At 40.3% G+C, this 288358-nt stretch overlaps 6 protein-coding genes across 6 annotated transcripts; 2 read left to right on the forward strand and 4 right to left on the reverse strand.

The window, feature by feature from the left end:
• Window positions 1-15595: 15595 nt before the first annotated feature.
• On the forward strand, window positions 15596-16288 carry CLDN14 (claudin 14). Its single transcript, XM_010227381.2, has one exon. It carries the CDS (start codon window positions 15596-15598, stop codon window positions 16286-16288), a length of 693 nt encoding a protein of 230 aa, XP_010225683.2.
• A 24529-nt stretch (window positions 16289-40817) lies between these two features.
• Window positions 40818-56910, reverse strand: CHAF1B (chromatin assembly factor 1 subunit B). Its single transcript, XM_088523343.1, has 13 exons — window positions 56785-56910; window positions 54399-54531; window positions 53134-53251; window positions 51870-51973; window positions 50688-50784; window positions 48212-48296; window positions 47105-47198; window positions 46396-46465; window positions 46209-46300; window positions 44916-45078; window positions 43353-43775; window positions 41889-41980; window positions 40818-41389 (listed from the first exon to the last, which is right to left on the reverse strand). The coding sequence occupies exons 1-13, from the start codon at window positions 56908-56910 to the stop codon at window positions 41274-41276; spliced, it is 1713 nt and encodes a 570-aa protein (XP_088379469.1). The 3' UTR covers window positions 40818-41273.
• Window positions 56911-60381: 3471 nt separating this feature from the next.
• Window positions 60382-83683, reverse strand: MORC3 (MORC family CW-type zinc finger 3). The gene is made up of 17 exons (XM_088523350.1): window positions 83585-83683; window positions 78869-78941; window positions 76191-76323; window positions 74913-75127; window positions 74506-74653; window positions 73411-73558; window positions 72289-72420; window positions 71922-72041; window positions 71403-71500; window positions 69325-69429; window positions 69090-69212; window positions 68908-68982; window positions 67902-67944; window positions 66420-66604; window positions 65022-65874; window positions 64474-64637; window positions 60382-61302 (listed from the first exon to the last, which is right to left on the reverse strand). The coding sequence occupies exons 1-17, from the start codon at window positions 83621-83623 to the stop codon at window positions 61149-61151; spliced, it is 2808 nt and encodes a 935-aa protein (XP_088379476.1). The 5' UTR covers window positions 83624-83683; the 3' UTR covers window positions 60382-61148.
• Window positions 83684-88652: 4969 nt separating this feature from the next.
• Window positions 88653-131849, reverse strand: DOP1B (DOP1 leucine zipper like protein B). The gene is made up of 36 exons (XM_088523360.1): window positions 131679-131849; window positions 124499-124680; window positions 124236-124406; window positions 122590-122779; window positions 121571-121669; window positions 120811-120934; window positions 119982-120082; window positions 119416-119530; window positions 117343-117463; window positions 116741-116860; window positions 116065-116170; window positions 115385-115576; window positions 113898-114579; window positions 112678-112946; window positions 111751-111903; window positions 110947-111047; window positions 110048-110238; window positions 107061-108678; window positions 106364-106475; window positions 105576-105764; window positions 104262-104387; window positions 103587-103721; window positions 102881-102936; window positions 101888-101992; window positions 101735-101801; window positions 100271-100412; window positions 99784-99866; window positions 99446-99555; window positions 94069-94215; window positions 93848-93909; window positions 92871-92999; window positions 91481-91617; window positions 91140-91195; window positions 90178-90336; window positions 89581-89710; window positions 88653-89011 (listed from the first exon to the last, which is right to left on the reverse strand). The coding sequence occupies exons 1-36, from the start codon at window positions 131814-131816 to the stop codon at window positions 88751-88753; spliced, it is 6879 nt and encodes a 2292-aa protein (XP_088379486.1). The 5' UTR covers window positions 131817-131849; the 3' UTR covers window positions 88653-88750.
• Window positions 131850-140628: 8779 nt separating this feature from the next.
• LOC104573444 (carbonyl reductase [NADPH] 1) lies at window positions 140629-146073 on the reverse strand. The gene is made up of 3 exons (XM_010220641.2): window positions 145760-146073; window positions 142593-142700; window positions 140629-141100 (listed from the first exon to the last, which is right to left on the reverse strand). Exons 1-3 carry the CDS (start codon window positions 146043-146045, stop codon window positions 140664-140666), a joined length of 831 nt encoding a protein of 276 aa, XP_010218943.2. The 5' UTR covers window positions 146046-146073; the 3' UTR covers window positions 140629-140663.
• Window positions 146074-147925: 1852 nt separating this feature from the next.
• Window positions 147926-155821, forward strand: SETD4 (SET domain containing 4). The gene is made up of 10 exons (XM_010220639.2): window positions 147926-148013; window positions 148455-148550; window positions 149493-149530; window positions 150343-150431; window positions 151119-151548; window positions 152303-152477; window positions 153094-153175; window positions 153507-153587; window positions 154645-154768; window positions 155685-155821. Exons 1-10 carry the CDS (start codon window positions 147944-147946, stop codon window positions 155817-155819), a joined length of 1320 nt encoding a protein of 439 aa, XP_010218941.2. The 5' UTR covers window positions 147926-147943; the 3' UTR covers window positions 155820-155821.
• Window positions 155822-288358: the final 132537 nt, after the last annotated feature.

Consider the following 288358-nt stretch of genomic DNA (forward strand, 5'->3'; position numbering starts at 1 on the left):
TTTGCAATTTAATAAAACAGTAATAATTGAATGGTGATATATTCAGATGTGGCTGATGAGGTTTCAGGGTTATTTTCTCAGTGGAAGTACTAGAAGTCTGAATTTGTCATTTACTTCTTGTTTTAGAAGTTGTAGCCTCCCATCTAAGAATATGTAGCTTCTACACACAGAATCCAATAGAAATAACATACATCTTTTTAAAACAACATTCAGTAATAAATCCAGACCTCCGCTATTTTTAAGATATATGCAAAGCTTTGGTTCCAGCTACTCAAAAATCATTTAGAGACCAGGAACACAGGATCACATTCTATTGCTGTTCGTCAGAATGAGTTTATTTTTCTTCAACTCATGTCTTTTGAGGCTAGTTTGCAATCAGATAGAACTCAGTGTGAGAAAGAGCAGCAGAGCTGGATGGACTCTGAGTCATCTGGCACTTTGCAAAAATTGAAAAATTCCAGAGGCACCTGAAATCCTCACTGAAGACTGGTGGTCACCAGCAAATTATTATTATGGTTGTAACAGAAAATCTTGGCTTTAGTGGCCTTTTACTACTTTAACTAAGCAGTTACTTGCCAGTTTATTATTATTTTGGTACTTGATGGAAAAAGACTGTAGTTTTCCATGTTTCGTAAAGCTGAGTATACATTTATTGAATGAAAGCATTTATTAAATATACTGGGACAGATTCTCAACAGGCATTAAATAACTTACCTCTCTTTGCCAAGAACTCTTGCTTGTTATGTTTTATTATGCTGAGAACTGCGGGTTGCATAGGTGGAAGACAAAGGAAATGTGGCTTCACTAATGAAAAGCCAAATCACTGTATATCTCCTGGTACCATGGAGACCTGAACTCTGTTGGTTTGTATTGCCTGCACAGTTGCATCTATTTTACAAAATCATGAGCTGCGCAGAGAAGCTAAATGGAGAAACGGGGTATCCAAGTACACTAAGAAGAGAGCACTTAATTAAACTAGCGTGTGGCAGGTTCAAAACTACAAAAAACCGAACAAACAAATGAAAACTCAGAAGCTCTTTTTTTTTTCCTGTAACATATAGTCAAGTTGTGGAACTTTTTTTCCACAAGACACTGGGGATGTTAAACATTTGCACAGGTTTGAAAAACAATTGGACAAACTAATGGAAGAAAAAGTCATTAAGGTGAATTACTTCGGTAGATTTGGGGCCTACAAAGAGTAGACCAAACAAAAAGGGCTGAGGAGTAATATTGTTAGACAGTAACTTGAATAAAAATCACCAGCTGGCTCAAATCATGTCTTTTTGTTCATTTCTGAGTTTTTCCATCAGTTGTGGTCAACAGGCATTTGCCATAGCTCTAAAACTTATTGTTGCTTATGTATGTCCTCTGAAAACTTCCTGTTGTAAACAGGAACAAGGGAATAATTTGATATCATCCAGAATTAAAATCTTGTTCTAGGACTCATTCAAATGAATGGAAACTTCAGTGGGTGCTGTATTAAGAGAATGACAGTCTTCTACCTTAATTTAAATGTCCCATTTGTTTAATGAAACAAATCCAAGCAAATCAAAACATCTAGGGACAAATTCTGATGTTATTCACAGTGAGGTTACACAGATGTCACCAACAGGGCCTGTACTTTTTTATTACCTCCTTTCTCTTGTGCAGTAAATACTTTTTTTAAACGATTTGCCAGCCATACAGCACAATGCATTGCACTGCTTTGTCTATCAGCATTCAGATAAACTATTGCTACTGGCCAATTCCTGAGGATGATTATTCCATAGCATACATTAAGCCCCAAGAAAAGCAAGATAGTTTTGTGTGTGTGTGTGGAAACAGGCTTATATCCATCTCTGTAATAAGGCTTTAAAGTCTTGCAGAGCTAAAGAGTTCTCATGGAGAATCTGATACATAACATAAAGAAAACTTGACCCTTTCACTGTACCTTGAGTCTTGGGACTGAGCAGCTGTTGTGATCTTCACAGGATGCATGATATTCCAGCTCTGCGATAGAATGGAGGACAAATAAAACAGAAAGGGGAGGGATTAGATACTTTAGGTCCAAAAGGCATTAAACAGCCCTTGATAACTCCTGGGAACTATTTATTGATTCCTTCTACGCAATGCACATTCCCATTAAGTGATTTCATTTCCTTATTTCTCCTAATCACATCACTTGGTTTAGAAGCCTTTTGCTCTCTGAAACCTGGGGGTACATAGATAAGTTCGATTTCTCATGTGGATATACTTTTTATTACATGTGAAAAGTTGATACAGTAAAAGTAACTCCTTGGAGCCAGCAGGTCTGGAGCTTTCATCATTACGAGGCACTGCATCAAGGAAGCACCAGCGGGTTAATTGCTGCACTAGCCTCAGACTAAAGTGACTTTTTTCATGCCTGCAGTGGGCACCGATAAAGTCCTCGGAAGATGTGATTGCCTCTGAAAAGCATATTGCCATTTTAGAAATAGTACTGAGACTAATAATAATAAGGCAGTGAGGCTGTAATAGCCAAATCTGTGAAGATTAAATTTACCATTGTAATAACTAATACTGCAAATAAATAGAAAAATATGGACCAAGCTGTGGTATACCTCTAGGAGAGACTGGAGGAAGAGAGAGGGGCCATTGCTTTGATTTTTGCTTTGCAACTAAAGGACGAAGCTGAGCGAGGACTTTTAGTTTGGCAAAATGGGGGAAAAAAAAATTCCTTACATGGCTGACTTTTATATTTCAGTCTCATGGCCATTGCTTTTACTGTCCTCACCTTAAGGAGCTGCCAATGCCCCAGGCCTCTCACTGGCCAGTTCAACAGCATGTGGAATGCGGGAAAATTTCCACATCAGCCTCTGCTTCGCTGGGAGCCGGCGGAGCCACCTCGGCTGCTGCCCAGAGCAAAGCCAGGGAGACCAGTGTGGGGAGACCAGGGTCACAAGGCTATTCCCCATCACTGCTGTCAGCGGCAGGAAAACCCTGGCCACCACACGTTCCTCCTGGAGGTTTTTCAGCAGCTGAAGGCAGGACTCGCTGCGGCACATTCAGACCGAATATTGCACCGCTTACCTCTAAACCGGGGAAAAGAAATCTGCTGCTGCGCTGGAACAGGAGTGAAAAGAAAACAGAGATACAGAACACTGGGTATATTTCTACTGGCGCTGGCTGCTGGGCACAGTGTATCAGTAGCCTCTATTTCCCGAAAGGTCCTTCCTTTGCAGATATTTGCAGAAGCATCTGCAGCAAACTGGACTGCGCTTAAGTGAATGAAAAGTAAATCTATGAAACCATATTTCCATTCTTTGGGACACAGTAAAAGTGTCCCTGTTCCTTTCAGCACCTAAACTAGATGCATTCATCAGCTCATGAAAGGACATAGGCATATGGTTTAGGGAGACACATATTCAAAGGAAACAAAACTGTGTTCCGAATTAAATAAATATCCTCGTCATCATATATATTTTGAAGACTGGGCTAGTAGCAGTGTGAATCATTTTCATCTGTATGATAATGAGCCCTTTGGAAGACCTTTGCTTCCACAAGCTTTTGTGCTCTTTGCAGTGCAAATGCTTTGCCCTTGTTTAAAAAGGTATTGCTTTTCTCCAGGGCAGCTCCCAGCCACGGTCATACAGGTGGTTTCCTGCAGTTAACACATCGAAGTGTAGAATCATATGTCCTTTAACCCTTTAATCGTTAGTAAAAAACAGCAGTTCAGCACAGACAGGTGTAGAGTGTCCAAGGTTAGTCCCTTGCTGCTGTTCATCAGGGCTGGACTGAAGGGCAATGCCCGCTTCTCCTTTCAGATTTCCCATGCAGCTTACAAGGGGTAAGAACCTCTTTCATTGCAGCGAGCCTGCATAAGACTTAAGACACCATTTAATCCTGTTTAAGGGAGCTTAAATATTGCATGGGTCTAGGCTAACCTTCCTCACAAGGGGGGAATTTTCATCTACAAAGACTGTCTAATAAAAGAGCCACCATCTGTTCACCCATAGAAAAACAACCAGTAATGGGCACAGAAACCAATCTTTAACTTGAGTTGCAAAACACTCTGGATGCAAACCAAGAATGATCTGTGTTTTGTTTTAAATGAACAGAGTTTCTTTTTACTTATTACGCTACTTTATGATTCCATATAGACAGAAAGGATTAATTTCCCATTCATGCTCAGGGAGTACACACGCTAACAGCGGCTAGATGTAATTCGTCACCTGTTGAAATCCCATATGCATTGATAGGAAAATTAAATTCAATTTCCTTTCAAGTTTAAACATCTCTAAAGATATTCCTCAAACCAGGAAGGCCCTTAAGGAAGAGCTTCACCTTAAGCATGTGAGTACTTCTAGCAATGTCAAGTGCTCTTTTAGACTGGGGCTGTGATCCATAACAGATGTACACCTGCGCCTTGGAATGAGCGCCCGGCGAACATGGAAAAGTCAAGGCACCAGGGTATTAGAAACACACTTGATTATTGCTGAGGTCCTGTGATTTTGCTCCTGTCTGTGAGATTTTCAGCTAAAAAAAAAGAAAAAAAAAGAAAGAAAAAAACAGGGAAATTAGCTACAGAAAGGCAACATTTCAAAAGCACATAGTTCTCTTAGTCTCTCGAGGAAAATTTTACACAATCCTAGTTTCAAAATAATGTTAAGGTTGCAAAATTGAACAATCATAAAAGTCAGGAAATTTAAAAAGTTAGTATGTGTCCTTCAGTGCTAGCTAGGCAATAGCAAATATATGTAGTGGAAGAAGTTTATACACGAGATTTCTATGTTAAATGTAAGCTTTAAAGTATTCTTGTTGACCATGAATAAGCAACATAAACTATATCAGGTATTTAATATCTGTAAAAGGCATCTTAATCTTGAGAATTTTCTGGCTTTAAAATTCAGAGGGCTTGATTTTGAAATATAAAATATCACTGCTGGCTCTTTTCTTACTTTTGGGTGAAATTCACCACTGGGAAAGAATGGGAATTTCACCTGTGTTCTAATACAATTCTCACATCAGAATTCTTTTGTGATGTTTATGAAAGGCTATGATTTATACAGTTAGGGAACACTGACTTAATTTTGAGGGTTTTTTTTGTTTGAGAAGTAAAAACTTTTGTGGTAAAAAAAAGACCACAGTGCTTCCCCCTTGCTGGCAAGAGAATTAAACCTCCCAAAACAAATGTGTTCTACCTGAATTAATAATATGGAACTGCTCCGCAAAATGTTTAAAATACAGAATGATCTTTCCAGGCCAGATGTATGACTTTCTCAAATCTACGTGTCGTGGTTTAACTTACCGTGAAAACCTAAATACGATGTGATGGTAGTGTTTAGATAAGACAGATGTAGAGTGCAGTGCAGGCTTGCTATTGCAGAAATGCTGATCCTTATAAATGAGCTGTATTGCACTGTGGGATTTTCCTGGCTGACTCTTTCAAAACCCAGGCTAGATTGAATCATCACAGCTGGGGAGAAAATATCAAGAGTTAAACAACTACTTTATGAGAGTTGTAAGAGTGTGAAACTTTTAAGAAGTTAAATAATTACAGCACTCTGAGAGCTACAGGAAAGACGAATGAGTTTGTGTCTGATGGTCTTATTTATTCTAGTGTTGTACTGAAAGACAAATGGAAGTGTCAAAGATGTGGAGTGAATTTCACACCAGACCAAAGATACAGCCACCAAAACAAATACAGGTCTAAGTATGGCAATGAAAAGACTGACACATGCTCAGCTCAATGGAAGATCACACTTTGAACTCAGTGCTTCCGCAAATTTTTGTGTTACACTTAATGTCACAGGTATTGTGTATTAAGCCACGAGGATCTTGAGCTCTCTCTTACTCAGCTGTCAGCTTGTTTGCTAACAGCAAAAGACTTAAGCCAGTCTGGCAATAAAATACATCTCTCATTAGGATACTCAAGTGTGAAGATTGAAAATTTTACGTGAAATCTCCCCGAGTGTATTACAAGTCCCAAGTCAAGGCAAATACCTACGAGCAAAGAATATCTTTTCAGCAGGCTCAGTTCTGATGTATCCTCCCTTCTGCATGGATTTTTGCAGAACTGCTTTTCATTTACATCAACAAAAGTGTGCTCAGAAGTGGGCCTTAGGACTCGGTCACGCACAAGGAAAGGCAGCTGTGGAGCAGTACTGCAGGTTGGTTGTTGTGGAATTGGTCTTCTTGTGCCATCTGTATGATGCTGAGCAAGGGGGATCCTGGCTTGTAATAGAGTTTATAGGCACATCCACAGGGCCACCATATACCTGGTTTTCTCAGAAATACCTTATTGTACCCAATTGTCTGAGAAAAATGAGGAGGTTTGGCCATTTATTTGGGACTGCCCAAGGTCTGTCCCAAAGCCCACTCAGAGCAGCATCACCAACCAAGCAGCCAGGGGCCTGGCAAGCCGAACAGGCTGCACTTTGTGCATAGAATCACAGAATCATTATGGTTGGAAAAGACTTTTGAGATCTTTGAGTCCAACCATAAGCCATCGAGTCCCCACATGCCTGCTAAACCACATCCCTAAGCGCCTCATCTACACGATTCTTGAACAGTGCCAGCCACGGTGACTCCACCACTTCCCTGGGCAGCCTGTTCCAATGCTTCACCACTCTTTCCGTGTGGAAATTCTTCCTAACATCCAACCTGAACCTCCCCTCAACTTGAGGCCATTTCCTCTTGTCCTATTTTCAGAAGTCATTTTGGAGAAAAGATCAATTTTGTAGATCCTTTCGGCAGCACAGAAGACACCAAGGCGAGCATTCCTCTGCCCAGACCCACGGAGCTCCTGAGGCTCCGCACTTCCCAAAGGATGCAGGCAAAGCGTGCCACAAGTGTGCAGCCAGCTCCCGTGCCCCAGGTGGGCTGCACGTGCTGAGCGTGCGCCGGGGCCTGATGGGCACACGCACAGCGAGTTGACCCACCTGTGTTGGAGCCTCGGGGCTTGCTTTGGTTTGGGCATCATACACCAGCATAGCAGATAGACTGCTCAGGGACTGTGTACATAGATCTGCCCGGGCATCTTCCTCGGTGGAAGTAAGGGAACAAAAGTACAAAACAAATAAAATAAAAAAGTGAGCAGACTGCGAAGCCCCAAGCAACTGAAAACGGTTGGGATGGAAGCTCCCTGGGCCAAGAGCGGGACAGGCTGGTGAGGTGAAAAGCACATTGAATCAGTGTGCCCGTAAATCACTGGTGGCCTTCCCGCTGACTCCAGCCAGCTTAGATCGGGACCAGCAAATGGCATTTCCCTTCCCCCAGCTCTTCCCCTTCGTGACTGTTGAGTGAAGCACGGCAGCCCAGATCTTATTTCAGATTTCGCGCTGGTGCATATTTTCTCCCCTTAGATCTTTCAATAAGCGAGCCCCAGCCTCTCCACGCAGGATTGCTCTCGCACCCAGGCCGGTGTCCAGAGGCAGGGGGAGCGAGGGGAGGACCGGCTGCGCGTCTAGCCATCACTTCTGGAAGGCGAGAAAGAATCCAGGGAATGGGAGGAAAGCTGGAAAGGTACCGCCGTCTAAGAGGTTATGCTCTGTGATGGCAGTCTGGTAAATTTAACTTCAATCTTTAACAAAAAATGGTTCTGATATTAGGAAGGAGTTGCTGCAGCCACCACTGTGTCAAGGGGTAACACTGGCCAGGAGCAATAAACACAAGTGTTTAGTGATGAACAGATCTGTGCTAGACTGAAGAGCACAATCCCTTTTCCAGATCAGTTTATGTCATGGCTGAAGAGAAAATCTGTCCTGGGGCAAAGGCAATGTAAAATGCAATACATCATGCAACCTTACAACAAAAAATGAAATTAAATTGGGTTGAAAACTATTCTAAGCATTATTAAGTAACGTCAATAGCATGACAGTGCAGGGAAAAGGGGAAGAGAGAGTCAGCCTAGGTGTGACACGGATAATAGAAAAGGCATGATAGCTATCAAGAGATATTTACAGGACATATGCATTAAAGAGGTAATTTGTTTAGACTGATTCAAGGAAATATGGCTAGGAGAAAGAGTATGAGAATTTAGCTTGGCTCTCGGCGTGTGTTTTTAAACTGTGAAGTGTAGCAGACTGTAGAGGAGCCCCCGCCACAGGAAACGTGAGGAACTCCAAGGCTTGAGTCATTTCTGAAGGGTCCGGGCAAGATCGCCCAAGAATAACGCGAGGGGAGCGCTCGTGCCCCTGGCAGGCTCTGCAAGCACAGCCGTCGCTGGTCATAAATCGCAGCAACTTGGACGCAGAGGGCAGCGGGCGACGTGCACACGTGCGCGCCGGGGGAACAGCGCTCCGAGCCTCCACCTCCCCGGCACGCGGGAGCCAAACGCTGCGGCCGCGTAAATTGATGTAGCTCCACTCGCTTCCTTCCGCGGAGGGACGTCGATTTACACCAGCTAAGAGCCCGGCCCAAAGGCTTCTGCCGCTCGGGGTAATGGGGCGCCGTCATCTCCCCGCCTTCCCGGGTAACAAATGCTCTGTTTTAGCCATTAGGCTTTTGTAATCCGACTGGGCGGCGATTTATTTGCCAGCTAAGGGCAGGAGACAGGAATCCTCCAGGGCGCAGAACCCCCAGCCCGCTCTGCGTCACTGGGGCTGCAGCCTGCCCCGCAGATGTGGTGGCCTGTTAATCTGGAGGCCTGATAAAAGCTCAGGCTACACGCAGCATTCCCCTGGTGCCAGCGGATCGTGTTCCAAAAAAGCATATGGTTGTTTCAAACGCTAAGCTATGGGGAGATATTTTGATGTTGATTTGGCTACTTTCGTTCTGGAAGAAAAAGGTCCCCTAGGACGCTGGTACATGAACACGTAGAGTTCCAGTTCCCATGTTTCCTTATTTTACAGAAATTTGTTGCGTACCAATGCATAAGTCCTGCAAATTATCCCTCAGCAAACATGGAGGTGAACTCTTATCTTGCCTTTTCCCTGTGTATTAGCTTTCCAGCTATATTAAGTATAGAATAATGGTCTCACTGCAGTTCTTCGCTGCTTCAAACATTAATGAATTTACTCTCAATTTAAATTATTTCCAATTCACATGTGGAGAAGGAAAAAAGAAACAATCAGATAGGCTACTCGGTATTTAGAGCTTAACAAGTGAAGCCAGGCACCTGCCTTTCACGGTACTATTTGCTAGCACATTATGTGGTCTCTTTTCCTACTGAATTTGTTAATCATTATGCTTGTCACGCCTGGTACCCCCTGAAGACAAAAATGGATTCCATGATTTGCCCAACAGACCGCAGGAACTTTGTGGCTGAAGGTGGGTAAAATCTCCCTGACAGCAGCCTCGTCCATCCCCCTTCTCTGAATATAATCCATCACTCAGGGCTGAGTGAGGGATGGGCTGTAGAGAAGAAAAGGTATTTTATCATGCACATACACGTTACTTCATAATGTGTATGCAGAAGGAGCCAAATTAAGATCGCCCAGACAGTTCCAACACAGTTTCTTCCAAAGCCACAGTCAACACATAAGAGTCTATTATTTCCAACATCTTAAGCTTACTCATCTAGCAGTGTCCCATAGGCAAACAAACATCCTTTAGCTTCAGTAAAACAACTTCAGTGGAAGTAGAGACTTGCTATAAGAAATTATGGTTTAAAGTGTATAGCTGTTACAATGCTCTTTTAAGACATTAATCCCATCCTTTATTTATTATGATATTAAGTAGCCACACTGTATGAAGTACTTTTTGTAAATGTACCATTCATCATACCTTCCTCCATGTTATATGATACAGAGGTACCCCTACCACATCATGGATGTTTATTATCATTAAAACCAGCAACCTTAACTGCATTCAGCAAAAACTCAGAGCACATGAGCCACAAGTGGACCAAGCACAAGAGCTTTTGTTCATCTGCCACCAAATAACTATGCATGTCTCTTTCTGCCTGAAAACAATGATCTTTTTTATATAATCACAGCTTAGCTCTCAGATATTTTTGTCCTTTGTTTCTTATGGGCAGATTTTATGGTTGGACCTTGAGATTCGGTTACAGATGTGACAAATGATTTTAACTTTCCCAGTTCTTAGTCAGGGCTTAAGTAGGGACCGGACTACCTGATAGATTTGAACTCTTGAAGGCATCTCCAGCTGAGCACCCAAAACTCAAGCTACCCCAAACCACCAGGCTCTTCTAAAGCTCTGGTGCAGATGAACAGTTTTGGTGGTGCAGTTGTCATTCTACAGTTTGCGGATGCACAGATCAGTACACACAAGTTTGGAAACATATACATGCTTACACATAGCATTTCTGGAGAGAGTGCCTCATCTACTGACCCCATGCAAAACCTGCCTCACGGTGCAGTCCCAGTCTCCAGAGTCTGGCATCAGGCAACCCAAGACAAGGTGCCTTCCTGGAGCATGTTGGGGAGGGGACCAGCTACTCTCAGGCACCTCCAGCAGGCCCAGGAAGGTGGCACCAGCCCTCCTGGCCCTTCATCCCACTTGACATGTCAACCACTCCCTGCAGGACCCTATGGCTTGCTGGAGGATAGAGGTGATAGCAAGGGATACCGAGTCTCTTCAAGACTGTTTACAACCGAGATCAACAGAACAGAAACTGGTCGGGGGATAATGTATGACTGATCTCATGCAGAAGCAACAAAAAAGAAGAATGGAAAAAGCTCTGCCAGCTTGCAGCACCCTTAGAAAAACGATCCTATAAAAGCTATGCAAAAAGATCATGCTGGTGCGTGTGACAAGGATCCAGTCCTGGTAGGAGAAAGCAGTGAGATGGCACAAGACTGAGTAAAGACCAACAGCTCAACACATGGAAATTTCTGGAAGGTTTGTCAATCCGAAAAGGGGTTTATGCTCCTCTTGCACATCTGGCAGAGCTGCAGCTGTGCTATGGTGATCAGTGTCAGCTTTGCCTTAGGACTTAGTTCACAGAAGAGAGTAGGTGTTGGATCAGGGTTGGTTACAATGTGCCTTTCAAACTTTTATTGATTTCCTAATCTCTTCTTTAAAAAAAAAAAAAAAAAATTGCTGGGAACCCTGCAGGCCTTATTCCCCTTCAGATCTACCCACCCACATCCAATGTATGGAGGGATCTCTTCTTACTGACTGAAAAGTACCCACCAAACATTTCAGAAAAAGTCAGTGTTTGAGTGGCCCGGTGGTGAGGGGAAGTAGCCAGGCTTGCCATTTAGCAATGGGCAGCTGCCTTGCTGTCCTGCAAAGTGGGACATGCTTGTACCTTAAAGCTCTGATCTGGCCGGTGCTGAGACGTATGCCCCACTTCACGAATTCAGACTACGTAGGATTAAAAAGGATCAAACAAGCATGTGAAATGAGCATATACACTTAAGGGCTCCAGAAAGCAGAATTTATTCTCATCACTTTGCACCTCAGAGACTGAAATTGTGAAATTCTAAGAGTTTTTGAGGAAATTTGAGATTTTGAGTAAAGGATTTGAGGATGTGAAGTGAAAACTTTGCAAGGTAAGTAAGGATACACTGTAGAAATAAAGAAATCACTGAATTAAAATTCATTGGCAGAACCTTCTGCAACCCGGGGATGAGGCACCACAGCCGTAATCTGCATGAGAAGAAGCATTTCACAGATCTGGAGAAAGGGTTTGGAGAGAACAGAAGTAAAAGGATAAGAATGATATGGGTGGGGGAACAGTAAAAGGAGAAACAATGAAAGAGACAGCAGTAAAGCATGCATCTGTTATTTAATCCTGGGTAAATACTCAGATTAGTGACACTGTTTTCTACCCCTTAATTAGGGCTTAATTTGGAGACATGTCTCAGAAGGCTACCACAGCTGTGGTAGAGCCCAGTGTAACGTGCCACCATGGATCAATCCCAGCTATAGCTGTTCTTATATCACACCAGCCCTAGACAAAACAAAAGTTTATATGGAAAGGTTGGTTTTCCAACCCTTGTGCCCATAAAAATAGAGCCAGCATGAGCTGGCAGAACAAGGAAATTCAAATGTTTCATAGTCTCTCTACACAAATTTTCACATTACTTTACAACTGTGACGTGCTCGGATGGAATATGCCATGAAGACTAAACATGCATCTGACCTGCTCTTTTCATGGTCCAATTATGGGGTCTTAACACTGGGATCCATCACTTGGTGTATGCCAGCAAAATACCAATGCTAATCAAACCAGGTCTGCTGCACGGGTTCAGCTTGGAGCCAGCACTGAGTTTCTTGCCAGTCTAGGCCAAATTGCACCGAGTGGATGTAGACAAAACAATGTGTCTGAGATGACCGGCTTGGAGGAGAACCCATGAGATCTGCCAGTGTTGCTTGTGTCGGTACTGGCGGGGTGCAGGCAGACACCCCTGTGGCTAATGGGGGCACCAGGGAATGAGCACCGCATGCAGCAGCAGGGCCAGCAGGGCTCTGCCAGAGCAAGCAAGAGGTTGAGATGAGACGTCCAAACTGCCAACTTAGTCTGAGTAGGCGGTTCCTGTCCGCCAAGGCGACTGGGTGCAGGGCAGTAACACCACTGTCTCCCTACAGGAGTGAGAAGTCTTTTAGTAGCCTTCTCCTTCGCTGCCAGCGAGAGCTGCCTTCTCTGCCACCTCCTCAAGCTGCCTCTGGCTCTCTCACTGCCCAGCTCAGCTCAGTCCAATGCTGGCCTGTGTTCTCTGAAAGAACAATAGCAAACACCATCCATGCAGGAAGGTGGCTTGGTTTGGTTCTTGTGTTTTAACTCACAAGAAACACTCAACCAGCCGCTCACCTGATACTGCGGTAATAGTCTTGTTCCTGACGCCACCGCTTAGGAAGGTGTAAGGTGAGGTATTGTAACAAGGCCATTGATGTTCTTAGAGATAAATGTGTTGAGTTATTGTTGTTTTTGCCGCTTAAGTAAAGAGCAGAAGATTGTTCTGCAGCAATTAAAGCATTACTGAATGCCAGGGGCAGCTGGCATCCACTAAGAAAGGTACATGGAAAACATGATGTCAAGCAAGTACAGCTAATTAACACCCAGTTTCCCAAATTAGAAGGCTTTTAATAGCTAATGTTTAAAAATAGCACCTTAATGATATCTAAAAATAGCTGCTGCCAAGCCCCAGAGTATTCAGACCTCCATTAAAATGGAAGTCCATTTCCTGTGAAGGGTGGTGTAAATCACGTTTACCTTTTATATGCTGTTCTCTCTGGGATTAGCTGCAAAGCCTAATGCCTGACCTTGAAAGCCTATTTGCTTACAAGAGTAACCTAGAGCACTGCTCTGAATGGTGTGCAATGCATAGGTATAATGCATGGACTAAGGAATTGGGCAGAGCATAGTCTTGGGCTCCTCGTCTTTGCAGACATACATGGGGAAAAATATCAAGGGAGAGATGGCGGAGTTTGAGGAGACCTGGGATTTATTTGAAAGATGGTGCTCTGGTTAGGACCTGGGATGGGGTCACAGGAGGCCCTGGTTCCATTTCCCATTCAGTTGCAGATTTCCCGTGGGACCTGGATAAATTTCCCACTCTCTTGCGGTGCCTCAAATGTCCATATAGTTCTCCCAGGACCTGGAGCAATATCATAAAAATAAATTCTCCTAAGTATGTGCCATGCTTAGATGCTACAATAGCTTCACGGGAAACAAGCTATAACGTAAAAAGGGAAATACTGTTTATTTTCCCTTATGCTTACTATATGAGCCAAAACCAAATACACTGAAAGGCAGAAGCTGAAGCACTCTCGAGCTCTTACATAAGCAAGTGGTGAGAACAGAAATCCTAGGTTTGGTACTGCTGGAGATATCCTATTTGGTTGCTCCTGGCTGTGCTCCTCTACACAATGCTTGTCTTAAACATATGAACCTTTGTATCAAATACCCTGTGATAGCTGTGATGAACAGAAAGAAATCTGCAGTGGGATCTTCCCTGGCAGAATCCAGAGAGATTCAATGGCATGTACCTGGAGCAATGATTTCTGATATCAAAATTTCTGCATTTTTCTGGCTATTTGCAAATTATTTTGAATAGCGCATAAAACAGCTTATTTTCGTCTGAGCATATGTACAGAGTATCTGAAAGGCCACGGAGCCCCAAAGCAGTAAAATGCCTCCTAAAAGTAGCCAAGCTAAAGCAAAACCAGCCCTTGTTATTTCTCTTGCCTTGCAGTCAAAGGGCCTGGTACTTCTCCACAGATCCTGTCCAATATTGCATTCCTTCCCACCCTATATGTCTGTGCATAGCAGACACACTCCGAACAAATGAAAAAGAATGTGTGTAAGTACGAGTTTGTCTTCCGCTCTCTATTGCTGCCCTGCCCAGCCTAAATAATCCCTGTATTTTTTTTTCCCTTTGGAACAACATCCAAGGCAGATTCTGAGTTGTTCTGGCAAGAGACATCCCATATTCATGTTATGCAGGGATCAGCGAATGCCATGATGTCATCTGAAGACCAAAATCAGCGCTGATACTCACCTCCAGCAGTCCTGCCTCGTTAGTGAGGCAGGGGGAATGCAAGCCAGCCTTCGCTTTTGTCACTCTGCGTTATTTTGCTTTCTAATGGTCTTCATTAGTTTTGCCAGATGCTTTTCTTCCCTTTGCCTTCTAAAGCCCAGTCCTGCAAACACTTAGGCTTTCTCTTAATCACATGCGTTCAGCACATGCATAGCTCTTTGCAAGATCGGAGCCTGAATTTGTTCCTGTTCCTGAATTCCAAGTTGGATTTTGATGCAACAGTTATTTTATATATTAAAATATCAGGTTTCTGCCCACACACATAATGCGTGATGTATAACAGACCTTGCAAGGCAGCCGTTGGAAAAGATCACTTATACTGCGATTTATACAGGAGGAAGAGTTCCTATTCCTTGTTTTTCCGCTAGAATTTATACGCAATGAAACTGTGAAGGTGTTGCTCCTCAGAAGCTCCACGATGTACATCTGGTTTCACATGCTGTCATTTAGCCCACAACCTCAAATCATAAACCGAAACTCTGTAGAGGCTAATGAAAATTATTCCCCTTTGAGTTGCTTTATTAAAACGCAACCTCAAAAAATACTGGCATTTCAGGAAAGCAACTTTAATCCAATACTTGTTATCCTCTTCCACAGGTTTTAAATCACTCTCTTTGCTCCCTAGCTTGAGCAAATACAACCTTATTGTTTTTGTAGTCCTGCTATGACCTTCTGGGAATGTTTTCATCATGTAAAGCAACCTGCAGTCCCCTACTTTATAAATCTCATTCATTCCAAGTGTTAACACTAGCTAATTCTCTGCTTTAGAAAGGAAATCATGTTTGTTTTTTTGAAGAGTCTGCTGGGAAGGAGAATATTTGAATTTGGAATATTTTTCCTTTTCCATTTCATAAGTTTTGGTGAGATTGCTTCCCAGCGGGCAGCAGAAGACTGTTTATATAAGCGAAGAGGGAAGCTTGCTTTCCCATTACTTCCACAAAAAACACGATTAGCAGCGATAACTATGCTAATTACTGCACTCGCTGCTCGTGGAAAGCACCTCACTGGCTAGGGCAGCAGCACATTTGGGCGATCATTAACTTCTTTTTCCCTCAATTACCTTTTATTAGGGGAGCGGAAGGTGTCAAAGTAAAACAGCTGCATCTCTTCCAAGAAAAGCCCGGGCTTTCCAAAGGAATTTAGATGGAGGCACTTTCTTAGGAAGAGGAAGCAGGGAAAGCGTCACCATGGCCAACATGGCCCTCCAGCTGCTCGGCTTCTTCCTCAGCCTCCTGGGCCTGCTGGGGACACTCATGGCCACGCTGCTGCCGCACTGGCGGCGTGCAGCACGCACGGGCACCACCATCCTCACGGCGGTGGCCTATGCAAGAGGCCTCTGGATGGAGTGCGTGTGGTACAGCACCGGCGTCTACCAGTGCCAAGGGCACCGCTCCGAGCTGGCGCTGCCACCGGACCTGCGCGCTGCCCGCGCCTTGATGGTAGCCTCATGCGCCCTGTCCATGCTGGGGTGCGCCCTGGCCGCCGTGGGCATGGACTGCACGCGCTGCGCCGCTGGCACCGGCGCCAAGAGGCCGGCGGCCCTGGCCGCGGGGCTCGCCTTCGCCTCGGCCGGCCTCCTCTGCCTGCTGCCCGTCGCCTGGACCACGGCCAACGTGGTGGCCGACTTCTACAGCCCGACGGCGCCCGGTGGCATCAAGTACAACATGGGGCAAGCCATCTACCTCGGCTTCGCTGCCGCCACGCTCAGTGTGCTGGGCGGCGTGCTGCTCTGCGCCGCGAGCTGCCCAGCGGCGCCCGACCCACCGCGGCCCCGCGGGGCTGCCGCCTCCAGCGCGCCACAAGCCGCCTACAAGGGAGGCCACGCGTCCTCGCGGGCATCCGCTTCCCACAGCGGCTACAGATTAAGGGACTACGTGTGAGTTCCCGTTGGCTGGCGCATGGCTGTGCCGTCGCTCCTGTGTCGGCATAAAGCACCGCGGAGTGGGTGGCTTTCCGCTCGCCACGCGAAGCTCGCTGCTGCTGGCGTCGTCCTCCCTCACCATGGCAGGCGAGCGCGCGGGCGCAGCCCTGCTCGCTCCGAACAGCACGTGCCGGGGAGGTGTGTGTGGGTTATAGTATGGTTTAGCCAGTATTTGATATTGTACTGCAATGTTTTGACCTTATCAAAATAAAATTTCAGGGCACTGTCAGAAACAAAAAAGATTCATTTGACAGAAACAAAACGGCTCCAGCAGCAGGTTTCTACAGATGTCTGCGATATGGCAAAAATAGACTTTTGACTTTATGCTGTCGCTAAAACTGGAGGGGAAAAAAAAAAGAGATCAGGATATTTCACAGAATGAACACTTGGCTCTTCAATTAACTCTGCATAGCGACTTCAGCATCCTCTACAGTCCACATATGATGTTCAAAAAGGATTTTGATAAGCCTATCCCCCCAAATCAAGTCATCAAAAGTGCTAATTTCCTCAACTTAGTCCTGCCATCTTTTGTGTGAGGTCCTAATGGAAAGTGCATTAATCAGAACCTTTCTGCTCTTTGTGGTGGGATTTGCAGAAATGCCGCTGTGTCAGGCCTGGTAGCGTCTGTGCCAGAGGAGTTTGCACACCAGGACTGTTGCTGGCCCAGAGAAGTATAAAATGAAGATACTTGCTGCTAAAATCCTGACAAAATCCAACTGTTCTAAAGCGTAATCAGAAACAATTAAAAAAAAAGAAAAAAAGAAAGCTTAACCATTTTGTTTACAGTCAAGTCCAATATGCTGATAGTACAAAGCGTCACACACCGAAACAGAAAACTCATGAGATTTCTGGTAAGCCCAGAGAGCAGTAGGTCCCTCTCGAGCAACATATGGACCAATCAAATGATATTTAATAGGGTTAAAAAAAATACTGCCAACAACTGTGAGGCAACTACTGTTGGTATACTTCATTTGGCAAAAAGCCTGTTTGCAATTATATTATCATCTGGCAGCACCTCCAGAGCTCGGATTCTGTCAACATTCCCGCTGTTCTTACTCTGAACCTTCTTTTCTGTGGCTGGTCGCCTAGACTTTTTTTTATTTATGCTGGCTTGAAATGTGACAGGGTATTTTTCACCATCAGTGCAAGTTAATATTGTTGGTACTTATAAAAAAACAAAATGGCAAATAAAAAAACAAAATGGCAAAGAAATTTGCTGAGAGCAACAACAAAAAGAATTTGGGGTTGGGCTCCAGCATTTGGCTGGTAAAAAGTGACTTAGTCTCTCCAGAATACCTTTTTTTTTCAGGTCTTTAAAGGCAGATGTTTTTTCCTCAATTATTCTTTTTGTTCTATTTTTAGATGAGCTCCTTCATATACATGGGCAGTATATTCTATTTTATAAACCGTAGGTACTACGTGCGATATGAAGCAAAAATTTCTACAGGGATTTTGCTAACACTGCAGACATCTTAAGTAACAGATGCTGTGATGCAAGGAATGGGCAGAAACTCCTCTATTCAATGGCTTCTTAATAAAGATGGAGTTGAATTGTTCATAGTCCCTATAGACATTCGGGAATGCCTGTTAGGGTGAAAAGAAGCCTAATAAAGGCTAGAGTTTTTTTTTCCCCCCTGTATTAATATTACAATAGGTCTAGCCAAGTGATTATGGTATCAACTTTGAAGAAGGCTTTTGGACAGCCATGAATGCTGCAGCAGAAGACCAAGGCCAGGAAATGGGCTCGTGTGTCATTATGTAGCATGTTTGCTCTGTACTGATAAATTATTTCACTTGCCAAGATGCTTGTGCGGTGGGAATACTTATGTGTAGTGCTATTCTTGCTTCATGAATCCCCAGCCAAACAGAATACGTGACAGTAGTAAGAACGGCTTATAAAGTCCTGGCAAAATTACCTGGAAGTGCTCTGATGTCAATAAAGAGAGTGAAATGGTTTATTTCACAGCGTGCTACGGGCCAGCGGATCTCATTCCATGCTAACATTGAGGACTTTTCTTCCTTATTTTCTTAAGCTCCCACTTAAAACAGAAGTCAAAGCCATTCTAGCAAGGCTAAAGGTCTGGCTGCAGCAAACACAGACAATCCTTCGTGGCGATACCCTGGCCTCCCCTTGTGCTCTGAAGCACATCTCAGCTGCGCGTGGGGTCTCCAAGACCTTAACTGAGGTGTCCGTCCTTCACCGAGTAATCCCTTGGCCATCAGGGGGATCGAAAGACTGAAGAGTATCAAGGAAAATGACCGAGTTTCCTGAAACACTGAGATACTGTTTGTGGAAATGTGTACTTTGGACAGCTTCTAACTCGGCAGCAGGGGAAACCAGGCCGAGCAGCGACCGAGGGTTGGCACATGCCTCAATCTGTCTGCATGTGTTTGCTGTTTTATTTTTTTTTTCAGAGGCCCATCGAAGCAGATTTTTTTTTAATTAAATAAACACAATTTGCTTGGCCTCCCCCTTGCCAGAGCTGAAGCACCACAGCATGGAGGTACTGTGGAGGCAGGTGAGGAAGGGGCCTGGGATGGGGAGCCCCAGGCAGGCAGGCAGAAATTGCTTTGAGCAGCATGAGCAACACGAGGGCGTGTGCTCCTCTGTTGTAGCACAGAGGCATCATGGTTAGGCTGCATTTTGATATTGCTCTTGAGAGACTAGGGACTAACCCACAGGGCTGGAGGCTCTTAGGGTTGGGATAGAGCTGGGTGCGGAGTGGCTGGCAGCTTCAGAGGCAGCAGGGTGCTCTTTTGAAGTCACCCCAAACCTGGAGCCTAGTGAGGGGACTGACCCCTGCCTCTTAAATCAGCAGCCCCTCTTAGGGCTGGTGGGGATCTCAAGGAAAGAAGAAGTTTTAGTTGCCTCAGAGACTGGTACCTGAAATGGAATAATAGACTGGTAGAAGAAAATGTGATCCTCAGTTATTACTGAGCTGTGTGGGATTATAATGTGTGGGAGTCCCCTTGTATTCTTAATTCACCCATGCTCTCCATTTCCAGGAAAGGGGTTTGACCAACAGGAAGTGCAAAGAGATGGATCTAATGGTGTTAAGGTTAGGTTGGAGACAAACAAGAACCCTCTTCAGATCCCATGTAGGTGGCAGAGTGACCTACATTTTGGCTGGAAGTACAGGAATACATCAGTTTTAAGCCCTGAAGAAAGTGTTATGATCATCATGTCTACCGTTCTCCACAGCACAGGCTGAAAAACCATGATGTTGGAGGGACACCTAATCCACCAGAGGCTGCTCGGGCTGGAATACCCGCTGGATCTGGAGTGCATTTGGCAGACTACTTGTGGGAAGCAGCTCATGCCCCTGATAACCTGAACCACAGGTTTCAAATATGGCTTATGCCTGTGCCCACGAGGCTAAGCTGCCACAAGAGTTAGCAAATTGACTTAACATTTCAGTGCCACTGGAAAGCTGGGATTCCATTTCCCTCGCTGTTGCTCCCTTGTCCTGGCTCCCAGCCATGGGTTTCTGTGGCTCACTTTGCACAGCCAGAGCAGTCTGTGGACCAGCTCTCTCATTAGAAAGACAGAATACAAATCCACCAAAGAATGGAGGCATTTTCTGCCACTATCGTTAGCTCACCCAGCTCGCAGACGGGTCTAAGGAGAGGCCGAGCTGGAAAAGGGACGTTACAGAAGGTTTAAGAGCTGCAGGAAGGCAGATTAAGGATGGGCAGCTTGCGGGGAGCCGTTTTCCGCCTTTCGTCAGGGGACAGTCAGTCAACGGCCCAGCAGGGCTGCCCACAAAACCAGTGCCTGAGACATGCCGTGTTGTTCGCTGTCATTAAACCCGACAAGCTGCAGAGCCACTGGGCAGAAAGTCCTGGAAATTTTTTGCTCTTTTTTCCTCCCCACAATGTCTAGCTCGAGTGACAGAGTAAGGTGAATGATAAACCATAATAAACAGTAACCCATTTCTTTACGAAATGTGCTTGAGTGAACTCATAATAAGGTGAGGAATTTTTAACTAAATTCAGTAAGAAGAAGTTCTGCTAACCTAAGGCAGAAGTTATCAAAACACTTCTACAGTGAACTGGTAATTAAAGTTTTTCACATCAGTGCATCCAGGTTACTGGAAATTCTCTGTCCACCTGTAAATACCAGCTCCTGTTTTACTGATTACTTTGTTGTGTGTCCAACAAGATGGTTTGTGGAGAAATAAATAAGGGAGGTAGGGAAAGGCAGTATATTTCATTAGGTTCAGAAGCTGCTTAAACACAGGGTGAAAACATACCCTTTTTTTCCTTAGCTGATCTACTAAAAGATATTATGTCTTCTGCATGCCTGCCTTTGCTGCCCATTTTAGGAGAAATATCCTTTTATTTTACTTTATTTTATTTTATTTTATTTTATTTTATTTTATTTTATTTTATTTATTTATTTTAAGAAATCTTTCTTCCAGCTTAGTCCACATGTTCCAATTATCCTCAGTTTCTTTCAGCACTTACGCTGCACCTGGTCATGCCCATTCCTAGGTTAATTCAGATACTTTCCCCTTCTTCTGCTAAGGGCATCAGAAGACATGCCTGAACCTAACAACTCAAGGTCCTGCCCAAGCATAAATCAGAACAGCTTCCCCGAAGTCACTTTATCCCACTTTTTCCATTCTCCACCTTCCCGGGGAGGAGGTCTAACCAAGAAATCCTTCAACAAGAAAACTACTAATTTTGTATGGCAGAACTTTCCATCAATTCAGACGTTTAAATGGGTCCAAAATAATCCACAAAGAAGACAGGCATGATATAGTGACCTCCCTCATTTTTCCTTTGAAGAAGCCTTCCAGGGGTAAAAAAAAAAAAGTCGTTAATGTTATTTTCTGCTTTAAGTACGAAGAAAAACCATTCATTTCATTAGCTCATACCTAAAACATCTTTGGTAAGCAGACTGCTAGAAAGAGAAGTGAATAAAAAGAGTGAATCAATGTGCAGATTTGATCTGTTAAGAGCATATGTATATACTCTATATACACATACAGATATATAAAACGGTGAATTTCTGGCTCCATTGACTTTAATGAGGTCAGAATTTCACCCATAAGCTTGTTATTAATGTCAATACTTCCAAGTCTATTATAGAGCTTTTAACTAAAAGGCCTCCAGAGCAAAGAGAATCAAAGTCACGAGAGTTTGGCCCACGTGAACAAGGTGCCAAGGTGAGACCTGCCACGGCCACTTCGCAAAGTGCTCCATATTGAGCCAAGCAGCTGGCCCTGGTGGCAGGGACGAGTGAGTCCTCCCCTCCGCTTCAGTCAAGGACAATCAATTTTGTTTTTAAAATGTCATAATCGCCGATATTGATCAGCAGTCCCTAATGGGGGTGCTCGGGAAGCCATACCGGCCTGTGTTATTGCTCCTTTCCCAGCAATTCAAGCTCAATTAGGCTGCCTTGCTAATGCATGGCAGCTTCATTTAATCGCTCGTGGGCCAGCGATGTGAGAAAAGGGCAAGCTGACAGAGTAATCCCACACTTAGGCTTTGCCGGGAGCTGCCGACTCGCTTTATTTGTTCAATTTTTAAAAGGCTAAGCACTTGTTACATGGAAGACAGAGAAGAATAAAAGTCAAGAAGATCTAATAAGTCTTGGGGAACAGTTAGAAATCAATTCTTGAGCAATGACTTTGAGGTATTTTAGGTATTTGGAAAATAAAGTGGATTTTGAAGCGGAGGTGCTGATGGGGAGCATTTGTCCCTCGAAAGTGCCAAAACTGAGCAAATCTCTTCTCACACATCATAGTTACATATCACACATCTTCTCGCAGTTACATCCTAGGAAAAACTCCTTATTCACTGGTTGGCTGTCCGTGATGACAGCATGCCAGAAGCGACTTCTAAAGGAAGCTGGTACTGAGCTGGACATACAGGCTTAGGGTTGCTTGTGTAATGTTTAACTTGTGTTAGTTAGTTGAGAGGGAAAAGAGAGACAAATAACTGTTAAGCCCCTAAGACCTGCAATCTCTGACGGCAGTGTGCATGCACCTTGCATTTCCCATAGCAGACTAGTTGCGAACTGGAGAAATGCCCTGTGAGACCCGAATCACCCGGTGCAGGCAGTTCCTCTCAGGGCCTCTGCATCTAGGCCAACAATTCAAGTCCAAAGGAAGAAAAATGCAGGTATGAGAGGTGAGGGAGAGACACCTCCAGGATGGCTCCACCATGCCCTTCTTATAGCTGGACTCTGTGTCACCAGCCTCCTTCCCTCTCCCCAGCTGTTTAGGATCCTGGGAAGGGGATCCTTGCGTGACTGTGAGTCCTGGATTTTCAGCTCCAAAACTTCATGCATATCTTGGGAATCTAAAGAGGGACGTGTGCCTGGCTATACAAAGCTGACTGATGTTGCATTTTATTTTTGTTTCTTTCTAATCTTGTTATTGTAAACTGAGATCTTTCTAATCAGATGTTTTCCTGACACTTAGGGGAGGAGAAGCAAGGGGAATCAAACAAATTTCGGATGCCCCATGGCCTTGGAGGTAATGGCTCTGCACGAGGGACAGTTTTGTCTCTCTGGAGAGAGCTGTGGCCCAGGCCGTGGGTTGGTGGGTACAGCCAAGCAGAGGCTTTTTGCAGACAGCATAAATCTGGCTGCTGCTGGCTACAGCCTTTGGAGTAACATTAACCCCAGCAGCATACCTATACAGACATCCCTAGAAGAGGCCGGCAGCAGTAGCTCCTCGCTCTAGCCCCAGAGCAGCTCCGCTGTGTCTTCTCATTCCTCTGCAGAGCTGTGCCCCGTGCCACGTCTACCCGAATCATGGTAATAGGAGAGCAGTAAAGGGATGACAGGAAAATAAACTCACTTCTCCACAGGGGATATGGTTGCTTGCCTCTGTCTTTCCATTTTGCATCTGCCTGTGGATTTCTTTAAGCTTTTCATTTCCTAGCCACGATGGGCCTCTCTCTTGCTCCCTCAGCGCCAGTCTCTCCAGGGTGCTCAGCTTACGAGTTTACTTTCCTATTGGTTTCAGTCTGCTGAGAACTGTGCAGGTGACTGAATTTATAGCGAAGAAAACTGAAACCACCCAAGACGGACAGAGAAAAGGAAAGTTGTGGACTTCACTCTGGGCTTTTTGGTCGATGAGGCAGAAAAGTTTCCAGCATACCTATAAAGACGTATAATTGTTAGTGCATGAAGATCGTCAGATGGCAAAATGCTTGCAGAGTCCACGACAAATGCTCTGTTATTCATAACTACCATATTTGAATAGAATATTATTTGAACACTGCAAGGTAATAGATTTAATACAGATGGCTCTAATAAAATAACTTGTAGGAAGAGGAATACAGGAGAGAGCTACTTTGTACAGCACCTTAAAGCAGACAAGAACAATGTTGTTTATTCATCTGAACATTTTAACTGTGATACTCTTGCTCAGCCAGACTGGTGATCTGGAATGCATTTAAGGCACAATTCTGCAACATTACGGTCAACAGAATTTTGGCCAGAACTTGTTGGGCCAAATATTAATTGCTTCTAAAAAATGTTCTAATGAAAAGTAAAGGGTAATTTTTTGAGAAAAAATATTAACACTTTTTTGATTTTTGCCAGAAAATGGGAAACAACAAAACTATATTTCTTTTCTTTTTACACCCAGTTGTTGTTAACGGCCAAGCAAATGAATCCTTTGTGGTCATCTGCTTTCTATTCCTATTTTAGCAGCCCCAAACAAAGTGTTTTTCATTAGTCTTTTGACACTGAACACTTGAAGTAAAAAAGAACACCCACAGACACTTGAAAAACTCTCCAAAAGCTGTTTTATCATTTTTAAGTTCTTATATATGCAAATATATTTTACTAGCTCCAGTTTTCACATTTGAAATTAATGAAGCTCTATTAAGCCTATGGATGCTTCACAAAATTTATTTAGATTTATGACTACATGCACTTAAATACAAATCTGTGAAATGACCATGTTATGGGCATGGATTGCAAGTTATTTTGGTGCTGCAGGTAACTAAAGACAGGCCCCTTTAGATGTCGGGAATGCAAACCCAGATGCTGCACTGCCCCACACCCCAGATTTTCTTCACCCGCACTTCTGTTTTGAGTATATTTTAGTTTTAAAAGTTACATTACCCAGCTATTTCAATATAGCAAAGTAAAGAGAAAATTCATAACTCAAGTAACATGATCACTGATGTCTATGGGCCATATGCCAGAAACACTAAGACCAATAATACACAATTTAAACTTAACTACAATTGGTTATTAGCATAATAAATATACACACATGTACCTGGTGAAATCCTTCTGAAATTAAGAATGACACTGTAAATGCAGCCCACTTGTAAAAACACTCAGTAGTAAGAACCAGCATGGACCAGAGCAGGAAAAAAAGTGTCACATAATTCATTACATGTGATCAAATTAGCAAACCTTTGAACAGCAGGAATTAGTAAAGGGGGGAACTTACTCCTATTCAGAGAGCCAGAAAAGGCCCAAGGCATCCCCTGAGTCCTGCCTGGGCACACGCAGCAGAGCCACGGTCTTTTATACAGCACTGGGCTAGCGAGGAGGCTCCACGCATCTCCCCACGTCTTCCTCCCCCACCTTCCTCCCGCTGCCCACACACCTCCTCCAGGGTCAGACATGTGCCCTATCATGGAGAAACTACCTGAAGCTGAGCATGGAATCATAGAATCACTATGGCTGGAACAGACCTTCAAGATCATCCAGTCCAAACATAAACTCTTCACCACCAGGCCTGCTAAACCATGCCCCTACACACCTCATGCACAGGTTACTTGAACACTGCCAGGTACAGTGACTCCACCACTTCCCTGGGCAGCCTGTTTCAATGCTCTACCGCTCTTTCCATGTATGTTTTTTTCTAATATGTAACCTGAACCTTCTCTAATGGATGTTTCCTTGAAAGTATTCAGATAAAGAAGTGATGTGGCCGTGACTCAGCTCTCACAGGTGACTCAATGAAGGGTGCTCGTGTCTTAATTTAGAAGTCTCAAGAACTGGCTGGATGTGGTGCTCTGAATATTGGCCATCCTCCACGAAAGTCATTGCTAAATGTGTCTGAAAAAAATGTCTTCCCAAATGAATGCCATCCCTGTCATTACACCTATAAACCCGAGTATGTTCTTGATGGGCCTCCACAGTATAAGCAAAAGTTACTGACTGTTCACAGCAATGGGACCACTGCCACAAAAGCTGTAGTAATCTTCTCAGTACTTGCCGCAGAAATGAAACTTCAAGACAATGAATCTGTTGTGTAGGCTTGCTAAGAAAAAAAAAAATCATTCTAAACGAAAAACCAAAGCTCAGTATTCTCCTGGCAATGTCTGTATGTTGCATTGTATTTTTTTAAAGTAATTGTCAGTGATCTGATGCACCAGGTTTTGCAACACGTGCTCCTGTTTAATTGAATGCCTGGTTTTATGTGCATTTACAAAGGCACTGTATTGATTTACAATCAATAAGTTTGGTATTATCTTCTTTGGTACTTTATCACAAGTCCTTCATAGGTGAAAGAATATGCAATGTACCATTTTGTGTAAAGGTTGCAATACCTTCAAGGTTTTCTTTTGAAATCCCGTCCCCCCAGTATCAAAACAAATGCAAAAAAAAAGGTTAGTGGAAAAAATCAGTTACTACATTTTATTGGATTGAAAGAATATGGTTTTAAGATTTTGCTTCAATATTTCAGTGTTTGTATCATTCTAGATTATTCACACAAGCATAATAAATAATGTAGAAGTTATTTTATTTATTTATTTATTTTTTAATAATGAAACACCAAAGACAAGGTGAAGTTTTCCTTGCGAAGAGGTAGAGAATCAGTGTCTGCAGAAGAGCAAACCATCTGGAAAAAACTCGCACTTAAAATTAAAATGATGTTTCCAGCCATCAGAGAATGAATACCTGGAACAGTCTTATGATATGAGTAGTGGGGGCAAGCAGTCAAGTAGTTATTAAAACAGTGTGTGGTCAGGTAATGAAAGGGGCAATGGCTTGTTGCTTCCTTGGACTACAAGGAGATGCACTAAAAGAACCAGAAGAATCCTTCAGGTTTCCTCATCTGACAATGAAGTAAATATGAACTCGATGGACTATCAAAAAGCCTTCCAAATAGAGAAAAAAAGAATTATTTTTTTCTTCGGAAATGAATTGTCCCAGGAGTGATTTGACAGAAGGTCATGACTAATGAATGGATTTGATAGGTGATGGGATACTAAATGAGCAGCGGGGAGCAGGACATGTAGATGGAAATCAGACTGCTGTAAAGCAAAGGTGGGCCCAACACGGGCAAACTATTTTACAGAGTAGTGCCTAGGCTTGTTTCTGCACTTCACAGTGCTGAGTTCAGTAGCTGTTTCTTCCCATTTTAACTGAACAAACATGAAAGCTGCTAACCAGTATATGATTTCTGTTTATCACACAATATGCCTACAAGAAATTAAAGACAGAGAAAGAAAAAAAAAACAGTTAAATAACACATAGAAGAATCAATGCTGTCATTAATATAAAATGGGTAATCAAACATACAAAGTGATCAAAATAGCTACAAAAAAGCACCTGTAGGAGTTACCCCTTGCCCCCACCATCAACTGCTGTGAAATATTAATCTATATCTGAAAAAAAAAAAAGGTAAAAAAAAGCCCCTATCCAGTCGTCTGAGATATGTGAAGGAATAATTTCCACTGAAAATGTGAAGGAAGAATTCAGCAAGATCTTTTATCATCTGCTCAAACCTGGGAAAATGCAATGAAAAAGGTGAAGCAACTGGTAGGACACATCATTCTAAATATCCTTCACAAAGATGCAACATTATAATTTTAAATACCAACACACAAGTTGTTCAGTCTTTCCTCCTAATCAAATATTTTCTTGTACCCATAGCTGAGTAATAAAAGTCATATTTACATCTAACCACCATAAGTATGTTGAAATGTTTACTGAGCATGGGAAAGGCATAAACATAGCACACATTGCACAGCAAGCAATTCAACAAAGCAAATTTGCAGAAGCCATAGAAGGCACTATTTGACAAGCTACTGACAAAAATATTGCCATGGGTTTGGTAAAACTTTGGCTGGATCTACTTAACAGAATAATGGACTAGATAAGAAAAAAGTTATAAAAGATATTCAAAGAATCCATGGAAGCATCTATTTACTTAGCCAACATGGCTGAAATCAGACAGAAAGAGCTTGAGTACCAAAAGAAAGAGGAGACAAAAAAGTGGTAGTTGGAACGCAATATCAAGTTCCTTTCCTATCTTCAGACTTTTGCAATGGAATATCCAAATTGCTGATCCAAATCTCTGACAAAGAAGCAACACCATTCTTTGCCTTACTGCAGTCAAAACTGTCTTAAAAAATAACCTTGTCATCTTTGCATATGGTTAATCTGAACAGTGTGCTGTTCTAAAGAATGTGGTCGTTACAAGCACTTTAGATAACAAAACTGCTATGCAGATTAAAGTAAATCTTTAATTGCACAAGTGCTTGCCTATTCTCTTTGTAGCTATATTACTAAAAAGTAGTACTGTGAGCACTGAAGCAATCTCCAAGAAATCAAGAAAGGACATTCACTTGTATTGGACATTAATCGAAAGCTTAAGTTGCTTAAATTTGTTTTCATTGTTTGGAGGAGGAGAGATATGTATTTCAACATCATCAGGTTGCTCTCTTCAATATAGGTTTTTAAACAGAACACTCATAAAAATTTCATTATTTCAATACTTTGCTCACAGAATCAATTCTAGTGTAGTTAACATCAGATAAAATTATATTAGATTTGGGTTACATCATGCAAGCGAAGTTACGATGAGCTAAGTCCTGTAACTCTTGGAAGAAAGTTGAGAAGGAAGAACTTGGAAGTGGGGACAGCTTAGCAAACCATTTTCCTTTCAGTAATTTAGTGATGACCTCATCTCTCTAGTGATTCACCCGAGCACTGTCAGCCCAGTGAGTCTGTTTCACAATAGTGACTATTTCCTGTAGCTTTATGGAATTGTTATTTATTCCCTCCTCAATGAGGGAATGCCATCAGTTTGTAGCTATATAGGCTATAGGAGCTGCCAGCAGCAGAAAGGCAGGAGTGGGGAAAAGGCATTCCCAGTAATATCAAGAAGCTCATTTGGCAACTTGAACATGTAACAAATGCTGGGCTCCCTCATCCATGTTCATGCATAACTCTTGGCATCGTCATCTGACAAATGTCCCATCAAAAATGATGTTCGCCCTACCTGCACAGTGAAACTATTGGATCAGGCAATCTTTGTGATTCTGTTTGGCCTTTGGAGTCTGGATGAAATCCAGGCTTAGCTTCTCATTTGGGATGGCTCGGCGCTTAGCTGCATTGCAGCTCCTGTGTCCAGTAACACAACTTGAGCACTGGACGAGAGTGCAACTACCAGTCTCTGGAGCCCAGTAATGACGCCTCAGATTTCTCTTACAGTTTTCACTTACCCTTTACCATAAGCCCAAAGAAATCAGGAGTCGTCTGGCTTTTAGCTTGTGACTTCATTGCAGAAGCTGTATGGCAGATATATGAAAGTTGACACATAAAACCAGAAATTGGCTTTGCATAGAATTTCTGATGGCATCATTGTTTCAAAAGCCAAAACAGGAGAATATCGGTCATTAGAGAAGCTCACACTTAATGAACACAAGACCTTTCAAATTAGTCCTCTCTTCCCCTGGAGGTCTAACAGTCTCTCAACTTGGCAGTACTGTAAGAACTTCTGACACAATCTGCTAAAATGTCTTCTCCTCTTTTTCCTCCTCCTGTCTAAACTTTTGTCCATTTCTCCTGCAAGACGTTTTTGAAATCATTTTTTGGCCACCTGGATTCCCTTTTATTTTTTTCCTGCCGCAAATTTCATCACTTCCTGAAAGGTATGGAAAAAAAAGAACAGCCCTTTTCAGTACCAGGCAACACCTCAATTTGTCAAAGTTCAGTTGCAATAACTTAGCTATCCTCCGGCCACCTCTAGCACGGCAGGCATGTGCTGCATGCTTTGTAAGCAAGATGAATACATGCTCAGTGTGGCTCAAGATAGAGATTAGCCAGAGGAACAAGTTTACTCTAACTACTGAATATCACCCTATAAATTGTACAGTCAGAGATCCCAAAACTTCATGGCTAAGTTGCACTTCTGAAGTAAACTGCTCATTCTGCCTAAATAATTAACTAAATTTTCACCTTCAGAGTCTCAAGGATATCACAGGGTCACCTCACAGCGTTCAGAGATCAAGATGTGAGCTCATGCTTCTGCATCTTGCAAACAACTGGAAGTATCACTAGCTACTGAAGAAAGCACAAAAAACCTACTGATTTTACCAGCTAAACTTCTAATTAGGCAACGTAGGTCACAGAAGACAAGCACAAGAAAATGGATTCTAAAAGTCAATCTTGTAATTCATTCCCTTCTGATTTCCCTAGCTCCTCTGCACATTCTTGCTCTGATTTGTCATGCTGGCTCAGTTTAAATGCTCATCTGAGAAAGACCGATGCTGTTTGCAGAGTGTTTTAACATATTGGCTGAAAACTCATTTCCCATACTGATTATTACTATTTTTGATCCATCTTTAGCAATCAGACACAAATCAAATACAGGACCTACACACTCAATCCAAACACACCAATCTATATGAAGACACAGAAATGTCTGCAAACTCAATGAGAAAGAATATCTGTCATTCCAAGCTTTCCCAATTCAGTTTTTGAAATGATAAAGAATTTTCTGGGACAGTCATAATTTTTAAATAAAACATGATAGTAATATAGTAGAGATAAAATAATTGATGTTGAAAGGGAAATATATTCAAATTGATCTAGGGCTAATATGAGTATTTGATGCTTTATTACTGACACATATATTAAAGAACAAACATGTTGAAAATGTAAGTATGACCTAGAATAAATCATATGGTTGATTTCCACGCTTCCAAGTGCTAGCCACTGCATTTTAAATCACCATCAAACACCGACAATTCTAAGAAAAATATGATGTGACGTTCCATGTTCATTTGGGGTCTTCATTCACCATTCGCTAGACAATTCATTCTTGTCTTCCCATGCAATGGTTTGTTATTATTGTCACATCATTAGTTACATGACAAATTCTTTAAAGGCAGATTTTTTTTGCTTTCTTTTTGCAAAAAAAGAACCTAATTTAGATTTTTTTTCTTTTGCCAGTGAAACACCTATCGTACATGTTGCATCACAACTTTCTTTTTCCTGGGATGAACAGCAGGCATGCATTTTGCAATGTCAGTCAAATAAAAAGAAGTTTGAAAAAAGCAACATTTGAGGTCAGATGCTGAAGCTGGTTGGGTCAGAAAACATCATTCCAAAGTTATGGATTAACCAGCGCTGCATTTTAACAGATTTTTTGACCTGTCTTTCCACTTTGGAAAATTGTACTACACTTTCCTTCTGGTAGAGGTTTGCAGCTGGCTCCTCTGGCTCCTTTTCTTCAACAAAAGTAAACTGTACAGTTGATGCAGAGAGAGTGAAGGAAGTCATCATTGTCATTAAACTATTAATATGTGATACACATCCACCAAGGGTTAAGGGGTGCCTAATAGAATTGATAGAGCTGGCATTTTAAAGTGTTTCTTCTGCAGAAGTCAGTACACAGAAATTCAATCTGTTTTCTGCACACTGTGATTGACCAATTTGGCAATGTAGTTCAGTTGCTGAAGAGTGAAGCAGAGGTATCCTATCTTTTCTCTAAGAGCAAAACTCAACATAAGCAGAACTGAAATTATTAAAGGAAGCCTGGGTAAGAAGACTGTTCTGTGCTCTCTTTTCTGGTGCTTCAACAAAAAGAGACTCAATTTAACAAGCATAGCTTTTTTTTTTTTTTTTACACCATGGATAGCTCTCTCTTTTTGCAAATAAACATCTGCAAAATACAGAACATATCTTACGCTTCTTGGTAATATGTCTCCAATTCACTGGCACTGCACCCTCACATCTGGATTTGTCTGTGGGCTTCCAAACACTTTTGTGAGTCAAGGGACATAAAACTTTGCCAAACGCGCTCAGCCATCGCTCCAACAGCTATAACTGCTCTTATAGTGGATAGCGGGGAATAAAAATCTTGCTGAGTGGATCTAATTGAGCGGATCTAAAATGATAACAACTGAATGGTGATCTCAAATCAGATAAACTTTTAAGAAATCCTGTTGAGTGGATTGCCACCTCAGTAGCAGAGAGCCCCTATGTGCCACCCAACAAGGGGCTTCAGCATCCAGGTCAGGATGCTGAACTGGATCATATTAATAAATGCCTAATGGCTGCTACATCTGTACACAGTCTCTGCACTATCAGCATTTATTTCATGCCTCTGGAAAATCCTACAAGATACCTAGAGTATGGAAAGTATTATCCTGTCCTGCAGCATCTAGAGAGATATTTATGTGGCCCACATCACATCACTGGCAGTCTCACAAGCACTGATGGATTTAGCTGCACGGCACCCTCAGGAGGGATGGAAGGATTGTTACCCTGACTTTTTTTTTGTAATATATATATATATATATAATGAGTCCTGAGCAAAGGGAGGAATTAGATGGACACGTCAAGTTCACTAGAGAGGCTTTAAAAAGTGATCGCCCAGCTGGGCGTGAGCTGGTGACACTCATGTCCAGCCCTGCAATGACTTGTGAGCGAAGGGGCCTGTCTGAGCCCCATCCTCGGCCCATGCAGCCCAAGACCCCAAGCTGCCTGTCAACAGCCCCCGCCAGGCCCCGCACACGTCGCAGACCCAGGCGCTGGTCGACCTCCACAACTCGTTTCCGAGTCCAGGAAACGCTCCCAAGCCTGTGACGGAGGCAGGAATCTGTATCCCAGCTTGCTGCCATCTACCAGGAGCCTCCTCCCTACAAAAATGGGTATTTCGGCAGAGGATGGGCTGGATTATCTGCCTCATCTGATTTAACTTCGAAATACTCAATGGCAGCCAACTCCAACTCACGTTTCATCTGCATGCATGTGGAAAAAGCCACCTACAGCTCCCCGTAGGTTAATCACAAAATCCCAAAGGACGTAGCCAATAGCTCCTTTCCTATTTAAATGCAGTCTGAATTGGGTATTAACTACCTGCTGTGTTTGGCAGATCTCTTATTCCTAAAATAAATAGCTGTATGAAAAGTCATAAACTCTATATTGGACTTTTTCATTAAAAAAAAAATCAAAGTAATGTCAGGATTTTAGCGGCCTCACTTATTGCAGTAAATCTGGCTTCCACAGCTGTTCATGTTGTACTGTGTGCTACAGCCAAGTGTAGCTGCAGTCCAACATTTCCTTCTTAAGGTATCCCTTACCCAGAGCAAAGCCAAGTGAATTTTGGACGGGACTAGTGTGCTAGAAATTATGGATGTGCTCTTATTAGAGCAGGTTGCATGTTTTCCATTAAATATTCATTCAAATAGCAATCCAGCAAAATGTTTGTCAAGATGATAGTTACTTTGGCTAAGAGAACACATTTTTCTCTCAGTCTCCACCAAAACTGGGCTGTATTTATCACATCTAGAATCTAAGGCCATTAGTGAAGATCTTGCTTAGACTCGGCTGAGCTCCTTCACTGGTGCCAGATCCTGTTCTCCTATTTTATAGCTGTACCATTTCAGAAACTACTTGGTTCTCACTAGGGACAATCCTTTTACAGGTTCCATGCAGCTCATAAAGGCAGAAAAAGAAGGAAAAAATAATAATTAAAAAAAAGGAAAAAAAAAAAGAAGGAAAAAGAAAAGGAAAAGGAAGTAGCATTTTTTCCTCCTGCCTGCTAAAACTCTGCTTGTGTTGAGCTGAAACCCTTAAGAAAGGCTCACAAAGGGATCTCATTTCAGTGTCACGGCTCTCACTGCACCAAGGTCACCTCCACTTCACACCTCCCTAGTGCTGTCGCTGTCATCACGACTCCTTTGCTGCATCTTTCTCCGTCCTGCTCTCTCCCATCACCTGCTGCCTGTGCAGACTTTCCCGTGTGCAATTTTCCAGTCATGGAAGTACCTCTGTTTTCCTGGCCACAGGTGTCTTTCTCCTGTCCTGTCTTTGTGCTGGGGACACTAAAAGCTTTGCTTGACAGGCATTTGGTTGACAGAAAGCCCTGCAGCAGCTCCGTGGGCTTGCAGGAGTCTCCCCCCAGGCCACGCAGCTGATGGGGTAGGTACCAAGTCTTCTCCGTGCTTTAACACAGAGAACAGAAATACACTTATGGCATGGCACATGGCGGTATCGGCTCTATAAGGCTTATGGGAAACCTTGGCTTGTAAAAAAAATATACGTCCTCAGTTATATATAAAATACCCTTTTTCTCCCTTTTTGCTATTCTCCCATTTTAAACCTAAAGCATGGTTGCAGCGTCATCCGCATGTGTGGTGGAGCGCGTTGGCGATTACGCCGTGTCACGGACCGAGTAGCATTGCTGGCCGCTGGTTTCCTCAAGTCAGGGAAGTCAACATGGGCTAAATACACAGCAGGTATCGTGTATATAAAGTGAAAAATCGTGAAAGAAAGATTTCCCCTAAAAACAGAGAACTTCAGTATTCAAGAAGAATTGCATACTTTACTCTGAATCAAAACCAGAGCTAGCAAGTTTTTTTAAATAACTATCAAAGTTAAAGATTAGCAATATTGCCATCATGTGGCTGCTACGAGTAAAATGCTCAGGCACGATCTTGAATTTATTAAGTGCCAGAAAGCTGATCGTCTCTTCTGAATTCTGCTGTTAACATTAAGAAACAGTATTTTTTAAAGAAGTCATTTGTAACTATTATACAATTATCTCTGTGCTACAATAATGATTTGTGCAGAAAGAACACGTGTAAAATAGATAAGGTTATATTAGCCCTTTGATTATGACCCTTATCCTCATGGGTTTATAGCTCATACTTAATGATCCACTCCAAAATTAATCTCAAATTAAATTGGAACATGTAAAAAATTAGAGAAAATCATCTCTTAGTGCAGATAGTAGTAAGGTAGAAGAAAGGAAAAGCAGGTATCTTAGAAACCCTTCTGGATTCAAAATGGCTTGTAAATAAAGTTCTAGCATCCAAACCACCAAATTACTTTACCTTATGACTGCTACGATCATTTATTATTTTCAGTACAAAGTCTGCACATTTTTTCAGCATGTTGGTTTTGGGGAAGGGGGAGTACCTGCCCCTCTGCTCTTTGCACTGCCACTACAAGCCCTTCTGCACCCACTGAAAAAATAGGCGCAAAGGGACTTTCACAGCCTGTGTCAGAAGAGTTGGGTTTTGTTTGTGATGCAGAAATATTAATAAATATAATATTAAGATTATTGAATGGAATGCAGAAATATTAAATATACATGTATATATGTGTGTGTGTGCATATATTTATATATACACACTCTAGCTACCAGAAAGGAGGCTGGGTCCTGTTGGCTCCTGACAGGAGTTAATAAGAACACCATGTTTCAGACTTGCAGTTTTTGTAAAAATAGAAAGTATGAATACACTTGACAATTCTCCCAGATTCCTGCGGACTTACAATGCCATTTTGAAAATGGCTCTCCTATTTCTGGGAAGCTGCAAGTGAAAGAGAAACGACTCTCCATTTACTACCAGCATCTATTCCAGCAACCTTTTTGTTTTTGCTAGACATTTGCAAAATAGTGTAATTACCTCCATTGAAGAACAATATCAAGCTATAAAATGTAGTTGTTTTTACACATATACACTCTTCCAATACTGATCATTCACCACTCTAAAAGATCTATTGCAATATCAGTAACTCACCTTTGATTACTGTACTGTCTGTCCTAAATTACTGACATTTGTATCCAGACAAAATACTGCTGGCATAAGGCGGTTTTATATTATTATTGAATATGCTAGAAACACTAATTTAGTTTGTTACTGGCTCCAAACATTACCGTTTTGTAATAATTTATCTTACAGCAGTGATATTGTATTTTTATAGGGTCAAAACTCAAGTTTAATGTGCTGGAGCTGAGAGCCAATGTATTCTCCTTCTCTTTTGTCTGCTTGCAGACTAAATCCATACCTCCTTTCCTGCCCCACTCTTTATTTTTAAGTATATCCAGCTGGAGCAAACCCAATGGTGCCAGAAAACGGGGAAATTAAAGCATCCATGAGGCTGCAGCAGCTTCTAGCATGTAGGAGGCTGCACACAGAAATTTAGTTTGGAGTATAATTTTATAGTAGTCCAATTAATGAAGCTAAGAAGATGATATAGAGAGCCATTTCAATCAGGCCCTATTTTCATTTCCCTTGGCAAACAAGGTTAGGAATGGCTTATTCCAATGTTGCTAAAGTCAAAACAAGAACATCCGCCCATTTCTTTAACTTACTTTGTCTGCCTAAGTTCACAGCAGAAGTTTACACCTGAGCAAAACCTGACAGCACTTGTCAGCATCCTTGCTGTGCCTGAGAAGCACATCAAGTCGGGAAGAAACTGTGTAAGAACATCAGAGAAACAAGCCCTGTCTCAGGTCGGGCTGACTGTGATTTCCTCTTTGCACTCATAGGCGCACAGGGAGCACTGAGAGATTTGGGTCTGCTACAAAACACTCCCTGCCATTTGCTCTGCCTGTTCATTCAAGAGCTTTTCCTTCTTCTCTCAGAAATGTGAAGGAATGAGAGTGCAGTTAGCAGCCTAAAACCCCTATGGCTATTTCCCCTTGCTCCAAACAGGAGTATAAAATTAGAGGAAGACACCCAGCGGTGTTCCTCGTTTGCCAAAGGAGATTAGAAATACAGCATCTCCTATGAGTGCCCAAACATACGTGTACATTAATAAAAATCATGATAGCAGGGGTTAAGGGACTTCCCATTTATGACACACAGTGATTGATCCACAAGGTGATGCAGAAGTGAACCAGCAGAACAGCCCCTATTTCCCTATCATTCTTCACATTAAAACGCACTGGCTCTTTGTTTGTGGAAGCTTTTAAATGCTGACAAAATACGAACGCTGAGCACATTAGTCTTCCACCTCCACTTATGAGCTCTTAGCACTGCTGAAAGTCAGGCCCTTCTAGGATACGTTTGGGAATGACCTCCCTACAGTTTCTAATATGTTTGCAATACCGATCTGTCTGCAGAAATTCCACAAGGAAATTTGCTACTGTCATGCAGCCGTGATGTAGAGCGTTTCAATGGCAACAGACAAATCATTTATAGCAGCAGGGAGAAAAATGAGTGGTGTGAAAAGCAGAAAGCTTTAATACAGCAAATTCTGTTTAGTGTATAAACAGGTAATTCCAACCTGTCTCTTCTCCCTCGTTTATCAGCAGCAGCAGAGAAACACAAATAAAACACAAATATAAGTTACCATGTTAAGCCTGTTCTCCTCCAGAAGAAATGAAGTTAATGTCAGCATATAGTGTGCGTGTGTACTACAACGTGGACTCCCTTTGGAATCCATAGGCAAATATCTGCCACATTTTGACAAAAAAAAAGGTAGTAACTATAGAATGTATTCATATAGGCAGCTGGACAGGGGAGAAAAAAATAGTATCAACAGTTAGGAAGCATGATGTCTAATTATCTAAAAATTATACATTATTCATCAGAAACTCTTTCCAGGAAAAAGTTGTGAATACCGTCCCCCGTATCTAAAAAAATGCAAAATCTATTTGAAAATACTAGTGCTATTGACCATATGAAGTATATGAAACAAGACCTCATTAGTCCAGTGGCTCACAGAGGCATTGGGGTTTTAAAGGTGATATGTCTGCCTACCTTTTTCTTTAGGAGCAAAGGCTTCTTGTGGTTCTAGCTAGCAATAGCTCAACCACATTAAAAAAAAAAAAAAAAAGGGAGAGAGAGATTTTACTGGCTGGGCAGCACTGGTATGATGGTGATATACAGTGAAGGCACCAAAAAGTTACATTGCCATGTGGGAGTAAAAACCTTAGCGAGGGAGCAGCTTGCTCTTGCAGGCAGCACACGTTCCAGGCACGGGGATTCCTGGCATCCCGCCCTGGCGCCTGCCCCGCTCCAGGGCCCCTCCGTGCTGGGTGCCAGCACTGCCTGGGTGCCGCCGTCTCCACTTCCTTGTCACGGGCGGGAAGGCAAACAGCGTAGCAGGAAGCCCTTTAAATGGGAGCGGGACAGGCAAGCGGTGGTAGAGGCGACAGCATTCCCTGTGCACTGCTATTGACAGGACATTATAAAGCGTCTTTTGTAAGGAAATGAACCTCATCTTCTTAGAAGGAAGCTTGTGGGATCAACAAAACCAATTCTGCTTGGTGACAATATACCCTTGCGATATAGATTTATTTACAGCTTGTGTTTTATCTTGGCCGTTGCCTGCTGCCCTTTTCCCCGTAGCTGGTGGAGGGGGAGTCCTGCGGAACAGTGACATCCAGCGGTCACCCCGCGATTTCACACAGCATCCCAGACTGGTTGAGGTTGGAAGGGACCTCCAGCGATCATCTAGTCCAACCCCCCTGCACACACAGGGTCACCTAGAGCACGTGGCACAGGGTGGCATCCAGGTGGGTTTGAAGATCTCCAGAGAAGGAGACTCCACAATCACCCCGGGCAGCCTGTTCCAGGGCTCTGTCACCCTCCACAGTGTGAGGAGTTCTTCCTCACACGGAGATTAAGCTTCCTGTGTTCGTTTCTTTTCACTTTTTTTACACAGAGGCCTCATGCCTTGGGCTTCTGCCGCCTGCACTTGTTCAAAGATCCATCAAACTCTTTGCAGTCAATTGATCATTCACCAAAAAAATGGAAAGAAAGGTATATGACTTACAGCAGGGAGCAGACTGTGTTTCTGACACGAGCAAGTGCTTACCCACGTTGCAGATGTTTAAAATGAGAAAATTCGCAGAATGGGGGCTTTCAGGCTGCAAATGCGAAGGATATCCTAGTCCCCAGAAACGTGAAGTAAAGGGCAAATCCCCTCAACTAGGGGGTCGTTTATTTCTCAGTTTAAGCGCAATGTGCATGCCTAGGCTCCTAGCGACCTCTTGCAGGAAGGATCTCCCAAGAGGGGGCGAGTCGAGAGGACTGCGAGGCGTTAACAAGTGAGCGAGCTGCCCAGAGCCCACAGCCTGCACGTAATAGCCAGGAAGCTCAATGGCAGAGAAGCAGCTTCCCTTGTACAGTGCAAGAAAAGCAGGAGCGGGACACGGGCACACAAGGTTGCCTCTGGTTTCCAGCTGCACCCACAAGGCTGTTGCCTGAGGAAGAAGGCCCAAAAGGCGGCCCTACTGCTCAAGGTGCTTTAGGTCAGTGCAAACTCTGGTGCTCTTCCCAAGTGATTGCTCTGCCGGTCAGTGACTCAGTCCTTTGACTAGAGACGGCTGCAGAACACAAGGCGGTAGATTATTTTGACCTTTTTTTCCTTATTTATCTCCTCCTCATGACATACAGCTCCTTGGAAACCTACTGGAAGCTCATCACTGAACCAGAAACTGAAGCAGACACCAGAGCAATAGCAGTTTGTATTTCAGTAGCACTTGTCTCTTTGGTAAAACAGACAAGTTAACAATCGTGCACACGCCTGTGTGGGGAGAACCCTAGAGAAGGGCTTCCTGAACTGAAGATGGCTGCTTGAGACTGGAGATGTTCACATACAGTTGTGGCTACGCCAGCACCAACTAGAACATAGATGGATATATGGATAATTTGCCTTATGGGACAGAGGAACTGACCTCAAGGCCTGCAGCAGGAGGAAGACAGGTCAGGACACCCCCAAGTCCCCATCCATTTAACAAAAAACATATTGCCCCCCGGATTACTGATCTTTCAGGGTATGTGGTCTATAGGATATTGACATATGGTGGTACTGAAGGATTTCACTGGAGCAGGGTCTACACACCCCAAATAGAGAGCTCCACCATTCCCGGAGCAGTGATATTGCTGCCTCTCCCCCGAGTCTTCAACTCCCGCCTCTAACTGCTGCAAGACCTTGGATAGTATGAGCAGAGGGATGGTTCTTGGGTTGGAAATGATCCTCATCCTGAGCAAACGGGATGAGTTCAGACTCAACCGCTCTGAGTTCAGAGCTCCCATAAGGTAGGAAGGAAGAGAAAAAGCAGCACAAAAGCAAGTTGTTGTCACCTGAATAAATAAATACAGTATGAAATAAAGATGAATGCTTAGTAATTAATTGTACCTGAAGCCCCCTGAGACCAGGTAGGCCATTTACAAAAACATAATACATCCAACAGAAGGGGTATTTATGCTGAAATACACCATGTAAAAGAAAAAAAAAATCTAAACATCAGGATAACATTCACAATTATCATTTAGAATTGTACATTTGAAATCAAAGGATCATTTGCAGGCACAAAACCAGACATCCCAAAAAAAGATGAAATACCAGTACCTTTATAGCTCAAGCTGGACATAAAGTAAAATAGCCTGACCAGCAATGCTACAATTATCTGCAGCATTAACTATCACTTATTTTTTTTTTTGAAAGAGGTTTTAGATGTGACTTTGCTTGGCAATAAATTCTTTATAGCTCTTACTATAAAAAACCCATATTTGGTAAATTTGATAAAACCCAGATCCACCCTTATCTCAATGGCTTAAAGCAAAGATGTAATTAGTTTCCTATAATTTTTTTTTTTTTTGCTGAAATTTGCTTGTAGGCTTCAATTGTTTGATATTGTGTTTCTAACACAGGTAATTATTAATACTTCATCTCCTTGTGAAAATTTTACAATTTTTATTTCTAAAACATTTTTATTTCCCCTTTTCTAAAGTATTTGTCCAAATTCTTAGAAACAGACAAAAAAAAGTTGCACATTTTTAAAATAACCAGATGTATGGAAGAATGGAAGGTAGAGAACTTTAATGTGAATCACAACTTTTCTCTCCTGCATGCTTTGCAACTTCAAATGATAGAAGTGTATGCTTTATCACATGCCATTTAAACTTATTTATGCCATCATCAGAAAGAACAACTATTTATCTTTCAAGAGCCACCCTAAATAAGTACATAATGCTAGAAAAAAAAATAATGAATCGGACACGTTTAGAACACTGGGGTCACACACTCTACTTCTGGAGTCACAGCCCACATACCGTAAAAAGTTAAATGGGGTTTTCAGATGTTTTGGTCTCCTTGTTTTCAAGCTGCTAGATTCAGTTTAATTACATAGGAAGCATTAAACACTAAAATATATGAACTCTTAGAAGTGTAATATGCACTGGATTTTTATTATACTTCATTGGCTAAGGGAGTTAGATTTGGACAAAAAAAAATCAGTACTTCACATGTATACATTCAGCTTTTGCTGCCTCAAAAATAATTCATGTCTGCATTTTTTTTTATATGGAGACTAAACAATTAAGAGTGGTTTTCCACTGTTTTATGCTTGTAACCAGGCTTCAGGGTTCATTGATTTCTATTTCAGTCGTAATAGTGATAGTGCATCTGCTGCATTCAGAGCATGTGAACAGCAGCTTTTATCCACATGTACTGCGGGGCATGAATTATTTTTCATATTGCTAAATGTACAAGCCAAGCTGCCTAAAAGAAAGTTCATTTGTTTACTTTTTTTTTTCTTAAACCACAAAAAAATCATTATGAATGCATTCAAGTCCTTAGGAAAAATTTAATCTTTTGCCAGACAGGCTCCAGGAAGACATAATGTTTAAAAACACCAGTTTAGTGACTTTGATGGAGATGCTTATGTTATTGTGGAGCTTTTCAATTCCCAGGATCCCTCCATTTCCTTAAACTGTGGCATTTCTTGAAAGAGAACACCGTCTTCAAAAAGTAGAGCTGCACTTAAAGTCATTTCCTGACTGTCTTCTCTTCTGCAAAGCTCCATTCCTGAAGCCTCTGCCTTCCACTGCCAGCTTCTTACTTCTCAGCTCTATGCCAAATATGCATATGGTACTTCCACCAGGAATTGAAGATTTAACATTTGCAAGAAGAAATGCAATCTCAGATATGGCTGCTGTGCCTTCAGACTGTGAAGAGTTTACTAAAAGTTTAGCTTTTATTTGTTTGAATCGCAGCTCATTTGATCTTCAGGAGGTGTAGAAAGAGACATTTCTTCAGTTCTAGGGCGTTTAGATGCGGGGGGAAGACTGTCATCAGATGGTAAAGGCCTCTCTGAAATAGGCAGATATGAAAATTATTCAAGTCAAGAGAAGATAGATTTAAAAAAAGTAAATTTGTTTGCAAAATTCACAAATAATTCACTCTCAAAGAGAAAAAAAGGTTTGAGAAAGTTTAGCATCTGGTACAACAGCACACTTTGAGTACAATGGCAGAAACTGCCCTTAAAAAACTACTTGCATGACCTGGAAGCCTTCAAGCTAATTTATATTTTTAGTGTTCAATTGCCAGCTAACACACCCATTCCTGTGAAACTGTACTGACACATGGTCACATGAGGAGCTGCAACGCAGTGCTTGACACACAGCACACTCCCCAAGGCACCGTCCATACGCAGCCAGAGGAGGGGAAGCTTTACATTCCTGGGTTTGTGCTTCATTCAAGAGTTTTGTATTTATCAGATTACACTAAAATTCATAATAGATTATACCAGAAATTATAAAAAAAAAATCAGTTAAAATCTTTGCTGAGGCTAATGATCTCACAGGCTTACCATGTTCCTGTTCTGAGGAAGGAGGTATCGAAATGGTATCTGTGTGTTTCGAGGCTGGAATATCTGTCTTTACTGGAATCAAGTTTATTCTCCTAAAAACAAACAAAGAAAAACAAAAGAACAGAAACAGTTCAACTGCTTTAAAGACACCACATCCACAAATACTTTATTTCTTTAGATTATAATCATTTACACTTGTATGTAGTTTTACTACAGTTTGAATAGGTATTTTTAAAGTGCTTTAAATATACTATTCAACTTTTTCCACTAGCAAGTATTTTTATGTATGTGGTACGTAAAACACAACTCCTGATACTCACTTGCTGAACACATAACACTGGTCAAACTTTCTTAAAGTTAAGACTGGCTGCAGGGCCAAGGGTTTCATACTGCTTCTTGGCAGCTAGTAGGGCTTCCAGCTCCACTGGAAGAGCCTGCTGTCCCTCTCTGCTGGCCTTGCACTTCTGTAGAAGTCTTGGGGTTTGCAAGGGTAGCAGACAGCCACCTCAGCTCATGTTAAAAGTTTGTTCTCTTCTGCCTTCATGGGATTCTCTGTCTGTCTCTCTGTGTCTGTCTCATGAGAGGGTGGGTGCTCTCACTGCTGCGTGCTCTCAGAAACAAAACAAAAGATGAGTTACTTCCATCAGTTTCCTTCTTCACCTACCGACCATCACTTTCAACTAGCTATACCTTTGGACATGTTAGTTTGAAGACAGATGAAACAGAGGTATGCAGAAAAAAATCATTCTATAACTATCTTCTACTGAGAATTTTTCTCATAGTTGCTGATAAGATCGAGCATTCTCCTCTTCTCACCACTTCTTCCCTAGCCGCCTATTAACTAATATATTCCTGCAAAAAAGTCAAATAAACTCCTTCAATTTCATAATAGCCTTGTTTTCTTGAAAAGATTACATATGGATCTCAAATTGCATAGCTGTCTCGTCAGTGTTGCATACTAGCAACTCAGGATCTTATATTGCAGGTTGTGTGACTGCCAATATATGGATTACACACTGCCTATGTATGGATAACTGCCAACATATGGAAGATCTAGATGTTTTTAGAAACATCTAGATGCTCCCCTAACCCCCTTTTATTAAGCAGCATGTGCAGCCCTGAACACTTCAGAATGGACACGGTTGAAATCTACAGGCACCATCTTTATTCAGAAAATGCAGCCTCAAGGTAGATGGCTGTTGCTACCCTCTGCACAAGGCATAAAGGTCGTTACCTGTGTTTCTACCTCACGTTTAAGGCAGGACTACAGGAGTTGTACATTTAGGAAACATTTTGACCTTCCAGTTGTCGTACAACTAGAACACAAAGTTCCATCTCAAGACAGCTACTACCAATACACAAGGCAGGGAATTTATGTTCAAGCCTCAAGCCTTTAAATGTAGCACAAGCACAGCTTGTCTTGGCCTTCATATTTATGACTGCAAACGGCAATATAAATCTCACCTTGGCGTCTTGCTCCACGCTTGTAAAGTGTTGAGAGTAATCCTCCTGGGCTGGTTTCCTTTAGCACTCTGGCTGGCTGGCTGGCTGGTTTTCCTCTCGTCTGAGGATGAAGCTGGAATGTTTTTTATGCCAACAGGTGTGGAAGGCAAGTCCTTACTGGCAACTGTGGGTGTTCTAGTTTGGAGAGCGGGAGTGCTGGCATCAGTGGTCTTGCCAGGAAGAGTCCCCTCTGTCAGCCTAGAGCCTGGGGAAATGACTTTGTGTGACTGGCTCTTCTTCACTTTCTTCTCTGTTGTGCTGGGAGTCCTGACACTTATCTGTGGCTTCTCCTTCAGTGGTATTCCCAGTTCATCCTTCTCGAAGGTAACAAATGAACAGTATCCATCCGTGGAAGAAATAGCAAGGAAGGCTCCATCGCTGGACCTGTTGAGATTTTCTTTTCCATTCAGAGGAAGGCAAAAATTGTTCTCCCCTACCTGCCCCACTATCTCTAACCCAAGCTGTACCTGCCTTTTCTTCCTCCCTTTCCAACTGAGCCCAAATAAGACTCAGGCAGCTGAAAGACATCCAATTCAAATGACAAGATACTCATGTCTGCCCTCTGTGTCTGAGTTACTTTCTGGCCTTGACTGAGATCAGCCATAACCTGCTGCTGCCAAAACCTGCACGCATGTGAGCTAGCACAAAGCAGGGTTCATTTGTAAGCATATAAATCTTTAATCGGTTTCTGAAATAGTGTTGAACTCTGCTCATTCAGACCCGGCAGGGCAGTTTGGCCGTGCTCCTTGCGCTGAGCAGAGGCAGTCACTGTAGTGACTATGTGACTGGGTGCTTGCTGCTCACTTCACCAAGGAATGTTGATCACTGATTGGAAACAGATGACTTTCTATTCTCTTCTGCTCCCCTCTTCCTGATAAACAACAGCCTTCAAAGTATCTGAGCATCAGATGTAACTCCCGAAACAGAGGCTTGCACACAGCGCTCAGCTCAGGTAACTGGCAAGGAAGGCTTGAGGGTGGAAGCACAGTCCAGTGGAGGAATAGTATCCTGACTGTAAGACTTGGGGTCTGATTTTCAGCTCCATTTCAGACTGCCCACTTCAGACCACACTGACCACAATCTCAGATACAAGGACCAAGCACAATTGTGCATATAAAGCAGTAATTGGCTAGGACACAGGTGCCTGAACTTAAAGGAGTGAACTTCAAAACCTGCAGTTAACTTGGTTAGAGTAGCCCAGCCTGGACAGTAAGTACTTCTCATGGGCACCAAGTGCCATATTAGCTTTCATACAAATAACCCAGTTGTGGGCAAAAGGGCTGCTTGTCCTTAGGGCCTTTGGGCCTTCGCTCCCTGGCTGATAAAACCCCTGCAATTTTTGTACAACAGCAACAAGAAGTGGCTTGCTGTTTAGATACTGTCATGACAGTGACCAAATGCATGCCATAAATGAAACAGAAAAAGAAAGCAAGACATCAGAGCAGAGCTTTAACATGTAAAGAGGACATTCCCCTCCTCAGCAGCAAAACCGTAGCAAATCTTAAGAATCTACCAGTTACCTACCATGAAATGTCACTCAGGGTATGGTAATGTATGTTTGAAACATAACCAAATGGAAACAACTGCTGAGTATCATAAAAAAGCACAGAATCTTCTGAAGCAACAGCAAACACCAATCGATAGGGCAGATTAAATAGAGCAGAGGCTGATTTCTGACTGATTTCATCTAGAATGCAAAGAAACAAAACAGGCTGATCATTCTCTTTTGATATACTTTAAATCAAAGACATCATAAATTTAGACCACTACATTATATTCTGTATGATCTATTCAAAACAGTAGCTTTAATTCATTTTTTTGTGGTGTCCGAGCTACCAGTTAACCTTTTTTTCCAAGTTCAATCACAAGCTAACTGCTAGCTAGCGGCTTTCAGCCATTACTACTATACAGAGCCTATTCACTTCCACGATGATTACAGAAGATACACACATAATGTTAGTGTAAGGTACAACAAATTTCTAGACTATCGCAGATATTGCCTTTTCCAGGAATGTGCTGCAGAAAATTCAAAACACTCCTCTCAGAGGAGCTACAGAGACCTATAACACTCATCTCCTTACCTTCAACACAGCATGGCAACAGACCTACAATTTATGATACAAATACAGGACACCTACAGAACAGAATTTCTATATCCTCTAGGGAATACCACCAAGTGTCCCTTAAAGAAAGAGCCTTCATTTCACTCATCTGGGAATGAGCAAAGCTCTGTCTTTGCACCAGAGTTAAGATTAGTCTTGTTTAAAAAAAACACATATACAAACTCTTGTCCCCACTCAACCCCCCCACAAACTCTTGTGAGCCCACTTGGGCTCAACAATAAGGCTGGATTTCAGTCTCCAGCTAAAGTCTCACACAACTTCAAACAATCCTTCCCTCCTCAGAATTCCTGTTCTGGCCAGTAACACCAGTCTGGCCTCCTTGAATAAACACCAACAGTTGTTGTAAACTACACCGACTCTGGGGTGCTTCTGTAATGTGAGTAGCTGAATCAAGAAGAAAAAAAAAATCACTAGGTTTCTCCTTTAGTGCAAAACTTAAGTTATTTTCTTTTACTCATGCAAAATGTTTTGTTTTCTGTAGCCTAAGAGGCCAAATTTATCTTCTATACCAAAATTTACTCATAAGACTCTTAAAGTGAATTTATGGTCTTAAAATTAGGAGGAACTTTCCAAGATGCAGTACAACACTATTTTAATGGCTAGGGTGCAAAATAGTATGACCTCCAACTAAACAGACAGATTGTCCTTTTCACATATTTGCTGTAAAAGTTGATCCCCTGGAGGATTACAGTACCTTTATTAAGGGCACGTCTCAACTCGAAGTATACTGGGCAGCACCGAACAGCAAGAGTTGCCTTTCCAGGGCAGGGCAGGTGACCCATGGGCCTTTTATGAAAGAAACAGTATTTCAGAGAACATTCGATATTTGAAATATATATTTTTTAAAAAATAAAAAATATTTTGATCTTATTTAACTTTACCTTTTGAGATTGTTTCTGGAGAAAACATATGTGGTGTTTGTCACATTTTCTCCTGATTCAACACAGCCAGCTGAGAAAATAAAGGTTACAACATTACTCATCAATTCAAACAAGTACCAAGCATATATTTCATGTTCATAAACATTTTATTTCTTGGGAATTAGTCTTTCATTACTTGGGCAATAGTTGTGTGATCTGAACACAAAAAGGCATTCCAAATATTTATTTAGTGCTGTTTGTGTTTCCCTTATAGATTTCCCCCTCAAAGCTTCTTTTTGATATTGCCAGACACCTATAAAAGCCGTGCTTATATGGGCAAACTGATCCCCTCCTTGCAGTATTATTTTTACTAGGACTGCAGAACTTTTTCAGAGCAGGGATACAAATGAAGAGAGACAAGTCAAAAGAAACCACTCATTATTCTCCAATTCTATTTTACTAGAGCTACATTATTGCAATTTATATACGTTTCTGTTAAGAAAAATGCCATAGGCAATTTTTAGCACAGAAGAAAGTTGAAGTTCTGGACTGTTAATGAAAGGGGATTGTGGAGTCTTTCTCAGTAAGAACATGATGACTGACTGACTGAATGTCATGATTCATACAAACAGGAGCCCCTTAGCAGATCTGAAAGCAATCATAATGCACACGCAAAGGAGGATGCAATAGACTAAAGGCAAGTTACAGCACATGTCTTCCTTTCACCTACCTGGAACGAGCAAGGAGGAGCCATCAGGAGTAAAACTCAGTCTGCGGAAAAATGACTTCATGCTGTCATCATGAAACATCCGATAGCTCCTGGCCTGTAATGTTGAAAATGTGATTGTGAGAAGTACCATGAACATCACAGGTGGAATTCAAGTGAGAAAAAATCACCTGGTTGTATAATCAAACCTGATAGAACTTTTAAAATAAAAGCTAAGTAGATTAAAAACCATGACTCCTTCAAACTCATTTTGAGCTATAAATTTTGTACAGCTAAGGAGAATATATCCAGAAAACAGCACTTGATCCCTTGTCAGCTACTAATCAAAACACTCCAAGAGCAGTCATATTAAAGCAGGAATGAAAAAGTAGTAATAACCTAAAGAACAAGATTATTTAATAGCCAGTCTAAAAGCCTGTTCCTTGGGTATTTAACTCCAGTGTTAGAGATTTAAAGAGGTAATTCTATAATGGCAAAGAGATTTCCCAAGCCCATTCTTTAGCCCGCATAAAAATGTTTCTACCAAAACAAACAAACAAACAACAACAAAACAGAAAGCTATAACTGTCTTTGGAAGTGTTGTTTTTACCTATCATTTACAATTACCTTGGAAAGAAAGCTTTTCATCTGCCCTCTTACGAGTAGAGAGAATTTTCTAAATTTTCACTAATTCATATTTTCCTAAAAATTAGGCTACCTTTTTGGAGATTTCATGCTGCTCAATAAAACATTAATGCAATATATGTGTTATATCAAATTCAGAAATAATCTCACAGCTACTGCTTGACAGATACATTTGAAGGCCCATATTAATTTGCACAGTTTAAAAATGCTTAAAAAAAAAAAAGGTAATCAAAGCTGTACTTTTATCCAGATGAACTTGCAAGAGATCCACAGCAGTTGGCTGTTCTTTGTTAGTCTCCTGTATAATGCTAGAGAAAACCTGAAGAGAAGGTCTCTTCACACAAGCACAGAGATGAGACAAACATAAAACTATTCACCAAAGAGTATCTGAACTGAAAATATTTGCCCCAGAGGTTCACAGAATAGAGTAGTTCTCAAAACAGCAGACCCACGTTACCCAATACCATAAGTAGCAGAACAACATACCTCTCCTTCAACTCCTGCCCCAGAAGGCATCTTGGTAACATTAAATGCTACACGTTTGGTTTGTGAGTTGTATACACGCAGGACCCTACGTGATGGAGAACACAGTTAGCTATAAATATATTGCTTGCTTTCATAGAATCATAGAATGCTTAAGGTTGGAAGGGACCCCTAGAGGTCATCTAGTCCAAACCCCCTGCACACGCAGGGTCACCTAGAGCACGTGGCACAGGACTGCGTCCAAGCGGGTTTTGAAGATCTCCAGAGAAGGAGACTCCACAGCCTCTCTGGGCAGCCTGTTCCAGGGCTCTGTCACCCTCACTGTTAAGAAATTTTTCCTTAAGTTCATGCGGAACTTTTGGTGCTTCAGTTTGTGGCCGTTACCCCTAGTTCTGTCAGTGGCCACCACTGAAAAGAGGCTGGCCCCATTCTCCTCACTCCCTCCCTTGAGCTACTTATAGACACTGATCAGGTCCCCTCTCAGCCTTCTCTTCTCCAGGCTGAACAGGCCCAGCTCCCTCAGCCTCTCCTCATAGGGCAGATGTTCCAGGCCCCTGATCATCCTTGTAGCCCTGCGCTGGACTCTCTCCAGCAGCTCCACATCCCTCTTGTACTGGGGAGCCCAGAACTGGACACAATGCTCCAGATGCGGCCTCACCAGGGCTGAGTAGAGGGGCAGGATCACCTCCCTCGACCTGCTGGAGACGCTCTTCTTAATGCACCCCAGGACCCCATTGGCCTTCTTGGCCACGAGGGCACACTGCTGCCTCATGGTCAACTTGTCAATTTGGTCAACATAGTCAACTTGCTTTCACCCCAAGATTTGCACAGAGCTGCAACACCTCTCTTTGCAGTTGTGACTGCCACATATAAATGATGATCACATGTTTATTTTAACTCCGTTCATCCAAGACCACCAGAGAAGACATGCCCTTATGCCTAATAATCTGCAGATTACAGGTAATGATTTGACTCAGAAAAGTTTGTGAAGTACCAGTGCACACATTCATGGAGGAATGAAGGAATTAAAGGGCAGTGAACAGCCTGGGCATTCCCAATTATAGAATAGTGGCTGGATCTGTTCCTGAGTACTCACCCCAGAGACAATTAACTGCACTTCTAACCTTCATGGAGGCTATAATAAATTAAAGCTGGAGTATAACTCAATACTGAGAAGGCTTGAACTCTCCTGACTTCACCAGAAAGTAGCCTAGGCCAATCCAGCCACTGGTACCACTATCCCCTCCATTTTACCAGCTCTTAAACTCATCAAATCCTTTATCAAATATGCTGGTTCACTAGGATGGCAGAGAACTAACCTAACACAAAAACCAGAGCTTTCTGCTGATTTAATGTGCTGAAACAACTCCACACAGAGTCTTGGACAGAGCTAGGAGGCGAAAGTAGAAACTGAAGCTGTAGCAAACTGCAGGCAATTTGAGGCTTTCACGGCAGTACAGGTACTTTAAGTGAAGCCATGCATCACACCACAAGCTGACCTGCCAAATGGGTGAAGGGGTCTCCGTGCCCCCGGGCTGTTTAGTGCCCACTCCTGGCACTGACCCTGACTCTTACTGGACTCCTGTTGAGCCTCTGCTACCTGCTAATCTTGCAGAAAAGAGACTGCAAGATGTGCAGGTAGGAAACTTCCCCTCTTCAGATTAGACTGTACTCCAGCTTGTAACTTCACTCCAAGAAAAACTTGTGCATCTTTCCATCACTTGCGTTTCACTACTGCTTATTTTAATAAAAGCACACAAATTTCACACAACCAATTACCTGAAAACAGAGGCTCATAATGACCTAGCCACCATTTATTTACCTTTTTCTGAGCCTATTGCAAATCTTAAATCAAAATTATTTTTCCACTATTGCAGCAATTTTCTCTGCAAAGGGTGCCAGACGACATTTCTTAGCCAGCTGCGAACCACTTCAGAGCAGCACACATGCCCTAAACAGTTTAAGCTGAACTGCAAAGTTCTGACAAGGGCCAAGTTTATGAAGTGTGTGTGTTTGCTTTCCCAATGACTTCACTTATAAAGCTGTTGAGGATGGAAGGAACAAGAGGGCAGAAGGAAGATATCAACAGAGAAAAAATAAAAACATTTTCACTATTTTCTTAACCTCTTTTCTTTCTCTGTAAAAGCATACTGAAAAGGATGAACTTATCAGGTCCCTAGCAATCAGCTAACACAGCATTCTGTTAAGATATGTTTGACATCTCTAATGGCCAATACCATGAAAATTCATTTCCTGAAGAAAACTTTATGCAAAAAGTTGCATAAACTAGTTTCTTGCTTAGAGAGACATTCAATCATTTACCATGAGATTAACTAAATTATCATTTTACTTTTTACACCAGCCATTTCACAGAACAATTTGAATACCATTAAAAGAAAAATCACATTCACTCCATGCACTTTTCCTTAATTAAACCTCAAGAAGAAGCAGTAAGACAAAACACAGACCAGTAACTCACCTATCACAACTCAGGGTTGCAATGTACTGGCCTAGAGGATCCCAGGTGATTCCTTGAACATAACTCTTGTGTTCATTTAATATTGAAACCTTTTGTCCTGAAATTACAAACAGTTTTCAGATATTAAATTCAATGCTTTTTTTTTTCAGAAATACAAAAAAACAAACCTGCAAAGCACTTCAGAATGCACATAAAACACTGTTTGAAACATACAAACTGGTAATATCAGACTACCACTGGTAGTACCTGACATCAATGATTGAAATAGTTGCTTTATTTCTAGAATCACTGTAAATTTGAACACAGCTTGTTCCCTACAAAGTAACTTAGATAAACAAGTTGAGGTGTTAAAATGATGATTATAAGTGTTTAAAAAAAAAAAAAGAGTATATTTCAAAACCAAGGTCTACAGGTCTAGATTACTGCTCAAAAACTAACTCGATTTGGCTAGATACAAAGCCAGAAATTCCAGCATTAGAGCATAACCTTCAGCTTGGGCTGGATAGCCAGGCTCTCTGTCTATGCTTGTAGAAACTCACTAACTCTGTTGAGGAGAACACACTCCACACATACTGTCTGATGACTTACATAAGGACAGTTTTCAGAAATAATTCTGAGGCAGAATCACCTCATGATCTCCCACTTATTGCAGAGTACTGACTGCCCTGAACTGGTCCAACAAAGCTTTTCTAGCTGGGCTTTCCCTGGAGGACATGGGCAATCCCACTGATCCACAGATTAGCATGAACACAAGTGCCTTGCTGTATGCAGTCCCCAAACTGTCTCACCTTGCAAAATGGGGCCAGCATCCTATACTAGCTTTCTGCTTTAGACACAGGTAGTTATCTGACATCAGTAAGGTTTTATTTGTTTAGGAGTGAAAAGGGACGCGCAGGAGTACCATACAACCTGCTTGTGTGGCAGCTTGAGGAGAAAAAAAAAAAAAGTCCAAATATTCCAAATATTAGTTTTTGAGTAGTCTGAGTTGAAGAGAATACTTATATGCAAATTTTGCCAACTTGGGGTTATCTTTGTGTGCCTGGGTATCTGCATCACAATCCCAGAAGTCTGGCAATTAAATGGATTGTTCAATAGTCAAAGATGGCACTTATCAAAATAGTTAAAAGCGACACTTGCAGCAAGATTGAAGTCATAGACAATAAACTTACACTTAGCATTTACCTTTATTGACATCCCACATTATAGCTGTGTTATCTACAGAGGCCGATGCCATGTAATTTCCATCTGAGGTCCAACAAATATCGTATACATCTTCTAAGTGACCTCTAGGAGCCAGCACAAAAGAAAGCAATTATTAATTATAAAATGAACAGCTACATGTGTAAATAAGAATTCTGTATACTTTTAGGTCAAAAAAACAGAGAGAAAGATCAGGTATTATAAAAGTAAAACAAAAAGGCATTACTCAGTTTCTTTTTTTCTTTCAAAAACAAACACCAACAAAAAACACTTCTGTATTCAGGAGGGGCTGGAACAAAAAAGCACATTCTGCTTCTACCCAAAATATCACTACCTTTTAAACACTTCATTTTTCACAATGAAAGCCATGCATTTAAAGTAGCTTACAAATTTACTTCTAAAGATACGCAGGTGAACATTTTCATGCTTCATACAAGACAGGACATAGAAGACTGCACCACCAAAGTAATTAAAAAGCTATTCAAGAAAACTTTCTTATTTATAAGCTTCATAAAAAATAATAAACAGAAATATGTATACACGGAGTGTCCACCAAAAAAAATGCCCTTCAGCTTCCAAACTCACTCACCTCTTGCAACCTTCTGCTGAGAGCAAGACCCGCAGACAGCTGAATTCCAACTGTCAGCAGCAGTTGGATGCCTTAGTCACTATGAACTCCCACTGACACTAACTTAGTTTTATCAGGCACGGTGTGTGCATTTTATCCTTGTACAGCTTGAAACAAAAGCTGTATAATATACTGTATTTTCAACTGTAACAAGAATAGCTAGGGCAAAAGTGGAGGGCTTAGCTTCACAACTACTGTCTGGAAAAGCCACATAAATCATTTCATCTACCAGAACTTTTTGCTTTAATACTAATCACAATTTCTACACTATTATATTACATATTATTCTATGCTGTTCTGTACGATAAAATCAGTACATAAAACTTCATATTTATTTTATATATCTCTGTGCAAAGCTCTAAATTTAAGTTTCCTAAACTCAGGAAACTATTTCAGAGCACAAATGCCAAATCTTCTGCTTAACCCAGAAGTTTGAGGTTGGTACTGTATCAAAAGTTAAAGACCACAGAAGGATGAATACTGGAAAAAGTAAACTTTTAAGAGCAGTGAATTTCTTCATATACTGAACAGAAGCCCATACAAGGTAATAAAAGGTACTGTGTAATCAAAACAAACAAACAAGCAAAAAATAACCAGACTCATAAAAGTTGAAGCTACCTTAACGTTTTAACAACTGTCCAGTTCTCCTTGTTGAGTTGAGCTTCATCTTCATCCTGGAAAACTAATGGTTCCAATTCTTTGCTGTCATTCAGCTTCCACAATAAAATCACAGCATCTATAGAAGAAATTACACGAATGCTTTGTTAATGTATTACATTTGGTTTAATATTACCTCGCAAAAAACACATGAAAAGCAGATAGTTTTTTTAAACAGTGAGGAATAGACCCTGGACCACTTTTCTCCTCCAGTGTGAGCTATTGATTTTAGGTTGATGTCCTGGCCAACACTTTGAGTGGTTCATCTGCCCTGTGAGGAAAGGCTGAGAGAGCTGGGCCTGTTCAGCCTGAAGAAGAAAAGGCTAATCAGTGTATGCAAATACCCCAAGGGAGGGAGTGAGGAGGATGGTGCCGGCCTCTTTTCAGTGGTGGCCACCGACAGAACTAGAGGTAATGGCCATAAACTGAAACACCAAAAGTTCCACAGGAACTTAAGGAAAAATTTCTTAACAGTGAGGGTGATGGAGCACTGGAACAGGTTGCCAAGAGAGGTTGTGGAGTCTCCTTCTCTGGAGATCTTCCAAACCCGCTTGGACACAGTCCTGTGCCATGTGCTCTAGGTGACCCTGCGTGTGCAGGGGGGTTGGACTAGATGATCTCTAGAGGTCCCTTCCAACCTTAACGATTCTGAGTCTATGAGTCTGAGTCTTATTTTTTATATTAAAGTGATCTAATAAAGAGTGGTATCTCCAGCACGGGAGTCACTTAGCTTTCAATCTGCTTTTTGTTTTGAGCTGGACATATTTCTCTTTGGACTTTTGAAAAATTTCCACTGAGACACGTAACACCCAACTCCACCTCATGAAGCACACCCCTACCTAAAGCTGCCCTTACTGGGACTGAAGAACCCTCTGAAGTGCTCAAGAAACAGGCCTAAATTTACAAGCTGTTAGACAGCCTTCCAGTATGACACTAGATAATCCATTCAATCCTCCCATCTGGGAAATTTGGATAGTAGTTCTTTCATTTCAAGGAAAACAGAGCCTTTCAGACAGACAGTGACAGTAAGTTACTTAGCAATTGCATGGCATGCATTTACTAATGACAACTGGAGCACATGCGCGGAGCACATGCGCAAGTGCAGAAGTGGGGAAGAGGGTATGTGGGAGAGAGGTATGAACGAGTGTCCACGCTCATTTTTCCCCACTAGATGCACGGCTGTAGCAGCTTCTCCATATTAGTTTCCTTACGTGTTATTCACTCACCATCTCCCCCGGAGGCCAGGATCTCACCACTGGGAGAGAAGCGCACAACGTTTACTGCCTTCGTATGGCGGGCCAGATTGGACAGGAATTCCACAATTGCTTTTCCATCTGGTCCTTTCTCCACTTTCCATATCTAGTTACAGATAGTTTCCAGAAACAATATGGAAGATAAGCTGATATGCTATATATGCCCTGCTTCAGTTATTCACAAATATATTCTTGCAGCAGTTATTTTGAACTCATCCAAAACCACCCAAGATAAAGTTGCAGTGGCACCACAAGTTTCTTCTCTACAAGCTGTAACTGTAACTACATCACAATGTTTCTTTGGTTCTGCTGGAATATATTACTGAATATTTCCAATAAATAAATAGACACACACATAACATGACTCTATCTGCTTTCAGTGCTTTCATTTCATTTGACAAACACATACATACATAGCAATTCAGAATTATAGACATAACAATATGTTGTCAACAAATCGGCTAAGCACAGGTAGAAACAATCTGAAATAGTGCTCTCTACACCAGAAAAAAATAGTTCTCTTTAGAAATCTGATCAAGCAGAAGAGTTTTGCAGCACATTTTGAAGGTGAAAGGATTTTGAGAAGGTTTTAGCAAGAAATATTTTTTATCAGATATTAAGAACAATTCCAGTTTTCCATTGATCACAACCACAACATTATGACAGGTCAGAGTTGCTCTTGCATGTACTTGAGTTCAGAAAATAACAAAGGGAACTACCAAGCAATGGAGCAGCTTAAATAAAGACCTCTGTATTTTTTTTCCAGCTTTTCTTCCTTATGCAATAGTCCTCTAAATAAAGCAGAAGCAGCAGCTGCTTTTTATGTCAAAGAACACTGAATATTTTCTCGTCATAGAACATAGATAAACATGACTTAAGTATATATTCAGAAGCTTATACATAGTCGTCTCTGAAAAGCACAAACTGTCAGGTAAGTAGGCAATTTGCCAATAAGGATGGAAAACGTTTTGGCTGAAGCTACTGGAATAAAAACCTGATTTTTAATGACACCTTTGTCCCACTTATCATTTGCAGAACAGAGAGGCCTTTAGATTAGCCACGTGAATAAGTCAGGCAGAAGCTTATCCCAGAGCACTGCACATGCACTAAAACCCCAATAATGTATTTTTCACTTTTTTCTTTAAACATCAGATGATAGAAGCCTGACAGAATGTAAGCAATGCTGACTGATAATTGAAGTGTAAAACTGTCATGAGAAGACACACAGACACATACTTGCATACACAGCAGACAGATACATTTGCACACACACATAAATTTACACAGACACAGCAGAAAACCTGCATGAATTCTTTGTACTGTAGCTCACTACAGAGGAGTACAGGGAGGTTCCTGTGTTGGAATGTAACTTAATGTATTTCTCTGAAAACAAAATTCTACCTCACCAGTCCACTGATCTTATTTAAAGAGGCAATGAACATGCAGATAAAAAGAATGCAGTTTACTCAGCATACTCAATGTCTTCCGAAGCTTTCCAACTAAGGCTATTAAAAGGCTTTTAGAGAAACTGACTGACCACTGAATGAGAGGGACAGACTTTGCATTAAAAAGAATTTAGAAAAATAGTAAACAAAGACTTGATTTTGCAAAGGTGAACCTTGCAGTAACTTCCTTTTGGGCCTGTGCTATTCAATACCTTTACGGGTAATTTTCAGAAGGAACAAACAGCAGATTAACGAAGTTTGCTAACACCAATCCAACATTACATTACATTGCATCTGAAGCCAAATGAAAAGATCACAAGACTTTGTACGGCTGAGTGGCCACTGATAACAGACCTGATGAAATTCAAGAGTGATGAACACAGAGGAATTAAAAATGGTTGCTTCTTACTAATCCATCAGACTGTACTGTAAATTAGCAGTTATGATTCACGACTGCCAGTAAGCAGTGCAGGTAATTTCCTGAAAAATGTCATCTCAGCACTCAGCAGCAAAGACAGTAAACCAGGTCATTCTGTACCTACTAGTACAATTCCTCATACCCTTTCCCTAAACATGACCAGAGTGACACTTTTTATTACTAACTCCTAAAGCACAAAATGTAAAAAAACAAAACCAAAAACAAACAAACAAAAAAACCCCACTAATCACAGACCAACTGAAATTAAGTTACAACAGGCCAGCCAGAAGACCGATTTTAAAAATCAGCAAGTTCTTACTCTTGCTCAATTGATTTACTACTTATCAAGCTTTCCAGAGAGAGGGGAAAAAAAAAAAGAGCTGTTTCTCAATAATAATCATGTTACCAGTTAAGAACACATCATCATATCACCTCACATAGTAAGCTGCTCAGTGTTGTGCATGCTGAAAGAGAAGCCTGAGAGGCAGGAACTCACGCGAACAGCGGTGTCCACGCCAGCTGAGGCGAGTCGATTGATCTTCTCATCCATCCCATGCTGAAAGTCTAAGCTATAAACGGGCTCCTTGTTATGCCACGCTATTTCACATGTAATGACCTTCATGCTTGTTAAAGAAAACAGAGAAAATATTGGATAAACCAGAGTTTCTTATAACAGGGCAATCAAAGCCAGTGCAGATTTCACAAGCACCACAGACAGATCCCATAAAAAAGAATTGACTACAGAAAAGGGAGGAACGACAAAATTACTGGAAAACATCTTCAAATGCCACGATTTATTAAAGTTACTGCTTGGGAATCCTGTACGGAGGGCGATAACGTGTGCCTCCCACCTCAATTAAATGCCGCGACAAGAGCGGAGAGTAAGGTTACAACACACAGCTGCAACAACGCTCAAGTACCACCCGGGGGTAGATAGATAGATTCATTTATCCGCCACCTCCCCCCACCAACCCCTTTCCCCCAACGGCCGTTAACGGCCAGCGCCTACCTGAGCGCACGGCCCGTTACGGGGCTCGCGCTTCCCGCGCCCTCGCCCGCCTTTCCCGCCGCGCGCCGACTGCGCCTGCGCGCCGCGCGCCCCAGCCCCTCCCGCGGCGGCAGCGCCCCCTGGCGGCGCGGGGGGCCAGGGGGAGGCGGCCCCCGCCGCCGGCGGTTGGCGAGCGGCGGTTGGACCCCAACGGCCGCCGCGCGGCGCGGCTGCTGCCGCAGGAGAAGCGGCTCCCAGCGCAGCACGCGGGGCTTGCTCTGCCCGCGCCCATCTTCGTTTACATCAGTATTTTCATAGCACCTGCTGTCCTTATATGCTAGCAAGCCGTTTTGCCAACGTGTGCCTTAGATTCTGAATCTGCAATATGCATCCCCTAGGGAGGTAGCAAAGCACAATGGAAAAAGCAACAATTTCAGGCTCTCCCAATAAACACCGTGATAGCAGTGCAACACCTTAATATGAATCGAAGCTCTGGGGATCGTGAAGGCACCTGAAAAGCTACTTGAGAACTAAACACCAGTGACAATTCTCAATTTTATGGCGGTTAGAACTGGGCACACTTCAATCTTTACTCACTCACTGAGTGGAACCCTTTACACAAGAAAAGGTTCAACCTGAAGTTAACAAGATGTGAAGAGACAAGCATTATTTGTTTGCTCTATTTCACATACAAATATACAGCACCTGGGATCTTTAGAATACAGTAGCTATTTTGGAATGCATTTGCCACAGGAAATAAATGCATTGAGCATTTTTACTTTAGAACAAGCTGTAAGTTGGTAATGTGGGGCTTAGTTGAGAAAATGGCTTCTCTGTTTCCATGGGGATAGTACAGCAGAGCCAACTGACTCCCATTCAGGTGTTTTAAATCTTGCCCCAATTCCTCTACTCCCTACCAAGTAAACAAGTAAACACAGCACACCCATCATAATAGAGCAGAGCACTGCCTTAAGATGTTCTTACATTTAGACTAGTCAAATACCAAATAATGCTCCAAGTGCAAACCTTTTCATCAAAAGAAAAATACAGAAACTAGCTTCTTTCTACACCCTTTACAACTATAATCCTTCTAGCCTTTTTTTCATACTATCTTACAGAGCATCTAAGAGCTGTGAGCTCTCTCCTAGCCCCCTTTAGATGACAGCATCAGGGCAGCAGCAGGTGCAGCAGCAAGAGAGATGCTCAGTTCTCTCAGACCCAAGTACCTTGTCTCAGGAATCCAGCATCTTTGTGCCTGGCCCAATTCTCTAAGGAAGTCTTCAAAAACAGAAGAGCCCCAAAGCCTGGTCAGCAGCCATCTCTTCACCAGGTAACAACATTTCCTGTATGAAACAGTTTGAAATAATAGAGAATACAGACCAAGCAAGAAGGACAAATCAGTTCCGTAGCATGAGTTGTTTACTTAAGTTCTCCACTCAAAAACTGAAACAAGTGTCCCCTTAGGCTCAATATTTAAAATAAACCAGAACTATCAGCCATTCTGCATAGTGTTTATTTAGAAACAAAAACATTGCATCTGATCACATACAAGTTTTGATCCAGCAAACTGAGATTTATATAATTTTTTTTTTTTTTTTACAAAAAATACATTTTAACAAGTAAATAAAAACCATTTCCATTAGTCCACTGTTCTTCAAAGTGTAAATGTACAGTGTAAATTTTCCATTTTCAATATAGACATATGCTATATTTTACCAGTCATCTCTAATAAAATCAACTACAGAATCTGATGAAACAATAAATAATAAATTGAAAAACTACACACCAATAAATGGAAAATATAAACTTTTTAAAAGTCATACAAACAGTTATATTACACCCACCTCTTCAAAATCAAACATTCAATTTAGCCATTATAAAGTACAACAGTATTGTGTTATCCTTATTGGCATAGTAAGAGAATAGACAGAATCTTAAAATTGAAATAGTCTCAGCCTCCATTGAAAGAAACTGAAAGGAACACAGTCCAATTCAATCAGGGCAGTAACAGTGCAAGAGCCTTTATATATATGTTAAAACAAAAACAACAACAAAACTCAAAAATGCTTCCCAGGATTATACATGAAGGTTGTTTCATGATTAAAAGGAAAACAAAAACAAAGCCTTTTTATGTTTCTTGATTACTATTTGCATGTGTTACTGTTTGTGAATACCATCACAGATGAAAGGAGGATATATTGCCTTTGCCAGCCCTCTTCTCTTTCCTGCTAACTTCAGAAAAAAAGAACATGCAATTGGCTGAGGAGATACTGTCACTGCTTTAACATTTTCTCTCAGTACCATTTTTTTCAAAAGGTTTTGCCTGAGTATTAGAGCATACCACAAGTGGCTTAAGAATCACAATAAAACCAATTAACAAAGAGTCACCTAGTTTGCCTTTAATAAAAGCTGTCTAAACTTTAAGACAACATAAACAAGTTGCATTTGAACATTTTCAGCTTTAGCTCACTTCGAAGTCATTCAAACCACAGATAAGAAAACGTATGTCCTTTCAAATTACTTCTGTTTTGAGTAATTAAAATCCTCAATTTGGGAACCTCAGGCATTCATAGACAGCATGGTGCTCTCTGTTTCAGAAACTAAGGTTCCCATCAATCTCACCACCATTCCATCCTAGCCTGAAAGACTCCTGATTATGTTTAACACTGCAACAATTTGTGTTGGGAGGACATGTAGCAAATACCTCCTAGGCATTTGCCAACGTGGCAGAACTTCTGGTTCAACACTGCTTTTCTGGGAAAATGACTTTATGTCTTGAGAAGTAGTATTTCGAGGCAAAGCAGAGGTCCCTAGGAATGCTGCCTAGCTTTGTGTACGTTGTCCCATTGTGCTCTCTTCAATGGGCCACCAGGATAACTTCCACTCCACCAGCTGCCACTGCCTTGGAAGAAAGCTGGGAACAGCCCATAGGTAGCATGTGGAAACAGACTGTTGAGCCCACATACAGGTTTGTATTTGGATTGGTGAAAAAACATTGCTGTGTTCAATGGGAAATACAAGGTACAACTGTACATCCTCCTGCCTGCAGTTACACAGAAGCAGATATTTAGGCCTAGGAAACAACCACCACCTGGCAGCAAGGACAGAATACAAACAGGCATGTGGTTCCCAACACTGAAGAGGCTGAAATATCCTTGGCACATTCCATGAATTTGTTTATGCTGCAGAACTATCTATGGATGACATTCTTGAATGACAACAAGTGCCTGTGACTTCCAAAAACTCTAAAGGAAGACAGAGATCATCAATTCTCAGGATAAAGCCCTTAAAGGTCTTTCGTTTTTTGGTAGAACAACACAATATTACCAATATGGCCACAATTTTTATCTACTAGTTAGCTTTCTATCTTATTAATGCAACATACAACATTGCTAATAGCAAAGAAACAATACTGTAGTTTACAATAACAATATTGAGGTTTGTTCTGAGAAGGAAATAAAGGAAGGTATTTTTCTTTCTTTAAACATATTCCACTGCTTATTATTTTGGAGGAAGAAAATAATGGCAAGTATTAATGCTTATTTAAGATCCAAAGTCAACCAAAAGGCTTCTGTAGAAAACTATTAAGATTCCTAATAATAAAAATATTTGCAAAATTTAATTACAAATACATTTTAAAAGCAAAATTCTTAATTAAGTACATCAGGTTAGTCATATCGGTATTATTCCTTTAAGAGGAAGTTAACATAACACCCACTGCATCTGTGGGAACAACTAAACATACAGAGTATATACAGTTATTGATCAAGTGATGTCAAATATATAAAGCAAAGAGGCAGTATTTACAATTTGGAACCTACACTAAGGTTATAATGGAAGATGAAGCAGGAGTCTGCTAATACCTTGAAGTATTAAGTACTACTGATTTCATGCATTTGTTCTACAACTTGTCCTAAAATCTCATCTACTACATCAATATCATAATTTACTTGCTGCAAGTCTAGATCAGGCATGATTGTAGTCAAAAGTTGTCCAACATTCACTCGAAGGGAGCGTAGTTTCAGGCTGCAAGAAAATAATGAAGTATGTTTAGATGTTGATCATGTTCAAATACAGAATAATTTAACTTCACAAATAGCTTTATTTTCCAAACTGGAAAAGCTTACATCAGTTAACAGAAGTGATGCAGTTAAAGCTACTGTGAGATAATTTCACAACCCACCAATTGTTCATAGCTGAGCCTCTCAAGTTTTAGTTTTGAAGGTTTATAATTCCTTAACTTTAAACAAATACTTGAGAGGCCAAGAGACAAACTAAACTCCCCTTTTCCTCAGCATGGATTACAAATATTTTTTAAAATCTTCAAGTTAGTGAAGAAGCACTGGCACAATCCTTTATCCCCCACCACTTTGTTTGTTTAGTGTCAACAACACTAACACCAGTGCCTTTATACATTTAGAAGCACAACTCATACCACCTGTGGGGAACAAGAGAAAAACGATCAGCAGGAAGGCAAGAAAGTAGAGTCTGTCCAAAAGCTTGAAAAATGTAAAGAGCAAGTAAGGTAGGAGCTACAGCACAAGGAAGTTACTATTTGTCTTTTTGCTTTCTCCCTTGGTTCTGCTACTCTGTCCTCTTCCTGGTCAAATTGCTTCTAGATCATCCATCCCTTCTGGAGTATTTCCTTCCACCATCACATCCCTTACAGCCTGCAGCAGCTGATCTTCACAGTGCCATCATTCCCAATAGCACCTGTGAGTGGCCTCCATCACAAGCAGCACATGTATTTGCCAATTATTTTGGGACAGACACATCAGAAGCCATAGAGAGAAGATGAAACACTGCTAGATGAAGGGGAGACTGAATCACAGAATGAATTAGATGGAAAGGGGTCTGTGGAGGTCATCCTGTCAGTTCCTCCTGTCTCCCTCAACACACCTTCTGGGCAGGGCTCCATCAGGTTGCTCAGGACCTTGCAGAGTTCTGAAAACCTCCACGAATGGAGATGCCACAGTCTCTCTGGACTCCCATTCCAGGGCCTGATTACCCTCCCTGTGAACACTTTTTCCCCCCCATCAAATCTAAGCAGAGTCTCTGCTGTGTCCATAATGGAGAGTCAGGCTCCCTCTACTCCCTCCCATTAGGCAGCTGAAGCAGCCTCTTCAGCCTTGGCTTAAGGCTATTTCCCTCAGCTTCCCATTTTACACCATGTGAACCAGCCCCTCTCCAGCTTGGCACTCCATCCTCTGAACTTGTTGCCATAGCCCAATGTCTTTCTCATATCAGGGTACCCAAAACTGTGCATACTGCTTTGTATTTGGTCTCACACAGGCCTAGGCAGAGGGGAAGAGTCACTTCCTTAAACCTCTTGCCGAGACAGCCCAGCACGCAGCGAGCCCTCGCCACCGCAGCGCGCTCTACGGACTCACGTCCGACTCGCAGCGCGCGAGCGCCCTCAGGGCCTCCTCTTGCAAAGCTGCTCTCCGCTGAGCTGCCTCCAGCCTGCACAGCTGCTTGGGGCACTTCCAACCCGGGCGCAGAACTCTGCCATTGCCTCTAGTTTCCAGAAGTTTTCTTTCAGCTCACTTCTCCAGCTTGCCGCAACAGGCACCCTTCCCTCCAGCACACCAAGGGCTCCTTCCAATCTGGTACCATCATGAAGTTGCTGGGTTGACCTTACCCCATCATCTAGGTCACTAAGTCATCATCTAGGCACTAGAGGTATTTGCCAGTACTGGCCCCAGTAGGGGCCCTGACAGACGTCAGTAATACCTGGCTGCCAGATGGCCTTTATGTTATTGTTCAGAGCCATTTATGCGCTGAAGTTCAGCCAGTTTTCCAGCCCACCTATTGAAACCATACCTCATATAATCGGCTATAGGGATACTACGGTGGACCATGCTGAAGGCTTTGTTAAAAATGAAGGTCTCCCCTCATCCGCAAGGCCTGTCATCTCATCGCAGAAGGCAATCAGGCTGCAGAGGTACAATTTGCCCTTGGTGAATCCATGCAGGTTGTTCCTAGGCACTGTGCCATCCATCATGCGGCTGGACAATGCTTCCAAGGGGATTTGCTCCACGGTCTTCGAGGTTACCCTGAACAGCTTGTAGATCTTCCATTCTGCTCTTCTTGAATATGGTGCTTTTCCCAGGCACCAGGGATCTGAATTGCTTGCCACAACCTTTAAAGGTGTCATTGCACAGCCAATTTGCTACGAACTTGGTCAGCTGCCTCTTATGCATTTTACCTGGTCCCAAGGACTTTGGCATGTTCCAGTGTGCTTAAATGCTCCGTAGGCTCAGTCTCAGTCTTCCTACAGGTAATACTTCAGTCCCTCACACTACTACTAGGTTCAGAGATCTGTGAAACCAGGGGGCAAATATTACCAGTAAAAAGTAAGCTAAAGATAATGAGTGCTCAAGTCATTTCCATGTCCTTTGTCGCTATGGCTCCTGCCCAATAAGCAACAGGACCACATTTTTCTTACTTTCCCTTTTGCTTCTGCTGTGCTCACTGGAGCCTTCTGGCTGCCTTTCACAACTCTTACTAGTTCTAACTCCAGCTGACCTCCGGCCTTCATCTCCATCCTACCTGCCTAGGCAGTGCCTTTATATTTCACCTGAGTAGCTCACACTGTTTCTGTCTCACGTGTGTACTTCCGTGTGTTTGATTATTAAGCAGGAGCAACAAGCTCCCAGTGTGCAAGTTTAAACACTCATTTAGTTCAAAGATTTACTGTGAACACAACTTAGCTTCAAAGTGATAGCTGAGCAATCCTAAGTGCTTAAAGGTTGTATCACTTATAAAAAGCAAAAGTTTTTCAGCAGAGTACTAGTTGTCATGCAAGAAAAGCAGAATGCAAAAGTGAAGTTCATCTACACAGAATAAGCTACTGATCCCCCTCTCTTCTTCCCTCCTCCCTCCCTATTCTGCAAGTCACATCCAAAAATCATCGTGTAACATTTTTGATATTCTAAAAAATGCCAGTATGGCATTTAGTTATGTAATGGCCAATCCTGATTGCACAGATAGATTTTTTTTTTTTATTTAAGTCAGTTTATAAAAAGATGAAATGATGAATTTTGAGTTTGGGGGTCATAAAAGGCAGTAGAAAATAATTCCAAGCACCACATTTTATTTTGTAATTATCACACATGGCCTTTGTCAAGGTTTTTCAGATAAAATCAGCCAGCCAAAATCTTGCTTGATCTAGTCTAGAAAGAACAAAAGCGATACCTTTCTCCATCAGAAAAATTTACCGAGTCTTCTACATTACTGGTTGTAGAATCATTTGCGTGTGCAACTGCTTGGGGAATTGAAGCTTTTAACTGTGCGACTTCTGCTTTGAGCTCTTCACACTGACAGGCAAGTTGATTTTTTTCCACTTCTAGTAGTTCAACCTATCAAGCAAATCAAAATAACTAGTTTTATACAAATAAAATCATAGTAAGTGTGACAAAAATTTAAAGTATTCAGCTTTATTAACAAAGTTAACAAGTTTGACATACTACTTTATTTAAGGCATGGCAACACATTCAAACTGCTTTAAAATAACCAGACATCAGCTGAACCACTCTGTGCACGCTTCACTCAGGCTGAATCAGATGAATCTGTCTCAGGGTGGCTTGTTTCTATCTATGGAAGCAAAACAAGTTCTTACGTGAATTCAGTAATCCCTCTCCCTTTTAGGTGCCTTGATTAGATGATAGACCAAATTTCACCATGTGATACATCATGTATTATTAGAACAGCCATAAAACATTCATTTAACAAGAGAAACATACCTCACTTTTATATCTGTCTCTCTCAATGCTGCATTTGTCCAGTTGCCTGAAAACATCATCCAGCTGCACAGCGATTTCGTCCACCTCATTCTTATTTCCACCCTCAGCACAGCTGGTGCACTCAGTTTTTAAGGTCTGCAGAGTACTGCATTGCTCCTTCAGTTTTGCTATTTCTTCTAAGGCCTGTTCATACAGAACAGTCACTTCACCCAAACTTCTCTCGTGAACATTTCCTTCTTCAAATGGAAGAATCGTCTCAGTTGACTGATGGCACATTTCTTTTTTCACATACTTATTATTCATTTCTAGTATCATTTGCTCCAGTGATTCCACTTGACTGGTTAACACTTCACACTTGTTTTGGTATGTTTCTTTTTCTTTGTTTACTAAGTGCAGCTGATTTTTCAGTTCACTCAGGGCATTTCCAACATTCGCAGATGTCTCAGAAGCATCTGGTACATTCTGCGGTTCCGTTTCCATTTCTGACCTGGGCACTGGAATAGCCATATCATCTTCCACCTCTTCCTTTTTAACGACTAATTTGGGGAGCTCAGTCTGTGTCGCTGAAGTCAACTGGTCACTTTTTGATTCTGAAGCGGTTGCACTACAAGGTTCTCTGACGTTGCACTCCTCTTCCTGCTTCCCTTCCTGATCCAAATTAATACATTCAGCTTTTATGACAGGAACGTCGGAATCTGCTGAAGGTTTTGGAGTACTGCTCTCCTCTAAAATGATGACATCTTCATCATCATCATCACCACCACCACCATCAGTGTGACTACTGAATGTTTCAGTTAACCGGGGTGTCTTTAAAGTCACAGATGTCAAACAATTCTGTGCCCTTCGTTTAAGACTGAGGAAAAAAAAACATTAAACTGATTACTGGACTTGTTCAAGTCAACTAATTTGTTTTAAACTATGAGTATGTATTTTCTCCATAATCACTGAGCAGCTAGAAAGAGATGCGTCTCACGTAATACCTTGAGATCAGTAGTCAGTCCTCTAAAAACAGTGGCTGACATCCACACAGTAGATTTTTTTTTCCTTATCACAGACACTGAATCTCTTTCAAACTAATGTGTTAAAGTAACAGTTCACCTGTAATAGCGGTCAAGGAAAACATACTACAGAGTGAAGCTAGCATAGAATCTCTTCTTAAACTTGGGCAAACCCATTAGATTCTCTTGACAGTACACAGCATTTTTGATACATTCACTTCAGCATTTCACAGTGTTTTTAAGATACCATTAGCTGATGTGCTCCTATACTACCAAAAGTGACATTTCTCTTATGGCAGCAACAGCCTAAAGATAGGTCTACACTCAACAATGTACTTCTCATTAGCAAATTATTAATTTTAGAGATAAATAGGAGTCTAGTTTCTATAGGTTTACTAACCTGTTATCAGAATCTGCTGAAGATACTGATCTATTTGAAACAAGTAGAGGTCTTTTGACAGAAGCATTTGATGTTTCTGGTAAAACTGATCTTGGAGGAACAGTTTCCTTTCCACTCACAGCTGAGAATGTTTTAAAGTCTTTACTTGAAGAAACTGGAGTTTTTAAAAACATTTCGTTACAGAGCTGTAAGACAAAATTGGAAATGGAAAAAAAAGAGACAGGTATTCGTAAATAATTCAGAACAAATTTAAATAGCTCTGCCAACTATCTGAAAAAAAATTATACTGACATTTCTGCTGTATATTGCGAGGATTGTCCAAAAAACAAACTTCTTTTTTTTTTTTTCCCCCCCCAATAAAAAAGGACTAACTGGGCTCCTTGTTGCAAACTCCAGTCTTATTAGCTTAGTTGTCACCAAGAGGCCTACTAAAGTGTGTCCGTGTTTTCTCCGATACATCCTTTCCATGATGGCTTATGGCATACACCAAAAATTCACACAAGTTATTGGATGGTAACAAGTTTTGTACCATAATTACTGACTTTTGGCAAGTTTCTCAGAGACTTAAAGCACTGTACGCACCAGCAGCACACATCTCCCCCTACAGTGTTACTGTCATGGGAAAGCAGCTTTCTAATTTTACAAGCCTTTCTCCAGAACCAGATATTTTAAAGTACCATGAAGAACCTGGGGAGGAGCTTTCCTTGAGCTGTTCTGTATCTCTAGGTCTGTCCAAAATAAGGGATAATCATTTCTGTCATAGCTGATCATACCTAATTGTTTGTCCAAAATGAATGCTTCTTACCTTTTACAGATGACCTTTCTACTTATCTATAAAACCAATGGCAGAGAAATAAAAGCAAATGAAATAAACAGATTAAAACATAATGCGCAAAACTTTTGTTCCAGAAACCTAGCAATCTGATGTGAACAAGTTATTTTGGAAGCAACTTAAGCTATATCACACTCAGGAAATTTGATTCCAAATTACAATCAACATTCTCTGAACTAAACCACTCTGACTTGCATCTTTATTTCAGGAGAATCTGAGGGCCTCCTTGCAAAACAAGCTCTCAAAGTACAGTACTACAAACTTCTCCTTACCCTCCTTTTATTCTTATTTTTTCCTTTTCTAAGGTTAATTTTACATCTTTCTCTACGAGAAATGCACTTTTAGTAATTAGATGTCATGTCATAAGAAAGAAAGAAAGAAAAAAAAAAAAAACACACCACCAGCAACAAAAAAACCAGTGATTGACACTTTTTCTAGTATTATTTTGACTTCTCTGAGGGCTTTTGCCCCTTGCACTTTTTCCTATAGGAGGCACCTGCCACCATCAGGCAGCAAAGATGTGGCCTTTGGTTTACTGTACAGCCGTCAAAACAGTCTGTGCATCAAGACAGTTGACCGTGAGCTGAAGAAAACCGTACCCCAGGCTGGACTCTTTGCATACACTGCCTAGTCACATTCATGAAAGTTACCTGGTGGCTGTACTCCAGTCGTTTCTTCAGTTTTTCCCTGTCTCTACACAGTAGCAAGAAAAAGAGAAGTTAAATTCAAAATGCAAATTATTCATACAAACTAACCAACCCAATGAAAGCAAACACAGTAGTCTTCGTCTTGCCTAGACACATAAAAATCACTGAATAACTGAGGTTGGAAGGGACCTTTGGAGATCCTCTAGTCCAATCCTTCTGCACAAGCAGGGTCACTTACTGCATATGGCACAGCATCACACCTAGGCAGGTTCTGAGTACTGTCAAAGGAGGAGACTTTGCAGCCTCTCTGGGCAACCTGTTCCAGTGCCCTGTAGCTCTGATAGATATATTATGTTTTCCTGACTGAAAATTACCACACATGTATAGCTTAATGTTAGCTTAACTACAGACACAGATTCATTCAAAAATTGTAATAAAAATGTACTAGTAAGTGAACCAACATTTAGGTATAAATGGCCAAGACGTTCTCTTTCCAAATACCTTAGTTAAGAACCTTCTTACTCTTATGTAAATGTCTGAAGGTATTCAGCTTTTTCCACATCAGCCTTGAAAATACACATTTCTTAGACAAGGGCTCCTAACAACTCTGGTAATTTGCTTCTCTGTAATATCCAAAACTATCCTCATAATCCCTTAGAGGTTTGAAATATTGCTTCTCTGAGAACGGTACCTGAACATCAGCTTACTAGCTGTTAAATGCTAAGAGTTCCTTTTAGCTATGACTTTCATAATACTGATTTAAGAAAGCAAAAGAACATGAGTTAGAGATAAACTTGAAAAAACCTCTGGAATGTCAACACACTAACAACAGAAAGAAAGAACAATCCTATTCATCTGTTCCCTGCTATGATCAGATTTAGATTTTAGGAAACTATCTTGTGACTAGATACTCCCAGAATGGTTGCAACCCTTTGCAAAGGTTTGTTGAAAGGGTGGTTAATTTTTATGTTCAGATTCCAGTGTAGACACACAACACTCACGTACTTACTTTTTTTTGTAAGTTTTTTCGTAAGTAGGATGTATTACATCATCATCTTCAGGTTCTTCTGGCACATTACAATTCCTGATTTAAAGAAAAAAATAACAAGAAAGAGCACAACATATGTGCTAGCACCAAGCAATTACAAATTAAAAATCAAAATTTATATATTTATCCAAGTTTAATTTTACCGGAATTGTGGGTCAGGATTCAGAGAGCAGTACCACTTATCTGGCAAATGCTCTATTCCATCTGGCAGCTTCCGCCATTTCAGACATCCATCACACTGCACCCAGGTCTGGTCAGGCTGCTTTCTGTAATGAAAAGAAAATATCAGAACTTTCATATGAAAACATTATTTTCATGAACTAGTGTAGAACAGTAGTAAAACTATATAAAGTTCCTCTATTTAAAAATGATACTTACTGTATCTCCTCAACAGGCAAAGATAAGGGATATTCTTCATTTTTCTTTGTTTTCATTTCATTCCAGTAATCATTAAGTTTTTCTCCTAGTGCTGCTATTGTAAGTCTAAAAAAAATAAAATAAGTATATATACATATACACTTGCACAACAGTTTGATTTTTAGGGTTTTCTAAAAGCAAAAAGGTAGACATTGTTGGAAGTCATGTTTTTTCAAAGGGTTACTAGAAATAGGACTCGGGGAACATACAAGTGCATATTTTTTTTTCCAACTGCGGTCAAGAGCGCGCGACTCAACGCTGTGGGGTTATTATGCCCATCATTGTGGCGTGCTGGCTGCGTAACCAGAACGTGGGAGTCAGTCCCACACCTGCACTCACCCCCCACCACTCGAACAAGTGCTTGTGCAGCGAACTAACCTGGCCTATAAAGTTTTAATCTAGGTCTCCTCCGAGCCCAGGGCATGAATTCTGGTGCCAGAACAAGAAAGTGAAGCAAGGGCAGAAATGAAGAGCAAAGCACAGATTGGTTTATTTCTCTTCTGGAGAAGGGAAAGGGGCAGGTTATCTTTAACTGATCATGAAATTACAGCAGTATTTTCACGTTTCTAAATTGGGCTGGGAAAGTATCTTTTTTGAAATCCTGCAGTGTTCCTTCTACAAAGACCTCTGAAAGAAAAGATCTTTCAAGTACAGTATTTCTACGCCCACATTGCAAGTGTTTTTAGAAAGAAACAAATAAAGCATTGAGCGCTCACTGTGCCAGCCTGTGGGAACACGGCACCAAGGCTGGATAACACAAATGACTCTACAGCATTCCTCATCCCTCCCCTCTGCCAGGGGAACCCTTAGCGCAGCCGTGCGGGAAATAGCTTAGGGAACACTTTAATTGGGAAAAAACAAACACCAACAACAAGCAACAAGAATTGTTTTCTAGTTAAACTGACTCTCTGATCTGCTTTACTGTGTTTTCTGAACCACAGCTCAGACAGCAGCACTGTGGCAGAAACCTCGGTGCTACCTGAACCTGGCAGTACCATGGCAGCTATCCCTGCCAAAAAAGGCCACCAGCTGAAGGGCAGAACATACAGCCTGAAGAGGCAGAGACTTCTCCTGCCAAAGTCTACCCCACCTATGTCTGCAATTCAATACCCAGCATGTACAAGTGCACACTGAAAATAAAGTGCGGGGAAAACAGAGAATTGTCTTCTTGTTGTCATGAGACAAGGGATAAGCAACACAGCAAGGAGCTATTCTCACAGTCCGCATCCACATTTTCTCTAAGCATCTCCATTCAAATTGCTTAGGTAACTCACTCCAACCTTTCATTGCCCCAAAAGTCTCTCCTTTCCTTCTTAAAGCCAGCACAACTAATTCAAAGCAGGCGAGCAAGAACAAGCTACCAGACTGAGATTCACCACGCTTGAAAATAATTTTCTTTGATTATTTTTCAAGTCAGGGTAAACCTTCCATCTTGTTCACTGTGACTACACAAAACACTGCACTAGGTACTGATTAAAAGGATGTTGCAAATACGTGAAAGAGTGGCAACTCCGAGTTAGAAATAATGACTGGAACCAAGCTGTGTCCCAAATGCCAGCTGCCTTGAGCTTGTGTGGTGTTTTACATGCTCTATCAGATAGGAAAGGACTTCAGGACAGTCAAGCTCAGTCAGTGTTAGTAGGGACACCGAAAAAAGGGTTCCAAAATATCCAAAACCACTTTTGTAAGAGCTCAGATTATATATATATATATTTATATACACGTATATATACACACATATATATTCACACACACAAATATATTATAAAAAAACCACAGTGCGGGATTCATCTCTAAAAATTGTAAATATCTGCTACCCAAGTCCACATATTCTCTGCATGATGAACGCAATGAGACGAGTACAGATACAACCCCAAAGAGAAGGTGGGCATGCAGATTAATGATAGGATGTTAGGCATCAGTGACTACTACTTACAAAACAAACAAAAACAAACAAGAAAAACAAAAATCTTTGCAGACAGATATTTCACAGTGAAAAACACTATTCAATACAAATTCTACGTAAAATACATATTCACCTGTACTCATTTGTGTAGTCGAAGTCTTGCTTGTTATGAGTTGGCTTTAGAAAGTTGCATTCGATAATCCCAACTACACCAACGCCCATATTGTTTGCCTGTAAGAAATTAAAATATGCATATTCTCTACTAAAACTGCAGGAGTTTGCCAGGAGTATTACAAAATGTATACACTAAATAGAAAGAAAGAGGAAAAAAAAAGCATATGGACTATGATTCTTATCTCTAAAGAGACTCTCAAGAAAATCCTCCAGAATTAAAACAAACAAATGAACCAAAGAAACTTATTTTTGCTCTAAAAGATACACTTATGCCTGCATTTTATGCATTAAACTTGGTATCAAAAGGAAAGTATTAAACAACTGCATACAATTTAGCAACTTTTAGTTGACACACAAACTAAGAAAAAAAAAAAAAAAAGTTTTATGAAAGCACCCTAGCTCTTTTTTTCCTTAAATCACCATGTGAATGAAAATGATTTTTATATATGCAAACATTTTTTCGGCTTTAAATTCCTACCTTTAACTGACAGCCAACTCTTTCATAAGCTTTGATGAGTCTATTTTTATGGTACATCATTATTCCATAGTGGTCTTTGTTTTTGCAGTTAAATCCAAAAGTAATTCTTACTGTTTTAGCCTGTTTCTAGAGCTTAAGGAAAAATCTGGTTAATCATAGGTAATACAAAAGAATTATTTACTCTGATCTGAATTATTTATTCTGATCTGGGTCTCAATGTTTTTTACACTGAGATGATTCATTTCCTCATTAAAAATAAAAGTAAATAAATAAATAAAACAGCAACATACCCAATAAAATACAGACAGCTTACACACAAACTCCCATCACTCCATTTGGAGGGAAATAATGCACATAAAAAGGATACATTCAAAAATTTTGGCCTATATATATCACGCTCAATAAATGCGAGGCTTTTGGAAACCAGCTGCGTTTTCACTTTTTGTCCTCGTAGAATAATCTGCATTCTTGGCTTCAGATACAAAATACTGCAGTAAGCCTACAAAATACGAAGAAATTTCTATTATTCAAACAAATAAGATATGAATAGTTTACAAAACAGATGTTTAGGAAGACAAGTTCAGGTTTTGACTAAAATGTTGTAAAGGCTCTCCCTATTGAGGGCTTAAAAACTTCAAGACACACCTTAAAATAAGAAATGAAAGCAAAAACATTACCTTTGTTGCAAGCTACCGCATTGTTAACCTATCTTCTTATAAGCATGGCAAATATTCTATAGATTTTAATTTATACTTCATTTATGATCATATTTATAGCTTCTGATATTTGAAGTATATTTATGGCTCTAATGAGTCTTAGGATAACTGCAAGATTTAGCTCAGCTAGAGCAACACTTCTGAGTATCATCCAGAGAGTTCACAACTCTGAAGAGCCCTCAAAGATTACGGATCGGTAGCGAATACAGTGGTCTTAACTGGCCTACAGTCATAGCCAAGGTTTTTCTGTGTGCAGATATGCAAAGTAGTTGCTTCCAATTCGTTGTCCTCTTCTTAAAACCTAGAAAAGACATTTTACCAGCCAAAAGCTGTCTGTTTTAAAGAGCCACGTGAGCATAACATCGGTACTACATGCATTTATGCCTGTACTACAAATGGAGTGTTTACTTTGCTTTACAATCGTACACACACCTGTTTTAATTTTTGAAGTTATTCAGTGCATTTCCATCTTGCTCCATAGAGGATTAGTGATGTCGACATTTAACAGCAAAAGTTATTTGCAAGATCATATTAAAAAAGAACCCAAACAAAAAACCCCGCTGATTTTCTCCTGGAGAAACATGAAAAGTTTATGCGAGTCCACAAAAACATTCCACTCCCAGTTTTCATTAAATGTTGACATATTTCCCTGACATGACAATTCTACACTCCAGTTTCCTGTTCTCAACCATACTTTGTTATACTAAACCAAAACTGAATATACCCCAGCTTCATTAAAAAAGAAAAAATAAAATTGAAAATGATATACATACTCGTAACGAGTAGTCACTTTCTGGAACAATCTGGTCCATTCTCTCTTGTTTTTTGTAGCCTCTTTTTCCTGTTTCATCCAAGTCTTCTGGAATTCTGATGTCGTATTTATCTTTCTCAAAATCAAACTCTGTTTTTTCATTTTTATCTCTAAGAAGTAAAGTTTAAAGAAAAAAGTTAGCTACAAAACTAACTCTAGAAAGATATTGAGGAGCCCAAAGGACATCAAAGATACAGGAGAAAGGGAATTTCTTTGATTTATACAGTGTTTTTCCTCACAGTTATTCTAAAATTCACATCAATATGTTCATCAGATTCTTTTGGATACCTGAGAAATACAAGAGAAGTGACAGCACATAAGACATTCATAAATTCTACCTTAATTCTAATTCTGCTCCCCTGGGCAGTTCCTGCAAGCTGGGCAAGGGGGAGGGAAGAGAAAGTGCAGAAGGGAAATGAGGAGCCGCTGCTGCTGCTCCTGCAGCAACTGCTGCTAAAAACAAACAAATGCCATGGACCAGCCGGCCTACCAAAAAAGCCACAATGACCAGCAACAGGCAATTCCAAGCCAGGAAAGGACTGGAAATTTTTACTCCTGAAACAATCCCATGGAAGCAAGCAGATAAAGAGAAATCAAAGTAAATGTATGCAGTTATGCTTGTTTTATGGCAACCAAACAGTCGAATACTACCTTAGAAAGGACCAGGTGTCACCAGGGGGACAGAGCTGACTCAAAGATAAAAAGTCAGTCATGTTTGGTTGTACACACATACATTTTTGTTTGAATTTTGTCCTCATAACTTCTGCATAGGTCTCAGGTAACCGATTTCCAATTCATCTCTTAATTTTCCTTTCGACAAAGTGACAATATCTCAGTATCTTATCAAAGCAAAGGCCCTTACATTCTCCTTCCTGCTGCTTTTACACTACTTTACCTGAGAGATTAGCAATACTTAAAGCCATACTACGGTACTGCCATCATATGAGCTTCCTCCCTGCAGTTCCTGGAATCACACTACCAAAACCTTGTACACTTGCATAGCAGAACAGGTAACACAAGACAAATCAGTGAGATGAGAGGCTGGGCCTTCGCTTACCTTCTAAGATTCCAAATGATAATTCTTGTTCCCCTTTTCCCCATGATAGCATCCAGTTCTGCCAACAACTTCTCTTCAGTAGAAAATAGAGAATGTGTTAAGATGGCCTTCAGGTTGTTTTTGGATTCCACTAGATTGCTTATCTGTCGTAACCATCACGTTAAAGAGGATAACTTCTAGTGAAGTACGCTTTCAGGAGACAGATGAACTCCCACAACAGTATCCTGTACTCCTTATGGGCTCTCTCAGCTCCTGCAAACTTGGGAGTTTTAACAAACTACAGCTCTCCTCTCATCTTACAATATAATTAGAGCACTTGTAAGACTAGACAAGATTTTCTTCAAGGATCTTAATATCCAAGCTTTGCACATACACACTTAACATTTCATTCAGAAATCAAAGGATATGTTGGTTGTTGAACGTCACTATGGGAACCATGACGTGTTCTGCCTTCGTGACTTCAAGGTAAGTCTGGGACAACAGGCCCACACTCATTGTTTCCCCATTCTTAGTGAAGACTATGGCATCTTTTCCAAGGCGCATGGACCCTGATTTAAAGCCATTTCCATACAGCCCCACTGGAACACGGCCATTCATCACAGATTTCTCACTGAAGCCAAAGCTGAAACACAAGAGAATATTGGAAGAGGGTAAAAAAGCCCCATAAAATATATAGAAAAAAAAAACCCCACACACACATGCAAGACTAATATCAAAATAGACTTGAGTTAATCTCTTTGAGAAATTGGTGACTAATGTACAATTAAGCAACATACAGTTAGACAGATCCTGAGAATTACAGCTGTAATATTGCTAAAACACATCACAACAATTAAAATTAAAAGTAAATATCACTTAAGTATAGATCAGAAATATCACCTGTACAGAATTATGCAATAAGCATTTTTAAAGGATTATAATATTTATTATTGGGCTTCATAATAAATACTCAGAAGGGGCCCCTGGCAGAAAAGTTTATGCATTTTCTAAAAAATGACAGAAAAAGAAAAATCTACACATTTGTCATTAATAACTAGATATTACACTCAAAGTAAACCAGATAGCTAAGTGGATTTAGCATGCAAGCAATTAATTATATTTTACAGAAAAAGATAACAGATTGAATTCAAACTTGCTCAAGTTTAAACCCAGCGCTTATCTGGAGGCCAAGGAATCCCACTAGTACTAGAAGAACAACTCGACACCATCCTCTTAGCTAACCAAAGAAACAGAACCTGCATATAAATCAATTCAAACCCTTTAGACTATTCAAAAGGTAGAAAAAAGTTATCCGTCCCAGAATTTTTTTTTAAATAATTTCTATTTTCCCTTCACCTCTGATAAACTAAAAAAAAAAAACAAACAAACAAAAAAAAACACCTCACTTCTTAGCTCCTCTAAAGGCACTGCATAAAGTTTTGCAGCATAACACGGCACAGAAAACTAAATGCTAATATGGGAATGGGAATGCTAATAGGAAGGATAAAATGAAATTAGGGGAAAAAACACACTGACAAAGCAGTATCAAAGTTGTGCTAACATCTGCCTGTTATAGTATTGGGTCATTATTTACGTTTGAAAGTTCTAAGGTAAATTTAGGAGCTTAGTAATTTATATAAGAGGAAAAGGAAGAAGCTGAGCAACAATACATAGAAGTTATAAGAAAAAAATTAAAAGTTATCCACCTTAGCATTTTGTGCAGCTTCTCCGAGTTCATACCATTTCCGTTATCGGTGAACGTCAAGCATATATTGTCATTTATCACCGTTTTGTCTATCCATATCTGTTTAGCACTCACATCAGGATCATAAGCATTATCTAAAATAAATGAATAAATAACAAAAATAAAAGGAAATAATCAAGAGAATTGCTCAACTTCAGCAATTTAAGTGTGAACATATTTTAAAATGCTTAATTCCAGTGAAGATCCCAGATAGAAAATTTTACAAAGTTATTTAAATGCATATACAGCACATAATAGGACCCTCTCAGGAACACACAGATAATCGATCTACTTACTTTTAGTCTTGCAACACGACCATGCAACTATATGGAACAGTTGTTCCTAACTCTAGGATGCTACACTTGCCCATATATTTCTTTGGTGCACATGGTGGCTTAACTAGCTCTCTAATCACGAGCTCTCAGTTTTGCATTTGCACAAAAAAACAGTTACTAGTCAGGGTAACCAGTTATGAGGTGGTCTGATAAAGCTCAAAATTTGCCACCATTTTTCAGCTTCTTAATCAGACGTGCAACTTAACAGGAGAAGTTTTGTGCTGTGAGAGAAATTTTTCTCTGATTAGTCATACAATATTAGTCAGTTTGGCACAGGAACAAAAAACCCACAGATTTTAATAGATGTGGTAAAAAAAACTTTAAGTCTCCTCAAATCCTATCCTTTTTATAATAGACAGCCCTGAAATAGAGCATTAAGATGAAAGAGCTGCCTCATAAGCAGGCAACCCTCACCTAAATATACCACAAAAATTTCTACAGATATTAGAGACGATAGCAATCTCCTGGCAAAAACTGAGATTGTGATGACTGGTTCAAACATGAAAACAGGAAACAAAATCTACAGGAGTTTCTACTTTCATTTCCTTACTGCCCAGGGGCTGCTGCAACACTCACTTTCTCACAGCCACCCGAACACCTCTTCTGATTGCCCCTAAGTGGATAGGCTACTGGCAACAGTATAGATCATGGCAAATCACAAATATATACAGCAGCAAAAATATCTTGCCTGCTATGAGCCTTTTTAATTGGGAAATCAGATTTGAAATGCTGAAATACCTCGGATAATCAACCTCGAAATGCCAAAAAACAAAGAAACCCCAGAAAACAACACCACCACCAACACAAACAAACACACTCCTCCCCTGCTTGCCCCTCGCCTCCATTCCAGACAGTTCTCCAAACCTGAAATTTTGATTCCATGGAGCCAGGAAGTCAGAGGAAAAAAAATATATATATATATTGCGGCTCTGCTACCACTTCATTTCTATATTAGCAAAGTTTTTTCAACCAAACCACATCCTTACTTTGAGGAACCAGCTACAGAAAGCATACTAAACATTCTGTAAGTCAGAAATCAAACAACTCTGTGAGGATATCCAGTTAACAGACAATAAATACGCAGCAATAAATTAAACTGACAAATAAACCCTAATAAAAAAGCAGATGACAGATGATAAAGACCTGAGCTATTAAAGCACTGATGACCATTAAGAGACCACTAAAAGAAGACTCAAGTGTAACTTTGAAGATGTTCAATCACAAACTTTGTAACCTAAAAGAACAAAGTAATATTTAACAGGAGTTCTCAAAGAAAGAGCAAATGGGATGCTTGAGGATACTGTCATAGCATCCAAAACTTACTATGGGATGTTTCAAGGAAACATCAAAGTGAGGAAAAGGGAGAGGAAAAGGTATGGGACAACAGAAGCAAGAATAGACAGGTTACAGTGTGCAAGCTGGCTGCATGTTAACCAGTATGTTTGCACAGTTGGTTCCTGTGCCTGACTACTGCATTTGTTGCACCTTCTTAAAGACCTGCAAGCTCTCTACTCTGAGCAGGTGTCTGCATCAGTTCACTCAGACAAATCCAAGTCTGTAAAGAGGACGTAGGAGGAAACCAGAAAGATCCAAGGTCTGGGCCACACACTGATCAAAACAGAAGCAAAACAAGAACTACACACACACGGGTCCGGACACAGGTACTGCAGGTATCCAAGTCTTGGCAAAACACCCAAAAAGATGACTGTGCATGCAAGTTGAGTATGTGACGGTACGTGTATGCTCCACTAGTGAGCTTCAACCCCGAGCAGCCAGCAAGCAAGAACAGCATCGGCTCTTCCAGGCTGTACACATTCTGAGAGCCGTTCATGTTTATCCAAGTGCTTGCAAAGTCGCTGTCTTCCAGTCTGTGACAATCTGTTTGTGGTCAGCTGTGCCTATATTATTTGTAGAAGTGTTTGCAGATCCTTGGAATCTGTACTTGGCCTTAAATGTTGGCTGGACTTGGAAGCCTCCTGCCTTGTGCTTTTCCCATCTGGAGAACTAGGAGAGGAGGGATTCACATGATCCTACAGTCCCCTAGATTTAGGAATTCTTTATAAACTGCATAAAAACAAACCACTAAATCCTGGAAAGCCTCCTACAACAGATATCAGAAATTAAATGCTGTTAAAGAATAAAGTCAATCTGTTGACTTTATTCTGACTGAAAGACTGAAAAAAAGAAGTAAAAATTAATAGCAACAACAGGATCAACTCCTTCCCTTACTTTTTCTGTTTTAATAATGCTTTTCCTTTGGGTAACATTGCCATCAAGTACTCAAGCAAACTACCGATCTACATACCTATGAGTTCTGCAACTGCACTGAAAGGCCAGGTGTGACTGGTAGAGTTGGTGTGCAAGAATTTTGGACAGAGCTGAAATAAAACAGAAATAACAACATTAGTTTATGGTCTTCAACCATCGCAAGCCAGAAAACAGCTCCTTGAACAAAGTAACATTCAAGTTACAGCTTTTTGATAATTTTGTATAAAGTAATTAAACCTACTGTTAGGTACTGGCACACTGATAACTTTTAATGGGAAAATTACTAAAGATGTTTAAAACAACAGAATGATAAAAAACTCAGCCCAGTATCACGGCTTGTTTCTAACATGGGTTATGCAGTCATCCTATCCATCCAGGTGCTTCTTTATCATTACAGAAATCTAAGGAACTATTGTCACATACTAATGCTGGAGATAACAGAAAGGTATCACAGTTACAGTTCAAATCTAGCAGCAGAAACACAAGCTCTCAAGTGTTGAAAATATACATCTCATGCCACGAGTATGAGATTTAATCAAAAAAAACTGAAGGGCACCCAGTGACTTCCAGGCTACAGTCATGGTTCTTTCTGTCTATATTGATCAAAATCTCCCATTATTGGCACCTGTCAGATTCTCTCAACTAGTGGCTTGTGCCCTTCCCAAATCATCAGTGAGAATAAAATGTATGAGCCTGATCACATGCAACCAGAGGAAGGTAGCCACCACTAGGATAAGTATTTTATTTTGCATGTTGTCATCTAATGGGACACATCTTATAGATGCCAGTGACAAAAGCATTCTCAATTCTTTTGTAAGCTTGAATTTGTATATATTCATCTGGAAATCTAGAAAAAACAGAAATAAGCATCCATATAGCATAAGGATTTGATGGTGCAACTTCTGGGGAAGTTTATTTGCTGAAACTGATATAGATGGATGTGCATTACCCTGAATATATCATAATTATACTTTTATGGGGCTTTTAATGCACACATACTGCATATACACTTATACCTTGCCAACATAGTTATGCTGATGACATAAAAAGCAATATATACGAATACATGGCAACACTGGAAATAATTCATGTACAGCGCAGTTTTATTGGAAAACATAATATAACGCATAATATTATATATAAACCAGAAAATGTACACCCCCCTCCCCCAAAAAAAAAACCTTTACCGATCAACTATACCGACAACTGCTTTCGTAGACAGATCTAAACAGAAATGAGGAATCATTTCATGTCTCCAAGTTCACTTATCAGAGAAAAGAATAATGCTACAACCAAATCAAGCACGGTAGGCAAGGGATCACAGCAAGGGTAAGGCAGAAGCAACCTTAGGTCAGGGTAAGTTGTTCAGAAAATGCATCCTCATTCTACGGTCATCAGACCACAAGACAACAAGTTCAGGTTGCAACTCAATCCCTATATTAAGGCACAGAATATGTATGACTATAAAACCAGGTAGCAATGAAGAACATAGTGTAAAAACTCCAGTTTCATAAAATCTGCTAAATTGAATCTGCCCAAATCACAACGTTCATTCCAAATGCATAACAGTTATTTACAAACAATTCAGAATCCAAGAAGAAAAAGACATCAAGGCATTTACTGGAAACCGCACTACTCCATATGGTGGCACACCATTAAAGGGAACTCTTGTTTTCTTCCCCCACCATACAGTGGCTCAGGAGATCTCAAGGTCCTGCCTGTACTGGAGCATTCCTTCCACTTGAACCTTTCACACTGCTCACAGCCTTTACTCTTTTCTTCCTAAGCCTTATGACCAACTTGGCAAGAAAAAAAAAAAGTTTGTTTTTTTTCCTCCATCCAAAAATCCATCCTTTACATAGTAGTTAAGAAAAAAGAGAATAGTGATAGACATTCAACATCTGCTCAACCCTCTGCTAACAGTTCTTTGCAGCTAGTCAGGGAAAGGCTTCAGTTGCACAAGAGGCAGACTGGGCACTCCGGGTTCACTACTAGCTTTAGCATAAGATTTAGGAAAGAGCCCTGTGGGGGTAGTTTTGGAAAGGCACATAAAACTGTGAACCTTCTCTGACCAAGCAATGCCAGTAAAGGAAAAATCCTCATTTCCAACACAGATTTAAAACAAAAAAAAAACAAAAAACAAAACAAACCAAAAAAAAAAACCAAAAAAAAAAAAAAGATAAACATTATTTTTCCAGGGAAGCCAAGTGCACATATGCATAGCAAGCAGATGACTTCCTGGGTTGCCTATATAACCCAAGGCTTCTCCATCCGCCCTTTTACTGCTGCGGGCTACACTGGACTAATGCTGGCAGGAATACTATCTAAAACCTCTTCTATAAACAAACATGGGAATCATGTTGATCATTCTGGATCCATGTTTCAAATGATAAGGTTTTGGAAGGGCTGAAAGATGTTGCACAGAGCTGCTGGAACTTGATTTTGGGCTCTGATCTCTACCTGAGCAAAAGAGAAGAGAGAAATCTCTCACATTCCACACAAGTCTTCCTCACAACACACAGGACCATTCGCTAACAGAAAGCGGTAAAACAAAGACAGCACCAAGCAGGATTGAAAATGGGGGAAGAGTGACTTCCCAGTTTGCCTCAGAGCACACTCAGTTGTCTGCACAGCCACAAGGAAACTGCATTTCATCATGAATGTTTGAAGCCAGTGCTGTCCCCTTCCCTGCCTCAGCTATGCTTCAGCCAGCTCACAAACTGTACCTGTTCGTGCCTGATGGAAGAACAGAATGGCTAAGGTTAAGAAAGGGTTAATGTCAGGGAGAACAATCCCTTTTTAGTATGTTAGCAGGACTGCAGCAGAGAATCCAAAGCCAATCATATTGCTCACTGGACCTAGAGTATTTTATTAGTATGAGGTTTTGGATTTGCAGCTTCATTTTTTCCCCCGGAGAACAAGTCCAGCAAAACCCCTTTTGAGTATACAGCTTACCTCTCCCTTCCTTCAAACTAATCCTATAGTTTGTATTATTAAAAGACGCAGCAACACTAATAGAAACATATTCTACACCTGTAACCGCCAGTTATCTAAAAACAAAGCAGCTTGTGTCTTATTGGAGGAAGATCTCACTGTCACTCTCCTTCGGTAGTTGTTTTTCTGCCTTCCTTCTGCTCCGAGCGCTGTCACAGTCCTTGTCCTTCCACCCTTTCTGAACTGTTCTCAGGCCACAGTCTGGCCAGGATTTATTTCTGTGGCAGCGACAGTGCCAGCTCCAGCAGCGACAATCCCATCTGGCTGCTTGTTTCTTGACATGCTCCTCTTCCCTCCTCTCTGCCAGCCACGCTAGCACTGGTACGTGACTGAGTAATGAACCACATAAGGGAGATGATCCAAATTAAAAATACATTTTTTTTTAAATCTTATTTTTAACATGCATCAGTTCTATGATCTGTCTCATGCAACTGTGCAAAAAATCTACCCAAGCAACAGAAGGAAACAAATGTAAGGGTGGGACTTAGTTACCAGGCCTGTTCAAAATATCTATGCTGTTCATACATGTTCCTAAATCTAATGCAAACAGTTTGGCGAAATGCAACTGTATTTCCAAAGAACAGCTGCTGACAGAAAAGACTGGGGCCATGACTGTCTGCCCTGGAAAGCTGAGCCTCTTCACTGTGGAAGATGACCTGTTTGAGCACTCTATCAGCTGCTTCATTTCTTTATTCAAAAAACTACAGAGAAGCACAGCTTCGACTGCAAACAGACATTTTTCAATTATAACGAAACAACAACAACAACACTGTATCCTAAAAGCCTAAAAATAATTCATAAAGTTACCAGTAGCACCTATTTTAGTTTAGGTTTCTCATCTGTAGGAAGTCAGCTTGTCAAGGAGATTTCAATTTGAGATCAGTTTTAACCACTTTAAACACTTAACACGTTGTTTCAGAGAAACTGTGAAGAGAAGTGGAGATGAAACACCTATGAGAGCTACAGGACATACATAAAACTATAGGTTCTGAACTTCAGGTGGTTGATAGGTAAAGCCTGTGATGGTGGGAGCCTAAGTCGGTCAGTTCTGAATATATACCAGCACACATTTGTCACTCCAACCTTTGGGAAGGTTCTCAACTGCCGTGAGGCAGGTTTTTTCCACTATTCCGTTCCAAGTTTTAAAATAAGCAGTAGGGTTCTGAACCGGGGTGCTTTTAACTATAAACGTCACTTAAAGACATACATGGCAAAAGCCAGAAAGACCTTCAAAACGAAACCAGATTTAAAAACCGCGGACTCGAAGCGCCCAGCAATGCTGTATTGAAAACGACAACAAAACACACGCAGGGGCGGTTTGAACACCTCCCCGCGCCGCATCACCGCGCGCAGGGAAGCGCCCGCCCGGAGCACGGGGCGACACGCGGCGATAGCGAAAGCGAAAGGCGGGAGGCGGCTGCCGACCCCCGCCGGGCGCCTTCCCGCCGCTGCCGACCCCCGCCGGGCGCCGAGCGGCACGGAGGGCCCCCGGCCGCTCCGCTCACGACTCCCGCAAAACAAAAACAGAAACCGCGGAAACTCCCGAGCGCCGCCCGCCGCGTCCCGTCCCGTCCCGTCCCGGCGCCGCGGGGCAGAGGCCGCAGCGCGGAGGGCTCGGCAGCGCGCAGCGCTGCCGCACAGCCTGGAGTTATGTCACCCCCGCAGAGCCGCGGCGGGCCCGGCTCCCTCCCCCGCAGCTCCCCGTACCGAACGCGGCGCCGCCCGCGCTCCCTCCCTGGCCCGCCCCGGCGCCGCTCACCGCGCTCAGCCGGATCCCGCCCTGTGTTTTCGCCGCCATCTTTTGTGCCGCAGCGAGCGCCGGGGCGGGAGAACGGGAGAGCCGCCGCCGCCACTTCCGCCTCGCCCCCCTCCCCGGCTCGCGCGCGCTTCCGGCGCGAGGCGCAACCGGCCCCGCGGTTGCGGGGCGGGGCGGGGCCGCGGTTGCGTCGGGCGGGGGCGGGGCCGCGGCGCGGGCCGGGCGGGGCGGGCGCAGCCTCCTGCCCGCCCAGGGGCCGGGGCTCGGCGGGAGGGCGGACGCGCAAGGGCAGCCCCCGAGCGCCGTTGTAGACGAGTAACCGCCCTGGCTAACGCTGAGGGGGGCTGCTGCCCGCCACTGTTGGCCTAAGCGTGGCTAAACGAGCCCGGCTGCCAGCGCCAGGCTGCAAGGTGGGAACCGAAGGTTTAATCAGATGGGGTTGCGGCTCCCTGCTAACCTGAGCGCTTGCATAACGCGTTCGCGTCAGCGGCCTGCACAGCGCCCTGCCCCGGGCTCTCTGCTGTGTTTGTCCGAGGTCAGATTCCAGGACCCTTTGCAACAGGTAACCAGTCCTCACCACTGGTTGTCCTACTAAGAAAAAAAATAATGGGTGAAGTAGGGACGTAGTTTTATTCGTGTGAAGGGTGAGCACTGTGCCTGTCAAACTGCATACAAGCAATACGCAGTCCTGCTCTGTCACATGCAGGAGGAAGGGAAGCCTGAAATCGTTACTTCATGTCCTGTTTGCTCACTGAACAAAATTCCCGTGGTATTTCATCACAGTTACTGCAGTACTTGCAGACATTGTGAGCACAGCCTCATGGTTACTTACCTTAAGTCCAGACTTAATTCTTTTGCTGGAGGACTTGAAAAAAAAAAAAAACCCAACATCTTGACATGCATTTCTAGTTGGAAAGGTCCCCACTGTCCATTACAGCAAGCTCTACATCAACTCCCCCTTTCCTTTTGTATAATTACATAATTCTTCATTATATAATCTCAGAAGGAGCTACTATTCTGATGGAGGACAGATAGAAAGAAAAGTGATATAGATATACTTGGCAAGAGAAACAGTTCAAGCTAAAAGATAGGCCTGAGTTACAGTAATTCAGGATGACTGAAAGGGTACAGGCCACTTAATCATGCCCAAAGAGCAGCTTTCAACATACCCTGGGCAAAATGAATCTCTTCCCCTGCTCTCTTTTAACAGAAAACTTCTTTTTTTTTGGTCCATTCTTCTGTTTTCCCTTTAATCAGCTTAATCAAACTTAATGCCTCAGGAAGAATTCAATTTCTTTCTCCCCCCTACCCCCCCAATATATTACCTGCAGGTCTGCTACAGTATTTTCCAGCAGAGGAGGTACCTCTTACTCGAGTATTTTCAAAGTATTTTTAAAACACACAGTGTAAGAGTAACAGCTTTTGAGGTAGAAGGTGTATAGCACTATTATAAAGACATCCTAAGATAGCAAAGAGAAGATGTAATCCGAAAGGCAGTTTTCGCATCAAGGTTTTGGAACTATCCTTCTCTAGCCCTGTGGTATGGAAAACAACATTCACAGGAATGTTCCCATTGCCCGGGAATGGCAGTGCTTTGGGGACATTCTCCTTGAACATATAAAAACACACAGTGTGAAGTTTAGGAACCTCTGTGGGGCAGAGAACATGTTACGAAACCTCCTGGGAGAGGCAGTGGCTGGACGTGCTCTGCCTTTGCCTCCAAAGAGGCCATCGCTGTGTGTCAGGGATGGAGCTCCTGCTGCCGCTTCCTTCGTCTGCTCCCTGCACGGCCTGGAAGCGCCTCCCGAGAGCCCAGGAGCGGGATCCGCGGGTGGAAAGTTTGGAAATAAGAACGACATGTGAAGCAGAAGAGGCTGGGCTTGTGTTACAGGAGTCGGGAGGTGGTGGCGCAATCGTGTCTTAGCAGAGGGCCTGGCCTCACACAGAGCCCCTGCTGCCGGCATCCAAATTAAAGTTGCTCCATCAGCAACAAAGGCAGTTTGAAAAAAATGACAGGTGCATTTGAAGAGGTATTTCAAAATAAAATTTAATATTAGAAGAATTACATTCAAATTTAACATAGAATACATATAACCATTACTTAATGCTCTGCATTTGAAGTTCTGCTGTTCTTTGGCAGTTATCTTAGAGTAGATACAACTATCTTTTTTGCTGCAGGAAAATTAAACTCTTAACTATCTAACTACTTTTCCTTCTGTGTGTCATGCTATGTTGCTATGATATCCCAAAGCTTAAGTATCCCAATGAGAAAGCTGAGCTGGGTTATTCTGAAAACAAGCAACAAACACCACCACAAAGTGCAGTATTTTCTCTCCAAGTTTTGATACCGAGTTCTGTGTTAAAGTTTTTCAGATTTATCTTCGCTTAAGTTATACTGCTTCAGCAGTACCAGTGTCAGAGAAGTACAACCTGCCTCCTTTGTGTGGATTTAACAGCAGCAGAGTAAGATTTAGAATGGTTATCGTTAGGTTTTAGATAAAGAATAAAGTTAGACTGGTAGCAATACCTTTAGGCCCGTGTAACAGCACCCTGTCCTTATCTCTCTTCCAAAGTAAAAGAATATTTTAGCTAAAGCCCCTTCCTTCTTGTTCCCTCCTTCTTTTTGTAAGTATGAAAGATCTGCTTATAGACTATTTGTTAAAGAACTTAACACTCACTGCTTTAGTGAAATAATTCTGCAGGTCTCAAATATCTGCTGCCTTTAAACACAATGATCTGCAGAACCACAGAACAAAGGCAGAAGTGTATACAGAAGTTAAAAATTTAGAAGCGCATGGTATTTCTGTAGAAGGTAAGACACTCTTGTGTAGGTTCTGCTTTTAAAGTTTGTCACCAGGGCTAGGAGGAAAGAGTAAAGAGTAGGTGACTGGCACCCGACTCTCCCATGGGAGCATAGGCAGTCTCAACGGCACGTTCCCCTTCAAATGGAAAAGGGACAAAACCTTCAATAAAAGATACTGATTTACCAGCTTTTGTTAGATGAAGTTAAGCAAAGACACAGGTTTATGGAACCTTATAGAACAAGGTTAAATGAAATGCTTGGTGGCAAAAAAAAAAAAAAAAAAGTTGTAGATTTTAACAACCCATTTGACAGAATATTATTTTTGAGAAGTCCCCAGGTATGGGATGCAAACACTGGAACATTGAAAGTAAAACTACCAAGTCATCCTGAGTATTCCCTTTAAAAATTGATTTTACATAAGTTAAAAAAAGATTTTAATTGTATCTCACTCCAATTTTAAACTAATGCTTAAAAAGGATAGTTTTGCACTTGTGCTCATTCCAACAGCATTGAAGATTGTTAATAAATTAACAAATGCAAATATAATACATTCCTAATGACTAATCAATATTACACTTCAATCTATCACTTGCCTTAATTGTATAAATACACACTATTTAACTTCAGCATAAATCTATAAGTGACAATTCACCAGTCAGCATTACAGTATTATCACAGTAAAGCATGTTGTTCAATGTTTCATTATTTTAAGTTTACAATCCACATATTTGCAGGTTGAAACACTGCAGAGCATAGTAGCTTCCTGTGTTTCTGAACGAGTTCTGAAAAAACTCCCCTGACTTCACTGCCTAGTGACAACAAATGAATTTATTGTCAATGACATTCATTTTATGTGTCTCTTTTAAGCTTGGAGGAAAAAAAAAAAAAAAAAAAAAAAGGATGAAATCCAATACTCAGCACACCAGCTCCGTTGTTTCAAGTAACACAAGTAGCAGGTACCAGTCTGCAGGTTATTTCGCACAAAACCCATGTCTCCAGGAGCAAAGGTGTTTAAGTAAATAAGCAGACAGGTGGTTAACAGGAGAGCAAGCTCTTCACCATTAAAAATGCAGTAAGCGTCCCCTGAGACAAATCAGCATTGCTAGTTCAGTCAGAAAATCCACCAAATAAGAAAATTCAAGAGAGCTCACTTCTACAGATAAAAAAAAAAAAAGCACTCTCCCAAATTTTTCCCTGTACTACTGTAAGTAGTACTTAAAAACTTAAAATATTACTTAAAGTACTACTTAAGTAGTACAGTAGTTCTTAACGAACTAATCAGTTTTCTACATCCTGGATGGTGGCAGCAGTGCAGTTCCAAAAAAGTTGCACCTTGAACTTTAATGCAGTCTTGGGACTGTGAATGACTTAATGCTTGTGAAACCTAGAAGCAGCCAAACATATTTTTCTATATTTTTTAAAAAACAATAAAATAAATGCTTTAAAAAATGCAATTTTATTTTAGTTTGAATTGGGCTGTTTGTATACAGAAATTTATATTTTTACAGGATTAGCTTTGTTTAGTTCACATTTCTGAAATGCAGAGTGAACCTAGTTACTGAAAGAACATAGTTCTTTCATTTAAAAATTGAACTATAATATTTTTAGCCAATTATTAACATAAGAAAACATTAAATGGTGCAGGTTACAAAATGTTAGTGCATAGGTTTGTCTTTTATGCAGGAATCACTAATCTTGAAAGACGCTACTATAATACAGAACAGATTACGAATATGGTAAGTCTGCAGTTATTTGCACAATGCTCAAACTTATAAAACATCTATCTGAAATTTAAATGGTACCTTTACAAGTTAACAACTTAAGTTTTGTAATAAAAAGAAGTAAGAAAAAAATAAAGGTGCAGCAGGAGTGGGCTTTAATGGCAGAAAATGGCTTTTCTGCAAACTGATTGTACACTGACACGTAAATTAGCTTTATCTTAATTTTACTTTCCAAAGAGTTCCAAAAGCAGTTTAGAATACTCATATGAGAAGCTACTGGATAAACAGTACAGGTCCTACCTTTACCAAGTCAAAAATATTCTTCTTTTGTTTACAACAAAAACTCTACTCTTGTATTTGATTTCATGTGTATAATTACAGTAACTATACGATAAATTATCTCTAAACTGTATTCTTTTTTTCCTCCCAGAGAAGCTGAAGAGAAGAATCCTTGCCTTTTAATACCATTGGGAAGCCTGGATTATTGGAGCGTACTCCACAAATGCAAAACTGAGAAGGAAAAAAAAAAAAAAAAAAAAAAAAAAAAAAAAAAAAAAAAGAACTGCAAGAGTTTCACCTCCTTGAGTAATGTTCTACCTTTGTTTCACAGCTTATTCAACACAAATAAAACATTTGCCATGGTGCTTAACTTTCCATGTTTTCAAGAAAGTCACATTCAACACTGTCTTCAAGTTGTTGCAAGATCTTTATGCCATTATTGCCAAAGTAGTCCACAGGGGGAGAGGCAGAAGCATGGCAATTCTGGGACTCGCTCCCCTTTGCTGTAAACACGCAACACAGAGTCTTGAAGAAGGGTACCAGCTGGGTGATGCTAGATATAGAGCGGATGTCCAAAAGAGGAAATTTGGGCCTTTTGGAAGTTCTCTCATTAGTATTGTTCGTTTCCTGTGAGCATACAAAGCAAGAGTTTGCATTAGGACACCATGTCCTTCTACTACATATACTTCATTTGAACTCTCTACTAGAGGCTTGCTTTCATGCTAAGAGATTGTAGCCTACAATTCTACCATCACAGCAAGTGTATAGTTGGTATACCAAGTTATTTCCATATTTAGATTCGAGTTTCCATTAAAAGAAAGTCTCACAAGTTCAGAAGACTGCAAATTTGCACTAGCCATAAAAATCAGAATGACACATCCAACAACAGAATATTGAGACTACGGATAGCCTATAATTATAGTGCTGTATGGGACAAACAGTTTCGCACCTGGTGCTTACGGTCAGATTTAAGGAAGCAACGGGTAACTACCACTTCATAACCATAAGCAATTGGCAATTTGGCATCTTCAAAATACATGTGTGCAAGCAGACAGACCATTTTTAAAAGCCTGATGAATCTTCATATTTAAAACGTCTTGCCTACCTTACTGCTCTAAGAAAGTGGTAAGATCTTAAATTAATAAATTCCATACAAGTTAAGTATGATCTAAGTGAAGCATTCTTTTTTTTTTTACCCCATATTTCTTCTTTAGCAGATCCATGATTCTTAAAATGTGCGGTCTGCATTCTTGATGATTTTCCATCAGATGAGAATTCACAGTACACGCTTCTGTGTCAATCTCTGGGACAAACGCCCATTTGTACCTGAAACAAATGGATTACATTATTAAGAATATAGAAGGAAGAATTAATTTCTTGGATCATATATAGTTTAGCAGAGCAGTAGTTTATTTACAGTAACTAGCTGTCATAACTTGCTGCCTCCAAAGTCAAACTTAATGTTCAGGAAGTTACTCTCATGACAGCACTTAAAGGCTGTTGACTCCAAAAATGCCCAACCGTGTGTTTAAGGGAAAACAAAGATCACTGGGTCTGTGCCCTTCTTACTTGGGAGAACTGGGAGAAGAGAAATGCCTAGTGATGACATTTATATCTCCTTACACTAACATTTCAACATTGTTTCTACAAGAACAGATGTTGATATTAGGACAAATGCAACTTGTATATTTGAAAAACAATGTAGTGCAAATTTATTATAGAAAAAAATAGATATGGAATTACTTTAAAAACCAGTAACAAACTCTAGAACAGATAGGCACCTGAGGACTTACATCTGAAATAACTGCATCCTGTCGGGTGGAAATGAAAGTGCTGTATCCAAAAATTTACAAGCTGATAAATACAAGGACAGTTCATTCTGCTGTATGTCAGAAAGTGAGGAACCACTGCCATCAGCTGACACTTTCTGTCTGCTTATTTTGCTGTTGCTCCTGTGTTACAGTCAAGAAATGCACTATTAAAACATATAAATCGCAGAATTACAGAACACTGGAGGTTGAAAGTGATCTCTGGCGATCAAGTCCAACCCCACTGCTTAAGAAGGATCATGCAGAACATGTTGCCCAGAACTGCATCCAGGTGGGTTTTAAGTACGTCCATGACATCCTACACCCTCTTTGGGCAAACTGTTCCAATGTTCAACCACCCTCACAGCAAAATAGTTCTTTCTCATGTTCAGATGGAACTTCCCATGTTTGTGACTGTTGTCTTTCATCCTACCACTGGACACTGCTGAAAAGAGTACAGCTCCATCATCTTTACATCCTCCCTTCAGAAATGTATATGCACCAATATGATTCCCTCTTGATTTTCTTTCTCCAGGCTAAACAGTCTACTGTCCACTAAGTGTTTTTTATGCAAGAGAAAGGGAATGTACCTGTGCACATAAAAAGCTTTATTTTTTGGTCTATATTAGCACTGAGATTAATATAAAAGGCTAATATCAGTAACACAACTAAGAAAAATGAAAAAAAGAAATATTGTAAAATAATAAAATGTTAATGTAACATTTTTCTATTTTTGTATGCAGCAAGTATCCATGCTTAGAACATATTATTTTAGCTGCTGAAAAGAATTCCAAACTAAGATTCATCAGTGCCAGAAATATGCAAGCGCAATTAGTAAAAGCTGTCATCTCTCCCCATACTAGAAAATGCAAACATTGCAGCAAGAGAACAAGCACAATCAGTACTAGCTTTCACAAGTTCTTTACAAGATAAATGGCAATTCTTACTTTGGTGGTTCCTCTTCCTCTGTTAAATCTTCTTCCAGCTGTAGAAACGTCTGAATCTTTAAGTAAATAATTTATGGGGACATTAAAATGTTCATACAACTCAAGCACAAAACCATGTTTCATATAGTATGAGGAACCAGTTCACACTATGGCTTGCAAGAAGTTAAGAAGTCATGCAATAACAACAAAAATAAATGAAGATACTTCTTAATGAAAACATTAATTATTTTCCCAAATTATCAAAGTAATGTAAAGCTATGAAAACACTTCCTTTTTCAAATAGGGTGCAAAGGGAGGGAAAAAAATCCACACTAATTAGTTTTGAGTTACTTATTCCTTACCAATTCCGTTACCATAATTGGCCACAGCGAGGTTAGATGCTGAGGAGAAATCCTTAACAAAAGAACTCTGAAGAAGAGAAACATCTGTGCTGCAACTATGGAAGTTTGTCCAACACGAAGGTTCTCGGTCAGTCGTTCTGAAATGAAGATTAAAAAAGTATTATTTTCCTGAACAGGCATTGTTTCGTGAAATCAAAAATTTAGAAGATAGCAAAATAAAATTTGTGTTTGTGACGGATATGCTCCTTCCCCAGCTCATCCTGACTTCTCACACGTAGCCCTGTTCAGGTGCTAACTACCACATTATCTGATCCTGGTAGTTGCCTCCCTGATTTCTTCCCCCCACCCAGACACCAACCGTCAATAACAGTCCTGATGGCCCTATCCTGATGGGGAGATAAGGCTAATTGTGAGTACACCCAACAGTCATTTCTGAATTGAAAGAATGACTATCAGTCAATCATCTTATCCCATAAATACGGAGACAGCCCAAGAGCCCATTGAGCTCTCCTTGCTTGGCAGCGGGCTGCACGCCGGCATCTCCCCTTGAGCAGGGACGCCTCTCAAGGATACTCCTCGAGGTTAAGAGATCCTTCCCACTGCAGATTCGTGGTAAGTGACTATAGCGCGCCTTTCTCTTTTTGAACTTGTAAACCTTCTTTGTAACTGTGCACAAATCCCTTAGACATAAACCGTTGACCAGGTCTGGGACTAGGACTCGATCCAGCCGCACCCAGACTCCTCTCAGAAGGAGTTTGGAAAGCAAGGGGGTCCAGTCTGAACCTCGTGACCCAACGGGAGGGTGTCCTTGATAATTCTGTGTGTATCTTGAACCTCCATGCAGTAACTAATAAGTGACCTTGCCATAGAATCTCGTGAAACCATTGTCATTACCAATAAAACCTATTCCTGTTTCTTTCCCACGAGTGAAGCGCATTGTGTCACTCACCCCCCCCACCACCACTCGTTCTGTGACAGTGTTTTAGCATTGGTTTTGGGCTCAGCCCCTTCCATTAAAACAAATTTCCTTTCAGTTAAGGAAAAACAAACATGAAGACATAGTGGTTATATGTTGGATGTATTCTTGTTATTTTGTCAAAATTGACATTTAAGAACAGCAAGAACAGTCAATGACAGTGGTTGGAAGCTTGTCACAAATAATCCCATTTCCAAGTTCTAACCTAAAGGCTCTGGGCCCCAGATTCCTCTCTCTCTTAATGACATTATACACGTGAATTCTAACACAGAGTCCAGCATCATAACTTCTGGTGAAAATTTTCAAAAAACGGAAGTATTTGCTGGAAATAGGTGACATTTTTTCCTATGCAATTTATGTATTTGTTACATACACAAAGAGGAAGTTTAAAAAAAATAAAATAAAAATCCTTACCTTGTATTAATGGAAGGTAGAGATGATACTGATCAATCTCCCCACTAAAAACAGCAAAAGCCTGTCGCTTTAGCAACATTGCTTTTTGCTCAAAACTTGGGTATAGTTTTAATGCGCTGCTCTGCATATCTGTAACAGACAGGAAATATTTTCATCACAATTATTTTCACCACAAATCACAAGTAGTCATCTGTGGTACATAAGAAATAACTATCATGCTTTGAAGTCCTTTAAAAAGAAAAACTCCGGTGAAGTCTATCACATAGAATAACAGAATCAGTGTTGATTTAGATCTCCTCACGCCAGCAGGAAAATAAGATGAAAGAAGCACTGCAACTCCAGTGAGGTTGTCCAGTGTTAAAGACTCTGTTCTCCACCTGTATGTGTGCAAGTCTTCAGTCACATAAATCCATACATGGATGATATCAAAACTCTAAGACTTGTTGAGGAAAAGCAGCTGAGATCTTTGGCAAGTTTTGTTAAAAAATATAGTTATTAAAAAAGAAAAATGGAACAAATTAGTCTTGCTTTGCATTCCTGCAGCCATTCTTTTAAAAGATCTGAATAAGAGACTGAAGCACAGTCTTTCTTTTACAGCTCCAAGCAAACTTAATAGCCCGAGACTGCCCTAGGCTTGCTGTGCTGGTGCACCACGTTCCTACAGCTCTGTGCCCTAACACAGGCAGGTACAAAGCCAGCCAAATTGTCTCAACTGTTGCTGCAGCAATTAAAAATTACAACAAAAATATACACTTACAAAAGCCCAACGTGGCATTTATGGAGAGAAAATAATTATGACTTTTTTAGACTGTTCTGAAATATTACAGATAGTTTAGCATAGGCTTTAGTTATGAATATAGTTAGCAATATAATTACAGATGTGGCATAGTTTGTAGTTTATTGATATCTTAGCATTTTAAAAGCTCCAAGGGAAATGAATTTCAAATTAACATAGAAATAAGTTAGTTGATACTCACTCATCAAATCTTTGAACATTGTCTTCTCATGTGTTAGAAGATGATCAACAATGGATCTCCAACTGAGTAAAATACAAAAGGACAGAGATAGCCAGCTAGATTCATCGCAGATAGATTATCACCAGATTACCACATAAAAGATTTTGGTCAAGCATTTGGGCAAAGGCTTTCTTTGTAAATTCAAAATAAAAAAATCAGAGTACTGTAATCTTATATCTTACTGAGTACATGAAGTGTCCATTTGGAAAAATGCTGGGTCCATATACAGCTCAAGAACTTCTTTTTTCCAGGCTCGCTTGGTATAGGCATATCCACTCAATGAGCTGAGCAACTGAGCACCAGCACGAAAGCTTGGAACGTTGTAGGCACTGCAGAAAAAGAACAATGGTGATATAAATATGTTAAACATTACTATGTTAATTAATTCCTGTTACTTCCAACTCAGTAATAGACTATGCTCAAAACTCACTGCAGTAAGAGTTCAGTAGATGTGCTCTTCCATTTCCAGCATGCCTCGTTTGAAGAATTAATTTCAAAGTTAAATATATTGCAGCACAGCATTGCCTGTATCCACTATAGATGTGGTACAAAACTTCCTGAAAAATTTCTTACAAGCTTTTGCATCTTTGTCAGCAGGTCCCTCTATAAGGCACCACACTGTAGATTCGTCTGTCACTCCTGTGTATGCAGTCTCACATACAAGATCTAGTACTGCTGCTTCTCTTATTGTTCCTCTCTATACCCTATTTTACTTTTCAGATTCCAGGCTTGGGAGAAGAACTAAGACTAGCAGGAAGGTGTTGTCCTTGACACATAGGAAGGACAGCAGCAGATGCACAAACCTGGATGAGAAGGGGTGCTGTTGAAACTGTCCTGAGACAGCACCATGCCTCCACACAAGATTACACAGGCCCCTGCATGCTCAAGAGGAAAGCTACTGCCCTTTTTTTTGGCATCCTGTAACTCAAATCCTGCCAGTGTGGCAAGTGCAGAAGCACACAGATGGCCACATAGGTTAGTTTCTATTTTTAATAACTGCTGAGAAGCAGATGTGACAGAATCATCTAGGCCACCAGTGGGGGAATTGCTGATGGGGACTCCACATTCCTTTCCAATGCCCGTCCTAGGGTGGTTATGGCTGCAAGGGCTGCTGGCCTTGCCAGGGCAACACTAGAGAACCAACAACGGAGAGCTGTTGGCATCTCGTCAACTTCAGCAGGACTGCCGATGACCATGTTTTTCGGAAGAGCCAGTCTCTCGGGTCAAAAGGAATAGCGTTATCTTCTTTAAAGAAAAAGAAAACAAAACACCACTACACACCCAAAATCTGTTTAAATCGCTATTTAAGCATTGCAGAAGCTGCCACTTATCCCCGGCATCAGTTCACAAGGCCACGTCTTGACAGTGATGGCACCCACGCCAGTTTTAATCAGGCCATCTCCACACACGGGGCAGATGTGGAATGAGTAGCTCGCAGTGGCTGGGGGCTGGCAGGCCCGGCACAGCAGCTGGATGCCAGCAGTCCCGGGAAGCATTTCCATGGTGGCTGTGCTGCGTACAGGGTTCTCCTCTGTGCCTGCTGCAAGTGCTGGCACACTGACTGCAAGCCTGGCATGGGATACGTCCCAGCCACCATGGGTGAAAAACATGTCATACATGAAGAGCTGACAATACCCTCTCTTTCTCTTCCTGAGCTGTGGGTGATGCTCTCGACCTTTGGTATAAACTGGTCCATTCAGGAAAACATAGCAGCTAGGAAAAGGGAAGCAATAATGGCTACCATAGCAGCAGCACAACTCAGGAGAATAGGGCTGGCAAGGACCAGGCCAGGTCGCTTGCTGCCACTTTGCAGAGAGCTGCTGCAGAAAGAAGGATGTGCTTTCGAGCTTATCCGTGAGCAGCAGCTAGGAGAAATGTGAGGGAAACATGAGATGACCAGCCGACAAGACCCTGCAGAATAGAAAGTAAAATTTCATGGCAAAGAAACTTTTTCCACTCTCTCCCTCTCCTGCCACTATTGGAAAAGTGCTATGCTGCACAGCTGCCAGAGAAGATCACTCATCTACTGCTATGCTTCTAGCTAAAACCGAGACAGGGCTTTGGGAGGGCCTGCAACCTTCCCACTTCACAATGGGGTCTTGCAACCTGTCCAGCGCCTTGATACCCCATCCTATAGCCTGGGGCCCATTCCCCAACATAGATACCAAGACAAGCCTTAAGGAAAGGCCAAAAATCTGAATAGAAGGAGCATCCGTAGCTCAACAGGAGCTGGGCAGCACAAAGATCAAACAACAAAACACTTCAGTTTCTGGAGGAATCACAGTTCATACCTTATAAGAATGGAAACAGGGAAGCAGCAGAAGGAATAACAGTTACGTTCTCTTGCGGGCCAGCAGAGTGCATAGGAAGACAAAATTAACAAGTCTGGCTAATGCAGCACAACCCAAGGACAAGAGAGGCCCTTGCAGCCTCCATATCGACCTTGTGAGGAGCCTCTTGACACCTCACCCTACTAAACTGATCGGTTCATGTGGACAGGGGCTCTGCTGAGTGCCTGCACACGAGCCATGAAAGGTGCCGAGGTTGCTCTCAGCACCAAGGAAGCAAAGCTGCTTCTTCCAGCAAGGTGCCCAGCAGTTACAGGCAGGGAGTCCCCGTGGACCAGACCTCCTGTGGGGGCGGCCAGTCTCACTTCTTCAGAGCCTCCTGCTCCTGAGTGTTGCTCACCTGGTGTCAAGTGGGCCATGTCTGCCCTGCTGAGCACCCTGTAGGAGCCTTTCTACTACATTTTTATTATCTTCCTCCCTCTGCAAGGCTAATTTGGCCTTTGGGTGCTCCAAAACAGTCCCTTGGGGTATACATTGCCTCCTGCCCACAGCTATGTGGGAACAAGTTGGAGGGATACCCACGGCAACTCCCTCCTCACAGGAAGAGACAAGAATAAACCCAACATTTTCCAAGTGTCTGAAGATGCATGACTGGGGCCTTCCTCCTCCTAGCTTCCATTTTTTCCTCAAGGAGCACAGGAAAAGGTCTTTGAGCACTGACAGGAGTGTCAGTGTGCTCCGAATGTGCTCCAGACTGTGCCCAGACTGAAGGCCTGTGCTCCAGGGGGTGCACACTACGCTATGGGAGCCTTCTGCACTGTCAAATCAAAGCCTCACAGGTATCACTGTATCACTGCTGCTCACTGCAAGTCGTTGGTGATACCCTGAGCTTATTTGTATGCAAAGGAAAAATGAGCTTCACCACAAACTCTGTCCTCAGCTGCTCCTCAGTTACCAACTGCTTTGTGTTCAGAACAAACAGCAGCTCTTTAATCTGCTCCAGTGGCTGCAAGGAAGAACTGGGGCATTGCAGCCACTGCCCTGGCTATGACTGCAACTAACTCATTTGGGGAAGGAAAGGGACTAGCAGCTGGTTCTTATTACAGAAGCCCAGGAGGGAGTTTTATTATGACAAAGCTGCTGTACACACAGCTGACCCAATGCCTGGCTGAGACATCCACACAGACAGCATGTGCAGTTTCTGTCAAGTGATTGATACATGGAAAACTTCTCACATTTCAAGGTCCCATGACAAAACAGCCCTTGTGGTCAAAGTGGTGATGTACACAGTTTCTCTCTTTCGAGAGAAAAAAAAAAAAAAAACACTCATTTTTGGATAAAATTAAGGTATTTATCAAATAAGAGAATTAACTCACAAAACTACTATAAAAACAAGTGTTGAGAAACTGTACATATACCTTGTTTTAAACTGACAGTTGTGTTCAGGCCAGTTCTGGGATAGAAAGGGGTCCATGGATGAGAAGCATCCCTAGATTTGTCCCTGCTCAGATCTCCCCGTGTGGTCCAGGGCCAGCACACACTCCTCTAGATTCCACTGCACAATGATCCTCAGACTTGAGATCAAACAGGCTGCAAATTTCTCTACTTGAAGATTTCTCCTAGTTCTCTGTAACAGGCACTGTGGTGCTCATCCTGGCTTTCATTCAGATTGTTAACAAACTCTTGGCCACTTCCACAATGCCTTTCTTTCCTTGTTGCACTTCTTTCCCAGGAAGCATAAAAGGTAGGTGTCAAAATGCCAGAAATTGAAAAGCAACGATAGTAAAGGGCAATGAAAGCAGTAGTATTCATCAGGGGAGAAAAGAAACAAGGGCTGGTGAAGCTGGGAGGGAGTGTCAGAAGAGTGGAAGGATAAGGAAAGAGAAGCAGACAGGCAGGTATCAAATGCATGGAAGAACTGAGGGCCTGCAGTGGAGGGCAAGCTTACTTGGCCCACAGCACAAGAACGGCTTCAGGAGGTCCCAAGTTTGAGTAACTTCTAAGGGCTCATGTGAGGTAGCTACACTCCAGTCCTCCTCATTGCAGCATGGTCAGGAACTAGTAAGCCCTGCTGAATCACCTCTGCAGAGGAGCTTCTGCCCTGGTTCTCTCCAAATGATTTTAGTCTGAGGAACAAAACTTGAAGAACTGAATCAGCCTTTTACAAATGGAGATAATTCAGAGGATTCACTTCACAAAACAAAACAAAAACAAAACAAACAAACAAAAAAACCACACCACACCACACACACTACTGCTCTGATGCATCACTAACGGAAACACAACCATCAAGTATTATCCTGAATTCTGACCATCTATTAAAGAAGCCAGAAAAAGACTCTAAAAGCATAAAACCACAACTCATTTATAGGGACTCTGTCATGCTTTAAAGTCCAACAGCTCTGTCTCTGTACCAAAATGCAGATTCAAAATGGATAGTTAGCCCTCTCACTTGAGGCTGCAGCACTGACAAGTCTCTACACACAAACTGTAATTTAGGAACTCAACTCTATTTCAGGGCAGTTCTGCAATGTTCAATAGGGCAGAGTTGACAGATCACTCTGACAGATGGCTCTTAGGTGTTTACGTTGAAAAGAGATCTGGTATTTTTAGCATTAACTTCCTGGATATGCTACATACTTTCCCCAAAGGAAAGGTTACTGTGAGGAATGCCCCATCACTCGGGATGCAAGATCACAGACAACTAAGGCAAAAGAACACAACTTGCAGTAAGCTGACAGTCTGAGCAACTTCACACCTGAGTACCTTTTCAGAGCATTTATTACAGCTCTTAAGAGTAAGGAGTTCTCATTACCTGTTCCTGGAGCTGGAAGGTATATTTGTGGGCAAAAAAGACGGGGAGGACAGAGTTATCCCAGAAGTTTATTTTAGCCTACTGTGCCTAGTTTCCTAGATCTTCTACAGTGAGAGAGAAGCTCTACCGGAGTGTGATTCTGCATTTTTCTCTGTGCATAGGATTTAACAGGGTTAAGGCTCGTAAAGAAAGTTTCCCTTACTTGGGGGAAGTGATTATTTTCTAGACTAAAAGGTCATCTTTATGTATAGGAAGGGGAGAACATGCTTATTTATCCCATATAGTTAATGACCAAATTAGAAAGTTATTTATGAGGTTTGCATCATATAGGTTGGCCTGTCTCCCACACTAACAGTTCCCCTTAATTACTAAACAACCATGAACAGAAGAAAAAGTGAAATCTTGACAGTGTTCTCAAAAATTAGGCTTAAGAAATAATTCAGAGAGATAAACCACCTGTGGTTGCGTAGATAGGGAAATACGTAATAAAGCAAACGTGAAATCAATGGCACAGCTTTCTCCTTCTCATCGCTCCGGTAAACCATGTCCAAGAGGGAAGCAAGAACCTTAAAAGTAAAAAGAATCTCATTAAACCTACAATAGTTATTTCAGACAAAAGGTTAGAGCATGCTACATTTCAGCATGTGTTCAGTTATGTGTGCAAAGAATGTCTCACTCAAGATTTAAATTCTCACTAAATCTAACGGAAAAATCGAATGTATTCCCTTACTCAACAATAGCAATCACTATCAACCCTGTGGATGAGAGCAGCAACTACACATCTGGTTACTTACTTCTGCAAGGAGTGAAAGGGCTTGGACACTGTATATTGAGGGAGCAGAGGCAGAAACCATTGAGGATGGTGTCATTGATGTATCTACAAGAGGCAAAATCATTTAGTTTGCACTTCAGACAAAACATATCTAAACTTTGTTGTTTGCTAGTTTTCTTCCTAAATAGAATTGTTATTTGCCCACTGGTATTACAATGAAGTGTTTCTGGGGATCTTACTAGGATGACATACATGGAGAAATACAAGACCTGGGTGAGGTATTGCATGCATCTGCAGTACATTTTCCTCTGTATTATACACAATTTGCAGATATTTATTAATCCTGCTCTAGGCTGGCTCTGTTAGTGGAGGACAAAGCATATTTTTCATTTTACTTTTCATCTAGATTACTTCTTTCTCACAAAGACTGCATACTGTCTAACACCTTATAACTTTACAGTGAATTTAAGTGGCACATAGTAGCAGCAAATCAGACAAAACCATGTTACCATTCATGTCTTCAAAGTTGAACTCATCTGGTAAAATCTGAGGTTGAGCTTTCACTTCTAAATTTCGGCTAAGCCAGCTAGTCTGTTCCAGAGAAGAACCAGCAATGGTTCCTACAGCCTCCAAGATTTTTTGGGTCACATCCTGTAATATAACCACACAATCTGGCATCAGAAAAAAAGCTATCATCACTTGGTCAATCCAGTAAAATCACTTTTACATTGAACTTGGCAGGATCTTTAAAAGCAGGCACTTTTATCTATATCTTAGAAACATAAATACACCTCTGATCTGTGTTCTCCAGAGTTCTCTTCAAATGAAAGTGGACAAGACAATACAAATCAGAAGAAAAAAAAACTATAGGAGATTTAAAGAAAACATATGGAGATTTTAATTATAATTTTGCACACAAGCAATCATATATATTCAGTGTAATCGGACTGATGCTGGATAGCTAATATATTATTTATAAACTGCCACCTGTCAAGGGCGACATCTGACTGGTTCAACCCTTCAGATATGGCATACATTGTTTTGAACACTGATTGTTTCCAGATAATCTGCCTTTTCTTCCAGCTATCTGGCTTTTTCTTCCTTTTATTCTTGGAGACAACTAAGTCAGAATGCTCAATTTTATTTTTTGGGGAATTCATTTGACTATATTTCAGTCTTTCTATAAGTGTAAGGTAAAACATGGCATCAAACTATATGCAGAACTTCATATTTCAAGACATTGTCTTCTCAGTGATATTAAAAACTGGTCACTCTATGGAAAGGAAGTCCTAAGCATTCAGCTAAAAACATAAGTCATTTGTGAAGAGAGTGCAAGATGGCAAAACAGTCATTTTGTTGTCATTGTCATTTTACTGGCCTATCTCTGAAGCAGAAGTAGAGATCTATTTGCTCTGTAGGCAAACAAAATTTCCGTAACACTATCTCACCTCACTACATTATGTTGACTCAGTCAATACTGCATGCATGTGGGTAGTGCTTAAACTGTTCAGGTGACAGTATGATCAGTACAGGAAGAGAATCCTGTTCTCCACCCCTTCTTTACATAAAGAGTGAGCTGATAGTTATTTACATTGCCAAGTCCAGCTATCAGCTTTAAGGATAACTAAAGTAGTCTAGTACTTACATATGTACTCACGATACATTGCATTATAATTCAAACTGAGAAAAATCATAAAAATACCCAGAGAAAAAGAGTTTTGAACACTTCACGGCTACCACTGACATGTTTTTGGCAAAAAATTTGTTAGAGACATTCCATAAATATGAGAGTGAAATATGAGAGATTTGATGTAACTGCCCTGAGCCACAACATTTAGATGCTCATTCACATGCTCTTCAAGTAGAGGTGAATTCTGACACTAGGTATGGATCACACCATCTCCACTTTTACTTGGATGTACAATACTGAATTAATGAACTAAAAGAAAGAGGCATATATGGATACACTGTACCTGCAAGTCTTTTTGGTCTTTTTTGTTTTCTAGAGTAGGTGTTCTAGTCACAAAGTCATTCAGAATACTGTGGGAAAATAATTCACTCCAAGTTAGTAACTGGACAGTTCTACTCGATGTACCTTCTAAACTTTATTCTCTCAGAAGCTGTACCTGAGAAGTAAGAAGTGTCCAGGAGGAGCCAAATTCAACTGTGCAGACTCCTTCAGAAGCCCTAATAAGGGCTGGAAGTTCTCCTGCAAGGCTGAGATAGGCAGTCTACAAAAATAAAATAAATAAAATTAAATAAATAATTTAAAAAAAGAAAAAAAAAAGAAAAAAAAAAAGGAAGTCTGAAATTAAGGTTCAAGGACTTCCTCCCCACCCCAAACATACACACAAAACCCAGAAGATCCCCAACCCACACTTAGTGACCCCGAAAGCTTCCAAAAGTCTAGTGTTTTAGATCATACCCCTTCCTATTTGATCCAGCAGTGTGGTAAATATCTGGCAGCAGAGGCAATATGCTACATTAGTACATGCTAGCAGCATGTGCGATACGTCAACCAGCACTGTCAAAGGGTGGGTCTTCACGAGGAACAAAAGGAATAAGCTTAGCTAGTCCCTCCAGTGCATGCTAGCTTACTTTTTATCTCCCTAGTTTCTTGCATTCCATAAATAGTAGTGCAGGCCAATTACACAAAGAGAAGTTTTGATCCAAGGACTATTGTGGAGACTAATCCTACACTCCCAGTGCAGATTCTATTCACAGCAATTCTACTGTATCCTTCTGCTAAATCTTACTTGCAGTCTTCTCATTCTCTACCCATTCCTCTGGCAACACAGAGTGGATAAGGGGAGACAAATGTTGTGAGAACCTATATAAGTGTCTTGTTAATGAGAAACTGCTTGAAGTATATTGCTCACTACAGGTATGAAACGAGACTTTCAGACTTGCATTATCAACCGATCAATAGAACATAATGATCCAGCCTTGTTATTTTGTGCCTATCTGCCACTTAGTAATGAAGTGGCAATAACCACTTCCAATATAAAGGTGTTCTATGCCACAGCACCACAAAGATCAAAGTGAAACTAAAAGAGTAATACTGTTACCCTAACATTTAGCATAAAATAGGAAGTCCTTTTCTATAAGGATTGAATTACCTTTGAATGAAAGCATAACTGAACTGCAGCATGGGAATATCTACAAGAGAAGATTTCTGAAAGAGAAAAACAAGAATGCAATTATACACCTTCAATAGTTATTGGGTACTTGTGTTAGATGGAGAAGCCTAGGTGCCATTTGTACTCCCAACTATGATGGGCAACCAAGTATGATTCAACCATCCATACAGCAGTATGAGAGGGAGTTCAGAGATTTTAAACAGAGGACCTACTTCAGAAGCAATCACATTACTTCTCAATATGCGGTAGAGGGTTTTCAGAGCTAAAGGAGCTCCTACAAGGGCATGCATGGCAGCAAAAGTGCCTTCCCTGAAAGCCAGTCAGAAAATAGGAGAGTCAATGTGGAAGCGTTTCTAACAATTGATCTAAGGGCAAGAAGATAGAAAGGTGTCACTGAACTTCACATTTGCAGTAGCTTTATGAAGCTTTGCCATCTTATTCTGTACTGGAGAACTCCACAACTATTCATTACCAGCAACTTCTCTAGGAAGATATTCTGAAGCACTCACTTATTTTGAATTGATCTGAACACAGAAGCCTACATTCTAGAAAACATATTTTATTAGGGAACAAAAATGAAGCATACTTTTTAAAAATACCTCTCCTTCTCATGCTATTTAAAAGACCCTTCAAAATAAAACCAGAATAGAATACATGTAGAAAATTGAGTTATCTTGGCAGTTACCTCTTCGCCTTTGATTTGTGATGGTTTCTTGACTACTTCTTTGACTAGGTGTAATATAGTGTCTATTTTCAATGTGTTAAGTGCACATATCAAGTCCACAAGAATAAGCTGAGATGCACTAGGCACTGGAAGAATCTGACAAAAGAAGCAAACACACCCATATGCCCCGTGAGATGCTGCCAGGCAAAACATGTAGTCGAAAAACTTTTTGGTTTGAAACCCTGAAAGCTTTTCCAGTGACTAATCAAATATCAACACTTAAGCAAAACTTATGTGAGACAAGTTAAATGAACTATGCAATGTATCAGGACCTTCTCCAATGCCTCCAAAGTGATTTCTGCATGCCCAAGTGAAAGCGCAAGAGAAAGTCTCCTACTCAGGAACTATGTTCAGTTACAGGGAATACTATGCCTTAAATTTTCCCCCAGAACTTAAGCTGATTCAATATTATAGTTCGTACTAATTTAAAAGAGTGACTATTAGTGTTGGACTTGAATTTTTTTATTTGATTACTTCTATTCGTTTATTTATAGATTTATGTATTAATATGAACACTTTAGATTCTTCAGTGGCTTGCCTTTGTCACTTGCAAAGAAGTTAAGAACAAGATTGGAGTTTAGAATTGCTCATTCACTTTTACACTGAAAAAATAAGCCTACAGTTCTTCAGTGTCACCTTTATTTTACTTTGACTCCTATGAGGTTTCTTGCTGTTCCATACTGCTGCAATTGCTGCCATCAACTGCATTCCAAGCTGTGCTGTCAGTGGGTGCAGGAAGTCCAATATTTTAGCTTTTAATGTCTACAGAGAGGAAGAAAAAAAAAAAGATTTGTCATTGCTAAACTTAGCTTTTGCCTTACGAAGCTCCATTTCTAAAGATATTCTGAAAGAGAACAGCAGCAGAAGAATTTCTTTACAGGTCAGGCTACATTTAAGAATTTGCTCTTAAGTTAGTGTCTTCCTTACAGAAGGTAGCCACACACTTTGTAAAACAGACTGCAAACAGGAAAAACTAATTTCTTGCGGTATATTCTCTGTCCTCTCCAAATGTTTTTCCCCCACTATATTTTATCAATATCTAAATGGAAAAAAGGAAGAATTTAGTATTTTTATTCCAGCAGATGTTTAAAAATGTAACATTTAGATTGAGTAATATGCATTCCACTTAAATGAGTGAAGAAAGCTGTTCTGCAACAAAGTTAAAAATAAATAAATAAAAAATTTAGTACTTCTTTTCCTAAAGTATAAAAATAATTGAAACATCCTTGCTTTTACAATTTGCTATGTGTTTCAATACATTTTGATGCCTTTGCTAAGGATTACAGTTCGTAGATTAAAAGACCAAATTAAAAGACCAAATTAAAAGACACCAACTATTACTCATATGCTTAATGGCTCTGAGACAGCTTTCTTATGGAAAAGTAATTTAATTATTTCACTAGGAATCAAGAAAAAAAATGATACCCACAAAATCATATATAGTAATCTAAAAGCAAGCACTGGCAATGGGTCATTAACAATAATTTTCTCTCCACTGACTTTAAATGAAGATATTAAGTTCCACGAATTGAGTAAATTAAGTAACCAAAAAAAAAAAAATCAAAAAGACAAATTGCTACTTGTATGGCAACGTCATTCACAAAAAGCAAAACTTTCATATGTGGGAACCACAGTTCTGCTCAGTTGTGCATTAGTGCCTGCTGGAGGTGCAGATAACTCAGGAGAGGCTGGCTCTACAGCAGCCATTAGCAGTAGCAACACCAAACAGGTCAGCTAGAGGTCCAGATGGGCAGAGGGAACAACACAAATCTGCTTTGTCGGCAGCTACTGCACAACTCTGTAGCTCTTCTAAGAGTTCCCCAAAACTTTGTGCCATAATATTGCTTTGAGGATAGCAAAACTATTCCTATGAACTCTATGTAAAAAGCCCAGGTGAAAGAAGGGATGGTAAAGACGAAGAGAAATACAGAAGTTTAAAAGAACTCCTACCTTGGTTGCTTTAAAGTAGACTGAAGAGGAGCCCTTAGTTGTCCCAAAGAAGTCAGTTGGCCTTTTTTGAGTGTCTTCCCTTTTTATAATGCTCCAAAGAAGAGACATTGTGTTAATGATACGAGGCAATTCTTCTAAAATGGCATTCCTTGCATTTCTCAGATTTGTAGGTTCACCTACACATGACGACTAGAAAAACAAAAATATGATTATTAAAATACTTTATATAATGTCTTGCAGAGTCATTGCTCCTTTTCTGTAGTTATGAAAATCTTTTGTAAAAACAGCTTTAAAAGTAATTCATCCAATTGTTCTATTTCTGAGTTATACTGCTACTATCAGAATTTTTTATTTACTATCTTCGCATAAAGCAACTCAGTTTGCTGAGAAATTGTATATTAGGATATCATCCTCCTCTTATGTCACTGGTACAAAAGAAGTAGAGAAATAATATTTCAACGTCTGCCTGACTTGAAAGAAAACAGAAGTCACTTATTGACAGAGCAACTATAAAGAAGCTGCACAAGACTAATATTTGTGTGATCATCTTAAACTTCTTCTGCCTAAAACGAACCTTTCTTGCTTCAAATACAAAATTAAGTTCTGTCCCGCTCCTTTATATGTTCACTTACTTCTCTTCTTTGGTATGCAATTAACTTTTCTAGGGTTACCTTTCTCACACCAACTCCCCCTCACTACTTATATTCACCTCTGAGCCATACACACTGCATGCACACTGATGAACTCATGCCAAGTTGCTCAGTGAGTGGTGGGCACTGAGCAGTTACCTTTTTAGTTTGATTAGGGTGATCCAAAAGGCAGAAGTGACCAATGGTTGTCAGACCTTCCAAAAGGGTTAATGGGTAATCAGGTGTAACATTTTCTCTTTTAGACGTTAAGCTTTGGAGGATAAAATACATAAATAAATAAAAAGCTTAACAGGGCAAGTATCTCCAGTAGAGACCTGCTTCAATAGTTAAAGGAATGTTGAAAAGACCAGACACCAATACTAAACCAGACAATTCTGAAACTGTGCTTGGATAAACACATTTCCTTGTCTAGATCTTTTATAATATTACCCTGCACCTTGCCAGAAATCTTTGACATCCTTTCCCCCCCCCTCCCCCCCATACTCCTTTTCCTTACTGCCTGTACTGGAGACTAATACTATATTTTTCTTCTTCAGAGTCTCTCATCAGTAGGTCCTCAAAAACTCCAAGTCTTTTCAAAACCAGGAACTTCTTTTCCCCTGGATGGCAGACAGAAGGAGACAGTAAGCATTCTTGCTACTGATCCCTTTTCCTTCCTCATTCAACTGCAATGAGCTTTGCTGCAAAAACACTCCCTCCACCTCAGTCTAGGGCAAGAGACAGAGATCAAACTCTGGGAGGCACAGTACTAAAAAGAGTAAGTTAATGGGTATTACTCTGTAACAAGGGGTAATATAAATAAATAAATAACGGATCTCACACTGCAGACTCTTACCTTGCTGATGGTTTCACAGATGACTTCACAGTTTCATTTTCATACTGTTTGACAAGATCATCCAGGTTTTTACAAATCTGTACAACAAATGGTGCCACAGTCCAGCCTAAGGATTTCCCAAAATAGGGCAAGGAACATGTGACTAAGCCTACCCACGTGGGATGCATCCCATAGCCATACTCTGGTTGGAGGCCTCTAACAACGGCAGAAACAAATAATCCCTGTGAAGTTATTGGGTGTGGATAGACGTATTGCATTGCGCCGATGGCCTGCTGGAAATTAAGAGCCTGCTGCCATTCTTTAAAGAGGTCTGACTGATTCTCCTGCTCCTCGTGAGTCTGTCCAAGATGGTGCTCCAAAACTATCAAAACCTGCAAAAGCTTCAGCAACTCAATCTGGAGTGGGTGTTCGCTCCATATTTGATCATGCCCAAAGTTGACTAGGCTCTCTTCAAAGAGATCTTCTTCAGGAACATTATTAACTGCATCTGCCATAAGTAGTTCATATCGTTTTTGGCTTGTGTACATAGATGCAGATAAAGAAAGAAGAACAAACTCTTGAATTTTGCATCTTCCCAGCAAATTGTGTATGAACTCTAGATTCCTATTCTCCGCAGACTTTGCTATGACACTCAGCTGAGTCATCATTCGAATCAAGACTTCCACACTTTTTACCTGAACCTCTCTGTTGCCAAGCACATCTCTGTGGGTGACCTTCAGGTAGCATGGATAATACGAGCGCAGAAAACTCAAACAGAGGTAAGTAAGCAGTTCTATTAGGAGAGAATGGGGACACATGGAGGGGGACTGAGTCTGAAGCTTGCCATAAAAACTTTGTCCTACAAGGGCTTCCTGATGGCGAGCGAGAAGATTGTAAATAAGATTCAAATGTGCTGTGGAGCTGGTATCCATGCTAGTACTAGCTACAGCATCAATAAATTCTTTAGGGTTTGTTTTGAGTACTGCCTCCAGAACAGAAAAAGCATACAGTACCCTCCTGGAATCATAAGGCTGCAAATACAACAGCATGTGTTTGAACAAAGCCTCAATCATCTCCTGCTTTTCCTTCTGCTGCTTGAGCAACCTGGAATGGGTAATTTCCTGGAGCTCCAAGTCCACCTCTTCATCACTTGACAAAGATTCTGATGCCTGAGTCCTCTCAGAGTCAGCACGCGCAAGACTTAGTGCTACATTGGATTTGGAGCTTTCGGGGAGGAAAGCATTGAAGGAACTTGCATGCTTTGGTTTATCCTTGCAATCCACTGCAGCACTATCATGTTCCTCATTGCTCACTTCTTGCAACTCCAGAGAAGGAGAAAAAGAGGATGTATTTTCACTATCGTGGCCTGTGCTGGTATCAGCTGATTCTGTGTGCTCACTATTATCTTGGTCACCGTCTGCCTCGTGTGAAGCTACTGGATTACAAGAGGTACCATTTTCAGATTCTTCAGTTTTTAACCGAGGCTTCTCTGGATCTTTTTCCACTTCTGCCCAAATAGCTTCTCTGTCCACAGTAGTAAACTGGCTCAGTGGAAAGTTTTCCTCAGAATTGCTCTCCAATGCACCAACAGACTCTTTCAAAGAGAACTTACTCTTGCGAAGCCAATCATATATGTCTTCTGGAAGAAAAAAAAACCCCAAACATTCATAAAAGTTAGAACTGGCCATTACACACAACATGCTCTAAACTGAATAAACCAGTTAAAGGAAAAGAATACCAATAACAGATCTGCCCTATTTTGTTATTAGTGTAATGAATAAGGAAAAAAAAAAAAAAAAACCACAACCAAACAAAACACACACACACACACACACCCCACACACATGAAACCAGACCTACAACAACAAACTTTTCTGAAAGAAAAAAAAAATCAGTAGTACAACAATATTAACCTACTTTAATTGTAATAGATTAGGATCAAAGCACAAAACCTTGGCTTTTTGAAATAATGCGTGCAGAATGTCTCATATCCTCATCACTTCCAGCAATTTCCAACATAAATAGATTGCCAGCTGGCACAGGACAGTGCACTCAGAGGACACCCTAGCTCCATACCTATCCTAGTCTCCTGACATTTCCCCACATTTCCTCTGTCACACCACTTGTCTGTTTCATACTTGTGTCATCACCACCTGTGGCTCACAAGAATTTTCATTATGGGTCTTAAAACAGACATTTACCTTCCACCTGCCAAATGTAGTCCCTCAGGACAAGTATGCTCTACCACATCCTATAGGTAGATGGAGGTCACCTTCAAATGCAAAGTTTTCCCCTTGCTTCTACATCCTAGCTCTGGGATGTCTCAAGTCACATGCCACAAAGACTCAGCTCTCCCCTTGATTCAACGAGGACCTCCTTTGGCCAAAGGCTTTTAATTTTCAGAATTTAACAAAATCATATTTTTAACGGAGTGTGCCCCGAACTGCAAGATGTACCTCAATCTCTCCAACTATTTTTGCTAATGATTCCCTCACTAAGAGGCATATAAAGAAATGCGAGAAATAAAGAAATCTGGCACACGGGTACATGGTGGAATAAGACAGTACAGAGAAAAATAAAATTTGCCTGTCCATCCTGTCTATGCAAATAGTTTCTGGCCTGAAATCTCCAAACTGCTCCTGAATTTGGTTTATTTGGAGACCTAGAGTTTGGAGAAGGGATCATGTGAACAGTGAACATGCATGCAGTGTGGATCAACTGGGGAAGAGGATGAGAAGTATGGGGAAAAGACCTCAAAGCAAAGCAGGGGCCACTCCAAACCTACAGTGCAGGTGCAGCTGCTGTGACAGAATATGGTCCTTAGGCCTTGAGCTAGCATGACTTGCTCCTGAACTCTGTTTTAAGCGTCACTAAAGATACTTGGATGAAAAGAAATCTAGAAAGTGCTGCAAGACAACTCATTTTATCGGAATGCCATCTCCAGGGAGTGTTCAGGAGCATGTCGTGCTACATCAGCACTTGCAGCTTCAGTCTAAGAACAGCATTACCTGCTGAATTTTTCTGTTTGATGCAGTGGATGGAGGTGCGCTGTGTCTTTGGATGAAGCAGCAGCAGCAGGACTGGTTCAAGGATCCGTGCGACATCATTAAGGGAGAGAGCACGGATCAGCCAGCCCTGCGCTGCGGCACCAATTGCTGCATCAGAGCAATTGAGACTGTCCAGTACCACAAACAGAGACCTGAGTGGAGAAATCAGAACGAGGAAGTACAATTGGAAGTCCTGAAAAGGTTAATGCAAACAACAAAATAGGGGCAGGGAACAGACACAGGTGCATGCTATAATGCTATAATGATGCTCTTTTAATGTGTGTTCAAACAAGCACTGGCCAATGGCTTATCTTCACTAACAATAACTTGATTATGCCCAGCATTTTCTTGAGTTGAATTCAAGTATTCATGCATTTATAAAAGGAAGGCCGTACACATATTTACAATTGAGAACAAGAGCATATTTTTAAGTTTTCCACATGTTTAGAAAGGTCTTTAATGCTTTGGCCCCATTTTACACAAAGGCTACAATCTTGCAGCTAAAGTCATTCAAGTCTAAAATATAGAATTTTTTGAGTGCAGATAGCTGGTTCTAGTTTCATTTTCTATGGAAAAATCGAATCTAATCCATCAAGAGGGAAAAATGCCAACTATGAAGAAACCTGTCAGTACACAGACTACTCTTTATATATGATATTGTTTATACTCTTACAGGAAGTTCCTTCAGACAAGAAATAAAGGGATTAAGTGTGCCATGTGCACTGAGCAGTCAAAGTCAGTAAATCACGGATTTAAAAGATTTTAATTTTGATCATGTAGCTAGAAACAGAATAACAGAGCCAAGCATAATATGACAAAACACATACACACAAGCTTAAGCAAATAGAAATGGAAAATACCTATCAAAGGATCGATTGTGAGAAGTCACTCTGCTGCCCTGGATCTCTCTGGTCAGATGCCACATGACAGAGAATCTGAACAGTGCTTCCAACCTCGTCCCCTTTTCATGAAAACAAAACAGGGTGTTTTTGCAGCATTTATCACTGAATCAAGCATTAGTCATTTTTAACAATAGTCAATGTATAGACTAGTAATCTCTCTTGCGTAGATTGAAAACGTTTCTCTATTTCGCAGCACAGTAAAACAAAAAAAGTCACATGTCCATGAAGGCCAGACCAAAACCTACCACTTAAAATGCTTGTAACAAACAGAAAAAGATATACCGCTATTTCAAAAAAAAAGTCAGCACCCTTGTGTATAAACATTTTAGTCTTGGTTTGGAGCTAAGGAGACTTAAAAGTTAGATGACCAATGGGAAGAGACTGCTACATCAAGCAGTACTTGGTATTGATAATTTTGCTTGAAAAGTGTGAACAGATTAACATTTTTTTAAGGTTCAAAATTACAAGAGCGAATATATGAAGATAATACTTAAGACTAAAAATACTGTTGCAAATTTTATTGTGAAAGGCATTTATTACAAATAAAACGTAAGTTATGAAAGAACTGTTATTAAAGTGGGGAAGTAATACAAATAAGAACCTGCTCACTTTAAACATAGCCTAGCCATTGTAAGAGCTACTAAATAAGAGACAAAGGGATCACATGAGTGTGAACCAGACTGGAAGCCAACTGGGGACAGTCTGGGAAGCTTTGTGACACCCAAATAGTGATGAAGGAGCTTTGGAGAATACAGGACTTACTTTATCATGATCCAAAAGTGCATGGCAGATAATGTCCTCGCAGATATTTGCTGATGGTGCCAAGCAGTGGAGCCTGTAGAACAGCTCCACACAGGCAATATGATGCTCCCGTGTCTCTTTGTTCAGCTGATTCCAGAGCACACAAGCTATTCTCTAGGGCACAATAACAACAACAAACAAAATAGCAGTCAGATGCGCCACTGACTTAAAAAGCTTTCCATTGCATGAGTACTGAAAGGGTTTTCCAAATCTTCCTAGTTTAGCAAAGAGCAAGAAATCAGGTCATAAACTCAGACCTAAAGAATGAAGCATTCCTACCCAGGAATTACAGGTAATTCAGGTATACATCCACCGAAAGTTGAGGAAAGCATTTTTGCTTCTATTTTCATTCTATGATTTTCTGGGTCAAAACTTAACAGGTGATGCATGTGTAGCTGGAAGAACAGAAACCAAACCAAACATGGGACCCACCCTCACACCAGCACTAAACTCAGTAAACGGTCAGGATAAGGAAAACATCTTTGAAATGGATAACGTTAAGACAAAAAGGAAGCAATGTTTTCAATACCTTCCACCCACAAACAATTTCTCTCATCTGAAAACTTAAAGGTATACCAAAGTTTTCCAGTACGAAGCTTTCAGACTGACAAAACCTAACCCTTCAAGTCAAAAATCAACTCTCCTCCCCCAAGAATTTGAGCACAAACCCAACTGGCCATTTGAAAATTAGTGTCTTTTGTATATCCTGCTGTAGAGCACATGAATATGAGAACAACTGCTCTGAAGTGCTTATGGGGAAAAAAAATGTCAAAGGCAGAGCATTGTAAAGAGACATTCCCCAAATATTTAGCATGGTAACGACTGCTTCCCTCCCAAAATAAAGTGCATTTGGGTAGCAAAGGCAAAACAACAAAAAAACGTTGCTACCTGATAGAAATCTGTTTTCTCCGAGATGAGCTTTAGAACTCCTGGGGCGATGGGAGGAAGGGTGACCATTTGTAGCTTTCCAAAGAAGGGGTTGTGGCCAGAGACTTTGTACCTCTTAATTCTGTCTTCTATCACAAGCGCCAGGGACTGGGAATGGTTGATCACCTCCAGCAGTGTGGAGATGGACACATTTTGGACGTAGCAGTCATTTACGCAGCAGCAAATCGTCATTAAGGACTTTAGCCACAAAGGGAAGCTGGCATCACCACCTCAGAAGATAAGTGAGAAAAACATTCTGGAATAATCTAAAGGTTACGGTTATGTTTCCAAAATTTCTTCAAGCAACCTTATGGGAGTGAAAGACAAAACCAAGTGCCTGAATGCAGCTGTGCTTCTACCACAAAAATTCCTTACTTCAGAAGGACTCTCTTCAAAACAAGTTATACTCTTCAGACAACACCCTATTACTCCTAGCAGAAGGTTCTTGTGGGACCTTTACTGGCCATATTGAAGGCACTGCAAATACACACACAGAACAACCCACAGTATCAAGCAGATCGGTCACCTGTGCAGCTAATCAGCATAACAGCACTGTACCAACGAAGACAGCAGAAATCCATAGAAAGGTAAGAAAGAGAATTCAAGTTTTTTTTTCCCCACTCCCATTCATTGCAAACCTATCCTGTCAACCAGCCTTCAGGCAAATAACTGCTAAAGTTAATAGACTTGAATTGCCAGAACAAATAGGCTTCCAATCGCACAGATTATTCTTGTGTGTCAACTCACAACCAACTCATTTCAGCTCAAAGGATTAGGAAAGAGCTGTATTGCTTCTGTTTCAGGCTCCAGATAGCCCTCTGTCTGCAACCCTTCTCCCTCTGTTACAAATGGAGTGTATTTCCCCAAACTCCTGAACCTTACCACAAGCTCCTCCACTAGCAGGAAAGGAGGGAAAGGACCAGAGGGCCTTTTCATCCCTCCAACTGCAAGTTTTGTAGTGAAAAAAATTCAAAAGAAAGCAAATTTAAAGTTGTGAAAAATCTTTTCTAAGTCAAAAGACAAAAAAATAAACCACCAGTTTTGAATTCACATACAGCTTTTCTTCAGCCTGAAAGGTACTTCTGTTGGCCCCATTACACCTCTTGCAAATGACTCAGCTCATACTGCTATTTGCATCCTCGAATGATGATGTTGTCCAGTGAAAGACAACTTTTTCTTACCAGGAATCTGAAATAGAGAGATATACAACTGTTCCATCTCCTCTTCTGAAAGGTACACTGGGAATGTGGTACAATCCAGCAAAAGATGACAAGCTGCAGCAAAAGCTTCCTTGCAGTCTCCTCTAAGGGGCCCTAGCACAAGCATCACTTGCTCCAAGTCCCACTCTTCTTCCTCCTTTTCCTTTTTGCGGTCAGAAGAAATGGGATTTGAACTCTTCTGTTTGAATGGTGATCCTCGAACTGAGAACAAGTCTGAAAGCATTTGTTTAAACTGAGGTACGGTGATTTGCCTGGCCTCCCATGGGCTCTTTTTCTTACTAGCACTTTCAGGCAATCTGTAGCCATTCTCCTTTTTCTCTCTTGCACCCAGATGCATTGCAAATATGCTTTCATTATTTGCCTCTTGTAACTGCACCCCAAAAATATATTTACTGGAAAACTTGGCAACCAGCTCTTGCACGCAATGCAAAGTCTTCTGAATGCTGCCCCCTTTTTTCCAGACATCATCTCTCTCAAGGGTCACTGTTGGCAGCCCCAAGTGTTGAGACAGCTCTGGCGAAGAGGCACTTAGACCAATCCCGCTGTCTTCTGACTTCAGGGGAGCAAACGGAGTCTCATCCTCTTCCTGCAGCACAGACTTAGTCTCCAAGGTTATGTCCCCATCTTCCTTTTTCACCGGACTCTGAAACAGAAACATAACCCTTAATGAATATGGCACTGCAGAGGTCATTTTAAAGTATGTAAAACTATAGCAGACACGGGGGAACAATAATAAGGAGGAAAAAAAAAAAAAAAAAAAAGCCTGGATCCAGATTACTTTTAGCAATAACCATATGTCATTTTGTAAGTAGTTCAACTGCATTTAAACCTAATGTTTGTATAGTCCTCATGCCTTGACTCAAACGCCAGGGTATCTGTATCATCAGATGTGCAGCAAGTGAAAGCGCTGCCTTAAAACCAGTCCACTGTTAGGACAATATCGTTTATGCTTGATTATTTCTGACCGGATGCATTTATTTATTCATTCTACTGAAAACCTTGGGAAAGCTGGAAACCTCATTCCCTGTCACAGTCTTCTGCACCCAAACTACATTATTATTACAATGTACAATTATCCTAAATGCTCATATGACTGGAAGCCTCAAAGACCTCAACAGCTGTAAAGCAGGGCTTGATCTGGGAAGTTTAATCTTTTGCGACTACCTTCTGCAGGCTGCCTTTTCTACACCAAAGAAATGACACTCTTTTCAAGAGGCAGGACTACAGTCCCAGTTTTGAACAAGACTAATTTATTTGAGCTATTGTGACAGTGAAGGATATAGAATTTGATTCACTGTAAAATTTACAAGACACAGAAGAGCTCTGATGGGGGATACACATATTATTGCCATAATCTAGGTATAATTTAGAACAGGAGACTTAGAATTTTAAAATAAAATATGCCACTAATAATTATAAACATCTGTAAATAGATGAGAAACACTTACCCCATTTCCACTGCCTGTCTCAATGTCCAAATAGGAAGGTGGCATTTGCACCTTGCTCAACACCTTAAAGCAAGTCTTTAAGGCATGAGTGAGTTCTGGTAAACCTAGTATTTCCATGTTTTCAAGGAGAGACTGTACCATATAACAAAGCATCTGTGGAAGATACTGAGTCTGCACTTCTGAGTAGAGTTCCTAAAACAAATAAGCATCGTTTGAAATGGTTAAGTATTGTACTAGATATTTCATTATTAGTCAATGTTGCTAGGCAGCTGAGTAAGGAGTGAAAAACAGTTCATCAATGGTTAAGTTGTACAAACTTGCTTCAGAATTATTCTTTCTTTCTTCATTCTATATGATTAGCACCGAACCACACTCTAAAAATCCTAGCATACTCAATCAGCTACTAAAAGACAAAAAATACCCCCAGAAAATTATTTGCCTAAGGAGGCAAAACTAAGATTGTTTTACAAAATCACCATATTTTAAAAGGCAACCAATTTTATTTTGCTAGGCAATTGCAAGAATCGTGGTGTATGAGCAAGCACATGAAGTTTGCTGAACATGTCATGCACATGCGCATTTATGACAATTTACCTATTTCCATTTTGGGTAGTCACAATATGAATTTCTTGGGTTTTAATATCTAATATTTTGAAGCAGTTAACTTGAGGTTGCCTTACCAAAGGAATCACGTCAAGCAGAAACATCAACAGTGTGCAGAGTTCTGAAACCGTCGGAGGAGCGCTAACGTTTTCAAGAGGATATCTCATCTTTGTGGATTTGTTTCTGGCATTGAGAGACATTATTTTGTAAGCATTTTTCTGTTGAAATTCTTATTGCAAAACAACATCAGCCAGCTCAACACCGAACAGCTAGGACCTCTGAAGTAAAATGGGTTCCTAATACATTCTATCAAAAACACTTAAACTACTGTTTGTACATAAAATGCTACAGGGATTGTAATTTTCCACTTGAATTTCTATAGACAGTCTTACTACTTTGAAGTATAATACTAATGCTGATATTTTGAGAGAGACAAATAGAGATACTTTTTTTTTTCCTCTCTCTTCTTTCATTCTTCCTTGAAAACATTTATTTTTCAAAGGAAGAAAAAAAAAATACCTCCCTTCCCCCCATCCCTCGCTTCCCACTTCTCCCCTTCAGTAATTATTTTTTTGTTCGTTCTCATGCAATTGTTTACCTATTTGCGTTCTTGAATTATTTTAGGATGCAATAAACATATCTAACATATATCATGACCCCACCACTATTTTTACCCGCTACAGAAGTTTCTCTATAGTTTTACAGACAGCTCTTAGGCAGCACTTTTTTGTGCACTGTCATTTGATAAGTCACCTGAAACAATCTTCAAAGCATCTGGTCATGTAATCCCAAAGAAAATCTGTGCTCAAGGATGTGATCAACAAATTGACTGTTTTCACAATTTCTGAAGCATTTTTATTCTCTTTAATTGCACTGTGAGAGCAGAAAAAAGAAATGTCAATGACTCTTCTAGCAGTATGCATACTACAGTATTATCTGTCCCATTGAAAAAAATTACCTTATTTCATAGGATTAAAAACATGGAATCATTTTAATTCAAGGACTAAATCATCTATGGGTACTAAATTTTGAGCATCTTTCTCCAAGACAAAAGAAAGATAATCTTTAACTTTCAAAATCTGAAGTTCCTAGGAGCTGTGCTACCAAACTGATTTATAAATCTAATATGAATGGATTTATCAATGATAGGCAGCAATTTTCACTCTCTACCAAATTAGATATCAATATGTGGTGCAGATATCAAATGTGGTGGGGAAATACACAGAAAGTCATAGAAAAAAGGAAGTTAAGCCTGCTAAAAGCTTCACTTCCCTTAAACTGGTTAGATTTTATAAAGTCATCCTTTATTAAAAAGGATACAGTTTCAGTTAGCAGTTGAAAACCTGTAGTTATACCTTGTAAGGATGTTCCCACTTTGATTGTAGCTAAGTTTGAGATCAGAACCAAGTGCCTCTCTGCAGTAGGAATAAAAGGCTCTAATCACCTCAAGGAACAAATCCCCAACCACTTGTGGCCCTACATTTGAGAGAGAAGGAAAGAAAAATAACATAAAAAAATCAGTAATTACACCAAAGTGATTGGAAGGCTATTCAGTGGCAACTTTTTAGACTTAAATGAGAGATAACTAAAATGAAATCACATGAATACTAAATCAGGGAAAGAATGCTTACTTTCTATGTCAGATATTAAAAACACCTTAGTTTAATATTAAATACTTAGTTAAATAAAACTTTACAATTTAAATTTTGCAACTGCTCATTTTATAGCTTCAAGGCATTATTTGGAAAGCAATAGCATTGCTTCTATATTAAGACTTTAGACATTACAATTAAACCGATAATGGCTTAGTCACACCTCAGCCATTTACAAACTGGCATACATGTGGTAAACCTGCAGCTGACCTACCAAAAATAACCACCAGGTCTGGATGCAGGAAGGAAAACAAGGAGAAGGTTTCCCAGTTTGCGTTTAACTTATCACCCTGGTTAATTTTTTGGAGAAACAGAAGCTGGAAAAGTCAGCAATTAAGCAAGTTCGGGTGTGTAAATATACTATAAATAGATATCAAAGTTAATTTTCAAGGGTCAGCACTGCTTATTCTTATCTGCAATTGCATATAAATGGACATGTATCCTTTTGAATTATATCTACAGCTGAAAGAGGCAGTAGTACCTCTGCCTTAGAAATAGATTAACAACTGCTTTGACTGCTTCTGCTCAGATAGCATTTATTTGTTAGATAAATAAAACCGAATCCTGAATTTTCCTGGGAGTGCAATGATAATCCTTTAACAGGAGATGTATTTAGAAGGACTTTCCTGATCCATGATAGAACATGGTCTTGCCGCATGTGGAGCCTGCAAAACCAATTTCTACTAGAGCATTTAGCATTGATTACACTTGTACATATCAGCTTTGGTCAATGGTAAAATCCGGCCCTCCTCCAAGCCATACTTGCCAGAAGTCACAAGCAATGCTTTTTTTTTTTTTTTTATATAAAAAAGAAGACCCCTTTCTGTGTAAGGTTCTTGCAAAGTACCATTAAATCCCCCAAATCCATCATGTCACTTTTGCCATTTTTATTATTGTTGCTGTTTTGTAAACACAGCCATAAAACGAGAACTTGCCCTTTAAGGAAACAGCTGGCAGGACCTCACCCCTCGTGGAGCTGGAGACTTCATGGTACACAACACAGGACAGGCATGTGACAGCCCCAGAAAGAGGAGGAAGTTCTTCACTGCTTAGTCATGCAGTCTCAAACTACAGCTCTTAGAGCAGCACTGGGTCAGCGCAGGCCTGCAGGGCCACTGACACAAGCGCTCCCACCTCCTCACACCCATAACAGGCCTCTTCTTGCTGAAGCAAATGCAGGTTAAGTGGCTCTGCCCATTTCAGCAGCAGCAACACCATGAGCTGCCTCTGTGACTACAGTGTCTAGAAAAGCATCATGGTCACAAGAGTCTGATGCAAGCGTACAGGAAGCCTGCAAGCACAGCCAAGAGCTGGAGACAAACCCAAGAAAGCACTAGTAGTTTTCTCAAGATAGAAGATAAATGAGGAAAAAAAAATGCCAATCGGAATAATTAGAAAACAAACTCCAAGGAATGAACTGAGTAGAATATTGATAACCCTGATAAATATAACCCCGATTGCAGTTCTGGGCGCAGAAGTCATCCTCACTGGGATGCACCCCTGCTACACAGGGCAGCGTCACCTGCAGGATGTTAGCTACGGAGGCAACTCATCTTCACAACTCAGGCTGGACCCTGCTCTGAACTGGTGTCACACTTTTTGGAATGACAGGAAGGAAAACAGGCGCACTGCACAGTAACATATCACACACATACATATATTCAGAATTAGGAAGAACTCTGCCTGCTGTTGCCCGAGTCCTGCTTCCAAAGGTAATGTAAGGTCATCATTATGGCAGCCTTCAGCAGCTGCAACAGAAGTGACAAATAATGTTACCTATTTCAGGTTTGTCAAGGAGACTGATTAAGATGCGGAAAGGTTTCAAATAAGCTTGATGTCGTTCCTCCATATCAGACTCTGAGAACTTCTGATGCAATATTTCAACCAAACTCTATTAAAAAAGAAAATGTCTAAATGTTACATGAAAAAAAAAATACTGCCATTTTATTAACAGCTGAAGTGTTCCCAAGCTTGATTCTTTTCTTTAGTACAAGCTACAAGACAACTTCTATTATCCACACTTGTCAGACAAATCAAAGACCTCTCCTAAAATACACGCAAGAATAGAACTTATTTGGAAAAACATTGTTAAATAATTCAGGCAGTCCTTCAGTTATGCAACTCTTTAGTTTCACAGGATTCTGCTTATATTGAAAGCACCTATAACAACTGGGCAGGCGCAGCACAGAACACCTTTACATAGATTAAAGTATAACCAGCAAAAGGTTCCATCTTTGAAGCTCTGAAGGACAACCAAACACAGCATACAGTGGACAACCAGACACAGTTTGCTCTGAAGTTTAAAAATATCATAACTCTATTTATATAAAATGAATACTGACCTCAACTAAAAGATCTTTGGAGTATTTTCCAAAGAAATAAGTAGCTGGGTCTTCAGAATTTGTAGAGTCTGGAGCAAATGTATCCCCTTTAATATCAGAACCTACAAATTAATAAAAGGTATCATTACTACAGAGAAACACCACATTTCCAGAGCACAATTTAATATCAACTATACAAACACCGAAGTCACACTGCACATTTTACTTTTAAAAACCCTTTGGAATTTTAACCTGTATAGATTTAAAATATTTTGTTCTAATGTTCTGCTTGAAACCAACTCACATATTGCCCAGAGACAGTTTGAGGCATTCAATTTGAATTGAAACCAAGCTCAGATCCAGGAATAGAGCTCAGATCCAGCCCTAACCTTCATGCAACTACATGGTTGCAACTTACCACATCACTTCTTTGATACTGCTGGAGAAAGGCAGATAGGGGGAAGCTCCTTCACAGCCTCTCCTTGACACTTAAACCCCTCTGGGTATCTTTAAAACACTACCAGTTTTTGAAGAGCGGGGATAATATTGCTTCCCACTGTATTCATACCAGTTAGTCACTTCAGAATGAACCACAAAGGGGACTAGAATTGATCCATCAGATTTGATCCTGTAATTCAGGATAATGGAATGAATTTAACCTCTGAAGAGAAGACCTATTTGCCAAATGAATGTATAATTTTATTAGACCAATGCTTCATAAATGGCAACTAAACAATGCTTTCTATTTTATCATTATCGTTCAACTGCTGAAAAAGCATACTGCATTTTTAAGCACTGAATTTTTCTAGGATATCTAGTATAGTGAATGTCACTGTAAGTTGTACAGTACCTAGCAACCATGCATACAATCTTCTGTTGAGTGACATGTCTCTCCTCAGCAGGGTCTGTGTAGCTGATGACAGAATATAAACTAAATCAGTCCTGTGCAACGGGATAGCACTTTCATTGCAGTCCTAGGAGGAAGAGAAAAGAAACTGAGCTGTTTACAAGCACTGGAACATGTCAAATGGGTGACAAACTTTTTAAACTGGATTATTAGTGTTTTGAAAGAAAAAGAGGCATGAAGCCCAATAAACTTTTGTATGCCAGAAATCTCAAGAAAGGGAATCTCACAGAGTTATGTGATTATCATCACAAATAAGGGAGAACCATGATTAAGCTAAAAATACTGAAGACTTCATTATGCTATACCTGACGTTAGGAAACAGTGGGGAAAATCTAGAGTTTCAAGCAGAATTTGTTTTCCTAGCCTCTTATGAAAATACTGTAGTTCAGTGCAGGGGAATTCTGTATTTTTTTCTGTGTGCAGTGTCTCGGGCCCGAATACTTCAAGCATATTGCAGATATGAAACATGCTCTGTCAACACACAGCTGCATTTGAAACATTCTGAGGGTGTAATTAGCTTAGCTCTAAAGAGTTTCAGAAACAGTCTCTGCTGCTACTAAAAATGATGGGGAAAAAACACCCACATCCATTCACTGGTTTTGAAGGTACAAGATTCCAGTAAGAGAAGTGGGAGCTAGACAGGGTTCACAAAAGACACCTTTCCACAAAGCACGCTTGTCACAAATGAAAATAGTCCCCTTACCAAGGCTGCATAAAATGGGAAGAAGAAGAGAATCACTTCCAGAGTGTTTCTTTGGACAAGGACATTTGAATCCAATACTGATACACACAAAGACTTGATCTATAAAAGGAGAAGAAAGCACAGTGCTGTTTTACTTAATGTTAACTATGAACTATGCTCACTATAAATAACCACAAGGAACAGGAGACAAGTCAAACCTGATCCCTGATCACACAAGATTTTTTTTTTTGTCAAGAGTATAATCACTCACACACACACCTTCCTCTCTTCAGAACAAACTTAAAAATGTTTTCGTGGAATACTCTTAAAGTATCATTCATAATTACATAGTACTCTGTTTTGTAACAATATAGAGTGTCACAATGTGACATCACTAGCTGTCAGACAGAATGTGATGTCTTACAAAATACAGATATTATTTATACCAGCATTACAATTATTCCATCACTGAAATTAAATATAAAATACCACCTAATGCAGTTTTCATTTGACTGAGGAGGAGGAGGTGGTAGCTGTGGGGGAAAAGATACTATGTTTCAGAATTCTCTTGAGATTACCGAAATACTTTAAAATCATAGTGGGCAAAGCCTCCTAATGCTGTTTTGAAATAATGTCAGAAGGTGCCTGTAGTTGGAAAAATATTTCAAGAAATACCTTAAATGCAAAAAAAAAAAAAAAAAAAAAAAAGGCAGAATAGGTAAAGGAGATATTAGAGTTATTCTCTGATTTACAACACAGTTGATCCTTTAAAGCTTCGTGCAGTTGGTGATTAACAAAAAATGCAGACACTTCCAAAGATTGACATTCTGCAGGCTGATCATAATCTGCATGGGAGGATTTCTGCTGTACTTAGGTAACCATAAAGTAACCACATTAAATTGTTCTGAAGTGTGGACATTTCCCAGCCTCTCTTACTCTCACCCAGAAAGAGTGTAAAAGGGCATGATCTAATTTAATACAGAAAAGGCACAACGCGCTCGCATAGCTAAGACTATCCCCCGGGGGCACAGTGAACTTACTGTGAGCTTGTAGTCAGTGCCGAGCATGTAGCTCTGCTGCTTTCCAGACTGCTCTCGGTTGATGTGACTGACTACAAAGAGAGAAGCAGGCAGCCTGATGGATGGGCTGACGAGAACACTGCCCCAAAGGGCTCCATAGAACACTTCCTTGCCCATTAATAAGGAGAGCTTCACAAGCAAAGCATCTGTTCTGTATGGAAAAATATTTAATATGAGAAAATGCATTCTTGTTAATTCAATTTTACATTATAAAACTGCACATAGGCAATGAGTACTCTAGATCACAGAATCAGTTTCCTTTTTGCATTATCAGTATTGCCCTTGTCACACAAAGATGGTCAGCATTTGCTTGCACAAAAGAAAGAACCCACACACCTCAATTCTTTCCCACTGCGCATGCTCACTAAAATAAAGTTGAGATAAGTGTGTTCCTGAATTGGAAATAATTTAAGCTGACTCTGGATTTTGAAAGTCAATGTACTGTCTGGAAATTGGAAAATATTCTGCATGCTCATACTTACAAATCAATGGATTCAATTTTTTAGTCAGCAAATGAATAAAAATGAGACAAAATGACACTGGCACATAGGACTGGTACACTGAAATTAAAGGCAATTACACTAGAGGAATGAGGGCACATTCTCTGCTTTGGCAACTCTTCTCAGTACTCTAGTATTTTATTATGTACAGGAATTGAAATCTTGCAGGAGGAATGGAGAAGTTGGAGCAGACAGGGGAAGTTCAGTATGGCAAGTGGAAGAAAAGAGAATTGATGTTATTTTCCCATCTCCTTATAAAAGTAGCCATCAAGGCTTTTTTTTTTTTTTTGCTTCAGTTTTGTGTGTATACATGTGTTTAAGCATGAGAAGGAAAGAGTGTCTTGGCTGGAGCATGATCTGCACTAGTACTCCTGCCATTTCTAGGGACAGGGGAGGTGCATTAGGGCTAACCCAAAACATTAGAGATTCTGAAAACTCTCAAAAGAGAGTTCCCTATGCAGCAGTTCAGCAACTATTTTAAGCAGAGAAACATTTTGATCAAACCTACAGTGGTTTAGTTTTACAAGATCTTTATGAAACAGAATAAAGTTAAGGAAGCAACCACACTTCCAGATCTCAACTATAATCATACTGAATGTTATTCTCAGTACCACCATGTGCATCCAAAATTGAGATACTTTTTCCACAAAGATGATGGAAGAATTGTCTCTTGCCAAAGTTTCCACGCCTGAGGGTAACCGTGCAACATAGAATGACCAGAAAGATAAGAGTTCAGCCGTTCTGTTTTTTTATTACAATATATAAATCATCTGGTGACAGGGCAGTGGTTTGAGAAGTACAGGTAGTTACTTAAGAGTCTAAAGAGCCTCTAAATATATTTTTCACTCCCTTCTCTCAACAGATTTATTTTTAAGCTCTTTTTTCCCCCTATTCTCTCATCTGGAAATGAAGACAGAAGGGAAAAGGAGTTTTCTACCTTAGTATTACTCCTTGTACCTTTCAGAGATTCATCATCCTTCCACCTGTAGAAGTCATTATGAAGCCCTCTCTTTACACAGATGGTCAACAGACCTTTCTTGAGAATTTCATAGAAGAGTAATAAAAAGGTATGGTGTCTATGAGTTTTAAATTGGCATTAGTTCTTACCTGTCATAAATTTCTGATCCTTCTTCCAACCCAGGCAGCAGTCCAATTACAAAGGCTTGAAGACCAGGTAGGAGAGACTTTTGGAGAGGAAGAAAATATTTCTCATACAAACCAAGGAGAACAGGTCTCACTGACATTGCTGCATTTGCCAGCAGAGGAAACAAACCAGAGCTATTAAAAATAAAGACGACAAGAAAAAGAAGTTATTTACCTAATTTTAAAACACGCTGTGAAAAACAATAATCTTTTTAAAAGAAGCTTACCTGTACAAGAATAAGTCCTTGGCGAGCCATTTCGTCCCAATAATTTTAAAGATTATTTCATAGGTTTCTAGAGCCTTTAAGTGTACTCCACTAGGCAGTGCTGGGTGCAAACACTGAGATAATCTTTTACTGATGATCAGACGTCTTGGCAATAGTGAATACTTCAGGTTACTCTGAAGAGCCTATGTAAGAAAGGAGATGAGACTGAACAGCTGCAACATGAGAAATGATGTCAAGTATGACTGCATTTCAAATGTTTCCTTCTAGCAAACAGAAAAACTACATAGTGTACCAAGAATTTTCTTTCCTAAATATCATTTGTTATTCACGAACAACTCGAAAGAGTCAAGTTATACTTTCCTTAGAGACTACAAATTAAAGCCAAAGAGGGTGCTCAGGAAAAGTACAGAAGATTTCTCTCCTATATATATAAAGGGAAGCCAGGAAGAAAAATGTCTTTGCTTTTAAAGACTGCAAATAAAGAAATAATTTAATTACTAACTTTTTCCTGTAAACTTTTATTTTACTTATAGCTGAAGTAAACAAGTAGCCCTCTCCTCCTAAGCAGAGGCAATTAGATTGAACAATGATATGGAACAATTCTGTGTGGCCATGTTCAATAAGCTTTAGCTATGGCCCTTGCACTGATGTGTAAGATCTTTAGAACAGGAACTAATCAAGCATTGCAGCTAGGCCAACTCCCTGGAAAAACAAATTGTACAGCCTTTTCCTTTGAACTACACATGCAGTTTATTAGGTCAATTAAATATTTCTCTTCAATTCAGAAATAGACTATTAAAGAAAGAGGTTGCAAGTAAATACCACTTCACCCTTTGATCACTGCCTGCAAACAAGTGTTTCGCGGTAGATTGACATCCGGGATATTTTCAGGATTGGGCAAATTCCTTCCTCCCTCAAAGATTAAGCAGTGTTTTTATTATATATAATGCTTCTAAACTGGAAGTTTCTTCTCTTATGCCTGAGAAAGGGCATCACAATTCAAGAAACAAGTAGCACATACCCTTAGGACTTTTCAATCTGAGGGCATGAGAAGCTTGAATCTGGGGGGCTACCATTTCGTGTTTCTCCTATATGCTGCTCTGTTTAAGTTCAGTGACCGGTTTTTAGCAAACAGGTTTTAGTAAAGAAACTTCATGAAAGAAGGAAAAAGCTGCAAGTTCGTAACAGGGAACAGAAACATTACACCATACTGAAATACTATGGCAGCAGAGGTACCTTAAGAACCAATTAATTTCCCTTCCTCCTCCTGCCACTGTAAGCATGGAATCTGTATTTTAAAAGTCTTAAAATAATTCAAATCTCTCAAGCATAAAGATAACTCCATAAATACAACCTGCCTTAGTTTCATATGTGGAATGTTGCTTTCTTGGATTAGAAAGTCTGTAGCACTTTGAAGACTGCTCGAAAACTGGACTTTACAACACGGTATTTATATTGGTTGGTATATAAATATCTACACCCTTGGCATACATAGAAAAACATGTCAGCTGTCAATATTTTGCCTGGATCTTAAGATCAAGCAAATATTTTAATATTCTATCAGTTAAATTTTAAATATCAACTAGCTGAGGGAAAAAAAGTGCCTGTTTATTACATCAGGAGCAGTCAGATCTATTATAGAAATAATATCTTTTTCTAGGAGGCATCTCACTTGACTTAGTTTACCTCCTAAGGATGTAAAGTAAGGCTCCTTCAACAAATGAAAACTTTCCCACCCCAAACATCAGTGATAAATACGGAAAACACCCAGTCAGAAGGGGAAGGAAACAAACCATGCAGCCACTTCAAGAGCTGAATAGCTGATATTCAGGGATCTCTCGATGTTAAGTATTTCCCTTGTGTAACACTGAAATCTGTATATATCCAAATTTCAGGGGATAAGAACAATGCAGAAAAAGACCACATTTTCACACTGCTTCTCTGAAAGAATTAGAAGACATCTCTGTATAATACCTAAGATTTAAAGAGATTTATTGTGATTTATAGCTAACTTTCCTAACAAATTCTCCCTTTCTGCATCAAGTTTAAAGTTTAACTTGCGTAACTCCTGAAAGGGATGAATACTGAATGATTTTATAATGTAGTAGGTTCATAGCTAGCTCATGAAAAGCTCATTTTCCTCAACTTCCCTGACCAGAAAACCTTTTCATCTAACTCTCCTCTTTCTTTAGTGATAAGGCAACACACAGAAAACACATCGTTTCCCACTATAGCCATAAGTTTGCAAATAGCCTAGACTTACTTCATCCTGAGAACTAGTAGAACATCCTATGCTTAGTGGACAAAGTTAGATACACTTATGTGTAAGTTTAGATATTTATGCTTAGTGAACAGCTTGCCTAAAATAGAAGTTTAATGAATACATTGTTCTGCTTCTCAAATGCCATGCATTCTCCATAAAGTAAATATTTTGCTTTTATGAAAAAGAGAATACTGTATAGGCAATTTTTGCTTAAAACATTCTGAACAACTAAATTTAACTTTAAGAAGTCTATGCTATTTTATTGCACCATCAGAGAACAGTTTGATAATCTACAAAGATTTTTTGTTTTTGGAAGTCAACTAAATACTTGTACACATAATCATAATTCTAGAGAAAAATGCAGTATAGCCCTCAATTTATAAAACTCCTTACAATTACGCATTACTGTAATTCTTGCATTAGACAACAGTGGTTGTGGCAGGACAAGGGAGAAGGAGAGCCCACGATTCATTTTCCTCTGAGGAACAAATACAAATATCTTAAACAAAGCTCGAGCTTCCATAAAGCCGGCATCATGAAGTTCTCACTTCTGTCAAGTGAGAAAAGCAAACTGGAGCTGGAGTCATATCCAACTTAACAGCTGAAACTACTAAACCATTAGTTATATATAGAAAGAAACCCACTCCTGGTTTTATCACTATAATGTATCCCCAGTGCTGCACACTGCGTTTATGCATTGGGTGTGGTAATGTTCCGTAAAGCAATTAGAATCAAAGGCTTCCTTCTCCAAGAAGGCCTGTCTGCAACAGATGGCAAGTGCTGTCTTTACCAACAGTCTTCACAGAGACACAGCTATACTCGTAGTTTAAGACGACTACTCCTCTGCTGTCAAGACGGAAGACATTGTAATATTAAGTGCTACTACTGAAATAAAAGTTGTGTAGCTCCAAGACTTTCAGATTTCCTCACCCTTCTACTCCTAACAGGTCCTAAGTTGTCATTATATTAAACTTCAAGCTTTTGATACAAGTAAAGGCTATGGAAACAAAAAAGTAACATTCCCATTTTTTTACTGAAAGTCAAACAAAAAAAAATGCCTTGAAGTTGCAGACTGAAGACTAAAATGTAGTATTGCAAGAAATGAGAAATTGTCTATTTACACACTTGTGTTATATCCAACGACAAAAGGCAATGTAAAGGATTTTTTAGAACAAATGTTGCTATTATTATTGAGCAAGTCAACCATGCTGTAAGCATGAAATAAGTCTGTCTATACTAACTAATTTTCAAAGCTCATAATATTTTGTTTTCACAGAAAACAGTAATTATAACAGTAACTGAGAGTCATTACAGAAGCTTCCATGCAAGCTCCATGTCAATGATATTCAACAACTGTTAAAAATAGTTTATATAGCTATTTCAATATTCATGATAAAATTATGTCCATTATTCTTGTCAAAAAGATACAGTCTTCTTGATGCATGCAGATTAAGTATGCCTTCAAACAGGGGAATTTAAACATTCACCCTCCAAAATCCAGTAAGATTTTGTGCTCTTCTGCAAATCAGTAAGTTTTACAGACTGTTTTGAAAATCTTCTTTGCTAGCTTCCTTACAAAAGCAGGCTGCAGAATCTAGTCTTCACTATTGTTCAGTGTGCCCTTTGGCAAGCAGTGGTACTTACCTATTGTTTTCTTGCATCTTGACATTTAAAAGGCCTAGAAAGATGCATGCCTATGATCTAGATAAAAAGCATTCAGAAAAAAAACATGCAATTGGATTTTCATACCTTCAGGCAATCAAGAGGCTTGCAAAATGTCCTGAAGGCCCCTCTACATGATTGCATGCTATGTACTCTACATAGAAGATATGAAAGTTATGTAGAAAGCATCTGTTTCACTGACAAATCCACACATTCTGAACCATCATCTATTTTTAAGTTTAAAAAGTAGGAAAAAAAACAGCAATTTCTTCTATCAAAAGACTCTGCATAGTTGTATCCTATCCAACATCAAAACAGGCTAGCAAATTCTGTAACAGCACAATCACACCTGGGCACAAAGACTACAGCAAATGACTACTGAATTTTGGATGCAGCAATTTGTAGTGAGTGTCTGAAAAACCTTAGGCATAACACAGTATTTTCAAAAAATTATATATATATATATATATATATATGCATTTATATATAGGTGTATGTGTGTGTGTATATATATATATATATATGTAGGTTTGGGGGTGCAGCTACCAAATGAATTGTTTACCTTAACTCGCACTAAGACTCAACAGAAAACACAGAAAGAGATTCACAACTATGATATGAATAGGTTTCACAGTAAAGCTGAAATTCTTCTGTAAACATTAACATCCATATTTGTCTTCTCTTTAAGGTCACCTGTTCCCATCTGGCCACTTATATCCTTCTCTCATCTAAAATCATTTATAAATACTACTTTCTGATGCTTCCCTTTCACTGTGATGATGCATAATACACACACACAAACTATACTGATTAGCGAATTGTAGCATAAACTAGCAACTTCTGCTGACTTGAGCTTTTGTAGGAACCAAGTGTGAACAAGCATGAAGGCTGGAGAGATGCTGATTTTTTTTTTTTTTTTTAACAAGTCCGTTCAGGACACTACAGAGGAGAGTCACCTCCCCTAACCTTAGGGGTCTGGCTCATGGGCAAATTGCACTGCTTTAGCTCAGGCTTGCTCTGAAGCCAGTAAGGGCTATATGCGAACCTAGAACAGGATTCATCTGATCTACTTTAAATGTCTGCTCTAGGATGAGATGAGTCACAGAAAGAACCCTTTTGTCTCCTTCCCTGCCTAGAAAGTCAAAGTCAAAGTTGCCCATACCAAAGACACCTAACATTAGGGAAGACTCATTTCCCTTAAGTGACAAAGTAATCTTTTATCTATAAACCAGCCACCGTTTGTTTAATCATTCAGATGAAAATTAGTTTCTCTATTGCATGTGTGCTTCTAAAAGCCATAATGAAACAGCTGTTTGACTGTGGGTTTTAAAACTGTGGAAGCAACAGAGGAACTAGGAAAACAGAACCTTCAGTTTAACCTTGTGGTTGAGTAGCAATAGAGAGACACAGCAGAGCTGTCTCGTTTCCCCCGAAGTAATACCAGCAAGAGATCTAAAACCACTTGCGTCAGGTAAGGCTAAACAGTTACATTGCCTCACAGCAGCAAAAATCTGAAGCTTGGATCTAGGTTAGCTCCCTTTATTCTTTTTCCCTGACCTATAAACATGGAAAACTCATACTATTTCTTCCAATCCTTGTACTGAAAGGGTAAAACCAGAAAGATTCTGTGGAAATAGTTTTATAAGCATATATTAACTTGTAATGTTCATTATTGCAAAATATCAGTGAAGCATGCTTGTAGGAGCAAAAGCCTGAGAAAATACTACAAGTGTATAAGCAAGAACACCCACAGTTAAGGAGAACAGTACATAAATCCTGAAGGGATTTTAAGAGGGATATTATAGGCTTCTTCCATACTACTCCAGAAACATGACAAGTTCATCTCAGATTTCTTGTCTTTCTTTTCTTCTTCTCTCTCCTCCTGCTTATTCAGCATTTCACACTTGCTTAGCAATAGATATCACTTGCTTAGTAAGAGACATCATTAAACATCAGTTAATGACACCCAGCTTTCTGAATATGGTATCGTGCAGTGTTAAAATACATTCTAAACAATATATTTTAATTACTGAGATACTGTTGATCTCCTCCCTCCTACTCATTCTCTCCCTGTTCTTTCATTTATCCTCAGATGACAAAAGCTGACTGCAGCAGAAGTTAGACAGGCTCATGTTAGCAAAATACTGAAAACAAACAGAACTCAACAGCAATGTTTATGCTTTAGGGTATATGAGACCAGGGAATCATAGGAGTTAAGAGCCCAGCTATTGCCAACTTATTTCACAATCCTCCGTTTGTGGAATATTCCTCTGAATTATCTGACATCACTCTTATTTTCAGATAACAGACAGAAGCAGATGAACACAGAGGATGATTTGTTCTACAAATTCTTATGCTTCTAAGAAGATTAAGTCCATAAAATACCACAACAGATGGACTGACATAGCAACTAAAAGCTTTTCTGTTTCCACTATGCGGCCACGTATTTTGGCAGTTCTATACCTGAGTTTCAGATAGACATTAACCAGTCACAGTGCATATTCTTGGTCAAGGGTAAATAATAATAATGAAAGTCTACTTGCCACTAGCGAGTATCATCTCACTCTCAAATGAAAAAAATAAAATAAGGAAGCATTCTGAAGGCCTCAAATTATCATCATGGGCCACAGTTTGTACCTATCATCAGGGACCAGGGAGAAACAGTGAAGGCAGAAACTCGTAATTCCTACTGCCCTACTAACATCCAGCTTCTCTCCTTTCAACTTCAGTTTGCATTCTCCTTCCCACAGGAAACTCTGAAGAATTAAGGTTTAGCAGCCACATCAAGTCATGCAAGGTATCCATCTGGTAACTACGAGTATGTTCTTATGAACGCTGATAGAGCTCCTCTCATACTATTTCCTAGATGTCTATAACTATTCTCCCATATATGCTCATAAAGAGCTTTAAGAGACTGAATGGGAGACAAATAGCACACGCCCTGTTTCTAGAGCAAGAGGAGAGTATTTATTTAGCTGCTTTAGACTGACTTTAACTACCAACCTGAGGTTTTTGTTGCTTAGGGGATTAAAAACAGATTTAAGCAGATTTAATTGTTGGTTTTACCAGAACTTATCACATTCATATAAAGGCACTGACTTAGTTACTTCCTTAACATTCCCTTTGCTAGCTGGTATTTTTCTCTTCTACACTACTTGGCTGATTTTTCACCTGTGCCAAGTACTGCAATTTACAAAAAAAAACAAAACAAAACAAAAAAAAACTTTATTTTCATTTGTTTTTGTCATACTATACCTTATTGAGTTTTCCAAGGGAAGATATAAGGTCTGCCCATTCACTTGATGATTCAAAGTTTCTCAAAGCTTTCTCAATTGCCGAAGAATAATTTCTATATCTGTAATCACCAGATAACTCCTGCTCCTCTGGATCCATCTTAGGTTCTCATAGCAAGGTAAAACTTCCTGGTAAACTAAGACACACGTAGAGTTATGAATGCTTAATAAATGCTTAAGTTCCAACAGAGGTAAGTTATTACAAGAGTGCAATATATGTGAAGAAATACTACAGGATCACAATAAACAAGTCATTTGATCGAATTTCAAAATGGAGTTAAAAATAGCTTTACAGACATGACTCCAACTCCACATTGCCTGTTTTTGTGGTTTGGTAGTCACATTCTCCTGTTTATGAAACATGCTTTTTCTTCCATGCATGTGGAACTCCCTGGAACAAGGGAGAGCAAACTATAAGGTCTCATTATCAACAGTCAAAGGCTGACAAGGACTTAGGAAGAAGTAAATGCTTTTCATATCCTTTCAAAACACTGTAGAGATGAAAAATCATCTGTAACAGTAGAATTTGAAACATTTCATATTAAAGCACAAGTTTTCAGAGGAATCCCATTAAAGGCCTCTCAGCCCACGGCAGAAGCTCTCAGAAGTCTGTATCTGTACTTGTCAAGCAGGTGCTTGAATTGTTTTCTTCCTTTACTTCACCAAAGGTATCAGTACTTCTTATAGGGAAGAAAACAAGTCTTACAGACCTGATTTTCTTTTGTCTGCAATGCACCTAAACTAAAACAAAACAAAACCCCAACATTTAAACTGCTTTAGAGCAGTAGGAAACAGGCCTGGTTGCGTTTTAAGTACTGGAAATCACACCTGCACTCTTATGCTACTTACGATACCTCTTCTCTCATAAGCTAGTTTCAAAATATTCTTTTACACAGATGCACAGGTCTACGAACTCCAAGTTATAGCAACTTGTGCTGCATCACTGAGACAGTAAAATCAATCCTATAACACCAATATTTTATGTTTCTAAAAAAGATTTTGTTTTGCATTTTGTTTCTTACAGTTGGGACACAAAAATAAGTCTATAAGTCCTTATATAAAGCAGCATTTTTAGAAAGAGCTCACCTCTCTCAGTTTCTAAGAAAATATCACCAACTGACTATTTATATATCCTCCATTAACTTCAAAACATAGCAATAACTACATCAGGACAAGGTTTTAGGAGCAAACTGGATGCAGTCAGAAAAGGAGAGTGAATTTAATGGCAGTTTTAAGCCATCTGCATTCCTTGATTGCAGGATTCATTTGTTGCTGGTATAAGCACTGGATGGTGTCCAGCCTACCATCACTCTATGAAGTGTATTGATTAAAAAAAAAAAAAAAATCAGCCTAGGCCTGATGGCATTTTATGTTTTGGGTTCAGGGTTTTTCTGGTGCCACAGGAAGCATTTCAAAACTTTCATCCAGACATATGCAGTACCTCATAGCAGAGAGAGAGGAGGAAAAAAAACACCCACTTGCAGAATAGACCCTTCCTCTGAGATACAGATAGCCCTAGTCCAGTAAGCTTAAGGAAGCCAACTCTCCCGCTTGCTTAACAAACTGTCAAACTTGCTATACACTCTCAGCGAAATAACTAGCAATCCATTGTAAATATTGCCCTAAAGCAGGCAGAGCAAGAAACTGAACTCTTATTTCCCTCATCTCACACGAGGACCTCAACCACTGGACTATTGGATTGTGTTTGTTTGCCTTAGATCAATGGTGCTAGGAAGTATCCTAATAGCTCTCTGCCAGGTTAAGAGCACTGCTATTTTATTAAGAGGTTTGAGGTTTGTCCAGATCAATTTAGTTTAGGTGCTTTGCTAACAGCAAGACAAACTTAAATATGTAAGTGTATATCGGCAAAGCCACCTATACAACAGGAAGGGCACCTAGATACTCCAAATACTGCATAAAAACCATATCCTAAAGTGTTCCAATGCCATTTGGGCTTGATCTGTGCACGTAAAGTCTAACTGGATTCCTGGGGGTAAGGTTTCTGTATCAGAGCATTGCACCCCCTGTTTTTGTTTTTGCTGTCGCAGGGGAACAAAACAAAACACCATGCAGCATTCAAAAAAAAAAAAATCAACAGTAAGAAAACAGCTCCCTTGGTCCAATTCTTAAGAAGTGATGTCGTGAAAAAATGGGTGAACAGCAGCTTCGCATCCAGAGGAGCCGCGCTGGATTTTAACAGCTTAGGTACACAAGCATCAATACCCATTATGCGGCTAGATATCAGCAGCTTTTAAATAAATAAATAAATAAATCGTAATTGGAAACAAACCAACAAAAAGCAGTTATTTTCTCTCCCCTGACCTTCCGGAGCCTCTTCCCACGCCTATATGGGCATCTCCCCAGCGCGCCGAGCCGCTGAGTCCCGCTGCCCTCCCTTGCCCGGCCCGTCAGAGCCCCCCGCGCCGGGACCCGCCGCTGCTCCGCTCACCTGCGGCGCGGTTCACCGCGGCCCCTGCGCCTCCTCCCTCCCTCCCTTCCTCCTTCGCAGGGGGCCCCAACGGCCGCGGGCAGCGCCCCCACCCCGCGCACCTCAGCGGCTCCCGGGCGCGGCGGCGGCTCCGCGGCGACGTGTCCGAGGGGGGGGGGGGGGGGGGGGGGCGGGTCCGCGGTCGCTATGGCAACACGAGGGCGCGAGCGCCCCGCCCGCTCCAGCCGGCGCCCGGGAGATACCATTGGGACGGGACGGGCGGGGGGGGAGCGCAGACACGCGGGGGAGGCCTCACCGGGTGTCCCCGCGCGGCGGCGGCTCCGGCCTTCTTCCCCCGCTGCCGAGGCGCTGCCGAGGCGCGGGAGGGACCGGGGAAGGAGCCGCCGCGCCCGTGGCGAGCGCCGCAGCCCGCGGGCGCCGCCCCCCGCGGGGCAATGGTGCGGCCCAACGGCTTGGCCCGCCGCCGAGGCGCCCCCTGGCGGTGGCGTCGCAGTGCCGCGGTCGCGGGCGGGAGCCCTCGGCTCTCCCGCCTGACAAGAATTTATATAATGTGGAAAGAAAAAATATGTTTTGAAGTAGAGAGGCTTGTGAACTTACATAACTTCAGCTTTTTCCTTTTTTTTTTTTTTTTGTTGTTGTTCTTTGCAGGCAGCTCCGGTAGTTCGGGGTGGCTGAAAAAAATAAAGAAACCCTCTGCACCCTGTCTTCCTCTCACCTTTTTTGGATCCTCAAGATGAGAGAGCAGAGGGTGGCTTTTCGGGTTGGTGATGTTTCATCAGTCATCTCCAGAAAATTATACGTTGACCTGCTCTCTTATTTTCTTGAGATCGTCTGTCTTTTCCCTTGCTAGCCAGGTTTTAGTAGTGTGATTTGTCACGCTGTTCTTTTAGCAAATAAAAGCTGCTGCCTGTAGTGACCAGCTGGTGGGGCTGCCTCATGCTCACCTCAGACAGGTCGAAAGGAGACGTGAAGCCAAGGCAGGCGCCTGCGAGTTGTCCCTTCACCCTCCAGCCGTGCATACCCAGAGCTGGAGCCAGTACCCAGGATAAAGCTTCCAGTGCTGGTCTGACTCCACCTAATGTTACCTTCCTATACAATCCTAGAAATTACTCACAAGCTTTTACATAGCCTGCGTGGCTATTGCAGGTTCCAGCCATTTGGGAAGTCAGTGTGTGCCCAAGGTCAGCATGTGCTCATGACGTCATATAAATCCAGAGAAGTGCGTGTGACACTTTTGTGCAATGTGCATGGCAAAATATGAAAACATTTTTCAGTGATTTACATCGTGTATGATCTTAGTCTTAAAAATCGAATCTTTATAAAGAGTGTGGCATTAAAGCAATCTGGGTCTTCAGTTTTAGTTGGGGCTTCCTCCTGATGCAACACATTGAACGTTTAAATATAGTGTTTCCCGTTGTTTAGATGTGAAAGTAATTACATTCAGTACGATGGGCATGACCTTAGTTTATATCTTTAAATTGCAATGTGATCACTTTTAAGTTTCAGTTTATAAATTTTAGTTTCATATAATTTTCAAAGACAGCAAAGAACTCGGATGCTTAATGGTGTCTAACAAGTGATGTGCATGTCCGTCCTAAAATATAGCATGTTGTTTAAGATACTTTTCTAATTAATTTCTGGGGGTCTGCTCTCTTTTTAGAAGTTGTTCTTGTCTTCCAGACTGTCTATTATTTGACTGTACCGGGTGTATATGGATGCATAATATATTCATGTCATTATGATTTCCACCTAACTTTTCAATCCACTTGCTGTTTTTACAACATGGCAGAGGTCTTCTAGAATTTCAAAGATATAGGCAGCCAGGTAGAAGAGAGAGATCCTGCTAGTCTCCCACTGAGGAACAGTGGCAGCACCACGTCAGTCGGTAGTAGGCATTGGAGACTCCTCAGTGAGAGATACCACAGAAGAGCTCGGCTGGTGGTAAGCTGTGTTGAAACCATGCGCCAAAACCAGGCAACCTCCAGACCAGTCAACTTGTTTAACTCTGGTGCTCATGAATCTGCTGCTTGATACATCATCTAAAAAATAACTCAGAATCTTTTTTTTTTTTTAATCAGAATTTATGCTAATTGAAAGTATGCTTATAATACCAAGCATTGAGGACTTCATACCAGGAATTAGCCCGGTTTGCTACATGCACCACTGCAGCACTGCCAGGATCCCAAGGGCATCCTAGTCCTTGGAATTGGATCAAGCAGTAGATTTATTTATGCAGTTACCTCTGGAGATGGCCTGGCTACATTACAATTAATGAGCGTTCACATCACCTTTCATGTGAGATAGATATAAATGCGTTTGTTTCTCACTAGAAAAGTCTATTTTATCTACTACAATGGTGTAGCACTTGTCAGATTTTTTTTTTAAGAAATATCCCTCCTATTTTCCAGTGTTAAATTTCTACCATGAAAGTGTACAACATTTACATTAGTTACATTAGTACTGAAATGTACTGCTTTCGTTCGGGTACTATTTGTTCAGAGATATCAGTGCTGTGAATAGCCAACCTTGTGAAGCAGTGTGTAGACAATAAAAACTGGCCTCCAAGGCTAGAACTTGGTCCAGCTGGCAGTTTCATTTACTGTCCACTCCAAAATGAAGTCTTCCCAGAATAAAAAGGAAAACTGAAAAAAAAAAATCCAATGTAAAATACCATTGTTTCTGCTACTCTTTTTTTTCATTGTTTGAGATTAAACGTTAAAAAGGGCTGATGTGAGATGAGGTTTCAGTTGTGTTTTGTATTTAAATGTTTCAAGTAATACTGAATGGCCATATTATCTAATTTTCTAATTAGATACCTAATTTATAGATACCTAAACTCCACAGCATTAAAAGTCAGGCACTGCCTGTATGTTGGGTGGTCCTACTTTAAGTGCTGGCTTCAATTAAAATTATCTATGGATGTAAATAAATTTGCAGGGTTCTTGTCATCTTTGTCACGCATGTAGAAAAACAATGAAATAGACCATTTAAGAAGAACAATAGTTGTTAACTTATCTATATTTTCTGCGCATTTCGGTTAAGTTGACCTCAGAGCCTGCAGGTGCCCGTGTGGAGCAGTTTTAAAGGGCTGAATGCGCCGCACTCCATCTTGCTGCCCTCTTTACTGCTGGGACCATATGGTGACAGAAGCACGGTGCTCACTGCAGGGCAGCCTGATAGAAACCATCTGGCTCTGATCCACTTCCAACGCTGGAGGGTTTAGAGCAGACCAGTTGCCTTCCTGCTTGCTCCCATACTTTTGATCACTGGCTTTCCCAAGCATGGCTCTGCAGAACAGCACACTCAGATCCCTGCACTCCTCCTTGAGAAAGCCCTGTAGGCCCTGCTGTTTCTATCCAAACGATGCAGGGGCAGACACTGCTTCCATTCCCAGTGTTTTGCTGCTGAGGCCTGACCACATCACACACAAGCTTTGGCATCCCAAAGAAACGGCCTCCCCTGAGCTCTCACAATTGTGAATCCACTTCCCTTATTGTCTAAAATCATCACAGCTACTGCACTGCCAGACATTTTCTTTGGCTAATAAATTCCAAAATGAAAATGGTAGTGATATCCTCGATAAAGAAAAGCAGTAAATCATGTAAAGGGTTTACGGAATAGAACAGACTGTTATTACTTCATCTCTTCCCTAAGACTTTCCTTAAACTTTATACAATACCTGTTCTGCAAGAGTGCCAGAATCTGGAAGCAACAAAACACTGCAGACAGAAAGGACATGGGACAGAAGCAAGGAGGCAGCTTTTAAAACAGAACCAACCAAGCCACATGGCAGAACAATACAAGCCCTGTCCAGCAACGCAGCCTGCCTACCGTGCAGCCTGCACAGCCCATTCCCTGTCCTGTTCCCTGCCTTCTGCACTCCACAAACAGCTATGCCCTACTGCGAGCCAGGAACAGCCCCAGCATCATTTCCAGCTTCCAGACTTTCAATCCAGACTTCTGTGAAAGTCTGGAGAGGGGTTCGGTTGGGAAGTTCATGCATGCAGACTACAAGTACACACGGCTTTTGAAATTTAGTGACCCAAACAGTGTTTCAAATATGAAGAAGTAGGTTTCATTTTCCACTGATGAATTACATCTTTTAAAATAGCATACAAACTACTACTAAACCAGAACAACTCAGTTTTATTTTGCCAAGGTATCAGTAACTACACGTAGAAGAGCAAATCAAAACCATGCTCTGTTCTGCTGTACATCAGACCAGTAGCCAAGTTTCTACTGATGTGTTTGCTTTTGGAGCTATGATACTGCAAGCAGTCTGCTTGTAGTACATAAAATGCCTAAAAAGCTTTAGGCAGGGATTATGTAATTGATATCACTTGTCCTTAAATTTTGGGCACCAGTAAGACTTTTTTTTCCCTCATTGAAAATAGCTTAACATGAGAGCTCCAGGGCAGTGCTCATCCACCTCTTTGCTAGCTGTGGGATAGTTCTGCCATCTTAATAAAAACAATAGCTACTCTATCCTTAAAAAGATCAGCTAATAATCACCCCTTTGTGCTGTGTTGATTACTTATATATATATATATAATATACAATGCTTTTTGACCTAAGGATCCCTGAACACAGAAACCAATGAAAACCACAGTTGACCTCACTACTCTGGCATCATCTCTTGATTGTTGGTTAAGAATTAACAGCCTTTTACCAAAATGACAGATTTATGTGCAATTGTTTCCTGCTCCTCCACCAACTCCCAGCCCAAGGAAGAGGGTAGCAGCCTCCTCTTGCAGAGGGCAGGTTGTGGAGAGGAGCAAGCTGCCTGACTGGAGCCTGGCAGTGGCTGAAGCCTGCTCAGTTCCTGCTCCCTGCTGCAGCCCAAGGCCACTGTCTTCAGCACTTTCAGCTGAAGCCCTGGCTAGTTAATGCTCCTCCTTGCCTCACGCTTATGTGTAATACCAGCTTTCACTAAAAGAGAGACAAAAAAGGATAAGGCCTTCTCAACAAACCCAATGTTTGCAGATAAAAGTATGAAAGGAAGACACAGCCTTACTTTAAGCCATATTCCCTGCTGAGCTCATAATCTGCAACCCTGGAGTTGGTGACATTGCAAGCCAGGATGTCAGTTTTGAACCCTGCTCTTCTATAGCTTGTCACTGCTTGATGGGTCAGCAAACTCTTAAAATGGTACAGGACTAAATGAATTTAACTGTCATTCAACACATCAGAAATCCCATGGAGAAGTGGGCCTAAACATATTTAGGCTAAGTACACTGAGCCACAACTTTTTTAAAACAAAACAAAAAACAAACAAACAAAAAAACACAAACACATGGAAACATGGAAAGACACTTTGATTTCACTAGTGTTCCACAGAGATACAGGCATATATCTGATCTCCTGCCCAAGGAACAACTTGAAATTCTCTGGTAGCCTGTCAAGGTTAATAACTTGAAATGCAGCCATTGAAATTTAGAACAAAAAGCAAAGTTTGGTGTGGTCCATATCATTGCTTTCCCTGCTTATGTTTTTGCATGAGTACTAAAACATTCACAGTTCACTTTCTCTACTACATGGGCAGCACTTAATCCAGATTTTTAATACAGAAACTTTCAATTCTGAAATAAATGAACTGCAAGTCTTAGAATAGTTCAGTAAAATAGTTTGTAGTTAAATTTCTCTTTATATATTCTGAACATCATGCATTCCAGCAACAAATCTAGGTACAGAAAATGTAGAGATATGTTCAAACAAACATTACAGGTTTAGTATTAGGATAAGCCAGTTGTACAAATGTAAAATAGCAAGCAATGTTTTTATATACACTTGTTTATATAGACATCAATAAAGTCAATACATTATTTATTCTGTTAATGATACATCATTGATATTTTTGCTTTTACCTAATTCTATTTTGCAATAGTAAGGAGTGTCTATAAAGCAATGATCCTGTTCTAGTCTTATCAACCTTCTCCCAAATTGGTCAGACTGTAGCAAAGTGAGAAATCTCCAACACTTAAGACAAAACCCCTAACCTGCCCCCCCCTCCAAAAAAAAAAAAAAAAAAGGCAAATATTGTCCCCAAAAAGATGTATTGAACTGAAAAAGAGTAAGGCAATTGCCTCCTCCTCCCAACTCCGCATCAGATGTAGGCTGTTTCAAAGGAGTGAGAGAAGGGCTATCCATGATTTAATCAAGAATAAATTCAGGTAAAACAAGGTCAAGTGCATCTACATTAGGGCAACACCCCATTAATTCATATGACTTGGGCTGCAGCATCCACAAATTGGATTTCTGGCAGCATTGCCAATAGACACACTGTGTCCCAGACACTGCTGCGCGCTGGGAAGCGTGCCCTCATGTGGTTCTGATCCTGGAGAAGTAGCAAACCTAGCCCTCACCACAATGACAACTGCCCTGGGGCTGCTGTGGCAGGACGAGACTGCACTGGGTTAGCTGCCCAGCCAAGACCCTGCCCAGCCAAGACAGTCTAAGCCACGCTGACGCTACTACTTGTACGTGGCTCCACACATAAGCTCACCAGGATCGAACAGTTTTGTCACTAACAAACTGGCCATGAGGACGATCAGCATCTGCAGGCAAAAGCGCCAAGTAAACTGGGGTCTCAGCCCCTTCATCTGGTGATTTAGGGGCTTTAGGACCTGCCATGTCTGTTCTCACCCACCCTGGACAGCAGGCATTGATAAGGATGTGGTCACCTTTCCTTTTCTCATTTATCATCCGTGCTTGAATCCTGGACAAGACTGTGACACCAATTTTGGACACCCCATAGGCAGTATTTGGCCAGCCCTCCTTCTTATGTGTGTTGTTCTTGGTATCTTCCACAAATTTGGTCATGAGCTTCACTAACTCTTCCTCGGTGATTGTGTCACTGCGAAACTTCTGCTGAAGCTCTTTGCTGCAATTTGCCAGGGATGAGATACTTGCAACACTAGAGACATTCACCACTCTGCCTGATAAAAGAAGAGACAGAAGAGTAATTGATCACTTTACACACTCTAAACAAGCTAGGGCACTGAAGTGAGCTTGTTGAACATTTATATAGTCACTACTTATGGGCCTACCCATAAAACATTTCACATGGACTGTTTTGCAGAGCCTCTGGAAGATCACAGTTCACTGAATGTCAAATATTTCCAGTGAATTCCAATGCAAAAGGTAATTTAAGGAGCAAAACTGCAAAATCTCTCTATCAAAGAGAAGGTGTGCTTCCATGAAATATCCTTTTGCAGTCTACAGGCATATTTATAGTACTAAATGGTTTTCTCAGTAACAGCTGCTAGACTTTAAATACAATCTTGACTTTCTGGTGCGAAAGCTTTCTCACTTTTGCAGAAGTCTGAATAAAGTGCTACAAGAACGTACCCCAAAAGGCAGAAGAATACAGAATTCAGCAAAAGTAGTCTGGGTACTAAAGCAGAGAGCCCATCAGCTTGGATGCTGACTACCTGCTGATTTACAGATCTTGGCATGCAAACTGCAGTGTACTATCCATCTCGCACCATTTTAGCACAGACGGGTCTATCAGCTGGTCAGTAAACTACTACTCTTCTCTACAACTGTTACACTGCTAATTTTAATACAATTTAAACATTAACACAGACTATATTTTATGTAGAGCAGCAAAAACTTATACATACATATGCATGCAAAGATCTGTTAATCACAAGTCTTGAAAATACTTGCATTAAAAACAAAGAAAACCCCAATCTTTAAACTTAACTGGGGCTTTGAACAAAATATCCCTCTCAAATTATCTGAGATATATCAGCAGGAATCCAGGGCATTTCAGTGCTCCAAGGTTAGGAAAACAGCAGCATTCTGTGTAAGACTGTAGTCTGACCAATACAGATTATTTGCATATTGCTAGCACCTTCTGCTAGCATACTGATACTTATCAATAACACATCTATTGATACTTGCAAACGCTAAATGCAAGCCAGAGGCCACAACTCTAGACATAAACCAACAAGCCTGCAGAGCAGGTTTCTACAGTAGCTATGAGAACAAAAATGTCACATCAAACTCAAGTGATAGAAATTCTATTTTTAGGTATTTCCTTATGTTACCTGCATCCTCAAAATGTCCTTTCTTAACTAAGAACTCTTTATGTAGACAGATGTCATAGATAGAACACAGAAAAGTTTCCTACTTCTTCTTAAGGGTGCCATAAGAATTCCACTCCAGAACAGAAGAACGGGACTGGACAAAAAGCAGACTTCCATATATACACACATATATGTACATACACAAGAGAGAACATTTGCAATAAGAAATCCCACAAACTATTTTCTTATCTACAATGTACCAAGGTATCTCTTACGGGACAGTATACTTCTGAGATAGCAAAATCCTGTCCTATATAATGAGCAGCAAAGTTCACATAAAATCTTCTCTACGGTAAGTAGAGAAACTTCTCTACGGTAAGCGTAACCGAACACTTACCATAAGGCTTCACAAGAGGCAACAATTCTGTACAAACATTCCTGGTTCCAAAAAAGTTAGTCTTCAGTGTAACCTCTGCTTGGACTGCAAACGGAGCAGGATCAAGAACTTTTTGTAAGAGATGGCAACAAGGAAAGGAAGGGGAAAAAAAAAAAGAAAACTGTTAAAATACTGTTTGGAAAGAAGTTACAGAACTACTGAAAACCAAAAGTTTATCTTAGTTCTTTATTTTTTATTAATTAGAAAAATGACACTTGAGCAATTGAAATATACGGACAAAAAAATCACTATCATTTTTAATGAAAAATCTAGCTATGTAAAACTATTTTAATTACAGGCCAGTGATGTTTTTACCTCTTCTTAGCTGAAGATTTTAACCTGGGCAGGGAGAGAAGGGGAAAATCAGATGCAGAGGCAAGATTTTGTGCAGTCTGAAGGAAAAAAAAAAAAAAAACAAGCAAACAAAAAAAAAACACAAAGAAAAACAGACACACACAAAACATACACAAAGCAGTAAACATGTTCCATAATTCATCTCCCTGAGCTGGCAGGACTGTGCTGACAACAGTGAAAGAGCAGGCACTAGTGGCTAGGAAAGAGAAGGGAGCTGACTGAGGCCAGTGTAATTGGACCACAGAACTGCACTGATTTCACAAGACAACACTGACAGCTTACCAACATCAAAAGCAGGGCAGGATGTGCCATCAACTGACAAACTGGCTCAGCAAGAAAGCCATATGCCAAGGCTCCTCCACGATAAGGGTAAAGCAAGAGCTACAAAGTGACAGGATTGCTCTTCATCTGCTACAGATTCAATCTGTGCGATGATAAAGGCCACCTGCATAGATTAGACAGGTCTCCACTTGTCTGAACATATCTCAGTCCTGCATCAACTTGGGAAAGAAAAAAAAAAAAAAAAAAAAGCAATGACAGGTCATTCAGTATTCAATTTAATTGTGTTTTTACTGCAAAACACAGCTTTAATTACCAACTTGTCTACTCTCTTGAGCAACAGGCAGTCCATCAAAGGCTGCAACACCTTGCATTTAAACCTGAGACATAGACCAGGTCATGATCTACTTATTGCAAGAGCTACAACAGCTGAAGGGACAAAAAAACCTAAACCTCAGACAATACTGAACTCCTGCTTTCACACCCACTCAGCAACATATATGCCTCCCTACAACCCAAAGACCTGCTCATTTGTCTAACCAGATATATTGCTTATAACATCTCACTGATCTGATCTCCCTAGGCTTAGGGAGCATTAGGACAGTTTTGACAGCTTCGCTCAAAAAGCAATCCCAAGCACATCCCCATTTTGGGCAGGAGCTTTTTTGCTGGCCTAAGGATTTTGCTGGGTTATACGTACAGCAGCAGAAATACAATAAGCTGACAATTTAATGACAAATGTAATGTCAGTAATAACATACTACAATAAAGAAAGAAAAGCATGAAGTCTGAGATGCAAGCACAAACTTGGGAAGGCAGAAAGCAAACCTGGATAGAAATGCGAATCTTAGAAGCTAGAGTGAAAGCCAGAGAATAAGATAAGCAACACAGCCAGCTGTATGTAAGCCCTTCAGCCTTAGTGCTAGATACTTAATGCAGTACTAGTTACAACTGGCTCTTCTTTCACCTTCTTAACTGTATCACCTACTGCTGACAAACAGCAAGATGTCAGTCTGAAGAAAGTCTAAGCTAAACACCTGCAGGTAACTTCCAAATAGAAAAATCTATGATGTTGTAAAGGAAGCAACAAGACCTCCACTGCTCACCATACTTCACTTGTCTATCTGTTCAATTCCTACCCAAGAGGAAGTCAGCCAGTTACTAAAGCTTCACAGAGGAGCTCTTGCAAACCCCGCTGCAGCAACTGCAGGAGTTTCTCTTTCAGCTGTCCAGGGATTCAACTGCTGGTGACGGCCCAGTCTTGCTCAAACTCACTGCCACAAGCAGGCTGAGCTAGGGCCCTGATACAAATCAAATACTGGCCTGAGCGCCTGCAGGTTTTTGGAAGCATATGCTTAAACAGCTATACAATCTCTTCGCTACTGCTGCAAGGTTTTAGCATCTCACTGTCACAAGCTCATCTTAAGAGCTCAACTATGTTAAGAGTTCGGCTCTCTAGGGCCTACCTTTAACATTTGTGTATGGTGCTTTGCAGCAAGACTACTGAGTGACTGAAATTAGGAGCGGCTGCACTTCAAACACACAAAGAGCTCCATTTTTAGCACTGTGTGGGGCTTGATCCACATTACCCGCGAGACCTCCCTAGTTCATGCTATAATTCATATCCTAGTTGGAGATCAGGCAAAGAAATTCAAAACAAAACAAACAAATGAAAAAGTTTCCATCTACCCCTCTCTGAATATATGAGAAGAATAAATTTCCACTGACACAGAAATGAATTGTTAATTGGTCATGCTCAAGATCTGCTCCCTCTGGAGCTAACACGATTCTCCACTTGTTTTTGGGACCACCTCTGAGGCAAATGCACTCTTCTACCTCACAGTTGTTGTGCCTCCCTTACTTTCTCAACCTTCTTTTCTGCTAGAGAATGAAGTAGTTAATTCTTACTCAGGACTGTGGCTCAGCAGGATTTAGGTTAACTGCTTTGCTGGTAACTGAATGGCCTAAGGAAGTCAAAGATAGGTTAAAATGTTAAGAAAACAGAGGCCTGAAGGTTCTTTTTTTAACAGCTGTAATCCTTGAGCAACACAGTAGCCAGGAGGCTTGCAGAAAAGTAAAAGGGCTGGGCAGAAGAGAGAAGACATAAATCCCAGAGGAGCATGGCTGATATTTGTGCAGATGAGTTCCCATGGGCCTAGCGAAACTCACTGGCACAGAGGCAATAAACCCAACCCTGCACATATGCTGACTGTGCACCTAAATTATTTTCATGCTAGGTACACAAAGCAATTGCCACCATCCAGGGAAACATTTTCACATGCACGTTTGGATCATGAGATGCTAACGGAAGAGACACTTGACCTCACCCTCTTGCTCTGCTTGAGAAGGCATGCAACCTGTCCAGGCAAAAAGATAGTATGCCACTGGCACAAATGATCCGCATAAGAAATTTCAGAAAATCTTTCATGCCTCTATTATCTTTCTTCACACAACTTTATAGTACATAGAACCTTCCCAGACAATCAGCTTCTTACCTTTGAAAGCAATCCCTGCATTGTTAACCAGCACATTCAGCCCTCCGTATTTCTCCTTAAGGAAGTCACGGAGAGCTCTGATGCTCTGCAGATCATCGATATCCAATTGGTGGAAGAAAGGATGCAGCCCTTCCTCCTGCAGCTTTGCCATGGCTGCCTGCCCTCTGCCAGGGTCTCGAGCTGTCAGGTACACATCCCCCTGGAACTGCTTGCAGAGAGCCCGCACGATTGCAAATCCAATCCCTTTGTTAGCCCCTGTCACCACGGCCACCGGGGTGCTGGACATTTTCTCTGAACGTATGCTAAAGTTAGACTAACTGTAATAGAAATGAAGAAAATTTCACCTTGTATTAGGCAAAGGTAGAGGTTTGATAAAGGATTAAAATGTTTTCCTAAAGTTACTATTTAGAATTCCATTTTGAATTATATTAGGGGGTAGGGAAGGGGCCTCAGAAAAGCAGAGGAGTGGCCTAAACCCCAAGTGCCAGGTAAGAGATTTAGTTTTAGCATTTCCAGAAGGAAACAGTGGTGCGTGTATCGACTACAGGATTCTTTCTCCTTAAGATTTCTTGCTTTAACCACAATACACACTTAATAAAATTGCTATTTTTCTCACAGAGGTGGCATGCTTAAAGAAGTTTTGTTTTCCCCATAACAAACAAACAAGTAAACCATTGTTTTGTTCACTTTCGACTCAACTCCCCCCTCCAGATTAGTTTGTAGTCAGCCACGAGCAGGCGGGTGCGAGCAAGAAGCCTTAAGCAGCTGGGAAAGGCACACGTGAAAGCTACGAGGCCGGGCAACGCCTGCCCTGCTACCGAACAGCCTCACCAAAGCAGCCTCCCTCTCCCTCTCCCTTCCCGGCTCGCCATGACGTCCCGATTTCGTCGCAAACTGACACGCTTTACTTTCTCCCAGCTCCCCGGCGCCCGTTTTCCTTCTTAACGGGCAAGACCCAGCTAAGCCCAGGGGGCTCCGACAGCTGATGGGCTCCGCGACCGGGGGACCAACCGACCGACCGACAGATTCTTCCCTCCCATGGCCGCAAAGGCAGGGCCGTGTGTGGGGGTGACAGGGACCCCACCCACCTGCAGCCCTACGCAGCCCCGGCCGCCCCACAACCCCGGAGGAGGCGACGAACCCACCGGCCACAGGCGGGAGAGCGCAGCTAAGATGGCGCCCGCAGAGCCCCCGCCCCCCGCGGGGCGGGCAACGGTCGGGGGCGGGAAACGGCCGCCGCCGCCGGGGGACAACGGCTGGGAGCGGAGGGCGCTGCGTCCGGGTGGGCCGCGCTCGGCGGGGAACCGCCTTGCCGAGGCTCCATCTCTTACCGCTCCGGCGTCGTCTTGGCTTCCTTCAGTCGGAGGTGGCCCTGCCTTGGGAGGAAGGTTCGTCACTGTGTGGCGTGGCGAGGCTGACGCGCTATTTATAGGCTTTGAGTTTGACCCGTGCGATGCTCGGAGTGGCTGTATATGCCTTTTTTTTCCTATTCTTCTTTTTTTCTTTCTTTTTTTTTTGCTGATCTCATGCTGCAGTGGCAAAATGGTATCTTTTTTGCTGATCCTATGCCCGTTTCTTGCCATGCTGGTTGTAGCCGGTAACGCTGGCTCCTCCTGGTGAGCCCTGGCGATGCAGTGAGAGGCCTTGTCCGGGGACGCTAAAACGTCCTGCTTTCCTGTGCAGTTCCCCCCTTTGGCACCCACGTACACATTGAATGAACACGAGTCATGTTTGACTACCTGAGCTGCAGTGTTATTGTAGCAGATGATACTGGGTTTTGTGATCATGTATGCGTGGGCTTTGGTGTTTTGCACATAGACCCCATTTTGTCCCCATTCTGCTATACTTGTTAGAAGAAATAGACTACAGAGGCTGCATATGCCAGTTAATTTTCAAAAACTGTAGTACATTCTCTGTTTGAAAAATGCCTTAATTCTGTGTACATAAACACCACTATTTCTTTTCCTGTAGAGGACTATGGCCAAGATGATGGTAAAACCTTCTTTTCTTCCTTCACCTCATCATTCACCTTCGTTTAAAGGCTTGCTTATAGAATATTTTCTAACCTTTAAAGAACAGTGTGTGTAATAGTAACATTTTAAATAGGTAGCAATCTGATTTCTATAGCTGAGATTTTTTTTTTTAATTCAGGTTGCCTAGATAAGGCAAAACTTGCTTCTTAATATGAAGAAAAACAGAGGTCGAACAGGTCGAAAGAGAAGAAGGAAACACTTGCAGAGTTTTATGAATGGAGGTAAAATCCCCAGAAGCAAAGCGAAATAATAAAATAATCAATTGCTTGTCCAGATGCATGTTTGTCAAATATATTTGTGTTCTGAAAATAACATTTATCAATGCCAGCTTTCTCTGTACAAAGATTTTTGTCATCAATAAACAGTCCCTACTGGGGCATGTGAATAGTGTGAGCTCTATTTTCTGGCTAATGGGAAGTACTACGTTATTCTTAAATTCCTTGGCCCTGGAGTGTGCTGAGTAAGTCCTACAGTCCCAGTTTCCAGAGGCTTAGAACTTAGCAAGCTAATGAGAGGGGAGCCTTTTTACTGTCCTGCTGTGTTACGCTAAAAAGCCCAAAACATGTGTTTTCTGGACATACAATAACGTTTTCCGACTTCTTTTGTTTTTCCCTTAGAATGATATTTTATAGCAATAATTAACTTTTTTTTTAACTTTTAAGTGAACAGTAGTCACAAGCTGGAATACATTAAACTAAAGAAGTGGCTGAAAGACAGAGGATTTGAGGACAGTAATTTAAGGCCAGCAGAGTTCTGGGGTAATGTTTTAATTTTTTGGTGATATATATTGTTGTTTCTTCTAAAGATATCAGATTCTTACTTTTTTTAAATCTCCTACTTGGATGTCTTTTGTTGCTGTTACTCTTTCAAACAAAAAGCACAGGAATATTGTTAAATGTGAATGAGAAGATATGTCAAAGTACTGTAAACTGTTTTTTGTATGAAGATAGTCTTGTGTAAAGCTTCAGGATGAGAATCTGCTAAAAGAACATGCAGACCTGTGCAGAATTCTTTGTAAAAATTGAGGTTTCAAATGTTAATGACAGTTATCTGGAAGGAAATAGTATCTCTTAACTATTTTCACATTTAGAACCAAACCTTGTTAACATTTCTTCATCCTTTTTTTTTTCTTTGCATGTCAGTCAACAGATCTTTGATATCTAACGAATAAGTAAATTGCTGTAGAGATGGGATTCATTTAGTAAGGATGACACATGGCACTTTACAAAAAAGATAAATGTCCTTACATTTTCTCCCTGTATTTCCTCCTGTATTTCAAAAACTTTTGTAGTATTATATTTAAGGAGAGTAGAGAAGATAGTATGAGTCAGGCAAACAGTGAATAGAAACTGTAAGGTACAGTTAAAGCTAAAGCCTGAAGTTATAGCAGGTGACGAAGGGTGTGTTTAAAGAAAAAGTGGGGAAAAAGGTGACCAATCTGTTAAATTGGACAGCAAGTGTTGTTGGGGGTATTGGAAAAATGGGTTTCCCAGGATTCTGAAAAGTAGCAGAAAAGTAAAAAGCGATTTAAAGAATAAAGTAATGAGCTGTTATCTGGAACAACTCATAAGTGGCTTTTATGATTTGATAGAGGTAAATATACCCTTCTAGAGTTTGCCTTGCAGGCATGTTAATTTCTGCAGCTTATTATAGTCTTCTGTATTTTACTATAAGCCTTCTCTTTGTTTCTTCTTCTTCAGATACAGGAAGAGGACTGATGACAACAAAAACCCTTCAGGTTTGTAATGTTCACTCTTTCTGCAAGAGCTTCTGTGAGGTCTCTGGGATGTTGTGGCATTTGCAACAAGGAAAGGGCTTTGGGATCTCTGTGATAGATGTAGCTTTATCATTTAATACCAGAATTTGCAGTTACAATCTGTTAAACGATCCTGTGTGCTTTGAAGGCTTGTATAAAGTCACTTCTGTCCTCTCTACAACAATTTATCATTCAGTTTCTTGTTACAGTTTAAGGCAATCAGTGACACCAGATATCTGATATCAGAAGGTGCAGTGCTAGGAGGGTGGAGTGAATGAAATGCGAGCTTATCTGAGCTTGAACCAGATAGGGAAACTCAGGTGTTGAATGGGAAGACTACTGGCTTGATCTGTGCCCTCTTCCTATGAGGCTGGACACATGGCTCAAGGCAGACAGGAAAGCTATTTACATAGACACAGGCTTGGTGAACAAGGACAAGATAAACATGACCTTTAATATCTTCCTATACTGGTGTGCTGATAGATGTCTGGGTAAGATCTGTTCTACAATATATCTTTGTGCGAAAATGATGGTGATGCTGAGTGACTTGGTGACTCTGTGAACAGCTAACTCTACCAGTGACAATTCATACTGACTGCAGCCATCCTCCTTTCCTGGACTGAGGCTGTCTTAAAACCATCCAGTTTCTATCAAGTTGGATATCACATCCTTTTGCTTCTTGACATTAGTATGTTTTCAAAAATCATGTACTAAAAGAGCCAGTTGCATTTAACATTAACTATTTTTTTGTATGTGTGCTATTTGTTTTCTATATGTATTTTTTTCCCTCATAGGCAGGGGAACTGGTTATCTCATTGCCTGAAAAATGCTTGCTCACTACAGCTACTGTCCTTAGTAGCTCCTTAGGAGAATACATTAAAAAGTAAGTGAAAAAGTGACATTTCTGACAGGAAAATAAAACAAGACTTTCTCAGTTGGCCTTTCCTGTGGGTTGCTCTTTGGCAGATGAATCACCTTAAGTGGAGGTAGGATTTTAAACTGCACATCTTAACTTTCAGGAGTATTTCTTATCTTTCATGTGCGTGGAATGCTCGAATAAGAAAGATTTGGACATCTACCAGTCCATTTTAGCTAGGAAGAGTTGGAGAGAGGGTTGAACTTGGCCTGCTGCTAAGGCCTGCCAGGAACAAAATGACTTCAGCCATTTGTGAATGATTTATTGGGAATCTTTGAATGCACTTCGATAAGAGAAGGGATTAAAAAGAGGTTAAAAAGCACTTGCATGAATACATTCTTTTAAAAAGTTCAGAACAAAGGCCTGTATTGGACAATGAGTACTTGTTTGCTATCTTTAAAAAAAGGAACAAAAAAAAGTAATGAACCTAAAATTGCTGCTACAAGCCAGCTTTTATAGTTTCTCAATAAAATGAACTCAAAAGTCCCTTTGAAATCATCAAAAGGATTTAAAGGTGAACTACAAATAAGTTTAAAGTAAAAGCTATTTGTAACGTTTAAAAGTACTAGAAAAGAGAGAAAATATTATTGCAGCCGTTTTTGTCTTACCTCTGTGTATCCTCTCTATTGGTAATTTTATTTTGTTTTTTAATAGATGGAAGCCTCCTGTATCTCCCTTGCTTGCACTGTGCACATTTTTAATAGCAGAGAAGCATGCTGCTGATAAATCTCTGTGGAAGCCCTATCTTGACGTTTTGCCCAAGACGTACACTTGTCCTGTTTGTATGGAGCAAGAAGTAGTCAGCCTTCTTCCTGAACCTTTAAGAAAGAAGGCTTGGGAGCAGAGAACCACGGTCCACGAGTTGTATGTGTCTTCCAAAGCTTTTTTTTCATCCCTGAAGCCATTGTTTGCTGAGAACATAGAGACTGTTTTTAATTACAGCACCCTAGAGTGGGCTTGGTGCACTGTTAATACCAGAACAGTATACATGAAACATACACAGAGGGAATGTTTCTCTCTTGAGCCAGATGTTTATGCTTTGGCACCATATTTAGATCTACTAAACCACAGCCCAAGCGTTCAGGTAAGAGACTAAAAATAGACCATTTCTTTATTTGTAAATGCACTGACTCTGTACAATATTCATGTATGTGATGGATTAAGTGGGAGTTCAGTGGGAGATGGCAGAGTCTGTCTGGAGGATGCCAGCAGGCTGGGAGTTTGTATATACCCTGGAACTTGTTATTCAGGCTGGGATAGCTGAATAATAATGGTTCAAAGATTTTAGTTCAATTAGTGAAGCAGAGATATGGGGACAACACCCAATGGCTGGGTGAGATTTGCTGCAATATAGCTAGGAAGAATTTTAATAACTCACCTCTGTTTTCCCAAAAGGCTCATGTCCTATGACAAATCACAAGACTTACATAGTCCTTTTGACTCTGGGCTCAGAGCAGCTGAGGAGAATGAGTAGCTGCTCAGCTGAGGAGTACAGAGCAGGGACTGTCTGTCAGCACAGATCTAGGATAGCACAAAAGTGGCCAGCTCTGCATTGTTGTTTGTGTATCTGGGGTTTCTGTCTACAGGTGGTTGGTGAATCTTGCAGACGAAAATTTTGATGTTTGTTCCCCATATTTGTATTTATAGAGTAATACTAGTGTGGAATCCTTCAAATCAGTTGCCTGTTCAGACATCTGCAACACTAGATATTTGCATCCTTTTTTATAGTATTAGAGAAGAGATCCATACAGTTGATCTGTAATGATCAAGGTCTAACTACCTTGTTTCTCCTCTCTTTTTGCCGTAAAGTAAAATATCTTATTTTTAATTTCTCAAAGGTAAAAGCTGCATTTAATGAACAAACCAGAAGCTATGAAATTAGGACAAATACACAGTGCAAGAAATATGAAGAAGTTTTTATCTGCTATGGGCCTCATGATAACCAGCGACTCCTCCTAGAATATGGATTTGTTACTACTGATAACCCACACAGCAGTGTTTATGTATCATCAGGTTAGATTTATAGGTTGAAAGGTAGAAGAGTGGAGAGCAGTATCTGAGCAAGTTAATACTGCATCACTTCAAAAGAAGATCTGGGTTAAAGGAATAAAAAAAGGACAGTGAAAAAGTTCACACACTTGCATTTATATGCACAGTGAGCATATGCTCAATGCATATTACAGCATTGTTAAATATAATTTTAATACCATCAAAATATTTTTCAGTTCCAGAAGATAGAATGGTGATTGATACCAGTTTGAACCGCACAGAATTTAGAGAATGGAGATTTCCAATTTAGCTTTTTTTGGTAACTTCATCTTTTCTAAAATTGTGATTCTTAGACTCTATCATTGACTTCAAGATTGAGGTCTCAGTCCTGAAGAACTGAGCTTTTCATAAGTCAGGATTTCTGTTATAGGAATACAGTCTTGCAGATCATTTATTACTTTTGAGTGAGCGAGCACTTTTCAAATTAACTTTTGATTATATTTAGATTCACTCAAATCTAACAGCTATTGGTCTTGTCCATAGCCACTTGGGATATATGGCTGAAATGTTATGTCACAATTTAAGATGGTGATTTCTCCTGCATAGCATTTATTTTTTTTTAATATATTTTTTTATGCAGATACTCTTCTCAGATATTTTCCACCACTGGATAACCAGAGAAATGCAAAACTTTCTATTCTGAGGAATCACGATTTTTTACAGTATGTATCTGTTTCAGTGTGAGTTTTCATTTCATTTTTTGGGGGAGTCAAATTTTGCTTCTGTTGTCAGAACTCAGCATAAAATAATTATCTGTTTTTTAACAAACTGATACATTTGCTGTTTGCAGAAGAGCATGCATGTGGAAGTGGTAAATGCCAATATCAAAGCTTGAGACAGGCTGTCTCCTAGCTGTGGAGAGCAGCAGATTAACAGGAGTCAGGGAATCTTGTATTCCCTTAGACCAGAAATTATTTATCTAATCAGGAACATGGCTGTCATGCTATAAAAGATCACATGTACTTTTTGTTTGTTGAAATTCCCATTTTTTAGAAACTTGACCTTTGGGTGGGATGGACCATCTTGGAGACTCCTTACAGCCCTCAAGTTACTAAATCTACGAGAAGATGAATTGTAAGCATTCATCAGCATTTAGCTCTCTAAATGTTTAGAAAATGAGCATGCTTTATTTTCCTTTACTTCTTCTTTCCTGACATCATGTATGAGATACTATGATAATTGTTTTGGATCTTCTTCTGTGACAGTCTCATCGACTCCAAGTGAGAGAGGCAACGAAGAAAGGCCACAGAGATTATATAATGTGACATCATGGCCTATTTGTTGCTTTGGTCTTTTACTTTCCTGTTTTAAACACTAGGATTCCAGTATTTTTTCCCTATCCATTTCAAGAAGTGGGTATAACTTTAAGGTTCAGACTCCAGACCATCTTTTTGTTGTCTTGAGGGACTTGTAAGTGCTATTAACCCTGCTTGATTTTTGAGGTGTGTGTTCCAGAGACTGCTTCTGAAATTCCAGGACTCAATATCTTGCTGGAGGTCTTCTCCAGTGGCTCTCAGTACAGGTTTGGTCGTTTATTCCAAATGACAAATTTGGCTCAACCAACATTGATAGAAAATGGTGATCTGAATATTTTTTGTTATAATTAAAAAAAATAATAATAATTTGGATGACCATCTGTGCTTTGAAGTTTCATTGCTGAACGGAGTAAGTTGATCTACAAATAAATTCCTGTGACACTGTGGTGGGTAAAGCCCTTGAAGTGCATCATTACGGAGGCGATTTTTAGCAGAAGCCATGCTAATAAGTTTTACCCAAATGTTATTAACCTTTACTCCTTATTCCTGGGCTGGTGAAGTTGGAGGTAGCACAGCGGAGAAGCAAGGCCTTGAAGTATTAGTCTAAGTGCACACTCTGGCCATGGCTGAGAGGGTGGTAGTGAAGTGTCATTCCTGCAGCGTTTGGAGCTGGTGCTGCACACCGTTAAATCTCTCTTCTATTTTCCTTACGTTATTAGTTTGATGTCTGAATGCTGTGTGGTTTTTTTTACTTACGTTAACGTTACTTGTGCTAACCTTCCATCAGTGACATTATGTCTTAGCATAACTGTTAGTGTATTGTTCAGTAGGGAAACAGCAAATAGTTGTGTGTTGTTTGAATGTTTTGGTTCTAGTACTTGCTGGAAGAGAACGCTGCTTGGTGATGTAATTTCAGCCACAAATGAAGAGCAGACTTTGAACGTAACAGAAAAAATATGTCATTTTTTAATAGAGGAGACGCAGCACGTCCTTCTTCAGGTAATTTGTTAGAGGAACAAGGTAGCCAAGATTCCTTTTTCTCCTAGTGTAAATGTATAGTGGAGTAATTTTCAGGTGTGTGAACAGAATAAGGACAGGGTATTGACTTCCCTGGGGAGACAGAGGCTTGTTTACCATGGTAATTGGTGAATTGCTCAGCAGAATTTCAAGCCGCCTCAGAAAACAGGATCGTGTTACACCGCTTAGGCAAAGCTCTGTGAACAAGTTAAACATGTTTAGCCTTCTGTTGCCCACCGTGAATGCATTTGTGGAGGGTAACCCCTTAGAAGGGAATGTGGACTCACATAGGGTAGAAACAGAAGACGTTGCAGACCTGCTGTGAGGTGTGCTTGTTGCAGAAGATAAAGGCTATGCTCTTTGGAGCCCATCAAGCCAAATGAGCTATCCTTGTGAGCTAGCCTCTCTACGGTTGATCTCTAAGATGAAGTAACAACTCTTAAAAACAATCTTCCTTTCTGAATTGGAGCAAAACGTGAGTACATAATGTCAAGCTGGATTGTCGTCATTGAAAAGAGTTATGAAAATGTATGTGTATGTATATATATACATATATATTTGTTTGTTTTTGCAAAGGAAATACATATATGCGCAGAATGTGAGCCTGAGTTGTGGGCCATGTCTTGAGGCTTATAGGGGCTTAAGAGTCTGATGTCAGGTTGACATTTTCCATCTCCCTTTGTGTTCTTAGTTCCAATGTGCTTCCTATCCATGTGATGATGTTTTCCATTTTTCTTTTCCTTCTGCAGTTATTCTCATGGATGGTATAAACATGCTGTATTTCAAGATGGTTGCACAGAATCTTTATCAGAATTTATCTTTCCAAAATTGTCTGTTCTTGTCTTACATTAAATAATGTGAATATTAAGTAATTTCATACCATTTTTATAAATTTCAGATTTCCCATTTGAAAAGGGACAAAGACAACCTGAAAGATCACCTGGCTTTGGTAGAAGCTCTGCGCTTGGAAGATCTGAAGATTCTACAAAAATCAGCAGAGATTCTGTGCAACTTGAAAAACGCAACAACTTGACCCATATGGAATTGTGATAGCTGAGCTGACTGGATGACATTTGCCGCGGACCTGTTTGGCTCACTTGGTTTTAATGGATTTGAGCAGCAAAGAATAATGTTGAATATCACCATAATATGCTCAGTTTTGTTTACAAGTCACATGGGATGTGGAGTCTTACTCTTGTTTTTCGCTGGACTTCTCCACTAAGGCAAAAGGTTAGCCTGAAGAATAGGGAGGAGTAGAGGTGTATATCTCATCCAAATCATGGCTGTTGTAAGCAAAACAGCTTCTAGGGTAGTTTGGTCAGGAAGTCCTACAGTTTACAGTTCTCAGTGGTCTACCACATGGATCGTGAAGTCAATGAGATACTCCTTAGTGTATATTTAAGGAAAAGTTTCTTGACGGTGGGGGTGATAGAGCACTGGAACAGATTGCCCAGAAACGTTGTGGAATCTCCTCTGGAGATATTCAAAACCCATTGGGACTCAATCCTGTGTAACATGCTCTAGGTGACCCTGCACATGCAAGAGTTTTAGACTGGATGATCTCTAGAGGTCCCTTCCCACCTTTATGATCCTAGGATTCTATTTGATCTCTGGCATGTATCAAAGAGGGGAGAGGATAAATGTCTGTACTGCCCATATCTGCCCTGTACTTATATCTGCCCTTTACTGATCCTGTACCTTTCCTTTCTTGGCACCTGTATGTGTCCCTGAGTTTTAGCAGTTTACATAGGGTCTGTTCATTGCTGTAGCAGTAGGTGTGGACTAAAGCGTAGATTGCTGTCAGCCTGTTGTGACCCCAAGACATTCCCTTCTCAGTTTCTTCGCAAGTATTTCTTGAACAGGCTGTTATTGAAAGTTCAAGCTTGAAATGTCGTAAAGAAGTATGAATTTCTCTCTTTTACCCAAAGCTCTCTGCAGATTCAGCCTCCTGCTCAGAGTGTGAACTGAAATGGTGCATCATTCTCAACTATTTCTTGCTTGCAATTTGATTACTTGGCAATTCATTCTGTTTCCATTCAGTTCTGGTGGTCGCACTGAAATGTTCTTACCCTTTTGAGAAGAGTATATTCTCATGGGTTGTCTTTCAGGTTCTAGTTCTGCCTGAATCAGGGACTTTTAGGCAGCAAAAATGACGACTTCTCCAAAGGACATGTAGAGCAAGACTCTTTTTTTAACTTTTATAAGCTTTATTTTTAATGGTGGTTATATTGTAATTATTTTCTGTTTTATAAAGTATCAACTTCAATAGAATTTTTAATAAAAATTTTAGCATTTTTTAAAGAAATGTTTTTAAAGACTGTTTTTATAAATATTTTGATTCATTTTCTGTGCCTATGCTCTACTTAAAAAAAAAAAAAAAAAAAAAAAGTATCATTTACAGCACTCAAAGCATTTTAGGGAGTGACATCATTTAAAGAAAAAATGAAAGTGCAGCAAGATAAAACTGCTAAGAAATATTCAAGCCCAAATACAACTTCTGACTTTCTCTGATACCTACCAAACAAGAATGTTACTATGGAAACTTTATTGGGTTTGAGGATTCTGAAGCTTTTCCTTATGTTTTTTTTTTCTCTGTTGGCCTATTTGGGACAGGAAGTGTATGCATGGATACTTCTCCTGTGTTAACTGCTGTTCCTAAAATGTAGTTACTGAGAGTCTGCATAAGACTATATTAACACGTGAAACTTTTGCTTTAAAAAAAAAAACAAACAAACTATGCGTGCATCATCTCCAGAAGTGACTTCTGCATTTCATCAGTATCCCTGTCCTGTTGAGAGCATCTGTTGCTGTGCTATCTTGTGCCATTGCTTTGAGGCAAGTGGAAATTCTTCAGCTTTTCTCTTTTTTTTTTTTTTTTTTCCCTTCTTCTTCTTGCTGTCATTTCAAGTTTCACATCCTGTAAGTATGAAAAGGGATTTTCCTTCCCTATAAGGATAGATTAGTTTTGGTTCAAAATGCTGGAGTAACAGAGAATTGTAACTGTTTGCTATTGCTCAGTTTCCATGCCGCCAAATACAGAAGTTCTCCTTGTTTTTGAGATGCTAGTTTCTAACCTCTTTCTAGGATTCCGTTCTGAAAGGAAAAAAAAAAGAGGGGGGTATTTTCCAACTTTTTTTTTTTTTTACCATAGTCCACTAGAAAAGAATCTCAGTCTCGCCAGTGTGGTTCATGCTACCCATGAGTGGTTACTCTACATGTTGGAGTAAAGGGAGGGGCGACTGGGTTGGGAAAGGAATTGGAGTGCTTCAAGGAGCTGGAAGTGCATCTGTTATATCCTTTAAACCAACCTAATTTCACATCTGCTTAAATTGTGGGGTTTAACCCCTGCAGATCACTTGGCTCTGTTCAGAAGCGCTTCCTGGGCTGGGGGATGAGAAGTGGATGTGCAATCCCTACTAGTCACACCAGGGGCAACCTTCATCAGCTCACGAGAGGATCCTTCTGTACCGTGAACATGGCTGCAGCTCAGTAGTTACCTCAGAAGCTGTGTTATGAAGTAGCAGAAGGTAGTAGTTCTTCACACTGTTGGAAACAGAAGTGTTGAGGTCTCCAAAGAATATGGATAGAAAAAGTTTACACAGATTCAAGGTATATCTATATAAACCTATGGAAGACAGATTTGTTGACTGGTACCGACCAAATCCCTTTGTCTTGGGATGTCCCCTGCTCTCCAAATCCTTGGAGGTTGGGAGGGTTTTAGTGGTAAATATAGTATATGCTTGTGCTGTGCTTGCTCTTTAAAAGTGTCTGTTGAGACTGTGGGAAACAGGATACAGGGCTAGAGAGATTCTTCCTTTGAACGTGTGCTGCAGTTTTAATGAATACTCTTGGGCTGGTAGTCCTTTTAGATGAATTTAATGAGATTTTCTTCATTCTCTAAAAATGAGAGGATATGATCCTTAGCTAAAGTCAAAGGATCTTGCAGAGTCCCACAGTAGTCACTAGAGTCATGCTAACTTAACCCAGCTGAGCATCCAGTTTGTGGAATACTGAATGAGTTTTTCCCCATTTTAAGTTGCGGGTTATGAGACCATTCTGTAATGAGATGGTACTATAATTAAAGAAGAAATCTTTTTGTTTTTGTTTTTTTGTTTGTTTTGTTTTTTCTCCTGGAGGTGGCTGTTATAAGACCAACCGCCAGATGCGGGATCTTGCAAGATGGTTACTAGTTTAATAAAAGTTTATTTGCTTTAGTATTTCAGCATTGCCTACTCATTTACATCTAGTAGTTTAAATACAGGTTCAACTTCTGTAACTCCTACACTCCTTCAAGAGACTGTAAGAAGGGGATTTGGCAGTGCAGGATGGTAGGCAGTCTGAATTGCTTATATATCTCTTGAATATAAACACTGCAATAATCCCCAGCTTTACCTTAAGTACTATGGCAAGTATCCGGAATGCAGCCATGTGTTTCATGTCAAAAACAAAATCCTGCCTGAATAAATTAGGAAATTGTGACTGGTGCTTCTATAGCACACATCAATAACAATGTATTTTTGAAAGGAATAAACAACCATAACATAGGTCATGATTCAGCATATATGACTGATCATCAACTGCTTAAATTCTTTTTTGAATCAAACCTAAACAGTTTGCAAGGGCATCCTAAGCTAGTCTAAGAACTTGGTTGCTGGAGAATGTAGCTGCCTTGGGAGGTCTCTCTAAGTGCTTTAGAGAACGCTAAAGCTAGTTTTCAGAGTGAAGATCCTTATTCTTTGTCTCTACTTTAGAGCTCTTTTGAGCTTCTAACAACTTAATCGTTTAGCTTTAGTGACTTGCTGTAAACATTTGGCTCTGGATATGTGTTAGTTTGAAAAGGGATTTAGCTATGATCCTACTGTGGAAAGACATATGGTGTTTCCCTTTTTCTATCCTTCTTTCAAATCAGATCAGCGAACTTCAGCAATACTAGCAAAAAAACCCATATCTTTTTACCACAAGCAATGCAAAAATTAGCATAGATCTCAGCAGATTCTCTTCTGACTTGTGCATCCGCAGTATTATTCTGCAAGAGCAAAAATAGAACCGTTTTCTGTGACAGCAGTGAAGACACTGGGTTTGGGTAGGTCTAATAGCAGAAGTTTTATTTCTTTTGGTAAGAGAGTAAGACAGAAATAAAACAGTTTGATTTGGGTGGGAGGGTGGGGAGGAGGAGATAGGAGATGGGGAATTGATCTAGTCCAGCCTGAAGTCACTGAAAAATGATAAACATGAAACTCTGTGATACTATCTTTCCTGTGTCATTTTATGTAAATCTGGCATGGATTTTCTTTGATCTCCTACAGAGAGTGGCTTCTAGTTTACAGTTTTCTTCAGCTATAATGTGAGGAGATCGTTCATCATTGCTAAGTGCCATTAGACCTGTCTGTTCAGGACAAGATAAGGGAGTATCGACTCTCATACCCTGGTAATTAAAGCTTTTAGGTACACTATGAAAACATTTCAAAGATGGCATTCCTAAAGAAAGAGCTTTTAAAAATGATTTTCCCCAGGATATGTGACCCCTCCCCTTCCAGAAGGTAAATGAATATCCCTTTAAGGATAGGCCAAAATTTGGCATAATTTGAAGTGATTCTATGTACTCACTACAGCTGTGATTATGGAGTTGAAGATGGTGAATGCTGGGACTGCAGGAAATAGTCCCAACAGAGCTAATAGTTTCATTACACAATAAGTATAAACCAGTACTGTTAAAAGATTGCATCATTTTCTGTGTGAGTTTGCATTAACACGTTTGAACCACGTGAAATTCATCATTTTTATAATGCCAGTACAAAAGCAAGGAAACTCAAGAGATATCTGGAAGATGTTGATTTTTTTCTTGCCTGTAGCAAAGCTGCAGTCATATAAATCTATTGCAGACTCTTGTGGAAAGAAGAAAATAATTTCCTTGTTTCACTTCTGAGTGTTTTTGAACACTCTTTAATGCCAGAATTAAGTTTTAAAAGATATCACAATGAGTGCAAATGTAAAAATATTTTGTGAGCCTGGAACTAAATTGTGTAAAACTAATGTAATCTCTGTCTTGTCCACTAGATGATGCAACTGTACTACAGAGAAATAAGAAATTAGAGTAAGCCCACCTGTAATCTTATTTCTTCTTTGATTTTAATAGTAAAAACATTTTCATGGATGCAGATCATTTGTTTTAGATAAATAGTTAAAAATGTTTCCTTTCTGCTGGGTTCAAATGAAACTTGAAGTTTTATAGTCTCTTGTTTTTTTCATTTTTTTTAATTGGAGTTGCACCTTTCTTGGATTAATGCATATTGTCCTTTTCTGAAACTACCACCTGAGACCTATCTCATGGGTCGAATTATCTGTGTTACATTGATTCAACTCTAATGGTTTAGCCAGCGGGGTTGTAATTGAGAACTGTCTATTCATTTGTTTCCCTTCAGAGATTAGAGGCCAGATTATCTTTTGCCCAGATTTCTTTCAATAACATCCTTTGATGTGGCTGAATAAACTCTGATTGAAACATTTGTCTGTGTGGGGTATTGTGGGCTCTACCTTGTGTGAATTCTCAAGCATCTAAGAGTAGTTTCTTTTTTGAGCCTTTCCCTTGCTGGGAGTCTTTTTGCCTCCCATTTTCATGATATTTGTGACTGTTTACTACTTTTGATATGTGCTTGTTGCCTTGCTCACATCTTCCATTGACTTCTGAAACAAGAAGTGCATGTCTACACTGCACGTCCTTAGAGCACCTCCAGGCTGTCTCAGTTGCCATATAGCAAAAAAAAAAAAAAAAAAAAAAAAAAAAAAAAAAAAAGAAGAGGAATGGAGGGATCTGCTGCTTGCAAAACTAGTAACTTATTCCCGTTCCTCAGCTCTTTTCCTTTCTCTCCACATCAGAAGCATGTCATGGCATGCTACTCTTAACAGCGCCAAAGTGGATTGGCTCTAGTACATGGCAGGAGGCTGTGCACTTCTTATGTAAGATTATCCTTTTGCAGGTCTGGCAGGGCTAGGTGTGTTTCCAATGCTTTCCTCTTCCTCTAGGATGTCAGAGTTGGGCTAGAGAAACTGGTACGTAAGAGCTGTATATCTACGGATGCATCGAAGAGGCACTGGATGTGCTATTTTAGTAGCTGCCTCTCAGAGCTGGCAGTAGCAGTTTGGCTTTTTGACCCTTGGCAGGCAAAGAAGACTATTGAGAGGATAGGGGGACATTCTCAGCATGAGCCTGGTGCCGTGCTTGTCTGTACCACCCTGCCTGGGCCAGCTTCCCAGAACTTCTATCTTTGTCCTCAAGAAGCCCTTTTGCAGCAGGAGAGTGCCATGAATTTATGTGTCCTTCCCAGAAGATGAACTTTGCATAGGCAGAGATGCTTGGGTGTGGGTGTGTTGGCTTTTAGAGGATGTTGGAGAGAGATCAGAAGGGCCCATGCCGTCCCAAGATGACTCATGCTCCTCTGAAATGTTTCTGATGAGTTAGATGCTGGGCAAATGAGTGCCTGGCTCAGGAGTAGGAAAACACTGTGCAAGTCATGGGAGACTGTTTGACCTTGCCTCCTAATGGCTAGGACCACAATTTGCACTGGAGGGAAAGGAGAATTGTAGGCTAGGGCAGGAAGGGTAGAGGCGACCCCACAAGAGAAAGGATGTTTGATACACTAACAAAAAATGCACACTCATTTTTAATGTCTTTTCTCTGCCTGTAACTTTGTGTAGATACCTCTGGGTAGTTCCCTCAGAAATGGTGTGGTGGTGACGGTGGCCATTTCTGTGCAGACTGGGAAGTGGATAGGAAGATGATGGGGTAACCCCAAGTATACTGTTTAGGACAGTACCCACCAGAAAAATCATATGTCATCAGGCAAATGTGTGTAACTGTGCTATTTCATGGCTAGTCTGCACCTTCATGAGGATAATGACTAAAGGAATTTGGGTTACCTGGTTGAGTAACTTTGGTTTGGCATTTAGCCTGACGTGTCAGAGTAGGGGACCTAGAGAGGAGAAAAGACAGTTTGAGACAGGGAGGCCATGATAGATGGAGTCCTTTTGCCATGCTGGTCCACCTGTATAGCGCTCTGCTCCGTGCTGTTACGCACATGGAGATAGGTGGGCATGGATTCCTCTGCATTGGGAAGGTAGGAAATTCCTCTTATCAGACATGCCGTTCCTGATACGTTACTGTGATGAGCCTGTCTGTCATGGAGATGTACAAGGCTTCTCACAATTGTTCACTGGCAAGGTCATGTGGGATTAGAGTTGGTGGATGAGATCTCCTGGCTGAGATGCCCTGGGGCGTGGAGCTGTCCAGTGTGAAAGGGAATGCACACTGTAGAGTGTGAATTTGAGGAAATGGAAGGGAATGAGCAATATCCAGGTTTTCACTGCCATCGCAAATGAAGTGCTCTCATGATGAGCTCCAAGGCTGAGGCAGCGTGGATGGTCAGAGAGCTGGGCTTAGAGTCTACAGTCAGCAGCATTCGCAGAAACATTGTACATAGAGCCTGCCTACATTTGGTGGAGCCTTGAGCCTAACTCTGTTGAAGATATCTGCACTGGTAGTTGCTTTTATCCCTTTCGAATAGGTCTCTTCCTTTGGGAATGGCCATTCCCTCTCTATATAGTTACAGAACTATGTGTACCTGACACTAGCCCCAGTGAACACAGCAAACATTAATCTGAGCTGAACTTCAAGAAATATAACATTGTCTCTGTCCTTGGCCTCTTCTAAGCAAAATCTGTGGAAATCAGTTCTTCCCATGCCATTCTATGCTGATTTAACTCCACTGACTTGAATGGAGTTGCACCTCACTTTTGATATCTGGTTTCAGGGATTTATTAAGCACAGCTGTGGTCTAAAACCCACTGACAGAAATCGATTGGTTTGTGTGGGTTCAAGCTTTATTTCCGTGTTTTCAACAAAAGCATGAAATACTTCACAGTTATAGGAGACTTATTACAGCCTTACAGGAGGATCAGAGAGAGTGACTCTACCAAGGCACTGTTTGCACTGGAAATCCTGGGTGGGGTGAAGGCTGCGCTGTCAAGCTCGGGAAGAGCTGGATGTGTGTGTCTGTAAGGTCAAAGTCCCCTTTGTGCAGCTGGCTAGATGGGGTTAGAGGTGGCCAGGTATGGTATAGCTCAGCCTGCCAGCTGATGGCCGGATCGAGGCTTTCTTGAAAAACCTTATGAGGGAGTTGTACCTGGGATAACATCCTGTGGGTGAAATCCTTTCATGTGGATGTAAATCATGCGGTCTACAAGGTTTGTACCACTTCAGTCTACTTATTCTTGAAGTAGCTCTTAATCCCTTAACATAGAGGCCCAGCCGAAATGCCAAGTTTAGGCCAACATATGTCTGAGGCTTTCCTGAAAGGAATGTTGTTCAGGTGGAAAAAGAATTTGATCTTTTTTTCCCCTCTGGGATTTCCAGATGCCAGAGAGCTCTTTCAGAGCAGTAATGAATGAGCCAGACCAGCTGCATGTATGTGGTCAAATGGTGCAGCAGTGGTTCTTCACATCCAGTCAGACCTGCACATACTGAACTGAATGTATGTGTGCCAGGCAGTAGGTCCTCTGCACAGTCTGACACAGTTAGATCCCCTGCGCATGGTCTGGCCATCTGGGTAGTGTGTCTGTAATAAGGCCATTGCATTCATGCTGGTTTATGCCTCTGCATTCCTCTGTGGGGATGCTCAAAGAGCCCAAGGTAGGAGTTCTTCCCTGTAGTCTTGAGAAATAACTATCCCCGCTCAAAGTTTTAGCTGCAATGTCAAAAGAGTGTGCAGACTCCTGTCTCAACAGTGACTACTTCTACTAACGTATTTTTCGAAGTTCCTGGGAAACTATTTGATGAGAATAACTACCCATCCCATTTATTTTTTATTTTTTATTTTTAAGAAAAAAAGTGGGATGCAGCAATGGAAAAACAATGGGCTGAGCATTCCTAATTTCAGGCTAAAACGTGTTTATTAAAGAAAACATGTAAAGAAGTATGAAACAAAGAAGCCTCAGACCATTGTAAAGTGATACATCAGAAGAAAATGTTCTTAATGTACCCCCATTCTTAGGATTTTTTCTCCCTTATTTCTCCACTGGTTCTAGACAAAAGTAATATTTGAATTGAAGTCAATAACAAGATGCAACTGTTGAATGTCAAGTATGGGGGAAAATATGAATGTTACTTGGATAATTCAGAAAACAGCTGCTACAGTTATGCTGCATTGTACAAGCTGTTAAAGGTGATAATTTTAAAAAGAAAAAAAGACTGGCAAAGAGCTACTGCACTTGGTAGGAAGAGACAGATTTCCTGTAACTCAGTGCCCTAGGGACGCCGGGGAGTAACGTGAGATGGGCTAGTTGTTGGTACGTGGACCTTGGCAGTTGTGTGCTCAACTGCTGGCTCTGTCCCTGTCTGTGGCAGCTGGGATGTTGTGCGAGGCTGGGCAGAGCAGAAAGTGCGGTGGGACTACCTGTGAGGGTCTGGGCTTTGGTTCCTCCTTGCCCTAGTTCCTTCCTAGTAAATGCTTGCCTGCCTCCATGGGGACTGTGGAGGTAGAGATTATGTGTTGAGCAGATATTTTCATACAAGGATCAGAGCCAAATGTTCTTGATAATTTTAGGTAGTAAATTTAGAGCTAAATGGACCACAACTATTAAAAAAAAAAAAAAAAAAAAAAGCTAAAAAAAGGTCAAAAGAGTACTAATAGTACTCTTTTTTAAATCATCATTTTAACATCTCTTCCAGTCATACAATTTGAACTTTTTAACTTGACTCTTCATTACTGATAAATAGTATTAAAAACATAGTATATGCTATAGTTGTTACCAATTTCCGGTTGCAGTTTGTATGTAAATCAAGTGCCCCTGACAGAAAGATCCACTGTACACCTTCCTTGCACTCTGACCACTTTAATACTGGAGAATCATTCTTTCCATTAGTGCACTTAAATTATGAAGAATGATGTGGAACAGTGGTATTAGCAACTCTTCCTTTGTTTATAGCTAAAGAATATCGGACTGCTTTAAAGAACATGAAAACGAGTTTTGTCTTCCTTTCCTATTACTGTCAAACAAACTTCACCTCAGCGCTCGACATCACATGGAATTTGTCACTGGCAGGAAGCATAAGCCCTACCTTGTGAATATATAACTTACAGTCACTTCAGAGGGAGAAAAAAAATCCTTTCATCATGTTCAGTTTTCTTCACTGTTTTATTTCACTTAAAACATCACTCACTACCAAATGGTATTTGTCAGTAGTAATTGGCAAATGCTGGAGGCGGTTTTCAAGGCTGTCTGAATGGAAAATCTCAAAGCAGTTGTCTGCACTGAAAGAAAATATTACATTTGATCTTTTTATGATTCTTACAGACATGATGTATGTCTGCATTCCTTAACCCGAAGAATTCTTGGTGTTTGGGTTTCTTTTCCTTTAAATGGCAGGAAGTAACACTTCACTGTTATTTTGCAGTATTGTCTGAGAATTAACCACAACATAATGGTAATGTACATTTTTTTTATGCTTTGCAGAGATTCGTTTTTATTAGCCATTTATTGTGGTTTTGCTTGTTGGCAAGCTGCAATGCTCTGAATGATAACTGTGGCTATTTCATTTCAAATGCATTTGTATGTAGACGTGTATTTCTCCTGATGTATTCTTTCTGAAGAAATTATCCTCAGTGATTGCTTTGCAGTAAATCACCTTTCTCTTAATGCAATCGTACAAGCGTATTACTGCTCCTGTCGCCGCTGACCATGTGCTTTTTGATGATTAAGACTTAAGGATAGACAGCACATTACATTAAAGCCATGGTTTAAGTCCACACAGTCGGGTTTTCCCTGATGCTAAGGCCAGTATGAGAGAGTGAAGGAAAGGAAAGGGTCATCACACCCTTAGAAAGGGACTGTAATCCCATGGGAGGAAAGGGATAGCTTATTTGCAAAGTGTTTTCTGCATTTCATTTTGTACCAAAAATGAATTGAGTAACTTTCCCTTCATGGAGTATTATGGTGTCTGCATTGACTCTTCGGGGTTGGTCAGATGAATGCTTGTGTGACCTCTCATTGAAGGTTTAGTCAACTAAAATAGATATTGGAGGCCAAATGAGGTCACTGTGTGTCAGCTTTTCCCTAAAACATTTGGGCCCGTGGGCTGGCTGTAGGCAATGCTGGGCATGGGACTCTCTCAGAGGGTTTTTCATGTCTCAGGAGGGACTGGCTGGCAGGGTGGCTGGTGGGGCTGTGGTAGTGCAGTCCTAGGCCGAGGAGCCGGAGGTAAGCGAGGACAAAAGGAGGGACAGCTGCGTGAGGAAGGGATTTTGAGAGGCAAAAGGAGACTACCATGCACTGCAGAGGGGAAGGAGAGGGTAGGAATGAAGGATGCAAACCTATAGAGATGAGATTTTGTTAATTTTGCTGCCTAGAGTAATGCAGCAATGCAGTATTTGTGGCACACACTCCCACACCTGTTGGACAGAGTTCAAAAGGATTTATTTGCAGCCTGTCACTTCAAGTCTTCAGTAGTTCCCATGTTTGATAGGAACTCTCATTGTCATGTTTCCACAGTTCTCAAATTAATGGCGCACTGTAGATTCCTGTCTGAGTCAATAACCCAATTAGTTAATAGAGCTGAGCAACAGCATGAGCGAAATTAAAGACAAGCTATGACAGCACTCTATTCCCAAAAGTTTTGCAGGCCTCCTTTAATTATTATCTGCAGACAGTTACTGTTGCCTTCTTGTAAATGCTGTGTGAGAATATTCAGAAATGTTATGCTTTATTTTTGTTACCAGTCAGTAGAACAATAAACGCAGAAGGACACATTTTTCTCTCTCCTGTTGTCACATGAAGCTGAAAGCTCAGTGATGTGAATTACAGATTATCTTTTTTTTCACCAAGAAGTGCCAGTCAAGCCTTTTCGCCAGAAAGGCAGAGTATAATGCCATACCCAGTAGAATAGGACTGCATTATATTGCTTAGAAAGTTCATACTTCACATGTAGTGTGTGCAGGGTCATATGCTCAGTGGAAAGGTCTGCGGAATCATGTACAGGTTAACACCTATACAGACCACTGTTCAGAAACAAAGGGCACAGCTGACAGAGATGCAAATAAGATGCATGATATTTGGGATTTTCAAGTCAGTCTGGATGCTGCAGTCCAGATTCATCTTCATGACCCAGGAAAACTTTAGCATTACACCAGTGAAGCTGCAAGTGCTGAAACAGGCCCCAGACATAAGTCATAGCCTAGAGGAATGAAGAATATAAAGTAGTACTATATAAATAATATAACACATGCCAATCTGGTATCCCATGTTGAATATTGCAAGGGCTACATAGGTAAAGGGAAGGGCAGACACTGAAATGGTCCTTAAAAACTCAGTTTAAACAGACTGGGCTTAATAAGTCTGGGAAAAAGACAGGTGGGTCAGGAAAGGGTTATGATAAGAGACTATAAAATCATGACTAGTATGGGAAAGGCAGATGGAGAAAGATTATTTATTCTTTCTCAAAACACAAGCAGTAGGGGGTGCCTAATTGGATTATATGGCAAAAAAAAAGACTCTTTCACAGTAGTTCATAATTGGTTTATTGAGCTTATTGCCACAAATGTCCTGTCTGAAAGGATAAATGGTTTCCAAAATGGACAAGTCAAGGGCAGAGACAATGGCCTGAATGTAAACTGGAGAAAGAACAGCATGCTTGTGTTAGTTCTTACTCTTTTCCCTTGAGCTTCTGTACGGAGTGTTGTCCAGAGACTGGACATTGGAGAAGATCTTGGTTCTAGTCCAGAATTACTGTTTTAAGCTATGTCTCTATATTCTAAAATTGTCAGATGGTAGCCTCACTTGACAGCAGCCAATGTGTGTTTTGGTGCTCTCTTTCTCAATTTCTACAACTCTGAAACTCTATGGGTTACATGCCCATAGACCTCAAACTGGGCACGGGAGGTGGTTTCTGTTTCCTAGACAAATAGTTTGTGTGCTGAATTCTCATTAAAAGCAGTTAAAAACATGAATATCTTGCTACATTTTTCAGTCATACATCTCACAATGGAGCTTATTATTGTGCTCGTCACAAGTAATTTCTGAAAGACGCCCAAGGGGTTGGATGATCATAGTGCTCAAGGAGCATACTGATAACTTATTTCTCATTTTGCAAAGAATTAACTTGAGAAAGAACTCCAGCTAACAAACTAACAAATTATTCATGGCAGAATGAAGAGAAATGATAATATGCCTTTTCCAGAACTATTGAATGATACTCCTGTACCGCAATAAGCTTTGGGAAGTTACAACAAAAGAAGGAATTGGCAGAAGTCTACAGTTGTTTCCAATGGACCAAAACACAGTGCAGTGTCTATATATGTTAGCAGGTGATACAATTTCACTTTGGAAACCAGCAGTGTCCACCAATTTATGCAGACAACAACTGTATTTGTTAAAATATATTCTTTTGTGTCTGTTTTAGACATACAGCTTAAGAACAGATGAGAATTACTCAACCGTTTTTTTATTTGAATCTTCACAAGGCTTTCTTTGGCAAATCCTTTCTGAGTTACAAATTTGGTTTACTCAGGCTAAGCTTTTAAGGGAAAAATCCTAGTAAAATAGTAATGTCTTCTTCCTCTTTAAACTGCATGTACATTAAAATTTTGTAAAGTTTAAAAGAGAATTAGCATCTGTTCAATGGGTTTTGCTGGCATTTCATGATCCAGAAAGTTCATCTTAAAACAAAATGATATTTTATTTCAGCCTTACAGTTCTCCTAAATATGTTTTGAGATCTAAATGCAATTTTTTCAGAAATCTTTTTAGTAACTTCGGCTCCATGCATCTCTGAGTCAAGTTTTTTTCTCTGCTTCTTATTTTCATTTCTTAATCTTAAATTATTTATAATAATAAACACTAATGAGCAATTGTCTTAGGATTCTTTGTGTGTACAGCTTGGCTCTGGTGCTTCAACACTTAGACTTTTTAAGACGCTCTTGTAAGTCTTGCAGGAATTATATATGAGATTTAAATGTCAGGTCTCAAGGGAGCTGTGAACTATGTGCAATTGTTTTTAGTAGTTGACTTGCGTGATACTAATAGTGACGTGAATTATGTTTTTTGTCTCTTTCTTCTCTCTCCAAGATGCTTTTGCAATGAGATGTTTCACTGCAATAAGATTCTCCAACAGAGAATATTAAGACAAGACACTATTTTAAGAGGAAACCAAATGAACAATGATGGAAATGTAACTCTGAATCATAATGACAAGGACAACAGGGTCCCTTATTAAATGGGGAACACGAATCAAAAGAGCTGAGTCCTAGATCTGCCACTATATACCCCTGAGAGCTATCCTTAAATATCTTTGTCTGGTTCCCCACTTGCAAGAAGAGCGAAAATAATATAGGATCCTTTGGGTGTTAGTTTAGCAGGACAGAGGGCTGACACTTTCTCTTTACCCAAAACAATCTCTATGCAGAATTCCCTTATGGTTCTTCCTATTTGTTGTTCATTTCAGGAGGAATAAAAACACTTGTAGCACCTGCTCTAATTAAATGATTCCTCTTTTTAGTGTTCAGTGCTAAGGTATGATTCACAGCATTACACAGGCTGTTTGCTCTCATGAAATATACATGATGCAAGAGGGGTCACATCAGATAGGAAGGTTTTTGCTTATCTTTGGTTTGTTTGAAGACCAAACCACAGCCATGTTGGGATAGAACAGCTGAGGTTAGATAGTGCCAGTAACATGCTGTTAACTCCTCTCCCAGCTTACCGCCAAAACCTCAGTGCTGATACACTTTTGCAGTATGTACAGACGAATAGAGTAATTCAAAAGGAGCCGCTTAGTGTCACATCAAAGCTGACTCTCAATCAATGACTCCATTGCAATGGGACTGCGGTTGTGGGTGGCAAGAAATTGCGAGTTGTTATGCCAGTGTGTTTCCTAGCGTGGTCACCCTCCCTGCCTGGGGGACACAGCTATTCAGAACAGTATGACAGCTGGAGTTGTCAAAGCTGTGCTAGGTCTCGTAGAAAATTAGCGTAAGTTGAGTGCCAGACTGCCTTAGGCACCTTTGTGAATCCAAAACAAAGGTAATATCACAGCAAATGTATTCCACTTCTAACTGATTTATAGAGGACTGTATCAAGGAGGCAAGCCACTGGATCTATGTAAAGCAGCTTCTGCAGATGTACCTGAGCTAGCTAGTTAATGCTAGCTTGGATGCAGACAATAGCATTGACCAAGCTCCCCTACAGTACTTGTCTGAGAATTTAGTTCTCAAATAAGTGGATTAATGATCTCACGGATTTGCAGATGGTTAACGCTCTGTTATTACCCAGCTACCCAGTTTACCAGAACCTGACTTCGCTATGTGATAGTTACCTTGGTTACACAAAGCACAGAAACTGCTGTATTTGAGTCAGCACTGCCTTGGGTGTCATACTGCATTGTGCTGCATATGCAAGTAAAAATGTACTAGGTGAGAAGAGTGAGAATGGTTGCATTTCACTCATGTGTCATACAGATCTAGAGGTCTACAGAATGTACAAAAGGACGACATCTATATCATTGTCATTGTCAGGGCTCTTTCCTCCATGATATGTTTTAATGAGCAGTTTGCAGGATGTGCACTGTCCAGGTTCACAGCACAGCAGAGCATTGGTGCAGCAAAATGCTCTTAAAGTAGTCGCGACAAGTCCTGCCTGCAGTTTGATGTGGGAAGAAGACCAAGTTGAATGTATGTGTCTGGATGAGTATAAACCACTCTGGTAAATGCACCCACATCCATGTTGAGGTCTCCACCTGTTTTCACTAGTTCTGGAGGGACATGAACAGCAAGCCCCACAATTATTTGAAGGTAATTGCACACTCTTGGTCTGAAGAACAAACAATTCCTTGATGATGAGATCCTTGATGACATACAGTGATTTTCGGCAAGGAAGGATTTGCTATGTCCTGTGCTATGAGGTACCACACATAGAAGACTTGCAGCATTTGTGGATAACCTACTCACTGGATATGACATGATAGTAGCCCAGTCCTTGGAAATGCTGAGAAGAGCTGTGTATTATAGCAGATAGAAAAATGGCGGCCGGAGTCAGGAAAGAATATGAAAACCAAGAGTGAGTTCATATGCTGAGACACGAGCCACATTTTGGCAACAACACTCTTCAGTTAAAGAGGTAGTGCACCTTAATATGAAGTATCTATACCTGCTGCAATACAAAACATGTAAAGAATAGCTCAAACAGATCATAGGGCAAGTATGTGAAAGAGTTAAGAAGATAGCTGATGCTTTTCTGTTGAGGACTTTTTATTATTATTATATTGGATGTACCATTGTAAGTCCTATTTTGCTATTTTACTCCTTTTGAAAAATACATTTTTACTTTGTAAATATTTCTTCTTGAGTCAGCATAATGATCTTCTACATCTTCTCTCAGGATAACCCTACTTGTAAACACAACATTAATCTTTGTACTGATGACTCAGAGATACACCTCTGTAATCCAGGTCATCACCTTTTGTCCAAACAAAAATCTTGGCTGTTTCTTGGCCATCTTCTTATAGTTATGTAGCTGCCAACTCAGCAAGGGCATAACTGAAAACATACAATAGCATCACTTTTCCTACCATTCAGCCTATAATCTATGTAAAGCTACGAGGACAATTTCTTGTCCAATTTAAACAGCAGCAAATCCCCACCCCAACGCGCCATCCCCCTGCCCCTTTTTTTTAAGAGTAAATCCCAGAAGTTATCCAGGAACAAGTACATGCTTTATCTTGGCTTTCATAGGTCTTTCTTTCTGTTGACTGCAAGATAGCTTACACACAGGAGGAGATGCCCATATCTGTCAAGCTACCTCATGATTGGTTCCTTTGCCTGACTGCTTACAAAATAATCATACTTGTTATACTTATACCTGTATGTCTCCTGATTTGCACTTCAGCTGTGAACTCTTTGAAGCCTGGAGGAGTGTTTTTGTAGTTGTACAGTATTGGGCACAGTTGGGTCCTAGCTCAAGAGCAAGCCTCAAGGATACTACGAAAAACTAATCCACTAAGCTATATCCACAAAGTTCATCAGGAACACTGTAGTATAAAGACTACTGAACCACAGTGCACGGTCAGAACCTCATCCTTTTTAACTTGCTGGGGTTTATTATTATTATTATTATTATTACTACTCACTGTTACTCAAAAGTTACTCAAAAGTCAGATAACAAAGGCAGTCAAACTTTTTTGCATTGCAAATGGCAATGTAAGCAAATGTAGAGCATCACAGCTCAGGCTTCAGCCTACTTGCTGGGTCTCGCATACTTCATGGTAAATTGGGCTGGAAGCGAGCAATATGTGCTCTTGCTCTGGCCCTTCAGTGAGTCTCCTTTCTGTGCCTGATACCCTTCTTGTGCAGCATGACTCTGACTTAGCTAGGAGCTTTGGAGCATGGCTTTGCAAGATTCATGTAGTAAATTGCTTTCTCTGTCTGAGGCAGGTCAGATATTCCATTTATGTCCTCCTGGGTTCAAGTAGTAGTATTAGGTTAACGAACAGTTAGCCTTAGTAAAGGAAAAAAAAATCTCAGTACACTCACTGTTAAACAGCAGTGCCCACTTTCTCACTCCATGGCTACCTTTGAGCAACTACTAGGCTGCATATTTTTTTTGCTCTTATGTTTATGTAAAAAGTTGTTCCAAGTCACTGTGGGTTAAAAGCTTTCTTCTTTAGCTGGACAGAAGCATCTAACTTTGCTGGACCTTGACTCCTTTGTCACCATTTCCTGGCCTTAGGTTAGATACTATGTCATGTTAGAAAATGGATGCTGTAACATCACACTGAAGATTAATTGTAAAGAGAGTTTGGTATGGTTTTCTTAAAAAGAGTGGTGTCTAAAATTTGTCACAATCATCTCCTTAGTTCTACACGAAATAACAATAACAGTGGCTTAGAGAGAAGGCATCAAGGCCACAGGAAGATGCGATTAGAGAAAACTTACTGTAGGTTAGATTTTGCTGTTTGGACCACTTTTTGTCTTCATTAACATTTAGTAAAACATCCCGTAGACCACAATTCACTGCTTTGGATTTCAAAAGGCAGCTTCTGTCAAGGCATATGAAAGAGTATAAAGGAAAAGAGTTAGTTCCCAAGCATTGTTCAGATACATGATCTGTTTTTTGGAAACCTTAAGGTTCACTCAGAGGAAGAAAACAAGTAGATTTATTTTCAGTATTAGGAATGAGTTGCAGTAGCTCAGCAACAAAAGCTGGAAGCACAAAAGATAGGACGGCTGCCCACCCGCTTTGTAAACTCAGTGCAGGTGGCTGAAAATAATACCTGAACAAATATTACCAGTCACTTCTGAAACGTTCATTGTATCAACATTTGCTGTAGGTGGTTCACACATCTGTTGGCATTTGCTTGGCAAACAATCTGGTTTGGAACAAAAGAAGAAGGCTTCCACGGAACAATTATGCATTAATTAACCTTACAGATAATGTTATCAGCATTACTTCTGCTACTATGAACTGTAACATGGTTCTCCATTTTAATCTTAACATAGACTCTGCTTGAATAACTTTAGTGTTTAAAGGTGATGAAATTTGCCTGCATATTTGAAAACTCCTCTGTAGTGTCCATTTGTTTGGTGGGCTCTACAAAACATTTTCTGCAGTCTGCAAGAGCGTATTTTGCAAAGGAGTAACACCCAGTAGATCAGACAGCAAACTGTAGGGTGTCTGTTCACCTCCCTAATTCTCTCCGACCATCTCATTCTCTTCCAAGAATGCAAGCAATAATTTAATATTTATAGGTCTCAATTTTCCTCTGTAGAATCGGAGAACTCCAATGTCCTGTCATTGGAGAGTAAGTCCTTTCATGATTGCAGAATGCTCAGATGTTATGGGAGTGAAAGCTGACTTATAAATGAGATGAAATTGCCTCGAATTCAGCAATTCTTAAACAGATTTACAAATCTGCCTATTCCTTTAGTGAACCAAGTCAGAATTCTTATGAAAATTAATGGTCCTAGTCATCAACGTTAGCAATAGAAAACTCCTTGTACTGACAGAATCACTGCCCGAGCGGAAAGCTCCCAGCCGGCACATTCCAGAGTGTGTCAGGATGATTATAAACAATTATGCCTCAATGCTCATCTGCAAAGAAAATACCATGCATCTACAGAGAGGATCCAGAGACTTCTGAACTGTTACATCCCAGGAGGTCAATTATCCTTTGCCTTTGCCACACATCTTTAAAGTGATCTTGTGTTAGTCTTATTGTGTAAAGTTATCCATAGAAAAAATGAATATGTTGTGAATATGTTTTTATTCCTGTGGGTAGATTTTATGCAAATAGGTAAATCACATTTTTGAAAGCTCTATTTTAACTCATGAACTATTAATATAAAGTGAAGTACTAGAAAGACCTGGAAAAAGATTTGCATGACTAAAAGATTTAGCTTTCTGCCTCATCACTGGGTGGGTGTTTGGAGAGGAATTATCAATTACTTTTTCATAAAGAAAGAGTTCTGTAACAAGGCATTACCCTATTTGAGTTTGTCACGTCTTTCCCACGTTCAGGTTCATGGTGATGTTGCGAGGCTTGGCCATGGGCACGGGCACGTTTCCCCCGGGGGCGGGCAAGCAGGATCCTTCCTCCACTTTTTTGCCTGCCACAGCTGCTGCACCACTGTGTGATGGGGAGCCGGAGCCCCGATCTCGCTCTGAGTGATCCCCAGATGGCCAAAACAAAAACATGGCCCTTTCCCTTCTGCCATATATATACATATATATCTGTCAAATATCCAGGGCTTTGTGCTCACAGATGTAAAAGAAGGCTTTTTTTTTTCCTCCTGTAGGAGAAATACAACTCCTTTGGTGATAATTTCATCTCTGTCAGCTGAGGTGTTCCTAGCACTAGCAGTTTGAGAGCCTCTCTGCCGTTCACGGACAGTGAAAAACTGTCCTCCTCAGGTCCAGAAAGCATTCAGGACTGCACGGCTCTTCTCATCTAACTGATAAATATTTTAAGTGTTAAGCTTCCTTTGAAAAACACAGTCACAGAAGTGAAGGTTGAGCTCCAGAGGTGATGGAGTTTCCAAGGAGAGCCTCCCATTTTGCTGTGTTGTTTGATGCTCTGGAAGGGGCATGAGCCCCTGATAGTGGGCAGGGATGGTGCCACTGATGGGGCTTCTCCTGGGAGAAAGTCCCGCATCCTTGACAAGGCAGCATGTCAGCACATCCAGGAACACTGATGCTTCAAAGCATCTGTTTTGTGCTCTGTTTTGTGTCTGGCTCAGAATGGGCTCCGCTCCACAGGCTCTGAAGAATCCTGCAGGTGAACTAGCAGCATCCCTTTTCCCCTGTGTTAGTAAATGCCAACCCGTTTTCCCAGGCTGGCGATCCTTTCTGAACAGGACTTAAAAGAGGTCTTGAAAAGTCTTTTGGAATCATTTAGAAGTACAGGAGAAATTAAGTTAAGCCGGGTATTCTGCCTAGATTAAGAACTGGCCTCTTGTGTCCCTCCCATGTGTTTCCTAAAGCTTACGGCATGATTTGGATGGTTTGGGTTTTCATTCCCTGCTTTATAATGCTGTGCTGTAGCCACCTATAGTCAAAGAGTTTTGTCATATTTCTTCTGACTTGAAAGATGGTGATTGCTACATACAGTTTATATCTATGGTTCCCATTATTTGTTTATTACTGGCTTTTAGGTTTGCCTGGAAAAGTTGAAGATTTAGTGGAAAAATGAGCTGTTTTTTGAGCAAAATAGCTGCATCACCTTGGCCACCTTGCTCACCTTCAGCACCAGCCAGCCCCCTCACCTTGCAGCAAAACAATTAAAGGAGCTCAAAAGACAGAAAAGTGATCACTTTTTCCTTTTCTGTAGCATGAACTTTCTGTAAGGTTAGCTCTGTGAATGCCCCTCTTGTGGGTTAGATGGAGGAGAATTCAGTACAAGCAGCAGGACTCCCTCTTAATCTTCTTCATTCTTCTTCACTGAAAGTCTTCATATCCCTCAGAAATGTTTTAAGCTAATTATAGTGGTAGGAGAATGCAGAGGAAAGGAAAGCCTAGGTGAAAATTCACGACAAGGTAAATCATTTCAGTGGAAATCGTTACCTGTTCTCCCTCCTAAGGCTTATGTGATGCTGGTGTTGATGCTGCCTGATGCACAGCGGCTACCTATGCAAGCAGAAGCACCAGAGTCACATCCCTGACCATCAGTCTGAACCCACCATCACCAACCTGGACATGGGCCAAGCATCGCTTTAAAGAGTGAAAGTCGAGCCATAGTCCTGCAGACCCACGGGTGCTTTCTCCTCTGAGCCGCCCTCTGCAAACCGAGCTTCCTGCAGCGGGGAGGTGTGGTTGGTGCCACTGCTTTGTTCACAAAGTCGTGGGCCCTATTTACCCAGCTGGTGTCAGCTCAGAGCGCTATTTGGATTGCTGTATAGAAAGATTTGCCTGAAAGGTTTGCATATTCCAAGAAACCACAATGATTAAGTACACATGAAAGAAAGCATTATGATGAATAATCAGGACATAATCAATGATACCCTTTTTGCATTATAAATGATGACGCTTATACTCAACAGCTTTTAGGCAGAGTGTGGGTGTGACAGCTTGAAAAACAGTGTATAGCATGACATGAGACCTGTCAACTCTTAAATGAAGTAATTAATGACCTGCTAAGCATGCAGATTTTAAATGCTAGTTAATTTTTTGAAATATTTCAAGAGTAAAAAAATATATATATTTGCAATCTGTCATTCTTATTAGTAAAAAGTCAGAATAAGAACATGAGTACAAAGAGAAATAACGCTAAATGTTATGAGGAAAATGAATTATGCTTTATCACTGATAAAACACTAAACAAACCTCCCTCCAAGATTCCTCTCACTCTTTCCAGGGTATCACTTAAGAAGTACATTGCTTTATTTTTTGCATGCAGGATGTGATTATGCTTTAGAATATTGTGCTCAAGGTCAGCACCGGATGCTTAAAACTGAGATGCAGCAGACAAGTATGGATTAGTTCATCCTACTCAAAGTCTGATCCTAATCCTGCAATGTCTGAATATGTGTAGGTCTTCTTCAAGGACTGGACTGACATCAACAGAAAACAGGTTTCACATTTAGAGGAACCCTTATAGAGTGTCAGCTCTCATGTGTTCATCAAGTCCTGCTGAGTAATGACTAAATTCTCTGTGCTCTGTTTGCTTGCTGGTCTGCTCTGTGCCTTGTTGTATTAGCTGTGGCTAACTAACTTTTGCAGCTTTATACTCCTCTGTCATTTCGTTTCTTGGTGACAAGGCATATAACATGGGAAATGAACAATTTTCTTGTCCAGACTTTTAGATGTCTTCTTTTACTTCATGGATGAAACATGTTTTTGTGCAATACTCTGCTAGATTAGAGACCATAGAACCTTTGTGTCAGTGCTGGGAACTGGTGCTGCAGGGACAACACATCCCAGACGCTGTTAGGGACAGTGCATCAATCTAAACATCCAGATATTGGTAAAAAACATGTTCTGGTGTGTCCTTTTTCTTTGCAGTGTGAGCACAGTACAAAAAACTTGTCTGTTGACCCCCTCTCTCCATCAGATGTTGACAAACTCCTCCTCCTTTTGAGGCTTCCTCCCTCTTTGCAATGCTTTGAGGAGTTTTATAAGACATGCTTTGTGAGGAGCTGTGGATGTGGGAGGGCTTGTTTTATAGCTCAGATTCCACACTTGGGTAAAATGACCTTTTAAACCATTTTCTAGGATGTATTAGCATTAACTTTTTCAAGTCTGGCTGTTGCAGCATGCCTCATACATCTGAGACAGCTCTCAGCAAACCTCATTGTTCATTTAGTTTGAGTGCTTGTGCGGGTGGCTCTTCTGGGTGCACGCTTTGACTATAATAGATGAATGCTGCATTCAGTGTATTGGAAGCCTGCACAATAACGAGATCTTGGAGAATCATGATTGCATAACCAGCATATGAAATTGCTAGGGTAGGTATGATAAAAAGACTAAGTCCTCATAAAACACTGATATGCTCTGATAGGAGATACAACTTAAGGCCTTGAATGGATTCTTCCACTCCCTAAATATCCACTTCTTATATCTTGTTTCACTGTCTTAGACCGTTTTCCACCTGAACAGGGGAAGACCCTTTAACCCTTTAAGGGTTTGTGCATGGTTGCTTCCCAGTAGTGTCAGATCAATAAACAGAGAATAACAAGGATGGTCTGCTTATCCTGTGCTTGGAGATGAGCTGTAGATGAACTAGTCCATGAGGTATCTTCTCTTGGATGATTTGAAGGCCTAGGGATATATAGTATTTCCACAAAGTCATGGAACTTCTTTTGCAACCTCACATGGGCCACCAGTAGGCAGAGTGGGGATGTGATACCTTAAAAAGTAATTGATCAGATTACCTATCGTAACTGAATTGTAACTGTTCTTGTAAATTAAGGAGATTCCTGATGGCTGAAATGAGTAAATAAGTACTTGGGATACTTCCAAATTAGTGATAAAGTTTTGCGGCCACATATATGAAAAAATTCAATGTATCCCTCAAACAGCACTATGTATTTCTATTTTGGTAAGGTAAATCTTGCATTTTGCATGGTTTGGAAGGTTTAAAATAAACAGAGCATAAAAAAGTAGTTTAAAATATCTAATAATAGCTGGAATTATTGTGAAGCTTGAGAGATTATAACTTAACAAAAGGCACTCCTAAGTGCTATCTTAAGATTGTATTTACTGTGTGAATGGATGGTGAAATCTCATTTAGATGCTTAACTAAATGAAAGAGAAGAAAAAAAAAGGTAATATGGCCTGTGAAGCACTTGGTGCCAGGAATCATTATTACTGAAAATTAACTTTAATCGTGTTTTAAAATCAAAATGTGTTTGTGCTTTGTTCTGACCTCCATTTGTAGAGTTCATGTGACCAATAACAGCAGGTTTGCCAACTCATTATAATAAACTTCCATAAAGATTAACACCCACATATTGCAATGCTAGAGCAGTATTTTCTTCCTGGGGAAGAACAGAGGATACAGCTGGCTTTTTAAGTCTTCTGTAGGTACTGTCTGGGGAGGTGGAACTGTGCTGATCTTTCAGAAGAGCAGGCTACCAGAACATTTCAGACTCAGGGTCATACTCAGACTTCAGACTCAGACTCAGAGTTTTTCTCATTTTCATGGCTGTCAGATCTTAAAGTCTGACAGCTGCCTGATTTGCCCTGCTTTCTCAAATATATTTTCAAAATTTCCAAATATATTTTCCAAACTGTACTGGCACAAATATCTTTTTGGACACTGTATGATACATGTGAACGTAATACAAAAATACTGATATATTTTAACCATAAAACTCACTTTAATTGATTTGCTGTTTCTTTTGGGGCTATCCCTGGTCTCATGTGTTATCATAACAATCATTCATGGTACACATCCTTGGCCACTACTCTCTACGGAGCGGTTATCACAGAATCATAGAATCATGGAATGCTTAAGGTTGGAAGGGACCTCTAGAGGTCATCTAGTCCAACCCCCTGCACACACAGGGTCACCTAGAGCACGTGGCACAGGACTGCATCCAAGTGGGTTTGGAAGATCTCCATAGAAGGAGACTCCACAACCTCTCTTGGCAACGTGTTCCAGGGCTCTGTCACCCGCACTGTTAAAAATTTTTTCTTTAAGCTCCTGTGGAACTTTTGGTGCTTCAGTTTGTGGCCATTCCCTCTAGTTCTGTCAGTGGCCACCACTGAAAAGAGACCAGCACCATCCTCTTCACTCCCTCCCTTGAGGTACTTATCTCAGGCAAAGTCAGTGCTGCACTGGGTTCCATTCAAATAAATACAAACACACAGAGAATGACTGTCCTGAGGAGATTACATTTTCATAGAGGATACAAGGCAGGGAAAAGGTTTGAAGGGAGGCAGAAGACTGAAGAAGTGTGTGGCTCAGGGTCAGGAAACAGGTTCAAGATATATTCCAGAAAAATAATCCATTTTTCTTTAGTCTTCAACAAGTGTCCATAACTGGCATTCCTTAACTGAGCTAAATTCTTGCTAGCTTAGTTATGGGCTTTATTAAATGAAAGTCATTAGACATAAGTGGTCCTGACATCTGACTGCATAGACAGATCATTACATGGCAGGGATGGTTGTGGTAGTTGGTAATGAATGAGAGTTAAGATTGCTCTCTCCCACCTGGGTATTTGATTTAGTTTACTAATTTGAGTAACACAGAAGAAAAATGCAGAAGCGATAAAATAAAATACAGAAAGCACAAAAGCAGCACAGTCATAGAAAAGCTATGTTTTCATAAATATACTTCAGGGGCTGAGTGCGGGATTTTGGCTACTTTCTATGGAAATATATGAATCTTCAAATATATGATGTCAATGCATGACATTTCACAAAGTCTAAATTCCTGTCAGCTATAGACTGACACAAAGCCCCACTGAGGTGAATAGGAGCCTTCGTACGAATTTCAGCAGTGCTTGCATCAGACTTCATATATCAGCACAAAAAAGGACAGGTATGTTTTATACAGCAGAGAGCAAAGCTAATTTCTTTGGGTGTTGGGAGATGGGCTATATCATACAGTGCATGAGCCAGAAGCCTGTCATCTCCAGCTAGAGTATTGCAACCAGGTTCTCAAGTTCCTAACGGTTATTCTATGTGTTGGAGATCATTATCAGCTTTGTGTGTATATATATATATATATATGTATATTTAAAGAACAATACTTTTGGGGGCTAATCCCCAACAATTTCCATTCCTGTGTCGGTAGCATCTAGGAGGTTGTTGTATGTGTCTAACCTTTTTTTTTTTTCAGTTTTATTCCTTCTGTTGTTACCTGGCCTGCCTCTTTTACTTCAGTTTATATATCTTCCATTTGTAGTTTAGAAAATATTTCTTTAAAGGGACATACTATATGCTTTAAAATAAAAACGATTCTCTCTTATAATGCCAGTGGAGCAATTTTCATTACTCCATTACTTTTGATCGCATTTTATATTTGGACAGGCTCACCCTGGACAGTGTAACCTGTGCCTCTTAACTCAGTGTCAAACTGCTCATTGATTTGAGCTGTGTACAGTCATGAAAGACCTAATATGCTTTTGATAGATAGTTCATTGCTTTGAAAAGGCTTTGCATTTTGAAGCCCAGCTCATTGAAGCCCAGAGTCACTTTCCTGTCCCCTTATTCAGATGGATGATCAATTTTCTAGGGTCTTGTAAATTGTGTAGTTTATCTACTAGTGATGCAAGATGTAATAGCCTTCAGGCCTTCATTTTGTTGACTAATTAATCAGTCATTTAAGACTGAATAATTAAAGCCTGGGAAAGTCAAGGCACTTCTTTCCAAAGCTGCTAAATTATTGGCATAATTGTGCGCTAGAGTCTGCATTGATAGTAATACCACATTGCACTTGCTAACCTGCAATGTTTGATAATCATTTTTATTCAGTACTTTCCAAAATCACATACTGGAGCTTTTGCGTGAATGCATTTGTACTAAATTTTCCTCTACGCTCTATTCAGCATAAATATCTATGGTTTCTTTCAACCATACAGTGCTACATTTGCTTTCTCATGTTAAACTATAGCCATGTCAACAATAAAGTTCTCTTCATTATGGTGGTGTTCTCTGAGGTTTATCTGCTGGGTAAATCTGCTACTTTGCCTGGGACATACACTTCATATTTCACTAGCATAGCATAGTCTTGTGGCAAGAGCTGGATGAAAATACCATGCACACGCTTGAAAGATTGCTTTGAATTTACTCTCTCTCCTTTTTTTTTTTTTTTCCTTTTTTTTTTCTTTTTCAATGTTTGCATGTCAAAAAGTTACACCAAACCCTTCTGGGAATGTGTATTAGTAATTGGAGAATTCAATGGGCAATTCTGTTCAATGCCAGGCTATCCTGTCCTGTCTTAATCTGACTTGTCCTCATACTTACCAAACATTTTTCCACATATTTGATTGCAGAGGTTTGCTGTTTTGACTCATCCTGATCTCTTTCGCAGAGTGTTGCTTTGCGATCATGATCAGGTGACCAAGTAATGACCAAATAATCCTATAGACATCTCCATGTCCAATCTGATCCCAGTCCAGTCTGATCTTGTTGGACTTGCTATAAGGAGGGGGCTAGACTTGGTTACCTCCACAGGTCCTTTACAACCTTAATTATTTTAAGTTTCTAAAAAATTGCTTTTTCTTTCTTTCCCAACAGTATTACAGCAGAACATACTTAACAGTATTATCAGCATTATCAACATTAACAGGCAAGTCTTTATCCTCTTGTAGGCTGAAAGAGTTTAGCAGAAGGATAGGTTGTCTAGTCAACCGTACCAAAAATGGCAAAACCTTGAGGAAGTAGTAGTGACTTTTACGCAATGAATTGCCCTTTCTCTTTGGTGAGAAAAGAGTGAAATGCAATACATCTTTTGTTACAAATGCTGGCAATGATACATCAAACTGTAACCACGCTGGTATAGTAATGGGAACACCATGGGCTAAGTTTCTACCAAGCTCATTTATAACCTGGCTACAGAGTGAAGCCTGCTAGCTTCATTTAGTTGCTTGAGGAAAGCTTTGGGTACTACCTTTAGTGAGGGGCAGCCTTAGGTGCTACTTTAGCAAGTGTGTTACTTGCATACTGGGAAAAGATGAAACTGGCTCCTTTTAATGAAACGAGCTGTTTCTCCTAGTAACGGTGGTCCATTTCACAGAATCACAGAGTAACTGGTGTTTGAAGGGACCTCTGGACGTCATCTAGTCCAATCCCCCTACAGAAGCAGGATCACCTACAGCACATTGAACAGGGCTGCATCCAGGTTTTGAGTATCTCCAGAGAAGGAGCCTCCACAGCCTCTCTAAGCAGCCTGCTCCAGTGCTCTGTTACCCTCACAGTCAAGAATTTTTTCCCCAAATTCAGGCAGAACTTCCTATGCTTCAGTTTTTGGTCATTGCCTCTTGTCCTACCACTGGTTACCACTGAAGAATCTGGCCCCATCCACTTGGCACCTTCCCTCAAGTTATTTGTACACACTGATAGGTATGTAAACACTGATATTTGTACGCGTCGATAAGATCTCCTCTGGGTCTTCCCATTTCCTCTGCTGAAATCTTCATTTTCTCCCAATAGCAGACAAGAAGATGTTGATGTGGTAAACATCAACAGGGGGGGATGGGAGAAGTCTCAGGTCTTTAAAGATGAAGGCTGGTTTTCATAGCGCCTGATTTCCAGCTTGAAACCAAGGCCTGTGAGATAAGAAACAGGTTGTGGTCCTCTATGGAGGAGTGAACTCTGGTGCAAATCAGACTATCTGGTCTGTGAGTCCCTGTAGGAGTCCCTAATGACAGTATGAAGACAATCCCAGGGAAATAGCTTTCTAACTTTGACACCCAGCAGAGATAGACATGGAGTCTGTCTCTTTGCTACTCTGCCTGAGAAATCCATTCTGAAAAACAGTGCTCTGAAGATGATCTCAATGTAGATGAGAATATCCTGTTATCCCTTTATTGGACTCGAGCATTTAGGAAGTAATTTGGCCCCAGCAGGTGTTTTCCATTAGAAACTGAGGCTTGAATCAATGTCTTATGTCTTTGGATGAAGCAAGCGAGAGCATCTTTGCAGCAGATTCAAGCCTTTCCTGACAGTGCTTGCCTTAAAAACTTCTTATCTCAACTTTTGTTTCTATGCGGAGCTGCCACAGCTCTTCTGCTTGGTACTTCCTTGATGCCTTCTTTGTTAGCTTTTATGTTTTTTTTTTTTTTCTCTTGAACTCCGTAAAAAGAAAGCAATATGAAATTCAGTTGAGCATATTGAACAATACCCTAACCTCTGCATTTTTCTATCAATCCTGATGATTTGGTTTCTGCAGAGGGCTATCTTTATGCTGGTATTTGGATCAACAGTGTGTGCTTCACTGTTTTAGTTGCCTGCTTCCATAAAGGAGCTTAATAGCTCCTTTATGTAGCTCTGCAACAAACCTGGGCATTAATTACACTTATCACTAATTTAATCTATAACATCATTTTTGGCACATCACTGATTTAAAACAGGCTATACTTTCCCTTGCACTAATTGCTTTTTCTAATGTACAAATTGTTGGTTAGCCATTTTGTATCAATATTTCATAAATGCCAAATCCCGAGCTCATTTTTGCAGACGTACCAGGGCTGTGGCTGTCTGTGCTGCTGTTAGCTCAAGCTTCAGAGAGCGTGTCAGAGTGCGCGGGCAGCGCACCAGCAGCATGCTCTGGAGAACACTGGGCTATATTTACCAGCCATGCAAAGGGAAATGCAATTATCTGAGGGGCTTCAGTAGAAAGTCTCAATGAAGAGACATGCTAGTATGCGCTGGCTCAATGGGTCGTAGCTATGGTTTTCTCCCATTCTTTCCAAGCTGGCCAGTCTTATCCTGTACCGATGCTCCTCTCCATACGACACTTTCTTATCTGACATTCCTGTCCTACTTCCCTTTGAGACAGACAGAATCAGAGCCCTCCAATTTGTATGGTTCCTGCTGCTCTGGGAAGGGGTGAATATTCCCTGGAGGTGTGGTGGCATGTGGGCTGGCTGCTGCATCAGTTACAGTTTGCTCGAGTGCTTTCTGATTTCTTGGTTCCTTTGACACACAGTGAGCTCCATTTTGGTGTTTCACTTCCAAGCGTGCTGCTCAAAATGTTCTTTTCAATCCGTTGCTCAGGTGAACTGCAAATTAGGTGTGTGAGGAACACTGGTTAAATAAGAAGCCACACAGATATTTCAGTTATGGATTTTCAAGATTTATTCAGTTTGCAAAATGGTTCTGGTTTGCATCTGCCATAGGCAGTGGTAAACTTAGAGCGGAAAACAATGCAACACCCTTGAAAATGAAATGAGGCCTCTTTCTTCTGAAGCTGACAGTTGAGTCTATCTTTTTTTATGACGTCTTTTAAGGCTGCTAAATTGTTGTCTAATCCTTACCTCAGGGCTAAAAGCCTTTCAAGAGAACAAACACATGTAATATCAAAAAGAAAAGGTCTGTGCTGCACACTCTGCAAAGCAGCTTGTGTGCAGATAACTCCTCAGAGGTTGCATTCAGATGAGCAAATGTGACAGAAGTGCATTCGGTAATAACAATATCCTCAATCAAAGGCATCAGCTGCACTCATATGCACTAAGCCTGACTTCTGAAGTCTTTGAAAGAATGAAAGTTGGCATATGTGGATGCTGCACGACATTTGCAAGGAGGTTTATGAGAACCCTCATGTTATCGGAAAAGCATCTGCCTGGGATAATTTGAAATGTTTCACCTTCCTGGCCCCCAGAATTACAATAATCAACTCATTTTTTTCTTTTTCACAAGGCCAAATTATATAATTTTGAAGCAGATATGTTACTTAAATATATAGGATAACAGGGAAATCTTGTATCATATACATGATAATAGATTTCACAGGTCTCAGATATCTATCTTACCTGACTTTTAAAATTATTTTTATTTTGTTAAATGTGCGCTTTTTATAATGAACCCCAGGGAATATTTTCATTTTTCCAAAACCAGACTTGCATTTTTTTTTCCATTGGACTAACCAGCCTGGGTTTTCTACAATCTCTGGCCAAAATCGTAACAGAAATACCTTGGAACAACTTCCTCTACATATTTAGAAGATTCAGGTGACTGGAATTGGGAGGGTGTCTCATATACCTTATCGGTTGTGCAAATATGTGCAGAAGGAAGGACTAGACTTTTCCTTCGAGGCAGAACATCAAGGGTGTAACACCAGTTGGGGTACTCAGGCTGCACTAAGAGCACACGTGAAAGAAACTGTGCAGCTGTGAGAAGGCCCTTGATAACAGTGGGAAAATAGTCCCGAGCTGCCTGGCCACAGACTATTGCCTGCAGCCTCCAGCTGCTGACTCCTTGGAAAAGACAGGGCTCCTGTGGATTCACAGCTGGGTGCCCTGCTGGATGAGGAGCTGGGGCTGAACACAGAGGCCTGATCCATGGGTCAGAAACCCCAAGTGGATATGTAAGTTTTCCCTCAAGGATCATGTGAGCAGTTTCCAAACTTGAAGTTGTACCTGCTTTGACTGGATACTGCGGGTAACAGGACAATTTAATCTCCTGACTGACTCTTCAGATGGGGTTTCTGGTGTTGGCGCTCTTGACCATGAATGCAAATTTGCTTTCTGATATATCCTGTAGCATTTGCTGAAGAGTTTCTGTCTTGGTGAGCATTTTTGCCAGTAAAATCACTTATGAGAACATTAGTACAAAAGGTCATAGGAAATTCATTTAAATAGTCAAATGAATTTTTGTTTTCATGGGAACTTTTCGATTTCATTCACTCATAATTTAAAAGATAGTTAACTGCTTGGTGAGGAGCTCTGCATACCCAAGAAGAAGAAGCTACCCATGAAATATATGATAATAATCAGATTATGCCTTTACTTTTCTAAATCTGTACAGCACACAACACTTTGAAAACTTAGCACTTCACCCACTCTGAACAGAGGGTAAGGTGAATGGGGGGAACTGTTTTGGAACAGTCCCTAAGTACTGTTACTATTGTAATAGACCCTTGCCAGGTCAATATTTGAGCTTAAGAAAATCATTCTATACCTCCAGTGTATAGAATGGATAGGGTATCTCTGCCACAGGGTGTCCTTGGACTCAGTTCATCCCACACAGCACGGACAAACTGACCTCAGGTTTCCAAGACTTTATTTTTCTCATATACTGTCATTTTGTACACCTAGATAAAGAAAAGGGCAACATGAATAAACAGGATATATTTCTGGTGGCAAAGCTCTGGAGAAGCTCGTGTAGCATGAGATGTTTTGGATAACAATATATGGATTGCCTAGCTCTTACGGAGAAGCTGTCCAGTGGCTGGGTAGGAAATTCTGAATGGTTTTGGAAACTCAGGGTCAGATTGTGGGTGATCCTGTGAAATGGGAGCACAAAAAAAATCTCTCCTATACCTCTTGGAAGTAGGAATCTTGTTGATATCAGGCATATAAATACTGAGTGTTTTTGCCTTCCTTTCTGTGAAGAGATAAAAAATACCACACTCAAAACATTTTGGTCTCCTTTGGTCGGCTTTCTGCTGCTCCATCATTTGGGATGACTGTTTTCAAGCTTTTTTGAAGAGGGTGGGATAAAAAAGCCCTTTCTTCTTTGTCTTGCCCCGACTTTCAGATGAGACTCTCACATAAAGCTAACTGTAAACGAAAGCACTGCTAACTGTAAAATCATTAGGGGAATCACTGTACGAGGCCTTGTGCTGCTGCCCTGTCCTCTGCTGTCTTCTCCACTCCTGTGGCCCCGCTAGAAGCTGCTTGACTTTGGGGGATGCAGCAACCTGCATTGTTCAGTTCATTAGACATTTGTTCTTGCCTTCCAATCTTGGCATGACCTTCCTACACAATAGCAGAAACTCTTCCAAAGTAGGATCCACATCCTTGCCACATTTATTCCGTGAAGAAATCAGCCTGTCTTTTCAGGTCCTTGCATAGTCACCAGTGCTATAGAAACATGGCTGAAAAATAAGTTATCCTGCAGGGAAGAAGAGGATATTGACCCAAGGCCAGTCCAAGAAAGCATGACAAGAGGAGCAGGTCCTCCCAATTAGCCACGCTGAGAATTTAGCTCAGCATGTTTAAATTGAATCTCCATTCTAATTTTTTTCACACAGAAAAGCACAGAAATGCCCAAGATCCTCATTAATGTGCCTGTCTAACAGTCCTTTGCATATTTAATTTCTCAAGTTCATATGTCCTTCTTCCTCTTCATTTTGAAATTGAAAAAATTTCAGAAAAAATGGCAGCGGGGAAGCCAACAGAAAACGCTGCTCATTTCATTTAAGTTTTTAAAGCAGAGGTTAGAAGCTGTTGTCCTTGGGGATATTTAAGCCTGATATGAAAGCTTGGCAAAAGGAGGCTAGATATTTGTGCCATCCAAAGGCTGCCAGCTAAAAGGGGGCTGCAGCATGAGAGCCCGGCGAGCCCGGGAAGCAGCGTCAGGGGCCTCTTACGCATCTTGGAGGATAAACTGTATTTGTGGTCAGACCTCCAGCATCCAAGAGTGCAAAGGGGCAAATAACCCATGAAGGAAGAATTTGACACATGCTGCGAGAATATATTCCCAGTCTGACTCCCTGTTGCTTCCTCCTACGATTATTATAGCTCAGTCTGCCTGTGTATGGGTTCATTCTGGAACAGCTATCCTGGAAAAGTTTCTGCAGTTTGAAAATAGCTAAATAATCCAGAAAAGACTTCTTTTTAAAAATTTTTATTTTAAGCTAAAAGTTATTTGCATATGGTGGCAAACAAGAACGGCCATTATGCTATAAATCTGAATCCTATCTATCTTAGTTGGAATTAATTTTCAGAAAGAGGCAAGCTCTGAGATTTGAGGGCATGTAACAAATTCAGAAGGAGGCCCCTGAGATTTATTGCTGAAATTACTGACGTACACAGACACACGTTTGCCACTTTTGTTTCTTTGCTGGTAATTTGTTTACCCAAAGAATTGCATATTTTTCCCCACCAGTCTTTGATAAATGGATATAGGAAACAGCTGCTCAGTGGAAATGTTTAAAAGAGCATCAGCAAGTCTTCTGCCCCATTTACATTTTTTACCAAATAAAAGCAATATTTAGAAAGCACCCCCTCCCTCCCAACTCATGGTTGTGCTGCTAAAATATAACTCTCGCACCCACATAAAGAGTCAGGGTAGCCACCATCTGCTAAACATATTGCTTATAATATCTTACTGGCTATGTTTTAATAGGTTAGATATTAAATTCTGAACTAAATAAAGGCAGAGCACAGTTTTCAGTCAATATCATGAGGCTCTTGAGGGCTCTGTGCCATCACTACTACTTAAAAGGAGGATATAATATACAGAAAATTGATCAGTGTAACAACTTCTTAAAATAATTTTACATATATTTTGACCCATTATATTGTGCAGATTTTGGGAAACCTTTTTAGGGAGACAGAATTTTCTCTCACATTCTGAATGTTGTTAAAGAAAATGGCTATTTTAAAATGAGTACATTCTTTGTGGGAATGATTTCTAGCTGGAACAAGGCATTGATGATGCTACAGGCCAAAATCAAGTTTTTAATTTTAACCTCAGTCTCATTTACAAAATCAGACTTAAGTGTGTTTGGCAGAGGTTGTGTAAAAGCTCCTTCCTAATGTTTTCCTGCATTAGCTTAGTCTGGTCACTAGATGTTGCTAGGTGTCTGTGTTAGTAGGTTTTTTTGGCCAATTTAACTATGACTTTATATGTATGAAAACATTACTATCAGTAGTAACTTACAGAGTTATTTCACTGAGTTTATAAATGCTATCAGTAAAAAAGTCCTCACTTCTTCCATGAAAAAGAGTCGTGTCCTTGTCCTCCAATAGTGGCAGGCTCACCTGAGCAAAGCAGATAACTCCACCATACAAATCTTGAATTTAGTTTTTAATGGTTCAAATGTTTTAGAAAACGTCATTTTCCCTGAGAAACAAGAATTTAGGCAAAAGGTTCTTCTCACATCGGAACTAAGTTTTCTCCACTGGGGAACAGCTAGCATGACTCGGCGGCGACACAGCTCACTCCACAGTATGATTAGGTGATCTCATGCCTTCCCCGGTGCTGCTGCAGAATTATGGCTCGGTAGAGGTTTGTCTTCAGTAACTTCCATAGTAGAGTGTGAGTTTAATAGTCTCAGAATATGACTACTTCACAGTAGTTTTGTATAAGAATAGCTATACTTAAATATATATAAAATAGATGTCCCAAGTAGTACCTTAAATACTGATTATTGCCATTCTAGAAAAGGGATTTTGACAGAAAAAGAAGAGGTGCCTTTTCTAAGCATTCAAAGCTCTCTTTCTTGTGAAATATTTCCCACATCAACAGCTTTTATATGTGACATATCTTGAAATCAATGAAGTACTTCAGTGCATAATAATTACAGAAGAATGCTGTGCAAAAGTGAATTTTACTTCACCTGAAACATTCAGTTCTTACCATCAAACTTCTTTATTTTGAATTGGCATTTAAAATACACGATCTTCATCTCCAAAATGCAAGGAAAAATTGCATAACAATTTTACAAATTTAGAAAGTGTGAAGCAGAGTGCTTATAAGAGTAAACTTGGGCAAAAACAAAGCTTTATCAGTTAAAATGACACACAAACTTTTGCCTAAATGTATTTCAGTGTTTTGTATAAAAAAACAGTCATATTTTTCATAATATGTATTTTCACTTCAGGTGGAATTCCTCCAGCCAAACTTTGGCTCTCTGGAGATTAAGGGTTTAATCGAAGACAGCAGTTCAACCTCCCAGGCTCTAGCAAATGTGATTCATCCCATCCTAAAAGAAATGACTAAGATAGGTAGGATGAATCCACCTAGACACATGTCTATCTCCATTGACTATAGAGGAAGCGAAAATGTCTGGCTTAGACTACATGTCTAACTTCTGGAAGGCTGAAATTTGTTGAAGTGAGGCTGAGGCTTTATATAGAAAATGCCAAAATGTGGCATTTAATGTTTTCCTTTCATCCTTATATGTTTTTATTTTGGAAGTGCTGAAACAAAATGTTTTGGTCTTTTGGGGCGATAAATACATACCTTAAAGCAAGAAATACCCAAGTGGTCGTTTGTTCAAAATTATTGGAGGTTGGGGACAGAAGGAAAGAAAAAGAAGAAATGTTTCTGATGATGGCAAGTTGTGGTAGGATACTTGGAAAAAACGGAAAACTATCTGTTTTGCATATCTCTTAGGAATTTCAGGATATCTCCTACTATTAATTCTGAGACTTAATCCAACCAAATTTCCTCTAAAAAATATCCACTTTGCTCCAGGATTTAATCTGGGGGCAATTCTTTCTATTCTATTCTTGGGAGAAGGGGAAGAAATATTGCCTTCCATTTGTTTTCAGTCGGCAGTCTGTGAACATCTGTGCATTTCTGGTCTGTATTTAAGGGGTCTGCTAAAGGTAACAGACTCCATCAAGTAAAAACACTTGAAGAACAGTTGCCTGTGATGTTTGCATGCTATTGATCAAAATAAGGAAACATTTCTGCTCTTATTTCCTCTTTCCCCAAGCAAACAAAGAGCACGCAAATGTCTTTTTTTATTATTTATTATATATAGCTCTTTTACAATACGTTAGTTACCAGTAGGACGCATGCTGTTTTATCAAGATGATGCTATTTTTCTCTTTCAGTTGAAGTGACTGCAGCACAGAGAAGCAAGGCATCGACCAAACATTGCTTTGGTCAGCAAGGAGTAAAAATCACTCTGTACCTGACCTACTGGTACTAGGTATGTTAAAAAAATCGTTGTAGTTCAAAGTGGGTAAAATTAGGTAACCTAACTGCTTTCTCTGGGTTTTGGGGCCCAGATTGCCTTGGAACGGTTGCAGAGGGAGCATAGCACAGGCAAATGCTGCTGCTCTAGCCATCTGTAAACGGCACTGGGACAGCCTGGTGTCGCCTTCAGATGTGGAATTTGTATGGGGTGCTTTACAAAAAGTCCCCTGTTTTCCTCTCTTTTCACTTTCTCAGTGGGAAACCTGTATGCCCAAATGGATGTGAAGTTTTTTAAAGGGGGTTTAGTCTGAAACCCCCTTGTGGGTGTGGGGGCAGAGAGCTCAGCAGCTTGGGTGAGGGAAACTATTGGGCGGCTGGTGCAAGCACAGATTTTTTTTACCTGTAGAGGCACCTGGGATTTCCCTACAGCACAGCTAGCAAGTTGTCTACTCTTCCCTTTAAGAATTTGCTTCTCAAAGTTGCTGAATACAGCATTTTGCCTTGACCTCCCAGCTCTTTGATACACCTTCCTTTGCAAAGCTGCCTTTCTGAGGGCTATTTCCTATGTGTAACTATGACTGCATGCTGTTTATGCTACTCTACTCTTTTTTTTTTTTTAATTCAGAGAAGGAGAAGATAAAATTTCCCCTTGTAACTAAATTTTGCATATACGGAAAAAGCTCTACAGATTAAAATGTGTTAAGTCTCCACACAGTTAACAACATGTCACTTCGTGAGAGAATTTTCATAATTAATGAACTGGTTCAATTTGCTCAGCCGCTTGACTTTGATTAATACATTTTTGAGTGTTCCCACTGGGACCCTGTCCAGTTTGTTTAGTAAGCTCTTATGTCTATATCCAGTTCATGTGCATGGATCAAAGTGTTGGCACCAAATACTGGCAATATTACACTATGGTACAGCCATTCTGACTCCACTTAAAAAGAAGATAGCAATATATCTTACCTCAAGTTCTTTGTGACTCATTTAAAAGAAGAAAAGGGAAAGAAATTTCACACTGCATTGTGTGGAAATGCCGTGATTTAAAAGTTCATCTCACGCAAGCTTTGTCAATTAAAGAGGCATTTATCAATCCAGACAGTAATTGTGCAGATCCAAGACGGCAATTTGTTCAATATTAAACGCAGAGCCACAAAACTCCCATAATTAACAAATCTAATGATCATCAGCCATTTTCCCTGGCCACCATGATAGCATGGGACCCTGCACTCAACGCCGGTGCTTTGGAAATACATCAATGCTGCACAAGGGTGTGCACCACATTGTAAAAAGGGGACTAATGTGCATTTAATTCAGTCCTATGGGCTGGTGGTTTGGTGTATGCAGAGCCAGCAGGATGAAAGTGAGTGGGTGGATCGCCATGGGCCATGCTTGGGTGGATTGCTCCAGGCGGGAGACCCTGGAATGTGGATGACTCCAGGGTCTCCCACCTGGAGCAGTCCCTTCCCTTTCCCTGCTGGGAGCCTCGAGCCAGCTGGGAGGAAGGAGCTCTCCTTTTGCACCAGTGTGAGCAGGGCAGCCTGGCTATGGATGAGAAACCCATGGTCTTGGAGTTTTGTCATGTTAATTCTCTCCTTCTTCTGTGTTCCAAAGGAAAATTGAGGGTCAGCATCACCCCAACTGGATGCAAAGGGGACACAAGTTGTAGGTCGGAAAGTTTATTTTTCAGTGAAAGCTCCAGTATTAGGTGGGAAACTACCACTTACTTTGGCTTTCATTTTAAGAGAGATCTTGAAATACCATTTGCCTCTCAAATGTCATTGGGTACACTTTGTGTTTGGTGTGAGTGCATAAATGTCACATGCCTGATTAGCATTAATGAGTATTTTAGCGATAAGAGAGGTTTTGCCACCTCGTGCAGAGACCAAGCAGCAGTCTGTGTGTTAATTCAGGGCTAGCCTAAACTCATTTTGAAGGCTGGCATGCAGAGCTGAAGCACTTCTCTGGCTCTGCTTCCTGGGGTAAATGTCATCCCCAGAGAGCTGGAGGCATGAAAAGCATCAATGACAGTGTCAGAGAGCCCCCAGAGAAATCCTTGGTAGTAAGAAAATATGAGAAGGCTCCAAACATGTTTTCAATCAATGCACTGTGTATTGTATCCACTTCAGCTCAGAGCTCCTAACTCTGCACCCTTGGCTTACGGTGCTGCTCTTCCAAATTATGGCAGTTAGAGAAGTATATCTTGAGCCTATAGATTTTAAATTAATTAGAGAAATTCCCCTGAATTCAATCTCCGCTTTCCCTCGGGGTGGCAGGGAACAGGCAGTTAATCACCAGCAGTAACAAACTGTCGTGCCTAGTGCCCTGGTTTTGTTCAGACGTTATAAGGCTGAATGATATTGGATAATGAACAATGGGAGACAAGCTGATGGAAACACAGAAAACACTGGCAGATTTAAGTGCACATTGTTCAGCTACTCCAAGGAGAACAGCTTCAGAAAAAAAATGTATTCTTTTTAACTTTTCCCATGAGGTTCCTGCTCCCATAATACTCCAGTCAGTTTTATCGTTGTTTATTCCCACTCTATGAGGATGCCAAAGCAATGTTTACATCCAGCAGCCCTAGCTGCAGTGTAATCTTACAATTTATGTCTTATCATTTAGGCACTTGTGAAGCCTTCTGTACAAGGAAATGAATGCATATAGCGTGCTGCATATAGTGAATAAACTCTGCAAATAACTTGGAATGATGAATTGTCACCCATTCAGTGTTTTTTGACATGTGGTTATTTTCATTGCATATATTCAAGTGGCTTGTAGACAAATTACGAGTTGGTTAATGGCCATTTTCCTCTACAATATGTTGAAAGAACTGGAAAACCAAACTGCTCTCATTAAACTAAGCACACTGTCCAGCACAGCATTTCCACAGAACTGTCCCCCAACAACTTAAACATTTGGGGGAGACCCTCCTTTATAACTGCTTGTCTGTAAGCACTTTCCCTTCTCTTGAAACAACTCAAGTAATCCAGGTGATATGAGAGTGAGATTTAGCTCTATATTTTCAAAGCAATGTACAAGTACAAAATAGTCTATCCAGCCTGTGCTGTGCTTTTGTTAATCTTTTGTACATATGAGTACTGAAATAGAGTCCCGACAAAAGTGTTTTCTTCTTTTCAGTATATTTGATTTATGTATTTGTTAGATATTTTTCTAGGGTTCATTTTACTCTTTGCCTTGACTATTGGTCAGTCATCTGGTTTCTCCTCGTCTGTGTGTCATTTTTAGGCAGTCTGATAGTAGCACTATGGGATGTTTCAAAAGATGACAAAAACAAAACTGAAAAGACAGCTAGGGAGTAGAGAAGTGGCCAGTGAGGTGAACCGAAAGCTGGCTGAACTGCCAGGCTCTGAGCGTTGTGCTCAGTGTCACAAAGTCTAGTTGGAGGCCGGCCACTAGCGGTGCACCCCAGAGGTCTATACCGGGCCAATACTGTTTAACATCTTCCTCCTCAGCAAGTCTGCTGATGATGCAAAACTGGAAGGAGTTGGCTGAGTTGGAGGGAGGAGTTGATGATACAAAACTGGGCTGATATCCCCAAGGGTTGTGAAGCCGTTTAGAGGGACTTGGACAGGCTGGAGAGATGGTCAGAGAGGAATGTCTTGAAATTTAACAAAAGCAAGCGCAGGATCCTGCCCCCAGGGACCAGTACAGGCTGGAGGTGACCTGCTGGAGAGCAGCTATGCAGAGAAGGACCTAGGGATCCTGGTGGACAAGAAGTTGACTATGAGCCAGTAATACAACCCTGTAGTGAAGTAAGCCAAGTGGCATTAGGGAAAGCTTTACCACCAAGTAAAGAGAGGGATCCTCCCCCTCTCCTCAGCCCTGGTGGGGCCACACCTGGAGTGTTGTGTTCAGTGCTGGGCTCTCCAACAAAAGAGAGACATGATGTTGCTGGAGTGAGTCTAGCAAAGGGCTACTGAGATTTTGCTTTTAATTTCTTTTTAACAAACTGACTAGATTCGAAATAGATATTTTGCATTGAGCAAATCCTCACGATACATCATGAGGGGCTAACAACTGGTTACCTGTCTGGCAGCAGAGCAAAGACTGATAATTTGGGCTGCCATTTCATGGCTGTCATTCGTCATCTCCATCTGTTGCAAACTAGCATCTCACACAACATAGTCTGGTCTGGTTGCAGTGGAAATTGTCCTTTGGGGAGGATGCTGCTGCTTCTTTGTCTGTTTATCAGTATATTCTCTCCCTTTCTTCAGCATTTTGGCTAATTATAATACAATTTGACACCAGAGAAATCTTAGGAGGTTCGGGCAGTTCAGTTTCTTGCCCTTATGCTTAAGCCTATTAAAAAAATGAAAGTAAATCCAAAGACTGCTGTGCGGCTGATGAGTGTGTAAAAAATACTGCTTTCTGAATGAATTTTGGGGTACATGTATGCTCTTTAATGCTAGCAGTGGCTGTCAGGACCTGCATTCAGGGGCTGCATCATGTGTCCTCTCTCTAGCCTGTATTAAGTGAAGCAAAAATTGCATGTTCCACATTCACGGGACTGTCTGACCCTAAATCAGTTATAGTTACTCTATTTACATTCTTCTATGGCATTTATCTCATCCTTTTTCCAGCCTCTCAATCTAGACAAACCAAGGACCAGGCTCTCTGTTTGTAGTGTGGTCAGCAACTAGCCCTATTCTCCATGCAAACTGATGACAAACGTGCCTGGGCACATCTATATACTATGTATAATGTTTTATTGAGTCAAATTTTATTCCTTATTTTACAATAGAAATGCATTCTATCTTCTGTCTTGCTGAGAACTGACATTTTGAGAGAAGTTTCTAGCCAAGAAAACTTCTGCCAATCTTCTTTTTCTCACCCTGAAATCTGATGTTGGTTTCTTTGTCTTTTTTATTTCATGCATGCTCTTCCTCAGACAGAAAACATTAAGTGTCAGATCAGATAGAGATTTAAATGGGGAAATATCAAAATATTTAAGAGAAGAGGAAAATTGGCAGCATTGATTGGAAAGGCCACTGAAGTCCTGGAAAGAAAATCAACAAAGATGTTGTCTCTTCCAATATAAAAAGCAGGGAGGGGATAAGCATAAATTAAACTAACAGATGGAAGATTTACAGTCACCAAAAACATCTTAGCAGAGTGTGGAGGGGAGCTGTGGCTCACTGCTTCTAATGTCACTAATGTGGTGACATGAGAAGTTTAATGTGTTCAAAAAGACAAACTGGTTGCATGGGCACCACCTCTGTCCAGCCCCTAGACCTCGAAGGGAGGCATGAAAAATGTGCTCGAGAAGCAGTGTACTCACTCTGGCAACCATATCTGCTATTGACTCTTCAGGGACAAAATACTGGGCTGAACAAACATTGCACCTGACCAGTACAGGTGCTTTTTATGATTTTATGAGAAAGACAAGTTGTGCAGTTGTACAAGTGCTACAGGTGGTATCAAGGGCCTGGTCTTGGCACTGCTCTGACCACCAGTGCTTTGCACCTCATTTCAAAACTGTGTTTCTAGACTGTGGAAGCCTGCAGTGCTTTCCTGAGGCAGGGGTGCTGGTTTCCTGATCTGTGCATCTCTGGCACTGCCGAAGCTTTCGATAGACTGTGGTTCCATGAGTGAGGCCAAGTGTGTGGTCACTACCTTTGTAACCCTGTAGTTTCAAGTTACAGGAAAACCAAGTACAAATCTGGTTTGGCTGGTGACATATAAAACAACTTCTGTAAATAAACTGCACTGTAAAAGGGACAGGGGACAACAGTGAAGTACTTTAGCCTGAACATACCAGCACTGTGGAAGAAAAATTTTAAAAAGTAGCCAAGGTGCTGAAACTAGAAATTAGATCTTTCTAAACCACAGAAAAAAAAACTTTTCCTGCCTGAGTCAGGAGAAGCTAAAATTTCTTCTTTGTATATGTCTACATTTGGGCTGCAGCTGTGAAGCATCCTTCCTAGTTTAATGTTTTTTTTTGTAACTAAATTCAAATGTTAATGTAGACATATTGGTTACATCATAATGTAATATTACTCTAATGATTAAGCATCTTTCTTATATGCTCTAATGGATTTGACAGTGTGAACAGTTCACAGTGTGAAAAAAGGAAAAGGATAAATAAAAGTATTTGCTATTTGTAATAAGGGTCTTAAAACTTTGGGAAAAACATTGGGTTAACTTTGAAAGTGCTTTTTTGATGTATATGTATATATAGAAAATAACTTTTCTGTTTGCAGAAGCATGCAGGGAAAAATAGGGCTAATCAGACAGGATCTGCCACTGTCATCTGCTAATGAAACCCTGCAGTTGTCATTCTGTGTTTCCAGGAATAAAGCAAAAGGACTGGTGCTATTTCCCTGCTTCTTATAGAACATAAAGGTCACTGACACATAGAAAATGGCATTTCATTAACTAGACGTTTGTATTATAAACATATTCCCAGACAAGCAGGAAAGTCCCAAAAATCTGAGTCATTGGTGTTTGAATAGATGTTTTGTAAGGCTGAGTGTGGGTCTTTATAAATAAAGCATTGATGAAATAAACAGTCACTTTGTATGAAAAGGGAAAGTTTTCTATATACACATTCAGTCTTCATAAAACAGTGTCATGGTTTAGATTTTTTAAAAATCTGTAATGCCATCAGCAGATTTATTTTGTCCAACTACTATCTTAACTGGTTGCTAGTCCAAGAGCTGTGGTTTTGACAGCATATACCTGCCTCAGTTCACGCTTGCGCCAAAGTTTATGACATGACTGGTTAGTCTTCCTTCATCTCAATCGTATCTGTGATCCTGACACTAAAAGTTTATTGTGAGCTACTGTGATGGGTTGAGATGTGCCCATTACTGGAGAAGGGCAGATGAATCTCAGGCCTTTTAAAACCTGAAGCTGCTTTTTGTTGTTTGCAAATTTATACCTCCCTGTGCCTGCTGACTCCAATCAAGTTGTTCCTCATGCACGTTTTCCTTGAAGTAACTTTTTATTGAATGCTAAGGTAGTGTAACTAAAGAGGTAGGCAGGCACAAGCAGGGCACTCTGAGATGTGTGTCCTGCCTCACCTGGTAGCCCAGTACATAGGCTACGGAACTGGGAACTCAGAGCTAGCTGGTTAATGGGCAAGAAAAGAAAATCTTCTCCTCCTCCTTTTTGCAGAGGCTTTGCTTTTCAATGTGCCTGTGCCTTGATGCATCTGGTCCTGATTCTCTATGACTTTAACAGCACTGTCTCGGTGGTTATGGAAAAGTGGCACCAGGAGGGTTTAAATAGGATTTTTCTGTGGACGCAAGAGTTTCTCCATGGACAGATTTTCTGCAACACTTTGTGCAGGGGTGAGAAGAATTAAAGCCCTGGTTACCTGGCTGTGTACTATTTTTGCCATGAACACGAAATACTGCCTGTAGCAGTAGCAGTGATTTCTACCTTCCACTGCAAGATATACTGTCAAAAAATTCCTATTACTTTCTTAAGAATGGGAGGATAGTTCTCCCACTGAGATCAATGGGAGCCCTGAGCTTATGGGTCCAATCCTGCTCTCATTTGAGAGTGAGAAAAGATTCAGAGGGAAGAGCAGCAGTGCTGGCAATGAAAGATATCTGCAACTGACTACAAAGCAGCTCTCACAGCAGCAGATGAAGTAGTATGAAAAGGCAAAAGAACACCAGATTATAAAGCCAGTTTGAATTTTGGAGGGCTCAAAGTAAACCGTACTTCATTGTTGCTTTAATTTCTTTTACTTTTCTTCACATAGGTCAGGAGAGCAGATGACAGAGATGCTGCAAGAACAATTAGCATCTCTGATAGACCAAAGAGGAGGAGTCATGCCTGCAGCAAAACCAAAGCCATGTGTGCAAGATGGCTTTCTGCACTGAGACCTTAAATGCCAAGGACCTTCTCACCTGCAGGGGCAGCGTCTGGAGTTGTGGGGTGAACATCCTGAGGAGGAATGAGATGTTCTCTTTTCTCTGTCACAGGAAAATGGCTTTTTCTTCTTTCTTGTTGATTGGTTTCTTCAATTAATCTTTAATGATAGCAAATGTTTTGCTTTTGTATCTAAAGCTTAAATATGCAAAAAGTTACTGGAATTATGCAGGCATGTAAACAGATACTTACCTGACAATTTACCTATCTTTCTTTCTTACATCTTTATGCTATTTAGGAACTAAATGAATAACACACACAAATGGCTGCTAAAAAGATATTTTCCCAACATTGCTAATGGGAAAGTGTGTTATGGGATGTGGTAATAACCCAAATAATAACAAAACAAAAATAGCCTATTTGAATGGATTTCATTTGCTTGCCTTTCATATGATTGGGCAATTTGGGGCCGAGATTTTAGGCACAGCTTCAATCAGCTAAGAATAAAAATAAAAACTCCTATCCAGAGGGCATGAGCAATTAAACATAACTGTGGGAACCATCATTTGCAGAAGAACATTTCCTTTCCTTATAAAGCTTGCTGGAGATGTGAAAGGGCACTATGTGAAAAGACAAGAGAGTCAAATAACTAGAGGTTTAGTTCATAAACTTCTTGTCCACCTGGAAAACATCCCGGGGGTTTCTGGAGGTCTCATGCCAGAGGGATCTGTTCTCACACAGGCTGTATGATAGTGAGGGGATTTTGCATATTCTGGAGTGCTGAGAGATGAAGGAGCTTGGCAAAAAGCTGCGTGATCAGAAGAGGGAGAAAGTCAAAGATACTCCAACCATCCAGACAGAAAGATGCTGAAGAAAAAAAAGCAGGATAGCTGATATTCTTCTGCCTGCACCTTCCTAAAACAGCAACTGCGTGAGGGCAAGAGATGATGTGGAGTGTTAAATAAATGTGCTCTTGCTTGGGGAAGGGGGCAAAGATTAGACTTCAGGAGTCTGTGCTCCCCATGAGGCTAGCATCCTGTTGAGGTAAGGTGCCTTTGGCATATCAACATCTTGCACTTTTAGGTTTGCAGTGCTGTGGCCTCTCTGTAATGCAGCTTTGTTCACTCTGCTGTTTGGTGAGATTCTGTGATTTTTTGACAGGAGGAAAAATAATGCCTTCTCTAGTGATCTCACCAGAGGTGCGGAATGCCTTGCTGCTCAAAGGTGCATTACTACCCGTGTCTATTCTCTCAGCTCGAAGCCTGAGATTACCACTCCTGAACCCTTACTTTGCAATAATTGCATTCCACACAAGTGGAGAGACATGCAATTTTAAGGGTTTATACTTATTTCATAGTGATGTAAGGAGATGGAGCAGATGAACCTTAATACTATGTCTAGAAAACAAAGAAGCAAAGCTAAAATGCACAGTGTGAAAAGATATCTATGGTAGCAATCTTGGGATCATCCCCAAGACTATAAACAGAGAAGCTCTATGGAGTAAAGGCACTCCAGCCATCCCATTTGATATAAACCACAACCTCTGTGTTCCCTGATGCAAGGACCCTGAACATTTTGTGTCCCTGCTTGTAGCTAGTTGCTCAGCTTGTCTTCATTGCCAGGAACATGCACAAAGCACATATATCTCCTTGGTCCTGCAGGAGAAGGTGGCATGGTGCCCAAATCTTCTCTGGTCCCTTGTGTCTGCTCATGTCTAGACCTCGGTATGTTTACTGGGACTTCCAATTCTAAAACAAGCATCAGCTAACAACCCCTCTCATGCTATTTGTGTACCCTTTTTGCTTTCTGGTGCTCAGAATAACTGTTAGATGGAGCTTTTGGAGCTAATGCTGTGATACGAGATAGTACTCAGAATTCTGGGATTCAGTAACAATAAGGAGAAATCTACACCTGGATCCTCTTAGCTGTGCTGGCCAAACCGCTCAGCACAGGGCTGTGTTGGGTAGCAGGAACACTGTCTTTCACACAGGGAAAGAAAGATATGCTAAATTTGCATTATGTTGCAAATGGCTTTAGAGGAGAAACGGTGCTTTCTGGAAAAGACCAGCTCGGCATAAAATTCCAGGTTAAGTTCATTTTGCTAAAGTCAGTTGTGATTCCCTAAGTAAAGTTATGCAGTGGTAAATCTTGCCCTTTGCATGCATTTAAGAGAAGTGTCAGTAAGGAAAGCAGGGGGCCTCATAACACTCTGCTATGAGGAGTATTGTTTCAGGAAGGAATGGACAATATCTGCTTGAATACAGTACATATTCTCCAGGTAGGCCTGTCTTATTGTTAGAGTAGCTGATTTCTCTCTCTGAGATTGGATTCCTCCTGGTGTTCCAACCCTTTTTTTTTTTTTTTTTCCATCACAAGAGTCAGTCTCCACCTGGGGAAAGAAGTTTTTGGAAAGTTATTAGGTAAAATAATGACATCTTTGGGTCCTCCCTCCAGACAGAAATGTATGTCATGCTGGAGGAAAGGCCACTGTCACAGCACCTCTGGATTGTATTCAAATGAAAACTCTCAGAAGTTTCATAGGAAGAAGTGTGTCTATGAGATCTTTAATTCTTGCAAGGAACTACGGTAGCTTCAGTGAAAGCTTTGAGATTTTACCTGTTATGAATTTAAAAAAAAAAAGAATGGATGAAGAACAACTGGACCCAAGCAAAATGGAGGCGGGCAGAGGAATGAGATTATGACCTGTTTGCAGTTTTGTTTGGTCAGAATGACTTACTTTCATTAGTGTAGAAGTGCTCTTGATTTCCTAATGCAGTGCTTTCTGCTTGTGAGGTAGAAACCCCATAGACCTGACCTGGCTCCAGCCAGGTGACTTGGTGACAATGAGTTTGCAAACATGTTCCTCAGACCTGAGAAGACTTCAATGAGCAAATGGCCCTGCAGTGTATTTTGTTGAAACCACATAGTTCTACAAGTGCATGTTATCTGCCCTAAACGGAGTTCTAGTTGAACAATGAGTCACACTGAATGATTTGATGTTTATCTGCAGGATAGTCAGTGAGCAGCACACAGGTTTTCTACAGGTGTCAGTATGTGGCAGAATATTCTACATGCTCTGCTACCATTGTAACAAGGGTGATAGAAAAGCATAAATGTAATAGAGCAAAATATGCACACTAGAGAATCAAAGTTAGTGGACTTCAGGCAAGCTTTTGCAATTAAGTGAATACTTTGAAATGAAAACATGTGCAAACTTCCAAGTTAGTGTTTAGAAAAAAGGGAAAAGAATGAGATGTTCTAGATTTAATGTTGATTTGAAGTTGTAAAAAGGTATCCTGATTTGAATAGCTAAGCCTTTAAAAGTCCATGTAATGAACAAATGTTTCAGCTCTCCTTTTAAGCTTTCTGTCTCAGGAACATTGGACAGAACTGTGCTATCTATCCTAAAATCAAACAGTTTTGCCTAAATTCACAGAGGAGATTAACAGCAGATATTTATGAAATGTGAGGGCTGAATAGAGGAGAGAGACCCGTGTTAATGCCCTGAAATGGTCACAGCATGAACTCCAGAGGTTCTTGCTCTGTTTGGCTTTCCTGCTAGCAGGACAGTGTATTTATTGCTGGCTGGCCAGTCAGTATGGCTCAGGCAAGAGCCTCTGCCAGTACATGTTCAGCCAGTAACTGAACTAAATGGGAGATAGAGGGGCCTACGTTGAAGCAGAATGGAAGATCACAGGAACAGCAGGTAGAGTAATATCAAGGAGGAGAAAGAAAATACAATGAGAAACTGGGCAACTGCAGTCTAGGAGGGGAGCTGTTGGGGTGGAGGAAGAAATACATAGGAAACTGCATAGCTTGCAAAGTGAGATGCTAAGATTCCAAAAACACTCCATCTAACACGCTCAGATGTTCCATCTAAGATGTATCATAAATTCATTGAAATTAATCAATTTCTTAAGCTTCTCAGGATCTTATGTTAATCCCAGTCAGCAAAATTGCTGTTAGGCTAGTAGTGAAGGAGCTTATTGAAGATGTTCCTACAGATGATTCTTTGGGTGGTGTTTTTAGTAGACTCCTTAATGGAGTCCAAAAATTCAGAAGATGAAATCTCCAGGGAAATAAAGTGAAAACTGATTTGAGTGATTAAATATGCTATGATTCAGCTCCTGTTATTTCCATGTAAGATGGCTAGATTAGACAGGCAAAAAATTTCATAGCAACTCCTCCCCATTTTTTTTTCAGCATTGATGATTCTAGTCATTTGTTAGCTTTGCTGATTATTAGGAGCAATTCTGAAGAGGATATGAATGCCTGCTGCCTTCCTAAAGATCATGGTGGGTCACAGCCATTTCTGTCTGCATGCAGGGCAGAAACCCACGCAGAAACCATGTTTTCTCTGTCACTTGGGCTTTACAGGATTGCTTTTGCTGTGGTTTTAGTTATGAGAGTGAAAAGGGGACAGCTGGTTTTTAGATTCCCTATTCCTCCTAGCGCCTCTAAAGGATCCTTGATGTAAGCAGAAAGTGGAATGCGACAGTGATATCATGAGGATAATGCAGGATAATTAGAGAATTAAGACCACAATACTCTGATATGAGTAATGGTGGAGGCTGAGCTTCAATCAAGATATATATATATATTTAAAGTCAGTAAGCCAGTATTTCTGGGTGTGTAAATCATGGAAGCTGTATTGTAGTCAACAGATCTTCATTCATTTCACCTCCCTCAAGTGAATCCTATAGCAGAAAAGCTGTCATAGGAGCACTCAAAACTTTCTGGCCCATCTCTGAAATATGTAGCCTGTCCTCAAGCTGCTTTAAAACAGAGATATGAAGCACTGCCTCGTCTGCAATTTGGATCACATTAGCTCCTCTGTGGTTCTCCGTGCATGGTGGTGTGGTTGCTACATGTTCCACTTGCTTTTACACACCAGCAAGTTGGAAATCAGCCCTCACAGAACAGTCAGTTTAGCTGCAGCTCTGAACTGGATTAGTGATTTTCTACTCCTATGCATTCACTTGCAAGAACTCTGTACAGCTCTGCACCCCTGTGCCTCCGACCTGACGTAAAACTACTCTTTCCTTGCTCTTGCTATGCTGTCAGCAGTTAGTGATGGGATGGCATCATCGTCTCCTTCTCTGTTCCTTTTTCTTTGCTGTCCCCTACGATGTTCTCCTTCAGAGTCACCGGTGGTCCAAGGCTCTCTGCATTCTCTGTGTTCAGAGCCACTCCAGTGTGTTATTCGTCCCATTACTGATTCATTGCTCATATTTTTATCTCATCTTTTTCTGGTTGTTTTGATGCTTGTCTGGTAATCTACACTAGGGAAAGGGTCACTGGAAAAACATAGAAAACATAAATCTTATTCCTAAGGACAGAGCACAAAACGAAATAACAGAGATGAAAAAAAAAATTCTAGAAAAAAACATTCTGAAAAATGAAGTTCTCATTCTCAAACAGGCTTTGCATTGATGCATCTCCAGAGAGAACTGCTGTTAGAAACTTGGCTCACTTGCATGTAATTTTAGAGCACAATGTGCTGATGTTTATCATCTGCTAACATGATTCTGTATTTCTGAGACTTATTTTAATACTTAGGCTTTATTGACCACAGCTCAATGTTAGCTCTTTGCTTAAGATAAGGGCAAGTCAGGCGCCTGTGAAGGGAGAATTATTATGATTTGCCAAAAGGCTCCTAGAGTTAAATCTGTATGGATTTCCTGGTCAGAAATGCCATGAAAAAGAGAGACTGTATGTAAAACGTGTCAGCAGTATTCATTACATAATGCAATGGTGGTACTAGCTAATCTCATAGGCTTTGCCTCTGAATTTCCTTGAGGTAATGCCAATAGGAAATATTTGTTATGAAAAATAGAAGCTTCTCTGTCTTCATCAAGTTGTTATTTAGTCTCAATTTGTTAGCTTTTAGAGTAGCATCTTTTCAAAAGTGTCAGAACAAGCTAAATTTCTATTTTCTCCTCTTCTTTACTAGGCACTGAAATTTTTCAGATTTTGGAAACTAGCACAGACAGAAGTAATCTCTTCTCCCATAATGTTATTTATTAATTCATTATCTACTCTAAAGTGCGTCAAAAATCTCATTGCAACTCATACTTCATGTTATGATAATTTTTATTCTCTTGTAAAACAAAAGCTTGAAAAGCATTTTAAAGTATTATGCTCTTCTTGCATTTTTTCCCCCAGAAAATCTGGCATTTGGAAGATCTATTTTAATGGTATTCGGGATTGTATTTATCTCTGGAAGAGGAAGGATATGATTATCAGCACTAGTAGGGATACTTCCTGTATCCATACCTTAAGAAGCATTTGACATGTTATATACGTTAAAGATTGTAACTAGATTTTCCTGACCCCAGCCACATTATATGAGTTTAGAGTATTAATACCCTAAAACAAACTCCTAGAAAGCTCCGTCATCTAGAACACTGAAAAATAAAGATAAAAAACTAACACACACAGAAATTGTTGTTTTACAAAATCCTGTTGTATGATCAAAGAACAACCCCGTTATAGTGAAATCTGAAAACTCTTTGTTTTTATGCCATCAAATATTGTTACAAGTTGATTGAGATTTTTTTCTAAAAAATAATTGTTGTTACTACTTGATAGCATTCCTGGGTTTACTTAAGAGGCAATTTCATGCTGAAGAGGATCAGCAAAAGCATTTTCATATGATCTTTCCTAAGCGTAATTTTCTAAAAGCAAACATATGAAGACAGAGAAACGTTTGTACAGTATGTATCCCTAGGGCCCAATCTTATAAAAAGAGAGTGGGAGAGAGATTTAATGGTAAAGTTACCATGTGAATTTCCACCCCCACACACGTTAAGCTTTTTAGTGACTTGTGTAATATGGGGAAGCCTGAGATACAAAGTCAATGAAAAAGCGTAATGTAGATGATAGTGTTTTGCAAACTTTCATAGATTTGCCTACCCCCAAACATTATTTCTGCCAGTGCCAGTGCTGCAGCCATGTAGGGGAGAATGAGGAGGATATTCTGTCTTTCGGTATTTTCACCCATCAGTGATTCCCCTCCCAATTCTTGCCATGTTTAGTAGTATAAAGTGAGAAATTTGTATCCCCCAAAAAGTAAATGAACACATTTGTGATGTGATCCACTGCATCCTAACAGTTGCTCAGCCATAAGTAAATATATTTAAAAATGTGATCAATCTACTGATTTAAATAAATATTATTCATCACTTGGAAAGTGTCTCAGCTGATTCCCTCTTGTTTTTACAGCTTTGAAGTTTCCAGCACAATTTGAGTTAGGACATTAGCTAGAGCATTAATCTACCATTTTATCATTGAATTCATTGCTAGCAAAGAAAAGCTATCAATGAAAAGACTTAACTACCTATCCAACAAACTCAAAAGTGTACATGATCAAATTGGGAATAAGATTGGCTAAGTTGACAGAGAGAAATTATTTACATTAGTTAAGGGGTAAAAAAAATAAGGGATTAAATGTGGAAATAAGGAGAATATAATAATTTAGGTAGAAATAATTTGCCTCAAAGGTAGTAAACATATGGAAGAGGTTAATAGAGAAATAATTTCATAAGTGTAAATCATTTTAATCATTCACTTGGTTTCTAAAAAAAGGAGATGTGGTATTTGGGAGTCCTGGCTGACAACAGGTTAACCATGAGGCAGCAGTGTGCCCTCGTGGCCCAGAAGGCCAACAGGATCCTGGCCTGCATCAGGAGGATCGTTGCCAGCAGGTCAAGGGAGGGGATCCTGCCCCTCCACTCAGCTCTGGTGAGGCCGCACCTGGAGTACTGGGTGCAGTTCTGGGCTCCCCAGTACAAGAGGGATGTGGAGCTTCTAGAGAGGGCTCAGTGTAGAGCCATGATGGTGATTAAGGGACTGGAGCATCTATCTTATGAGGAGAGACTAAGCGAGCTGGGCCTGTTTAGTCTGGAGAAGACTGAGAGGAGATCTGATCAATGTGTACTAGTACCTGAGGGGAGAATGTAAAGAGGATGGGGCCAAACTCTTCTCCATGGTGGCCAGTAACAAGACAAGGGGTAATGGGTACAAATTAAAACACAGGAAGTTCCACCTCCATGTGAGGAAGAACTTCTTTACTGAGGGTGACAGAGCCCTGGAACAGGCTGCCCAGAGAGGCTGTGGAGTCTCCTTCTCCGGAGATCTTCAAAGCCTGCCTGGATGCCACCCTGTGCTATGTGCTCTGGGTGTCCCTGCTGGAGCAGGGGGATTGGACTAGATGATCCCTAGAGGTCCCTTCCAAACCTAAGCATTCTGTGATTTTGTGGTACACTTGGCTAGAATATGGCTGGTGTGGGTTAAGCAATTACTGTAGGCAAGGTAAGGTGGTTGGTTGGCAGTCAGTGCCTCCTTTTGGTCATTTGGTTGTGCAGGCCTACACCAAGGTAGAGGGCATGAAAACAAGGCCAGTAGAAAAGCAGATTTATGAAATGCCCAAGGCTTTGGTTTACAACATTAAAGCTAAGTAAGGATTCATGCACCATATAACTTAAATCTTTTGGATAAGTTTGATTGTAGTGATTGTGGTGATCTATTGTACTGTAATGATTTATGTACTGTAAGCTGTAGATAGATGCAGCTATGTGAGGCATATGTTAAGCCTAGAGCCTGCTTTTGGAAGAACTTCTCAAATGCTAAATTGCACAGACCAAACCCATAATGGTGCTTCTGGTAGCACAACAAAGGAGAGCACATCCTTTGCCAGGTGGGTGGCTAATATTTCACAGTATTGAAAAAAATAACACCAGCATTTTGTTCTCTGGGTTAATGTCAAATATGGAAAAGCTAAATATTGTCTTCATGACTAAAACCCATGCTTCACAACTGACTTCTGGTATCAGACTACTTGATTTATTCTGAGGTTTGCTGGTTTATACTGAGACTGACTCAGTGGGAAACACTTGGCCACACACATTTAACCCAATGGAGTTAAATCGACTGCAACTGCTCTGTTAATGTCTGGGAGCACCAATGACACCCTGAAACCGCACTTCTTGCAATGTGGAGAACAGCGAGAAATGTCCGGTCCCATTCTGGAATACGGGTTGCTTATATGCCTTGGACTTTGGCAACAGACGGTCAGAAGTTTATTGGCAGAGTTTTTTTTTTTTTTTTTTTTTTATCAGACACAAGTGCATCATTTACAATGTCTTGCTCTACTGTATTAACATCTAAGAACGATGTAAAAAGTACAGCCCCTTCCCTGTGGGAACTGATGTAATATCCAGAAGTAGAAGAAAAGTCAAAGCAACAAGATATTTATAAGCAGGAGAAATGCCAGCTTCTGAACAGCTCTATCACCAGATTTAAGTATCGTTACAAGTAGACTGTATCTACTGATTTAAGGTCACTGAACAATATTTTGGCTTTGGAATATCTTAGCTTTTTAAAAAATATATGCTATCTTAGAATCATCTCTTTCTCGAGTATAGAAGAACATGATAATTCTGTTTTAAAGAAAACTATGGCAAAATGCTTAGAATTCTTCAGCATGAGGAACATTGGAATCCAATATTTTTACTTTCCCACTCCAAAAATAAAATAATTTAAATGCAGGTGATGCTCACTTTGTTTTCTGTTTCTGCTGGTCACAGAGCAGCACTCTATGTTCTTCTCTTGCGTACAACCAACTGTAAACACGGGAACTTTTTAGTTCTTATTGTGCTATCATTAGGGTTTAGTCTCTTTTGGGCTCATGCAGAGTGCTCTCTGCTATACAGATGCAAAGATGGCTGTGCATGTCGATAAAACCTTGCTACATAGATCACATAATCCAGTGAGTTGGTCCAGATTTTAGAAATAATTCAGTTTCTATTCAGTCACAGAAATAAGGTTCAGATTTTTAGAACTTTCTGAACCCAACGCTACCCATGAAGACAGTCAAATGTTTTTTTCCTCCCACAAAACAGCTTCTCCTGGAGCAGCTCCTTACATAACATGTTAATGTGGCTCATCGCCGGAGTCCTGGCATCTTTCTTCATTACCGAAGTAAAATCTGAGCATTTCCTCTAATCTGGCTCATACTGTATCTAGTGAGAGTTGCTTTCTTCCACTCAGATGGTTTCGGATATCACTTTTTGTTATACCTTTTTGCACAACTTTCTGACAGAGAGAGGCATTTTCCTAGGCCACCCACATGCAGAAGGAGGGAGATCATATTGCAAAGTGGAACTTTTTTTTCCATCTCTCTTCCTGTTCATTTGCCTTGAGTATTTGCGTGTGTTGACCCACCCTCAGAAACAGGGGACATTTAGGGGCTGCTCCAGAGAGCTACTTACAGCTTTAGAAGTATATATTGAGTATATATTGAGTCAACTACTAGTTGACTTCTATAACATGAGATTTTCCCTTGTATGAGTTTTTCGCTTGCTTTCCTGTCAAGAACACTTAGCCTGGATGGTGAAGCAGGAAGTACTAGCTGTGAACACCTTGCATGTGGGGTCTTACTGGTCCTAGTATTTGTTAGAGTTTTAATTCTCAGTAACTTCCTTCACACCCCTTTTTAAAGAACTTCTTTGTTATAGCTTGAAATGAAACCAGAGGACTACGACAGGCAATTCAAAGATTTTCTTTTTTTTTTTTCAGCAAGGCTAGGACTTTGCTCCAACATAAGAAAAGTGAAGCTAAAAAAAAAGGGAGTCTTGAATGAACAAGAAGAATGTAAGGAAGGAAAAGATATAAGCCCTAGACAGTGTCAAAGTTTTGAAGATTATGGCCAATTTTTCCATTTTTAATTTAAGAATATTAATTATTGTTCTGGGCCATCGATTTTTTTTTAGTGGGAGCACTCTAAACCATGAAATGTTACTCTTAGTGTTTAGCCTTTTGTTTCTTTGCTTTGGCAATGCAACAGGTACAAAAGCCTATGACAAATTACTTTTTCCCTTCGCAGTCTCAGCTAGAGCCTGCTCCCAGCCATCAGTGCAGATATGATGGCAGGGAGAAATATGAGGCAGGAATATAGCCCAAATACTCAGCCCTGTGGCTTTTTTCTTTTTTTTTTCTTGTGGCTCTGAAAAGAAGATAAATCGCTAGCCTGGGGAGTAGCAATGGCAATATCTGTAAGCCAGTGAGGAGCCCCCAAGCAGAGGCCAGGAGGCACTGGGCTGTATTTGACTGAAGGCCTTAATTTCTGCAAGTGAATGGTTTAACTCAGTCACACACATCAGGGCACAGAGTCACCAGTCCAATGACTCCCACCTGGATGTGTAGGGGCAGATTACTACAGAGCATCACCTGACAGTTCATGTCCTTATATCTCTTCTTGGGAAGGTGGCGCCGGTCAGCCTCCTTGGCCAATGCTGCTGCTCCCATTTCTTTGCATATGGATGGGTTGTGCTTAGAAAAACAAGCACAGTCTATTAATTAATTTCTAGAGCATATACAACAAGTGGTTTGGGATGAGATGGCCAGATATCCTTTGTTAGTGTTTTCTCAAGGATATAGAACATTTCATGCTTAGACAACATTGCCACATTTCCTCAGCCTCACACAGCTACGGTAGGCTGGGAACTAACCACTCCTTGCTCACAGCACAACCTACTGCACAGGATGTGGTCTTGGAGCTCTCTCACTGATGTGTGAAAGACAGTACCTGAGAAATATCCATTCAAAACAAAAACTCACAAATATCTTTATTTCTCTGCGCTTTCTCAACTTCTGTGCTCTCTCGCTGTCTCACATACATGTCTCACATATAACCCCCCTATTTTAGAATTCTTAATGAACATGGGAGGCACTGTATTGCAGCAGCTAAACACTGGCATAGTTGTCCTATTTTCAATGCAGTTATAGGAGGAAAACAAACAAACAAACAAATGTATTATTATTACCAGCCCAATTCAGTGAATTTTCTTGTAGATTCTTCATAAATGGAAATCAGAAATACTGTTACCAGAAGTAAAAGAAATACTCTTGTCAAAGAGAGGTGGTTCACTTAAGTTAAAAAAATAGTATCAGACTCTAGTTCTTCAATTTACAATCTCTTTCTACGTGCACAGCAGGAAATATTTTTTAAAAATCCTGGGTATTTCTAAACATCTGACTTCTCACAGGGGTAAAAATGCAATCAAAGTATTTCCTTTCAAAGCTGCATCACTTTATGATTACTCAAGGGTTTTTGTAACATGAATTTCCTTTTCCAAAATGTTTTCTATTACATTTGTTTATTTTTTTTAGCTATCCAATTAAATTCCTCTTTCATCAGGATGGAAAATTTGGTGCTGGTCATTTAAAAATATATATCTCATGGTATGCAGTGCTACTATGGCAAACATTTGAATATTTGCTGTATTAGCTTTAGCCCTGCCTGTGTTAAAATACATCAAGATTTGACCTGAGCAATTATGACTATCTTTTTCAGAATGTCCTTTGTTTCTCTTTCCTTCAAATATAAAATCATTGGAATGGTGCATGCAATATCATAGATTTTATTAGCCTAAAGATTCTTGGCACATCTGGATGCATCATTTGGAGCATCTTGTGATTTAAGGTTCTTGTCATTTTCCCTCCTTTTGTGCATTTTACTGTATGTGCATGTGCTGGTACATTTTCCCCATCTTATTTTAAATACAGACCTTTTAAAAATAAATTATTTTCCCCATTCCACAATTCAGAAATGTTCCAACATTTATGGAAAAGTTCTGTCCAGATTGAAAGACAGAGACTTACATTCTTTTACTGCTTATGGGTTATTTCAGCATGTAAAGAGTTTGCCATCTTTCTTCTTCTTTTTTTTTTAATAGCTCCTTATAATCAACTTGAATCATATTGTAATGCAAATACTCAGGGCAGATCAAGGGCTGGAAAGCCCAACAAATTCACCCTGCCCTGTGCCCTTGCTCTTGCGAGAGCAGCAACACAGGAGCTGGTGTCTGAGGGCTGTTGTGATCCCTGTAGGACAGCACAGCCGCAAAGGGGACCTTTTTCCAGCAGGATGCTGAGGCTGGTGGGAGGCTGGCATATACCCCAGCCACAGTGTTGTTGAATGAGTCACATGGCTTTTCCATACCACAAGGGAAGCAGTGATACCGCGGTGTAATGAGTTTGGTTTTGCTCCATGTTAAATTACTACAGGAGCAGCTGATATCAAACTCTTCCTTCAAGACATGCTGGAGATTTTTTCTCCTGTTTTGTTTTTTTTTTTTCCCTGATAACTGGTTTTCCAAAAGAGAGGCCATGGCTCTCTGACTTGTGTCTTATTTCATTTACCTTAAATGAAAAATATTGAGAAATTCTCAAAAGCAAAAACACTGAATATTTTTGCTGGCAGCGGAGTGGCAGCGCTGACCCCCAGAACAGGCATTTTGCAGATGCTCCCCATGGCTGCTGGGAAAGGAAGCAGCGGCCCGCCAGCTCGCAGCCCGGTTCCCAGAACGCGCTTTCGCATGACGCGTGTCGTCAGCCTCGTCCAACACGCGGGCTGGCGGCCGCAACGCGAGGGCCGGGGATGCGCCTCTGGCCGAGCGGCTGGGAGGCCCGACGTGCGGATGGTCCCAGGTTTGTTTGGACTGGCTCTCACTCCTCGTGTCACTCAGCGCCAAAGGAGGAGCCAGAGCTACTGGGAACGTTGGGTGTCCCGGGACAGAAGAGAAAATTGGAAGAGGCAGAAGGGAAACGTCAGGGATCTCTTGGAAATTAGGGACGCTTGAGAGAGAGAGAGGTAAAAAAAAGACTAAGTAAACCTTTCGCCTTCCAAATGTGTTGTTACTGTTGGCAAAACATAGAGGTTGCAACATTATGGTCGCTTCTGCTAAGACATGAGCCATGTGCACTCTTCTGAGAACACCTTAAAATAAAGCTCTCTTTGGCAATAACAACATGCCTGTAAATAACGAGGTTTGCTTTTGAGAAATGCTATCCCTGACTGGAAGCATTTGAGCAGAGCCCCTGAGGCTATTTTCCTTTCCGCTGCAAACAGAGTAAAGATTCACAAGCAGGTCAAGACACTTTTTGCTTTTTGAATTAGAATGTTTTTCATTAACTGGGTGTAGCTGAAATCCCTCCCGACAGCCTAGTGCCACTCTCCAGCGGGGATCTCATACAAGATCCTTATACCAGAAACATGGAAAAAACCACACTGAGAAACAGGACCAGTTTCAGAACTGGCCTAAATGACAGAGTGAATTAGATACCTGCAAGATGACATAAGCAGGTTTGTGTGCAAGCGGAAGTAATCATCCTGATGTGTGGGTAGAAGGACCAGTCTGAGTGAGAAAAGAAGTGGTAGAGATTTGCTACCTCCTCAGATGACTTGATTTGGAAAGCAGGGGGTTGGTTTTACATCTCAGAGCACGTTTTGTCTCACTGATGGACGCTGAAACGCTAGGCTGTGAACCTCAGCCCGCTGGCAGGATGTCACAGCTCCTGCTGGACTGCACACTCTTGGGAAAGAAGACCAAGAAAACACTTTCTAGGCTGGGTTGCCAGAAGACCAGAAGGCAAAAGCCAGCCTTAACCTCAGGCCAAAAGCTTGGGGGGAACCATTTGCAACTTCATGAGATAGACACCATTGGTTTAGAGTCTTTAAGCGGCACATCCCAAGTGAACCACAACAAAAGCTTAAAGAGGAAAGGTCAGACCTGTGAAGTGCTATTTGTTTTCACTGAAACTTCATCTCCCACTTAGCCCAGCCTAACCAGCAGCGGAATCAATTACCACTTGTCAGACTGAAACCGGACCCCAGAAATGAAAGAAGGACACGACCTCCGGGGGGAAGAGAAACCACGAAGGAATCACTTTCTCCTGCAGGGAAGGGTTAACAGGCCTGATTCTCCCTTTGCCCCCTTTAAGGAGAGATCAATACCACTGTTCTGTACATTCACTCTTCCCTTCATCAGGGATGGCCAGTAGGACAGTGAGGTTATTGAGATTAGGTTTCATAAATTACTCCATTTAATAATTGAAGACAAAAAGGTTCCATACATTTTAATAGCATTTAGCGTAACCGTTCAAATTTGTAGGGCTCACAATAGATCAATTTCAGCTGCCATTACCACTCGAGGTAATGGTGCTTTCACTTACCAAGCTTCTGTTAAATATAGGATCAGCTTGTCAAAAAGTGGTCAGGTTTAAGGCAATATCCCCTACCCGCCTATTTTATAGAAGTCTAGAAGAGCTTTCCCAAAGGAGGGTCTATGACAGACTCAGAAAATCTGTCAGGTCTGTGGCAGCTGAGAAATCTTCTGTTTATTCTTGTGCCTGAAGTGATACCAGCACATTTCTTCCCAAATTTCAGACCAGCTTGGCATATTCCTGGTCTGGAGCACCTGAAGAAAGTCCAGGCAGGATAATAAAGATATCTTCTTATGTTTCTATTCCTGAATGTGAGAAAATACAAACCATACCTGGAGTGTTTTAAAACCCCTGCCCTCTTTAGAAGGGGAAGAGGAAAGGATGTTTGTGGAGTCCCTCTGAGCAACAGGAACTGAATCAATCAACAACATCAGCTAACACTGGCCTCCCAGGATTAAAGACATTACTCTTTTTAAGCCCCCTGTATTAAAATCAAAGTTATTTGAGCACCCTGCCATTTGTTTTTTGTTAGCATCCATGTTTTATAAGAAACTATCTAACTTTGATTATATTCCCGCGACTTAACTTTGCAGATCCTCTCTTTGGAGACATCTGCGACATCTTAGCTTTGTACTTACTGCATATTGGTGTTGCTCTTGACTTTTATCTATCTGTAAACTTGACTATATTATTTTTTTCTCTGAATTATGCTATTTCCGTCACAGGGGATTCATTTTTTTGTGTGTGCTCAGCTTTCCCCTCATAGCCCTGGCTCATTCCAGAGGTGCTCAGGGTCTTTCATCCTGCTCTCTGCTAATTTTCCCTACCAAAGTGCTACCTATACATACGTCTCAGTAACCTCTGGCCGACAGATAAGAAGCAGACATTGCACTTGCGGTATGTGTTGGGTGCTGAACACAGCCCACACGGCAGTCTGAGGAAAGAGTGTCTCCCAAAGGGGGTGTTGAATGCACACAAACACACGCTGTATTTTTAAGGGCCTCTGCCAGAACCCTGCTGATGCATCAAACACGGAGAACTATTTGGCATCATCCATTTCTCAAGCAATTTCTCCTCCTGTAGGTAGTAGACAATATTGCCTATATACACGCTAAATTTTTATTCTTCTGAATATAAACAAAGGGGTCATCTTTTTTTTTTTCTTTAAGCTGGTGCCTTTAGTATCTATTTTTCCCTGTAAGAGTCAGCAAGTAGAAGGGGTTTCCTGAGTCTTCTTTGCTATGCAGTATGCTGAATAAAGTACCCACCCAATTTTCCTTCCTGCCTTTGCCTCAGGAATGAAGAACTTTCTTAAGGATGTTAATTATGGACACACTGTCAATTCAAACTAAATAAATGAAAAAAAACCTCCCTTCTCCCTTTCCCATCCCCTTCCCCTATTCAGGCAAAAGCAAACAAACCAGGCTGTCTGCTGAAGGAGGCAGGAAATCAAGGCAAGGAGCGACAATTCAGAAGTGAATGCCATTTTATTGAGTTTGACAGAAAAATGTCTTCTGTGGTCATGATTGTGTGATTCGATATTACACCTATGATAAGATGATTTGAGAACATATTGTATGGGGGCAAACCTCATCAGTTCCCTATTACATTAACAGGCTTTACCAAACATAAACAAGTGAGTGTGATGAGGTAGCTCACTGGATCTCTGAGGCTGAAGACTATATGGGATGTAAGCTCAGGAAGGAGAAAACTCACAAAGAGTGTGAAAATGGAGATGTGAATATCTTCCCTCCTTATAATAGGGTCATCATTCTGGTGTGTATTTGTGAGAGAGGCTATGTCTTCTAGCAGCCTTGCCCTAAACTATGATTTCTTGAAGAGGATAGAACCATGCTTTACCTCATGCCCCCGAATTTCTCATAGAGACTCACAGAGGAGTGTTACATGTAAGGTAAATAATCAGGTAATTTTAATTAAAACCTTGAATGCAAAGTCACTTTGAAGGGATTGAAATACTTTACATTTGTCAGCTGCACCGTGCTAAATACATTCATTGACAAAATATGTCAGCTAATGGATCTGTGAGAGGACAGTCTGAGAACTTTCATAATTAAGCTTGTGAGGGAAAATATTTTAGAACATTTGGACTTTAAAAAACAACAACTGTTTTTCAAAGGAAATGACTGAAAATTCTGCAAAAACATGTTTTCTTAAATAGTTGATTTTTTTTTTGGCCAAAAATAAAGATAAAGACACAAGAAAGTCCCAAACTTAATACCTACTTGGCTGTACAGACCCTCCTGTGATGGATGGATCCTTCAGCAGTGCTCTCCAGGCCTTGAGTTTCATTTCTTCAAGATTCCTCATGTTTCCAGGCTTGGATATTCTCCTCTCCTCTCCTCTCTTAAATCTCTAGGGCTCCAGCACTGCTTCATTTGCTCTTTGCTCAGCTTTACAAAGCTATCCTCCTTTCAGGCGTCAGTTAACTCTTTTTTCTCTTTCAAAAGGTGAAAGCTCTCAATTCATTTGGCGTTTTGGGAGAGGTCATGTTTGCCCTGTTGTTCTGATAGACAAGACTGTGGAGTGGCCATACATGGGGGACTCTTCGCCTTCCCTCCGCTTTCCCATCCACTTTCTGCCTCTGGGATGGCTCCTGGGCTGTTTATGGCTGTCTAGGCCCTTGGGCAGCTGGAGCTGCTGATATGGCCTCACCTGAAGCCTGGCCTTTCCAGGATACTTCACAAAGGGAAAGAAAACAACAGTAAAGTTGCTGCCACTCATACAGCAGTACCCTTTTTTTTTTTTTCATGGGCAGCATTAACATTTCTCAACAAGTCTAAGAGTCAGACTATCACTTTTCTTCTTTTATCCAGCTGTCATGTTGAGTTTCAGTAATACGCCTTCCCTCTCTTCTCTAGCTCTTTTCCTTGCACAGCTATACAGGTATTGGCTGTCCAAAGTGTCTTAATCAATTTATGAAGTACCTACAAACTGATCACTGTTTACAGCTATCCACTGTTTGCATTTTCTGTGTCCAATAATTTCTTGTTGGCCTGTATGCTGCTCAAAACCAATTTCATTGAAGTACTGGGCAGTCTATCCTGGAGCTGTTTTATTTACACATATAAGCCTGCCAGGATATCTCTGTTTTCACTGACCAAGTGAGAATGCAGTTCTTCAAATCATGTTTCTCTTGCATATGAATTTGAAATTTGCTCTAAAAAAGATTCTCTCCTATTGTCTCAGAACTGCTGTTTATGAGAAATATTTGCCTGCCCATAAAGATCTCTGCTAGAATATTTATGCACAGTGAGTCCAAAACCTGAGTGAACACCACAGGAGTGCAGACTTTGTATTCACCAATGTTTCTTTTGCCAGCGCTTGTTCTGTTCTGCTCTTTTGGTCTTGTCACATGTCTGGGTAATCAAGTGGTTGCCTGGCCATGATTTCTCATCCTGATTTATTTCATCTTAGGAATACAGAGGAACAGGGGCCTCAGTTTAGAAAAGGTCTCAAGCATGTGGTTCTCTCTGTCCCTGTTGCAAAATAAGGCCAATTTCCTGAAGGAGAGGGAGGATATGCTGGAGCCAAACACAGATCTCCCCATTGCGTACCAAGAGGGGAAGTGCCCACTTCCCTCATCCTCTGCCAATGCTCACATGACTGCATTAAAATTAGATCTGACATTTGGCCGGAGAGGACAGGATGGGAAAGGGCAGATGTGATTTTTGTTGCGTAATGCTTTGCGCTGGGGTTTGTTGCCACCCAGGTTTGCTATGGGGAGGTAATTCAGCTCATCAATCCTTGACTTCTGCGTCCTCTACAGATACGCTAGGGACATTGGCTTTCATTGAGTATGGCATTTTAGCTGAGAAACAATTGCCACTGAAGTAGCCTGCATGCCGTGACCATGGAATGTAAGCATTTCAGAAGTGTTATTTTCCTGACCAGAATCAGGAAAGATTTTCCTTTTTGTGGAAATTAATATTTTACAAATGGGGTGAAAACTCTTTACATCCCCAGGACTTCAATCTTTCCTGGCATGCATGATGAGTCATGAATCTGCAAGCAAGTATTAAGTCTGCTAAAATAATCTCGGCTACCTGTGGATTTAGCCCATATAATAACTGTTTGGGGAATGGCAGTAAAATAAGTGCATTTGCATTGCTTGTTTTAAAGATGTATTCAGAATTCATATGGCAAGAAGCTGTTCTCAGGCCTGAGGTGTTAGGTTTGGCTCTTGGCTCACCTGTGGCGAACTGCCAGTTTCATGAGGTCCTGGCTGCTAGGGTGAAAGGTATACCACCGCCTTGTCCTGCTCATGGGCTGTTTGTTGGATTTGGCTGGAGAAGTATCTAGCTAGATAAGCTGAATGAAGTCAAATCCCCCAGGGGCCGAATGTCTGTTGTTGAATTCAAGTGGTGCCTGAAGAGAACTACTTGACCCTAGTGCTTGTGTGCTGGTCCCAGCTGACAGATTTTTTTTTTTCCTTGCAATTTGGGTTGACTTCACTGTTTTCTTTTTTTCTTATAATCAGATATAGATTTACAGAGAAATGCCAGTGACAGAAGTACCATTATTTTAGACAGTATACAGTAGCTCTACTAGAAATTAGTTCATATGGCAAATGTTAGAAGTCTGAACTGAAATTATTTCTGTCTAGAAACCTCACTGGAAGGATGATTTTAACTTAGTCCTCCTCCTTCATCTTTCACCATGATTTAAATTTCCACACTGCATATTTTAATCATTTGAATGCAGCATTTTCTTCCTCTGAATCCATGTGGTTCATAACTGTAAAAGATGAAAGGATGTGATGGATTCCTCTTCTGCTGATGCCCAAGACAGATGAATGGTAAGGTAATATGACCTATGCCTGAAGGGAGCATGGACACCAGCTTCAATGAATGCCATCCCTGCCATCTGCTTCTGCATGAGTCCAGGTCATTCACAGGGAGTGTTTGCATCACTGTCAAACCACTTGCTGCACCACAGCATCAGAGCAGTGTGCCTAAGAGCCTCCCTCTGCGGCGTTATTTCTGCAAGCACCATCCAGGAAAAAATGATACAATCACACTATGTGCTGTGGTAGCACCTGATATTTGTGCCCTACTTTGACTGTGTCAGTGAATTAATCCTCACAGCCTCCTGCTTTCACCTCCCCTTTAGAGATGGTGCAACTGGAGCAGAAGTACATCAGAAACTGGAGACGCTGTGCTTCCTCAGATTTCAAGGGAAAGGATGTCCCAGAGTGACTCAATCAGTGTTCTGAATACTCCAACATCATTTCTGGCAATCTGTCTGTGGTAATACTTCGGATGATACGAAATGCGCCCTTCTCCATTTGGAAGAGAAGAAGGTGATGAAACCACATCCTCAGGCTTAAACTAGAAGTGCATATATTTGTGCATATTATCTCATTTCCTCTGTGCAATTTTTGAAGCTAAGTGTGGAGGTCATTGCCTAGTCAGCAAGCACTAGTTTCACCCATTAAGTCACTGCTCTTCCAGATTTTGTTTGTCCTAAAGAGACCAAAAATTCCTACTACCCTCTAATCCAGTCCCCGGGGAATACTGTGCACCTTGCAGAAGCAAACTCCTGAACACTTGCTGTAGAAACTGCCTTTTCTAAGACCATTGCTATGTGTCACCACTTTGCCAAATTGATGATCTGTGCTGGGCTATACTGAAATCCTTAACAGAAGGCATCACTGTCCACAAGAGCTCAAGTATGGTTTGCATTCTAGAACAGCCTCCCTTTGAAAGTAAAGCAGTACTTGAAATTCCACCTGATATATAGATAGATGGCTATAGCAATAACTTTAGTAGTTAAACTTGTAAGTACTTTTTTTTTTTTTTAAATGAAGAATGCCTGTTCTAAATAGACAAGTAATAGAGAAGGAGCCTAGAGCTACATGATTTTTGGGAGGTTAAAAGTTGTATGCCAAAAAATGCTGAATTGATCCCCCTGAAACTGGGTGCGCATCCATGTCATGTGATTACTGTGGTTTCAGATGAAAACTCCTTGCCACTCAATTTTAAAGGTGAAATGTTTTCATTATGAAAACATTTTTCACTTTGAAATTCATCCAGGGTTAATTTTAAAAAGGCAGAATACCAAAGGCAAAGAAAACCTCCTAAAACACAATGCATTTGATCTTTATGATGTTTTTTTTTTGTTAGGAAAGTGACCTTTAAATTTGTTTTTTGATTGACCTTAAGCATGAGGGTCTTGTTTTCTTTTTGGCTTTTCATTTTGGTACTGAGTTAAAAAGTCAATTATTTGTACAGCTCTAAACACTTCCATTTTATGGATGGGGAACTGAAACAGAGGAAAAATGACTGGTCTTAATCACATGGGAAGTCTGTGGCAGTTCTGGGTAGGGAGTCTGGAATCCCACGTCCCAGTGTAGCAGTTCAAAGCTTCAACCACAAAATAAACTAAACAGTTGTGCTCTTTTTATAGCTGGAAACCATCGCTGACATAAGTTGAAAGACCAGCTTGGATTCTCACACTCGGGAGTGTAAAAATGTGATACTGCTTCTCAGCCAGATGGCAGTCTCTAGCCCTGGGCTCGACACCGGGATTTTCATGGGAACTCCGCATTCTATAGAGTTTATTTGTGCTCTGGATCTCTTATTACTCCAGTCTAGGGCTTCTCTGGCCACTGGGCAGACCAAATGGGTGTTATTTGCCTTTCGTGGTTCCCTCTTTACTGCTGTGAAAAACCTATTCCAGCGCTAACCTAGACACTGCCCAAACTTCAGCCACTCCATTACAACGGGAGGTAGGAAAAGGAAGGTGGCCTCAATTGAGGTCTGTAATGGGAGCAGCATCCCTAGAGACTCAACATGTCCCTAAAACATAATATTGCTTTGGCAGGAAGTGACATCAGAGCCGAACGACAGGACTTGAACTCCATGCATTATTTAGTGCGCGATATTGTTGTGGGGAGGGCCTGCACGCGGGAGAAGGATATTTTCTGAAGGAAAATGAAGGAAGGCAGAACAGCTGATTAGTTACTATTATCAGACGCTAATGGGTGTCATGTTGATAAGATGGTAACTAGATAGCATATAGAATGGATTTTAGTGCTAAGTACTCCACTGCCTGTGTGTGAGGCCTCATTACTGCACTTGGATCCCCCTACTTTATAAATTTTTAAACACTGGTTTTCATGGATCACTTTGCTTTGCTCTCCTTTTTGTCATGTTTGGGTCCTGAGTTGGAGGGGAAATGCACTGGGTGATTAGGTGTGCAGACTTCAGTTTATTTTCTGCCCACACGCAGCCCTGTTGTGAAGATGGGGAAGGAGGAAAATCCCAAGTCCCAGCTTTAAATGTCCCTTGCAGGGACTGGTGGTAAAAAAGTTTTAAGCTTGTCCTGTGGTGGCTAATGATATTTCCACCTAAAGCTATGGGAAAGGTTTAACATCTTTTGGGGGGTAAAACCCTTACCAAGGGGTCCTCTATAGACAAGGAGACCGTGAGATGTATTCTCCTTTTCTACCTTTCCACTAGCCCTGGGGACACTTTGTAATGAACTGAGTGTAACCCAAGGGTGTTTCGCAGGAGGAAGGGCATGGATAGGTCACTCATCTTCCCTGTCCATACTCTGAAAGCTCAGAGAGGTGACCAGAGCAGAGGGTGAAAACTGGAGCACCTTTAGGCTTGTCTTGATCTGTGCCAATTAGCCTAAATTGGAGAAAAGGAGGAGTTTGCCCCATTTCCTCATGCCTTTTTGTTAGCACTAGCACTGAGGCATAAGTAAATTTCCTTACTTGAACCCACAGCTAGTGTCTCCTAAAAACAGAGCTGCAGATATTAGCTCTGCTTCAGCCTGAGATTTTCTAAAAATATGGCGAATGGAAAAATGTGTGCAAATTAATCCAAGGAACAGTCATCGATAGCAAATAATAAGAGTTGCTATACCCCCCTGGCTGAGGTACACTGGAAATTAGAATAAACTCTCTGACTTTGTTTATCCCCAGTGGCACAATCAAGAGGATCCGTATCCTTGGTGTGGGAAGAGGGACAGAGTGTCTGAAAGAGTGTCTTAAGCTTTCAGATAAGTGTAGTGACTTTGAATTTATTCATAAACTCAGACAGGAGAAAGTCTCTTTCTGACCCTCTTTTTGAAGCTGTCTGGAGGGAAAACCCTTAGCTTTTGGGTGGTTTTGGCTGTGTTCCCACCCTGCCACTTGGAAATCCTTAACCCAGAGGTTGTCTTGGCAAATTCAGCAGCCTTGTGTCATGGAGCCTGCTGCTGGGTGTGCAGTGGCTTCTCTTTAATATCTCTCAAGTGAGTAAAACCCAACTAGAATTTCTGAAAGTGTTTCTGCTACCTCAGGCTTGCACTGTCTGCCGCAGGAACATTTTTTTTTTATTATTATATTTTGGTGGTGTTATCATCACAGATTTTCTAGGGATCTATCATCACCACTACTGCTTCCTCTCCAGATAAAGTATGTCTCAGAATAAAGCTCCTCGGCATTGCTACCCAGGTTTTCTGCTTTCAAAGGGTCTTTTCTGAAAGATGAGACATACAGTCTCACTTCTTGATTTCTTATTTTCCCTCTGAAAACATCTTAGTCATTCTTGTATGAGTAATGGGACACAGTTAGGAGCAGATGACACGTCCGGTATAAGTGAGCTCACTGTCCCAGCGTGCTAGACGAATATTTATATGTTCGAATAAATGGCACATTCAGCTCCTTGGCTGATCTGCATGTGAGGCAGCCACCTTGCAAGGACACCTGACGTGCTGTTCGAGCATGTCACGGTGGTGCTGATAAGGAAGGGGGCCAACGATAACAAGCGGGAGAGTGAAACCGCAATTGCACGGAGCGGAGCTTGCGGTGTGTGGCAAGGCATCGTGCACTTGAGGAACCTGACTGTTGGCAGCAGGAAGGAGAAGAAAAGGATGACCGGGGGTAAAATCTAGCTCCGTAATTCCAATGTCTGTGTTTGAACAGTCTGTGAAACAGTCTGTTTTCTGAGACCTTACCTTTTTTTTTTTTTTAATATGTCTGAAAAAATAATCAAATAGTTTGTAGGCAAAAACTATTGGGCATTTGGACTGCTGGGGAACTGTTTGTTTTTCTACCTTGAAATGGTTATCAAAGTCATAGTCCCTATCTGTCCTTGAAAATGACCCATCTAGGCTAGGAGCTCTACAAATCCAGTACAAAAATATAGCCCTTACCTGATAAAGCTGAGAAAATCGTGAAAGTTTTTGGCATGACTATATTCTTATATTCTGCCTTCTTCCCCCATATTGCATATGGATTTTTACATTGAAATAATATGAATTGCTGAATATTAAGTATAATTTTTCTGCCTTTTTTTTCTTTTGTTTTTTTTTTCAGATTTGCAAACATTTTAATTTCCCTGATAAGTCAAGGCCTTGGAAACCATGGGACCTGATAAATAATATTTAAATTAATTGTTTGTGAAAATAAGATTACATCTTTCTGCCTTTCTTTCTCTTTCCCCCGCCTTTTTCTTTTGATAGCAATTTTGGCTGATAGATGAACTCTTCTCAGTAATTCTTATTGACTAGTTTTTAGTACAGAAGTTAATCTGCTCACCTTTACCAGTTTTAATGAACAATTTGGCAGTACTGTCTCAAAGCTGACCAGCAATATTTTTAGAGTCACATTATTGCCAGGGGACAAAATCATTCTGATGTGTGTCCAGCAATTTGCAGCTTTCAACCGCTCTTTGAATTACAAGTTTCTCAGCAATGTCAGAGCTGAAAGTGACATACTAGGAAATCAAACTGCCATGAAAAAAACTATTACAAAAATCATGAAAAAATCAAATATTTACTAAAACTGAACATTTAAATGTCTGCGCCATTAAAAAATTAGTAATAAATAGAGAAATAACGAGACCTTCATAAAATACTGTTGACTTTTGAGATACTGTGTGATACTCAATGATTTCCTAGGTCAGTGATAGAACTGTACAAAACAAAGGAAAAATAAATATTCTCTCCAGCTCCCTCACCTGATGTGAGAATATATAGATTTGGATGACCACTGAAAGTCAGTGTTGCTGTACTCCCAACACAAATCTTTTTCCCTTAATCCTGACACTTTCATGTCTCCAGGGGCAGAATAGGTACTCCCAAGACACGGCCAAAAGTGTGCCAGAGCGCTCAAGTATAAAACAGCTAGTCAGAGCTTTGGGGATACCTGTAAAAGAGGTGAAGAATCCTCCTCCAAAGACATGGAGGGGCTCCAAGGAGATGCCTCGTATAATTCTTATGCTTCTGACTGCCAGAGAGCATCTTGCTGGCTACATTAATTTGCAAGATCCATCTTACTTTAACTGTATTGAAAAGGACTAATGTTTTGGGGTTGTGCTGTGCTATATTAAAATCCATATTTCAAACAATAAATGCTTTCCATTTATTCAGGCTAGTCTCTTTTCTACTGAGCCAAACTTTCATGCAGTTAGCTAAACCTTTCAGTAATATGAAGCACCTTTTTCATCTTGTGCCAACACTGTAATGCCTCCAATAATTTATGTTTAATTTTTAATATAGTTATCTATCATGAGTAATTACATGGGCTGCTCACAATATTCCATTTTCTGTTATGTGGTTTTTCTGAAGATTGTGGACTTAGAGAAATACCAAGGTACTACTACTTTGCTGTTGAATTTCCTCTAAAAAGAGAAATATTGATATATATTTGATGATACTGTATGTTTAGAACCCTAAAAGTCATTTTCTCTGAATTTCCTCTAAAAAAGGGGAATTATTGAGGTGTGTGTTAGGCCCCTAGAAGTTCTGTGCTCTGTCTTTAGATCTACTGATAGTAGTGTGAGAAATGGTCTAAGCTGTTCTGCACTCTAGAACTTGAAAAAGAGATGAGAAGTTCTGCACATCCACAAGGGTATTTTGCTGGTGTTTCTGTGCAGCCTTAGGTGATGGGGACCGAATGTCCCTTTGGTCACTGGTACTGTTGGTGGGGAACATCAATACTTGGAGATGCTTCTGCTTTCACCTCCAGTGGTAACAAGAATCAGTTCTACCTCAACTTCCCCAAACTGTTCATCTGACAAAATCTCTCCTCTGAGCCTGTAAAAAGTAGCTTGGAGCTTCTCAGCACGGTTTACCCTGCTGAGTGATCCTGCTCAAATATATCTGTGGCCATGGTTATTATCCAGCTGTGCTGCCTGATGGGGGATGCCTTGAGACTACAGGCACTTGGTTGCAACATCCTCTTTGTGTTCTGCCGGAAGAATTGAAGAGAGTTGCAGGAGAATGATGCTTGCTGATGGCAAAATGGAAAATATCTGCTCATGGCCTAGAGCTGCTCGCATCAGGAACAGCCACTAAGCATTTTCCTGCTTTGAATGACAGCTTATTTTACACATGCAATAGGAGCAGCTGGTTTTATTAATCTGTATTTGGCAATAAACATTGGCATGACTACCAGATCCGTCTGAGGGATCGGAAGCTAAACTCCTAGGGGCCATATAAGTTTTCCATTCGAATTCACATTTTGAGACGTCTGTGCTATTTGTCTTAGACTCAGGAGCTTTCTGCATGAGTGCTGCTCTTTTGGGATGGAAAAAAATGGTTCATTTCTTTTTTCCCTGGCCAGACTACAGTTTGTCCTAACATGCTCTCTACTCTGGGAATTGGGAGTGGGATGTGTATGGGACTGCTAACGGAAATCTATATCAAGGAGGCCGCTTATGCACTGGATACTTGTCAGGGCCATTTCCATTCCCTGTATTGGTGAAAAGGCCTCGGGACAATAGTATTCTTCTGCAACTGCATTGCTTCAGGAGAGAGTGATGCATTAAATGCATATAGGTCATCAAAGTTTACAACTGCCAGAGAAAAATATTAAAATAAATAACTAAATAAAATTCCCAAATACCTGGATCTAATGCAAATACCAGAATGTAACCTATTTCACAACATACATTGTTTATTCTCATGGAGAAGATGTGGGTGAAACCCAAAGACCACTCCCCCTGCGGAGCTTGCACAGATGGTCAATAATGGACAGAAACATCTGCCCAAAACCCCTTTTTTTGTATACTTCAGGTTCTCAGTACTCATCCTCAGATGAAACCTACACAATATCTGCAAAAGACAGACCAGGAAACTAAAACTAATGCTTTAAGATACTAAAACGCACAGGATAACTGCTGTTATTCTCCTTCTATGTCACTTCATGTGCTCTGCTTGTGATAACTTAAGAAGTTTCTCTCCCAAACTGTTGCATTTAGGGTGCACACAGAGCCATTGCTGCCTGCATGTACGTAATATATTTCTCACTGAGTGTCTGTCTGACATACAGGAGGTTTTGCGTGTCCACAGGTTTATCCATTTTTTTTTATTTCTCTATGGTTTGGCCTAGTAAAAGATATTAGCTGTTCCTACAAATGCTGTGCATATTGTTAAAGAGCTGTAACTGCAACACCGTTATTAAAGGCTTAAGGTTTGCAGGCTTTGCCTCATCAAAGTTCAAAGTAAAACTTCCCTTGACATCAGTATTGTAAGGTTTCACCCAGAGCAATGCAGTTTATTTTGGTATCAATGCGGTGTTTAGTCATTGTATCATGTTTCACCACATATATACATAACATTGAATAATACAAGATGTGCAGGTAAATCTAAAGCTGTAATTCAATCAAGGACTTTCATTGATGTCTTAAGTTGAGAGTTGAACAGCTTAAGTAGTTTATGACCAGCAGTAGAACTCCCCTGATTGAATTACTGCATGGGCATTCGGTTGCATAATGTATTGTTATTTATATGGTGTGCCAAAGCCTGATTTTAAAGTTACCAGTGGCAGGCAGTAACTAATGCAGAAAGAGCAATATGGTATTACGGTGCTCCTTCAGCAAGAAAAATGAATGATGTGCACTGTGCTCTGTGTTTATGTGAAAATAACTATCTTAGTACTCTAGGGAATTAATTCCCTAGTATACAGTAAAGGAAGGAGAACCTGAGGTTGTTGCTCAGAAATACTCCCTAACCTCCGTATCACAGTGTAGGATCACAGCAAGTTCTACATATGTTGAGACATGCCTATAGAATGATTCACGTATTTTAGGAACTCTCTTAGATGGAAAGAAAGAAACAAGGTGAAAATGGTCATGCTAGAACAGAGTATTGCAACTACAGCAGTAATGCCGTTCTGTGCATAGGGAAGAGGCCAAGCTGTGAGCTCCCGTCTCCATGCAAGGAGTTCTCACCCTGAGAGGTGGGAATGCTTTGGTGGCTGCAGCCCAGCGCTGCTCTCTTGCATCCTTGCAGGGGCTACAAGCTTTTTGCTCTCCACTTTAGCTGCAGCACTGAATAGCTTTACCGACAGCTTTCTAGGGGAGTGAGCAGAAAGCGTGTACGTTCAAATCAACCCTTCTGAGAGACACACAAACCTGCTAAATAGCAGCGCAGGCTGCCTCTATCATGGGCTGTCATGGCAAATTGGAGCTGACAGCTGGAAACTGCTCGCATAGATTTCCTATTGCTCTTTTTAACCAGCCTGTATTAAATTGCACTGAAAAGGGCTGACAGCCTTAAAATTCATGCCATTATATCACATTAAGGGCTGCAAAAATCTGCCGCTTTCACAAATTTCAAAGTCAATTGACATCTAAGCCTGGTAGACATCCTAGGGCCTTGAGGCACAGTGCAGGCAGCACACATATGTGCATATTCATTCTGCATCCAGGCCCATCTGCATTCTGAGGTATGGCCCTTATCAACATTTCTGAAAATCCTATACATAAAGGAAATTCTCTTAATATACAAAAATAACAATAGACATGAATTTTTCCTGCAGGGAGCCTTCTGACAGGGCACAGCTTTTGAAAATACTACTATAACTGATCTTGCAATCATTGATTAAAAGAATTGAGCATTTACTTGAGGAGAAAGCTGCTGCCTGTCTTGGTAAGGAGTAAAGATAAATATTTGCATGATAGATAAGATATAGGCTTGTTCCTGCCATTCCTAGCAGACAAGAGAGTGGTATGGACACTAAAGGATATTATTATTTTTTAAATCTGAATATACTAATAATGGGATAAGAATAAAAAAAAAACAATAATTTTCTGACTTTGCTCTTTCTCAGTGATGAGATTTTTGCTTAAGCCAACACAACTTTTGACATCCAGCTTCTATAGAATTCTTCCTCTAAAACACCGCCATGACCTCAGTAAAATTATTGAGAAAATTATCAACGAGCTGTCAGTTTTTAGGGAATATCAGCAGATGATGTAGACTTTTAGTCCTTCTTCAGCTTCAAGTGCATATAAATGCCTTATGGACTGCACTGGTGGAAAGTTGGTTCTCTCACACACATTATGTGTTGAAAATGAATCAAACTTTCTTCCTGAAGGAGAATTTATTGGAAGCTAGACAATTCTTAATTTGTTGCTCAAGAGGAAAAAAAAACAGTTAAAACACTTAAACCATATTCCTTTTGTCTTCCTTCATCTGCAAATAAGAGAGCAAATTATTCATGTCACTCATGTCACATCTTTAAAAAAACTTGTATATATTATGGTTTCCTCAGTTCCTTTGGTTGATGTACTTTGGAGCAGGCTGCTCCAAACATTAGGAAGAGCGGAAGGATTTCTAGAGGTCACTGTACTCTGCAGCTATGGCAGGCTGACCTTGGCATTACTTAAAAGGAGAATGATCTCTTCTAAGGTTGGCAAGGCTGATTCACTATCCTTCAAAACTCTGCTAAGGCAGACATTACAATTCCAGTCTAATAAAACAGACAAACCAGCTACAGAGGAATATAAACAATTAACATAGCTGGCTATAGCCTCAGCTGTGTTAGTGAGATTGCATCGTGAATTATATACACAAACACACATATTACCTACAGATGTATTTTAGATCCATACTTTCTACACAGAAATCTAATTTTCCATGGATGTGCATTGGTCCATCTATTTATTGCTTTTAAAATACTGGCTTTTGGGAGTGATAAAATGCAATTTTGGTAACTAACCATTCATAGATTTCATGAATTTCAGTCTTTATCACAGTCAAATATGACTATTAGAGTCTCCTCCTGATTCTGAAATCTGTGTGTTTAGGTACAACTTTTAAGGTCATTTTTGATTACCTCAATCTGACGTTAGTTGACGATGAGCGTTTCTTTCTATTGGAATTTCTATTAGAATGTGATAATTTCCATTGTGTAATAAAATCAGCACCAGCAACAATTAAAAATCAGACTAGTTGATTTTGACATTGTTATATAGAGGCTCTTGCACTAAACAAGAGGGTCAGCTATGGCTCTCCTTTAGGTCATAAAAAGGGGAATGTCTCAAAAGCAGCTTGGGAGGTCATTTGTGACTCAGTCCTGCACTAGTAAATACACTGGTTCTCCCTCACCCATGAGAGCCATCACTGTGTCCAGGCCACAGTCCCAGAGATTTAAGAGCATTTCCACTCAGTAGGCCAAAATTCTTTGGCCTCCTCTCTTTATATGCCCCATAAGGCACTTGAAACTGCAGTGTCTGATTTTATACACCCAATCATGTAAACATATTCACTATTTATATCACTAGCAACTGTAACAAAGATTTAATCCTCAAATATCCATGGAGGGAAAAGCCATATATGTTCCAGCCTCAGCTCTGCTGCCTGCAGTAGGCCTTCCCCAAATAGGTGTTGAGGCTGTGCCAAGAAAATGGCTCATCCTGTGGATACTGTCCACATAGCTTGGGCAAAACTGATTCTTTCTGTGTTGGGATTAAAGCGGCATAAGCGAACCCATGGCTAACTATCAAGTAATTTCAAATGGTTATGACAGTAATGAGCTGAGTAGGAAACATGGTTATCAGAGACCCATTATGGAAATGTGAGGAATAATTGAATGAACTGGCAAGTCTTAAAGAAGAAGAAACTTTTCTGTACTACTTTCTGCATTTCTGCAGTCTGAGCACCTCATCTTTGAGCAATATAGTTAAGTATTTTCCAGTGTAATCTCACCTTAAATATTATTTTCCTATCTATTCTATTGCTTCTGCCAATGTCTATCAAAATGATTTGCTGGAATGTCTAAGTCACTGAAAAACTTAAAGCATACAGTATACATAACTGCAATAATTGCACCGCCAGACTTTTTTTCTTTTCATGTATATTAACTAATTCAAATTCAAGTAATTTTGAAGTGGTAAACCTAAAATGAACAAAGAGAATTTTCAGAAGTAAAAAGATGATGCGAAAGTAACACTAAAGAACTAAACTTCCAAACTCTAAACCAACTTGGAGGAGAATAATTAAATCAATCCTGGTTTTAATTTTATTTTTCTTACCAAAGGAAAAAAAATGGGTCATGAATTCTTATCAAGCTTCCTTAAAGGACAGCTTGGCATTGGCTCTGACTTCTTAAAATTAAAATTATATTGATTTTCCATTTTATTAAATAAATGTTCCTCCCTGAGCCGCTTTAGGAAAAGAAAAATGTTTTCAGTGCAATTTTGCTCTTCAGCCATTGCCTGGACTTTGACCGTGGAATGCAAATGTACATCCAAATTAAGAGACAAAGGGACTACCAAGAACCAAGACCTCTTTTCCAGACCCTGATTGGCCCAATGCAGGTTTCACTCCCCCAGGCAAATAAACAAATTCTAAACTCTGTTATGTTACCCAGACCAATATTTTGTTCTTTTTAAACCTCTGCATGGCTATTTGTGTTGCTTACAAAAGAAATTGCTGTAGTATCCACATGGGTTGCAGCAGACATTTCCTTTCTCATCCCCCTGCCACTATACATCCCCGTCAGTAGCTCGGAGTGTTTCTGTCCGCTGTAGATCATTAAAAATCAGCCGATGCCAGTGCTATTGCTGTGTTTAAGAGTGCAAGATGCCTGGGGTATCCCCTTCTCTAGACTGAAGAACAGCCAAGTCTGCTCTGCCCCAAGACATAGGGTGGGAAGAGAGGAGGCTTCCCACTGTGAGGCTTGTGGTTAAGAGACAGACCAAGGAGGAGCTGGGGGGCTCCCACATGGCCCATGGCCACTGTAGTTTTGGTTGGTTGTCTCAGCCTGACAGCTGCCAGATTTGCTCTTAAGGTCAACAGATATCTATTCTGTATGGACTGCCTCACACTTATGGATGCATTTTACACCTTAATATACAATTTATTTTTATACTTTTTATATCAAAAGACGTTTGATGTCTTTTGGGTGGTTTAGGAAGAGGTCTTTTGTGAATCTGTCAGCTGTTAAAAATGTCCCTGACCTCAGGGACAAAGACACATTTTTGAAGAGTCTAAACCAACTGATCCTTGTGCTTTGTATTTGTGAAAGAGACTAGTAGGTGCCCCAGTTGAAACTCCAGTGGAACTTGGTGCTTGTCTCCTCGTTTCTCTCCAGTACTCAAATTGTGCCCAGTTTAAGACTGTGCCCATATAAGATATGGCCCTAGGCAGGTAAATATTGAATAATGTGGTCTCCCACTGAGTTATTTTACTTCATCTACTGCTATGTGTGATTGAAATGGAATAATTTGGTAAGATAGCTATTGTGTTATTTGCATAAAGAGTTTTAAGATGCAATTTAAACTCTTGGGAGATGCCAGAAGCCTTGCTTTGTTTATAAAGCCAGTTAAAACTGTTAAGCAAGATAACATTCTTACCCTATCATATAATTTACAAAACTCAAGCACTCAAGAGCAAGGAAATGAATAATTAAGAAGATCATTAATCTCACACTACCCACATGATAAACAGAGGTATCAATCTTATAAACTATGGAAAAGTGCCCATTCATCACAATGCAAAGACCATTGCTCTGACTCCAGCTAAATTATATATCATCAAGAACCCTGAAACTAAAAGAGAACTGTGCTGAAAAAAAACCTAATCAGATATGAGCACATTAGGGACATGAGTACATTAGCTGATAGGGCTACATAATTATCTAATTTGAGTAAGACTCAGTCTTGCATTCCTGTTTTTTTAATTGTAATTACTAGAAAACAGTTTTTAAGGACAGTATACCAGATGAAGGATAAAATAATACCAAAGCAGTTTATAAGCCAGAGCTATTGCTGTTTCATTTTGGTGCAGTAGCTAGGTCTTTGAAGCAGAATAGTGGGTGAGTGATGGAGCTAACTGAAATCAAAAGAGACAGGATCTTATTCAATATGGCTACTATCCTTTGTATAGCTCGAGATGGGAAAAAAATCTGAACTCCGGCCATAGCAAAGTGAACTCTAAATTTGGAGGACAGGTCCAGTGTGCCAACCCTTACTGTTTGAGTACAGAAATATGTTGGGCTTTAATAAACTGTAGGTTATGCTGGAGGTGGAAGAGAACTGGACTGGATGCTGGACATGATCCTCTGGTACAACCTCTTATCAAGCTCCCTGAGTGGCTCGTATGAATAGTTAGGAGGTTACAAATCAGCTGTTTACATTTACCTTCTAGCCAATAGAAAATGTGTGAAGCGCTCATCTACTCTTTTCCTTACTTTAATATGCCTCACGTTTGCAAACGGTGTGAGAGGATAAGTAATGTCTTGTTTTTATGTATCAGTTTTAACTGACTTTTGAAAGAAAAAAGCATTTATTTATCTGCAGTGGTGCGATGGCATTAGGAATTAATGGAAAGTTAAAAAGTGCTGCCTGAAATTGTACTCTCCTGTTATAAGCTTAAGGCAAATATTTGGCGAAAGGAGAATATTACCACAATATCTAATTTTGGAGCATTAACCACATTTTAGAGGGGAAACATAATTCTAGTTTTTAAAAGAATAATAATTCCTTTCCAAATTCATTCTTATTCACTGGAATTACATAAGAAAACACCTTCTCCATGGTATTTTTAGAGGAAATACCAGGAAACTGAGCTTTCCTTCCTCATGGTATTTCCGTAAAAACATGCTCTTGTACATTATTTTACTTAGAAGCAGTAAAAAATAGCTTTTCTTGTGTTACATTATATTCAGCAAAAATGCTGAGAATATCCTTTCCAGATCTACAAACTATGTGAAGACTCCAAATTACATACCATTTACTGTATTTATTGCTTATATGAAGTAGCCACATTTTATAAAATCCCCCTATATGAACATGGTACTCGTCTTTCATGTTCTTAGCTTTATACTCTCTACCTCAGCTCCTGGACTCATCAGCAAGTTTCAAGAGACTAATGTCTATGTTTATTCCATTGCTAAATGAAAATCCTTTGTGATGCTTTTCTGCTGTAGCATATAGGATATGCTATAGTGCAACCTAAGAAGTCCTGCTCCATGGTGACTCACTAACATCCCAAGCTATGGAAGCTGCCAAAGCTACTGTTGCTTTCTTTCCCTTTTGGGGACTGTACCTGCCCTTCCAACCCACCCCAGTTCTTTTCCTTTCCCACTGAAAATTCAGTCTTTTTCCTCTATCTTTCCTCATTTCCTCCCTCTCAGTTATAAGACTTTTACCTTGACCAGAGAAGGCTACTAACTCTAAGATTATTGGTCTTGTTCCACAGTCTTATTTCAAATGTTTGATAATCACAAAATCAAATTTGATAATCACAAAATCTCGTGTCTAAGAATATCATCATAGTTTTACACTGTGTTTTCAATTAGTCATGAACATGGCCGTCATATGCGCTTAAGAAATCCTATGCAAACCACAGTGGTTCTGAGTGGACCTATAGAATAGGCAATTCCCCACTGGGTTCAGGAGGGCTTTGCTGGAGACATGAATGTGCCCCTTGCTTGTTGGCCTTCTTTTCGCAAAAGCCTGGACATGAACCATGGAGACCTGCCAAGACAGTTGGGAGCTGGGAGATGTACCACTCAGAGGGTGATTTCATTTTTGTCTTCAACTACCCAGTGAAAAGGTGCAGAGAAGATGGAGTAAAACCCTTCTTGAAGGCTCAGAATGGTAGGATAAGAGGTGACAGAAAGTTACAACAAGGGAAATTTTGTTTATAGATCAGGAAAGCTGTTTTCACAGTGAGAGTGGTCATACAGAGGGGTGAGTGCCTATGGAGGCTGCAGGATCCTCTGTGCTTGTCAATATTCAAAACACTGGTAAACCAAGACCTTGAACCACCTGACCTGAGTTCAAATCTGACCATGGCATGGGTAAGGTTCTTGGACCATATGACCTTCAGATGTCAACTGAAACCAAACCAGTCAATAAATTGAAGCCACATTGCTAGAAACATGGAGGGAATTGAAGGACAAAAGTGGGTACCCAAAGAAGTTTTTGAAATTTCTATTCTCTTTTGGAGATAGTACTTCTACAAATATCTCTCAGAAGAATCATTTGAAAACGACCCAGCTTGACCACCCCAAAATTCCTGAGTCTCATCTGTTTTCACTGCCCTTCAAGACTACCCATGGGTCAGGAAGACCAAGGGAAAAAGAGGATGTCCTATGGCATGGCGGAGGCAGCTGTGGGTTGGTTAGGCTTATGCATGGAAGGGTCTACCTCCTCAGGCAAGTCAAGGCGTTATGGCGAGGTCAAAATCTCTCTCTGGCTCCTAGTTGAAATCTTTTTCTGGAAAAGCTCACTTGATCCTCTTCGCTTCACACAAAAAAAATACAAAGATTTTCAGTGGCTATGCTGGAGGCCATTAGCAATTCTTGTACCTCAGGTGACTTATTAATATCTTGTTTGACAAGCCAGATTTAAATGCATGTTGAAAAATGACTTTATACTGTCAGACCTCATTAGTTTTTATGCACAAAACAAAATCATTATTCAGAGATTTGGAACTGCTTTACTAAAGTGAGCATCTATTGTATATTCCCAATGCAATTCTTCCTTCTAATATGGTAATTCGTTATCTGTATTTAATTATCTGGAAGGTGAAAGGTTGCTGGTCAGTGTTGTTCAGCAATAGCCCAATGGAAATTTTTAAGTACTTTCACTCTGGGCTGACTGTCTTTACAAATCAATCTTACTGCTAATGACAACCAATACTTTCAGATGTGATTACAGACTAGCTCCATCTTTTCATGAGCCGAGACTCTTTGGAATCATATGTATTGATCTTTTTAATAGAAGTCAAGAAAAATGAAATTACCGTGGCTTCTTTTTGCAAAACTATGATAAATGGGAACTTGGAAAGTTACAGAAGATTTTTTTTTCTGTTGTGGATTATTTTAATCACTAAAAATGATGGTCTTTTTAATAATGTTTGTCTTTCCATTATGCACATTTGCAGCAAAGCCAAAACTTATTTTTGTATTACTTTATATAACCACATTTAAGCAAAGACATGTCAGAATTGCCTGTTGGTATATTTAGGTAACTACAAAGTAGACTCTGGGCAAAAGGAGAAAGCTACTTTTAGATGCCAAGAGATTGTATTTTCTTGGCATATATAAGTTTAATACAATTTTTAGAACAGTTTTTTGAGATGCCTGTGATCAAGAATCCATTTTTTTTCTTATATAGTGCTTACTCTTCACTTTATATAGTATTATGACATGATACTTTACCTTGTACTTTTTCTTTCTTCACAGATGTTTCATACCAGCTTCCACCTATCTAAATTTCAATGGAAAATGTCACACGGATCTGAATTTTACTTCCCTCTGCCTCTTCATGTCTGTAAACTGCAAGTCCTTTGAACAGAAAAATGTCCCTTGTGCTCTGCTTCTAGACCTAGAGGACAGTGTTCTAACATTATATTATGCTATAAATGTATGTATGTGCACCCAGTTGTATACTGTGAATAGCATTCTCATTCTTCTGCCAGTAGAATGGAAGTAAAAATGTAGTAGTTTCCACATTAATTGTAGATACCCCTCTTAGATAAATTTTGCTGTGAAGGTAGTAGCTAAGATAAATCTTAGGGACACAATGTCAGAAGAAAAGATATGGATAAATGGTAAGAGCTGTAGAAGATATATACTGGTGGCTCTCATTGGTATTAATGGGAGAGGGAAGATACACACATGACCTACAGATGCTTAAAACCAGAGCTATTGGCAACTCTCCTCAGTTTGAAGGGCAGTGTCATGTTTTCTTATTGCTTGATTGATCCTTAATTTTACTCAATCCTCTATGCTGTAAATCCATGCTCTTTTCAGACTTATTTCTACAAGGCAATTTCCTCCTTTACTAATCACACCCCCAGTAATTTTTAAACTTCCTCCTCACTTTCATTATGCCTCTTGTCATAGCAGTCTTCAATACACAATCACTTTTATCGCTGTCCTTGAAACTCCATATTTTTCAGTAAGATTACTTTCTGAACACTTTGGTAACCTGTATTTTACTGTTTTTAGAGGTTCAGATTTAACAGATTTAACTGTACCTGACTGGGCTAGTACACCCAGTAAAGTATATGTGCCCTGTTTTGTTCTTACTTTTTCCTTAACCCTCTGCTACTGGCTGTTGTCAGAGACTGTTTTGATTTTGGATGAAGCCAGTGTGAAGGTCCTTGGCTGACTTTGGCTCTATCCTTCAGGATCTTTGTTTTAGATAGTCTTGCTGTGTCTGTTTTTCTTTCAATATCCTATTCACAGGAATCATTACATGTGAAGTGTAGGAAAAAGATAATATATTGCTTTTGTGGTGTACTAGGTCCTTTAAAAGAAAGCTTTGTATTTGATATAGACTGGGGTCTGTGTTGCAGATGGACTAAGCCAGGTGACTTTGTGACATACTTCTTTCAGCTGCAGACAATCCCAGCCTTAAATGAGAAAACTGAGTCAAAAAAAGCAATCATCTAATACACACTTTAGCTATACCTTAAAATTTTCATTAAAAGTAGTGAGTGGTGATTCAGAGCGTCTTGAAATCATTCAAACTTTCTCAAACCCAACCAACATTTTCTATAGCTATTTTAGACTTTTTTTTTATAGAAATGTGATTGACTGATTTTGTCTAGGTAAGCTGCTCTTTTGTTATTTAATGCAAATATTAAATTAACTACATTAAGAATTCCATCTCAAGATGTTTACTTCAGTTGTTCTACCTGGATGGTTTCATTTGTAAAAAAGTATTTCTCTGGGGAAAAACAAAATAAAAAAACAAACAAACAAAAACTAGACTTGTTCAAAGATGCATTGTTTTAAACTGTAGGAACTTATATGCTGGCAAGCTAAACACTGAAATTGCTGGATTAGAGACCATTAACACTGGTAAAACAACTGGTAAACTTGGCTCTACATCTCCCTAAAATTTCTTTCACAGCTCAGACAGAAAAATCATTGGTTGTGCAGTGTTTTATTCTCATTCTTTAGCAGTGTTGCTCTTTGGTTTGTATAACACCCTGATTGTGCAATAGGTAGCCATTATTCCATTTCTATCTAAACTTTGCAGGCTGTTATGGAATCTGTCAAGCAATTACCAAAGCTTATAGCACATATATGTCACTCTCCAGAAATACAAAGCAGTTACTGCTGGAAAGTCAGCATTTCCTTGCAATTAGGATATAGTGGCCTCAGCAGTCTCACAGCTCCTTCTTGTTTGAATGATGGAGAAATACAGTTATCTACCTATCTATAGGTGGTGTTGTGTGGTAAATTTTGTCAATGCTAAATATTAATGTTTATTAAATTATAATAAAATCTTGTTTTATAATTTTGGAAATAAAAGTTTTTGTGGAAATGAAGATGGGAAATAAAACAATCTCTTAGTTAACCGTGTGAAACAGGGAAGAAAGAGGAAAATGTTTGGCCAAAAAGGGAATAAAGACAGTGCCAGGCTGAATGTCTGCATCAATGGCCTTGTCAGATCCATCTTCTGCAAGCAAGACTCAGATGATAGTGAAGGGATGAACTGTTTTCCAGTAGACAGCTTGAATGCAGCTGAAGCTTTGCAGAAGAGTCACATCAAAGAACAAGACTACTTAGTCCTCAGGGTAAGCTCTAGTTTATCTGAGATGTTCTCTTTATACAACGTATGTGCTAAAATGGCTAGGAAGAAACCTACGATTAAGATTGGGTTTACAAAGTTTAAGATTAAAATTCTAGTTAGCTTGAAAATAACTGTGATATCCCAATATGGCAATTAAATAGTTAAATCTGAAGTTAAGTCCCAAGAAGAATATGTCAAATGCTAGCTATTTAAAATGGAAAAATATTTGGGTTGGTGAAGAATTTTTTCCATTCAACTATTTTTTATGGACAACTTTTTTTGATGAAACAATTTTTTAATGAAAAGTCTTTAATGGAAATCAGCTGTCTGCTTTCTGTGGAAAATCTTGGGTTTTTGCTGAAAGAAGAAATTAGAAAGAAGATGCAAGGGGGTATTTTAGAAAAGATTCCCGTATTTGGAGTGTAGAGTTGGCTAGTCATTGATTAAATATTCTGCTGGCCAGTCAGTCATTTCTACTGACTAATACCAATGTTGGCAAAGTCCAAGAGTTTGCTTGATCCTGTGTATACCTGAGTAGAAGGGATCAGAGCAATGATGAAACATCTGCTGAGGATTCCTGATATTCTTATTGACCACTGACTAGGATCTAGAGCTTGCATGAGTATGCTGTGGGCAGAGAAACAAATGATAGGAGACTGAGTGCAGCTGATGGCCTTTGAAGGGAAATTCATGTCTGCAAGTGAAAGTATGACAGTTGGCAACAGCCTCTAACAAAAATTGTTTTCTCTCCAGATTTGATAACTGTTAATTCTTCATATACTTGGCTTCTGCCAATGAACACTGTACTTTTCACTGATAAGAAATTCATATTGTTAAACTCCACATGAACTCAAAAAATATTATTGTATAAATGCTTACCAGCAAATATGAACAGCAAATGTCAGAGAAAATTTAATAATTGAGCTTAATAAAATAAACTTGTTTTTGGAATCTTGCTTTATATGTTTCTGAAAGAACAATCACTCTTATGGAAACTAAGTCAAGGATGAAATGTAGTGTATGGCTAATTGTGAAAGGATCAATGGATTTAGCAAAGCCATTGAAGTTCTTATAAAAAATCAGTAGTTTAAAGCAGTGTTGATTTAGTAGCATATTCCATTTATCTGCCCTTCTGCCTTTTTAGGATCAGAATATCTTATACAATGACATGTTTTTCTTGATGAGAGTTGGGATTGGTCTAGCAATGTCTTGTGTGAGGCCCTGAAGAAGCAGAGGGTTGAAATAAAGACAGAGAGTGAGGTAGAAATGACAGAAACATTGGAGATATTAGGAGAGGAGGTAAATGACTGCATATACAGGTTGCGAGAGATGGGAACTGGTAATGAAAGTGATGTAGACAAAAATATATAAAAAAGTAGACAGAAATGGAAAGCATCTGCTTTTAAAATTAGGACGTCCTGCTATAGAGTAGTTCTTGGAGGATGGCCGTACATTTCTAGCATGGAAAGTAATGTTACTCATGCTTTAATTAGAGAAATTCAGCAAATTATCTGCAATAAAATATACTTAGACCTTTCAGAGACCCAGCTTTGTCTTCCTGTAAAGGGCTGCCTCACCTGCTCAGTGACAGTGCTGCAGAGGAACCTGCCTTCATGTTGATCTGCAGAAGGTCGCTCAGAATATGCAGACCAGTGAAGATGAAATTGATATGATATGATTATGATATGACCTGCCAATTACTGTATGCTGTCTTTTTCAGCCCACACCCCTTTTTCCCTCAGAAATGTCTTACTTGGTCTTTCTAAGTTCAGTAGAGCTACCAGTACTGCCACATTTATGCTACAAGCTTCGCTTCTCAGTGGAAACTCTTATTCTAGATACTTTAAAAATGTCCTGTGCTGTTTACATGGCATGTGCAACTCACAAATACAGCAATCCGTAGAAAATTGTCCCGGATTGAGGTGAAACAGCAAGGTAGAATTTTTCAGACTTCTCTTCTTCTCTTGATTAGTCAGTTTGGCAGCCTATTTTTTTTTTCAGCAAAACATTGATACAACAGGTGGCAAATATCAGGGAAATGTCTTAAAAATGTGGTCCAAAGAAGACTTCTTTCTTGTAACCGCTCACAGTATCTGTGGGCTATAAACTTTAATAGGATGATCAAGAAGAGATGGCAAACTTTGCATTTGACATGATCTGTCTTTTTATTTTCCCTCTAATTATTTCCATATGCCTCTCATCTGAAGAAGGTATTTTTCATCTGCTTCTTTGGCCTGAGTAATTCTATATTATTCTTGAATAAGGGTGAGATATTTCTCGCCAAAACTTTCTTTGTAACAAAGCACTGCTGAGGAATACTTTGTTTAGCTGTGAAGTGAGAATTTTGGGGCAGAATAGAGCTAGTTTTGCGATAGTTGGCCACATGTTCTGTTTATGAATATGAAATCCAAGAAAACAGGATATGCATGATTTCAGAACCTCTTCAGTAGGACCTGATGTGTTGTTCCTAAATGAGGCCCAGTTCTATAGTTCTCTTTTTCAATGGTGAGGACACGCTTGCAGAGTTTCTGAATTAGTAGCAAATTTGGAATGTTCTTCGCAAGAAGAGGTTACCCCTGGCAACTATCTTATAGCTGCTTCAGACTTTAGTCTTTCGCAGGGTCAAAACATCTGCAACACATTTATAGAATTCCTACTAATATATTAAAAAGAGTGGCTTTATTATGTGAGTGCCAAATTGTGGAGATTTTTTTCACGTGCTGAAACTGGACAGTGGGTTATCCTAAAAAAGCTATATATAACTATTTCTATATTTTTGCACATAACAGCATACTCAGTATTGCTATTTTGATCACTCAGCCCAAACCAGACACCACAGTGAACAATGGAAAAACTCTTTTTGTTTGTAGGGCTAGACCTCAAGGCTTATTATAGTCCCAGCGAAGCCATGTGGAAGGAAATTCACTCTTGTGCATGTTTCTAGAATCAAAGTACATGTTGCTAGGAAAAGACTCAAAGAAACATGCCCAAGTTTTAGAATCAGAAGGTTTTTTTTTTTTTTTTTTTTTTTTTTTTTTTAGAGAATGAACCAGTTTAAAGAAAACATTAATTCTGCGAAAGATTATTGCTGTCATCAGAAATAGACCTGGACACCTCAGAGCTGCCTAATAATTCAAGGTCTCAGCTAAGGTGATGGAGATGCCCTATTATTTTCAAGCTCTCCAGATCCATTTTGTGTAAAGTACCTTGTGCTATGAGTGACTATGAGCTCCCAGTGCCAAGAGTGACAGTCTCTCCTGGATATTCTGACAGACCACCTTCTTCCCAAGCTCACCATAAAAGCTTGGGCTCTCTTTGTTTCCTAAAAAATGTCTGTGGGATGGGAAAACAGTTTCCCATTTGTGCTTTAATCGTAACCCCTCGCACAAACAGCAAGAGCTGGTAATCCAGTTTGCTTGTGCCTCCTCTGTTATAATCTTTATTTGCCTAGTGGGTGGATGGTGATGACATTTCCCTACAGGAAAATATTAACTGCATAACCTTTTCCCTCTCTCGGCTCATCATCGTCGGCATTGTCAGACGTCAAATGCCTGGGTTTGAAGTCAGCACATACTGCTCCTGTCTGGGCACGCAGCTCTGCAAGTAACGCCCTGGTGATCCTTGCCTCCTGAGTGCCACTCTTTGTGCAACCGCTAGCCGCGTTTGACAAAAAGAATGTTTTTCGTGTACGAGTAAGGAAATCCTTGGTCAAGATAAACAGCTTGCTTGCTGCCAGAAAGACCTAAATAGAGTCTCTGTACTAGTCTTTTTTTTTCTTTTTTTTTTTTTATTACTTCAAATTGGAGTTCAACCCTGAACTCAGAGCCAGAAAATCTAAGCTGTGTCAGAACTGCTGAAAGGCCACAGACCTTCCTCAAAGTTCAGGTATTTCAAAGCCTAAAGAACATGTGTTATCATTTATATCGCATATTTATTTGAGAGAGAGGAGCTCCACTGACACCTTCTCCCCGTCTCTGATAAGACCATCTTTGTCCGATGTCAAATCCCCTGAAAAGTACCTTTAGCACTTTGCTCCCACTGAGGCTTTATTAAGTCCACCCACGCTCCGCAGTGCAGAGTGAGCCTTGTGGTAGCCAGTCCTTCTGGCATTATGAAGACTGAGCTGTTCTCGCCTATACATTTGCAGGGCAAAAGGTAAAGAGCCAAACAAAGCATCGAGTTTTATTCTTAAAAAGCCAAACCAGACCAAGACCCTTTGTGAAGTTACCAGCCTGGCTCATGACTTCTGAGAGTTGATTTAAATGAAGAGCTTGAAATGCAGCTTTGCTGACCAGCCTCATGTTTGGTCATATGCAAAAGGATAAAAGGCATACTGGAAGGAGGATTGTCCTAGCTATACTGGAACATGTGTCCAGAAATGTTTTCTGGTGACTTTTCTTATTTTCAGATGATTGGCCAAAAGTAAGAAATGAAGAGAAATGAAGGGAAAGAGCAACCTCTTTTTCTCATTACTTGTTACCCAAAATAGTAATGTGTGCCTGCAATCATGAGTGGCTCCTTGGTAATTTCAGTAAACAGTGGCTGTGATAAAACAAACAAACAAACAAAACAAACAAAAATAAAAACAAAAAGCTTTTGGCATTCATGACAAGAACATAGAGGCAGACTGAGAAGCCCAAATGTGGCAGTGGCAAAAGCAGAGCCACTGGATCATGTTGTGCATTATGCATAGATATGCTGAGACCAGGCATGGCTGGAAAAGGGCAGCAGGACAAGGGAGACAGCAGAGAGTCTGGGAGTGACGGATGGAGTTACAAAGGGCTGAGAGACAGAAAGAAGAAAAGACCTACATGCTGGTTAGGGGATATGAGAGGAGGAGCAGGGGGAAATTGGTTCAAAGAGGGGAGTGATGGGAGTAAAGTAGCTGGTGGTGACCGGGGCAGCTATGAAAAGAGAAGTGTGATAAGAAAAGGAAGGAAGGTTAGGCACAGAACAATGCAGCATTAAAGGGGAAGAAACTGGGTCATAATATCTCTAAAAATTACAGTTAGGAAATCAGTCCATCAGGAGTCCTCATCTTTTCTTCCAAAGTTAGTTTCTATTAACAGATGTTGCATAACATTGCACAATGCCCAGATGTATTTGGTTTCCTCCATCCTATTCCTGGCATAAACTGTTTACTTCATTGTGTGAGAAAAAGCTGTTTTGCTCTCAGGAGATGCCAGGAAAGAGTACTAGAAATGTTTCCACCAGAGGAAGACTGGGGATGTTGTCTTCTCACCTGCGTCAGTCTTTGTTCTCTGTTAATACAGACCATGTACTCCTGGCAATTTAGATCAGTGCCCTTGTTAGGACTTTCAGCTACAGGGTTATCTTCCGGGAGAAAGCCTGTCCTACTGTTAGGTATCATCCTGGCCATGCCGACCTGGCCATGGTGCATGGGAGCTGGTTCTGCTGGGACCTCACCACTGCCCTGCTCCCTAAACTCACCTGCTGAGCGAGGGCCCTAACACTGGGCTAGGATTGTGTCTCTTGCCAACAGGAGTTTTGTTTAATTTAACAGAATTTCTGGTTGTTTATGGCTGGGAAGGGTGGGTCTGTCAGAGGTATGAGGTAAAATTCCTCCTTCCAGGCCCTCCCCTTGGTCTGATGCTAAATTGGATTAATTACACTGCAGTGTCTCACCCTCCAAACCACAGTCCTGTATACTCATACTGAGAATGGCTCACAACAGTGAAAAAAAAAAAAAAAAAAAAAGAGCAGCAAATAGTGGTAACTAGACTCAGTCTTTGCACATGCATCACAGCATTTCCATCTGCCCAGCCATTCAGTTAAAAGATAAAGGAATATGTGATAGTTCACAGATAGTTCCTGAAGGCTGGGACAGAAACCAGGCTGGAGACAAAAGGCTGGACAAAGAGCATAAGTGTCAGACAGGAGAAGTACAGGAAAATTTGATGTTTTGGAACATTTACTGAATTCTTTAAGGCTCAGTGCAGATTTCCTTTGTCAGGTCAGGTAACTGTCTCCCACAGCACTCATCACATTGAGCCATAATAGCAATGCTTTCTGGGGAAAGCCCGGGTGAACTATTTCTTGTGAAGAGGCATAAAAAGGCTCCAGCATCATGCTTAGATTCAAGGATAGTAACAAACACTGGTCTTGTGAAAACATTTTATTTTAATTCCTTAATATCCTCTTACATAAACACTGAAACACATTGAATCAATTTTTCAAACAAACTTGTAAAATCAGAAAGTACACTAGCCCCTGATAGGCAGCAGCATTAATTGCCAGCAGCACAAAGAGGCATTTAAACACTGAAGCGTTTTGGCAAAAATACAAATGACTTATTTTCCTTCTATGCCCTTGAAAATAGCTTTTCTAAACCTTGAGCTTCCTATGATGGAGGGTTCACCATTAATCACCTTTATGACATCTCATATGTAGGCTGTGAATAAATCCATGGGCCCTAATCAACCACTTTCCTGAGGAAATTGGCCAAATCCCGACTCTTTGAGGAGGGAGGCGGGGGATGAATCACAACAACTTTGCTATTCAGACAAATCTCTTTTCAAGTGCCCTTAAAGCTTTTTTTCATATACAGTGAAGACAGCCACACAGGAAACAATAATAGTTTAATCTCTTGAAAAATTTCCTTCCTGCACTGCAGCAGCCTTTCAGACAGGTAGTCAAAGCACGCCAAAGAAAATTAGCAACAGTCAATGCCAAGAGCAGGCTCTTACGTTAGCCTTTTAGCTCTGTCCCTTTTCCTTCCATGTGAGTAGAGAACAAGAAACTACTCATCTCCCTGATTAAACACCCTCTAAGCTGCATTTTGCTGTGCATTAGGAACACTTACGGGCTTGGGAACTGATAATGGAGAAGACACAGAGGGATAGATCCTGCAAACGCTCGCTGCAGTACCTCCACTGTGAACAGTTTCTCTGACTCACATCCCAAGTCCACAAAGAGAACTGTGTTTGCAGCCTCCCACACATGTACATACTTACTAGTAAGTATTTGCAGGATTTTTAACAAGTTGTCCATTTCAGGATTTTTTCCTTCTGAGTTTTTCTCCCTCCTGACTTGAAATTCTCCTTCGCTTAATATGAAGTGAGGAGGAAGAAAAGAGCTTTCTTTTAACACAGAGCTGGGAATGAGTCAGGGTAAGGAATCACATGGAGTTTTGTTTTGCTTAGGGTTTCTTGTGAACAGGGCAAAATGAGGTTCCATTCTCAATTTGTACTGCAATGGTGTAGTGGGTTAGCATGGGCCCTAAGGTAGAGAAGGAAATGAGACATCATCTCCAGCCAAAAACCAGTGGTTGCCCTTATCTTTGTAGTTTGGTGCCTGGGATAATTACAGTGCTTATGAACTTGATGATAACATCTCTGTTTGAACCAGATTTCTATGTTTACACCTCTACAGTGCTGTTTAGGGAGGTATGAAATAATATAGTTTGTATAAATTTGTTTCTCTACCTGGCACAGCCAGAGCACAAAATGAGCAGAATAGGAGAAAGAACGTTGCAATATATTTTGAAGATTGCTTCATTGAAAATACCACAACACAAAAATTAAACAGTTGCCTGTTTTCAGAACAGAGTATTCACTATATGTCAGCCTGTGTTACTCAATTTTTTTCTAGTCTTTCATAACCTCTGGACCTAGGAACAGATTTGCTCAGAGTTCGTATAAAATGCAAAAAAGCCCGCACCTGCTGGAGAATTTCCTAGAAATAATTGCAATATGGCAGCAAGAGTGCTTGCTTGCTTTATGGGCAGTGGCAAAAACAGGGCTAAATCTTGCTCCCTTAATATGTGGGAGTGTTAATTGTGGAGAAGCTTTTGCAGCAGGAGGAATGAACTTTGGTGAAAAGTGAAGGGCCAGGCCAAGTGGTGTGATGACAGGTAATGCAACCTGCCACCTCTTTCTCCGATGACTTCATTTGGGGTAGCAGAATAAAAAGCCTTTCTTCAGGCAGGGTAAAAATTGGCGTGTTGTGTGAGCCAGCTCCATGTCATCCAGCTCTGTAAGACATAGACTCTTTGGTGCAACCCTGCTATACAAATACAGCCTAAGTTCTGGCCGCCTACAAATCCTGTTTCTAAAGGAACAGCCCCCTTCCTTGCATGATGCTGCTAGGAGGAAGGTGGCATGCAGTCACCATGGAGGTGTCCACTTATGTGACAGACTGGTAAGCTAATGGGCCCATCTGAAGCTTAGCGCTGGCCAAGTTTCCTTCTCAACTTCTTCAAGTTGCCCCAGCCCATGTATGGCCAATATTGGACTCAAGTGGTGACTGAACAGCAGATGAGATACAACCAGAGTGCCTAACTTCTGCTCCGGCTCCAAATCCTCTACCCCCAGGTACAGGGAGGTTGCCCCCATTATCTAAAAGATAAAGGTAAGAAAATGGTGAAATTTCTTTGGAATTGGTCACTGCAGATAGATTATATGAGCAAGAGGGCTTGTAAAATATCCCTTCTGCATGAAGCTCCATTAGCATGCATTATCCTCTGGAAATGCTGCCATTTATCATCCAGACAGCACCTGGAAACTCAAATCAGGGTCAGGACAACCCAGAATGCTCTGTAGCTATAAGGTGCTAAATGGGAGTTTCTAGCGTGAGGGTGTTGCAGTATAAAAACTGCGAAGGCACTGATAGCCTTAGGAGAGAGAAAAGATCTACGATCTCAGCCAACTTCCTGGTGCAATCTGGGAAACTTCCAGAAACTAGCAGAAAGAGGAAGGCCAGCAGTTCATGCAAGCTGGGAATTTTCAAGTACTTTTGGTCTTCTGTGTAGTTTCTGAGACTTTGGGTGCAACAAAATCACAATCATCCAGAAGGTTTTTTTTTTTTCCTTTTTAATCTGAATTTGTAAAAGACCAGGACTATAGTTAGTGCACCACTAATATACGGGAATAGTCTGCATTGTAATGCGTGGCAAAAAAAAAAAAAAAAAAAAAAAAAAAAAGGGAGCATCTACTTTTGCCTTTCTGAGCTGTTCCAGTTTGGCAAGGTTTTTTTTTTTCTATTTGCAGCCCAACTCAAATGCAAGTTTCCTTTTGCGCACCTGTAGGTAACCAGGGGGATGTCTCACCTGCTTTTTGGATGGGGCCAAACTCTTCTTGGTGGTGGCCAGCAATAGGAGAAGAGGTGACAGGTACAAATTGAAACACAGGAAGTTCCACCTCCATGTGAGGAAGAACTTCTTTCTTGTGAGGGTGCCAGAGCCCTGGAACAGGCTGCCCGGAGAGGCTGTGCAGTCTCCTTCTCTGGAGATCTTCCAAACCCGCCTGGATGCCACCCTGTGCCACGTGCTCTAGGTGACCCTGCTGGAGCAGGGGGGTTGGACTAGATGATCTCTAGAGGTCCCTTCCAGCCTTAACTGTTCTGTGATTCTGTGAAGTTGTGATATTTCAAGATTAGGGTGAGGAAAAAGAACTGCTGCTGTAAGGCAAAGGATAACTACTGTGCTGCTAGGAACTGTGCTTTGATTTCCTCACCAAGCCACACTCTGGGTACTGTTAATTGCATTTTGTGACAAAGATTTCCTTGTTTTTTGCTAAACTCAAGGCAGACCCTTGTCACTGAGTGCATGTAGCAGTCCTATGGTGTATTTTCAAGCCACTCGAGGAAATTCTGCATTTTCCATAAGAAAAAAAAAAAAAAGCTTTGTTTTTTTCATCATTGGTACATTTTGCACAAAACAATGCAGAGGCTTCACATCTGTGATACTGTGTGGCATGCTTTTTTGCATATTTCAATTGCATAATGACAAGAATGAAATCTCTACATGTACTTGTTATTTTTTTCCAGAAATGTGTCTAGTAGTACTTCAGTTATTTTATAGAAATAGTATATGCTTACAGTGAAAAGACTGACAAAGTTCAGAAGACGTGAGTTATTTTCAATCAGTATTTTTAATGTTTTCTGTTAATAGAACACATTGTTATAAAACTAGACTTGTTTTTCCTGAACTGTATTTTCTTCCTTGCATAAAACATCAGCGCGATTTTGTAAAACAATAAGAAAAGAGTAAATAGCTATATTGGCCATGTCATAAAGGAAAACCTTTCCAAAGAGATTGCCTTTTCTTCCCAGAAAGAAAACGTCCTGCTGAGTTGGGGTCGAATCCAATGCCCACAGAAGTCAGTGGAAGAGCTCCCACTGATGACAGTGGATATTGGATCAAGGCCCATCTCATTCTCAATATTTAAATGCTGAAAACGGAATTGCCAAATTCTAATGAGTACAGTGAAAGCCTTGTGTTATATAAGTTGCAGTGGTTTATTACAGCCATTAAGAAAAGCTGATTATTTTTATTAAAAGCATATTTTACTTGGTTCCTTTTAAGCTGTTCCCAAAGTCTACACATATCTTTCCTCACTTTGTTTTTTAAATCTCTGTTTTATAAAGAAAACACAAACAAAAACATGATTTCCTGTTGGTTGTTGAAGAAAGACTGTGGATTTATTCTTTACATGAGAGAATGTTTGGTTGCTAAACACATGCGACAGCACATGGCCTTGTTCAAACATCCTATCAAATTAAAAGCAGATTCTAGCTCTAAGGTTCCAGATGAGGAAGGGCACAGGGCTGGGACAGGCACTCACAAGAAATTGTGTTGCATTAAAAGTACAGTGATCAAAGCAGTGCACCTCATACAATGAGTGAGTGGCGAATCTGTCTTATGTGAGCAGCAAGGAATAATTATAGCAAATTATTTGAGCTTCGCTAAGGTAAAACAACTATGATGCGGATTGTTTCAGGAAGGTTGGTACGTATGCTCAGTGCTGCCATGCACTTGCCAGATAGTATTAAAAGAACTTCCCATGCCTCAGTAATCAGCATATTTTCAGTGCAGTTTTTAGGTGCTCAGATTTGTGCCACCCTGATGACATGCAAGGCACTTTCTGCAGGTCCAGTGTGGGCAGTCCTAAATTTTAAGGTGCTCTGTATCCCTGAATGTGACAAAGGCAGCGTAAGTGCCCAGATAATATTTCTTGGAAACCAAGTGAGTAGACCATACCTTTGCCATCAGCATGTGCTTGTCTTTTGACAAACAGTTAATGCTTGCAAACTATAGCTTGATTTCGCGGATATATTGTGGAACAGAAAATTTAAAAATAGATTTCACCTCTGCTGTTAACAAGTTTTGACCTTTGTTCACATTTGTTGGGGAAAGTAGCTCATAGTACCAATTAACATGAATTATTAACTCCCACATTAATAATTAATTTATTAGAGGGCTAAAGGCATCAGTCTTTGCCAGCTAACACTATTGAGAGAAAATGAAGAAAACAACACAACCCTAATTATAACAGCTTAATGAGGATGTCTGGAAGATCTGATGTGATTCAGTCACTCTAAATGCTCTTTATTTCCTCTTTGAAACCACATTGGGTGCAAAGAATCAGGCAGTTAACTACAGTTCCTGTAGTGCAGGGTTTCTTCCTACTTTTTGAAAAGAGGAAGCCCACTAAGGAGAGCTCAATTTAGATATTATTAAGGACTGAGTAAGGATGCCATCGCCTAAACAATATGAATGCTGTCTCTCTCAGTAATGAACTGTTCTAGTCATGTCTGAATCACTAATGGCTTGAACAGGCTGTTACAGAAAACTTCTCTGTCTCACAATGCAGAGATTTCTTGATTGCGCAAGATCCTTCCTCATCAACTGTGTTTGGGTTTGGACTGTAAGATGGCGGAATTGCTTGTGATCGCTCTGCGCTTTTAGATCAGGACACAACAGCAATGCCAGGGAAATCCAGGATAATGAAACAAGAAATGCAATGGAAAACTGTTGAACTGGTCTCTGAAGCTGAGGATTCCAGGCTACCTCTTCTCCAGCTATCTCAATCAACTGTGCCACATGGCTCTTCTCATAAAGTAAACACTTTTTTTTTTTTTTTTTTTTTTTTTTTTTTTGAGCATGTCGCATTTCTCCTCTCTTGCTGCTGGAAGGAGTTTCTGCTCTGACACTCAGAAACTGTCTTGAGATCTTATGCTGAAACTCAGCCTTTTCCAGGTCACACTTATTGTTCTTGTGCCAACATTGTTCATTAACTTATGTAACTTTTTTCCCCTCCCAGTGTTTATGCCATATGTATTTATGGGCAGCAACTGGAGGACTGCACAACATAAATTTTACAAGATTATGAAGCATAGCTTTCTATAATCTCTGTTTGTTTCCCAGGCTCTCTTCTCTGCCCATCTTGTTTGCTGGTATTCCTTTTTGAGTTCATCTTTTACTGTCACTTTCAGATTTGGTGTGGGAGCGGTTCATGCGTTCAGCTAGCTCTTCTGACGTAGGTGTGGCAGCCGTGGAATGTCAGGTACTACTACACCCATCAGATAATGACATCTCTTTCTTCCTAAATAGATGAGTGAATTAAGAAAAGCTTAGGCAAAGTTGCAACTTTAAGCATCTGTATGAGCCATTTTTTTTTGCTTGATTTGAGGCAAAGATACTTCCACTTGAACAACTGCTAGACTATGCAATAATATTTCACTTTCTTCTGGGCCTTGGTCCATAGACACATGGTTTGCTGAGCAGATAAGCAGCTTTGGAATGACTTAGAGAGACTGAGATGAACATTAAATTAATCAGACAATGCTCTTGGGGAAATTGCTACTAATTTCAGATTTTTTATCTCCAGAAATCAATTATTATTATGTTTATTGATATTGTAGTTGTCACTAGCTTATGGTGAAAAATACAGTAAACTGTTCACAGACTGTTCCTAAAGTATCAGAATTTAGTAACCATCTACTTTTAAGTTAAAAAAAGAGTAATAAAAAATATGACAGGATTACACATGTGCTCACACAGACACACATATGTGTTGTCTTATGCATGTAATAAATTGGTTTAGTTGCAAAGTGTGAATTTGTTGCTAACAAGATGCCCAAATCTTCTGGCCTTTTTCATATGCTTAAGAAGTATGACCAGAGAGAAGTCCCTTTGGGCTCAAAGCAAGCTTTGGTACTTGTTTTGCCATAAGCTTCCAGATAATACAAGAGTAGATATGGTCTTTCTGCTGGTGATTCAGTGCGTTGGGTCCACAATAAAGACAGGCTTGCAGGAGAGGGCTTTGGATGAGGTAAAGGCTAGGCTTTTCCTCTCCTGCTCCTTGTATGAGCTTAGGCTAAAGATATAACAGTGAACTGGATGGGAAAGACCTAAGTCAGACAAGGCAGTATAGAAATTTCATTCCTTTCCATCTTTTTTTCCCCCGAGCTGGCACACTTTTTTTTTTCATTGGTATGGTAGTGAATCTGCTGTGGAAACTTTGAAAAAATGCCTATTGACTGAAATAAATCAGGAGCTTGGGTTGAATATGTCAAGCAATTTTGATCGAATTATGATTTTTTATATTTTCTTGGGCAATCATTTTTCATATTCTAAAAAGTCATTGTGAAGCTGGAGTACAGACTTTGAATACAGATTTTTGTAGATTTTTGCCTACAAAATGAGAAATTTTAAATTAAAATTTGTTCTTATCCCATAAAATACATTATTTGGTTAGGATTTTTTTTGAGATTTTAAGAAAACTGTTAGAAAATTTAAGTGTCAATGTGAAAATTTAATTAAAAAAGGATCATTTGGCTATTGTCAGAATATAACTTTCCAAAGTTTCTTTTTTTAAAAAAAAAAATCTGCTCAAATAATGAAAGAATGAAAGAATGTCCAGTTGAAAGAATGTTCAAATTCTGTTCTAGAATTTCAAATATTCAGTTAAAAAGTTTATGCAGATATACTAACGTGTTGTCTGGCATGCAGCTACGACTTAAAGGTATTGGGGCATCTGGAGAACATTTTATATATTTCACCAATTTTGATATGTGAAAGCATATGAAAGATTGAGAACTAGATAAAGCACTTTTTTTAGAGATATATGTAAGTCTTGTTAAATGCCTTCCTGAAGGCTTACCCAAATATTTCTCTTTCAAATAATGTATAAAATTCCTTAACTAATGTTAGGGAGGTGCTGAATCTTCAATTACATAAGTATGACAAATAATGCCATACTGAAATTGGGATGCTAAATACGCTGGGGCAAAATGCAAGTGGAAACCAAGGAATAGGTGTCTCCTAGGACAATTGTGGCAGGTCTTATGCCAAGGCTTATTTCACTAATGGCACCAGGTTTGGTCCACACAGTGACACACTGACAGTTGTGCTGCTCATCCCCTCCTATCCCCATGAACACTGCAATGGCAGAATGCAATGAGTGACAAGTAGGGTGAAGCTTGATGCAAGCAGGGAGTTGGGATAACTGATCTCCATGTATGTCTTATGAACCTCTAACATTTTCTAGAGGAAATCTGTTGGACTTGTTGAGGGAGGCACTCTTTAAACTGTGTAAAAAGCATCAAGATTTGGCATTTTGAATTTACGGCTAATTTCATTTATGCTAGTAGGGTTCAGGACAAAGAAGAATTAGTGTTCTGATATTGCTGTCATGACTTTCCATTAGATCAGACTTCCTACTTTGCAAACATTAAGTTCAGCTTTAGAGTTTAAAAAGAAATTTGACTCTAATCATAAAATATGGAAAATATTTCTATGGTTACAGACCGATAACAACCATTACTATGACAGTCAGTGCATATTTCTATAAATCTTGTTAATGAAATCCCAATATTGGAGTCCTCCAATCACAACACAAGAGCCAACTTAACCTTTCCCCAGGATACAAAGTAACTAAAGCCTGCTTCAAGCAAAGATGTACCTCTATTAGATTTAGAAATTGTCATTCAATTAAGATAACATTCTTTGATTTTAACAATATTAAATAGGTGCCCCAGTGGCACTGGTGGGCATATGTTCTTGTTCATGTGTCTAATGTTTAATTTAAGCATGTCCAAATTATGTGATTGAGATGTAAGAAGTGAAGACAAGGATTATGAGCTCGTTATGGTCATGACATATCCTTCTGCTGAAACAGTTATATGGCTTCTGGGACCCAGGCTAGTAGCACTTGGCTAGTCTTTCTGCACTGCATGTTGTGGTCATTGGCATTAGCCTCTGGGGTATCAGCACCTTGACTTTATGGGAAGATTCAATGTGTCCAAGGAGGCATTTATCAGCTTGACAGGTCAGAAGCAAATACGTGCTGACCAGGCATACTGAAATCAAGAAAAAAATATCAAATTATCATTTATCAAATTAAAAAAAATGTTGCTTCTCATTGTTTTTATGTTGTTCCTTCAGACAAAGTAGATGTGATATATACTGAGGTGTTAAGGACAATTCCTTTCATCTAGTGTTTGGGAAACTTGCAAAAGTTTTGAGTTCATGTGCTTACTCTACCAGGGTTTTCTATTTTGTATCCATGAACAAGAAGACTTTGTATTTTGGATAAATTACCCCCCCAACACACACACAAAAAAGACCAAAACCAAACCCAAATCCTGAAGAAATAAGAAAGACTCCCAAGGTCCTCATTAAGTACCTACACTCTTCCTTTGCAGTGATGGCTCCAAAATATTCGATAGAATATTCCCATAAGGAATGACTGTCCTGAAAAATTTAGTAGAAAAAAGTGAGAGAGGGCAAAATCAGTGGAAGCTGATAAAGCAGAGCATAGATCAATTACTGTTAAAACCTGTGAAGGAAAGTATTTCTGCCCAGCTTTTTTCCCCTGAGAGAGGCACGTGACTGAACAACAGTGTGAGCAAAAACAGGTGGTTTTGTTAGACTAAAATTGAATAGAATTAAATTGCAGGGGAGGAAGAGGTAGTGAGGCAAGAATATCTGCTTCTGAGGTCTCCAAACCTTGACTTTTCATATTTGACTATATTGCAACCCTACAGGAAACAAACAAACAAACAAACAAAAAACCTATGAGAGAAAGAAGCGTCTATGTAGTTGCTGATTGGTAGTAGATACTCTTTTGCTGTGACCTAGGTTGCTGGCTATCCTAGAATATATGAGTAGAGAAGCAACCATTAACCATAATATGTAAGGAAATACCATTTAATTTATTCCTAGTGATCTAAGGCAAGTGAAAAAATAATAGTGTGATTCGTGTGGTACTTCTCAGTAGCAACGTTTGTAACATGGTGCTAGGCAGGACCTTAAGTACATAAGCAATGAAGATTTTCACATCAGTGCCAGAAATGGATAGCACCTAAAAAAATAAGCCATACTAGGAACGTGTTAGAGGGAAAAGTTGCTTTTTAATACATCCCTAGATCTCAATCGCAAAGCAGAAACAGCATTCAAGTTTGAGTAGGCGATTTATCATGGAAAGCTAGGAGGAAAAGAGATTTTTTTTTTCTGTTCAATGTAACAACACTATTGATTAGTTAAAATGCTAAAATTAAAAACTGTTTGCTTTAGTCATCAGAATGTCCCGGTTAGTTGGCTCATAGGTGTCTCAGAGATCAACAAAAAATCCTGGCAGAAAAATCTGATGTATTTATTTCCACAAAATTAAGTTCATAGCAGAGATGAAACATAGAAGAGGTCATCTGTTTAGACAGAGTAGAATATTGTGCTAGCCACACACAAGTGACAGTGAACATTTTCATGGACATTTCTATAGAACAAACTAACTTCAGGTAGAGGGTTCTATTACAATCACCTTATGAAAATCTAAGCTGAGTGTAGGAAAAAAGTAATTAAGAACATGCATATTGATAATGGGGGGCGAGGAGGGGAGGGGAAGAAGGCATTTAAATTAGGAAAGGCCCATACCAGCAGTTGGCAGAATTGACAGGATGTTTGCTGCCATTTGTGGTAGGAAGACTAATTTCCAAAACTTTGGGGAACCGTAAACTGAAAGATGATTTCTGACTTTTGTGTCCTGGCTGAACAGCCTACGCATATCTTAGGGACAACGTTTTGAAGATGAGCATCAAAAAAATTGTCCCAGGCCGCAGAAACTTCAAGCAAAGTTGAGTTCATGGCCAAGGTGGTTCTTTCCTCCTGGCCTGCACCACCAATTTTCAACAGTGGAAGGATACATCTTGCGTGCTTCAGGGCTGCTCTTCAGCACCGACCTCCTGGTGGACAGTTCCCCACCACCAATGTCCACGCAGGGCTGCCAGGACCGGCTGGCAGCCCTAGCACATCCAGCCTGCTCTGGGGACAAGTAGGTGATGGTGGAAACAAGTTTGCAAAGCACCTAGAGCAAGAAAGACAACACTAGTGAAATGGAAAAGGGGCCTGGAGAGTGTACTTTCACCTGCGATCTGCCTCTGAGGAGGGGAGGCAGATGTGCTGGTGTATTTGTGTGTGGAGATAAATTAGAGATCAGAAATTGGACCAATATGTGTGATATAAAATTAAGATGGGGAATTTCAGTAAACAGTGGAACAGAACTGTGTTGATACAGTACAGTTACAAGCATCTTAATGATAGCAGAGGATAAAGCTAGAGCAGGGTTGGAAAGATGTAAGAGCATTTTAGGATTTTTTCTATATGTAAGAGAATGAAATTCTCCTTCAAAGTAAGATAGAAAATGATGTATGGCTTATTCTCTATGTGCTATAATCTCAGATTAATACACATGCTTAATATTGCAAGCTCCAATTTATTCGTTTTGTTACCATGAGGCTGGGCAATGCCATTTTAATGTCTTTACTTATAAAAGATGAAGCAAGGACAGGTCTTTGTCTCTATGCAAAAGTATCAAGTTCTGCCTGTAGGAAGTGGTCTAAGAGTTGGTATCTCTTATAGGAGTGGTTTGAAGACTGACAGTGCAGATCAAGCATTTCTCTCTTACTTCAGGAGCTCTACCTTTTTATGTATAATCTCAGCACAGCCACCTGTATCCTCATGGAGCGGGTAAATAAGGGGAACTGAATGTCCCTTCCTAGAAAAATCACACTCATTTTGCTACCTCAAGGCCTGAAGTGCACATCACTGCAAGCTCAGTTCAAATCTCCCTGGAGAGTGTAGAATTAGCTTTCTAAAAAATCCCCCAAACTAGCTAGCAAATTCCCTCGATCACTGCATCCTGCCAAGATATGCTGCTATGCCCAATACCTGCCTCAACTTTTTGTGCAATCCACCTGCGATTAGGATGCACAGACAGCAGAGTGCCAGCTACTTGTCGATACTACAGTCATACACACTCTCTTTTCCTTTCTTGTTCTAAAATCTTTATTGAATTTTCATTCATCATTATGAGGGATTCCTTCAGCACTGCAGAGGTGCCATTTAGATGGGAGCATATTCAGTCAAAGCAGCTTAAACTCTTAATATATTGCTTATTAAGCACATTAGCTCTGCTATCAGGGTCACTTGCTGAGATAGTGCTGACTGACTCTCACAGAAGGCCAATGTAGGAGCCAGGATTGGAAAGCCTGAAAATGTAAAAGGCTATGGGCCTCGTCTCCTGAGCATGGACATGGAGGTACATGTGGTGTGAGTGTAGAGCAGCACTGGCCATAATGGTAGCTTTCAAAGCCTGTTCCTGCTGTAGGGATGTGACTACCCTCAGAGGCAAGGAAGGAAGCCCACCTTCCAGTCAGCACAATCTCCCAGAACTAGTGTTAGCCTTGGCTGTAATGACTGTCCTGACACCGTGGGGTTACCTTTGTCACCTACCAGACACATACAAAGGAGTCTACAGAGACGTTCATTTAAAAATATGGAAGATACCAGATATAAATACAAGATATAAATACTTTTTTATTTATTTTATTTTTTTTAAAGAGAGAGGCAGAGGGAGAGAGACTTTTGGAAGTTTCTGAAGTTCTTCACTTTAGATGGAGAACAAAGTACATGTAAATACTACAGATACAGATCAATTGTCTGATGTTAAAGAAAGAGGTACTTCCCATCTCAATCCTATGGCTGCACCTGTGCTTTATGGATGTTTCTTAATAGAGAGGCCTGGAGCGATGACTAAAGGACATTTCTAAAAATCAGTGCATGTTCGTGGTGACCAAAGGAGAGGGGCAAGCACTTTGAAAACATTCAACAATTTTTTTTCTTTCCATCTCCTCAGTCATTCTTATCATGGATTGAGTTGGGTGTATGTGTCTGCTTTTTATGATTTTCCTCCATTTTTGATTTACAAAATGGAGCTACAGAGAATTAATTTTAGAATGACTGATATCAGACTGGTGCAGGGTGCTGAGAGCAGTGGACAGTCTTTCTCTATTTGTTCCTTTTGTTTTCCTTCTCTTGGAAATACAATTCAGGAAGGGTTATGAGAGGTTAATTTTTGTTTGTTTATTTGTTTTTATTTGAGAAATGACTCATGGCTGAGAGCCATGAAAATGAAAGATAAGTGTAGAAACAGTGCAAAATAAACTATATGTTTTTAGTATATACTTCTGAAACCTAGAAGAAATGTGTTAGCAACATACATATGACGTCTTTTATATTGAGAGGTGTCTTTTGAAACCCTGGCAATTTCCCTTTAATTTCAAAAATCATTATTGAAATTAAAAAGACCTGCTTTAAAATAGTGTACTGTAATGCACTGCTTTTCATCATAAGTTTTTAGCTCTACAGTAAGTTTGTTTTGCACTGCACAAACCTCTGTTTGAGACATGAACTGTGGAAAAGGTTTTTGAGTTTATAGTGGCCTGTTCCCTAGCCAGAAGTTATTGCTGTCATGGGGTCATTTGCCTGAGTTAGAGAAACCACTACAGATACTTTGTAAAATTTCTTCAGATATTTCCTTCTAATGACCATTTGCAGTTTTCTTTTTCAAGGCATTGTGTTTGTTTCCCTCTTCCTTTCATAGAGACCTTTGCATTATTTTAGGGTCAGTAAATGGATTTTAAAAAAAGAACTTTGCTTCTTTGGATGTTTAAAAACCCTGTAGGTGACTGCTTTTCCTGCTCTGGCAATCTCCTAATTCAGGCTTTGTGCAAATAAATAAATAAATAAATATTGATCCTCTTCTTCAATGTCATAAATTTTAATGTAGTTTAACATACTGAGTTGTCACCAATTTGATTTTCTAGGTCAAAGAGTTCAACCTCCTTTAATCACAGTGTCCATAGCTCTCGATTTCACTCAAAGAGCTCTTCTGTGCAGTTTAAACATTAAGTTACAATCTTTGCCTCAGGTTTCCTTCCAGTGTTTCCTTGGGTGACCCTATGACAGGATTCTGCTTTGGACTATAAAGATTCTTATTCATCCAATTTATGGTAAATCTGTTGCTCTTTTACTATTTGCAGTGGCACCCAGGAAAATGAATGTCAGCTTGCATGCAGTGTGTGCTGTGTCCAGGGCTGCCTCTTTTTTTTTTTTTTTTCCAGAGATCTCCTTTATGCTGTTGTGCTAATCCCTCATTTTCTCAATCCAAAGATTCTCCAGAGAAAAGATTATATGAGCTGAAATGGACTGCACCAGTGACACTGGATGTGTCCGTGTTGCAGGTTAGTGACACTCCAGCTAACTGAAAAGGGAGCAGTTCAGTCATCAAAAGAATTGTAGCTGCATTTCCCTGCAGTCGGGCTGACATATAGCTAACCCTGTAAAGACCTGGTAACACAGGCACCTTTTCAAGGCAGGGGTTTGCTGGATAACGTGGTTCATGTTGATCATATTGTCCTTGGGCCCAGCTCAGCATCGCTGTGGCTGGAGCTGTGGCAGTCCTGGAGCTAGTGCATCAGTCCTGGAGCTGGGGTCTGCAAAGTTTTCAGCCTACTGTGCGCTGCCTATAAACTGACCTGATTGGACTCCCATCTTTAAAGCTAAATGCAGTGTCATTGAGGTCTTTTCTATACATTAGGCTGAATGAGGATGTCTGTACAGAGAGGCAAGCATGGGCAGTTAAAGGCAGAAGGAGTCTTCATCTCTTTTCATGGTTTATACAAGAGACAGGGACGCTAGAAACCAACTACTGGCAGAGCAAAGGGGCAGTTTTTCATCTGCTTTTGCTCTGTAAGAGCTTTTCAAAGGATAATGTGGTGGAGGAGGGAGTCATTTAACGCTGTATTTGCAAAATTTTTGAAGAAGTTTTTTAATTTACCAATTATAAAGGGTAGCCTTCTGTAATAACTTTTAATAACACAGATCCCATGTCTGCAGTATACATTTCTTTGTGAGTCCAGTAATAATCCCTGAAAATCTAAGATAAAGTCTGTGATTTTGATGAAGAAATGGCAAAACTCCAAGTGATGTTAGGGAATCTGGACTTTAACTTTGAATGAACAAGGCATGGAACAAAATGCATGATATAATTTTCCATCTGTCCAGCCATATAATTGTTAAGTAATGTTTTCATAATGTTTAACTAGTATGATACTCTGGAATTTAGAATACAAATAAGATTTCTGTGATATGGAGTCCAAACCCCACACATAACAGCACAGTATATCTTCATTAACAAGAAACTTTTCTATTGATTTCATTTTGTAATGTTTCATATTACACATAACAAATATGTATGGTCACCTAAATGAATTATTGCAATTCAATTTGGAATGATTGCATACAGTTATTGTATTATCTCTAGGATGCCTTAGTCTCTGGGTGTCAAAACTGTTTTTATTTAATGGAATAACATGAGAAAGTTAATCAGAGTAGGTTAACCTCTGTGCAACTCAAGGTCACAAACACTCGGTCTTAGTTGTAAATGGGGAACTTTCATTATTTATTTATTTATTTTTCTTGGAAAATTATTTGTGAGGAAGGAAAAGGCAATATCGGATTTCCTGTTGAACTCAATTTGAGCAGACGGCTTGTTGGGCTTTCCAGGGGGAAACACTGTTACTGCATAAACGCCATGCAAATCAATTACTATTAAACTAAGAACTGCGTCACAGTCACACTTTCACCATGAAATCTCTTCATGGTGGCATCTACTTGAGCTTCAATGCCACCTCTGTAGGAAATGAAATGATTGTTTTCAAAGAAAAGACCTGTGGTGTTATGCTAAGGTTGCAGCACGCAATGCCACTGTTTCACTATAACTTTGTTCTGTTTATCTACCTTTATCTTTTATGATAGGCTATCATTGCAAGACATTTCCTTTGCAGTTATTAATGTCCATATCAATGTTAGAAGAGCATAAAGCATATTAAATACATTCCATATTACACCTAGGAGCAGAGGGTTGGTGGGATCCTTCTGGATCCACCATGATGATTAGCTACCGTACAATCTACTATGGAGGTTTGGACTAACCTCATCACACACGAGCCATCTAGGAGTTAGATGCTAAGTCTAAGTCAATCCTCCTGTCTCCCTTTGTAGTCATCAGAGGGTGAGTGAGAGGCCACCCCAGGAGGTAATTTCACTCACCTTTCTCAAGATGAGACGAATTACCTTTTCGGTAGAAAGGTCCATAGGACATTTCCTTCCTGCCCTCATAAAACAAAGGGTTCTGCCCTGCATCCTTTCTCAATGAAAGACCTCTCACCTGAGAGACTGTGTGTCACAGGAAGATAAAAAATGATGTCAAGGGCATCTTGAACACTGCAGTTAAAGTTCACCTTTGTACAGCTGGTCTGCCTGCAACGAAACAGTTAAGTCTCTCTTCTCACCTGAAAATGGACTGGGTCTTGTTGTTGCTGTTGAATAACGTTGTGTTTTGGCCATAGTGCCAAACCTCTTAGAAGTCTTCAGTCTTTTCCCTAGCAACATCTTCTTGTCTTTTCATACTGTTTTGGCATGACATAATGGGTGAAATGGACCATGCAAAAAAGTCACTCTTCATTTTCATACATAGCATTTTGTTTTAGGTAGCTCCTTTCTTGCCTCCCTATACATGACTTTGCCACCCAGAACCTCAGTGTGGTCCCAGAAGGTTAGAGGAAAGGTTTGTCTAACCTGGTGTTTGCTTACTGGTCTAGCTGGAGAGTGGCCAGTAACAAATGCTTAGGGAAGGATGCTGGGTAGAGGGACTAGATAGAAGGGCTCATCTGGCATATCTATCCTTCCACTTTCTGGGATCCTTGCTGGCTTCCAAATCTGCAGCTGTGGTATAGCCTCCAGTCTCCAAAGCCACAGAGTTTTGGATAACCATCAATACTGAATCCTCAGCTGATGACAATAAATAGACACAGACTCCCTGAGCTCTCTTGCAAACAAAAAGGAGCTGCCGCATGTCACTGTCACACAACAAATGATTTCCGTTCACCCAGAGGTTTGACTGAATTTCAATCACAGGCTTAAAGAGTCAGTCTTGGCTTACTCAGGGGAACAGAGCTGTTTTCAGTGGTCAGCAAAAGAAAGGCCAGGATTGTTCATTAATATTTTAAAAAGCCAAACACCAAAATGACATAATGAATGATATATTGTCCCCGCTGCCTCTACATTAAGACAAAGCAATCAAGAGTTTTCAAGCTGGGAGTCAGTTAAAGCAATGTTCCCTCTGATCCCTGCAGTGCTTCTGTGAACAGATTTCTTTCCCCTGGGCCTGGAGTCCAGATGCTGCGCTGGTTTTATGCACTTCCCGGAAACTTGCGTTTCTCTGCCTGGCATTTGAACCTTTGCGCTGTCAAGCACAGGTATATCTTAGAGGTATGTATCAGCTCCATATTGAGAGAATAAAATTTGTTTTTATTGGTAATGCTGTGGTGTTTTTAATTAAGCCTGTTGTACAGAATGATAAATTTGCATCAGGGCCATCACTTTGCAAGCTGTCCACACTGGATCCATCTGGGTCCATCCACATAACCCTCATCTGCATTAGCAGTGTGGAGCTGCAACTCCAGTGTCTCTGCACTATCACTGCACATTAGACAATCCCTAAATTACTCAAGTGACATCAAATAGATAAGTCTGAAACCATAACTTTAGGCAAGTGTTTTCAGATTTTCTTTATAAAGTGCTGCTTAGTAGACAGATAACAGTTTGTCATAGTAAGATAAATACTTTTTTATTTTCTGAGTCTAAGTTCTGAAGAGAAAGTATTTTTACAGGGCAAAAATACCAACTTTAAATTCTTGAAGTGGTACAGATACTGTTACTAGAAGATTTAGAAATCTGATGCTTCTACATGTTTGCTTAATAGGCAGACATTAAGATAAATGTTTCACAGCATTCCGGTGCTATTAATTCAAAACAGAAGTTCATGTCTGAAAATAATTTTTGAGAATATAATGATACCTGCACAGAAACTTTGGTAAGAGTCTCTGTTACCTCAGTGGCATTGATGATATGTGTGTAAAAATAAAGCTTGTAGAAGTGGATTCTGCTTCAGTGCTGCCATAGGACTGCTTCCACTGGCCTTGCTCTGTAGTGTGGCTGATTGATAGTGTATAATGAACCACTACACCATTCAGCTGTAAAGTTATCATTTTGATCTGAATTTTTAATAGTGATCTGTTGCCCAACTTGAGATACTTTGAAGGGTTTGTTTTCTGGAGAGACGTTAAAAAATTGTGATTGTCTGTTGCTACTTGCCGGTGTAAAAACCTAAGTAAATACGACAAAATATATACTTATGTTCTTAATTTCTCAGCTTTTAGGCAGCTCATTAGGGAAATTGTCATTGATTTCCCCTGAAAATAGCAACAGCATGTTTGACATCCAGAATGACAAGCTAGATATAGAGAGCACCTAGATTTGAAGTGCTCGGTGGTCAAGAACATGCTCTGAGCATTTGCTTGGGAGAGAGAAGCTGTAGAAGCAAAATGTGGATATAGTGCAGATTTTCTGTTAGAGGAAGAATGAATAATTGTGAGTGGATGCAGTTCAGGTAATTTTTTTTCCCTTTCCTTTTGTTATTCACACACACAGAAAAAGAGTGGCCTAATTCAACAAAGTAAAAGCACCAGGTGCAAATTCAATGTAGAGAAGATGCTAAAGAGGTTAGACTGGGGATTTCAGACTTAGTCTTTCCAGTAAATCAGACTCTAAATTTGAATTTTGGAATCTTTTATTTATTTATTCCTATAAGATTTTTACAAAGTCTGGTCTTATATATTGGGAAGATTTATGTACTCATTGGAAGCATGTCTAAGTATGTTCTCTGAACTTCAGACAGTAAACTGACATCTCTGCATTAAATATATTTTTTCCATATATATTGTTTGTGTATACATACAGTATGCAAGAGAAAAATAAATCATTCTCAGAGAATGTGATGCATATCCACAGATAGATATTTAACAATGAGGAGTTTGCATTGTAATTCACTCACATACAGTTTCTCATCCTCTAAATTTTTTGCGCAATAACTGAAGTTCAGAACAAGGCTTACTAGAAATTATACTTACTGGTGAATTGCTGTTGTTTTTGACTGGGAGAAAGCTCCACAATGTTCAGAGGTTTGGATTAGATTTATCTTTTGTCTAGAAATCCATGTCTGTTTGGACTGCATACATTTAATCTATGCATTTAATTTATGAATTTAATCTGGGTTCAGCTTCTTTCAAAAAAAATATATATAAAAAGACAATCCATTCATGTTCAAAAGGACTAAAGAATAATGTTTCAAAAGAAAAGACTGCTAAAATCTAAGGATCCTGTTTAGGATCCACATTTATTACTCACAGGGTCATGATATTGTGTGTGTATATTATCGATATAAATTAAAGATTCCTTTTCAAACAAAAACAAAACAAAATAAAAGAAGTAAAGCAGTTTCTTTCACAGTGATGTAATGTATGTTGAACTATTTTTTTTTGTATACTGTCTCATCTGATTTCATCTATGTTTACTATTACGTGTTTACTATTACTGTCCAACACAGATTCTCTTTCACTCCCTCCTGACCATCTTGCTCTGTTTTATGCTCTACAACTTACAGTTCCAGTGGAGTGACTGACAGATGTGATGACTTCCTGGTCACTTTTGGATCAAGGCCAAAGAGGAAGCATTCTATTAAAACCTTATCTCTAGAGAAACAAACACAATACCTAATTATTAATAAGGTTAGAGTCAGGAGGCCTGGGAGAGATTAAGATATAGGATCCACCCCCACCCCTTCCAAAGGACTTGCAGTGCTATATAGCTTTGACTTGGACTGTCATCTTCTAAGATCACCAGAAATGTTCAGAATTGTACTAGTTCATGGACAGTCTTTCAGCCCAAATCCTCCAGAACTGTTGAGGGGCATAATGCCAGAGTCTAGCTTACTGAGTATTTTTGATAATGTAATAAATCAGGTGGATAAAGTCCTTGGTATTTTTGCATTAATTTCTAAAGATAAAATTTTGTCCTAACTGAAATAATCAACAAAACTTCAGTTGGTCCCAGTAGGTCAGGATCTACCCTCTCAGTGCGATGGACAACCCTGGCAAGAATCTTTTCACCCTCCACGATCAGCGTTTTTCTGATATTTTCTGTCACTGTTTTGTGACAAGTTTCATCCTTGTGGAAAATTTATTCCAAAAGTAGAAACTCCTTAACATAAATTCTGACTGACTGTAAAATGCACTTCAAATCTCTAAAATCAATAGCTTAACTCAAAATTCTTGTGGATGTTGCCCTTGTTTTTTTTTTTTTTTTGCTTTGATCATGGAAATGTGCATTAATGCTCCAATTACTTTTTTCATGGATTAAGATGAAAGAATAATTTGAAATTTTAGTGGATGAAAAGATGGATGTCTTTCTTCCAGTGAATTTGTTGAGTAATGGATGAAAAGGCCTTACTGGGAGGATAAATTGAACAATTAGTAAACATAATGCATAGGACATCTTTTAATATTGCAGATGCTGTAATCTGACGGGAACCTCTACATCTCAAAACAGGAACATGATGGAGTTCTAATTATTCTGCAATTGGAAGAGCTGATAGATGAAACTGTCCTTCCCCCAAATATGCAGAGTATCCAACATGCAACTGATCCAGAATTTCAGATCAATAGGGTTTAATATTTCACTAGCAATCATACATTTGAAAATCAATGCTGTCAGAGTTGGATATGCTTTACCATAGAAGAGAGAGTTATAATAACTCAAGGAGAGCAAAGGTAAACATTCAGGGATGAACTAACAAAAGCTGGTCCTGAAATCTTGCTTGTTTGTCTAAAAAAACAAAAACTGTTTTACAGAGTGTTAAAAATGTAGGTCTTAGATTTTCAGAACAAAAGAGAAAAGTGAGGCAATGGCAAAACACAAAGAAAAACAGAAAGTAAGTAAAAAAAAAAAAGGGAACTAGAAAGCATCGTAACATCTTCAGTCACTTGTGGTTTGCAAACTTACTGGAAAATGAGCCTTCAGGTCTGTTTTTTGGGGAAAAAAAATACCCTGGCCATAAAAATTCAAAATACAATGTACTGACTTGTACCTGCCAGTACAATGTAAACCTTCACTGTGAAACATTACCACCTCCTGATAAATAGATGAAATATCCAAGGTTTTCTAAGTTTGATATGTTTCTTCAATGCTGGCCTTCCCACAGCACTATATATGCCTTTGATAAGATGACCTTCTCTTTATAACATTACTTCCTTTGGTACCCTCCTCACATGACTAGTACCCAAAGATTCATTTCAACCACAATAGAATATTTTAGTTAGTTTAGAAGGACTATTGACATGGTGTGACGAGTGGACCCCAAATGCTATTCCACCAATCAAGAGTAAGCTTTCTGCTGTTTTCTTGATCTCTGACAACAGGACTTTGAAGAGAGCATAGGATTTGTCTCTGAATGAGTCTGGATTTGAAGGACCATTGTTTTCCTGTATCTATCTTGACTAAAAAAGAGGGACATCACTATAGCAGACCTAGCAAGGCATTAAAAAAGAGTGCCACAGATATGCAGAGCCTGGAAAACAAAGAACTGTGTTATAGCAGAAGCTCCAATTACCACTTTATATTCCTAAAATAACATATTCTAGATTATTGCAAACCCTCAGAGAGATGATAACTTGCATCTGTGGTAGGCTCATCTTCAAGATCTTCTGATCCTGAATTCTCTGGGTTTAATTTTTTCCAGAGAGCAAAAGAAAACCAGCTTGAAGTCTCCTTCTCTCTCTCTCCCTTTTGTTTTTTTTTTTCTTTCAAAGTGATTGAACATCAGTCTCTGACCATAGCTCAAAAGTTGCAAGAAATTATTTGGTTGAAGTTCTTTATTAACTATTCAAAGATTATAGTAGTTGCTCAGATTATTATTTTTTTGTTTATTTTGGTGTTCTCCTTCTCTGTAAGGTTAAAGAAAAAAACTATTTAAACTGAGAGTTTACAAACCGATCCATACATCTGCTAATTGACTTCTGCATCTGAAAGATAAATAACTAAGCTTCCTAAAACTAAATACAGAAAACAAGTTATGTCTTTTGTATGGGAGAACAGAGAATGTTTTCCCATTCCACTACAACAGAAGTAGTATTTTCTTAACTGAAAATTATTCCTAGTTAGACAAATTGCATTTCCTGGGTTTCTGATTATTTTCATATTTAGAGTTCACCTAAACTTGATTCTGCAACCAGATACTGTTGTCAGCAACATATGTATGCCCATAGTCTCATTTTGAGCTATTTCACAGTCCATGGTTGTACTGTTCCAAACACTGAAAATTTGTTCCTTACATTTTAGAATTCTCAAGCTTGACTTGCCGAGTGTGATGTGAAGCAAGACCCAGGGCAAGCAGAACAACTTGAGCATCTAACTCTGTGTTAAAAGTTTTCTTGAACTAGCACCATCATTTTTCCCAGATGAATAGCATTGTCTTTTTCTTTGTCGGTCAGAAAGAAAGCAAATATCTTGCTACAAATATCACCAGTGCATATCCCAAACAGAGAAGGAAACTGTTTTACACAAACTGTCTGTGACCAGGGGCACAATATTGAAAACTGTTGTGTTGCTGTGGCTACTGCAGAGCTGATATTAACCCATATAACCCAGCTAATCAAGAGCTGATATTTACTCATATCTCTATCAAAGTGAAGTAAAAAGATGGTAAAAGAGCTTGATTCTTTCCTTACTTTGCTTCATTTATTGTATTTCATTCTCTTAGTTCCCTTCTCAGCTCATAACTCTTCTGTTTAGCCTGGAAATGTCTAGGCTCATCTGCAGCTAACTGACCACGGCTGTAGTCTGCTAGAAAGTGGGTAGTGTAAGTAAGTATATTAATGGTCTTGTGGAGCTTTCCCACTGAGAAAACCCATTTTTAATATATGTGTGTTAATAATTGGTCTTATTTGTTTCATTGTAGAAAAATGTGATGGTCCTGATTGTTTCTGATATTACATTATTCTTCCACTTGTTGAGGTATAGGAAAATAAAATCAGCTCTTGTCTACCACTGTACTCTTGCTGTTGCAGCCAGTAAGCAAAAGAAAATGCAGTGCTACTGTTGTGTCTTCACATGGGCTCAGCAGAGCAAGTCCCCTGAATGATGGAGAAATTCAGTATTAAGGCAAGTAAAAGAAGGATCTGTCAGGAAAACTGTCTTGTATTTCATCTGTGTTGTGGAAATTGTGAGACTGGTCACTGGCATCACCTTGTCCTAGTGCAAGGTAATTCTCTTCCAGTCAATTCTCAGCCACAACTTAGGGTCAGCACTGACCAGGGAGTGCTCCCATCTCCCAGCTGAGATGAGGCTGTGCCCCTTCTGCGCCAACTTTCTGATGTGGTCCTCTAGCATTGTCCCAGAAGCTTTTACATCTTCCTACATCCCTCCCACTAATGCTCTCACATCATGTCCAACAAATTCTTGGCATCATGCTATGAAAGCCCAACACTTACTGTTTGCTGAAGCCTCAGATATACAACCAAACACAGGAACTATGGTAGATGGGCACTGCAGTGTGTCCACACAGTCTGGTCATGCTTGCGGAGAGCAGGAGATGATCACAAGAACCAAGCTTTGACTGGATTTATTTTGTTCTGGTGACAGCCAAGTGGGTGGATGCTAGAGCGTTGTTTGGTGTGGCCGTGTTATGAAGAAAACAACAAAGGCCCATAGTGAGGCAAGAAAGATCAGTCCTTCAAACTGAATCCTCTTCCCATGATCACCTTCCATCTCCCAGAATGAATGCTTTGAAGTTAGAGGGAGAAAACATGGTGGATGTTGGAGATTATATCGCATCAAAACTCCAAAACTCCAAAACATTGAGGCAAGTGTTTAAGAACTTTCCTGATAGTATTTCTCCTCATGCATACTTCGTTCATATGTGCCTTTCCACAGTCACAATTTGCATTTGATTATATACTACATCAAGATATCTCACCTTGCCTCCATTCTAATTGATAAATTCCCAATTCTCATCAGAATTTCTTGTTGTTGCCCCTTATTAATCTTCATTTTCATTTAAATCATAAGTCTGCTTACTAAATTTCTTCCTAATTCAGTTACTATTAAGTTAATCCAACTTTCCCTTTAGGGTGTTCCAACCATTCTAACTCTGTGTTGCTAGCACACATACTATACTTTATACCAATCATTGAAAGATATCAGAGAAGACTGTGCCAAGATAAATCAGTTGTCACATTATGCGAAGGATATTATTCTGGAATGATCTTCTTTTCAAACAACACATGAATTTAAAATTCAATATTTGTTCTAAAACTTTACATACTTCTGAATTCAGAACAATGCACCTAAAATAGAACATGGGGAAACAACTTAAGTAAGTGCTTCATTTATTGCCTAAAGATTTACCATGACCACTGATTTCACAGCTTCCTAACCACGATGCAGTTTCACTTGTCTTTCTTTTTGCATTCTAGTTTGGAAATTACACTGTCTCCAACTGGAAAACATGAAGATTTTTGAATCTTCTTTTCATCTCAAAAAGTGAACATGTCTTCTTCAGCATCTTCATCCTCACTAGCTGTCCTTTCTTTTGCAATGTTCTATATTCTATATTCCTTACTGAAGGTAAGGAAAAGTACTATTTTAAGTACTATTTTCTGGCTTGTCCATGTTATCTTAATTCATCCCTACCGTATAACTGTCCTGCTCTTCTCCTTGACACTCCTTTCTGTCACTTTATTTATGTAACTGAAGGCCATTTTGCTGCTAGCTTTTTCCTTTACAAAGTTTAACTAAACTTGACTTTTGCCAGTTTTCTCTTCGTCCTTGTGCTTTCTGACCTCCAGGATGCAGCCGTCTGTGCTTCAGTCTTTTTCTTTCTTTATTTTTCTTCCTTGACTTGGGACTGTTATTATGCAGTGAAACATGCATGTCTTAAGTTGGACTCTTTGCATACAATTTTGTGGGGTATCCTAGCGCTCTCACAAGAATGGAGGGTGAGTGAATTTCTCTACCCTGCTATTGCTTCCCCTACTCTGCATGTTGTTAAGTTATGCCCATGGGGTTTGCAATGGTGCAACATAAAACAGCTATTTGCCAAGAAAAAAAACATAACCTTACAAGCATGTTCACCTCATAAACTTCCTCCTCGAAGTGCTGACACTGGCTTCTTTGCTTAAACTTATGAGAATATGTTATTTCAGGTGGGTGATTAAGGCAATATAATACATACATATAATGCCAGGACAGCAAACTGTTCGAGCCAATCTGAGGTCCAAACCCTATTTAAGGGAAAAATTAAGGTTTCTGACTCCTCTTTCACTTCATGTGAACATCTTTTTTCACCTGGGGAGGTAACTCTGTTCTCTGCTAGCAATGCCCAGATTGGAGCATATTGGACCTGCTACTTTTAAGACAGAGGAGGAGGAATTCTACAGAGCTCAATGGAGTTGGGATGTTAAAGCAGTGCCCATGAGGACAAATCCATGACAAGTGGAATACAAAATTTTAAAGCAACCTTATTAAAACCTCCTTTTTTAAAAAGGACATTTTCTAGACTTTGTATTTTAAAACAAGTCCAAGCAGAAAGGAGTAGTTGATTGAGCTTGGATGTGGTATTTAGAAAAAAGCAAATTGCCCTTTTGCTTTCAGTTCTTGTGATTGTGGCAGGGCAGTGAGAAAAAATGTCTGCATTAAGACAGTTACTGTCTCATCTGGTTTGCCTCCATTTTGGATCAGTAGCACTTTTGACATATTCAGTAACACTCTGGAGGCAATATTGAGTAACAAAGTACCATCTGGAATGATTTTTTTTTTTTTGAGAGAGAGAGTATGCAGGGGGTGAAAAGTTATCTCCTATTAGATCTTCCATGATTTGGAGATAGAGCAAACAGTACAAGCACCAGTGGGCATCTCCTATTGATCCACCGATTTCCCTTTCCACAGTGGTTACCAGCCATGTCCTTTGCTGCTAATACCATGTAATTTGTGGCTAGGAAATGAAGACACCCAAGTGTGCTATTGTCAGCCCCAGTCCTCAGCCAGCCTGTAACTCAGGAGCCTTGGGAAGCCTAAGTCTGCAAATCTCTGATGTCTGGCTCAAAGAGCAATCCCAGTGCCGCCAGGCAGTAAGACGACAGAATGAATTTCTATGATGCAAAAATTAGAGTTGATTGATAGGGAACTACTAATAAAATGTCATATCTTATGGATGTGGAAGGACCACAGTGCCAGTGATAAAGTGAGATTGGTCAGGTCTGACAAACATGCATCAGAGCTGTATTATTGACAGTGGGGTATAGTATTGATTGAGCTGCCAAGCTTATCATATTACACAATTATGATATTAGATTTGCATTTTTAATTCTTTTAGAAGAAATAGGCTCAAGGCAATTACAGGAGAGAAATGCTGTGATGGAGGCCGCTACTCCAAAAAGGAGAAAACAGAAGCTTTTAGGAAGAAGCATTCACTGTCAAAGACAAGTTCTTCCTACCAGATCCATGACAAGAAAACAATGGAAATACAAAACCAATAAAGCTTTAAAAGATTTGTTCTCAACAATGTTGTCTCAGGGGACAATAGGCAAAAACACATGACCATTAAACCTGAGCTAAGGAAAATGGGATCTAAAAGCTCTTCACTTTCCATAGGGCACAAATCCCCTTATGTGCCATAATGTGTCCTGGAAAATTTGCACAGAAAATATGTCTTTTTTTTTTTTCTTACAGCAGAATACGCAAAATAGTTCCCGAGTCTTTTTATCTATTTGCAGTAGCCAACCATACTGAGAGCTAGACATGCAGGTCTTTTGCAAGCCAATAACTTGCTCCCAGGAGGATGGCTGGACTGGACGTTCTATTCACTGTTATGGTCATTGCATAAATTGGTTGCAGAAGTAAATTCTCCCTGGAGAAGTAAATGCTCTCCTGGAGAGCACCTGGAGTGCTCCTACAAGGAGATCTCTTGGCCCTTTTGGGCTCCCACTGGCCTAACGTTCTCTTAGGCCATTGAAAACCATGTGATTTGGACACAGGGACATAGGGTTCATTTCTGCCTTCACTGCTGTGTCAGTGAAGAAGTCACTGGACATGATTTTGTTTCATCTTTATTGCTCTTTCATGGAAAGAGTAAGGTTTTCAAAGTGCTTCAAGACATGTAGAAGAAATCCTCTACCTTCTTTTTGAGTTGAGAACCTGATTTCTGGGCTGAGGAAGAATAATAGACATAGCAATGTTGTACTGACCGATTCTTGCATCTACCCACTCCAAGCTTATGTGCATCTATCTATCTCTGCCTTGTCTTCTTAACAGCAAACCTTTTGATTTGGAGGTACAGAATGATTTGAATCCAGGGACCCCTTTTAATAGGAAATAGCAGAATCTTCTTATCTTATAAAGACAGGATCATTTTGAGGATAAATTTTGCTTTCATGGATCTAGAAAAAGGCTGCAAATGCTTCTTTGGAAAAGCTTTGCAAGTATCATTAATAGAGTTCTTAATGCTATCTTTGTGCTGAGATCTGTGGTTTTAATCCATGGGTACTACATAGGCAATAAACATGTTGCAGAGCAGGTTGATTTCATTTTTCTTTCTTTCTTTCTTTTTTTTTTTTTTGTAATTGAATAGGTTGTACTTTGCAAACAATGGAAGTAGCAGATTATCTTGAAGAAAAGGTATAATTCATGAACGTGCGTCATCTAATTGTAAAAACTTAAAAAGATAATGACATTCTAGAGACAGCTTCCTCTCTATCAGCTATCACAGCAGCTTAAGAAAGGTAATGAAAATACAAATGAACTCAGACAGTGAGGCTCAGGCTGCAAAAGACCTCAGACGGGCTGCTGAGAGTCCCAGGCTCATGCGGAGCATTAGTGTCCTGTACAATACCTTCCTGGGGAGGACAAGAGGTGGAGATGTGGGTGGAGAGAAGCCTTAATTGAACTCACTCCTCACTTCTGGGAGGCTGCTGCTATTGCTCTTCCTTCGTTCTATCTTCTTCGGCTCATCCACAGTAAGACCATAATAAATAGCCGCAGAAACCAGCTACTACAAATAGTATGAATTGAGTTCATACACTCACACGCAAAACATACTAAAAAGCATTGACACTTATGAAATCAACTCACATGAAGAGACTTTTTTTTTCACCAGAGAGTAAAAATTCAGTGTCATGAAACCTGGAAGGTTCCATAAAAGTTTTTGTTTTACACTGGAGTGAAAATAAAACTGCTAGAACATTTTTGTGACTTGGAGCTGTGTCAAAGATGACTATATTCAGATTTAAAAGTTCTAGGTTTTTGTTCAAGTCTCTCTCTACTACCAGTCATAAACCCTGAGCTTCAAGGAATCTGTGTTGAACTTGATATGTCTCCACAGAATATTTCCACTGATATGTTTCCACAGCATATTTTAATGAAATGACATTTTGTTGAAAATATTCCAGGCAAATCTAACTGCAGCCTTTGTGTGATTGGGCAGCAAGGCATTATTAATACTGCTCAATGCTTTCTTTCCAAAGGGCACTGGCTCTTGATGATCACTGGACATAAGGAATTAATTACTTAGTGGTGGAGCTAAGGGAAAGATGGGGAGAGGGTAAAAGGCTCAGTAGTGCGGTTTACTGGACCCAGTCAGAGGACGGTAATAAAACTGCCTGCATTCAGGTCAAAAATTGTATCTTTTGCACTCAATATATTTCCTTTAAAATGAAAACCTGCACCCCATCTGACTACACATCCACATCCCATTTGGTTATAGCCAGGCACAGGCGTGGCAGGGCCTTTCCTGTCTGAAGAGAGACACTTCCATGGATGGAGGGGGATGTTCTCTGGGAAATACATTGTGCCCAGGGCTGTTGGGTCCCAGCTCCTTGCAGGCCAGCAGGTGCACATGAGGTTGCAGCGTGAACCTGCATGCGAAACTTGATTTTTATCACTGATCTTGGCTCAGGGACTCCATGTGCTGCCAAAAGTAGCTGGTTGGGGATACTGTTCTTAATCTCTCACTTCCTGAGCATGAAGCAGAGGAGAGATAAGAAATGTGGCATGTTATACTTGGCTGGTGGCCGGCGGCCCCGGGGAGCCCTCTGGAGACCCTGATCAATAGCTGGGTGAGAAAGGCACAGCTGTGGAGTGCAGCACTGCGGAAGGAGGAGGGGAAGTGGAGAGGATGCTCCTGACGTCCTGCAAAGGGAACGAGCATGGGGAAGGAATGTGCAGTCCTTGGAGCTTGCATTCCCAGAGAGGCTCACCCTTTGCAACACTGTGCCATGGATGAAATTCTCCAAGCTATCACTGGGTTCGCAAGTTAGGCTGTGTATATAACCCCTCCGATTTAAATTTTGATCCACCATATAAGGGGAAAGAAGAGAAAAAAAAGAAAGAGTCCGAGGCTTCCCTTTCCTTTCTGGGGTAAGAGTGTCAGTTTTATTGCCCTACAGTGTAATTAGCACCAAAAAGGCTGTACGATTAGTACCGTTCTCCTATTTTCACACAGTGGCCTGATTATAGCATCTACTGTACTAACAAGTCTTGTGGAAAGGATTTTGGATTTTGAATATAATTGGTATGCACATTTTTGGTTGCCATCCGCTCACATACTAAGTTTACTGGAAGACATCCTTATTACTAAGGGCAGTAAAAACGGCAATAAGTTGGTGCACTACAACAACAGCAAGCTATTTCTTACTTCATCATTCCTAGAAGTTAATTTGTATCTCAAGTTGACATTTAGAAACACATTCGTTTGTGCTGCAGAAAGTAGAAAGGTTTCTTTAAAAGTTTATTATTATTATTACTATTAATTATTGATGATTCATATCAGGAGACATTTATTGCCTGCTTATTGCACAAAAATAATTGACCAGATTTCAGTGTAAGGGTAAATATGGTGCTTATCAGTGTACATACTCGTGAGTAAACCATTTACTTGACTAAAGGATTGGTCCAAGGGAAGCAGCCATACCAATTACATCTTTGATTATCAAGAGCTTAGAATATACGCTATTATCAGGTCTCATATGGCTCCAAATTATATTAGTATAGTGCTCTTCTTGTCAGATGGAGCACGCTTATTTCCTGTTGATAGTATATAGCTGATGGCAGATAATTGCACTGACAGATTTAGAGAGATTAGGCAGAGTTAAGAGCCAGAGTGTTATAAAGGAAAAGGGAGGAGGAGACTGTGGTTTCACTGTCAAGCCAATGCCACAGGGAGATAGATTTCATTGGGCCAGGGGAGCTAATACCCATTAATGCTTTGGAAAGCTCCTTCATGATTTGTATTAGTTCATATTTCAGCTGGGGTGTCCATTGAAGATCACAATATGCTGCTTCCAGGGCCAAGTTTTTTGGAAATCATTTTGTAATGTCATTGAGCATGCAGACCTTATGACCTTCCCATGCCAAAGATGACCCATCACAAAAATCCTAGCTGCACTAGCCCTTACTGCTCTTGATTTCTATACTTGAGTATGATGAGAACTGGCAGAAAGAATAACATATAATGATTGCATCTATGGTGCTTGTTACAATGACGGGAAAAGACTGGAAGCACCAACAGTTGCCTCTATTTGAATAACTGAGACAAAAATCATTTTTAGCACATGTTTTGTGTAATAGATATATGCTTTGGTTATAAATGCGTACAGGAAACTTTAAGTGAAAAGATGATGCAAAGACATTTTAGGCTATAGAGGCAGGTTCAGTGTTTGAGTTCAGGAAGGAATCTGTCATTATGAGCTTCTCCTGAAAACACCATAGGGATGCTTGGTGTGTTGCTGAACTTACAAAATTTGTTATTTCAGCTGAAGCTGTAGCTGGCTTTGGTCTTGTCAGTCATGCAAGGATGTGTTAACAGCAGTGTGAAGTGTGATGGTCCTTTATTCATAGCAAGAACGGCGGAAAAAATGTGAGCAATTGTCAAGATATGAAACCTGATTTAAGAAGTGAGATGATGGACATCACCAACTACTAGTTAATTTTATGTGCTAGGTGTATGCAAATGTGTAAGACTCTTTGAGGGAAACTTGAAGTAAAGTAAATTTACTTGCTGAAGTGAATTAGGGTGATGAGAGTTTGCCTAAAATAATAATTTTTGTTTGAACAAAACAGAAAACTGATATGTTTAACATCCAGTTTAAGCAAAATTCACCTCTTTTAGTTAAGGATGCAAAAAGGCAATGAATGGACATAATTCCTTCAGATGTTCAAGTTCTCTCTGTCCGGTCGAGAAGTCTATAGCCCTTCAGCTCTTCTGCTTTTAGCATACTTTAGAAGTGCTGGAGTGAAAAAATAGTCTAACCAGTGCTCCAGCTATAACAAGACTATTAGTCTCATTGATTTCATAAGATGAAAACCCTCAGCTAAAATTCAGGAAAGAGATTAATACAACTGCCTTTTAATAAGATTAACTTTCCTGAAATCAATATTTTTTTCTTATACTATACTGTGCTTTGCTACATACCAGGCACTATGCAAGTAATGATAACTGATACATTCTGTGTATTTGCAAAGACCCTTCCAGAGTCTGGTATGGCAGAAAAAGGTTAGCCAAAGCTGACCTGGAAGGCAGAGTACTGCCAGGGAAATTCAGATCCCAAGAGCTCTTGGGATGCCACCACCTAGACCTGTTGTGATACCAATGACGGCTAACGTGTAAGGACAGAAATGATGCTCTGGGACACGGTGGAGTTAATGGTTTCCATAGCAGTGCTTTTCTGTGCTGTGTTGTGGAGGGCAGGTTGTAGATCCTTGCTAAAATTCTGCCATTGTATCTGTAGAAAGTCCGGGATGATTCTCCGTGTCGCTTCATGCTGCATGAAGGGAACCACATGCCTTTTCAGAAAGCAGCAAGGACAAATTTAAACCCTGCTTGGCTATGGGCCTTGTCAAAAGTCCTCACTATTTAATCTCCCAGCAATTATATCTAGCCTAAGCACATTAGCTGCCATAATAGGCTGATAGGGATCCCTATCTGGATGACTGAAGAACTGAAATATGTCACCATTCTGCAAGGCAGCCAGTGAAGTAGGACTTCCTTGCTTCCCAGGCAGCAAAGGTGAAAATCAAAAGCCTGGTGAAAGTTGGAGAAATGGAGTCCCCAGTTCCACTTTTGTCCTTTAGAAAATCTTCAATGCTTTAAACTTTGTGTCATCATTATAGAGCTTCAGATGTTTCCTTCCTATCTGTTGATTTCAATCTTCAAAAGGATCATAGAATCATTGTGGTTGGAAAAGACCTTTGAGGTCATCAAGTCCAACCGTAAACTCTTCAACACCATGTCTGTTAAATCATGTCCCTAAGTGCCTCACCTGCCTGTTTCTTGAACGCTGCCAGAGACGGAGTAGTATCCACTACGATGCTTTCTTAAGGTCATGTCAAATTTAGTGACAAAGAAGCTAAGAAGATTTGGCTTATCTGCCTATCTACTTTTTGTGAAACTGTATCTTCCACCATTTTTGCCAGTATTTCACCTTAATGGACCAAAGGACTTTGTAATGCCCATTGTGTTTGCAATGGGGATTCTATATATCCAGGACACTGCCTGATTGTAAATATTGATATACTGGAAATAAATAGAAGTTGCAGCCTGTGACTGAATCTCGTATCAAGTGTCTCTGTTCCACTTTCCCTTTGGAGTGGAGCTAAATGCAGCTAATAATTGTCCACAGTAAAATGTTTCTATGTTGAAAGCTAGAGAATCCTCAGAAATCCAGGTAGAATTGACTATAGAAATAATAATAAAAAAGTTCTTATTATTTTCCACATAATCTCCCTTTGACTTTTTTAACGTATGTAAAAAGCTGCTCAGAATATTTTTCCCCAAAGCAGATTTTCTTCAGAAAATGTTTTAAAGGTAGTGATTTTTCATGATTATAAAAATGATTGTGTCAGGATATTTTAAAACTACTCCATTGTAAAATTTCACTTTTCTGTGGAGGAAAAAGAAAAAGTCTAGTTTGGATTACTTCTATTTGGGACAATTCTTGACAAATAAAAGTCCTGAGTTTTGAGAAATTCTACTATCAAACTTCTCCCAGCTCTAACTTCTCACACCTCTAACAGTTGTGGCAGAGAAGCATATGCCAACGCATAGCAAATATAAAAGGAAAAATACGCCATTTCATTTGCAGAGATAAATGATATGCCTTAAGTGAAACAGTTACTCTGCATAAGGACAAATGTTCCCTCTCTTTCTTCATAAAATTCTGTGTTAGTTATCCTGTTTGTTGACAAATGACATTAGAGTTGTTATATGGTGAATTTTGAAGTATATTAGAGTGACTCTCCTGTTGCTTGCATACCCATGAACTCTCATCCACCCAAGTGGAGTTCAAATTTAAAATGATGAATATGTAGTTTTGGAAACCTTCTCACCTTTTACTGTACTTCTATGTCAATCTTTAGAACCGGGAATTAAACAGCAGAATGGGACATGGTGCTGAACAGAGGTACATGGAAAGTTGCTGCCAGTCCTCTGTAGTGCAAATTGGCTAAGGTTGCTCTGATGCAAAAGACAAGGACAACAAGAGAAAACAGGGAATTCAGATAGGAAACATTTTCCTGATCACAGTTCATAATCTATTCCCCTTCCCCTTTCCCGTTTCTTTCTCTTCTTAGTCTCTGTGCTCTTCCTTCTTTATTAAAGTGCTACAGAGGACAATAGGGATGTGTTTTGCTGGGCCTCCTTCAAAATCTGAAATTCACACTGTGTTGCAGTTATTGAAGTTCTGCTTGCAATGAACTGTGCCTCTGGACAGTTGGTGTTAGTGGCAGACTGCTTTTCACTGTGCTGATGGTTGTGACCAAAGAATTGAATTTGCAGTGCGTGTAGGTACACACACACACGCACACACACACACACAAAGCGAAGTTCTCTTCTCGTCCAGCTTAGAAAGACACTGCTCTCTAAATGAACGATTAATGCTTGAAAAAAGTCTGAAAAATGGATATCCCTTTGACCTTTCTAAGGTTTGTCATTTAGTTGACATACCCATTACCTCAAAAATCAAATGTGTTTGTCTAAACATTATTCTGATGTTTGGCTTGGGCATCAAAGGTCAGACAGCTGACCACTAACTCGCTGACAGTGATCAATTCAGTCTCAAATCTTGTCACTTTCCCTGTTTATTCTGCTATCCATCTCCGCTTTGCCAGCCACCACCGCCACTTTCTGCTGTTGAGGCGCTTTTAAACCTAACAATAATCCAATTTAGAATTGATCAATGGGAATGTGTGGTCAGTAAGCAAAATGACAAAGTCTGCATACAACCGCTGACCACAATCTGGTGGCATTTTACATAGGGCTGATTGCAAACTTAATATATGTAAATGGCTACCAACCACAACTATTCCTGCAGAGATGTGGTATGGACCAAGTCTTCAGATGTTCAAGGCTGACACTTGTGCAGCAAATCTGTGCAGTACCCTGGTTATTTATGCATCTACCTATGTTCTTTCTTACACCAAAGCATTTCCTACAGTCAAAAGTAATATTAAGAGTTTCACTGTGATGTTTTTCCAATCAAATGTTACTGTGAAATCCAACTCTAGTGGTAAGAGAAGTGGTGATAATTGGGAATATCCCAGTAGGAAAATCTCCCCATGCCACACTGAGCTTAATGCACATTGTAACTTGACAGGAGGAGGAGGATTTCTGATTCTCAGTATTTATATACTTTATTTTTAAAGAGGAGGAATGTGATGCAGGGATCAACAACAGGGTACTTGTACAACAGGCATACATTTTTGGTTTAATCAAGTAATGCAGTGTGATAATATAGCAACAAGAAAGAAGAAAAATTTAAGAACTACTTCCTACAAAAGATGACCAAATTAATGGATCCCAGATAGAAAATACACATGCACACACACACACAAACACTCATATATACATATATATTGGTAAATATCTAGGGCAAAAATGTCCCTTGTTTTCTAGACACTCTTCAAACCTATTTCATCCCTTCTCCTTGCCTCGGGAGACAGCTGAATCTTCTGGCTCACAGGCAGGAATGGTGCATGACAAATGACCAACAAGTGACCAACACTATTGTGTATTGGGTGTAGCAACATTTTTCATTAACTGATAAACCGCACTCTAAATCTACTTTGCTTGACTGCCTGTGTGATGATGTGCAGGACGGAAGCCTCCAGTTTTGGAAAAATTAGGCGTAAGCCTTGATACGGAAGACAGATTCACAAAACCTGATCACAGAGGCAGTTCAAAGTGAGAAGCAGATTTTACTCCAGGTATTTTTCTTTGTGTGTGCTCATAGTGTAAGCACACCTGTGCCCAAATATTCAGCAATGGAAGTGTTTATGTGTCTGTAGGGTGTATAGCAAAGCTCTGCACAGCCTGTGCAACATGGCACATGTGTGTGCTATGTACATGCATTTTCTCCACTGAGATAAAACTTTCTCTGCTTTGGAATAATTTTTGCTATCTCCCAAAATGCCACTCTTGGTGTTTCTGCTCTGGACTGTTCACTGAGTCTGTAAGATAAAGTTTATTTCTGAAGAAAATCCTTGCTTGTCTACATGCGATTCCTTCTACTCATTGTCCATGTCTCAAGTGTCACTTTTCTTGTGTTCATTGTTTTATGAGATGTATGTGTACTGGCAATGCTGCTCCTGTGCAAATCACTCGTCTGTGCGTTGCTCTAATACTAGGCTCTAATACTCTGATGCTGTCATTGACCAATAAGAATCCATCAAGATGAAAACATAGACTTTGTCTGCAGTATTTTCAGCTATCTGTGTGGGTCTTGGCAAGTGCTGGTTGATGTTCCTGGAATGGTGCCATCTGTTTGCTGGAGGGTATGGCAGAGACAGTGCCAGAGACAGTACCACTTTTCTATAATTTGGAAGTGAGTTATATCAACTCTTAGGTCAAAGCCTTAGCTGCAGTTTTCATGCTCAGTTCAGAGTGCAGAAGATCTGGAGCTGAGCACTGCTGCGTGCCCTCTCTTCATAGTAAGGAGGGAAAACATAATTTGTAGCACAGGAGAACTTCTCTCCCAGTAACACTGCAGCTTTCTAACCTATTCCAAGTGACAACTGAGGACACGTGCTCTTGGCACACCCACGGACATAAAGAGGTCTTGGAATCTCTGCTCCAATTGCCATAGTACTATCAATGATAGGAGGACACAGTGCCAGTGGTGTCACTTGGACTGCTGTGGTTGGCTTTTGGTTCACTACAGGGAAATTCCTGTTTGGGATGCTTCTCCCTCTGCAAAAGGTGGAGGCTCTGCTCTTAAGCTACCTGCTTGCTGCTAGCCTTTGACAAGGAGATCATTTTTGCCTTAAGCATCCTTGTGTGAGTTGCAGATGCCAGTCTTTTGTTGGCAGATTTCAGGTGCCCTGCTGCCTACAGTGGATGATTTTGATATGACATTTTCTGAGGAATGGCATTCCTCTTGAGAAGGGCACAAAAATTCCAACATGGACCCTTGAGTAATTCCATTACTCTGGAGCTGCCTTCTTATTGTCTGTCTGCATAAATTCTGCAAAATTTATGTGGCAGACTCCAGTCTTTCCAAGTGCTGCATCCAACATGAGTTACAAACTCTTAAGCCTGGCAGATTTTCTCTTTTTCTATTGTTTCTCTATCCTCTTTTGTCATGATGAGGAGAATAGGGAAAATCCTCCTTTCATCAGGCATACAGCAGATAAATGGACACTTGGGATGATCTCTCTACGCTCTTGTATTCAATCCTTCTCTTTACTGGGCCCTCCTCTTCACCTCGCCTTTCTATGACATTCTACTTCGACAGGAGGATGAATATCTTTACCTTTGATGTCAGAAAGTGAAATTCATTTCTTACTTGAGGTTCATCCTATGATTTTGACTGAAGATTCTCTGGCAGAGCACTCTAGGAAGTAAGTCATCTGGATATAATTTGGCTTGAGCACAGGAGTTAAATCTAAACAATGGATTTCACTGTGTATTCCTAAAATACGTGCAGTGACATTCAAATATTTTGAAGATAGTTCCCGAGAAATGTACATAGCAGCAAAAGATTTAGCTGGGGAAAGTTACAAGATTTTTTTGAACTAGTATATATATTTTAAAATTATCTGTTCATTCTTAATTTTTGTGTGCATTCATGTGTGTGAAATGGTAAGAGAACAATTTTGCTTCTTTCCACAGAAATTTTCATGTTTGTAGATCAGGACTGCTGAAAATTGGGTTTACAATTTTGTCTGTGGGAGCACATTCGAACTTTTGATTCTCAGTATTGTAAACACTACTGAAATTATTATTTACATAGCTCTAGAGTCTAATATATACCAGGAGAACTGTCCAGCTATAAAACTGGCTAGATCACAGCATAGGTAATCAGCAAGCCAAACAGGTCTCTCTTGACAGTAGTGAAAGGGTTATTAATTTTCCAAATCTGCAGGGGTTTACTAAAAAGTAGGATGAAAAAACTCTAAGGACAAGGTTAATACTTCTTATATAGCAGTAATTTATATGTGTTGTTTCATGAAGGTTCCTGATATGCAAGATCCATAGGTAGTATAAATTTCAAGGGACAACAGAGGGGTTATGCCTATGGATAATAATGTTATGGCTCCAAGTTTATGTATATTTACCCATCAGGTTCTCTCCTCTTCCCTTTTCTGTCTTTAAAAAGCTGTTTTAAAAATTAGACTTTATTCATTAGAAAAGACTTAATGATTAATTGACAGCATTGTTACACTTAATTTTATTGGAATTCTGGAGATGATTATGTGAAAATAATGGGCTTTCAGGTATGATTTCTTTTCTTCCTCATTTCTGAGCACATTTCTCTGATTGGAAAGTTCAGACAATGCCGCTGGACAACAGATTCAGATTTGTATCAGCTTTACTCATTTAAAAGCATGCTCAGATAGTATTTTCATACCCTCCTACTCAATAGACATTAGTTTGTTGTTAAAACAATAACACATCTCAGCAGTATAATCTTCCTTTGATAGCTTGTTCAATATATTTTTAGAATGCAATTAGACCATATCAGTACTGTGACAGCAAATTGATGACCTTTTAATTATTTCAGGATAGCTGAGAGCATAATCATACACCTTGACAAAACAGAGAATGCTTTGCCAATGAATTATAAATTTAAATATGGCAAAGTCCTTTTGGTTTTCACACTCAAACAGAATGTTTAGTTCTTACTGTGCGCTGGAGGGAGGTGAACAGGCATACGATCAGCCCCAGCATTTGCTTTACTAGGAAGTTTGTGCAACAGAATCTTTCAAATGGTAACAGTGTGAGCACTGCATCTCTCGTGATTAAGATGTGCTTTTCTCCAATGTCAACACATACTTTTGGGCAACTCTGGGTCTGTGTTGTGGGCAGGGAACATTTGGAATATGTGGTCTTCTATGACTGAACTCTGCGAGCCGTTAATGGTGAGGTTATCATCCTTGGAGCAGCTGTGGTCTAGTGAGGCCGGCTGCAGAGCAAAATCTTATGTTCTGCAAAGGCCTACTTCTCACAGCTAGACTTTGGCCAGTGTGCTTCCTGTTTGGATCCAAGGTGTCTGTGCAGCACTGGCAACAGCTGTGTCTCTTGGTAGGCTTTTTAGTTATTTATTTTTTTTAAAGAAGCTCAGATAACAACAGATGCTCAGGAAGCTTGGTTCAAATAAATGGCCCAAACCGAAACAACAAAGATCTAAGTTTTTGGTCTTGGTTACATGCACAGATCAGGGTGTGAGGACACGATGCTTATTAATTTAGCTTTTTGACTGTGACCATTGATGCTGATGCATAGAGCTTGTCCTTCATGCAATGAAATGGAGTGGAGTTACTACAATAGCAGACCAAGTCTCTTAAACATTTGAGACAATAGTGTTCCCTGGTACATAAGTAAATCTAAAAGCTCCACCTTATCAACCTGTAATCCAGTAATTAAGTATGAAGTGTGGGGGCGTTGTACACACCTGAAGAAAAACTGTATGTGAGAGATGATGCTTTTTTTGCCCCCTCTAATTAAATTAATGTCATCTAGTTAGTCTTCACCAGGACTTTTAGAATGGTTGATTCAAGATAAAAGTAGGACTGCTTTAGAGCGAAGCACCTCGCATAAGTGATTTTGATGAATTATTGTCTGTGGGGAATGTACAGTGTACCTCAAGTAAATGTTTTTCTGGTAATTTTGTAACTGGATCAGAGTTATGATTCACTGTCATATAGTTTAGTTAGGTTTTGCTCTTGCCATTTTCATTTTTTGGAGGGAGGTTGTTTTTTCTCTCCTGGCTGTTTCCAGCAATGCAAGTGCTTGCACTGTGCTGCTGCCAACAAAGATTTCCATTAAGGGCATGCCCTTACAGTGATATAAACTTATAGCTTTGTTTTAAGTGGTGAGAAAGGGGCAATAGAGCTCACATGAGGAATGAAGCCCATGCACTTTTATGCATGGAGCAGACCCACAGCAGAACAAGAAGACCAGGGCTTCCATCAAGGCTACAAAGAGAACTACATGGAAAAAGTGGCCCTCTTGCTCCACTTCTTCTGAAAGAAAACGTTGATTAAAACTGTGTAACTTACCGAACAAGCATTTTTAGGATGAACAACCTCGTTTGTGCCAGTTTAGACTGCTTATCTGTCTCATTCATAAAGTTTATGTTATGAGTTAGGCCATGAAATCTGCTTTTGGCCAATGCAAGGCACTCAGCTAAAGCAGCCATTCAGGGAAATATATTCTCTCCTTTGTTCCGGCATCTTAACATTTATTTTCCACTGAAGGCAGCAAGCTGCTCACCACAGCTCCTTACCCAAACCAAAGGATGTCAACTTCAAACACGATCAGCTGTGCCCTACAGAGTTGCCACAATTTTTAACATATGGTGCAGTGTCTATACCCTGTATTGTTCAGTTTAAACTGCGTAACAACTGCATGTGAGTAATACTCTAATATGACTTGCAGGCAGCCAAAACTGGAAAAATTGGTGATAAAACTGAAATCCACAGCTCACACTAAGTCTTGCAGCTTATACAGTACGGTACACAATGTGATACACTGTTCTGAAACCTGCTGCAACTGGGAAATGACATTAAAGTATCATAACATTTTTTCCAAACTTCTGAATTCCCTTGCTTTTATTAATGTTTTTTGACCTGAGCTCCTGTGGTTTAATTTCCTGTAGGTATCAAATAACAGTGAATCAAGTGAAGACCTTAACCTTTAGTTTCTTTTAAATTTAGAGTTGCCTCATCTTGACATTTTTTAAACTGGTGTTAATTCCTCTCCTTTTTCCCTCCATACTTACTGCTTGTCCTTTTGTATTGGATAATGCTGACCTATTCTCTACACTAATCTGAGCTACTTTTATTCACTGGGAAGCCTTTGAACACAACTACTAGCATAACAGACTAAGTAGGCAAATTTCTATCTACAATAAAACACAATTTGTATTACCCAACTCTTCTGGAGCTGCAATGAGAGACACTAGGTACAACATCAGGGCTTTGTGTTTCCAGTGACTTTGGCCTCTTCTAACACTTCTGTGCTTCAGCTGGGATACTTCAGGCTTACAGCATCAGAGGGTGATCAAAAATATCACTTCTTTGAGCTTGAGGAAACAAGAAACTGCAAACTGCAGAAACTAAAGATAAAGGATGTAACTTGCCTTATGCCACAGGAATGAAAAGAATATACAGAAAAGTTATCTCCTGCTTGATTTTCTACTGTTTCCCTTACTTTTGCCTTTAAAAAATCGTGCTCTGGAATTGACTTTGCTTAACCATAGCCTGCCTACTTTTAAAGTAAAACTCGTAATTATATCATGGCTTACATCACACCAGTAAATGATTTTAGACTGCCTGCTTGCTTTCTGACAAGACAGCACCTCAGGAAAGCACATCTGGTGAAGCCAGGGCTCAGGCAAACTGAGCTGGCGTGAGCCACCATCTCCGCTAACAAACATTACTTGCCTCTCAAAAATCACGTGCTGTAATTTAAGGACTTCCTTCGGCATCAGCACAGTTTTGCAGGAGCGGACAGAGCAAAAGCTCCGAGGAGAATGTGTGCTCTGTAATAGGGAGGAGTATTTGGTGTTACACTGGGCATTATCTCTCATTTGTCTCTGGGAAAGTCTAAGTGAAATCTGTGTGTTCTCAGTCAAAAGTATATTGCTTATCGATAGGAAATGTGAAAGTTAATAAATAAATATATCACTGTGTGAAGTTGTAGACCTGCAGGAAGCCTCCTCATGGGTCTTGTCTAGGGGCTTAGTCTACTCTACTACTCTGTTAGCTACGAAAGCAGCATCTTAAATGTTCTGACAGACTTGTCCCCTGGGGCTTGACAGCTCAGTCCTTGGCCAGTTTCCATGTGAGTGAGAAGAGTTAATGGAGGGAATCCTGTGGGCGGCTGGGTCTTCTTTGATCATCCCTGATTCTGCGTTGCACTCAGATACCACAAGAGCGTAATTCCTCCAGATTAGGTCTTAATCTGCTCAAAGGCATGTCCCCCTTACACCTCCCTTTTTCAGATCTATAGAACCCGCAAACCTAGAATTCAGTTTCCTGGGATGAGTTGTTTTTTTAGGAATTTGAGTTCTGAGTTCCCCTTCACACCACCCCGAAACATGGAGTCTGAAATAGCTTGGAATCTTCAGGCTATTTTTTTTTTTTTTGTGTGTGTGTGTGTAGCCTGCAAGCTATTTTGATGGTTGATTTCTGTCAATAATGCGGATTTTTTTTTTTATTTTTTTCCCTTCCAAAAATGCAGAGATTGGATTTTTTTTTTTTTTCTGAAGGGGAATCTACACCTTTCATAGTATTTTCCTTCTTTCCTCCTTTTTGCCGCTGTCATACCAGTTTCCACTTTGCTCAACATGCTCTATTTGGACTGTTCCCTTTGATTTTGCTGCTACAGGCTTATACATCTCATAATGCTAAAACTAGAAATTCTGAAACTCAGGGTGTTTTGATTCAAGTTTTATAGAGAAGCTAAACAAAATTTCTTCCCCACACATGCACAGGGAACTGTTTATTTTGCTTTTTGCAGGCTTGCAGATGGATCAAGCCTGCAGCGCAGTGTTGCATGGTGCACGCTGAGCCAGCAGAACAGAGCCAAAGCCATTCTCTGCTAAGTGGGTGCCGTCTTTCTGAGAAGGGTTTAATTCACATTCTCTGCCTGCATTTCTTCTCTTGGCCTTTTGGTGTCATTCTGTGATTAACAAGAAGAGCAAAGAGCCTCATAGTTGCTTACCTGCTCTTCCTTTCAGTGCAAGATAGTTTGTAGCACATGATGATACATACGAAAAAGATATTGATGCGACTAATTTCATAAAAGTTAAGGACTGAGTTCAGCCTTTATATTGGACACAGTTCCTACAGGGCACTAAGAAAGTGTGTCAACCTTTTTAAGTGGGTAAGGTGACTGCATATATAGATCACTGTGGTTCAACTATAAATGAAATAGATAGGGTAAAAGGATAAGGAGATTCTTACATAACCCTACCATATGAGAGAGCTGAACACGGAGAGCCTTGGTCTCAGGTGATCCCTGGGAGCGCCAGCACTGACCAGCCACAGTGGATGTGGTGCAATGGTGAGGAGAGCACAGATGCTGCTTGGAGGTGTTAGGCTGTGTCATATCAGTGAAACCTTCAAAGGAGAAAAAAATGGTCCAGACTGTGCTTTCAATGCAGTTAGCTGTTCAGATGCTGTTAAAAACCAAAAACTATTAAATAAGATGTGCATGGACAGGATGGGAAGGTAGTATGTGTTAATTAGTAAGAGATTAATCTATAATAAGAACATGCAAGCAGGAAAACTGTTTTGTGTGTCCCCAGGAGAGTCCGTGTTCTGGTACCCACCCTACATCTTGTGGAGGAAGATGAACACAACAGGACTCGGTGCCCAGGTGAACTGAAAATCTGGTAGAATTGCATCAAGGATGGATTTTTTTTTAAGTTTGGTTATTGGTCTGGGAATAAAAAAGAAATTATCTAACAGAAAGTTTTCCAGGCAATTCAAAAAGCTTTTTCATTTTGTTTTATTTTCAAAACAAAGCCAAATGGACTAACTTCTTTAGTCTAAAAGAATATATTCCAGCACTCAGAGGTGTTTGCAGGGGAGGGGAGTAGTGTAGGTTTTAAGGAGAGCTGCATCTAGCCTATCACATGTAAAACCTCTGCTTGTTAAGAACTTCAAGAACTTCAAGATATTCACTTTTACAGATGGCAGCATGTTCCTATAGCTTCTGCCTGTTTAACCAGTAGTAATTGTATGTCCTGAATACTATGTAAAATGTTTCCTGCCCGTTTGTAAACTAAGTCCCAACTTCTTTTATGCCACTTGGTTACTCAAGCTGTTTTACAGAAGGAACTTCATTATCCCTCTGCTTACATAGACAGATAACAGTCAGTCAAGGACAGCCATGGCAGGTTACAGAATTGTCTCGGCTGCATTTCATTCCTGCATGCCCTGGGGTAATTATGGCTCAGCAATACAAGAGTTCCCCAGCTACTTTAAGCTACTACCAGTGTGGGCTGGGATGCCATTCCTGCTTTAAACTAAAGTTATTTCAGGATTGTGACTCCTAGATTTCAAGATTTTTTTTTAGATTTCTCTAACTCCTGTACTGTAAGCGCAGTGA

The sequence above is a fragment of the Tinamus guttatus genome, unplaced genomic scaffold (genome assembly GCF_059628265.1).
Source record: "Tinamus guttatus ecotype Peru unplaced genomic scaffold, ASM5962826v1 Tinamus_guttatus_pri_ptg000013l, whole genome shotgun sequence".
NCBI lineage: Eukaryota > Metazoa > Chordata > Aves > Tinamiformes > Tinamidae > Tinamus > Tinamus guttatus.

Excerpts from the sequence above, each read along its gene's own strand:
- SETD4 (XM_010220639.2), top strand. The coding sequence starts at position 147,944 with ATGAAGAAAAACAGAGGTCGAACAGGTCGAAAGAGAAGAAGGAAACAC. Across the intron at positions 151,549-152,302 it reads ACCACAGCCCAAGCGTTCAG|GTAAAAGCTGCATTTAATGA; the intron begins GTAAGAGACTAA and ends AATTTCTCAAAG. Across the intron at positions 153,588-154,644 it reads AATCTACGAGAAGATGAATT|TACTTGCTGGAAGAGAACGC; the intron begins GTAAGCATTCAT and ends TTTTGGTTCTAG.
- MORC3 (XM_088523350.1), bottom strand. The coding sequence starts at position 83,623 with ATGGCGGCGAAAACACAGGGCGGGATCCGGCTGAGCGCG. Across the intron at positions 76,324-78,868 it reads TGCAGTTGCAGAACTCATAG|ATAATGCTTATGATCCTGAT; the intron begins GTATGTAGATCG and ends CATTTATTTTAG. Across the intron at positions 73,559-74,505 it reads ATCATTTGGAATCTTAGAAG|AGATAAAAATGAAAAAACAG; the intron begins GTAAGCGAAGGC and ends TTTACTTCTTAG.
- CHAF1B (XM_088523343.1), bottom strand. The coding sequence starts at position 56,910 with ATGAAGGTCATTACATGTGAAATAGCGTGGCATAACAAGGAGCCCGTT. Across the intron at positions 46,466-47,104 it reads CTCCTCCTTGCTCGTTCCAG|CTGGCTGTGTTGAATCAGGA; the intron begins GTAGGTGAAAGG and ends TTATTTTCTCAG. Across the intron at positions 41,981-43,352 it reads GCGTGGAGCAAGACGCCAAG|GAGAATAAACTTGATTCCAG; the intron begins GTGAGATTTATA and ends GTTTGTTTTTAG.
- DOP1B (XM_088523360.1), bottom strand. The coding sequence starts at position 131,816 with ATGGATCCAGAGGAGCAGGAGTTATCTGGTGATTACAGATATAGAAAT. Across the intron at positions 124,407-124,498 it reads AAGGACTTATTCTTGTACAG|CTCTGGTTTGTTTCCTCTGC; the intron begins GTAAGCTTCTTT and ends TATTTTTAATAG. Across the intron at positions 104,388-105,575 it reads TCTACTTTAAAGCAACCAAG|ACATTAAAAGCTAAAATATT; the intron begins GTAGGAGTTCTT and ends TCCTCTCTGTAG.
- CLDN14 (XM_010227381.2), top strand. The coding sequence starts at position 15,596 with ATGGCCAACATGGCCCTCCAGCTGCTCGGCTTCTTCCTCAGCCTCCTG.
- LOC104573444 (XM_010220641.2), bottom strand. The coding sequence starts at position 146,045 with ATGTCCAGCACCCCGGTGGCCGTGGTGACAGGGGCTAACAAAGGGATT. Across the intron at positions 142,701-145,759 it reads TGCAGGGATTGCTTTCAAAG|TTCTTGATCCTGCTCCGTTT; the intron begins GTAAGAAGCTGA and ends TCTTACAAAAAG. Across the intron at positions 141,101-142,592 it reads GCCTCTTGTGAAGCCTTATG|GCAGAGTGGTGAATGTCTCT; the intron begins GTAAGTGTTCGG and ends TTCTTTTATCAG.